The sequence below is a fragment of the Pholis gunnellus genome (genome assembly GCF_910591455.1).
Source record: "Pholis gunnellus genome assembly, chromosome: 5".
Lineage (NCBI taxonomy): Eukaryota > Metazoa > Chordata > Actinopteri > Perciformes > Pholidae > Pholis > Pholis gunnellus.
In genome coordinates this window covers 20,246,321-20,487,844 of record NC_136531.1, presented here as the reverse complement: position 1 = coordinate 20,487,844, position 241,524 = coordinate 20,246,321, and the positions used below count along the sequence as shown (strand labels likewise).

Here is a 241,524-nt window from a genome sequence, read left to right as displayed (position 1 = left end):
ATATATACACACACACACACAAACTACCATTCAAAAGTTTGGAGTCACTTAGAAATGTCCTTATTTCTCAAAGAAAAGCACTGTTTCTTTCAATGAAGATAACATTAAATTAATCAGAAATACACTCTAACATTGTTAATGTGGTTAATGACTATTCTAGGTGGAAACGTCTGGTTTTTAACGAAATATCTACATAGGTGTATAGAGGCCCATTTCCAGCAACTGTCACTCCAGTGTTCTAATGGTACATTGTGTTTGCTAATCGCCTTAGAAGACTAATTGATGATTAGAAAACCCTTGAAAACAGTTATGCTGGTGAGAGAAGCTATAAAACTGGCCTTCCTTTGAGCTAGTTGAGTATCTGGAGCATCACATTTGTGGGTTCGATTATACTCTCAACAAGGCCAGAAAAAGAGAACTTTCATGTGAAACTCGCCAGTCTATTCTTGTTCTTAGAAATGAAGCTATTCCATGCGAGAAATTGGGAAGAAACTGAAAATTGACACGAAATTGTCTGGGTGACCCCAAACTTTTGAACGGTAGTGTATATATATATATGAACCATCATGGCCATATAGTGTAATGCTTTTGAACGCACTAAAACATAGATTTCATTCATGAAATAGTGCAGTGTACTGTAAACACATCAGGGCACTTACAATGTGTAGGCTCACAAGTATAACAAATAACCACAGTGCCACCTAGTGGTGACATGGACAGAGAATCAACTCCAATTCCCCATTTCTCATAAGAATTAATTCTCAACACCTCACTTCCTTCACATCCTTTAAGCAAATACATTAGGCGCATGACCCTGTGCATAGGCTGTTTATTTCTGAAACATCCATAAAGAAAAGTAACTTGTGCATGAGTAACATCTATTTACAAATATTTCTTTGAAACAGGGTGATTTAGTCTTTGTACTGTCACGTACAAGGATGAAATGTCTAAAAACAATTTACAAAAAATATCAACAAGGTACAAAGAGACGACTGGGAATGTTAAAACTGGAAAGTGCTTTGGTCCTCTGGGATCTGGAAGTTATAGCCGGCTTCAGTAGCTACAGGAACCACAGACTCATCATCTTCATTCTGAAACACAAGAGGAGAGAGGCATTACAGCATTTACCAAGTCTTAGCATGTTGTAACAATCATTTGATGGATTAAAATAGATTCTGTGGACCAGGACCAGCCAAGAAAAAGTCTATTGTGAGTAGTATTAAAGTCAGCTCATGTAAGCAACAGAAGCCTCTGGTCAGTGATTTCACCAGACAAAGCAAAAAAAACCACCCTATAAACATTAAAATTAGCATTATATGGAAGAATCAGAAACTTGCAGTAACCAGCAAACATCTAGCTCAGGCTCCTTTATTGTTGCACCACACACCACGTTTATTCTTTGGCAACAGTAAGTAGCGAGGAGTAACCACACAAACAACAACTGCCGCCCTGCCAGGTTTGACTGTTGTCATTTAATCTGTGACGCATGCATGCATGGGCACACATGAACAAAATCAACATCTGCCTCCTGTTCAATTTCGATCTATGTGAACAGCAGGGCCAAAAAACAACAACATTGTCTTCCAGTGGTGAAGCAAATTCACATCTTCGCACTTGCGAATATTGCCTTGGTAGGCGATCTTATAATTTAAAATGTAGTCACACTTCCTCTGCCGGTCTAAATTCTTTCCGTGTTTGTGTTGAAGGGAGTGGTTAGCGTCCCAGTTGTAGCAAACTATTCAATCGCACCGAGCGATATTCCTCGACAAAGTCTTGGCAAATTCAGCACATACGCATTTTGCAAAAAGAAACAAAAGCAGAGCATAACAGATAGAGAATTCTGCTTGGCTAGTCTGTTAACTAGTAACACTTACCTCTTCAGAGAAGAACCGGTCTATGATTTTAAGAGAGGACTTGTAGACAGCTTCGTTGTTATGGGACTGAAGTGCCTCAATCTTATCCAAACCGCCCAACTCCTCAATCATGACGCAGAGTTTCTCACTCTCACCAGTTTTGTAGGCCATCTGTGGAGAAAGAAAAAAATAAATCTGTGAGACTAATAGCCGAGAGATGAGCCTGTGATCGTTAATCTGTGACTGTCAAGAATCCATCCGCATTATTCAGACGATAATGTGACTGAGATTAAACTCTGCTAATCTTCCTGTTTCTTAATCTCACAGAGCCACAGTTTTAATCTCCATTTCCTCTGGACATTAAATAAATGTCTGCTGGCAGAAGAATATGTAAGAGCACTTCTAAAAGCATACTTCTCTTGAATTATTTTCTTTCTTGCAGTTCTAGGCCGTAGTCTACCATCTACTCTTAATTACTCTTTGCACGTTTGAATTTTAGTGCATTTTCCTTCACTGGCCAAAACTTCAACGCACACACGTCATAAATGTTCTCATCTCTTGGCTTACATAAAGAACGAACGACTGAATAAGTTGGATCCGAAATGTGTCTTCTTTAACATCTCATCGTAGTAGTCATTGTATCATTCTAGTGATTTGGTGTGCTTTGACATGACAGTTTTCTAAAATATGCTTTGGGAGTAGTTTACTGTACTTTAGTGCTTTACGACTAAATTGACAATGATGACGTTGACTATAATAACTGCAGATACTGTGTAATCTGATACATCACTGATGACTTAAGTATACATCGAGTGCATGTAGACTTTCATAAACACCAAGATGAATGGAGAGGCTGTGTACAGTAAGCCTCAGAGGTCTCTTGCAATGTCAGACAAGTTGGTGGTAAAAGCTACTCGACACGCAGCATTTTGACTGAACTACAGAGACAATCTTGCATTCAGCGACTCCAAAGTTCTTGACAACATACCTGTAACATATTGTAGATTGCACCCAGGATGACCACGATGATTTTGCCGTCTTTGGCTGTCAGCAGGTTGAGCAGAGGCTCCAGCACATCGCACCGGACCAGGAAGGACACTTGCTCCATCGTTCCACCACTGATGTAATTGGTGACAGCCCACACGGCCTCCTTCTGAGTCTTGTAGTCTCCCTAAACAGAGAAGACATCTGATGTTAAACTAGTAGAGACACTGAAGATATACTTAATGACCCTTCATGAAGCAGCTATATGTTCTGTCTGCTCTTGTGCTCCGACCTTTTGGAGGATCTCCACCAGCATGGGTACCAGACCAGCATTGACAACCTCCTGGATCTGGGTGTCTTTGCCAGCAGTGATATTGGACACTGTCCAAGCTGCTTCCTTCTGGATGTTGGGCTTCGGGTGACACAGCAGGATGGGGAACATCGCCAGAGCGCCTGCATCTAGGACACACTGTGTCTGCTCGTCTGTCCCGGTCACAATGTTGCCAAGTGACCGCAGGACCGGAGGCTGGGAGGTGAAGGAGAGCGAGTCAATAATCTGTAGTGTTCACGATTTAGGAATAATAAATATAGGAGGAATGACGGTGATGACAAGGAATGTGATGAGATACCTAAATCCTGTGAGTGTTATTGTCCCAATTCAGCACCATATGTCTGAAGCAGCTAACAATGCAAATCTGCACCAAAGACTTCAGCTTCTGTAACAGTAATCTGTCCTAAACTCAGGCAACACACCACAGGAGTGAACATGTGGAAGAGAAGTAATGAAAACACAAGTTCCAAAAATTCCTCAGACAGAAAGTAGTTTTCTTCAACTTTAAGGGTATAGGAAAAATACACAGGAGGATGTACGCGAAAAAGGACGTCAGTGCGGGCTGTGACCATAAAACGAGCACTTTCGGATCCAATAGAACAGGCAAATATGTTTAGCATTCATCGAACACTGTCATGAATTCAGAATCAGACTCAACAGAGCAGCTACTTTCGATGGATGACGGTCATTTCCACATACCACAATGGCGAGCTCCCCCAAGGATAGCAGCTGGACCAGGCGGGGCACCAAGCCGGCCTGCACCACCACCTCTATCCTCTCATTGGAGCCGTCGGTCAGGTAGGACACGGCCCAACAGGTGTCGGCCAGAATCTCCCTGTCGTCGAGGTGCAGGAGGCGCACCAGGGCTGGGAGCAGCTGCTGCACCGCCATCAAGGGAGGGGCCGGGTTCTTGTTGCGACACAGGTTGGACAGCGTCCAGGTGACATTGCGCAGGTAGCCCGGCTAGGAAGGTGGATTAAGAACCAAGAGTCATTTCACAACGTCAAAGTGTCAGAACATGATAGTTGTTAAGAGTCACAGATACTCGGAAAATCTATAGCTGTAAATATTTAAATGCCGTTTCTCAGTAATTTCACTTGAAACCGTCATGTTCATTTTGGACTAAAGTTCTTTATTAAATGAGAAAATATTGAGTACTTTTTATTTGTCAAATATTTCATTCACACAGGATTAAAGGAAAATGTGGTAATGTCATAGAGACTATTTTTGTTTTAATGAATACCAGAAAACATGCCATTTCGTGATATATATCGTTATCTAGAAATGAAATGACCAATATCCGGATGATCATTTTTGCCATATCGCACTACTCCAAACAATAAAACTTCAACATAAGCCCTCTCCAAACAATATCACATCAGGGTGTCCAGATATTTAGCAATCCATGAAACCAGTCAGCGACTTTGACTCTGTTTTCATATCTAGAACCTGTTTTCCGTTTGTAGTCCGAGCGCTGTTGATAAATGGTGTTTGAGCAGGCGTCGGTTGACTACAGATAAAGAGGCCATGCGGAGAGCAAACCTGGGAACCCATCGGCTGTCGCCTGACGATGATTTAGCTTTTTATCGGTTTGAAATGAGCTTGTCAAGTGGCTACTTGTGACACCTTTTTCAACCAGTGTGAACAGCAGTCCGTGTCCACTGAGTCCTAAACAGTGTGGACGTGCATGCTTGAATAGAACATAGTAAGGCTCTGCAGGGCCACAGTGCCATGTAAAAAGAAAACGTTTTTTTGATTGAAACTCACGGGAAACACAGACAGGTCAGGGGCTTCCATCAAGGCGAGGAGTGGATGGAGAACACCGTGTTTTAACACTAGGTCTCTGTAGTTGGATCCATCACCTAGATATGGGGGGGACGGGTACAGTCGGGTTACTACAATAGGGAGTTGAGCATTTCAGAGGTTCTACAGTACACCTACCAGAATATGCAAGGACTGTTTTTCATCATATGTTTTAATATACTGACTTAGAAAACAACCAATGCTGCTACTCTGGTAGACCAGTGGTTCCTTCCTATCCTGCGTGAATCACCTTTGAACATTGAACTCACTTTGTCAAAAGAAAACATTTACGATTTTAGCACACACCCTTTTACAATATAAAAGCCTGTGGAGACCAACAACACCTCCAGACAAAACAAAGGTAACATAGTAACACACAATAACAACAGATGCTCACATCACATCCATCTAGGCACAGGAACTGCACAGCATAACGTAATGGAGCATCAGAAGTGAAACAAACCCAAAGAGATGCATAATGTCGGCAGCCTACCTGCGATGTTACCCAGGGCCCAAATGGCCTGCTCGCTGATGTGCGGGTGGGGGGATGCCACCAGACTGATGAAGGCCGGGATGGCCCCACCGTCCACTACGGCAGTGGTCTGGTCTGTGGTACCTGAGGCGATGTTGGTCAGGGCCCAAGCTGCCTCAAACTGGATGGGGGGGCATTCAGATAGAGCCAGAAATCTAACAAACCTCGGGATGAGGCTGGCAGCAATGAAGCTGTCAATAGGTGGATCCTTTTCTCTGGAGAGGACTCTCCTGTACGCCAGGACAACAACAAAAAAAAAAAAGGTGGAGATTTAACAAAGGGAAAGTTTTAGCATTCTTTGAATGTCAGAGTAATGACTAGGGCGGGGAGATCATGTTGAACAAGTTTGGGAACAAACTGATTTTCAACTTTTTGAATCAATAGCAACAAGCAAATCTACAAAAGAATATGCTTGAAACTTGGTGTTATGGACACCTTTGTCATAATTTGGGAATAATACATGGGATAGATAGTGTTGCAGTTGAGGAAAGACGGCTGTATGATTCTGCCAACCAGTCAATTTGCAGTTGACATTCATGTCTGTCCCAAATGTCTTCACTTTATCATATTAGACATTTGCGTGAGAGTGTCATAATCAGCATATGAATTCTTGAGTTATGGGCAAACACATGCTTTATGTGGCCACAGTGGCATTGACCTCTGACCATCAAATTCTAATCAGATCGTCCTTGAGTCTAGGTGGACATTTGTGCCAGATTTAATTAAATTCCATACAGGCGTTGTGAGATATTGCGCTTACTAGAATGGACCGGACGGACGGTCAACCCAAAAACATAATGCCTCCGGCCATCGCTGGCCAGTCACTGGTCATCTTCAAGGATTTGTTATTGTCATACAACACAGGATTGCATGAAATGCAATTGTAGCCCTTTTTTTTAGCATGTCAAAACTGGTCGGTCGAGGTCCTTTGAAGTGATTTTACCTGGCTACCTGCGTGGCCTGCAGCTGATGTTCTAGACTCTGGCTGTTTACTCCTCCTACAATCTCCTCCAAAGACCAGTACTGAGGAGGCTGGGGAAACAGGGAAAGAAGCAAGTTATCTATCTGAACAGTACACCCGGGTTATAAATAACCCCCAACATGCACTGGGACATGCTTGGTATATGTTTAGGTCAGGGTTACGGGATCAGGACAATGCAGCTCAATCGTAAACAAACAAAAAAGAAAACATGTTGACCTAATACTTGCTGGTTGTTGAGACTAGCTGGTGCTAAATGAGGGAAAAGCTTCACACTGTTATCATTGGGTAGACATTTGACACCAGCTTTCTCATTGACCTTTGGCCACAAACAGAGCGGGCCTACTTTGATCAGCCTTTAAGGTTCAACTTGACTAGACTGATTATCTGAGGGTATCGTTAGGTATGGAGGCTGTTGTAACTCAAGCAGATGTAAGACATGGAAAACACATGGAAAACAGTTATGCATCATGTTTACTCTTCCCAGCCAACCCCGGTAACTAGTGTATGAAAGGGGTAGCTGACACAGACGAGCTGCTGTCTACCTGCTGTCTGTCTGTCTGTCTACCTGCTGTCTCTGTCTACCTGTGCGTTGGGGTCGTTCTCATGGAGAGGAGAGGTCAGCTCATCCAGGAGGCTCTGAACGTTTCTCCTCTTCAGGATCTGATCATCCTTCTTTGCTTTTCGTAGCTCCACATTGACTTCAGCTCTTCTTCGTCTGAGCTCCTGAAGAAGTGAAACCCCATACAATCACAAGACGCCATTTATGACGATTAGCTATCGCGGACGTACGTGATTAATGTTATACTGTTATGTTATGCTGTTACTTGCAGAACTTACGTTAACATCTTTCCCTTTGTTTTTGAACTGGGTGAGACGATCTCCGTTGTCGTTGCCGGCTGACATTACTGAATGTTGATGAAGACAATCGATTCCAGTTGACTTGTTGAAGACGCTCCCTGTTTAAAGATAATAATTTAAAAGAAAACCAACGGTCGTAGCAACGGCTGCTTTCACTACATTCTGTGTTAGCTAGCTAGCCGGTGAATTAGCTAACGCTAGCAGTTAACCAGCCGCTTGTCTCTAGGCCAAGCCAGTTATCTAACACCATGTGGCAGATATTCAGATATTCAGAAGAGTAACGAAAATACACTCAAATTATAAGCAATAACCTAAACTCTTAATGCAACTATAACGTACATGTGGCCAACAGCGTGTGCGGCGTACTTACCTTAGGTTTCTCGTAATATTTTTTTATTATCGACATGACGTCATTTATATACCACCCTGTTTTCCTGAGTTTTGATTGGTCAGTCGGGTACAAGCACCGCCCCATGGTAAAAAAAATGCTTCAACCAACAAAGACGTTGTCAAAGGCAACCGCGAACATTGGTATCGCGAGATGTAAAAAAACACATCTTCGTGTGTTGGGTGGATTTCATTGTGGACCATTGCAGCCATATCTGAAATACATATTGTGTCGTAGGTAACATTTACCCTAAATAACAATGTGTAATTCAATGTTAGATGCGAATATACATGCTCTACCCGCTGATTATGAGATGACACGTCTTCTTTATAAGGGTTGTTTTCCCTTTATAGCCACGTATTGACCCAGTGGCCTAATGGATAAGGCATCAGCCTCCGGAGCTGGGGATTGTGGGTTCGAGTCCCATCTGGGTCGCATTTACCTCCTTTTCAGTGCTTATGTATACTTCGCAACACAATGGTGATGATATTAGCATTGTCTTGGTAATTACGGAAATAATACATTGGTCCATAGTGAACAATCTCAGTAAAAACAGCTAATCTAAAGCTTCGTGTTCTGCAATAAAGTTAAATTGTATTTTCTGTAGCCAGAATACAAAAAATGTAATTTACAAAAAATGCAAATGATAGATAGATATATACTTTATTCATCCTGCAAAGGGAAATTGGTTCGCTACAGCAGAAAAAAACATACAAGCAATCAAAGTGACAGAGTAAAAAAAAAAAGGTAAAAGTATAAAAGATGCACAGTATATACAATAAAATAGAATAGTATTAATTTAACTAGCTAGATAAACTAAACAGTAATGCAAAGACAGTTATAGCGATGTTGTAGTCAAGTGAATGATGATTTGGCCAGCGGTTTGGCCAGAGGTGATTTATTATAGAGTCTTATAGCAGAGGGCAGGAATATTCTCCTGTATCTGTTCTTGTGACAGTGGAGCTGGATCATTCTTGGAGAAAGTGCTCATTCGACTCATTCCCTTCTTGTACACAGCGTTGATGTTGGTCTTCCAGTTCAGTCTGCTGTCGATGGAGACACCCAGTAACTTGTACTCCTCCACCATGTCCACGTCCTCTCCCAGAACTCTTAGCGGTTGTGGAGCCGTCGTCTTCCTCTTGAAGTTGACCACCATCTCTCTGGTCTTGGACCACCCGACCACTCCAGAGTCATCAGAGAACTTCTGCAGATGGCATGACTTACGGCAGTGGTGTACAAGGTGAACAGGAAGGGAGACAGAACAGTTCTCTGTGGGGCTCCAGTACCACTGACCACCGTATCAGACAGCACACGGCCCAGTCGGACCAACTGTGGTCTGCCTGTGAGGTAGTCAGTGATCCAGGTGGACCCGCAGCTTCTCACTCAGCAGCAGTGGTTGGACGGTGTTGAATGCACTGGAGAAATCAAATAAAGTGATTCTCACAGAGCCACCGGTTCAGTCTAGGTGTGACTAGATCGTTGCAGCAGGTAGATGATGGCGTCGTCCACTCCCACATGAGGCTGGTATGCAAATTGAAGCGTGTCCAGTGAGGTGGGCCAAGACCAGCCTCTCCAGCGCCTTCATCACCTGAGATGTGAGGGCAGCCCACAAAAGCACACAAACTGCCATACTGAATGAATAAGCAACATGATGGTCTCTGCATAACCTCACTCAAGCCTTTCTGAAAAAGTGAAGAGCAGAGCAGCAGAAATGAATGAGAGGACTCTGCTGTGCCTCATGATGGTTTGCTGAAAATGGGAAGTTCTGTAGTTACCGGAAGTGAGAATATAACATGATTTCTGATTTTATTCTGATTTGAGGAATTCAATGATGTGCTACAGTCCCTCACTGTGACCACCAGAGGGCAGTAAAGACTCGTGATTAAATACAATTACATTTGAATAATCTTCACTTAAGTCCAGCATGAAGCTCGGCTAGCACTGTACATCACTGCCAAAACTCACCATACATTCTCTAGCATTAGCCAGCTCAGCTACCACGTCTGTCATATGACCCTCCACAGGTGACACGTGACCTGAGAGCATTTAGCAGTATTTTAGAATAATTGGCCCTCCAGTGGTCACAGTGAGGAACTGCAGCAAAACGTTAAATTCGTCCAACCAGCGTTCAAGCAGAACTGATAGCAAGCATTTCCACTTCCGGTAAATCATTTCAAACTAAAATGATCAAAGTGACGAAATCCTAAAGTATAGTAAACACATTCAGGTCAACCGTCATCTCAGTCAGCCTCTCTGTAGTAGTGTTTACTTTTCTGTTTTTTTCTTTATTATCTTTCTTCTATATATCTTCACAATGTTACACTGTTGAATACTGAAGATGCAGTAATATTTAATCATACTTGTATTTTTTACGAGTGTTCAAATACATGTTTTTATTCATACAATGAAGAATAACAAACTGACTCATTTCAGGTGAATTCGGGATCTTATCGGATTGCTTTAAGAATATGCTAATTTTCTTAAAGCAATCTAATTTAACGATGTGTTGCAGTTCCTCGTTGTGGCCGTTAGAGGGCAGTGAAGCCACGTTTATATTGAATACACTGGCAGACTACACCGTCACCTCAAGGTGCGCTAAAGTTACTAGAGAAGTTGCTAGTATCACTTATCCTGAAGTTGAGTGTGTGTAACGCTGTCCAGCAAGTTGTCTAAAAAAAAAGCAAAGCAAGAAAACCATCAGAAGATTTTGATGATTAGACATACCAGAAGAGAAACTCACACTTTACATAAATCCTACTTGGTAAACAAAAGAGAATACTTACACAGAACCGTATATTTCCCCTCCCATATTGTAAAACGCTTTGGCAGCATAGAATCCATTTATGAATGAAAGGAGTGTCATGTCAAAGTGTTTACTTCTGTTTTAGGGACGTCCCACCGTCCCCCTCATCGCATGTCATTCCTGAGCCGCTCGTATAAAAATCCCAGGAATCCCGTTTCTGTAGCAGACCTTTGAGTGTGTCCACACTGATCATCTAGGATGACCGGGATTATTCTGTTTCTCTTGTTTCTAGGGTTTCCTCTTGACAAGGCAGAGGAGCATGCTGTCAATGGTGAGTGTACTCTTTTTTTATTTGTAGTTATGTACATTTTTATGTGTTGAAGAAAAACGTTTATTTTTTCTTCTATGCGCTCACTTGTTGCCTTCTTTTAATGAGGTCTATTTATTCAACAAATATCATTTCACAGCAACATGCTCTGTTGTGATTTATATATTTTGGTATTTACTGTTCAACTGTGAGGCGATCTGTAGCTTTGGATCTCACCAACACAATATCCCTTACATCAGAATTATTCTGGTGTTTGTCAAAAAATATATAGATTCAAATTAAAACTACAAAAAATGTGAACGATTCTGAGGAAAGTTGTGTCTGCATGATTCCCATGAGGAAATATTACATCTCAGAACAAGTATGTGATTTTGATAAAATGCTAAGTGAATAAATAGTTGGCAGCATTTCATAACTTTGATGGATTGGAGTTCATTATAAAATCTATCTGAGCTGTAGATTCAGCGAGTGTCATCTTCTCGAGTAAGTTCTCAGGATCAAAGTTCCTGATAAACCTCCAGTTAAGGTACTAATACTTTATTAATTAAGCTGAATAAAACCCTAAATATGATGTTTTTAAGGAACGTCATTTAATTGAAATAAAACCATTGTTGTATTTTACTGTAGAAGCAAAGGGGCTTAGATATCACATTAACACACCAAATCGAATAGAAGGAAATGTCTAACTGAAGTACAACCTTTTGTTTGTGTCAACCCAGAGCTGTACACTCTGATAGAAAAGGGTCAAACCAGCTTTGGTGATCCGGCTCCAAACAACCAGAGCTGGGTGGTGGTCAAAGAGCCCTCCCTGCCCATCAATGAGCTTCTAGAGAAGAACAGCAAGACCGGCGAGTCCAAGTTCACCCTGCATCCTCTACCCTCTGCCGTCTGGCCGAAGCACAGTGACCTGGCCCCCATCCATCGCCACCATGGCCCCCACAACAAGAGCAAAAAGGCCCCCAAGAGCGACCGTCTGGTGGAGCACAACAGCGAGAAAACCCGAGGAGAAGTTGCTGGACTGCTCCCCAAAACCCCGCTGAGTGGAGCCACAGCCGCCGTCACCGACCGCACTGTGCAGAAAACCCATCAGGAGACCCAGTCCAACGTCAGTCCTCCTCAGCAGGGTGAACCAGATGGACACCCCAACTCCAGATCCAGGGGTCCATCCCTCACACAGCCTCAGACGCAGCCGCACCACCCGGCCCCTTCCCCGCGCAGAGATCCCCCCAACCGACGACTGGACCCCGAGGAGAACCGGCCAGGGAAGTCCAGTCTCTATCAGTCTGGTATCGGCGCAGCGACCCGGAACAACAGCCGCCCGCCAGTCGTCTTCAACCGGCGCTCCTCCAGCCTGCTTTACCAGTTTGACATCCTGAGGCGAGGTACGGGAAGATTTGTGTCCTGACCATGTACATCGATACAGGGTTGTCCACACATACAGCAGCATCTTTGATTGTTATACTTAATTGAGCTTGAGCTTTATCCGTTTTTTTAAACTCCCCTTTTGAGATTATTTCAAAAGATTGAAATTATGTAAGAGTTTAGCCATCTGGGAAACTATTATTTATGTTCAAAATCCCTGTATTTATTACCAGTAATATTATATTACCCCCCCCCACAGTGACAAATAACTTAAACCAAACACAAAACCGTTGTATTAGTCACTGAATGAAACCACAAACTGTAAAATAAGACAACTCAGTCAGTTTTCCGTGGGGTCAGATCAGTAAAGATGTGATTCAATGAGCCGTTCAAATTTGGCTAAAATGTCACATGCAGGCTCATTTTAATATATCTGAGTATCTCCACTCTCTAGCTTGAATGCTAGAGAGCAGATTCCGAGGGGGCGTTAAAGAGACAGGCACTAAAACGGAGCGTTTCAGAACACAGGAATATTCAGACAGACAGTGTGAGAACAATTATGTGTTTTTTTTATCATTAAAGCATGTAAACATGTTCTAGTGGAAACCTAAAATACAAGTATGGACATGAAATTTAGCACGATATGTCCCCTTTAACCTTTTCTAATGTAAAATGTATCTCCTGCAAAGTTAAAAGAGGCCCATCTTAACATTTGACCACAAAAAGGGCAAGTCTAGACGAAACTACAAATTTAACAAAACGTCTTTGAACAAAAAGGAAACAAGTGCTCAAAGGCCAAATGTGTTGGTGCATCCTGGTGGCCTATAGGTTTAACAAACTGTCCATGTTTTTGCAAGGCCCCCTGGGTTAAGTCTGGCCGAGGATCTTTGTTGCATGTCGTCGCTCATCTCTGTTCCCACATTTCCCGTCACTCTCCACGGTCTCCTGTCTAATAGAAGGCTACAAAATACCACCTCACGAACCGCCTAAAAGAAGACATATTCGTTTTTACCTTTGTGGGAATGAGTCATGCAGTGATATCATGTACGCTAGAGTTCATAGAGTTCACTCAGACAGTGATAAAGACAGTGATGGTTTGAACCTTTCCACTGTTAGTTAGTGAACATCCTCCGCCACTAATTACAACCTCTTCCCCTTAAATCTGGCTGTCAGTGTTTCCCTTTGTGTGCAATGAGGTGGCAACGAAACTAAAGCAAAGCCAGTGAGAAGGTCCTGATATTGTGATTAAGATGGAAAACGTGTCTCTCACACACACACACACACACACTCACACACACACACACATGCACACGGCCTCCTCCAGTCCCATGTCGAGGAACCTGGGTTTTGTAATGACACCCTTGTTCTTTTCTAATGCTGCTGGAATGAGATTGTGGCAGCAGACTGTCCCTCATTCACTCATCCCTCCATCCTGTCGTCTGCTTGTCTTCTTCTCCGCAGAGTCCGACTTCACGCATGATGCCTTCTGCATGAGCGAGTGCAGGAAGGAGAAGGAGGAGAGAGAGTATTACTGCTACAGTGAGTTTGGTACGTATCCAGCCTGAGACCAAGATAGTGCTTTTGTCACAAAGTTAAGTAAAATAGCTTAAGAAGGTCCACAAAGGTCAAATAATTAACATGCCTGACCATTTTGAATACATCCCTGGCTTTATGGAGGTAGAGATTAACTACCTGATCACTATCTACTGCTTAAAGGGAGAGTTTTGATAGTAAACTACTGTATGTAGCCAACAGCTGTGGCAGCAAAACGTTCATTTTGAGACTATAAGTAACAGTTTAAAGAATTATTTCAACATTTCTGAATTAGGAAGATTGATACCACCCTCATGTAAAGGCCTATACAATAAGTATGAAGCTACAACCAGCAGCCGGTTATCTTAGCTTAGCATTAAGACTGCAAACAGGAGGAAACAGCTAGCCTGGCGCTGTCCAGATGCAACATAAATCCGACTACCAGCATGTGTAAAGTTCACTAATCAACTAACTCGTTACATATTGTTTGTATAATGTGATTTTGTTACTTTTGGACAGAGACAGGCTAGCTGTTTCCCCATTTTCAGCCTTTGTGCTAAGCTAAGCTAAATAAAATACACAAACAATTGTTTGCACAAAACATACAGATGTGCATATACTGAATGTATGTGTGACGTTGTTGTATTTAATGTTTGTCATGTCCCTTTAACAGCTGTCAACGGGATAGTTCACGACATCGATGTGTTGCGTAAAGGAATACGCCTCATTACACTGATGGTGAGCAGCGACGGCTTCTACAAGATGAGTCGTCTCTATGTGACCCCGGACAGCTTTTTCTTCAAAGTTCACCTTCTGGTCCTGGACACCTACAAGTGCAGCAAGCCCTGCCCTGACATCAAGCTCGGTGAGTGGAGCGCAACAAATGAAACTCTATAAACTGTGAAAGTGTATCCCTCAACTATATTATGTTGTTATTCATTTAGAGCAGGGGTGTCAAACTCATTGTCGCTCTGGGGCCACATCAGCATCATGGTTGCCCCCAAAGGGCCGGTTGTCGGCGGGGGGGGGGGGGGGGGGGGGGGGGGGGGGGGTGCTGCTCCTTCTTCGTCGGCGGGGAGGGGGGCTGCTGCTGCTGCTGCTGCCACATACGCTGGTGGAGGTGTGCGGATCGGGGAGGAGCTCCGCCGTGCTCGATACAACGGATATTTGTAAATTGTCCGACTTTTACATTTTTCTTTTTTGCTGGCGGATTCGCGGGCCACATAAAATGACGTGGCGGGCCGGATCCGGCCCGCGGGCCGTATGTTTGACACCCCTGATTTAGAGGTTTATTAAAGAATAAAAGACTGAAGATCAGATTTAAGAGAAGAAATTAAGACCCATGAATTAAGAAGTTTCCATCAACGTATTCTTGAATGGGATGTGGGAACTCTATTTTCCTGAGATCAGCAGAAGCAGTGACATCCACTTTGTTTAGTGCAAACATAAACAATGCTCCAGTGTGCACGTCATTTCAACATTTACCCCATTCGTTCCCAAGGGACCAGATACATCATGATGGGCCAGATCTACCACCGGAGGCGCCACTTTCCCAGTGACCTCCTGAACCTACTCGGGGGCAAAGTGAAGCCCGGAGACGGCCTCCTGCGAAGCAACAACTACGTCAAGAGGTTCAACAAGCGGAGGCACCAGAAGGCCCTGGAGGCCACCCGCTCCAGGTGTAGGTGAACCAAAGATAAGACTGTCGCCCCCTGCTGCAGGGGCAGAGACATTGCAGCTCACCTGAAGCGATCATAAGCAGCCCCTCAGTATTGTGCAAGATGGAAGACATTTTGCAGAAGGCATGGATTTATTTTCACATGGACTGCTATGACGTATCCAAACCCGGGTTCATATTTTTTTTTTACTCCTCTGTAAAGTTCCTGAAGCACGGACTTGTGGTCTCTTTGATATAAAACACAAGCAGCTTCAATTAAATGGATTTCGCACCATCATTTTGTAACGTTTGGGGCATCACACAAGGGTGTCCCCACTATCATGTCCTCAAAATAGCAGCTCCACATTCATCCATGGCTGGTTCATGAAGTCCCTACATTGAAAAGGTATACAATTGGCTCACTTTTAAAAGGGAATTTGGCTCATCTGAAGAACATGAAGCCACAAAATGAGTTTATAGAATGGGTATTATTTTGTCATATTGCATCAGCAGTCGCATGGGCGTGTTTCTGTTTTATCCGTGTGCGCGTAGCAAGCCAGCCTCTTCCTGCTGAGTCAGATCCAGCCTCTGTATTCCCACTATAATCCAAGCACACATTTGAACATGCATACAGATAAGGTAATTGGTTTATTGTTGTTTTTCTTGCTGGGGCGGTAGCGTCTTAAAGCATGCTCCCATATTTAACAATTGAGTTTGAGAAAACAACACTTCAACAGGACACTGAAGAGAAACTTGTTTAGCATACAAACACATATTGTCAGTTGCATAGTACATTTTATGCAGGAACCTTGGATCTCATTGTACAAATCCCACATTTCAGTCCCGTTGATTCCTTTGATTAAACAATGCTTCTAAATTGATGTGAATGCAAAATGTTGAATAGCACCCAATACTATTGTTTTGTAACTCTCGACCCCCCCTGCATGTTGTCACTGTGGTTGTTATTGGTGAGCAGGAAATGCACTATTATTGTTACAAGGACCAGAGGGAGGGAATGAAGGGCCTGAAAAAGCAGCGACAAACCCCAGTGGAGGAGGAGGAGAAAGGGGGAGAGACAGCACACTGGACCTTTGCTTGTCATGAGAACGGCTTATTTTTTCTAACTTTAATTATGTGTCCACGATAAAATATCTGCTCGAGTAGACTGGGACATCAAAAGGGGCCCTGGTGAATGAGGGGGGGGGGGGGTGTGTTGTTCTAGGGACTAAGCCATAAATCTAATCGCAGGAATCTGATCCTCTCCGCACCTGGACTTGGAGAAGTGCCTCCGTCACAGCTCCTCTTTGGGATGGCTCTTGTTTTCTTGCTTACACACAAACACGTCCTCCTCTGGGAGGGCCAAAGCTCAAAAAGAGGGGTATTTAAAGTATTTTAGGCAGGATGAGAGAAAGAGAGAGACGTGGGCAAGGTGGAGGAGAAATAAATATGGTTATGTAAGATGACACAGGGAGGGGATTTAGGCAGGAGAGGGGCATGTTGGGTCTGTCTTTCTAAAGGGATAGCTTCTTATTTAATCAGAGATCTCTGGCTTGATCGTAGTTCGACCCTGAGTTCACGAAAGGGAAAACTTGCACTGAACGCTTACTTTGCTTCCCCATACATGAACCCAATAAAAATGTGTATTTGTTTTGTGCTCAACGACCCCGTGAGGAATTTATTTGTCTTTAAACCAACTCATGCTATCACATACATCTGCCCACTGACCGAAACATTGTTCCTCATTATCTTTCCCAGTGATTGTATGGGAAGGAGCCCCCAAAGTCAGTCACTCTAATTAGAGTTCAACAACCACGGTCTCTGTCTGGCCTCCGGGATGAGAGACCAACTTGAGAACTTGGACGCCGAGGCAGGCAGGGCTAAGCCTCTTTTCTCCCCCTCCGTCCGTCTGTCAGCTCGGGCCGGTCGGTTCCCAGGCTGGAGGAAGCCTCTATCTGGGATCAGCGCTGGAGGGAACAGATGCAGGCGGGCAGGAAACAGGAGCCTGCTCCACATCTTGGCTACTATCGCAGCGGGAGGACATTCCTCATTGCAGAGGATGTAAAGGAGGAGGAGGGAGAGAGAGAAAGCGGGTTGGAGAGGAGAGGGAGGTGGGAATATCACACAGCTTCCTGTGTGATAGCCCCCAAGCCACAAGGGGGGAGTGAGAGAAAGAGACGAGGGCGGTGGATTGAAACCACATCTGCGGCGCTCGCAGCGTCCACACGAGCCTCTGGATTCATTTAGCGGTTTGAGTGTGTGGGGGGGGTTACGAGAGGGAGGTGTGTGTGGGAGGAGAGCGAAAGGTCGACCTTTTGTGTGTCATGTTGGTAATTTGATCACAGGAAGAGTTTGTCTGAGTGTGCTGGAGGTCATGACCTTGTCCAGATAATTGACCCGAGTTAAGAAGGGGATTGAAGTTGCCGCGTAGGGCCGGATTAATTCTCGAAGAGGCCCTGGGGGGAAAATGAGCGGTGGGCCCTCTGTTTCTCCCACTATCTGTGCGTTGTTGGTAGTAATTAGTTTGTTGTGACTTGATTAATTTATTGAGCCAATTTATTTGGTAGCATACACTGTGTAAACATCGTCTTATGTATAAACTACATACATGAACATAAATATCCATGTATGTATACACTACCGTTCAAAAGTTTGGGGTCACCCAGACAATTTCGTGTCAATTTTCAGTTTCTTCGCAATTTCTCGCATGGAATAGCTTCATTTCTAAGAACAAGAATAGACTGGCGAGTTTCACATGAAAGTGCTCTTTTTCTGGCCATGTTGAGAGTATAATCGAACCCACAAATGTGATGCTCCAGATACTCAACTAGCTCAAAGGAAGGCCAGTTTTATAGCTTCTCTCACCAGCATAACTGTTTTCAGCTGTGCTAACATATTTGCACAAGGGTTTTCTAATCATCAATTAGTCTTCTAAGGCGATTAGAACACTGGAGTGATAGTTGCTGGAAATGGGCCTCTATACACCTATGTAGATATTTCATTAAAAACCAGACGTCATAGTCATTAACCACATTAACAATGTATAGAGTGTATTTCTGATTAATTTAATGTTATCTTCATTGAAAGAAACAGTGCTTTTCTTTGAGAAATAAGGACATTTCTAAGTGACCCCAAACTTTTGAACAGTAGTGTACATCAAAGAGGCCTTAAAACTAGATTGTAACTCCTCTCCTTGGGCAGTTAACAAATTTTTCGGGCACTTTCGCTCTTTTTTAAAAATCAAATTAAAGACGCTAGTAGAGTTGACAGCAACAGAGATAGACAAGCAACGGGGACGCCCCATAATACGTTATTTTAAAGGCATCTCCCATCACTGCTATGCAGACGATGTTTAATGCTACATCTCACTTGAGCACAATTTTGTCTAGGTAGCGACCTGAACTCTGTAGAATAGATGCCAGATCCTTTCTTCAACACGGATGGAACAGATGTTATTTCTGCCACACCCAACCTTGTCCCTCAGGTAATAGAGGGTCTCTTTATTTTCTTTCCTCTGACGTTAAACGTCGAGGTGTAAAGGTTTCACTATGGACCAGGAACAGACTCATGCATTCATTCCATCTTGTCTCAGCAATTGCAACTCAATCTTCACCCGCCTTTGCAAAACATGCCGGTATCGCTCACAAGTGGTTGCTAAGCTTTTGACCAGGTCCTCCCAAAAATCTTGATTTCCGTAAGCTGCCTCTACATTAGATTCAGAAACCAATTCAAGATTCTTACAAACTTTGATATGTTGAGGTAAGATAAACTCTCCAGTGTGTCTGTGATGAGCAGAGATAATCAAAGAAAACACAAGTCTTTGGAGAACTGGTGTCAAAAACATCACTTTATTATCTAGGATGAAATGTCCTATCAAGTACAAAAAAGAGAATCTCTTCAGAGTTGCCACAATCAGTTAAAAACATAGAGTATTTTTTTTATCTGCGGTTATGTTTCCTCAACATTACTTAAAAACAGAACGTTTCATTGATATGAATAAATAATACAAGAAATGCAATGTCAATATAGAAGTTATGTTGAACTGGTTGGTTTCTTACAAAAAAAGAAAAACTCTTTGCAAGAGTTAACTGTGTCACTCTACCCCATTCAATACCTGGATGCTCACAATATGCAGCGCTTTTAATATAAAGGGCAATTTCACCTAAAATGTAGAGTTCACTTCAATTTAAGAGAAAAGAATAGACAGTTAAAATATACAGACGGGCTTCGTTGCTGGTTCAAAGAGTGAAAAACAAAAGTTTGTACTGCTCTACAAATCTTTCATCTCTACATATTTGGACAGCCATGGTATACAGTAGAGATTACAAACAGTGGATGAAACGCATCGTCATCAGATTACAAAGTAACAGACATTTGTGTGAAAGACACACAAACACGGTAAAGAAGACAGCAGCAACATTATCTCTCAACTCTGCAAATACACAGAAAACTGATTGAAACCAAAACATTTGCTTGATTTTTAACTGTTTTTAACAACTTAAAGACAACCGTGTCTAATGACTGCTCCCCCCGCCTACAAAACTGATAATCACAGATTACAAAATGTTTTCCCAAATATGATAAAAATGCAGCTATAAAATGTTCATACAAACCCCACGGTACAAAGACTCCCCAGTCCCCACTCAAAGTTAACTCCCAGACATGCTGCCGCAGACCGCAACATAACTGAGTTGATGCTGAGTGGAAAAGTCCATTATCCAATTACTTAACCATGGTTTGAGGGCGAGTTGAGAGACATGTGTGAGCCAACCTGTCAACTTCTATGAAATATGTTGGAAGAAGTGGCTGACAGATAAGGGGAGAGAGACATACAGACTCAGTCACTGACAGAATCGGAGCTTTTTGACCGTGTGTGTGATTGCGTGTATGGCGGGAAGGACAGTAGACCTAAAAACTCAAGCTTAAAGGAGCACAGAGCTCGTCAACATTCTTCACTTGCGTTTCAGAAAAACACAAAACGGTAAAAGGTCAGAAGAGAGGCAGGATGTGGTGGATGGGATGGCCTGTCCTGGGTGTTTCCCACTGGAAATTATAACGACCCTCGAACCACATATACTGTCGACCCCTTGAATTACTCGAGTGAGTGCCGTCTACACCCGTACGCGGTGAAGTTAATTCACCTCTTTTTTTCTTTATTTTCAGAAATCTAGCTTCTATTAAAAATGGAGCATCTCGGCATCAGGAATTGTACAGTGAAATGAGCCACTGAATGGGAATTTGCCACCGCGTTTGGCTCTATGAGGCGGGTTCGTGCTTCGTTGCAGGGCTACACAACATAGTCCGAAGAACTGGATGCAGTGGAGTCAGGTGTGAAACATGGCTGCACAAGGAGGATCTGAAATCTGATTGGCTTCAATGGGGGTTATTTGTCTTTCTTGTGGGGGACAAAGAGTGACGTTTGTTCCTACAGCAACAATAAAACGCTGCTTTCAGGTTTACAGCCGGTAAATAGGAGAAGAATGAACGGCAAGGTCCTGTACATGGACGCGATGTCTGCCTTTAGCCACATGTGACGCATACAAAGGACATCTCCATGTGAGGCAGGGACTAGGCTTTAATGGGTCATCAAAATGTGAGGATGAAATGAAAGTTGTTGTACCTCTGGGTGGGAAGATCAAAGCTCAACACTTTGCAATATTTGACACACACAAAAAAGTGATCAGCTACAGAAATAACACAACTCTTTCAAAAGTCCGCTGCTGAAGTGAGATCAGTGAACATCCAACCAGCCAACTTATCAACTTAATCTGCGTTTCCCCTCTGGATCTTTCTTCTCATGGATGGGACGCACTGGTGGGAATCAAGCAGGATGCCAGACAGAGTCCGAGGCCGCCCCGCCCCCGGTCTGAAGGTGGGACTGCCGTTACGTCCCAATCACACTTTGGATGAAAGGGGGCTTCTCTCTCTCTCTCTCTCTCTCTCTCTCTCTCTCTTGCCTTAGCTCTGCAATGGAGGTGTTGGAGGTTGGGCGGTTTGACACCAGAGCGAGCTGATTTTCAGCTGGGAGCGTGCTCTCCTTCAGAGAGGTGCTCAGGTTGGTTTGCGGCCCGACTCGGACCACGGGGCTTAGTCATTCAGAGGAAACCTCGTTTTTTTTTTTTTACACTTGGATTTTAGAGGGGGGAGCTAAGAAGCTGCTGATTGTAGTTTGTTGTTATGAGACCTACAGAGACGGGCAAAGAGAGGAGGAAGAAAACAGTTGGAAAACTTCTTGGTGTTTCCTTTTTTATTAAAAGCTTTACAATATGACAAAAATATGCACTAGGGGAAATACAAAAAAACAACACAAACAAAAACATGAATTGGATGCCAGTGGGTCAGACACTTTGACGTAGACCAAGCAGCCATGTTGGTGGGATGTTATGTACGATGTGATGTCAGCCCGACAGTGTATGTACAAGGACTTTTCCTTTAGACTGGAGACGGTCAAGCTCGCCGTATTTAGAACAGGAAAGCTAAACTAAATCTTTCTCCAATCTATCTTTACAGACCCTACCATTATTTCCTTTAGAAAATAAAAATAGTCCTTCACAAAGAGATATAATATGCACATAAAATAACATTATACATGGGAACAGCCAATAAAAACAAACTGATAAATGTCGCATGCTTTTTTAAAATTCTTGGCTAAGAAATGAGGTACAAATGTTCGGCTGCAGCACGTTGTGACCGACGCGATAAACAAAGGTTCTGTCAAATTAAAAAGATACCTTATCTGTGTGTGTGTTACAATCAAAATCAATAGCTTTTTCTTTGTTTTTTTCAAAACTGAATCTCAAGAAAGAGAGTGACAAACTTCCTATTTTGTCTCATATTCAACTCACATAAACAAAATATCGGTCATCTGTTGCAAGAAATGTAAGAAAATAACTTTTCCCTTGAATGCCTTTGTGTTACCAACATGGCTGCCATTGTTAGACAGTAGAAACTTGTTTTTCCTTTCCTTTGTTTCTAAAATAAAAAAAAGGATCACACCTACAGTGTGGCTTAATATATGCACTTTCTTACAACGTTTTCAACGCTGTTTTAAACAAGTAAAAACAGCAACGTCCGGGGCGATAGCAAATTATTGTTTTGTTTGTTTTAAGAGTGACCCAGGCACCCAGGAGTCTGACATCACAATCTGCAAGAGAGAGAGAGAGAGAGAGAGAGAGAGAGAGAGAGAGAGAGGGCGAGAGGGAGAGAGGCAGAGAGAGAGGGAATGGATGGTGTAAATACACACGGGTGAAGCACATCACCGTTTCAGGCACATAGCTGGATGCAAACCACAAGACTTACTGAACTAATGAGACATCAGAGCTGAGAAGCTCATAGAAACTCCACGTGTGTCTTGATCTAACTACCTCCAGTTAAACTCACCATGACATGTTCAGCTTGTTCTTCAGTAAATAACCTAATTAAAGAACCTGTATTGTATGAACATATGAATAATACCAATCTTGTAGTGTGCATCCATCTAAAGCAATCACACCACACAGCAAGGGCAATGCAGTGAGGTGAGTTTAGAGGCACAACCAGATGGTGGAGTTACTGGGGCTAATTTGCTGCTTCCATACTGCGGTGCAGGAACAGCATTAAGAGCATTGAGGCCACGAAGAACCGTAAAACTTTGCTTAAAATCCTTTGAATGATCGAGAGCTTTGGTTCCCATCCTGAATATGAAAGGCCCCGATTTAGCAGACTTCATTTACGGTTCTTTGGTGAAAAATGAGCCGACTAAAGACTGCCTGAAGATACCACCAACATGAAACTGTAGAGGAGGGGCAAACAGTAGGGAGGGGAGGGAAAGGCGTGCGTGCATCCCTCAGAGAGCCCAGAACAATTCAGGCTTTTTGAAATAATACAAAATATTTAATGTTAGTGGCCGGTAAGCATTTTTTTATTACACGATCCCGACCAATCTGAACTGCAGAAATACGCCTTTATCAACAACCCAAACCCAACCCGCTAACCGCCACCTTTATGCACAACAATGGTCCTGAGCATTACTATTAAAATGATATAATTCCTAAACTACGACACTGTATTTGTGGAGATTTAACGATGTCAGTGTTTTATGCTGATTTGTTCTGGAGACAGGAGAAGCGTGCTGGTTGTAAGAGCACTCAGTCATGACTCAAAATGAAAAACAAAACATGATTTAAATGTTTAGAGGAAGATGGTGACCCAGGAAATCAAAGAGAACTAGTCAATGAACTCCACTAGCGTCTGACATGCATTTCTACTTTAAGAAGTTTCATTTTATTGCTCTAATTAGAGAAAGTGTTGTTTTGTTTCCTCATCAGCTCTGACCATCACCGGTATCCTCATCTTACCTGCTGGCTTTGAACCCTTTGAGTTTCTGGACAAAGAAGGTCTCCAGAACCTCGGCACACTGGTAGAAGGGCGAGTCACTGGGGTTGTAGTAGCGGCAGTTGTCGAAGATTTTGGTCATGTCGGCTACAAACTCAGTCAACTTGATGTACTCGCGCTTCTGTATCCTCTCCTCCATGGTGGAAAGGTCTAAGAAAAGGGGATACAAACAATGGTATGTGTGAGAAATGAATGAGAAAAAAAAAACCCTATACATTTAGTTGTGAACTTTTAACAGAGACAAACATCACATATGCGGAAGCAGCAGATAAATATCTGGCTTTCCTAACCGCCTTTGTTCCACAAATCAGCATGCCTGCGTCATAGTAATTGCAGCTTATGTGGCATGTGTTTGACAGACATTCAAGTATGTTTTTTGGGAGCACAGTTCATCACTTTACACGTGACAGCAAAAATCCGAAACCTTTGCCAGCTTTAACCTCGATCTAGTCAGCCTTCCAGATCAGTTACTGCGCTCTGACCGATACCATTCCTGAGGAGAGCGTCATTATCCGAGTGTCAAAGTAGTGCTTCCAAGACTACATCCCCCGTGGAAGGGAGCTTTCAGTGTTGCTAACCAGGTTAGAAAAAAAAAGGTAAGCTCGAGTCAGCGAGGAAGCTAACTGGCAACAGCCGAGTCTTCATATAATCTGCTGCTGCCGGTGGTTTGCTCTGCACGGCGTCCCCGGGGCTGCCTTTTAAACAAACATATCCCACTCTTAACCTCCTTAACCCAGACCCAGCAGGCCAGGAGCTTACAAACCCTCCTGGTCAATATCAAAGACCTCCTTCTTCTCTGTCATCAGATTTCATCTCAAAACCCTCCAAAAACTACCAACGGCTGCAGCTACACGAGTCAAATGCTCCCTGAAAGCCAACAAGGTCTTTTTTTCCTTGCAGTGGAAGGGAGATGAGAGGACTTGAGTTTCCAGCAGCGGTCCAACAGGAGCTAAGTAAGTAAGCTGGTCCCTTTCCACAGGGAGCCCGGCAGACCCGGACCAGCTCATTAACGGTTTGTTTGTGTGGAAGTTCAAAAAGGCCCTGCTGACGTAAGTCCCCATTTACACGGCTGGTTTGATCTGAGTTGGAGGGCTTCCTCCCTGCCTGGCCTCCTGGTGGCTGTGTTTGAATGTTTGAGATATAGAGACCGGGTGTTGCTTTCAGGAACCTAAAGCAGTTATGAAATGAAAACGGCACCACTGAAGCAAATGTTATCTTCCAAATGGGGATCGCAACCAATCCAAGTCTTGGAAATTTGCTGCTTCATGAGTTGCAATTTTAATATTGTTTTCCCGACATAACAGCGCCACAAAGTGCAACACGAAAAGTATCTCAACGTCAGAGAAGCCGATCCACAAAAGATATGTTTTTAAGTTTGCTTTCCTTTGATAGTTGATGAATTATTTTTTACTTGATTAAAAACAATTGCTGCTGAACCGACGCTCTCTGGGATATTTTGTAATTATTATTGTGTATAGCTGGGAAACATTCAATTACAAACCTTATTGTCAGTATTCACTATTGCGTTCGTGTGCTTTTACACATCTCCTCTACTTGCAGTTTGATGGCCCACAGCGTTGTGTTTAAGGGTTTTACCAGAAAATACCAACAAGAAAGTTTACAATAGAATGTCGTGCTGTGGAAAACCAGCCTCGCCACCTAAAACACGAGACGTTTGTAGGACACCTCTGATTTGTATTTCATTTCTAGATTTTCCTCATTGATATGAATTCTATTCCAAAAGGCTATTAATAGGAAACAGTGGGGAAAAAAAGGCTTTCTGAGCAGGTCAGTGATAACACAGTCAGTGAAGGAACGCGAGGAACATTTAATAAGCTCAATATGTGCACAAATACAGGAGGACACAGAAGAAGGCTCGGGTCCAGAGTAGATTGAGTAATTAGAGCTGCTAATTGTCTGAGTGCAGCAGCTGGGAAACATTCAATTACAAACCTTATTGTCAGTATTCACTATTGCGTTCGTGGGCTTTTACACATCTCCTCTACTCACCCATTGGTTCCTTGATAACTCTGTAGTAGTCCGGGGCGTCGTTTGAGTCCACCGGCTCCAGGAACGGCCATGCCATTTTATGCGCCTGCAGAGGAGGGAGAGAGACAGAGAGAAAGACAAGACACATGAGAAAGCTGAAACCAATGAAGAAAAACAAACAGCACCATGAAAATGACAGTGGAGGCAGGTGGGTCAACACAGATGTTCCCTCTTACTTTCTTACACACTTCTATCTCTCTCTCTCACACACACACACACACACACACACACATATACACACAGACCACTGGAGAGAGGAGGAGGAGAAAAGAAATGCTGAGGCCAGGCAGCTGTCCAAGTAGCGCTCTGCGGAGCCGAACCCATCAGATAAGACGGACACAGAGGACTTTTGTTTGCTGCTCTTACACTGTAGCGGGGCCACAGGGAGCTGTGTTAGTGCTCGGTCTATTGCTTGCAATTAAACTACTGCTACAGCTTACTGCTGAGTGTTCACTTGCCTGTACAGTCAATGTAATTCAGTTCACCCACCGATTTGGTCTGCAGATTCAAGTTTTACTGTATTTGTAGGGTGACCAGTGTAAATATATAATACTGTGCAATATAGCTTAGAAATAAACAACCTTTTTCACACCACACTTGATACAATTTGAATTGCTTTTTCCCTTAAAAACAAACTAGGCCTACAAAAGACAAAGGACTTGTTAACTAAATAATGTATTAATACATTTGATGTATTGCCCAGCTCTACTGTACACAGTAAGCACATGCGTTTGTGCAGCTGTTTACCTGTAAGGACCGCAGGATTCGCCGCAGGCCCTCGTAGTCCTTGTCGGTGAGCGGCGTGAAGACCGTCATGGCGTCCTCCGTCGACTGACATTGTGGACACACGTATTCGTCGATGTGGTTGGCCTCGCTCTGCAGGATGCCCACACAGCGACCGTGGTACCAGTTCTGACAGCGGTCACAGCCGATGTAGAACCTGTGAAGGCAAGAGGAACCGTTACTTGTGATGTCGGGCCTTTTGCATTGTCTATCAATGTGGTTTATAAATATATAAACCATCATCAACGATCAAGAGTGGAGAGCTGATTGGAAGACGCAGTTTTTCACATTAATCAGCTCTTCGTGTTGATTTCTGATCAGGTTAACTAGTGACGTGCTTGGTCACACTTTTTGCAAACCACTTATTCCCTTTTTTCAATTTACATTACAATATACTACGTCAGTTTGTGTCGACTTTCTTGGGTGAGCAAGAATGTGACGAGTGCGATAATGCACAGGAGCTTCAGTCATCTCAAACAAATGCAGGGCAGTTTCTTCTACTTATGAAACACCAACGCATCTACATAGCTCTTAAATATGACTTCAGCAGGACACGAGTTCGACGTTGTAAGTATTGTAAATGATTCTTTTTCATTTCCTGGATTTTTTGTTGTTCGTTTAAAATCAAGCCTTACTTTTGAGATTTCACAGACTCATCATCGTAGAGCTGACAGTATTGACTACAATCCCACAGTGATGATTGTTTGAAGCCGAGCGAGGGACACACACACACACACTCACACACACACACACACACTTACTGGGACTCGTCGTACGGCGTCTGACAGATGCAGTACAGCTCCTCTGTGCTGCTCTCTTGGCCCCGTTTGCACTCCACACAGATGTAGTCGTCCATCTTCTTGGCCTCCTTCTCTGTAACACCCACACAGTCCCCATGGTACCAGTTGGTACACAGGTCACAGCCGATGTAGAACCTTTAGAGGGGAGAAAGGATACAAAGGTGACTAACACTTACAGTCTGTCAATAAATACACAAAACTATAATGATATTAATACTTTAGTTTAAAAGAATCATCCAATAGATAAGCACCGCTTTGTTATGTGTACGCCTCCACCACATCCAAACAACCGTGTAGATTAGGCAGACTAGATCGGATCTCAAAGACAAAGATTGGTATCGGGGTCGACGCGTTTAACTGATCGTAAAAAGCCAATAGGAGTGATTTATTGACGTAATCTACACAAAAGGTGTACAGACAATGATATAAATGATGAACACTTAACGGAACACAGTTCATTGAGGTGACTCGGGAAAAGGCTGCACTGAAGCAACAAACACTGGAGATAGAAAGTCCAGCGAGAGGTACAAGGCCAAAAAGACTACAGGGAGGGTTTGTTATTTTATGCTTTGTCATTTTTTGTTAATAATAAAAATTAAATAAAGAAAAACATTGACGAACAACTTGGATGTAGGTATTTTCTTTCTTAATGCAATGCAGAGCAATTAAACTGTCAAGCATGTACATTGGATTGTTTTTAATAACTTGAATGTACTTGACGTGGGCACTGTGCTGCTGCACTCGGATCAGGACTCGGTCTTGGCGGAATAACCAATAAGCAAAATGGAGAAGTTTGCTGTTTTTTGGGGGGTTGTTTTTCCACTTTAGTACATGACCACAGTGATACAATGAGCAAACAGGGTGAAGTTTTGGGTTAATTCGGCTGCATAAGTGACGTTTAAACACCGACTTCAAACGAAATTCCATCCCTCGTCCTAATATTGATTCTACAACCAGTGCTCGCTTACAGGATGAATGAACGCTCTACACTTGCTGCTGCAATCTGGAGGTTCGTGTTTTTGTTAGGCAGCGAGGTTCAGCGCCGTAAACTCTTCCTTTATAGCTTCTGGACCATTGAAAAGTACATCCTCAGAAACTGAGACTGTTTGTGAGCCACGAACCAAAACTGAAACTATATTTCTGCAGATGAAAGGCAAGTTCATTTTCTGACTGAGTTCCTCCAAGAGGTGATTGGATAGTTTCCCCGGTCAATCGGGCCAGTATGTTGTTGTTTTTTAGGGAATCGTTTCACTGTGCCTACTACTGCCATGCCTACTCCCTGTGTAATACAGTATTTAAATTTGAGGTCATTGTCATACTTGGTCTCGTCGTAGGGCGTCTTGCAGACGCAGTAGAGCTTGATCTCTTTTTTGCTCTCCTTGGTGCCCGTCGTCGAGATCATCTTCTTCTTCTTGGACTTGGCTGACGTAGCAGTCTCCCGCTCCTCCTCCCGTTTCCTCTTGTGGGCGGAGGCGGCGCTCGTGGTGAGGTGGTGTGGAGGGGTGATGCCATGCTTGTGTGCCAGAGTATGTTGCTGCTGGTTGTGGGCGGCGGCAGCGGCGGCGGCCTGAGCTGCCTGGTGGGCTGCAGCCTGAGCCCTCTCCTTCTCCCTCCGCATCCGTAGCAGGTCTTTCTTTAGCTCCTCCTGAGGAGCGTAATGTCAAGACAGACGGGGTTAAAATGCATACGTTGGATAATGAATGGACCCATATTTCTTCCAAATTGTTCAGCTTTTTTGTTCCCCCTGCCTGCCTTCATACCTGGGCCTCTAGCTGCAGCTCCTTGTCGAGCAGCGCCCGCTTCTTCAGGATCTCCATCTTGAGACTTTCTTTGTGCCGATAAAGGAGCGAGGAGAGCTTGCTGGCGTTGGCCAACCTCCTCTTTGCCTCAACCACCTCTTCCTTCTTCCTCCTCTTGGCAGCCTGCCTCTCATCCTTGTCTATCCGGTCCAGGATGTACTTCATCACCTGGTTGCATACGATCATCCTGGACAGACACAGACAGAGGAAAGGAATTCATTACAGACTTATATCCTCCTGGCCTTTTAAACATTAGAGGATCATAAATGCACTTTGTATAGAATAGTGAAGTACTGTATTGTGAGGATGGATACAGTAGAAAAATTTCATGTCTCGCCTAAAAACACAGCGTAAGGATTAGCCCTACTGAATCTAATGAGGACCCATGTGAAAAAGGGCTGCGTTACATTCAGGGTATTTTTTAAAAGGCATAAAATACACATAACACTCCTGCTGAGAGAGAAAGTAAAAAGAGCATGAAGGAAAGGATTATCACATCTGAATCTTGAATTCAGAAAGTCAGTAGAGTTGAAGTCACAGAGGAAGAACGTTATCCCTCTGACACACCAGTTTTTTTATCCAAACAATGCTTCAATGTTTTAGAGAAAACAACCTGCGCGGCTATTGGCTACTTCAAAAATGTGAACATCTAACTTTCCAGCATAGGAAATGGCAGTGCGTGTCAATGAACAAAGAAAGTATTTCTCTCAACACAAGTCCTTGAGGTTTTCTAGTGGCTCAGTTGTGTAATCTGTTCAACTACAAACTCCAAGGTTCTGGACTTTCCTTGTATCCCATCCGGCTCTAAATCTTTCCTTCCTCTGCTGTGCAACATCAATTAATTAAGGATAAAACAAACCGTTTGTGCTCCCCTCAACAACTTTCACTAGGACAGTTATCACAGTCTTTTATAATTTACTTCCTAAAAGCGATGCTGCTGTGTCATCATCCCTGTGAGAACCAGCAGTCAGAGTAGTCGTGTCTTACAGATGTTAGAGGGGTATTTGGTTGTGGAGTATGTATTTGTATGAGACTCTGTGCTTCAGCAGCATGGGAGTGGAGCGGAGGGTTGAAAGAGGGGTATGGTGAGAGATGGGCAGAAATACGGCGACTGGGAAGCCACCCTGCTCTTGTAAACATCGGAAAAAGAGGAAGAAAATTCAAGCAAAATAAAATGCACACGGGGCTTCAGGGTCATGTGTCGGGTCCTATACCGTTTGGTGATCTAACTATGATCTAATCAAAAGGAAGTACAAGAAACATTAAGCGATACTATAAAAACTAAACAAAATGAAAAATTAAACTGAACGTCAGTATGACAGTAAATCAAGAGAATTCATGGCTCTGTGTCCCGAGTATGTTCACTCATGTTCGCCAACATTCACAACTAAGCTCGAAAATTGTTGCTCGGCGTTTAGCGACACGACGCCGCGTTCAGTGCACGTTTGTGTGAATAACGGACAAACACAGTTACTGCTGCTGAGGTCAAAGACGGGCCAGGGTTCCTACAGCGTGAACACTGAAGTACACACTGCCAATGTAGCATGAAAGTGGTGGATACTGATGAAATTGGACACACATAGCACGCTGACGTCTGAGCTCGGAGTTATAACTAACAGCGCCGTGTTTTGAAGGAAAAGCGAGAGAAAAGGACGACATGAAGAAATGGAAAACAAAATAAGCAGAGAGACAGACAACAGACAGCGCTGCTGTAGTGATGTCACAGTAGTCTGGGGTTGGTATTTCAGGCTTGTGTGAATGGGTACAGTGTTGACACACCGTCTGTGGACATAAACACCTGGTTGTCAGAGTCAACCGTAGGTCAGAGTATAATCTATCTGCAGCGTATAAAACGGGAGGGAAGGAGGAAAGACTTTAACATTCTTCTACTTTGACTTATATTTTATAGATTCTGGTTTGATTTTTACAGTAGTCATAGTATTCCTAACTTGGTCTTCTTCTATCTTTCTGCCCATTTTCTGACAGTATGTACTGAGAGGGAAGCTGCAAAGAAAATAAATATGATTATTTTATCTTGATTATTTTGTCAAACGTTGCAAAGCTAATTTCGTTTTTATATAGAGAAGTGTAAACTCGCTATATCCCAACAAACAGGGTTGGAAGGGCCTTGTGTGATGTTATTGTGCAGCTTCTCTCATTTGTACATATGGGTTTGTCTTTGTGTTCTCTCTTGTCGGGTCACAGTGAGTACACGCAGCTGTTGGTGGTTACACACCCAAAAGTTCTCACGCTGTGTAGTACCTCCCAACATGGTGTTTGGACAACAGCGAAATGGAGAGAAGATGTGATGGTGGACAGACTGCCCGAGTGAGATCCATACGATAAGAACACGGGACACGTAAGAATTCAAAGAAGAACTGTACCACAGGTAATCAACGTGTCTGTGCTGCTATTGTTTCCATGTCTATGGTGCACAATGCTGCCGTTCACTGTGATTGGTGACAAACTGCACACAAACCTCTGATTCTCCTCTCTCTCTACAGGCGTCATGGTTTTCTTCTGCTTCAGGTGCTCGATCACAGCGTTTTGTTTCATCACCACCTGAAACACACGACGCAGGAGGATGTCAGAACGAAACTACTTAATTACCAACAGAGGAGATATTTACAGTTTGAGAGGAAACATCTACAAGAGAGCAATAAAAAAACAACATTCAAACAACATATTTAAACCAATGTGTGGGGAGAAAATAATAATAATAATTTGGACTTTATGAAAACCCTTTGTAACTTTAGTGATGTTAAGTGTGTACTACAAATATCTGTAGAAATGGATTATTATTAAATGTGACTTGGCAAGATAAGAGTGTCAAAAACACAGAGACAGGAAAACAAACACACACAGAAGTGGTGGCAGTATTAAGCCCAAAAAAAACAAAGACTGGGCTGAAACTGTAAAAATAGACCCAGCCTTAGAGGAGGGATGGAGGATGGTGACTGTTTATGTACTGATGGCAGGGAGACAGCATGTCTTGGACTGAGAGGGATGAGCTAACTATGATGGGTGCACACACACACACACACACACACACACACCTGTTTCTGAATGATGTCGCTCTGGCTGGCTGCGTTGAGGGCTTGCTCTCTCTTGGCCTCTGCAGCTTGTCTCTTCTTCTGCTGCTGCTGTTCTCTGAGCTGCTGGATCCTCTGCAGTTGCTCCTGGACAGAAGCTGCCTGGATGGTCACTACGTTCCCAATCTGTGCAGACAGCATAGTGCGATAAGGTATATCATTTATACAGTTTCAATGTGTGAAGCAGTATACAGAACATTTCTCAATTCTCCATAATTTTCCACTCATTTTACTAGGACCCCAAACCCCTTGGCGGGGTCCTATGAAGATAATATAAGTTGGGGTCTGGTTCAGCTGGCTTGTTGCTCTACCTGTCCTCCCTGAGCTGAGGTGGTCCCAGTCTGTTGTATCTGGATAGGAAGCTGCAGTTTGATGTGCTGTGGCAGAGAGCCTCCACCCTGCTGGGCCTGCAGCTGCGCCAACACCTGTAGTCACAACACAGAGGATACACAAATTTAACAAAGCTGAAAAGAAAACCAGGGTTGTGGAAAGTAAAAGTCTCCTACTGCTGGACACCATGTACACAATCTTAACTACAGCTGTTTTGGTAAGTGCAGTGAGGTTATGGCTAACGTTACATTACTGTGTGTTTTTGCTAATCCTACCTGTACCTGCTGCTGCAGTCCAGACATGCTGATGAGCTGAGGTGTCTGCTGCAGCTGCAGCTGGGCGGTTCCTCCCTGCGTTTTCACCTGCAGCGAGGTGGGAGACTGGATGGGCATGTGGGCCTGGGTCTGAGGGGGTAACTGGCCCTGTGGGGTGGCCGACGAAGGGGTGCTGGTGGTGGCCAAGGGGGTTGCCCCCGTCTGGACGGGAGCGGCAGCCTGCTGAGCGGGCTGTGCTGGGGTTTTGGTGGAGGTGGGCACTGTGGTGGCTGGAGTGTGACAGAGAAAAAGGTTCATAGAGGGAGCATCATAAAAAAAATGTCACCCTCATCCACTGCAAATCACCCAGCAGGAACGCATCAAATTGATTATTTATTTTCACAATTATATCAAAAGTTTGCCCAAATGCAAACATCCTAAAATGAATATCTGTTGAGTGATCCGTGCTCGTTTCTCATCATACCTGTGCTTGATGTGGGTGTGGCAGCTGAGGCCAAGGGGGTGAAGAGGAAGCGCTGCACCTGGCCGTTAGGCAGCGCTGCCTGCATGAGCTGCTGACCGGGTCCTGGGATCACGGTGACCCCGTGAGGTATGACCTGCAGCTGACCGGTGGTCTGGCCCTGGCCCTGAACCATCACCGTCAGAGCCTGTTGGGTACCGCCGACACCAGCCTGCCGATCCACACCTGAGCCAGCCTGCTGCTTCTACGAGAGGCGGAGAAGAGAGGGGAAGGTGAATCACAGCCTACAGACCAGTCAAATCCAAAATAAACTGCCTTTGGTGAAAAATTGTGGATGTATCCCATTTTTATATTTGAGGATTGAGCACAGTGTCACAAATAAGTTGTACAGACCAAAGTCCCTAAGAGTGTAAATAGCGGATGTACTCCAATAACTAAAATGTATTGCTATTCGGCAGGTGTTAATGTCAAGGGGTCAGGGCGACCCTCACTAACCTGTGTGAGCTGGGTGAGCTGCGCCAGCGTGAGTTTAACCTGGCCTTGCCCCTGCGCCCGTGGGGTGCCGGGGGGTGTTTGGCCTGCTGCGGTGGCGCCGGACGCCCCCTGGCCAGTGACCGTGGCGACGGGGCTGGCACCAGATAATGCCGTGGAAACTGCCTGGCCACGAATGATCTGCGTCACTACCTGTTGTCCACCCTGACCTACAAGAGAAAGGTGTATAACAACAGTAAGTTTACTAATATGCAGAGAAGAGTTACAGAGAGGGCATGCACCAGTTATGTGCTGCTAGTTTGCCGTGATTCTTGAAGGGTGGGTTTCTATTTGTCCATCTGAAAAGTATTCAAACTCCCATGAAATGTACATTACCTTGCTGGACCACAAGGGGTGTGCGGAGTATCGTCTTTCCCATTGGTCCCGTCTGCTGGATCGGTGTTCGGATCACCGTCATTCCTGGACGGATCTGACCACCAGCTGTCAGAACCTAGGGGGATAATTACATGAAGACTTAATAGTTTCAAAGGCAGCATTTTCTTCCTAAACCGTCTTCCTAAAGAGGTCAAAAATCAAGGGGAGGTACAAAGGAGCATGTCTGGAGCGGATTATATTCTAGAATATAAAATAATGCACAGAGAAAGTCGTCTTTAAAACGAAACCAACATCACAGGCAACAAAATAAGTAATGAGACAAGGCTTTTAGCAAATATAGTAGAAAATACAAAGTAAACAAAACAAAGCAGAAGGCAATGGAAGTGAGGAAGCACAGCAGAAAAGAGTTGTGATCACATATAAGGATGAACAAATTGATTAAGTTAAAACATCTGGATGGGTACTTCAGAGCAGGGAGAAGGCAGATGTACCTGCTGCTGGGAGCCTGGGGTATTGGGCCTGATGTTGAGCGTGGTGGTGCGGGGCTGGAATGTGGTGTAGGTCTGGGCACCGCCCGCTGTGCTGGAGGGGATGATACCCAACACTTTCTGCTGCACCACACCTTCAAAGAAAAGAGACACAGAAAGACACCCGAGTGAACAAATGAGAAGAACAAGAAGAGAGAGGCCCGAGGAGAGGGGTCGGATGAAGACGAGGTCTCCCAGGAAGTGGTTTGTCAATACTAACCGTCAGTCGAGACAAAAACATAAGAGGTGGAAAGATGAGCGGGACAAGGAGATACTTTAAGTGATGACACAAATGGCATGGAGAAGCATGACATTTGAAGTAAAAGAGCAATTCTGCGAGGCCAGGGTTAAGACTTGTGGTTTAAAGATCATATTTTAATTGTATCCTTATAGGAGTGCTTGTAAGCTTATATTTTTATAGATAATATATATATTTATTTGACAAATACCTGCCTTTTACCACATCTAACACATCCACCAACACATTTCAAAACGCTCAAACGCTCCCAATACAATTACCGGTGTGGAGCAGTGGCTACATGTTTTCCGCGTCACAAGTGAGCAGTTGTGCAGAAGTCCTGCATTGATGCAACTTAATACATTATTTGTGGGCTTCTCTCCTTGCTGGATGGCCAGCGTTTGATCACAGCAAAAGGTAAATATTAGTTGAGCAGGTAAACAAAATCTTCAAAGGCTGAAAGCTTAGTTGGGCTTCCCCCAACATACCTGAGCGCCCTCATAAATTATGCATGAATTGAGATCCTACTTTTTTAAACTTCAATCTGACAAAGGGAGCGTTTCATATTTGTTCGCCGGGCTCTGTGCCTTAATGAGCTCACGTGAAGCTGATGGCAGAGATGGAAACCATAAGAGTGTCGCTCTCTTTCCTCCGCTGCCTTCTTGCTGCGGTTTCTCAACCGCAACCGAGCAGGTAAACCTATACATCAAGGGTTTCCCTCTTCAAACAGGGGCCGTAAACCCGGTCGTAAGACCAGGGGAGTAGCAGCTCTGGTCACACACATCAAACATGCTTTTCTATGGACTGGCTGTTTGGAGAGGTCGGGGAGTTGGGACTCCGGAGTTGAGAGGTACACTTTCATTCAAAGAGACGAAGGGGAAAAAAATGGAATCCCGCTATAGAGGGCTACCTGTCTGGGACGCAGACCTCAGGGTAAACTTGTTTTCCTGCCTAACTTCCTTAAGCCCTTCCAAAACAAACAGGGCGCCCAACAGTCATGCTGGATAAATACACATGTCCATTAAATGGTTACACTCCACCTGAACCTAGTTTCTCCTTCATGAGGACTTCAAAAGGTAAGAAAAATCACTTTCTTTGTATCGTTGGTGAATATCATTCTCTTTATCTGGTGAATGCAAGGTTTTACTCAAGCAAGTCTGTATTAAATGATGCATTTACTACATATTATGATGCCAGTTTTAGTGGCATCATCACTGCATCATGTTTGAAACAGAGTTCAAACCTGTAAAAATGTGATCTATATAAATGTTGATACAGTTTATAAAGTTATTTAGTCTCCATACTAACCTTTCCTATCCAATGTTTTTGTGTATCTAATGCATACAGCATGTAGTCAGGTAACTGATTTTGTGGAAGCTAAATCTGACCTATATAACCCACACGAAAGCTCAACAGCTGAGTGCCTCATCCGCGGTGTCAATATTGACATTTCAAAACATTGAAAAACACCAAACTTAAGATAGTACAATACTGAATCCGAAGTCTGGATTTAGAACCTCAGACTACACAAGTCTACCATCCCAAAAACCATCCAACCAAAATAACAGCTTTCTATTAGATTACCATGCCGACAGGACACAGCCAGACATGATGTGCCACACCAAACTAAGCAGCTGACTCACGATGTTGGCTCATAGTGGGCACCACAACAGAGTGGATGGAGACCAGGCTGCCACAGTAGCACAATACACAGTGAGCGGCTGACTGCTACTGAAATGTTAGCCCTTTTTACATTTGTTCAAATGGAAACAGATGGAAAAAAAAGCTCACTTGGAGATTAAGCATCCACCAACTTTTCATTAATTTACAGTCCATTTGTCCTTTTTGTTCTCCACCAACTCCCGAGATAAATTTCTGTTTCTTTAGCTGACATATGCTGCACTCTTCAGACCTGCAAACTCTAGAGAAGTTAAAAAGGTTACAAGATGCAATACATACATATAAGGTAAGAAGGTTGGTGAGCATTCTCCAATGAAAGCATTTTAATCCACAAATCAAGCCTTTTGGAGCGATACAAGTTAGCTAATTCTTACTAGTATAGCTAACATTGCACATCAGGAAGGTGGCTTTAAAGGGTCTGCAATCATTTACATTGCGTTGTTCTGTTAGGCGGCGGCTGCTGCTGTGCCAATAGCAGCAGCTTATTTGCTTAGTTTTAGTCAAAAACACCTGCCTGCTGCGTCTAAAAACACTATTATGAGAGCTTTGTAAATAAATTCAGAGATTTGGAACCAGGCTAAATAAAGTGATTAATTTCGAGCACGTAAAGAATAACATGTCTGCATTAGCACCATGGTAAAACCAACTGTGACAGCTGTGAGACTGATTCAGAGAGGCAATGGGCGAGTGTGTTTAATAGAGCTGAACACTTATAGTTCTTCAAAGAACTAGTACTAGTGTACTTGGCTCACTGACAGTGGCAATCAAGGACAGAGGAATGTCCAATTTGTAGACGCTCATTTAAAATGAGTGAAGACAGACTCAGTCCCTCTAGAGCGCTGTGTGCGTGGTTGGCACACTAAATTCCTTACAATGGCGTCCAATTAATGAGCCAAATGTAATTTGGCTCCTTTGACACATTTGAAATGTTTCAGCTGTGGGTCCGAGGTGAAGCAATGAAAACACAAACATACACGCATCCTGAAATGGTGGCGGATGGAAAGAAGAAATGTCTACACTGAATAAATGTAACCGTCTGCCCGTGGGACTTATTAAAACCTTGCGTACCTCCTTGTGAAGTCGGTACGTTGACCGTGACGATCTTGCTGTTGGCGGGCAGCGGCAGCTTGGTGGTCACTACCTTTCCACCCACTGAGGTCCCCGTGATCTGGAAGGTGTGCCCACCAGACGTGGCCACGGTGGTCTCCGTGCCCACTCCTAATAAAGCAAACAAACAAAACATCACGACAAATAATGGAAATCCAATAATATCGCTACTTCTGATGAATTCATATAACCAACATGGCGATCGCCACATAAAACGAAATTTACGTGAAACAGAAAAACACATTTTCAGAAAGCTTCGCACTCTGTTGGGGAAACATGTCAACATTGTCTCGTTCATTAGAGCCAATCGACTAACACACCGTTTGTGTCTAAACTAGCACAGCTGCAGTTACAAATACATAGTATGAGCACATAACAGAACAATGTCTGGTAAAACAATTGCAGATTATATAGGGTGAGTGGTGTCCCTCTTGTGAACACACGTATATAATGATTTGTTTTGACTTAATCTAGCTCAGAACAAAGAGTACACTGTACTTCTCTGCAGCTCCCCCAGACTAAAGTACAGCTAACCGGCTCTTAGTTACGCTCCTCTGCAAAGTACCTTGTGTGTTTTGACCCTGCTTGACCCAAGTGGCGAACGACTGCTGGAAGTTTTTGTTCTGCTGGAATGTGACGGGGGTGCCCATCTTGGTGGACAGTACCACCTTGGTGGTGGGGGTGCCCTGGCCTGACAGTGAGCCGACGATGACTTTGGGCGTAGCGATAGTTGTTACGGGAGTCCCTGTTGGGGTCGCTGTGACTGTGCCCGTTTTCTGCTCCAGACGTTTCTGCGAAACAGTCAGTAGGTACATTAACATAGGAACCCATGACAGAAGTATACAAAATAAGTGCCAACACACAAAATCAGTTGAGGAGAAAAGTAAGATGCAAGCCTATGTTGAAACACCTTTTTTTTTTAAAAGGCTTATTTAATTTCTTTAAAAATGAATGTGCCTTTGAATAAATTGAACATTTAGTGGAAAGACTACTGAACTGCACCACACTCACCTTGGCCTGCTCTGCTGCCTGAGCTTTCTCTTTCTCCACCCTGTGAAATAAAAAATAACCTCAAGCTTAAGACGGAGCAAACATTTGAGAAAAACAAAGACAGTTAGACTGAAGTAATTTGAAGGAGACATAATATGCGTATTTTCAGGTTCATACTTCTATTTGGGGGTTTCTACTAGAACAAGTTTCATGCTTTAATCAAAAAACAATTCTGCATGTGAGTGGTAGGTAAATGGTTAATTGACTTGTACTTGTTTAGAGCTGTTCTAGTCCTACGACCACTCAAAGCGCTTTAACACTACATGTTCATTCACCCATTCACACCCATTCATACACTGATGGCAAGGGCTTGGCATGCAAAATGCCACCTGCCCATTAGGACTATAACATTCATGCAACATTCACACACCGTCGACACAGCTGCGGGAGCAACTTGGGGTTAAGTGTCTTGTCACATCGCATGGACGAGCTGAGGCGGGGATCGAATATTTGGACCGACCAGAAACGGTAAAATCACCATCCTGAATAATATAGGACTCTCCAGTTTGACAAGTTTTGAAACGCATGGCATGCTTGACCCTCTGACCTTTCTGAGAAGGCTCTGATCTCCCAGAGGTCCAGCTCCTCCTCAGCCACCCAGGTCTCGATCACCACTGGGCCCGTCTGCTTGGCGGGCTCAGGCTTCTTGGGGCGCAAGGCACTGGAGCGCAGCCCCTTCCTCTGAGGGGTGTGGGTTTCTGGGATGGTGGTGGAACAATACCAGATCAGTGTCATTGTCTAATTTTTAAACACTGCAATACAAATAAGGAGCAACACAACTGATTGATAGAAATAGACACAAATGATTCATCATTTCTTTCTTCTACTTAAACTAATAAATCGTGTTTTTTCTTCAGTGTCAGGAATAAAAGGAAGTGCCTCTGACCTTTAGGAGTCTCAGGCACTCCCAGGGGGCAGATGATTTTGCGGATGCAGTACTCTGAGCGAATGCCATAGGGTCCCACGTCGCGGCGCTTGATGATCTCTGTGGTGGTGATTTCAGTGTCCGATGTCTCTGTGGCAATGAGTGGGGATAGGGCTGGGTTGGTATGGTGATGAGGAGGAGAGCCCGAGAAGATGGAGGAGAAGCACTCCAACATAAACACAGTGACGCCTACATGGGACTAAGGGCCGTGTCTTTTTCAGACAAGCACGTTTGCATCTTTCTCGAGGCCAACATGGAGATAAGGAGGGACAGCCCGAGTAAATACAGGAAGATACTATCGAGTTATTGAACCACCAGCTTTTTGAACACCAGTTTGGAGTCGAACCATATTTGTGGAAACACCAGCTGCATCCATCAACAATACAGGTAGAAATATGGGTAGAAATACAGCAGAACATTCAGTCAGGAAATCAGAACAGGGCACTTCTACATCTTATATATCAAACAACACCATCTCTTCAGGGTGAAGGGCATCTTTATTTGGAGGTGGTTGGATGGTTTGGGGGTTCTACCTGTCCGCGTGGTGCCAACAGCAGCGGATGGTTTGACGGCCATGTCGTCCCATCTCAGACAGGCCCACAGGAGCCTCAGCATCAGGCTCACACCAGCCAAAGACTTCACCGTTTGCAGGCGATACCTGTAACACAGCCAGGAGGTTCAAGTACTAGTCACATATTTATAGTAGCGTGTAAACATTTGTCCAAGTATTGTGTGTCGTTTACAGCTTTTCACCTGCACATGAAATGGAAAACTGCTAAACTGAAAGAAACACCTGGGAAATGGAAATGTGTGTTGTGTACATGTTTCTGAAAAGTTGAATTTTAAAACACAAGAATAGCGGTTCTACAGTTATGAGCTGAAAGGTTTTTGGCGTCCCCCACCCTGGTGTCATACAAGTCATCAGTGCCAGGCGCCTGGACGCCAGTGACTCCCTCCGTGTTACAGAAAACACATTGGAGCACGGTCATGGGACGGGAAGACTGAGGTTTTTAATGGTGTTGCTGTCCCCTCATGACCGCTTCGAAGAAAGATCGACTGGCTGACATATTTAACCGATCATTTTATACGCCAATTTGGAGGGCTAGATATTATCTTCAACTGCAAAAGCACACAAAACAACAGTTTTAACTCACAAAGTTCAAAGTGGAAGCCTGTGCATATTTCATTAGGTCCTTTTTAATTTAATAAACCATTTTGGGTGTAACAGACTGTTCTGACAGTAGAAATATTCCTTCCATGCATAATTATGGCCGCGACTGATTCGCCGAAAAATAACTTGGCAATCGTTTTAAAACATCTCGAACATCTACAAAAACATCTCCACAAGGCTGTGTGTGTTTGGGGTTTGGTAGATTTTCCCTTTCCCGTGTGAAGCCACCCGCGGGAAAACATCCCTGGGTTGCAGGGCTGGGTCACTGCACAAAATGAACATCCCGACACTTGTCCGCCTGGTGATTCATGACCGCTTCAGATCTCTGAGGTCCAGTTGAAATAACCTGTGTGACACCAGGCTCGGAGCCACAACATCCCTCAGGGCCAAAGCCACAAACAGCAGACAGGGAGGGAGACATAATGAGCAACAGATCAACAGGACAGGGCACTCTGACAAAACCAGGAGAGGATTTAAAGTGGCTGCAGAAGGGACATAACACGCAGCCGTATTCCTTCTGTTGTCTCGTGGAAACATCACAAATGCACATTCTTAGCTGCTAAAGAAGTGTGTGGTTTTAAACACATGTCAAATTAAGCATCTGTGTGTAGAACTAGAGAGCACAAAGCTACACAGGCTTTGTTTTGTCATTAAATATCCACGTCAGGGTGAATGATATCAATAAGAAAAAAAAAAGTGAAAATATACGGTAGGTGTGGATCATCCTGCTCACATACTTCGTACCAGAGCCATACGTTTGTGAGACCAGATGCACTCTCTCTGGCTGGTTGCTCTGCTACAAAATATAAATCAACTTTTAAAAAGAAAAACACAAGGGGTGTCCTCTGATCGAGTTTATTTTTAAATATTTTACTGTGAAGTGGACATTTATAGAATAAGGGAATAACTGAATTCTAGTCTAGGAATATTTTTTATTAAAAGTAAACTTGGAGTGCTGTCCTTGGAGAGTTTATAATGAATATTTGTTGGGGAGTCAGTAGATACAAATCATGTCTGACTGACTAAAACTCATATATTCAGTTTATTATAACTGGGCTTTCTGTATTGGAATTTCCATCATTTGGAATGAAGTCATTTGGAATGATGCTTGTGGTTTAGGTGGTTGAGAAGCTTGAACGTGCTTACCTCCAGGTGATGCCAAACGTGGGCCTGGGTGAAGGATACGGCCAGATGTCCAGCGCTGGCTTGGCGTTGTAGCTAAATATGGACACCTCGCGGAATCCACCTCGCCTCGCCAGCACCTTCAAGTCGCCGTGCGGCAGAACAAAAATACTCTTGCGTTGGCTCTTGGTGACAAACTTGCGGTAAGAAGGAAGCGCGGTGTCCGAGCGCGTCTTCTTGGTGCGGGAGAACTTGAGGAGGCGGACGCGGCCCTTTGTCGACAATGAGTCCTCGAGGCTCACAGCGACAGACGTTAATGAGGTTTTGCCCCTGGTGTCCCTTGTTGACTTACTGATGCAGAGCGCGGTCTTCTGTTCCTGTGTCACTATCTCACTCTGGCTGTCCTCCGACTGACCATCGTGCCCGGGTGAACAGATTTTGGTCACAGTCGTTTTGGTCATGGTGGTAAGGGCGGACACCGCACTGTTCTCGGTTGTCGATGCCACGGGCTTCGTAATCACTCCAGACGCATTCGACGGCACCGTAGCCATCTTCATCTCCGTGGAAACTACGGTTGTGGTGGTTGTGGAGGTTGTGGTTACCTGGGTGATGATGGTCTTGAGTGGTTCCGTCGTCCCGCTGTTACTATTCTCCTCTGCGAAGTCGTCGCTCAGACTGGACTCTTCCGCTGAAGGTATAGGAGACGGAGCCATTCTGATGATCTTGACCGCGGGACTGGGTTTGGACTGAACTGGTGATGTGCTCTGAGTATTCGCTCCAAGTGCATCTATGTTGTTCTCCAGCCTCGTCATCTTCAGTGGAGGTTTGTAGTCCTGGTCTGACATCATCGTCTTGCCGTCTACCTCTACCGTAGAAGCTAGGCTCGGTTCCTTGCCCCCAACATCGGTACAATCCTTGAGAGGGGCCAAATCTCCGTTCACTAAAGGCTTTAGCTGTGTGCTGTCCTTGACAACCAGCCCTTGTTCTTCGCTATTACCTGTGCTGTTCACCTTGGGCTGTGGACTATTGTTAAGCACACCATTATTTGAGCTCTTTACGGAGTTACTCAACATGCTTTCACTCCCCAAGCCATCATTACCATTTACCTGAGGGAGAGGAGAAACTGGCTTGGGAGTGCTATTGCCTTCGGGTCTACCTTGTCCAACGCCTTGTACATTTTCTCGGTTCTCCTCTAGCCCCGTGCCATTTTCCTCTGTACCTGAATGCGCTGAACTTACATTTTCTGGGTTTTGCTGAACACCTTTAGAAGGAGATGCGCTTTGACTGCTTATCTGGTCAAGAACACATGCTGTTCTTTGAGAGTCCGATTTCAAGTTGGGTACCTCAGACCCGGTGTTTTCAATATGTGCAGCCGTGGTAACATCTGATGGTACACTGGCTGTTTGTCGCTCTAAAGAGCTATGTATCCCCCCTGCTGTTGCTTCACGTACATCAGGCAGTGTGACGCCCACTTGCCCCGAACAGTCTGTTTTGATCTGATCAGTTTCTTTTGGCCCCATAGTCCTTTCCACTAAGTCTGCCTCCAATACCTGAGGTATGGAGGCGGTTTGGTTTTGTGTACCTGTACTGCAACTGTCTTTGGGTGTGGGGTCTGGAGCGGGAGAAGGAAGAGGAGGAGTGACCGTCTCATCTGTAGTTTTAGAGACTTCAGCCTGACTCTCCCCTTCGACCTTTCCTGCCGATGGAGTTTGTGTTGTGGAAGATTTCTCCTCCACTTTCACAGCTTTGCCGAGTGCAAGCTGTGTCTGGGCGAGAGTATGGGGCTTGAGTGGTGACCGCGGCCGGACAGGAGTGCTCAGAGCAGGGTTTGAAATGGACGAAACTGGTGCGGGAGTCTGACAGTTGGGGGCAGACACCTGCTGCCTCTGCCTCTCCTCAATAACGTGCTGCTTCACTCGTCGCTCCAGCAGGCAGTCCAGTTTGGAGGACTTGACCTTCTTCTTGTAGGCAACGCGGGAGAGGAAGCCCTTGCTGACATCCACTACATCGTAGTTAAAGGGTCGTGTAGGGCTCTCCGTAGGCTCCTCCTTTATGGAGGCCTTCTCCTCCTGAATACTGGACTCTGGGGAGAAAATTAATTCAGACTTTATATACAATTCTCCTTACAATCAAGTTGAAAATACTTGGGAAGGACACACAATACTAAAGTAAATTATATAATTTATATAATTATAAAAGTTGTTTCAGTTTAAAATAAAGCACAAGTCATGAGCCACATACAATTGAATACAGTGCGATTAGACACTAAGTGGCACTTTGTCATACTTTGCTCTTCATCTGATCGCGAGTCTGCGGGGTCCACCTCCATCCCTGCAGGTGATTCATCTGCTGACAAGTCCTCCGACTTTTCCTTTGCATCTACCCCTTCTTTCTTTTCCTCTTCCATCCTCTCATTAGACTCCAAATCTTCCACAGACATAGGGGGATCTGGTGCAGGCTTGGAGAGGTTAGAGGAGTCTTGATCTTTCGCCTCACTGCTTAAGACAGCAGCTCCCTGATCTTCTGGTGCAGCCTCACTGGGACGTCGACTCAAATCCAACAGAGTACATTTCTTGCCAAGTTTAGCATCTTTGGAAAACACAACGACAAAATAAATACTTCTATTAAAAAAAGAACACGTTTTGGACACTGCAGTTAATCTGCAGCTTTGCTGGACATTTGACATAGTTGGTCAGCAGCCAAAGGTAAAAGGATAAACAAGAACATCTGTATGAATAGACAAGAATCTAAACTATTTAGGAGGTCTTTGATTAACTCAATGACATCCACAGACACATCAAAAGACATGCCTAATTCACAGAATGAAAACCTACACACACACACACACACACACACACACACACACAATGACATCGTTGAGATTACTGAGCGAGAGACTAATTCACTCTTAAGAGTTATAAAAACTTTAAATTATGGAAAAACACATTTTAGGCCCCAAAAAGTCTCCTGCTCCAGACCTTCCAGTTCTTTGCGGTAGTTGGCGTTGGTGTTGCCGGGAAGCTTGGGGAGAAACCGCTGCACATAAGTCCTACTGATCCAACTCCAGCCCCCATAGCCCGTAACGCGATACTCCTCTCCTTTCTGCTTCCACACCTTCAAATAAGACCAGAAAATACAAGAGGAATGAGTAAGAAAAAAAAGAGATGAAAGGTTCACACAGAGAAAAGTGAATTAGGGGAAACGGAAAGAAATGGGGAGAGCAAAGGCATAAAGAGAGATTAAAAGTTCAGAGGTTATTCACGCAGTGATCACTAATTGCTGCTGGAAGTGACTCACATAATAACTCAACTTGCTGCATCAAAGAGCCCTTGATGGTCGCACGCACACGCACACACACACGCACACACACACAACGAACATACACACTTTTTCCCCAAAGCGACGCCTCAGTTTTCCAGGCAGCAAAATCTAAATCTTGAAGTAGACCAGACTGAAATAGTATTGCCATTATCCCATTGTCAATAGTTTCATGTTGTGGTTGCATAATCAACAGAAGTAGAATAGTTAGGGCAATAGAATATCTAACTTTTGACGTAATACATTTATCTTGAGCCAGGTTTGGATTCGACCTACCTGGTGTTTAATTGGAAAGGTGTACTTGACCCAGGTGGCCTGTTGCATTGTCTCCTCATCCTCCAGCTTCTTCTCCCTCTTCTTCACTTTCTCCTTCTCCTCACGCTCAATGGATGTCATGCGGTTCAACCTGAAAACGTTTTTTGAAATTGTCATACAGTATAGCCTGCTGCTCTTAAATTGTATATGCAATCGGCTCTACTTCCACAAAGCCTCTGTCACTTCAGGACAACCACACGTATCTTGTGTATTCTGTTTTCAACATTTCAGTCCATCTCTTCAGCCATTTGGAAACACATCATATGTAAGTCATTATTTATCTCATTATTAAGTGCGAGTAAACAATTGGAAAGCTTCTTGAGTGATGTAAAAGTATAATTAAAGCACTGAATTAAGATAAGATAATAGTTGCTCTTGGAACAGAAATTAAACACACACACACGTCTCCGTCTCAATTACTTTGCTCACAGTTCAGTCTCACACACACACACACACACACACACACACACACACACACACTCTGATCCTAACCTTGTGAAATCTTGGACAATCGCCTCTTTAAAGGGGCGTTGTGGTGTTACAGCGGTAGTAGAGGCAGAGGTGGGTGGCACTGGTGGTGGACTTGCAGTCTAAATATTATGCCTCACAGCCAGGGTGGGCCTTTTGATCCGATCTGCTAAACTAACCACACAACCCCTGTGTACACGGTGAACGCTTGTTTGAGTAGTTATCTTGTTTTGATGTATTTGAACGTCTTGCATTTAAAATGGATTTGTGGATGGAACTATACAACTATTTTGTTTAATGCGTGTTTGAGATATTATATCGCATAACAAAAGCACAGATTTATGAATATGTGTAGTGTGTACACTGTATGTACAGTACACAAACAAACACACGGTATTACCTGGTATGGCCCAGTGAGTCCTTCCAGAGAGGCAGCATGGCCACAGGTTTGATGGCACACTCCAGGATGGCCAGAGCCAGCGCAAACTCTCTGGCTTTACTGCACATCTGAACTGCTTTGATCCAATTGGTCCTAAAAAATAAGCAAAGAAACATTGAACATTTTTCACTTTTAGGCTACATTACGTTTTCAAGTCATGGTGTGCTCTTACTTTTGTAAAACTGCTTTAATTCTGACCTTTCTTTCATATCTACACATTGGACGATTTAAGAGCAACAAGACTGACCACTTATTGAACCTTTTGTGTAGTTATAAAACACATAGCAAGCCACGCAAGTATGAGAATTGTAATAAATCATTTCCATATCCCAGTGCCTGAATCAGTACCTGTGTGAGGCCCAGTTAGGGTGCATGAACGGTGAAGGAACGTTGTTCTCCAGCTGGATGATGGTGATTCTCAGGGTGGAGATGGTCAGCACCTTGGAGCCATGGATGGACCCATTCCACTTAAACTCTCCTGCTGGTGTCATGCAGAACTTGTGGGAGAGATGCCGCCTCTTGTCGTGGTCCTGATGAAAAGACAAATAAAGTAGGTTTCAGTCAGGGATTAAGTGAAAGCATCTGAAAGACCGGGGACATTTCAGAGCTCCATTCAATATCGATATACAACTGTCTTGAACAATATATTATCTCCAATCCATATGACTTTGATGCCTTTATAACAGTGGGGGAAACCCTTGCAAACATGTGTAGAAATTTAAAAACCCAGAAGGGGCTTGAATCCACTGAGCAACCCTGCAGCTCCTATTTATTAACGTTGGAGTACCTCGAAACATTAAAATGGCAAAAGCAACAAGTTGTCGTGCTACTTGCCTCTCTGTGCTGGTGTTTGTTGAGGGCCACAGTATTGGAACTGTACTGGTTATGATAGACGCGGTATTTTCCCTCCTGTCCAAGCTTGAAGTACTGGCTGAGCGTCCCCTTCATCACCACCTCCTTGCCCCGCGTGCTGACCCGGGTGACGTCACCTTGAGCATTTACTACAAGTACCTGTACAGGCAGGGAAAAAAAAAAAAAGACACGAGTCATTCAGATTTATTCAAAGATTGCCTTATGACAAGGAAGTTCATATTCCCATCTATTTTATTGTCTGTGGTAGAGTGTTATGTTTAGGCAACACGTTAGCTCGGGCTAAATCTTTATTTCTTCCTCTGAGGCCTTTAACCGTATCTACAAACATACACTGGCCTGTGCACCTGTGTGTTTGATGCTACGCAGGTTTCTTTTATTGTTATATATTGTCTAAAAGAGCAAAAGCATAATATTCATGGCTCTCCTCACCTCTTTGCCCTCCTTGAAGCCCCTGTTGGCTTCGTGAACAGCAGCAGCCACCTGTTGGTTCTTCATCTGGCTGAGCTTACTCTCTGGGTTCCTGAGCCGGGTCACCATGCGAGTGGCTGCAGACCTCTTACTGCCGAGACCCCCCTCGCTGTTGGCCGAGTCTTTCCCGTCTCCTGGAAACCCAATGCCAGAAAAAGCCAAGACTTAGACTTTTGTAAAGTCTATTCGAAAGGGTGTATGATGTGCAATGATCACTGAAAGCAATACCATCATGACAGTTGTTGCATAACAGTCTGAATACTCGTACAGAGAAAACTATCATGCAAGATGGGTTGCTTGTCTGTTTTAAAGCCTATTTAACGGGATGTACAATGTGTAGATGACTAGTATGATATCGAGGACAGATGTTTTTCTGGCAGCAGTTTAGGTTTCATTTTACATAACCTTTATTTAATCATGAAGTCCCATTAAGATCAAGAAATCCTTTGCTAGAGTACAGCTGAGTACAGTTTTCAACAGTACAACAGACATTAGAAAACAAAACAAGATGTAATTATGAGGTAATGTTTTGTCAGACCTGTGTCATCCAGGCTGGCCAGGGATGACTGGGAGGACTTGTCAGCCAGGTCTGGAGGTTCAGGTCCTCGGGGAGGGACCCTGGCTCCCATGCTGCAGTTACTGTTCTCCTCGCTGGTCTGGGATGGCTGGCTCAGGCTGGGGATGCCGTCTCCACTGACAGGGACAGAAGCTGATGACGGGTTTTCTGCTACACAGATAGAAAATCAAAAAGGAGGATTGGCCATTACATAAACAAGATCAGCTTGTCCAGATTGTGGTGTTCTTCATCCGAGACATCTTTCAGGGTTCGTTTAACTGTTCCGGCAGAGTACGGCTGAAATTACTGATCTAGAAAAACCAGACTGTTGCATCAAAGCTGTCAAAGGATGACCAAGTAGAAGCTTAGTCTTAATGAAGGTAGACACGTTCTTGTGATAGGTCTGCAATAGTTAAGGCTATACCTCCCTCTACTGATAAGTCACGTGTAATGCATGCACCAAATAACAGCACAAACGGAGGGATGGGGCACTTGAAAGCAATGGGCGACCAGTCCAGGCAAGGCTCCAGCAAGGCTTACACAACAACATTGACCGCGACAATGAATGGTGAACCCCTGGAATTACTAAGAATGAATATGTGCAGTTTTTCAACAAAGGCACGAGCTAAACAGAGAGCTATTTAGTCAGATGTTAACAAGCAAACAGCAAAGGAAAAGCTTATTATGCCAGGCAATGTAAATGCTGTCCCCAGTTGATCCAGGCTCGGTTCTGGTCATGCTGAGTACGGTGACAAAGCCATCCGATTGCAACTCAATCGATGCAATCGCCATCTCCGCTCTTTAGAGAAAAAGAGAGCACGGGGGTTTAAGAGTTCAAGTGCAAAATGGCTGGAGGTGTTCCAGGGCCGACGGCAGGTTTCAAGAAAGAAAAATTGGACGATTGAACACAAAAGCCAGCAGATGGAATGAGAGCCACATGCAAAGCAGCAGGCTAAGCAATGGTCAGGAGGAAGGCCAAAGCACCGGCGCTCACAAACAATTCACTGCTATGAGATTCATCACACAATCCTGTGAAGTTGCAGAGTGTGACGGTAAAGCAACCCCCCCCCCCTCCCGACATGTCCTCGTATACCTTCGGTGTTGTTAGAGACCTTCACATGGGAACATCCCGCTATCAGAGCCGCTTCTGTGGCGGCCGAGGGCTTTGGAGCCTCCGAGGCCTGGCCATAGCTCACGGTGGTGGGGAGGGTTTGTGTTGGGGCAGAGGTTGCCAGAAGCGTAGGTCCGTCTGAGATGCTACTGCCACTACTGCCATCTTGGCCAGTGGGTGGAGCTTCAATAACTACAGGTGGACAGCAGCAATGTTGTAAACATTGTGGATATTACGGTATAAAGCATACAAAACTTGGAGACAAGAGAAGCAGTGACGGTTGGGGGAGACAGATGTGGTCAAATCCTAAAATCATCCATCATCAATTGAAAAAAAAAAAAGAATCAGCTAAATTTGGACATTTTTGGCAGAGCTACATTATATTACCTTTGCACTTTTACTACCTTTAGATTTTCAAGATGAATGCAATACATAGACATTTATATTCATTATGCTCTCAAGGCCAATAAGCTAACCAGAGACGTGTTTTGTTCTGCTGCCCATGCAGTAAATGTTTTATCGCTCTGTATAGGGGCTATAGACACAAATATAAATTAAACTTTGTGCTTCGCGAGTGCCAAACTTGTCGCTTGTCTTGAAAAAGAGCTCAGCATTTCTAATTGGTTTAAGAGCCAAATAACAACAGGACTGATTCTTAAATCCTTCTAGATACTGAGACCCAGAGAAACAGCTTTTCAGGTCAGACCACACTATGTTTTTATGCTACTATTAGTATTACTTTGGGCTACATATTTAATCGTGTTTGTCAGAATACCAACATAAATACCTTCACCATCCATTTTCTCTCCCGTGGCCTCTTCTTTAGTCTCCTCCTCTTCCGTCACATCTTTGACCTTGTCCTCCTGTTGCCCCTCCTCCCTCAACTTGGCCTCTTCATCTTCCTTCTCTTTCTCCAGCCGCGCTTTCAGCGCCTCCTCGGCAGCCCGTCTCTTCACCTCCTCCAGCTCCTCCTCCTTCTTAGCCCGCAGCCGCTCCAGGATCTCATCTGGATGACAGAAGCAAACAAACGACGACGACAGAAATGAAAAGGAGGCGAAAATAGATAGCGTGTGATTATCATGAAATCACAAATCAGGGATGTGATCAACAACACAGCACGGAGAAAAGTAGACAAAATAATCTACAAAGAGGCTTTGTTTTTGGAGGCAACATTATCATCATTGCTCTTCCCACATCCTCCCAGTTTCAGCCCCCCTGCACTGGTTACCAATTTCATTCAGACTCCATCTTAAAGTCTCGAAGGCTTTACATGATCAGTGAACCTTTAACTCCTTGGACTGACTGTCCAAAAGGGCCACTCAGATCGTCTAGGTTACATTGAATTATTTATTTTGTACATTTCTTTTCTACAGTCTTTTATCTGTGAGCTGTTCTTGAGTTTTTCTTTTATATGTGCATTTGTTTTTTGGATATGCTGTCTATGTGATCCAAGCTTAAAAGGTGCTATACAAATAAAACAATAATAATAACAACATCAAATGATGTGCTTGAATTTCATATTAAAACCCCAAACTAGGGAAAGTGACAGAATAACCTTCCTCATTTATAATTCACATATGGTAGCGGCAACAGACCGCGTACAGTATTCACATTACATGATTTAATGTAAAACGTTTTAAAATGTGTAAATCCTTTTTGATGTCGACATGGAGCAATCAACATCCAAACACGCTGTAAAACACCACAGTAAAGTTGGATTCCTCTGTGTGGTCAAAGAGCACAATGGCATCACGCTGTGTTTCAGAATGACCACAGTGTTAATATGTGAAGCAGCAGAGACAGTCGCATATTGAGAGATGAGCACGACGGGTCATTGATACACAACGGAAGACTGTAAAGTCCTTCAGCAGAGTATGACTCATCTGTCGCACCATTACTGGTTTAACATAAGCTGAGCAATAAGAAGCCTCCATCTGCACTGTGCCAGCGTAAAGAAACCAAGATAAAAACAGAGCAACATTGACATTCATTGGTTTTTCTGTTGGACACTCCTAAATCCTGACCAATCAATCACTTGTGTATCTGAAGTATCAAGTGTGCGACGTGTACATCCTTGCATTCCTTGAAAAAAAAAAAAAAAAAAAACACTGGGATGAAGCTGTTGCTGTCAGTTTGATAAAGTCTGACAAATGTTGTATTCATACAGGCATAAAGCTTTTATGTTAAAGTCTGAAGTAAGCGATGACCTTCAACTTAACTGTGCGCGTTGCATCAAAAGGTAAACACCACATACAGCAGCACCATTTAAAGTGTGGCGCTATGTTTCGACCCTTTATTTGTGATGAAGGTTAACGGCACAGCAGACTGAATGCCATAAACACATGGATTTGGTGGACACCCTGTCTGAAGCAAGGAACAGAGGAGCGACTGAAGGGGAGCTCGAGTGCTGGACACTGGCCAAACTGGGACCAGAGTAAGGTTACATAATAGAAGGGTTGATTCCTACGGCCCAGCCATCTATGACTGGGTGGCATTCATGAGTATTGGGGGGAAAAGCAGGCAGAGGAGTGGGAAGACAGAGACAGAAACGGAAGAAAGAAAATAAGGAGATCCTTCTTCCACTGATTCGATGATTAAACTTTGCAGCTCAAATCCTCTGAAAATTGGTTTGTCTTCTTTAAACTGAGAAAGAGTGAAGAAGTCCTTACCGTTAGCGGCAGTGAGGAAACACTTGTTGCTGCCACGGGCCTTGTTGGTTAGGTCCTCAGTGATGTCCATATGCGCGTGCACCTCGTCCCTTATCTCCTCAAGCGCCGCATTCAGGTCGGCCTCCCAGTACTCCTTATCCAAACACTCGATGAGCTCGCCTAGCTGGACCTGGGGGAAGTTCAATGGGTGCAATACAAGATTGGCTCACAGCAGCACTCCCAAAAAAACAACAGGGAATGTTGGGACGTATTTTGTTCATTAAAAGAAAGACTGGGATTGGCACACATAGCTAGAGTAAGAAAGACATTAAGAAGAGTAACAAGAGTCTTTCAAAACAAAATAATTCAATTTTATATTGTGTGAAGAGCACTGCACCCCCCCCAGTGAGAGAAAAGGACGAGTTGCGTCTACCTTGGTGCTGTAGTACCAGATGGCTTTGTCCTCCTGCTCGCCATCCTCCTCGCTGCAGGGGAGACAGGAGGGGGACCATTAGGAGACACAACAGTGACGGTGGGACAAACAGGAAGAAGATGATCTACATACACCTCCTTTCTATATACTTCTGTGTAGCTTCATGAGTTCAATGGCATACGTTTGCCTTTTGTCTGGTCAGTATACTTTTTTTTGAATACTGCTCACACTGAATTTAGCAGAAACTGCAGCTTAGCCATTTAAATCTAAACATTTACATCGCACTGATGTCAATTAAAGTGTCCACGAAACATAAAATATGCATTGATCAGAGGGAACTGTGCATTGGTCATGCTAGCAAATACTTTTTGAAGCACTCCAGGAACTAGACGCTGACTTTGCCTGGCCGATCCATCCGTTGTAAACGTTCATCTTATGTTTAGACTGCTCGAATGATTATCATTAACACAGTGGACCTCACAAAAAGGTTTTCATCTCTCGGTGGCAATACAATGCTGTCACATTCATGTGATAGACAATGAATTACACGACCACAGGAGCGAACAGCTGAGCAAAGCCGCAAAGGTGTCATTGGAATAACGCAGAACAATAAGTCCATTCAAGAATCTCAATTTCAAAACTGTCTATCAGACTGTGATTTCCACAGTTGTTCTTCAAAAGGCTTCTTCATCTCGCTTTGCCAGACAGACCTACTCATCAGAAGGGAGGCATATTTTATGCTGTGGACAGAAATGATGTAAATATTTAATAAATAGGATACGGATCTATAGGGATATGGAATTTGATTTGCTGCAAGTGTGTAACATTAGTTAAAGAGCTAAAGTAAAGGTGTACAAGTCACTCACAGGGCTCTTGGAAACAATTTCCAGAGAACAATTGATTTAAGGGTATTTTATTAAGAGCGTTTCTACTTAAAATCTCACATGCGTTTACCGAAACAGCACTAGAACCAGAGCACATGCTTGGCTGTTTGGAGCAATTTAAATATTTTGGCTGTCCATGGTGCTGAAGAGAAGTATCAGTTGGTTTTTAAGTTACTTGTTGTATTTAACTGTACAAGGTGTTAGATATTGAAAGTAGGCTGCATAAAATGTTTTTATTACACTTTGCTTTATATACATGTACGCACTACCGCTCAAAGGTTTGGGGTCGCCTGCAGGAAACTCTCGATTTGTTAGTCAGATGGCTGAGACGATTACTCTATTTCTTTATCGTCTTTCATGCTTTTCGGTTGTAGAAAGTAGTCAAAAATATAACACCAGTGTTGAAACCAAGACCACCTAAACCTAGACAAAATCATGACCAAGACTTTGAGGGTTGAGACAGAGTCAAGACCGGAGCACGTGCCGCACTGCACGGGAGATTCCTCTTCATTCACCTCTTACCGTCATATATGCTGCATATGTGTATGTATAGATGTAGCAGGAGAAATATCTTGATCAAATAATCAAAATGTGTGACAAGACTGACACCTTCAAAACATGGTCTGGAAAAATTAAATAAGTCGAGGCCATCATTTCATAATTTGCGCGTACAAGATGTAATTCGTGGCTTCACTTTAATCTAATCATCCCCGTGTTTTGGTAAATTTGTGTGCACGAGGCAAGTGTGTACACAGAGAGCCAGCATGAAGTGCAGCGCGCCCGTTTCAAGTATCAGCAAGATGTCAACTTGTCTTAATAACTCATCACCAAACTAAAGTAAAGCTGAAGCAAGGACAAGCGCCTGAAGCAGGTGTCGGCTGGAATAAATGACTTGGCCTTGTGCACTGCCAAAATTATTTAATTATTTAATAAGCCCACAAATTTATCCAAATGTGGGAACGATTTCATAAAATTTAGATCACAAATTATATCTTGTGTGCACAAATGAGTTAATGGTGGTCTCAATACTACAGAATTACTTCTCTATGGCCCCTCCCGAGCCTGATGAAGGCATCATATGGTCACAATTAAATTCCACTGATGTTAAACAAACATGTTCAATTATTGCCCGGCCCTACTCCATTCGAAATGAATAAAACACGGAGAATTTCAATAATCTGTGAAAAGATCTGCTCTCCCCAAGTTTCACATGAAATGTGTTGCACCTGTAGGGTGAACCGTACTGGTTAGAAGAAAGCCGACGCTTCTGCAGGACATTTTTAAAAGTTTAAGAGCTAAAGTTCAGTGGAATATCTGACAGCTTTTATTCTCAGCATGGTCCACGCCGAGGCCGTGTAACAGTAGTGTCTATTCAGCCCTCCACTGGAGGCACATGTGCACACACAACCTTACTTTTGCGCGCATCATTCACTGCACGTACATCCAGTCACACAAACTTTCCTCTGTGCACACTACTTATATGCACAAACACACACGGTCTCTGAAGAGAGAGTGGAGAGTAACGCAGCACCTGCTGGGGTGCAATTTGGAGAGCAGAAAAAGAAGCGAGAGTAAATGCAGCGCTGACAAACCTCGAGCCACCCACCCTTTTAAATCATATAGTGTTCAGGTGATCCAGGCTCTTTTACGGTTTGTGTAGCAGGCCTTCTGCTGCTGCTGACCCAGCGCGCGCGCGCACACGCTCTCACACACACACACACACACACACACACACACACACACACACACACACACACACACACACACACACACACACACACACACACACACACACACACACACACACACACACACACACACACACACACACACACAATCTGTGACTGCTCAATACCAGAGATTTGCTAACACATTGGACCAATACTGCTGATGGTCAGGTTGTGTTAAATCCTATGGATGGATGCAGTTATTCTTTTGGTTCATCATACAGCTGCTGCAACCTCCATGCAGATGCTGTGCTCATACTTTACTTTATGGTGTGCATGTTTGACTTTGTAGGTACTGCTCTATGCTTTCCAAACAGACCCAGTCAATTTAATTGGGTTAATGCAGGTCACTCATGGCCCCTCTGCTCACCTGAGTTGCCTATAATAAGAATAAGAATAATCTTTAGACAAGTGGCTGGGACAAAGTAAACTGATCCACAAATAATGTGGTTACATTAGCTGCATCGATATATCAGCTACAGTATATAATGTGTCATAATCAAATTACAGTACAGGTATGTACAGAATGGATTACTTGCAATATCTCTTCTGTTCATGCAGATGGTTTGTGACATTCATGAACACTTTCTATGCGTCAACTTTGGAGACTCTGATTTTGAGCTGATTAAACTGTTAAACTCGCTTATACTCGCTTATAATTTTGGAAAAACAGAAAATCATGGAAATTCAAGCAAATGTGCGAGTTGGTTGTGTGTTGGTAGTGTACTAGAATTGTGCTGCTATTTTGGAGAGAAAAATGTTCAAACTAAGAGACCATAATGGTTGATTAACGATCAAACAAACATGTTTCACACACTCAGTCCTTACCAAGCGTTTCAGTCTGTATATTATCAATATTCAACACTGTAACAAGATCAAGTCACCCACACTGACACCTCTTGAATTATATGCAAAAGCGTTGGCACATAATGACACGTTGTGAACTTACACGACAATGCGGCGGTTAAGGAACCAGTATTTTCGTTGGTGTCGGTCGAAGCCGACTGGCAGTTGTCGAATAAACGGTTTGCTCCTCTGCACTTCTGGGATGCAGTCCGCCACGCCGGGCACCTTGTGGGCCACACACACCTCGCACTGCCACTCGTCCTCCGGCACTTCCTGCAGCGGCGGCTTCACACACTCCAGATGGTAAACGGCTGAACATGTCTCGCAGCACAGCAGGTCGCCGAGGCGATGGCATACCCGGCAGTGGTCGTCGTAGGCGACCACGCCTTCGGACATTAGCTCCTCCCGGGCAATGTTGGTCGCCAAGAACTGGTCCACCAAAAACTGGAGGACTTTGATTTTGCTCTCCAACGGTTCGTACGGGTAATCCTCACACTCCTGGAAAGGCAGAATGTGCCGGTACTCCGGGTCACTCTCGCAGTACGCCCGCACCACCTCCGGCCAGGTCATACCGTCCACGAAATACAGAGTGGAGTTGACGGAGTCCTTCACGTCAGTGGGGCCAAACGTGGTGTTAGAAGTGTCCTCCTCTCTGAGAATGGCTTTGAGCAAGGAGATGTGGGTCTCTGCCAACAGTGTGCACTGCTCCTGGCTGGCCACCGCCGCACAGAAATCCTCAAAGCGGAACGGCGAGAGCCGCAGCACCGAGCCAAAGTTGCGGAGGACTTCGTAGACGGCCGATACATTGAGGAGCTGTGAGGTAGGGACCTGGAGGTCCTCGGAGGACTTGGGAAGCTCCAGGGAAGGAATGTCCTTTGCCTCAAAGATGGGAGACTGAGGTCGCAATGCCCGACTCCTTCTCCGGCCTGCAAGAAGTGAAAAAAAAAGAAGAAAACAGTCAGGAGTGAGAAGGATGGCATAACAAAGGAAAAAAGAAAATGAAGAGACAACATACATACAAGAATAAAAAAGGACCATTTTTGCTTTTGTGTCAACACCAAATCCTAACCATGGTACTGTGTGATGTACCGTGTAGAGGTCGACCCACAGTGTATTTTTATAGGCTGATGCAATAATGATAATTCGGAGCAGGAAAAGGCCAATGAAGAGCTGATAGTGCTGCGGGAGAAATAAACTGAAAACAAGTCAGAAAAGACTCGATTACCACGTGTCAGCTTGTTGTAAAATCAGCTGTCCCCAGGACAAAGTTGCAGTCTGCAGGTTTTTTTTAATGCATGGAATGTTTTTACATGGCTTCTAGTATTTCTGTCTGAAAAAAAAAACCCTCAAAAACTCTCTAAAAAAAAAGTGCCAGCACTCCCCCACCATGCTGGTCTTAAGCGCCAACTTACATGGGGCTTTCAACAGTTGTTTTGATCTTGAGGAGTTAATCACGTGCACGCAGTTATTTTCAGCAATAGTGTCCCTCATTATGTGTTTGGAGCCTCTATGGAACACAGTGATGTACGTTTACACGTGACTGGTGGCTCCTGTGCAGCCATCACCCACTATCCATCGGCCAGTTCCTCCAATAACAATAGTTTGTAAAACGTTCAAACGCGCAGGGTTGACCTCTTATAAAGAGTCCTTCTCTTGGCACTAGGGGATCCCACAAGCGGCATACCAGAGTGCCACATGTAATCCAATTTGTTCTAATAAAAAGGAAACAATAACAATATGAAATATTACATCCTATCAAATTCATAAACAACACAGGACTCGTAGAACACCTCATTTTGAGGGGAAACATGGCTAAAGCTAATGTGATTACTTCTTTCACAGCATGTTAAAGAAGAGTCACTTAATAAAAAGGAAGACAAGCTAATTCTTGTCCCAAGACAGCAAGCTGAATTTATAAGCCTGCCTTTTTTTCTACAGTGTAATTAATGCGTATGGTGCAGCTTATTTGCTGTACTTTGAACACAGGAACGTGTAAAAGCCGGCATTTGTATTTGATGTGAATGGCTCAGTGCAGGTCATTCAACCTGGCCTCATGACCCTGGTCCTGATCACGGACGAATGCTTTTTTGAGATGAACTGCATGGTTTTGACATGAAGAGGTTCGTCTTTAATCACTGCAGGATTAGTATACTGTTGCTATTCACTAATCAGAAGATGACTATACCCTCGGTGGGCTCTTCTAGCCTTGTCATTTATCTGAAGCGAGGGTCGTGAAGGACAGAGGGTGTCATATGATGTACATTTGTGATATGGGGCGATATATTAAAACTAATTTGACTTGCCTTGGCTCATGAGCTCTCACAATAATGGGACCACACAGTCTGGTATGAATGGGTAAGACTGGGGTTAACCACCGCTGCTTCATTATTTGGCATCAAACACAGCGATCGCGTGTAAAAGTGGTGTGTGAGCGAGTGAGCTGTGCTTTTTGTTTGAAAAGCGCATGGATGTGTGTGTCTCTGAGTGTGTTCCAATACCCACACAACCGTACTATTTAGAAAAAAGTTAAGTATGTCTCAATACATAGTATGTCCAATGCAGTACGCCAAAAACACCAGGATGTCCTAATGCACCCTGTCGCTTTTTGCAGTGTGCTTTTCTGGCTATTTTGACCCAAAATCCTCTGAACCATCCCATCGACTGAGCCGCCGGGTGAACACAGACAGATGACAGCTATTACACATATCGAATATATAGGAGTTAAAAGGGTCAAAGTTCACAATGCAATGTTATGACGAAGTAGTATGTCCCAACTGTATGCATACCGCATGCAGCAGTATGTACTTTGTAAGGGCAGCAACATACTAAAAGTATAAAGAAAAAGTATGTGATTTAGCACGGCAGGGAAAGCACCAAAACATCCAGACCAGTGATTCTCAAAGTGGGGTCCGCGAGGTGTATTCTGTATCTTGTAAGGGGTCCGTGGCTGAATATAAACCTCTGGTCTGGGCCATTGGTCTTACGAAAGACCCCATCACAATGCTGCCATGTTCACGTGTCACTATGAAAAATAAGGCCATTGGAAGTTGAGAGGTATGCGAGTAATCCCACCTAAATGGCATCTAAGCCTGATCATAGTGACGTTTCTATAGGGTGAAAAAATCAAGAAATACAATCTACATTCAAGTGTTTCTTTCAAAAGAACATTTTTGTTTTAAAAAGGAAAAATCGATCCCAACAATAAATAAAATCTGATGCCACAGAGATATATATATATAAAGTTTCTGTTGAACAGATATTTAAATGCACGAATCACCCTTTCACTATTTTTGCACATCCTGTATAGAATGACTTCCCGCGCATTGCATAACAGGTGTGATGTAAATTGGTGTTAATTGTCACGCGGGCCCATCAGTGTTCGCTCACCTGATAAACAGTGTGGTTACTATGGTGACGGCGGACCACGTAATATCGCAATCGTTGGTGTTTGCAACAAGTGAGGAGAAGAGCGCCTCGCTTCAAAACAAACGCCTGTCAAACTCACCGAGCAGCGTTATGCAACAAAATACGTCTTCTGAAATGGAGTTGGACGTGGTGCAAACGGTCCAATGATCGCACATGAATATAATACAATTATTACCGTTATTTATTTAACGGGTAAGACTTTATTTTTAGTACAACAGCCCGAGATAAAGTAGAACTATAAACTGTTAATCCGAGGCCAACATTGGAAAACAACGTGTTGTGAAGAAGTCTGTTACTTAGAATAAAGTGACCTTAATGTACTGTGCATAATAACATACGTGAACACGTTGAATGAGTGATATATATAATATATGTATATGTGTGTGATAATATATACATCCAGTTACTCCGTGTCAACGGAAACACGTTAAATACAGCGCGCTCGAAGAAGTCCGGTAAAACAATAAAAAGGGTAAAAAATCTCCAATATAAATTGACAACAAAAATGTGCTGATCCGACAAAAAGTCAAAAACACGAGAGCCGGTTGAAGCGTGGAGCAGATCTGTACACCAGTGGCAAGCAGAGCACACGGTAAACAAAGGCCTGTTTCTGAGTGCAAGCTCCATTTTGAACAATGCGGCTTGGTTTCTGTACTGGGCTGAACAAAAATAAAATGCACACTTTAAGTAATGCAAAGCGGCTGTGCTAAAGTGCGTGCACTTGCAAACAAACGTACCTGGGGTGCTACCGAGCGTGCTGTGACTCCTAAAACTACTCTCGGTACAGTAGCTGGCATCATCGTTATCTGGTAGTTCCTCCAGGTAGTCCGATTCGTTTCCCAAGGCCTCCTCCTCTTCAAGATCCGACGAAGGGTTGTCGTTCAGGAGTTCATCATCGTCTGACCTGTAGCTTATATTATCATCCTCCTCGTCGCTGTTGTCGTCGTAGACCACCTTGGTTTGAGGCCGCCTCCCTCCGCCGCGGCTGCCTCTCGACCCCCTGCCTCTCGATCTGCCTCCTCTGCCCCGCGATGCCGCGGCCGCCGCCGTGGTTGAGGCTCCAACTTTCCTGCGGCCCCGGGTCGAATGAAAGTTCTCTCGGCCGGAGATTTCCGTCTCCACTTCTGCAGAGCCAGTGCCACAAACGCCGCCACTTCCACCCCGTCCCCGACCGCGTCCTCTGCCTCTCCCACGTCCACGCATCCCTCGACTCCTGCTGCCCCGGGAGCCGCGGACTGGCCCGGGTGAACCTTCCCGCATCGCGGCTGCTTGTTTGGGCGGCCTTCCTCTTCTCCCCCTCATTGTGGGAGAGAGTCTCTTCTGTTCCGCTTCAATCTCGGAGCTCGAATGAGCCACGCACTCCGGAGAAAGGCGGGGGAGAAAGAACCCAACAGATCTGGAGACGGTTCCCGACAAGTCTCCACCAAGCCCCGGTCTCAATTTCAGGGCGGAAAGCTCAAACTGAATGGCCGGTGTCCCGCTCTGGGTCGCCTGCAGACGCCATTTTTTCGTCTCAGCTCTCCCTCCGTTGAAAACACAGCAGGCCCCAGAGCTGCATTAAGCTAACCACGAGCACCAGTGGTTGTGCCGGAAGTAAAGCATACTTTCCTTCAAACTAAAAGCACAGTCAAAGTAAAAAATACAAATCAGTATTTAATACCGAAATTCACAGAACATAGCACAAATATGAAACAGGGTTACATGTATTATAAATTGTGATCGCAGCCGTTGTATAATCCAAATATAAACTTTAAACACTTTCGTTTTAACGAGCTCACTGCAACAGATCGGAAGGTGCGTGTTGTATCCTCTAGCTTGACACTAGCAGGCCTGAGCGGATGCAAAGTCACGTGACTCACTATTCTACAATAGACGCAATTGCCGTGCTAGTTCATAAAATGTGTTATCCATGCAAACGCTATATTCCAATAGCACTTTATTAGCGCGGGCTGATTTTGGCGGGTGGTTTTAATCACAGGTGGGTCGAGTGTTTTTAGTGAAACATCATCGTACATTTTCGGCCATGTCGCCATCGTCGTCACAGCAGAGCCAGGCGAGAAGATAAGCATAGTCCGACATTTAGCTTTATAATATGAACCTAAATGTGTCCTAAAAGTAAATAGCACACACATTTCCATGTTTAAAATGACGTAAATGTGCAAAACAGCTGTACATCTTTTCTTTTTTTTTGATAAATGCGTTTCACATTACTTTAAAATTACTTTAAAGTAATACCTGGCTCCATTTTCAATCAGTTCAGTTCACGTTAAATTGTTGAAATTACGTTGACATTTTATTGGAGCTATGCTGAGCTCCTGCTGATCAAACCTGCGCTATAATCTTAACAGTGTTATAATGTAGCCCGTAATAACGTGAACGGTCAACCAAAGAAGAGTAATAACACCCTTCACTCTTGTCAAATGCCTCTGGGTTTGACTTGATGAGTTTGGTAAGTTAACGTTAACTGTTCGTCTTCTGCTCTCGTTGGCTTTCCCTTTTCAATTTGGCCGCTTCAACAATAGACTGCACAAAACAATAGACTGCACAAATCCCAAACTGCGGCTTTTTGCCGCATAGCTAGCCAAACTATCCTATGCACTGACATTATCGCAGGTAATTTCATATACCCAATGTATATTGTTGCGTCTTAATTTTATAGTTGTCTTTAACTCGTAAATATATGTATGCGTAACTTGTAAGTTGTCGTGGCCGAGTGGTTAAGGCGATGGACTAGAAATCCATTGGGGTCTCCCCGCGCAGGTTCGAATCCTGCCGACAACGAAATCTTTTTTTTGTAACTGTGTCCCTGATAATGGATTTGCATTTTGGAGGGAATACGAGCAAAGATGAGATAAAGCATTTGTTATTGCCACCGCTATACCACGTTAAGTATGCCATCGCAACTAGCTCAATACTAGTAATGTCGACGTATATATAATGCTCATTCTACACGAAGCAGCTTGTTAACTCTTCTGTATTTAGCGTCAGTAAGGCCTCTTGTAGATTTACTTCTCTTCACACCGCTCCTCATCCCTTCTATTACACTCGACACTTTTACGTTACACTTACATCTCACTTGTTTATAGTCCCGTTATCTGTTCGTTGTTTATAGTCCCGTTATCTGTTAGTTTGTGCACTTTATTTTATATCTCTCTGTAAATTGTAATGTTTCTACTTGCACTGATTGTTGATTGTTAAATGTTATGCACCTCCCATTATGTCATTCCTTGTATGTTCAACATACCATGGCAATAAACCGTTCTGATAACCCTCTCAGTAGAATCTAAATGTTTCGCAGTAACTTCGTGCCACGGAGTGGCTAGGCCGCTTTCTGCACAAACGAGTACAATCGTAAATTGTGCATTATAAAAGTAATACAAATTCGTAAAAGCGTGCTAAAATCATGGCCATCACCACTAACGTCAATGCACCCCACGCTAATTCACAAGTATTTGAGAGTACCATTTAATGAAACAAACTAAAAAAAAGTCACACAAGGATTAGCAGTTTTCTCCAGTTATATATTTGTATTCAATATAAAAGGCGTTCCTGTGGAAAACCCAGTACAAAGTCACAGCTGACAGAAACAGCCATTCATTCTCACAATCATTGTGTTCAATGGTAGAGTCCTACTAGGATTATGACAATTATTAACCAGTTTGGCATTGAGCAAACAATTCATTTATCGTTCAAACCATATTATCTTAATGGTCACATTTTCATCATCTTGAAACTATCAACATGGTTCAAAGGCATCTGCAACTTATGCAACGCCTAACTTACAACAAGAATTCATATACAGTAAAACTCATACATCTCCAGTCTGATGGCCACCATTGTTTTCCAAAAAGCTCTTAATATTTTACTATTTGGGACAAGTATACAACCTTGAAACCACTCCAGGTGAAACGTTGGAAAGACACAATATGCTCGAAGATTTATCAAAAAGTATACACATTCTAAAACAGCTCAATGATTTCAATGGAGTATTGTCCGACGTCCTTCTTCACCTTCATCTTTTTGAGCTCTTGGAGGCTGCCCTCCAGCTTTCCCAGCTCAGAAACCAGTCGCACCTGAGGACACAACAAGGCATCTTCGTTACATTTCTTTCCCAGATAACTTTTCAGATGTTTTCTGATAAAACTGCAGTATTCTATTCTTTAGTTTTCCATTTTATTAGAATATTGAACATGCAGCCAGTTGCAAAGCACACAAAAGGGAAGACTGTTGGTCACCTGAGACTTGACAAAGCTGTGGAGGTTCAGCAGTAAGCCCTTGGCCTCTGGAGTCATCACCAGCACTGTGAAATGGGCATCCAACAGCAAGCATACCCAATCCATGATCTACAATCACATGCAAAGGAAAAAAGAGTTAGTCATTTAGTTCCTTTCAAACTGGAAGGACTGAATTGCTGCATTCCACCGTTTGTTTACAACCTTTTTGTTATAAACAATTCAGTGATTGCAGAGAGTTGCTGTATAACCTAATTCCAGTGCTTTTCCAGTTTGTTACATATTAGAAGTTTATAAAAAACAGCTGACAGTGTGGTCTGTGGCTGAGCGTAATTCAGACCGCGCACAGTTTGTGCTCAAAATGTGAGTGACTTCCACCATATCTGGATTTGACAATCTGTCAGCGAACTATATTTTTCTGCCTCCGGACTCGTCACCTAATGTGTCCTGGTGTGACAGGAGACCGGCGCTGCCCCAATATGTCAAGTGTGGCCCCACTAATTATCTAGCAAGACATTGACACAGACCTGAGTCAGGCTTGGTGATCTCAATCCATGCATCTGTGGGAAAGCGTCGTGGGTATATTTTATGTAAAGGAACTGCAGGTACTGGAGGAAAAGCTGATTGGATGAGAAAGAACATTGAACTTTGTTAAAGCATCTATAGTTGGTGGTAAAAAAAAAAAAAAAGTGCAATGGGTTAACTAGCAGTTACTCACAACAACATGTTGGGAAGAGAGATCTTTCAGGTGTGGGAGCAGGAAAGATTCGCTGTACGCCGTCTGCAGGACCTCATTTCTACACAGCTCGAGTTAAGATCTCATACATAGTTCATTCAAAGAGTCTGCAATCATGCTGTTTAACTATAACATGAAGCTTTTTACTAGTACACAAGATGCGAGTAGGGGTTGAATCCAAGTAGTTGCATGATAATAAAAAAAAACATGAAAATGTGACAGCATGGTGCAAATTTTGGGTTGTGAGTGACCGTGCACTGGCAGGATACAGTAGAACAGCTTTGTGTAATCCCACTGGACAGATCTGTTCCGGTGGAGTTGAGGTCTTCTCCTTGTCTTGTTGTGCTCTGGTGTCACCTCCACCGAGGCCGTCTGAACGGTCCCCGTCAGCGGAGGTGGGGGTGAAGCCATTCAGCAAGCCGACCGGCCCACGCTCTCGAGCAATCAGGGTTTCCGTGAAGGAGACACTGTCCGGCTCCAGGCTCACGTTCTCTGCATCGTCGGACATACTGAAAGACGAAGGTAGAACACACTGTATATTTTCCCCCCATTTTCACAGAGTCCGACTAATAATCGGATTATTAAAACCTTAAATCACAAAAAGATGTTACTTTAGAGCCCCGTATTAGTAGTTAATAAAAGGACCCTTTGGCAGAGACATCAGCTAGGGGATGTGCACTTCAGAACCATCAGTTTTACCTGATAAAGGCCTTAAGGCAGGCACAGGTGACCGCTTCAGGGATGTCCGGGAAGAACTGTAAGCAGAGCTGACACAGGAAGTAGTCCTTCCTCTCCAGGGCCAGGAGCACGAGGTCAGGACACACACTGTTGAATGTCATGATGGTAAACCGTCTCAATTATGACATTTGCATTCAAATGCAGGTTCAGAAATACATTCTTCAGACTGAATAGTTTTGAGATTCGATATTTTTCAGTTATATGTCTCACTAAAAGAACAACATCGTCCTGTCTTACTGACCTGTGGCAGAGGCACCGGGTGTACACTAGCTGGACCAGGCTGCCGGGGGTATAGAAGGCCGGATCAGCCAGGCTCCGGGACACGAGGGCTGACGCCAGCTGGCCCACCGACGGGTGCAGATCCTGGATGTCTGTCCTCGAGAGGAGCACCCCCACCTCTCTCTGGACCTCTTCTACTGGTGCTGTCTGCATGAGGAAATTAAAATATATTTAGTTCTAATAAAATTACACTGTTTCAGTGTTTTTCAAGACTGCCATAAAAAAAAAAACAATAAAACGTATTCTTACCTTGATGAGCTCCAGAATTTGGCAATTTATCAAACTAGGTGCTGATTGGCTCTTACGGTTTGTTCTCTGTATGGAAAGAGAGAGGAATAAAACCATAGATTACACAATTGACAGGATAGTTACAGAACCATCACTCACAACTTTAAACTGTATATTTTTGATGACTCATTGCTGACTCATAAAAATGGTGTCACGTTCAGCAACTGGTGTTATTATGGGTCTAGTGTGCGAGCATGTTTAAGATGCGATGAATTGTCTGATGAGACAGGCCTCTTTACATACTGATTTAGGTTACCGTTATATATAAATCTACAAATAAACTAAAATGACAGAAGAGCAGCCTTGTAGTGTTATGGATTTTCTCCTTTCCACAATACAGAATTTTGTACATTTAGTGAAGGATTCAATCATTTCAGGCAGCAGCTACTGTAAATCAGTTTCATATGGAGCTAGTGTTAACTAGCTGGCTGTCTGAGCAACACTAAGCCAGTTTTCAGGGCGACAGTGTGTGGGATTAATGCAGCAGCAGCCGTCTAGTATCAGGTCCAACAAACCGTCTTCCTGGTGTCCACTGTTCTCGAGGGATGAGCTTTCTCTTCATGCAGGATGTTATTCCAAGATGGTACAGAGGTGGGAGCTTCGGACTCTGTTGCAGTAAGAAAAACACAGTGTACTGAGTGAACATGCAAATCTGCAGTGTCGAATTACTGTTGCAGCATTATTAAGAACACGTTATTGCAGTATTATTTATTTCTGTTAAATTAGCGTTCTCTGGCATCAAACGTTTTTTGCAGTACTGCACATTTGTTTCAGCTCACCATCAGTCTTGACCTGCCTCAGTTTTCCCAGTGCAGAGGCCAGGGACGATTTGGGGCACTCGTATGGAATAACAGAGAGGGTTTTCCCATGTGGAATGACTAACTTGTTGCAAAAACTCCAGAGCTAGATTAAAGACAAAAGAAATGGAACACAAACAGGAATTAAAGTTAACTTAGATTAACAGCGATCACATGAACGACGACAACTATGTAAGCGTCAATATTAAGAATGTAAACTGCCATAAAGTTGTGAGGAGGGACAGTGAGACCCGTCACGGTGGAGCGCAGACACAGTGCTCTACCAAAGTCATACAGTCCTTCATCAGCACCCAGCAGCTGGAAGGACAGGGAACCTTGGCCTGCAGTAATCATAACAACGAGGGAAGCTTGAGCATACTCGTCAAATTCATTAATACTATTAGTTTCATCCACTGATCGTATAACAGAGACATAAGAAACTATTCTATTGGCGAGTTATGTGCACACACACAAAATTCCTACCTGGCCGTAGATTTTACCCGCCATCTCTTTTCCTGCCTGAAGCGTCTGGAAATTGGTATTCCAGATGCAGAGGAAGTCTGAAAAATCAAAGACAGACCCATTCAAGACACACACACACACACACACACACACACACACACACACACACACACACACACACACACACACACACACACACACACACACACACACTCTCTTGCATTAGATACTGGAGTCACGTAGCTTCAGGTCATCATTCTAGTGCCTTTATCACCAAAAAAAAAAAGAATTCCTGGCACAAGATTCAGACACTAGAAACAAAATTCAGGTCAGTCAGTCATAAAAAAAACACTATGACCGTGTATCAAGACAGATGACAGTGTAGAGGCAGCAGGCTGTTGATAATTATTGATATTTAATGTCTGCATAAGCTAATAAAAACATTTTTGTCACTTTCTCCACTGTGAACTTTTCATACTTAAAACCTTTCGGACACAGCTCTCTATGTTGTGCATGCTGACTCACAAGCACCACTTACCGAAAGCCTTGAAGTATATCCCAGATTGACTTACTTAAGATCATGACTTAAATAAAATGGTACTTTTAGCGGAGAGAAAACCAGCCAGATGCTCGTGATAATAATATCTGAAAACCTGTCTGAGTAGAGCCCCTGTGGTCTTCATTTGAGGCAGCGGGATTAAAACGCATTTACCTTTGCCATATCCGGCAGAGGGGTGTGGAACCCCCACAACGGCTACATGGGCTTCATCCAGGGCCTGAGCGGATGCAGCCTCCAGTAGGCCCTCACCGACGGGAAGACCCAGCAGCAGGCTGCGAGGCAGCGGAAGAGCCTGGGCCCCCTCATCAGCCACCAGGCCCCGCACAGAGACGACACTCTGGTATACATGACCGTTAGGGTCTGGATGGAAGGAAAATGATGAGGTACAAATAAACGATTATTGAGGGAACTAATAACACATATCTTTCATATCTTGCATGTAACATCCTGTGTTTGTGCAACACAATGTGTAATTTGAAATAAACCTTAAAAAACATAAGCAAGAGGACATTAAAACACAGTAAAACCACAACTCGCCACTGCTGTTTTTTGTTGTGAAACACTTCATGGATCTGTAATGTAACTCAGTGTGGAAACCATAAACAAAGACAGTACTATCTCTGTAAACAGACGCTGCATTCATAAGTAGAATCTGTATCCAGCAGGACAAGATTTGGGCTTCGGAAGTGTTGTGGTTTCTGTTAGTAGTCCGTGTGGCGAGCAAAAGAGGCGGAACGCATCGGTCGAAATGCAATCTGCAAACCTACTGGCAATCGTCTGACGATAACTTTTTATTAGCTTAAAATGAGCTTGTAAACGTACAATCCTGTCGCACACGTCGTCTCAACTCCATTCTTGCATCGCAACTTGCTATTCGGACTGTAAACAATAGGCGGTGCACAGAAAAGGAAAATATTTTCACAGGAAACTCAGACTTACAGAGATAAAGCAGGCGGATGTGTTTATCTCTGTAGGAGGCAGAGAAGCTGAGCGGGGAAAGACCCGGCTCCTCCCTCTCCAGCCGGTACCTCTGTAGGGTGTTGGGATTCAGTCTCTGCAGATACAGGAAATGATCTCCTTTCTGCGGGAAGACAGACAGCCATGGCAAAAAACAGGCCTTTAGACGTACCAATAACAACGAGTTGATGCACATGTCCATGGTGAAATCAAGGGCAAAATAAACAAGTTATTGTAAAAAAAACAACAACATGGCATTCACACACATTTCCAGGCAGGCAAATGAGCGTGCAGTCAAATGATTTGTTTTCACAGCTAAGTATTGTGATACAAGTGCAACGAATGCTTAAAACTGAAGTTGTTACATTTAGTTCTAAGCTTTTGTGTCTCCTGTCAAAAGTCAAGCAATTCAAATGATGTTACCTGTTCGGTTGTGAAAATGACAAACTTGTGTGACTCTGTCACTATGTTGGTGCTCCACCTAAAGACAAAAGGAGCAATCACTAACACGCTACAGGTGAGGCTGCAGCACTCCACAAGTTATTTTTTTACGATTTTGAAATGTAATTGTTAACATCACACTCAATCCAGATTATAACCCAAAGGATTTACTGGGGCTGTAAGGCGTAGTGATACTGACCTAATGGCCTCTTCCTGAGCCAGGACTTCCTCTATGGGCTGCTGGGGAGCAGAAAGTAGGGAGTCCAGGAGCCTCACAGCTCCTCGATGGAACAAGACCACAGGCTCCCCTCCAGCCACACAGTGGACCCTCCAGACATCCGACGACACCTGGAGAGGATTTACACACAGGAGAAGGAATGAGGATGTGCTCAGATTGGACCAAAGTGGTTCAGATTGTGGTTTCAGTGACCTCGGTTAGGCACAACAGACGTGTTCAAATGGAGCTGATACAGAGGGCTTCACTGTGTGAATGAATTACTTCCAGCATGCTTGTTGGAAAACACCACCAAGTCATTATCCCCAATTGTACGATTCATTACGTCTCACCCCTCTCTATGACAACGGGCTTTACACATTGGATCAGACAACACATTGTACAAAGTAGTTTACGTACGGTTGCTTTGAAGGTCTTTTCCAAGAGTACGTCTTCTTCCTTCCAAATTCTGATCACCTTAAAAAAAAAACACAAACAGACATTATTTTATGACAGTGTCAGGCAGATATTTCTCAAAGGACAGATCTACAGCGACACCTAGAGCCTAAACCAATGACAGAGTGAGTAACAATTTGGTTTATTTATCAAGGACCACATACATTGGTACGGTCAAACCTTTAAATGAGGCAACACTGTGTAGTGAATTAGGAATCATATGGACAAGGCCGACTGAACGTGATCTAATCTATTGTACAGCTGGTAGACGAAAATTCACAAACACTGTTAGTACAAGTTCACTGAAAAAGCAACGTTTCAGTCACTGTTGCCTTGGAGTTCACTTCATTGTTTTAATGTATGGAAAAGTAGATCTTAGTATGTAAGAATGTATTCATTTTGCCCAATTTCAATCTGAGAGTCATCCGTGTTTCTGCACAGACGATGCTCCAAAGCAAGAACACCACCAACACCGTGCAAGTCTACCTTGCTGTCTGAGACTGCCACATATTCCTTGGTCTGTGAGTTGTAGACTGCTGGACAGGTCAGTGTCTGTCCTTGTTTCACCGTCCAGCTGCTCAGTGGCTTCTGGTCTGAAACCTGTCAGAACCACGACAAACACACATTAATTAAAAGAGGACCAGTTAATAACATCAATGACTCTACCCGAGAAGGTTCAACCGGTCACAACACAAACAGTTTCCCTTCACTCCCTAAAATAATGTCACAATGCCATAATGTGACTACCTTCATGATAACTGGAAGATTATGAAACAAGCAAGCGGGGCCAATTCTAAAAAGGCTGATATGTAACGTTAGAGAAAAGGAGATGCGTGGTAAATCATTTCACGCTATGTGGAGCTGTACATTAGATACACGCTGAGGCTAGCAATGCAACCCAGTTAGCTAGCAAGCTGCGTGTGTCCTGTGGTGGGTATAGCGACCGTTAGCTAACATGTGCCTGTTTCTGTACGCTGGCATGCTGTTTACAACAACCCGAGCGAACCGAGAAGGAGTCAGTACTATCACAGCTAGAGGTTTGTGTCTTTGTCTTGTCTGTTTTGGTGGTTAGCACAGTTGCCGTTGCTAAGAACAGCCGAGGATGCCAACACGAGTTCTCCAGGTCGCGCTGATCAGCTGGTTAGGAGAGCCTCCTCAAAACAAACGTTAAACGTTACCTTGTAGAGCGTGATGGATCTGGTTGAGTCGGTGACGACGACATGGTCGCTGTCTCTCTCCGCTTCGACCCCCTGAATGCCTGAATTTGACAGATTTTGAGCTGGAGCAAGTCCGCACAACGTGTACCCCTCATACAGCGCGGCCATGCTGGATGAGAAGAAAGCACAACTCGTCGGATCTCGCGAGAATAGACGAATGTTTGTCAGAGGACAGCCGCGTGTTCCCCGCACCTCGCGGGAGCGCGCACAGCGTAAAGCGAAAACTACCAGACAGAAACGCTGATTTATAAGTACTGCTTAAAAACGATATGATCTCCTTTGTTGGTTTCATCAATAGTGATAAATGACATGAAGTCTGTAGTTTACAAAAGTTTAAAGTTAAAAGGTTATTCAATTGTCATTGTACAACGTAAAAAGACGTCTTTCACATTATAAGAACAATTTCTTGTTATAACAACAAACTATCTATTTCGTTTGTGATTAATAGGCCTAGCCCTAGTGTATTGTTATAATGGGAGACGTTTCTTGTTTTAATGTGATTGTACGTCGCAATAACGTGAACATATATAGAGATCTGGTTATAACAATACACATTTCACGTTATATGCTGACTCGTTTTTCTTTTTCTGGCGTGGAGAAGAAGTCTGTGTTGTCTTATTTGCATTCTGATCGATGTAGTTGCAACGAGAGGGCGATTTGTTCGCTTTTTTTTTTTACTGAATCAAATACCCCAAAATAAAGTTTTTAGCAAGACCAAGTACCATCGGCGGGACAAAGTTGTGAATATACCCAGAAAGTCAATGAATCTGAGTCGGCCACTAGCTGGAGACAAAGAGCCACCAATGGTTCAGATTCACAGACAAAATGTAATCTCTATGGAATGTTTGTGAAGAGCAACGTCCTCTTTTGTATTTTCATGAGATTTAAACTATGTCTTGTTGAATTTCAATCCTATTTTTTGCCCTAAGGATCAATAGAATCAAATATGTTCCTTATCTCGCAGAACAACTCAAAGTTCTGGACAATCCATATTCTGATGCATTTGGGCAGGAGCCTTTGGATGTGGTGAAAAGGAGCATAAAGGGAGGGAACTTACTTATGACAGGAAACATCCTGCCTGGGCATAACATATTTGTGTCACCTGATCCTCTCTAGAGCCTCCTGGTGAAGGAGGTATGTCTGGTTTAACTGGTGGAAACTGACCTCTCAGAGGAAACAAGATGTGGGTGGTATGTGCTGTTACACTTGCTGTTGCTGCTCTCCACCTCAGAAGTTCTTTCCTGCTTTCTGAAGGGAGGATGTTATGTAACCCAATGTTTTCCACTGTTAATGGTTACGGTCATAGTTCCATGTTTGTGTGATCAAAATTGTTTAATTGCAGTTTTTAAAGGTGTTAAAGTGGAATACATCAGCATCAGAGTCGAAATGTGATCAATTACAAGTACATTGCATGCCATTGAAGACACATAGACAGTTTTACTAAATGAATTTGCCAGAATGATCATGCCTACAATGAGCAATCCTACAATGACCCATTATAGATAGTGAATTTATAGGTCAACGTGTCAATAGTAACAAATATGATTACCATTAGTTTCAACACTTTTTAAAGATGAAATGTTGTTTATCATAAAGAGTGTGAGAGAAAAAAGTGTTCTGCATGTACATTGATGACAAATTATGCTGCCATGTTATCAGGTAGCTGGTTACGATAAAACAATCTCTGAAAGTTATATCTTCTTTACACAGAAGTTGTCCTGTAAAAATTAGAAAATTCCAAAAGAAATGTGGAGGCTACACTGCTGGGAGTTCAATTCTGTGTACACCTGCCAAATTGACATCAGTTAGTCACGGTCAGCCATTTTTTTGTTTATTGGTGTTGTGCACCGGGAACGTCGGAAGTTCACCTATAGCGTTAGTATGTTAGCTTGTAGCATGGACCAACAATAAACGTGTGTATGCTAATGTATGGTTGTAACATTACAGGCAGGTCAGCGTAACGTTACACACATTCTTGGTAACCTCTTTACTACAGGGAATATGCAGTTTGGACAATAAGCTGAAGGACACTTTAGGAGTATCAGAATAGCAAAATGGCAGAAGCAATGATGGTTAAAATCACAAGCACATTGTATGTCTTCAGAGATGTCATGGGAAGTGTAGAGTGCAGTGATCTGCAGGTCCTGTAGTAGGGTGGCGCTTCGTGCACGCAGTCTCCTTTTTCAATTTCTAACCAGGGCAGGATTATTTTTAGCTCACCTTTTGTCAGGGGACATGACATTTTTCTGGTTTGGCTCTTCATGGCCAATCTGCCTTCATTTGGTTGGCCAGGAGGACATTTTTTTTCTGGCACACACAAGTAAGTTGTGGTGTGTAACCGAATCTCAAAGTCAAATTTGGCTGGCTCTTAAAAGAGAGCAGCATGTCTGCTTAATCTCGTGGTCAGAGGACCTATCCATCGATGATACCATGCGGATACCACACATGGACTTGCATCATTGCCTGGGCAAGAGCCAAATGGACAATACAAGCAAATACATTAATGGTGGCCAACATTGTGTGTATAAGGCTACATATTGCAGATCACTAACTGACCTATTATGTCATTGTTTAACTTTTTTGTTGCTTTAATAAGATCAATACATACTTTACTATGCTTTTCTTATAGCACTTAGCTATGCACATAGAACAATGCCTAATTGAGGTTAACAAATCCTTTATTTTGCACAGTTAGCTATGCTTTTTGCAGGTACATAAAGGAGGCAATAAATATTATTACCCACTAATTAACACGTACTACAAGGACCTTACTCTCAAGCGTTACCTCAATTAATAAGCTATGTATTTTAATTACAGTACATTACTTGCACAATGTATGTGTTAATTGTAATGATAAATATGAAGTACAGATGATCAGAAAGTGAGTTTTTACAAATAAGGTAGAAGATCATCTTGACCTGTGCATAGCAGAGTGAAAGAGTAACTGGACTCGTTCGGGAAGGAACTTTAGAGAGTCTCGTATAACAGTATGGTGGTGCCAGCCAAACAACCTAAGAACAATTCTGCAAATGTGAGGCACAGGTTGGCAAGAGTTTCAGGTATAATATAGTCTCCTTGAGTAATAGAGCCTCCAGGTGAGATAAAGTGACAATCCTATATTTAATTCTTAACCAGTCAGAGACGCTCAGTGTCTTTCGTGTTTTGATTACTGACATATCAAGAACAGACAGAAGAAAACCACGACGACAACCAGAACACACCAACACCTATTGGATATGGAAGTAGTTTAATAATAATCAGAGAAGGGATCTGCTGCTTTTTCAGCACTGTTCGATTTCTGATGGAAGTGAACCTGAATAAATGGTATAATCAACACCGCTGGGCTCTAGAAAAGAGACACACAGAAACAGAGAACAGGTCAGAATACACTCACCATAATTAAGGTAAAGATCCTTAATAATCAAAGTGTTTCTCTTTTATAATTTAGTGATCATGTCTAAAGAATATTGACCCTAAAAGCATCCATTTGTCCTGCTGTGGTTTGATGTTCACTGCAGGGTTGAGCAGAAACAGGTCTGATGGGAATATACATATACAGCTGCTCCAAGTGATATGCCAATTGATACGACCAAGCCAGGTGATAACTTGTAGGAGACTGTAAATATGCCCTGGCGTTTCATTTTTTCAAATGTATGACATAATGACAATACTTGTTATTGCAATAACTAATTTATTGTTATTAACAATTACTTGGGGAAATCTAAATTGGGATAAATAGGGAATAAAAACTCTACTTTTTAACCCAGAGGACAATCACTTGGTTATGAAACACTTGGATCATGTACTGCAAGAGCTGTTCCGATAGTTCAAGTGTACTTGTCTGTTATGTTGTTGATAGTTTTTAAAACTCCGTTTCTTTAAATCTAGTTAGAAAATAGCTGTTAATACCTTTTTTTTAATGAAAACAGCAGACGCAAGCCAGCACTGCTGATGTCTTAGGTTAAGTGATAGTAAAGTAAATGTCAAAAATTAAAAAAATTAAATGAAATTGAATAAAGTAGTAAAGTCTATAGTGTTCTGGATATTGAGGGATATGTTGTGAAATATTTCTTACGCTCAAAGCATTCAGGGATTTGGAGTTTCCCATCGATGCATTGGGTTGATACTGCATAGCCACATTTCCTGGCCTTGTCCATGCAGTAGACTGAGACAATCTCCTTGTGTAAGACTCTGTTAGGACTTAGGTCTTTGATCCAGATTTTTTGTCCTTTGTATAGTATCCTTCCTTTCTGTATGCCAACACTGCAAGGAGCTGTATGTGACAAGTAGAAGAAACAAAACACATTATATTTCATGAAAGTGTTGTTTATGTGTCCCTACACAGGAAATTGAGAATGGTTAGCTTCCTATAAAAGGGAGGAGGAGTTTATATTAGATGGCAACTGACAGTTTAGGTCAAATGCAGAGGCATTGAAATGACCATTTCAATTGTGAAAAGCATTTCCAAATGTATATACACTGATGTAATGGTCAACGCAGGCAAGAAATGAGTCATGGGATTGAAGTAAAGTTGAAAGGAAAATAAATGGAAAAAGGCTGGGATGGAATTATCAACACCAAAAGTCCCAGACTGACTTGGAAAGAGGAACGCATGAATCCAAACTGAATGAAAATGATCATATGCCACCCTTTTTTTTAGAACTAAACAGCTACAAGTATGTCTCATGTAACCGGTAGTATATGGACCCAAATGCAACACACAAGATTCCAGAGAAGTTTGACTTTTTATTTCAAACTTAAAGGCACAGCAGGCAGAGTAAGACAGTGTCAGGATCAGAAGGCTGGTGGGTTTACCGGGAGTCAGGCAAGGCGGGCAGAACAGGGACAGGCAGGGTCGGCAACAGGAGATCAGTCCGGGAAAAAGTGCTGGAGAGTCTGGCATGGAAAAACCGAAGAACAATCTGGCAGTGTGTGCCTGGGAGGCAGGAGTCTAAATAGTGGCTTAATTAATGATCAGCAGCAGGTGAGTGAACAGGTGAAAAGAGTTGTGCTGATGAGGGGGAAGTGCTTGATTACTGATCAGCGGCAGGTGAAGGGAATTAGGCTGAGGGAGTGACTGACAGGTAGAGTGAGGAGGGTGTGAAGCTGAACTGTGACATCTCAGGTCCTTCACCTATCAAGATCACCCAAGAAATGCGGCTATCACCATCATTTGTAATGTAAAATAACGGTAATATTGGTTGCAGCCCTACAATGTAACAAATTGCTGTAAAAATACAAGAAATTCTCAACAGCAAGGTACTGTTCTTCGTAAATACAGTTGAATACAGTTAAATCCAGCAAAAGTTGAGGCCTTGGAAGAAAAAAAAAAATAACAGCAGCTACTGTCCAATCTTGCAGTATACTACAGTATTTTTTCCTTTTTCAGTTGACTAAGCCCGCCCCTTACTCTTCAACAGCACATGGCATCAAGTATCTACTGCTTAGTTAGCACATAGTCAACCTAAAGAAAATGAACATAAAGCTTTAGATATCATAGACCGGTGATTTTATTCAGGATGGAAGAATAATAATAAGAGGGAATTTGAGAAGACGATTTTCAACGGACTCTGACCGAAGCACCGAAGCAGACCGAGCACCACCTGCTGCTTCAGCTCGCCTACAAACACGCAGCGGACACCGTCCATCCTGCCCCTGTGGCTCACTGAACAAGGTAATTGAAATGTTATCAAAGTTAGCATGACCGTGTTCAGTCATTTTGTGTTGAATCTACATTGTATTGTACTGATTTTTTGCCGATAACGTGATTTGTTAACTGCATGCTAACGAGCGGTGCTTGCAGTAGAGCGACTGCTGCAGTAGCTCACGCGGTTCACTGTGCATACGTGGTGACCCGTGTGTTAGAAAAGAATGGCATGCGATCTACCGGCACTGCCTCCGCGATCGACGTATTGGGCACCCCTGCTCTTGATTGACAACATATCGTTATTTTTTTGTTGTACCGCGTTACCAGCGAGAGTTATTTCATTTTCATAGATACCTGATTGAATTTCTCAGCAATTGAATCAACAAGCTGAGTTAATATATATATATTTGATATGGTTTCAGAACATTAACTATAATTGTTGTCTGCATTAGTTGCTGGTGACGCTGGATGTTAAGCATTGAAGCCACGTCGTCTGTGAAGGCATCCAGCCAAGCTTCATCACGTTGCTGCTGCGGTTTTCTCCAGCTACGATGTGTTCAACTTGCAATACCAAGAGGAAGCTGCAAGGACACTGGAGTTTGTTCAAAGGTAAATCTTCTGCAGTCTTAAATATTGTTTGGATATTTTTCTGAAGGTTAATATGTTGCAACATGATTGAGCTTGTAGCCTTGATGTGAGAATGTGTAGAACAAAAATCAGACCTTGTATGTTCACATTTTTTACTTATATGACATATTCACACATATGTTAGATGAAAATAAGATTATTCTCTCATTGTTAGTAGACACAGATGTCAGAATACTTGTAATTTGTATTTGTTTATTCCAATGGGGTTCAGTATTAAGTGTGAATACTCTTTACATACCACACCTAATATGTATATGCTTTCTCTGTTATTTAGGCGCTTCATTGGTCTCAACCTGGAAAGGGGGACAAAGGCCAACCAGGGGAAGGTGGTGTCCAGAAAGAAAGGGAAGCTGGTCCAGAAGAAGGCAGGAGCTGTCAATCCCCATGTGGCCACCCTCATAAAAAACCTCCTGGACTTTGAGTGTGGCTTTATGTAGTCCACAGCACATCTCCACATAGGAGGAAGGAGAGATAGCCCACACTGCTGGTGTTCCTTTTTCCTTTTAAAGTAACAAGTTTCAAAATTGCGTTCTGTTCAGTTCTATCGAGTTGTCTCAAACGTGCAGTTCCAGATTTGTTCTTTAACTTGCTTTCTATTACACTAATGACCATAACTAAATAAAAAAGTGATACTGAAGGCGGGGTACATTTAGTAAACTATAAGAGTTGTATATAGATTGTTGAGAATCTGTTTAACATGATGCAGTGTTCTGGTCTGATTGTATTGTACAATAACGTAATTACTGACAATGTTTTTTGTTCTAATTTACTTTAATGAATACAATTTTATATGGTGCTTTTAATATTTGTATTTTGCAAAAATGTGATCACTGTAAAATTGTCAGTTATTGAATGTGTTTGACACTGCATTGGCTTTAATAAAAGCTTTTTAATGTAAGGCCATCTCTTGTTTGAGTCGTTTCTATGCTCGCAATTTTAAGGGGTTTTATTTTGAAATGTAACATTTTAAATCATGAGCTTCTAGCAGTGTCATACTGTAAATACATTCTACGGTAATGAACTGTTCATGCATTTTCTATACAGCACTGTACTGTCATACTTTTTACAGTATGAAACCGTTGTTGCACATTACAGTAGGTATGCTGTAGAATTACAGTTAGAAGCTGGAGCCTGTAGCTGCCAGCTCTTTACTGTAATTTAACGGGGACATTTGTTACAGTGTACCTTTGCAGGATGGCTTTTTAGACCAATTCCCATCTTGCTGACAAATAATCTGGAGGTTTCCTTCGAGCACATAGTCCCCATTGCAGCCATATTTGATCGTTTCCATGTAGTCGTAGTCTCTTGGGTCGGTGCTTGACATGTAGCCTTTGTCAATGTTCCCCGGTGCAGGGCAGGTCACCACTGTAACAGGAGTAATTTATTCCATTCATTAGAGAGACTCTACTAAGGAAAATGTGGCTATACATCATATAGTCGGCCACTAAATGTTTTCATATTTATACCAGGTGTCTGCTAATCATTCCAGTTAGAGTGTATTGGGAAATGTCCCCTAGAGATAATGAAAACCAGAGAGTGGTGTTATTGCATCTAATTTGTTATTAGTGTGTCTTTTCAGCACCTGCTGTTATATAGTTATTGCCTTCCAGCTGTACTCCCAACAGTGGAGTGAGAAAATCCCCCATATCCTCCAAAACTGTTTTGTAGTTTTTCTTTTTTCCATGAAAGAGATTTCACATCGTGCCTAATAGCCCATTATTGAAATATTCACCAAATCTCATATTGTATTTGTCTTATTATTATAACTTTTGTTCGCATCATCAGGCTTGTTGAAGTGTCACAATGGTATAAAACACGTTTTCAGTGAAACTTTAAAGCAACGGTTGTGCTCAGTAAATACTTCTTGCAATGCCACATTAACTCTTCTTGGTATTATCGCAGCAGCGCCTGCTTTTAAACCTTCATACCTCGACATTCAGGCGTCTTGGTCCAGTGGCCGCTGACAGAGCACTCTGCTCTTGCGTTGCCAAAAAGTACGTACGGAGGCAGACACTTGTATATCCCTCCAACGCTGTAATCAGTGGTGTTCCCTCTGATCATCTTGTCATAAATTATCATCCCAAACTGTGGGATCGGTGCAAGACCACAGGTCACAGCTACAAGAGAAGAGACAGAATATGCCCAATTTATATATGTAATGCATGCTTGCACTGTGTAATTTTTCTGTTGTGTATAAATATGTGTATATTTCTTATATCAGTTTGCATTTACAGCAGGGCAAATTGACTAATAGCTTAGTTGCGGTACATTTCTTGATACCAAGTAAAACGTGTTTTCACATAGGGTCAGAATCATTCAATTGTGTGCCTGTGTTCTAAGGCCACAGAAAATCCAGTTTTATGCTTTGTTATTTATTTTCTGGCCTTGCAGAAGGATGCAATGGTTTACATACGGTTGCACTCTGGTACTGTTGTGCTCCATGTTCCATTAGCAAGACACACAGCAGCACGGTCTCCAGTCAAGGTGTACCTGTGCAGAGCAGTCAGATCATTTCAGTTCATGCTTAGATTGCAAATAAATACACAAAACACATGATGGTTGTCTTAAAGGAACAGTGTGTAGGATTTAGTGCCATCTAGCGGTAAGGTTGCAGATTGCAACCAACTGAAACTTCTACCGTGTACCAAGCGAGTAGGAGAACTATAAGCTACTTGACAGAAAAACAGAAAAACAGGGATGGCCCTATTTGGAGCCAGGGTTTGGTTCTGGGCTGCTGAAAAGTACCTGCTCCGTATGTAGCTGTTTGTTGTTCCTCTTATTCCCTTTCAAGTAGATCAAAATGTTGCCTGACAGTGTGCAGCCTGTTAAGTATTTTGTGTGTGTATATGCACACACTTGCTCCCTCTTACTCGTAACTTGCCAATGTTGGTAAAACAGATCACATAGAGATGAAATATTTGAATTTATTCAATAAAAAGCTTGCACTTTCAATGCCAGGAAATCTCTACTTGGCACGTGGTCTCCGCCAAAGTTAGATTTGAGGTAATCATTTTGTTTTCAGAACTTTCAAATCCATAATTTAATTACAGAGTTTGATTTATCTTTGGTTTATCTTCACACTTCACTCACAGGATGACGTTGGTTGCCTACACTTTACTCTGCTCAATAGACCTGTTTGCTTGATTAAAGGCCTTCCATTTGCATTTCCAAAAAGGCCACCAGTGTATTAGGGACAGCAAGGTGGCCGAGAGAGCGAATGACACGATGAAATTCAACAGGATGTTGTTGCTTTACCCTTCATCACACGTATAGTTAATCGTACTCTGGAACACGGTATCCTCATAGTACAATTCTCCATTAGACAATGGATCAGGATTGGGACACCGTTTTGCTGCAGGAGAGAAAACAGTACAGAGAACATGTGTGAATTGAGGGTTTTGCTATTCAGTTATTCTGTTATGAATAATGAAAACACAAATACCAATAATATTATAGATGAGGGTACCATAATCACAATTGTTCACATACTTGATAAAATTCTCGCCGCAATATATTAAAGCATTGCATTTTTCAATGCCACATCAGAAATAATCATGGTAAAATTGAATTGAAGTGTATAAATTTGACCCCAAGTTCTCAGAGTAATGGAGACCCACGTATGCACATTAATCTGGTTTTCGTCCATTCTCCACTGTCACCGCAAACAATCTTCCGAGGGCCCGACACGGGGGTATATCCCCGTTTACAGGACAGCGTTAACTCCACACCGGGGCTAAAGTACCTCTGGAGCCCATCCGTCTCAATGGTGGCAGCCAGCTTAGGCCTGAAACACACTGCAAGGACAAATGGCTTTAATGATGATTATGTATAGACCCCGTTAATTACTTTGGAAATGAATATTCCAATAGATTAGATTAATAGAAATGATCCAGCCTCAAAGCATGACAAGCTAATGAACATTAGCACCTCAGGAGTTACGCATTCAGTCTGATCTTGAAAGCCACGTGTGCTGAGCCAGAAGGAATGTGTGTGTATGTGTAGTTATATACTGTATTTGTAGTTTAGTTATCATATAATTATAATACTGTTTTTTGTTCACGACAAAAATGCGTTCAATGCAGCAGGAGCTACGTCTACTGGAAGTTGATTATTCTGAAGGAGTGTCTAACTGGGGCTATACTTGGTCCACTTTTCTGAAACAGGGTTAACTCTATTAAAACAGGGTTAACTTAACTCAGGGTTAACTCTATTACACGTTGATGTTGACTATTCAAACAGTATGACTGGCAACGCTGGCATCATTTGACAGGGAGCGAGTAGCAGAAACTTAACAAAAAAATCGAAATCTAATTCTATAGCGAAGATTACAGCGTATTTCATAAAGACAGAAAACCTTTTTTTTCCCGGTCAGCTTCACAACATATTGAAACAAACCATCTCAAACGACACATGAAGTGACATAATTGCCTTGTAGGCCTCCAAAACTAAACATGGTCATTACTACTTAAGCAAATGCCTTTAGAATCTGTTTCTTGTAACATGACCTCACGCTAACGCCATGAAAACAGCAAAGTAATGACTGTGAATGCATGCAGTTCGAGCCATGTAAAGTTTAAGAAAGTAAGAAAGCAAATACCATTGTCTTGTTCGGATGTAGCGGTGGTAAAATATACAAATGGACACAGCAGAATCAAAGCCAGCATGCGTTCCATCCTTTGTAGAAATGTACAGACGCTCCTCTGTTCTTTCCTGTGGTCTCTGCTTCAAAACACTGAATCTCTGTCCCCTCTTTCACTGCTGTTTGTGTTCCTCTAAAAGTAAACAGATAAGAGCAGCATGAAGTAACTGCTCACTGGTGATTCTTGTTTTGTCCTCTGCTTCTTTCTTTTTTTTTGAGTTTTGCAATAACAGATCGTAATCCTCGTGACATTTTACTGGAAGTGAGAAGCTCCAGCAGGGGACTTTCCCTTGTTGCTGGAATATTATGAAACTCTATTTGGCCCCATTTAGCTGTTGCTCGAATCCTATTAAAGAGCAGACATGCATCAAAACATAACAATCTAATTTCGGTTATGAGGTGTAAGACTGTTTATTCCCAGAAATGTCCCTTTCACACCCCACCATTAACGTCTGTGACGTGCTTGGTGCACTTTGCAACACATGAAAGAATAAGAAAAACGCTTCTTACAGAGTAGATGTGTAGCGAGGGCAATTGGCACTGCAATCTCAGCACAAATATAGAGATAACAAAGAGTTATTGCGTTCAATCTTGGAGTGCGATCCTTAGAAAGAAGTGAGATCTACAAGGTCTCTCTCGGTGATCAGCGACATGTTTGATATCAATGTCCAAATTGAAACAGGTTGAAGTAAAGTGATGAACACGTATCTCTACCTTTTTACAAGTTTGCATTACCAAAGCTAAACAGCATGTTGTTACTTTGCACTTTAACTGAGCTGAGATCTACAAAGCCAGAAGCTATGAACACGCATGCACACAAACTTTATTAGCTAAAGGTGGGAAGTTAAAATGATACATAAGTTTGATCTTTTTATGGGCTCAGCCTTTGGGTAATTTCGTGTCACTGTCTTGAAGGTATTTCACCACTCATCACTTCATCAGTTATACTAAGTACCTCTGTGGGTTGCTCACACCGTGATATCCCCTAAGAGTGGTTACGGTCACATAGAAGTTACCAGGGAGATCAGATTCACATGAGATTCACACATAAGGCGTGAATTGGTATCAAACCTCCGAGGAAATTATGTAGGATTGTGGAGACACATAGTTCATATCTTCAGTTTTCATTGTAACTGCAGTACTGGGTATGTATGTTTAGTATGTATACTGGTATGCATCAGCGGGTTGAAAACTACACAGGTTTACTCAGACTCTTTCAGGCCCCAAACTTTTATTATTAGCTGATAATGACAGTCACAAGAATATAAGTGGCTCCTGTCTCTGTAGTATGGTCCAATTATTGGTGTTATGCAAGTGTTCTGTCAGTGTAGATGGGTTTCCGGTCATCCTGTTCAAAGTTATGCAGGTCTTGCAGGGGGTGAAGCAGCACACATTGCGATTTCTGATGGAAGGGTTTTGGCCCTTACGGTGTACTCCACCTTGCCTGGTTCTAAAAGCAAGAAAAACAAAGGCAGATGTATTACAGCAATCATCAAATGCATAGCTGCATGGAAACATCATGGGCTTCTCCAAAGTCATGTAATGAGTGATCTGATTTATTGTGCCCAAACTCAGCTTTGAGTCGAATATCAAGAACCTGTCCTTGTCTAATGTTTACTGTTATCCTTGCTGTTGAATAGTGTACTCATTACATTACACAATGCTGACCCCTGCTTATTGAACACCACAGTTCAAGTTTCATCTAGCATTAAAAACAAGCTGGGTTAAAGGTTTTGTATCTGTACATGTGTTCATGGTGCCTAAATTTAAAATCTAAAAGAGTTTTGAGTTAGATTTAGCTGTCAAGAACTCACCCACAAAGCACTCTGGGATGGGGAGGGTCCCATCGTTACAGGTGCTGACCACAGGGTAGCCACACCTCTCCGCTCTGTTCAGACAGTAGAAGACAACATGTTCTCCATGGAGGACTCTGTTGGGTTTCAGGTCTGCGATCCAGAGCTTCTTGGCATTGTAGAAGATACGGCCTCTTTTGATGCCAACTGTGCAGGGAGCTGGATGGGAAAAGCTCATTTTAAGTAACCGCGGGGCTGGAGACTCTCTCCTTGTGTATGGATACTTGTGGTTTACTAATGGACTGCTGATGTAGAATCATGAATACATGAATTTAACCTGAGATTAGTTTTCAAGAACGGATTTTCTCACCTCTGCAAACTGGCTTGGAAGACCAGTTTCCTGAGTTTTGGCACGCTATCTCAGCCTCTCCATCCAGAATATGATGATCATTGCAGGCATACCTAACCTTCTCCTTGTAGCTATGTTGTCTAATCACAGCGAAGGTGATGAAGCCATTTGGTATGCCTGTCGGGATGGTGCAGCTCACCTCTGGGATGATCACAAAGGTGAGGAGGCGTTATTTAGTGATTAGAAGGATGGTCAAAGAACATGGAGAACATGGAGAACATGGAGAACACGGTCACGGTCTGCGCACCTCGGCACACCGGTGGCTCAGTTGCGCTTCCATCAGCCATGCAGGATCCCCTTTCAAAACTTGGTGCCATGCGTTGGTTACACTCGTATGTCCAGCCTTGCCCATACATGGTGGTGCTTCCAGTAACTGGTTTATCAAAGGCAATCCTTCCATCTCTTGGTGACTTGGGCAGTTGACAGTTCACGGCTGTAAGAAGAAAAACGGTCAGGCTAGAACTCCGCTGCATTTCTTCGTTGTTAGCCTTTAAGGTGCAATATACGAAAATAATAATCTTTCTTACATAATAAACAAGTGCGTCAATAAACAAATAGAAGTCCAGCTTCCTTATCAGATAAAAAAAAAGACTTTGGATGTTTCACTTGCTCTCTATTGGACACAAAGTCTGTTAGCATTTCCACTGCATATATTTTCCTCCAGTACCTTTGCAGAGAGGCGGTGGATTGTTCCAGGTACCATCATGTAAACACGTGCTCTCATTGGCTCCTTGAATGACGTACCTGACAAAGTTCACATCATTCTCACATATAGTACTGACACACCTTGTGATGATCTGTTTGGAACTGTAAACTGACTTCATTTTTTATCTCAATCAATCTTACCCGTCATCACATGTGTAGTTAAGCACACTCTTGAATGGAGCTTCTGTCCTCCCCATTGCTAATGGCTGCAGAGGTCGAGGGATTGGGCACATCTTGGCTGCAGAAGAGATGGTTCAATACTACTGTATATACGCACATCGTAGCAGCACCAACATGTGAGTCACTGGAATATTTTTACGGTCAGACTATATTGGACTAAATCAGACTATATAATACCGATACCCCTGTATTTTGATAAAACTGCTGAAAACCCTTATTTTGCACTTATATTTTGAAATTTACTGTTTCCTGGTCGATATATTCCGAAGAAAGCTGGACATCATGGAGTAAAATAAATCCTGCTACACACTGGGAAAAGATTTCTTCACTTTTCTTTTCTTTTTTGTTTCAGATTAGCAGGAGCCTAATACACAAGCCAACTTTTTCTCCCGCCTTGCTCACACCTTCTACTTTTAGATGGTTGTAACAATTTAAGAATTACAGCTGTTCTAGTATTGCACTGCTGCATTGCTTTGCGAAAGAGGAGAAACACTGCATTGTTACAATGTAGTAGAGTGAGAGTCCAACACCCCAGTAAACTCACGGGAGCATGCCAGGTCTGACCGTGTCCATTCTCCTGTGCTGGTGCAGGTCATCCTTCGAGGGGTCGCTGTCGACGGCAAGTACCCCCTTTCACATGTGGGGGTCACCTCCTCTCCCAACTCATACAGATGTTTTAGGGTCAACTCCTCAATCCCGTCGGTGACGAGAGGACGGCCACATACTGGACCGGAAATATAATTTAACAAATACACAAGGATTCACAGGAGTAATGTTCAACAACAGTACGCAGTGTAGATTAGAATGTCAGGGATTGCTGTAAAGGTTGCGCACACGTTTGATGCTTTTGATGCAACCTTGTACAAAAGATACATTAGACAAAGAAAATGCAAACAGATAAAAGACAGTGATTAAAAGTCAAACAGAAATATTTGCAGCACATGACGAAAAGCAGAAAAGAGTTGATTCATGCTCAAAGACAAATAAAGCGATCACCCTGCTCTATTTTACCGTTCTTGGATGTTACAGTTGTGTATAAAGCCACTTGGCAAAGGATCAGCAAAGCCAACGCCGGAGCCATCTTCTCGGGAGTGAAGTCTTCTCAGTGGAGCCAGCATGAGGGCTGCTGCTGGGTAAACGGGCCCCTCATAACCCGCTCCAATCAGATGCCAGTACAAGCTCCTATTGATTGAGCACAAAGGTCTTAACTCCTGCATATTTACCCAGAACTGGTCGATAACCTTGATTTTGTACAAGAAGCCGGCAGCATGATATTTGAACTCATAAATAATGAGGGAGAGACTCCCAAGACACTGTACAAACACACACATGCATGAACACACACTCTCACACACACACACACACACACACACACACACACACACACACACACACACACACACACACACACACACACACACACACTCATATAAACCATGTATTGTACTTTTTAGCAATGTGCAATGAGAGTTTGCTCTAATGAAGCAGAGAAACAACACTGTGTATGTAGCCTACTCTAGCTGGGGTTTACAAATAGTTGCTTTTTGTTTAAATTAGAAACATTTAAGAAGTACAGGTTTAGAGAAAGTTTAAGAAAAGAAGGCAGTCTAATAAAAAAAAAGACAAAAAAACTGTGACCTGCAGAACCACAATCACTGAAATGATGCAATACCTAACTAGGTCAAAGGATTTGTTGAGGAGTAATACTGCTGTTGGTTCAACTAAGCAGATTCATTATTTGAATGAAATACACATCATGTCACTGACAGATAAAAAAGCTCTTGTTCTTTCTGTTTTAGATTGATTTGAGCCCAAAATCATATGCTTTCCGGGAAAAGCACATCTGGTTTATCTAATCTGATTTAATCTGCACATATTTGTCTTTTGCATGAGAGGGGTGGAGATGGTTAGGCTGCTCTGCTGGTCAGTGAACCTGAGGGGATTGGTAAAGTTTCAGAGATAGCAAGTAGGTCAAAAGAGCTGGTGAACTGTGAGACAGCTGTGAGAAAATGATCCAAAATGGCCAAGAATTTAATTCCAGCCGAAACACCAACCACCTGCAGTGGTGTGTGTGTGTGAACGAGGAATCCAGACATATTCATAACAACAGCAAGAGATCTAAGAACAATCGACACAATGAAGCACATTATCAGAGACAAACGGCTTAAATGGAAACTAAAACCATCTGGTTTTTGTTTTATAAATTGTGGTTTTAAAGGACTAGATACACGGCAATGTTTGTGAACATGTGAAAAGATGGAGACAGTTGGTCTACAGTGGTGATCTCATCATTATCCAATGTTTTCTCTATGTAAAGCAACAATTAATTATGAAGAGGTTGCTCTTTTATTATAGATGCATCACAAACACGTCCAGGCTGAGCATTGTGAAACACATGAACACAAAATAAGTTGAAGCGACTCAAACACAACAACTGGATCTGTATTTATGCTTATGTCGCCGAACTGAGCATTTGTTCATACCAATTTCTGCAGAGCGGTTATACATGTGTAATACGCCATGTTTCCACACGAGGACGCTCCACATTCAAAATTCTGACCCGGGACGAGGGGCCCCTTTCCAAAGCGGGCCCTGCTCTGAAGCGTGACATCAGCCGGATTGAAAAGGAGGAAGCGGCGAGGAGCAGCGTCAAGTTACACGAAGATATGACCTACTCGGACCACGAGAAGGAAGTGTGTCTTAGAAATAAAATAGCTTAAAGTAGGCTTTAAAGACAGAAGCGTGCTCTCTCTGGCGTTTGGATTGACTGAAAGGTATTGCTCCACAGGCTTGGAACTAGGATGATATGCAAAGGATATCTGCTAATTTGGCCAAAAACCCATTGTTTTAACGTCCACTGCAGACTTCAGAAGACCTCAGAAATAATCTTGCAATTTAGAGATTCCTGTTTATGACTTGAAGGTTGCTAGTTAAATTCCTCCAAGGAGCTGAACTTGTGAATATGATCTACAGTACTTTTTAATAGTAGAAGACTTAATATGCAGAAATGTTTCATGTGTTCTTTCCGATGAAGGTTGGTAGCTGTCGCTTTCATGTATTGTTTGACAGCAAATGGATCACGAAGCCCTTTGAGAGATTAAAGGCGGCACAGATACAGGGCTACACTGAGGACACTTGTGTATTTTACACTCAGTTTATTAGGTGGCTGAAGGTAATGCAGCCCAAAGCCCTGTAATAAATCCTACCTTCACTAAGGATATATAACTGTTTAAGAGATCTGTTGTTTCAACTTTATGGCCTGTGGTTTGTGGTGCGCTTGCCTAATACTGAGAGGTGAATATTTTGTCTAACTTGTTTGATACAAATGGGGTGCACGCTCAAACACAGCCTTTAAAAATGTCATCATCATTTTATATATGATCATAAAATCAAAATAAGTCATTGCAGGGCATCTCTTTTATGTTGCACAGTTGCTGGTGTAGACTAATTCCTGCACAAAAAAAGGCTTGACCATAATATTGATTAACATTAATATTTAGGAAAAAATGACCCATACAAATTATTTTTTTGTATTGATCCAATCGGTGTCAGGTCCAGTTCAGCAGCTGAATTCAGGATTGAGAATCCTATTCACTATACGCTACAACGTTTTTCACTGACTGAAACTCATGCCCCTCCGAAAGCTATTTATAAAATCAGAGCTACTGTCTTGTTTATCAACTTTGCTGTCACTTTTCAACAAACTGTAGTCATCCTGGGCATGCACCAGCTTGGTGTGAAATGTGTAGCAGGGTATTTTGTAGAAAACAGAAAATACTTTTATTTCGAAGGTACGGACCGGATGTAGAACCTTCCCGCTGTGGCTAGCTTGGCAGCGTGCTGAGCTGTCAGTGGAGACTGCAGGCAGGGAAAGCCCTCAGACAGTAAGTACAGTGTCTCCGGTGAAGACCGACGCCCTGCGCTCTGCTGGCTCGACACTGAAGGCTGCGCCTCTAAACGGACCGGGAAACACTTCAAGACAGCAAGACCGAAGCTGTAGCGTTGCGTTGTTTGTAAGGGAGGACATGGCTGATGTAAATTCAAACGAGTCGTCCACCGCGGACGTGGCGAACAGGTTCGCTCGCAAAGGTGCTCTGAGGCAAAAAAACGTCCACGAAGTGAAGAACCACAAATTCACAGCCAGGTTCTTCAAGCAGCCGACTTTCTGCAGCCACTGCACCGACTTCATCTGGTAAGCCTCCCGTCTCCCACCTCCACCCCCCCCCACCTCCTCCTCCTGACTGCTGCCTGTTGCATATTGGTAACTTCAGTCGAGTATGCTCGATGATGCAACCCAACTTCATGCTAAGTTTTCCCTTCTTAATCATGCGACCTACACTTCTCCTGCAAGAGTTGAAGTGACCCGGACACGTTTGTCACAAAGTCGTCAGTTTTTTCCTCCTCCCGAGTGGATTTTCCTCCAGGGAACCCACTTTATGAGATTTTGTCCCAAGCAATCCCATATAGGAGGAGTTATTCTGTTGTTTATGTTATTAGTGTAGCACTGGCACAATAAGTGTTTGCAGGAGAGGGAGTTACACTTATGTTTAGGGTTGTGGATTTAGAATACATTCTGTAAGTGGGGGAAAAAAAAGAAACCCAGTGGGAAACGGCGGCAATTTTCATCTTTGTGTGACTAAGTGGCCCCAGTAACCCCTTTTGTGAGAACAGCATCAATGTTGCACAAACATAAATGGACACATTTCTGCATTATTGGCAATGTGTCAGTCTCGAGAGGCAACTATATGACAACTGTTAAAAGTCCACTTTTCTTGTTGTCTTCCCCCACCGCATTACTGCTGTGAAAGTGCTCAGATTGGACCTGATCAAAGTCTTTGGATGACTAATATGTTCCCCCTTCCTGGCATTGAGTCGAGCTACTAAAGCCTTCCGTCCTGTTTTTTTTTTTTTTTACACTGTAGGGGAACAAATGGAGCATGTATTGCTAAAAAGCTCTCGTGTTGCTGCTCACTGGCTGGATTTTAAGGAGGCGCTTCACCAACACTGCAGAGAAATGGCTCAACATGTGCACCTGTGGTTCAGTTGAAGCACACTTGAAGTGGGCCGTGACCTGCAGAGGTGTTGCCTTTTTATGCTGCAATTCTCTCCATTGGTGACACAAAGCATTTGGAAAGTCTGACAAAACATACGTTTTGAGAGTACGCAAGACAGTCCCGGTAGTTTACCGTCCTGTGCTCTTCCAGGTGCGAGTGTCATCTCAGGCCCTTTATTGCCGGTAGTGTTCCAGCGTGACCTTTGCCCTACCGACGCTCACTCCTTAGCAAAACAAAAGCTCAACGCATAACTTTGAGGCAACAACCTGTTGCTCGGTTTTCTAGATTTCAGAAGGGAGCGTCTTTATGCTTCACTGTATGGCCAAAAGTATGTAGGCTTTCTGTGATATTTTGGAACCAGGCTGCGGTGAATTGTTGCCATTCAGCCGCGATAGCATCCGTGAGGCAGACAATGATGTTGGCCGGTAAGGCGCGGCTTACCGGCGGTGTTTCTGTTCATCCCAAAGATGCTGGATGGGGTTGAAGTCAGGGTTTCGCACGGCCCGTCAAGTTACAACTGGGGCAAACTCAGAAACTCTTTATGGACCCTGCTGTTGGGCCTTCTCTGAAGCGCACCGTTTTCCAAAATGTCACTGTGTTCTTTAGCATTAATAAGTTACTTCATTAGAACTAAGGGGCTTTTCCCAAACCATGAAAGACTGCGGGAGTGTCCACATATTTTCGGTGTGGCGTGTCGCTACAGGAGTCGTTGAGAGTATGATGTGTTCTGAAATATTCATTTGACTGGTGAGATGACAAGAAATGCTACCAGCTAAATATGAAAAAGCTCAACAGCAGAAGCACATGATGAAACACCCCGTGTCTGGTGTGAATGAATGAATGAACGGATTTTCTGTGTTGGTGTACGTGTGAGTGAGGAAGAGTAAGACAACCATTTAATTCAGTCTTCTTTGCTTTCACAGGGGGTTTGGAAAACAAGGATTCCAGTGCCAAGGTAAATGCATAATTGACTGACATCTGACATCTGACATCATTCACATGTAATGAGACCCTGACCACGTGTGTGTGAGACATGCAGAGTGTGTTAAGTGTGTTGAGTGTAGGCATTTGTCTGCTTCTGGACATGTACTCCGTCTGTTGGAACGTCTGCCACATGAACCGCCGCATCGACCCATTTGTTCTGGGAGCAAGTCTCCGGTTCTACCGCTGACCTGCGACGAAGATGCCGAGAAACAGCGTCTCGATTTGTTTTGCTTTTTTCGCAAGCTCGGCATTATTTGTTTACCCACAGTTAGGGCAGTGTTATTGTGGCCATACTGTATCTAAATCAGGTGGCCTGAATGAAATGAGCCTTGAACAACATTGTGGTGTTTTTTTTTATTATTATTTAGCAAGCAGCGTAGAACCAGAGGTTTGTTTATTACGGAGTCTAGTTCTTTTGAGCTTTTGGCACGGTGCTGAATCCCATTTAAAATGTTAATTAACACAGTGGTAATTGGAATTGAATGTGCTATTCAGCCGTTTATCTGTCAATAAAGTGCCTCCTAATAAGTGAAGCTTGTTAACTACTGACTACAGGTAGAGAACAGTTTGGCAAAAAAGAGCCGAATGAAAGTGTGTTTTGTTAGAAATGGTGTGAGCTGAACGACGGGTGAGACTGTTTTTTTTTGACACCTCTATGTGGGATTACGGACACATCTAGTTCCCCACCTCGCCCCCCCCCCCCCAAATCAAAAGCGTCACTGAAGGTGTATTTCCCGTCAACCCGCCGTGTTGAGCTTCAGCATGCACCGACTCTCAGAATTCCTCATCTAATGTGGAAACGTTGGGGCTTGCCAAAGTCGGACTCTGATGGAGAGTGCCCAGGTTAACGGTGCAGATGATGTTAAGCTGATGTTGCACTCAGACATAAAGTCTTTCATGTTGTTTTAGCGCTAAAAGATTCCAAAAGTCAGCCTTCAGCATGGCCGTCGCTGATCTGGAGTTCAGTCTTTTCCAGGTGTGTGCACGGACCAAAAAAAAAAGTCACTTTGACATTCTGGACACACTGGCTTTAAAAATCTTCCTACTTAAATATTTGATCACAGGCATTTGTTTTACACGTGTCATCTCTTGGTTCCGAGAGCCGAGGCAGTACCACTTATGATCAGATGTCATCTGTAGCAAGTGTGTTGAAAGTGTGACATATTTCACCAGAGTAAAAAAGAAAGCATCCAGAACAGAACAGAAGACACTCTCTCTCTCTCTCTCTCTCTCTCTCTCTCTCTCTCTCTCTCTCTCTCTCTCTCTCTCTCTCTCTCTTAAAGATAAACACTTCGCAAGGCCTTCGATCTCAATGACTCAGAAGCTGCTTCCTTGAGATCTTCCCAATCATCGTACGAATACATTTAGGTGCTTCGTAGGCACATGCATGTTGACTACTACAAGCCCCAACACCCACTCTTCTGTGTGATCTCCTCTCCTAGAGGTGGCATGCAGTCTGCTCTCTAGTATTTGCTCCCCCTTGGGTGAAACCGGGATCCGTAATGAGTCAGTCCAAGGTGTCGGGAGTGTTGACAGCCTAACATGTTTATGCATGATTATCGTCAGCGTGTCCGCCGACCTCCCCCTTCTTCCTCAGCTTTAGCGGCGCGTTGTCATTTCCATCCTGCCTCGTTTTACCCGCTGCATGCTTTTCACACAGGAGACGATGAGCTGAAGGATTAGCAGGACGTCAGAGAGACGGTGGGAGAGAGGACCGACGGCTCAAAAGCTGACCGCTCCTTCTTCTTCCACCATAAATAATGCGTGCCTTATCAAGATGAAGGCCATTGCAGCTATTCAAAAAGAAAAAAAGCCCTCCCACCCGACTTTATAATATCTGTTTAGCCATTAATTATTCAACTTAAGCTTCTAGAAAATGAGGGTCGAGCGCTCCAGCAGAGCCAGCGAGCCTCTCAGCCACTACTTGAAGTGACAAAGTAATAAACCGGAGAGTGGCCTTTCTCTAACAAGAGTGACATTTCATTTTCAGCCCTGCAAATGTCTCTTTTCTAAGAATAGGGTGGGCGGCACCGTATCACATCACACGTGTAGTTTATTGTGAGCTTGAAATCGTAATCCGAGATTTTGTTGCACACATTGAAGCTCGTTAAATGTGTTGCTCGTGTGTGGTTATTTTTGAGAACATTTTGGGATCGGATATGTATAAAAACACACAAAGACATAACGTAAGTACATAACGTTTCTACTTAAGATTTCAAATCGATAGTTTAGTAATCATTACCTTCTATAGGCTGCTATATCTGTTAAAAAAAAAGAAGTCATATCTTTGGGGTTTGCATTGTTCTTTGACAAAAATCTAGCAATTTAATTATGTCATCTCGGGCCTTTTTTAAACATTTCGCAGCTTTCACACTTTTCTGGCATTTTATGGACCAAATAATGAGTTAATTAATCCAGGAAGTAATTGTGTTGATCATGGAGTTATTTTGATGCAAGTGGAAGAAATGTTAAAATGACACTTGTAAATGAAACATTAGAGCAGAGTTCATTTTAAAGAGAGTTAATGTTGTGGAAACAAACAAGCCTATCAGTAGCCAGCTTTAGATGCTATCTGCATTGTGAACTGTCCGTCCGTCCGTCTCTCTGTCTTCACCTGGCTACTTTTCCTCTGGAGTCTTATTTCAAGGCTCTGGTGCAGCAGGGTATCTCAAATTAGTTTAGTTGACATTATAATACAGCCGGGCAATCCGTACGCTCAGCACATTCACTGTTCAGATCCCGTGGGCCTGGGTTGGGGGTTAGGGTTTCTCATTTTGGTCTTCATCTCTCCGGGTTCTGATTTGCGGAGGGTTAAGCCGACAGTGTAATGCTTTTCCTGTAGCCTCACCTTCATTCAGCCAAACATATTCATAGCGAGCGACATGCTTCTGTCGGCCACTGAGCATCCCTCTTTCAGTGTTTGGGGGTCAAGTGCCTTCTTCAGAGACACCCTCTATTGAAAGAAGTGTGAGTGTAATATTCATTCCTTGCTCCAGATTGTCTCGCTAATCCAGGATTTCTGCCACAAGGTGACTTTTCGAAACAGGATGGAGTTGGTATCTTGAAGCCTTTGTGCCCTGCCACCCACAGCATCGATCCTATTTCAGATTTGATTAATTACAGGTTTTTTTACTCCATTTAACGAGATATGAAGCAGGAAATCTTGATTTAAGCCTGTTTACCTTTATACCGTGACGTGGGTCTAGTTACAAAAATTCAGTGGTGCATGACCAGGTGCTGCGGCAACTTGTGAAGCCTTGGTGCTACGCACCTTCACGCCGAGGGCCGCAAAAAAAACATGATCAAAGTTATATATACTCCCCTTTTTCTTATGTGCTGATCCGATCCGTGACTCTGATCCGTGATACGACCCGAACCGAGAGTTTCATGATCCGTTGCACCACTACTCGTAACAGATCACTTCTAGAGTGTAGACGCTTCTGATGGATTTGTGCTCGCTTGACGGCTCCTCGAGAAGAACCTCTGAGTTCCCCAGTGCATTGGATGTTTATTGGCCGACTATAGATGCCTCGAGGCCTTCCAAAGTTCCAGAAAGGAAGCTAATAAGTATTTCTGTTGCCTCCCGAGAGAGAAGACTACTTGATGGTGATGGATTTTTGACCCCTGTTGTACCCTGCTAGCTAAATGCAGTTGTCATTCGTCACGATTGTATTTTTCTGTTGTGAGAATCCAAAAACAATTCTAACCAACCGGTTAAAAAGCAACGACAATGAAATGGAGATAAAAGTGCAAGGATGCTTGACTAAATATGGAAACAGAATACTTTATGTACATGAAAAAGGTGAAATATGTACACACATATATATATATATATATATAATTTAGAATATATAGGTACCGGATTATTGCACAGGGATTTGTTTCTGACACAGTATGACTGATTCAGTGTTCATGAGAGTGACGGCCAGTGGAAAGAAGCTGTTCCGGTGTCTGGTTGTACAGTGCTCTGTAGCACCTACCAGAGGGGAGGAGTTGGAACAGGTTGTGTCCAGGTTGTGATGGGTCCGCGGTGATGTTTCCTGCCTCTGGAGATGTACAAGTCCTGGATGTAAGGCAGGCTTCACCCGCCAAATCCCATCAATACACAGTGTCTTTGTTTACCTCGTGCTGTGCAGTGTTTGGACAGTAACCGGAGCATCCTAGTACACATCCGCCACTGTGTCATTCCAACAAGGCCCCAGTTGACAGGCCATGGAAAGGTAAACTTGGAGTGGCCGCCGTGTCTGTCTCTGCAGGCTGGCACTCACATTCCGCTGTAGCTGCTCATTTTGGTTTCATCTCCCCATGTCAATTTGCTCAAACAGCACACGCTTCTCGGACAATGTTTTTTTTTTTTCTGCTTCATCTGAGCTGCGTTAGAAGCCTGCTTATAATGCCGAAGGTTCAGCACCCTTGCAGTGTCCATGGTGGCCAGGAACACGAGGCAGATTGTGCACACATGAGTGTTGACCGGTGACTGTAAATTGTGATGTATGAAGACATCGAGACCTAATCGGCAGCCAGCATCTGACGGCGCCACAGCTACAGCTCGGCAGATTTGTTGGTCATACAGACAGTGATACATCGGTTCTTGCTTTTATTTCTCCAGGGAGTTACACAGCCTGTAATAAAGTCCATCTTTTCATGATGGTTTATTACAATTTCAACCTCAGGTGGCCTGAGATAAACCACGCTGATGTGTGCCTCAGCGAGTAATGCTTTTACGGTGACATTACTGGAAATAGTGTATCTCTGCAGTTTAGTAGCCAAGCAGCTACTTGCGTTAACAAAAAAAAGTTACATCACTAGTACACACAGAGTTATTCAAATAGATGACAGTACCACAGCTTATTTTTCAGGAGTAATGTCCTGAGTGTCTTTCATCCAATGGAGCACAGTTATATTCATTTGGTGGTGTAATAGCAGCGAGCAGGAAACTAGCCAGCGTTAAAACTCTCAGTGATGAAACTTTGAAGTCCAGCGGGACTGTTATGATTTTCATAAGTGCCCCTCCAGATTCTGGCCTTGCTAAAAATGAATTTCAATTAGTTCCACAGAAAACTTTCTCCAGCTTTCTGTTAGCAATGTGTGTGTTTGGTTGTTGATTTATTTGCCCACACAAATATGGGGAAGTGATGCAAACTTTTAACAAAAACGGGCAGAGCTGGAGCTCCGTCTTTTCATTATTGTCACAGTTTCAGGTATGAAAGCCTTAAACCCTCTTTTTCATGCCGTTATTTGGCCTCCAACAAATTATTCTGAGAAGAAATGGCCTGTGACAGACACATGAAACTGTTGACCGTGGTCCTGGGATTCTCATAAGCCCTGAGCCATGAGACCGCAGGCCATCCTGCTGCATCTGGCCGACTGGCCTTGCCTACGTTCATGCCTTCCTCTCTGCTGTAAAGCGGCGGTATGCTTACAACAAAGAAACAGATTAATTGCTAACAGCTTTGATGCTAACAGCTGCATTTTGTTCACGCAGCTTTTATAGTTTCTCCATTCCTTCTCCTTTCATCTGTCTTTCTACTTGTTTCTCTGTCATTTATTGGGCTCACAGCCAGAAATCTGCCCTCAGCAGTGCTCTCTGCTCATGGGGCTGCTCCTACGTGGCCACTTTCTTTCTCTCTTTGTACACACACACACACACTCCCACATATCGAATCCCTCCATCACATCTAGGTAAAGCAGAGGGAAATAGCAGATGGGGATTTGGTTTGATATGGGTTTTCTTCTCATATAGTTAACTTTCATCAAGATACACGATTTAGAGACCTTTTGAATGGAGCAGAGAAGAGAAGAGGCATCATGGCAAATATGTGTGTGTGTGTGTGTGTGTGTGTGTGTGTGTTTATGAGATAGAGAGGGAAGGGGCCAAAGTTCAACTGAGGCTATATTTAGAGTTGCTCCCCGGGGACTTCAAGAGACGCACTGCAATGCATAGAGCAGGTTCTGTTTATGTCTTTAGATGGCCAATGTGTGATTACATAAGGGCTTTGTGGGGGACACGCACTTCCTCGGCAGTTCTGCAGATGTTAGCAACTTATTTGGAGTATGTGGAAGACGTTGTTCAATATTTCTTCCTCCTACATAAATGTGCATCCATCATACACTGCATAGACTATTTTACCCCAATGATCGCCACGTTTTTGTCTTGTATGCTTAGAAAACAGAAGTACATTCACGTATCCAGTCTAGTTAGTTCAAAAGGAAGACAAATGGGAAAGACAGCGCAGTAAACTGACACAGTTAAAATAGTGCAGAAACAGGTGCAAGACAATCTACTGCTCATGAACAAAAAATAAACAATCTAATTAACCTTTAATATAAATACATTTCTATTATTAATTTCTAATTTGCCATCATTTCAAAGACTTTTCTATAAAGGTGTCATCACTACAAGCTAAAGTAACTTGTTTTGAACGGAGCCACGTATAAACAGTAGATGGTGTCTCCTGATGAGGAACACCAATATCAACCAACAGTTAGCCCAATATTGATGTTGTTCCTTTGACTCATTACCAATGAACAAGTCTGCCATGCACCCTGAGAGAGACTCATACCCTGTACAAACTACAGTCACTGCTGGTGTGTTTGACGTCTTTAAATCATAGACGGTGATCAGGACCATGACCTGCATAGTGCTCCCTGATGCCTGAAGACATATGGCCTGTATTACTTAACGCTGCTCCAGCAAATCCCCAGCAGTAAAAGCTTGTAGGCCTGAAGCCTCCCCAGCTGTAAATGGAGCACCACCACAGATTCAGGTTCGCCATAGAAAGTGGATAAAACAACTCCTAGCTATTATTTTCTGTCCACACTGCTGTTTGATCTACTAGCACAAAAAAAAAAACAGTCAGCATTACTGTTAAACCAACTTTAATTGGACAGTGAGCTACTGCTATCAATGATAACTTTCATAAGCTTTGAGTTCTGTAGCTGGCTGGTCTGATGAAAATGAACAGCAGCAGAAACACTTTAAGTCACAATAGCTCTCAACGATCTTGTTAACTAGACGCTGCTAATTTTTGACTGGCTGGCCACCTCTCATGTAGTCTTCAGGTGGAGACACCAGAAACCGATGGGACAAGCAGGAGCAGCAGGCTGCAGCATTACCTTACAACTAATGTATAAAGCTGAGGTGGTCTGAAGAAGGGCTCTGAGCACAGGAAAAAAACGTGTTTTTGGTGGTAGTCAATGGCAGTAGCTGAGCAGTGAAAAGATACAGATGGGTGGCAAATCAAAAAGCAGCATTAGATGTCTTCTATGTTTCTATATAACATATATATTTCATATATTTCTATACAAGCCTCCAGAACAGCTTCAATGTGCCGTCATTCTACAAGTCTGTTGTGCACAAACTAACCTCAAGTGTTGTCTAAGGCCAAATAAATATGTCCTACCCGTTAGAAATATCTCGTGGTTTTGGCCCATGTTGCAAATATAACCATTTCAATGTTAGCTATCACCTTCATATCTTTGTCTAGTTATTCAGAGTTGAAACTAAACTGAACTACGCTTCCCGTGTGGTTGTAGAAAGATTGTGGTTCTGCTGTAAAAGAAGCAACAAAACAATTGCTGAGCAGACTATATTCAGCCATGTGGGGGAGGGGAGGGGGGGGGGGGCTTTAAATCACCAATGGATTATTTGATGTGAGTTGATTTGCAGAAGTGCAACCTGTTTCACTGTCGGTAAAACTGATGTAAGACGTGTTGCACAAGTTTACGAGTTGCTGACAACTAGTTTGTGTGAAGTAGAGTGCTTTGACACGGACTCCTGAATATTCCCCAATTAAGTGTGTTTTGATGGAACGGAACAGACGTGTTTTAATGTCACTCCTGACATACAGTATGTCCTCAGCCGGATGAAGCCTTCAATGATACGTTTGGGAGGTGAATTAGAGGTGCTGGCCAGCAGCGTGGTCCTGATCAGAAACAGCATTGCCAAAATGAGCTGAATGGCCGCCTTAAATTTCCCTGAAAGCCTTTCGTCTCTTCCTGTTTCAAGACAATCAATTCAGACCAGCTGCATTAAGAGTAGTCTAATCTATCATGGCGGTCTGCATTATTTATCAGCTGAATTCCCACCATGCGTTTGGGGGAAATGCCCTGTTGTGTTCAACATATTCCTTACAGCTCCTGTGTGTTTGGCACCATATAAGCAAGTGTTTTCACAGGAAAAAAATGCTGCTGTTTGTGATATTTGTCAGCCCAGAGGGACTGTGTTGTAATATGTAAATCCCAGTGCTTACAAAATGAGCATTCATCATCATTATTGATTTTACTGTTCAGTGAAATATGTCAATATTTGAAATGGAGTTTGTGATGTTTGTATTAGATTACCTTCTGGGGTTCCATGGAGACCTGGACGACACGTTGATGCAAATCTGTTTGTCTCTTGGCACGGGACGGCTCCTGCGTGGAGGGAAATACAGCCTCTGACACCTGCATGTCATGAGATAATGGAGCCCTTTTCAGTTCCTGATTGCATGCTGTCATGATGTAGCCAAAATCTGTTTCACAGTTTGATCAGGGGATTTGTGAGCAGGAAGGGAACTGACTGAGCAGTCCCAGGTGGGATGACGTCCATGTCCCTGCTGTCATGCTGATGTCACATGGAATTTGAATGGTCAGGTTTTCTTTCTCTCTCTCTCTCTCTCTCTCTCTCTCTCTCTCTCTCTCTCTCGCTCTCTCTCTCTCTGTCTGTCTCTCTCTCTCTCTGTCTCTCTGTCAGTTGGAAGACGCAGCTACAGCTGGATTTGGCTCAAATACTGGATTTGTATTGCATGTAAATTTGCCTTTTCTATAATGCTTAACACAAAATCCAGTCCAAATTGTTTTGGGCCTGCAATTTGTTCCCACCATTTTTCTGCATGCGTGGTTTTGCCTGTTGTTGAGGCATTCTGTAGGGGAATATCTGAACCTTAATGCAGACTTCAAGTTTTACGTTGTTGAGTAAGAAAGTGACTGGATTTGAATAGCCTTGACTTACAGCTGGGGTAGGCAGCTTTCCCCTCTGCTCTAAGCCCCTCCCACCAGACACGGGCTATGCACACAAGTTTGGTCATTCATTTAAACATGATCCTGATCCTGATGGTGACACCGATGCTGTTATATAGTGCCAATTCTTCATGTTTCCTTTGCTGTAAAGCCCTTTGAGATGACGGACTGTGATTTGAGTGTTTAGCCTTGAGGCTTCGGCTACGGTTGGCAGAAAGCGAAACTATTACCAACATTTTCTCTCCGTCTTTCAAACACTTTGGCACTTTGCAGAAGTCAAGGTGTCTCTCAGACCACTTGGATTACGATGTGATTACAAGGCTATTATGGAATGTCTGCCCAACGACGTCTTCCAAAAACATCGCCTACCCCAGCTTTAATGTGATTGTGTACACACATAACGTTTATAACTATGAAGTTTTATGGTAACTAGTGCAATTTTGACCTTTTCACCGATACAAAGTTGGCAATAAACATAAATATAATAGATTTTTTGGAGAAATAAGAATTGCTTTATGAATGATAGACTTTGCAATTATGAGAGCATTAATATAAATGTTGCATATTAGAGAGAGAGTATGCCTCCATGTCGCCAGCCTTTACCTTCAAGTACAAGTGTTTGGATTGAAGCTTACACCGTGTCTACTCAATAAAAACTCAGAAGAACATTTTTAAAAGAGGGAAAACTAACACCTATGCAATTCACACATAACTAGAGTGGACTCAAAGAGTGGTTCTGTGTTTTACTGAAACACTGTTGGAATGACTATTATTTACTAGCCTCTGTTGGATGTGACATTGTGTTTAAGCCAGAATGCAACATCAACCCTTTTCTACTCTCAAAACTGTCATTCTGGATTTTGCCTTCCCTTCCTGCAGCATCAACATTACTACAAAGTTCATTTCAAGCAGCTATCAATTCTAACACAACTTATTTTGAATGCGCGTGTTTAAAATCAATCCCTACCAATTGCGCGTGCGCATCTACTGGTGTATGTAAAATAAATGGGTATGGACAGCGTACCCATGTAGAGTCAGGTGCAAGTGAGAGGGCCTTGCCAGCAGCTCCGTGTCGCGGTGTCTGCTCTGTGTCTGCTCCGGGAACTTGAGCTCCTGCAGGAGGAAGCGTTTGGCAGCCCGGTCATAACAGGTTGAGAGCGTGCAGATGCAGCGCAGTGAGCCAAAGTGGTGCGTCTCAACTCATCGTGATTCCCCCTTTAGCTTGTCAGCAATGGTTAGAGTTGATATTTATTGTGGCTGGCTAGTTTTACAGGGCTCTGTCATGTTTATCATGGGGAATTGTAACCAGTTCATTGGTCCAGCACAGTAATGTCTTTGCTGATAAAACAAGTGACAACCTTCAAACAACCGTAAAGCATGTGGCACTATTTAGTGTGCGTCCGAGGACTAACGCAGAATTCTTTTTCCCGAGGCTCACTGTTTTGCAACAGTGTTCAGCAAGCACACGTGGAGGAATCCATCATAGAAGAGACTGAGATTTACTACTGCAGTATTCATGCACGGTGTACTTAACTACATAATGCAACACAGACACAAACCGTGCTATCACTGCCATATGTTGCTCTCTCCGCATTCACATATGGATGCAACGTTCCTGTCGAGTCGTTTGGGTGTTGTTGAAAGGCATTCAGGTTAGGATGCTAGGAAGTGTAGGAACCATCTGAAGGAGATGAGGCGCATGCATAATGGTATACGCTGTAGCTGTTGTGAAGCCCATGTTGGCACACATTATCCCTGCAGATACACAATGTCCTTTCAGATTGCATCTATTTGTTGTGGCTAGGCTATTTTGACCTATTCAAATAACCCGAGCAGCTGTCGTAATGGTTCTTAAAATCGTCCATTTAGATGATTAAAGCCGTGTCTACGGTTTCATTGTTAAATCTGCTCTCAGATGGTTGATGATATTCTTTTGAGGGGCAGAAGAGTAACTCAGCTGGTGCATAATGGGAGCTTAATTGTGGCTTTTATTGGAATAAAACACTTATTCAGACCCTTTTTGTGTGGAATGAAGTGTTCCCGCTTGCTGGGATTAACTTTTGGTCTGGATGTTTGCATCAGGGAACAATCCTTCCCTTCACCTCTTAATCGATGCTGTAACATCGACAAGTCACAAATCCCACATCTGCCCGCAAGCAAAGTAGGCCTCTGGGCTGGGCATGGTGTCCCCTAAGCTGGATTGTCGGTCTTGCCATTTAACGCAGACCTCATGTCGACCTCTGCGATTAGATAAAAGCCGCAGTTTTAGCGCGCCGCTTTTACGTCGATGCCTGGTGCCCTTTAGAAATCCACACAGGTCAACATCTCGGGATTAAATGGTCATGGTCGGTCTTCATTATCATTGTGGATCTATAGCTGCAGGTTGGGTAGAATTTACTTTTAATAGATTGAGTTCATCTCAACAGCTTTTAAGGGCAGGCTTGATGAGAAGACACAAAGAAAAAATCGAAGCGGGGACTACCGTTTTCTTCTCCTTTTGAAAATAAGAACCAGCGAGATGACAGGGAGCAGGGGTTCTAAATGGAAGAAGGAATTCCTTTTAGGTATGGCTGAGTCAAAAACAACGGACTTGGGTTGTATCACATAAACAGGTGAATGTCTCCTCTTTCAATAAGGTGAAGTTAAATAGGACCATATGACTGTGAACCTCTGCTCGTTTCCCTCCGGCCTCTCTTGTTTTTTACATTAGATCTTGACAGCTGCAGAGATATGCAGTTGTTATAGACTTTTTTTCAACCTCAACACAGTTTGGAAACCTGCTGAAATGCTTCTGGTACATCAAGAAGCCCCCCCCCCCCCCCCCCCGGTACATTATACCGGAGAAAAAGTGCCAGATTGCTGCCATCAGTTGCGCTGAAGGCCCTCCATGGATTACAGCGTACTGAATAATCTAGATGATGATGATGCATTTCATTGGGCTCTATCATCTCCATCATCATCATCATCATCATCAGTATTTACAGCTGCATGTGAGTTGCTAAGCCTGTTTGACCAAATGCACAGTACAGACTAATACAGTCCATTCTGCTGTATTAGTTTGCTCCGGTTCACACAAATAAATACACACACACACACACACACACACACACACACACACACACACACACACACACACACAGAACGGTTTTAAGATATTAAAAGTGTCATTAAAGGCCTGTGTATCAACATCTGCTCCCTGAGAGTGGTCAGCGATGGCTGTCAACTTAATCCATAAGCAGAGTAAGCATATGGCCTGGTTTGCTATTATTGTCATATTTGATCACTTTCATTTTCTTCTGGGATGATTTCACTTGTACAGTACAAATCAATACACTTCATCCAATATACTGTAAGATACTGAACAATACAAAAAAAAAAATACAGGTGGACGCATATTATGATGCGTGAGACAAGTTTGGAACTGAAAGCAAAATTTGTCAAACAGTCTGTGTATCAACCCGTTTGCATGATAGGACTTTTGATAGCAAATGCAATATAAGTTCCTATAAAGTCCCCATGTAACAAAGAACCCAGCCCACACATGTGTGTGTTATCTGAAACAAAACCTGCGCAGTGATGATTTGCTCCAGTCAATCATTCCTTGGGTCAAATAACAAGAAGTATCATGCTCATTCCATTATACTCAGGCCTTGGATGCAGTGAAACGGAAATCTGTGTGAAAACTGCAGTTTCATCCAAAAGTCCTGCAGACTGATCGCTTTCCCATCTGGACTTTAAAAGACTTTCGGTTTCCAACCCAACAAATGAAGCATTGAAATCTACGCCACATAGCGACTGAAAGAAATCCAAAGTCTGTATTTTTAGCTCAACAATGTCATATTTGCCTGAAGAGGAAGGATCTGTATCTCTCATTCTCTCTCTGTCTGCTCTCCTCCCTCGAGTTTGTATTGCTCACTGAAGTCGCGGCAAACTAGTTAGAAACTCGCAGGCCGACACCTTGTGATTATTATTCACATGAATTCATAAAAGAGTGATTCTTCTGAGATATACCTTTTTAATTACAGAATTGTTGGATAAAAGAATCTAGAATCTATACACCCTTTTACAGTTTTTGATCAATGATGATGTACATAAGTGGTTGAACGCAGTTTAGTAACTGAAGTACGACTGAGTACCATAGCCTGTCAAGCTATGCAAGGGCATTACCACCAAAGATGGCGAATACAAGCTAAACAAGTTGACTTTTAAGATCAGTGTGCTATTAGTGAGTGGGTAGAATACATTAGCAAGTCGCCCATAATTTAGTGGCCATGTGTATATACATATACTGTATATATACAGTGTGTATATATATATATATATATATATATTTGTTTTTTAAATGGGCGCCCCAAATGCAACCATTTGTGGTTAGTCCAGCGATAGTCAACATGTTTTAATAGCTTTGTTTTGTTGTTTTTGTGACTGTGAAAAGGTTGTGATCCTGTCAGGATTAAACTTGAGTCCGCTGTTGGAAAAATGTATTCTGATAACCACGTTTCTTCACCAAGTTACAGTTTGAATTCAGGGTTGACAGCTTGTTCCCTCGTCTGGATGTCCGGGGCAAAGCGCCGCTTCCCCGGCCGACATGGGCACGCATATTTTTGATGGCGTCGGCTGTGAAAGAGTCTAGAACACTTCATATAACTGCTGATGTGAGTGTTCATTACAATGCTTTGGTCATGTTGTGTTTTGGTTCTGATGCAGATCAGGTGCCTTGTCTTCGTTCTCAGCACTTCAGCTGTACGGACAGCGTGCTGCTGGATCGTGAGGACGGCAACTCTGTTTGCTCTTGTAGATAATATATGTTAAGCCTTTTATTTACAACTGGTAGACGTTCCCTGTCTGTATGTTTATGTCTCTGTCATTCTGTTTATACAGATTATGAGTAGGACAGTGTGACTCAGAGGAAACACGAGCATGGAGTCATAACAAGGCTCCCGGTAATGCTTCCGGCTGAAGGAACAATTGGATTTCTCTGGCTCCTAAGCGTCGTCATTACGGGTTGAGATGCGTCCTTACAGACACTTTGTTATGTTGTGGCGGTGAAATGCAAACATTTCAAAAACCGAACAATTCCCCGGTGTTAAACAAAAGTCACAAGCATCAGATTTGTGCTTCCATTTCCTTTTTGGACTTTTGGGGCAACATCCAGCAAAATATGAAAGACTAGTCATTAAATTATAAATGCTGCATAAGAGGAATACGAAATACAGCAATAGAAAGCGCTGGACAATGTTGAGTCAATTATCCCCATCAGAATTAAACTGACAATGACAAGCAATGAAAGCTATCATAATACTCTTTACAATGGTTCTACTTTTAAACAGAGCAGCAGTATTTGAAATCTGATTTTCCCTGGCTGCACAGTAACAGCACATAAGATTAAACAGTTTGTCAGTCATATTGAGTTGCTGAAGGTTGTACATTGTATAATCTTGGAGGAATAGTATCCTCTTTACATTTTTTATTATTTTTTAAAGCAAAAGCAGCTTTTGTTGGGCGCTTACGTATTTAACATTAAGTTGAACATTAAGGGCACACTGCAGCTCAAAGGATACTGATCTGCAATGCAATCAGAACAGCTGTAATAATTCTCAGATTCTCAGATAAATACACCATGGACAAGGACAGGTTATGTGCAGTCAACCAGATAGAAATGGGACAATATCGGATTTTATTGCGCATCGTGACAACCGTTGCGCGGCGATTTGAGCTCCCCTTCATATCTCTTTTATCTCTCTTTATTCTTTCTGAACCTCAGAAGAGGTTTGTGGGAGATTAAAGACCTCACTATGTATGTGAAAACATGTCGACATGTTGTACAGAAAATAATTTTCTCCGATTCTGTCGACCACAACACAATTCAATAGCCTTCATCGATGGAGGAATGAACTGGTTCAACTCTGGCTGACCTACATTTACACCTGGCAGACTATTCCTGAGGGAATAATGCACATTTGTAAATACGCTGCTTGTCTGAGAGGCATGGATTCAACTTAATAAAAGGTGTACCTTCCAGAGGTGCACGCCGCTTTGGCTTGCGGATCAGAATGCTTTTAAAACTGAGAGGGTTTGTTTAATCCATGGGGAGGTGCAGCACCGAACATTACCAAGGATTAGAGAGGGATATTACTGTCTGAATGCATTAGAGGTGTATTAGATAGCTCCGTGATGGAGCACAGACTAATGCACCAGGCTCTGAATTACAGCGTAATCTGCATTTAATTGCCCTGAGTTTTGTTGTGATAATGGCATTATCTAATGGCCGAGTTCTGGAAGGGTTTGTACGAAGGACAAAACGATGATTACACGGGTTGGCGACCTGGTGAGATGTTTTTTTGACCCTAGTCACACAAAGATCCCTTTCACTGCAACCGAGATGTTTTCAACAGTGAAAATGTCAAGAATGTGTCCATGAAATATAATTGAATTGCATTTCACAACGTGGAAATGAAACCGTTGTTTTCAGGCCTTTTTCTGTGTATAGTTTTTCATGCCTTCCAGCTATTGTCAAGACTTCCTGTCTCTCAATGGCATACGCCCGACTAATGAGATTTAAAAGTAGTACCATGGGTCATGTTAAATTACATAACGTACACTTGCGATAACTCTCTCAATAGGATCAGTTCACTGAGAAACGGAGCAGAGACTACATTTGTGGTCCACATACACTTGTTTATCCCTATCTTGGAAAAGGGCTGTTGCCCTGGTAGCAGGGTAAAACACTTCTCCTGGTTATCAGTGAAATACCCGTCAGCACATTGCGTCATTATTTCCTCTCACCATTGTGTGTGTTCACCTTTTCGTCGTCAATATGTGGAAGAAGAGGCGGATCGCCTTGTGCCAGTAATTTACTTCGTCTCTTGTCTGCAGACAATGCTTCGTCACGCAAACGCACTCATGTCGTGTGAAATTACAGGAATGAAACAGCCAAACGTCCATTGTCAGACCCTCTGCTGATAAGCCCTCACCCTCTGCTGGCTGTCACACTCAAATCTGGTTCAAATCAACCTCTCTGCGTGAGGACAGGAAAATATGTGATGGATTTTGCATAGGTGGTATTTGCCCAACACAAGGTGGAATGTGTGGTTAACTCACCCAAGATTAAAAAAACACCGCTCTGAATGTCACCGGCTGAAATAGAGAAACCAGATCATTTCCTTAAGCGCTGAGATTGTTCAGTTTTTCCAAATTGGCCGGTGAGAGACCAATGCAGATATCGTTGGCAGCATTTACGAAATGCCAATATGGTAAACAGAAGGAACAGCGTGTGCAAGTCAGAAGAAATGCAAGGCTGAAAGGACTGAATATAACCAGAATACAATAAAGCCTCCACCTTGAGGTTTCACAGCCTCTGTCACAAGCCTGTATCAAGACGTATTGTGGAATTGTTTTCTGTATGTTTTGACAGTCGGTGACCAAATCACGTCACTAGCTGACTTTTCCCTTGATTTTTAAAGTTCAAACTGAAGCCTGATCTAACAATGAGAGCTGCAACGATTAATCGATTAGTAGCAACTATATTGATCTAGATTTTTAATGATTCCAGCTACTTAATTGCAAATATATTCTGGTTGCTTTTCCTCCTCTGTGACAGTAAACTGAACATCTTATACTATACAATATGAGTTGTGAACAAAACAAGACATTTGAGGGCGTCATCTTCCATTAATCTAATCAAAAAAAGAATCAAGAGCTTAATAAACAGTGGTAATAATCATAAAGTTGCAGCCCTAATTAGGAAATTCTCTTTTTTTCTAATTATAGAAGTACTGATCCTTAGCTTTCCATCTTAAGCTTCACCTTAATTAAACAGCATCTGTCAATCGATGCGTCAAGAGTGTAATGAATATTCAGCCTGTTCAGAGTTTAGTGTTTTCTTGCATTTTGGATTAAATCCACTCTGTTGCTGTTAGTTTGATACAAGTCTATCACATTTGTCACTGAAGACAGTGAGCAACATTCAGTGTGAGGGATTAGACTAAATCTTATGTGTCAATACTCGGCATCCTCCATCGGCTCTGTCACACTGATATAGTAGGTCACGTGAAATGTCGACTCTGGAGAATGAAGCTGTTGGACTCGGTCTATCTGTAGATAAATTGGTTTTAACACCTCACTCACAGGAAGGAAGGTCCAACAGTTTCCACAGCACTGACTTTGATCATATGGATTAGAAAGTAGCTTTTCAACAGTGCAGAATCCTACAGTAAATGATTAACACCCAAGTTAATGATCTATTGATGACTTTTCGTCCAGTCAGGATTGATTCTTCTTACATGACGTCTTTGCCTTTGATCTGATGTGGAGGAGGAAGCTGATAAATCACTGATACACTGATAATAAATGAGACCGCTTTTGACCACGTGACCATGCTTCTCCTTATTGCTCTTCAGTTGTTTTGCAGTTCTCAGTTGCTTTTAGCGCATCATAAACGGAAAGGTTCAATATAAATTCCTTTCCATTTTGCTGCGTATAAATAGGTAACCCCGCCACAGTTGGTAGAATAAAAACAATCCTGTTCTAAAACGTTCTCTTTGTTCCTTTAATAGATCATCTAAATGCCTACTTAATCCTGCCACAGATTGCAAAGTGCTTTATAATCCATTTGCTCAAAGACAACATGATATGTAAGTGACTTTAAGCTGATGTAATACTGTAAACATAAAAAAAAAACACAATCAAAAATGGCCTGGCTGTCTATCACACAGCAGCTCATCTTTAATGCTACTCTAGCTTCAGTAAAGGAGGAGAAAGGGTTTTAGAGGGACAATTCCATGTTCTGTTCGGATATTTCAAAGAACTGGAGGGCTTCAACAAATCCAAGAATCTTAAAATCTCTTTTGTTTTTGGCGTGTTCAGTGTAATACCAGGGATTGTTATCAAAGCACAATGAATCGGGTAGTTTTGCCCAAACAAACAAAAAGAGAGTTTTTGCAAGTTCCACAGAGTTCGAAGGGACAACATTTTGTCCATCAAGGCCTTCAACAATGGCCTGACAGACAGTCATACGCAAAAAAACTACGTAGCAGTCACCATCCTCAACGCAACAATCCACCCAGAATGACTGTGCTTCAGGCAACGTGGCTGTAACAGCCGGGCCGGGAGAAATCAGTTTGAACTCTGGAGCATAAGAATGAAATGACCACTAAGATGCCTGAAACGGCGTCTCTGTGCTCTCCAAATGAAACAGCGGCGAGGTTTGTTTGGACTGAGAGCAAATGTCAAAGCATCAACAGGGACCAACTCCAACACATGTCCGAAAACCACCTGTTCTATACTGAAGAAGAGAGATGTGGTCACTCAGATACTGTATCGCCTCATAGAAGATATCAGTACTGACAAACCCACCACGTTTACTGTAGCTCAAGTCACAGTGTGGAATAAACATTTTGAAAGAATCTACCGTGCGATCCGCTCCGTTGTCATGTGTTTGACTCTCCATTGTTGTGCTGTCTGACCTTCATCAACCTATCTGGGGCCCATTTTGTACGTCTACATTCTTTGCAGTTCGTCAGCCTTGTCCCACTTGGTACACGAGTAGCTGCAGCAGCCCTGCACGGAGTGATAATTCATCGATGAAGGTGGACCTGTATCGTGTTTCTGTTTAGTCCAGTTTGTCTCTCTTGCCTGCTCTGCATGTGAGGATCTGTTCTTTGCCTTTATCTCCTGTCCTGTATTGTAAAGATGCTTTTGTGATATCAATGATTAACCCCTCATTTGATATGAAAATTTGTGACAATGCACCAGGGCTGCCCCCTCCAAGTCCATTAGTCGTCAGTGGTTTTGGTCTTGGTTGACTAACATTTTTTTATGCTTGTTTCTCGCTAGATTTTTTATTTCCAAGAAACTTATGAGCACATCTCTGGTAAACTCTGTCAAATCAATTCTGTCAACTGAATCAACTCATCGATTAGTCGAATAACAATTTCTTCTGTCGAGGACAGCTCTACAATGCACCCTAACGGCATAAAACGTAAAACACGAATAATTAGAAATACGGTAAAAACATGATTTATTAGTATTACTATTTACTGTTATTTTTACTACTCCACACATCTTGGTGTTGATGGGCTGTTTGTTCACATCGGGTGGCCATTGGATGACCCAGAATAACGGAGCATTTTCTGGTGTTTGTGGATTTACAGAAAGCAAATAGACTCCTAAAGCAAGATGAGAGCACTTGTTGTTGTTGTTGTTGTTGTCGTCGTTGTTGTCGTCCACACTGTGAGTCAGCATTTGATGGTTGGCATTTAGGAATGAGTCACAGATGCTATACTGCGTGAGACGTTTGAGCTGTTTATTTAACCATGAGAGGTGTCCAATGAATTGTGTGTTCATGTACGTATATATATATATATATATATATATATATATATATATATATATATATATATATATATATATATATATATATGTGTGTGTGTGTGTGTGTGTGTGTGTGTGTAGTCTGTACTCCCGGGTTCCTGAACAAAGTGGAAAGCCATCTGTGTGTCTTTAAAGTTGAGCTAACAGCTTCTTGCCATCTCTGTTGTTTACTGTCTGTATGACTGTATAATCCCTGTGTTTAATCTCCACCGCCGAGGATTAAACCTGATGGAGTACGCTGTTGTGTCCTGAACAAAGTTCTTGTTGGAGAGGAAGGGCATGTCAGGAAGACACATCACGTCACGTGACGTGCTCCTTGAACGCCTCCCTCTGCAAATAACTTTTCCTTTGAAAGTAGTTCTCTGTTACTGTTATCAACACGCGAGCAAGTTGGCCCACGCTCCAGGTATCGGTCTGCCAGATATACACCTATGTCTTACCAAGACGTGTGAATACTGGGTTGTGGTGCAGCAGAGGCTTGTTCCTTTGTGTCACTGCATCAGGTGACTCAGTGGGGGTTTGTGATGATGATATAATCCAGTACATTGGGAGACTGAGAGTGTCGTATGAGAGGGCCCTTGTAATCAAAAAGAGCTCGTTAAATCCTCCCGTCTTTTACACGCCAGACTATCTGACTAAGCTTTTACCTTAAAACACACCGACTATGACGCCTATGATCCTTACACGTCTCATTTGCTGCTGACGAGAGGCCGTGATTTTGAATGAAATAACCACTTCGGCAAGAAAGCTTTTGAATCAACATTAAGTGTGGTGCTAGATGAATTATTTTTGTGTGTTTTCTTTTTAGCAAAGACACTTATTTTTTTTTTATACATTTTGATAAATGGGAAGTCCACACAGTTTAGTTTGCTGAATCCTGGTAATCCTTGAGATTTCTCTTCTGTATTATAGAAAATGTTTGTTTAAAGCAAGATGTTGTGGATTATTTAGCATTTTGTGTTGTTATGGTTTGTAGTCAGACTAGTGGCTCTATGGGTGTCAGACGGTCGGTTCGTTTGTAGATCCACCACTTTGGTCCAGACTCAAATATCTTGAAAACAATACATTTGGTGATCGCCAGATGTTTTTTTGTCTAGCGCCCCCATGAGGAGCAAACCTGTGGTTGTACAGACCACAGAATTATTGTCCAGTTCAAACCTGATGCTCATTGAGATCAATGCTATTATCCACTCACCTTACCTCTCTGTGGGTAAGGACGAATGCCTCTCTAAACATACAAGAGAGGTAACAGGAATGTGTTTCTCTACCTCCCCTCTGGTTGTGATTTTGGATCAGCATCTTTTCAAGCCAACCAAAACATTCCATGTTGTATTCCTTGGAAATCGTCCACACTCTACTTTACCCTTCAGGTCCCGATGTTCGTGCTACTATGAGGAAGTAGCACAGGTCAAATAACATCTTTAAGCTTTCCTGCTCTAATGAAGGCCTGAAGTTAGCAAAACTGGTCCAGTGATCAGTCATGACACTTTTTGCAACTAAACCTCTCTTTAGTTAGATTGAATCTCCTTTTTGATCTTTTTTTATTCATTATTCCTGCATCACTACCAGTAAATAATGAGGCATCTTTCTTTTTTCAGCCTTCACTCTGCTGCTTTTTTGGCACCCATGGTTCAGTCCCGTCCTAATAATAAACCATATTATTTGATTTCATGGGGCCATCAGTCTGTGAAAAATCCCAGCGCACATCTTGTTCCTCTGGCTCTAATGTGCTCGTCTTTAAGGCAATCAGACGTCTAGTGTGGATTCCAGCTCCTGATTAGAGAAGAGAATATAAAAAGCTTCGTCCCATGGTTGGAGAGTTCATAAAGCTTCAAGGCTGCACCTTTTGGTCTCTCTGATATTCGTATTACTATTATTTTATCATTTATTATATAGTTATTGGATGAGCCACGTGTGACTTTTAAAAAAAAAGAAAAAGCGTTAATACACAGTTTTCTCTCGAAGCAAATTGAGTGCATTTTCCCATTCATTGTCAAAGTTATGCCAGTATAGCGCTGGCGTATTGTCTCTGTTTCTTTAGTCTTTATATCTCGTCCTACACTCTTTCTCTCTGTCTCCGCTGGGGGGGGGGGATTGTCACTCTTTTTTTATTTAAGCCACAAGCTTAACTGTGGCCAAAGGATTGACCCCTTGAACACAGTTAAGCTTGTGCTTTTTACTGAGATGGATCTGAGTCACAGTCGTGTCTTTTCATGATAAAGCTTCTCATCTATGTCGTAGATTGCAGGTCAACACTGCTTTAGATGTAGCTTCAGTGGCGGCCCATGCATCCCCAATACTGCTGTGGTTGCATCTGGTGGGGATGTTTCCTTGCTGAATTATGCTTTATAATCTTCATCATAATACGATTATTAGATGTTTGAGTCATGCACCTGACAACTTGATATATTAATCCTTTATCATCATACCTGTCTGATTATTATGTCGATTATTATCGATTATGTTGATAACATAATAGATAATACATGGCACCACATACAAGATATTTTTGGTTATTTGAGAAATGAATGAATATAAAGTACTACGTTTTCATATCACAGACAAACTATTTTGTGTTCACTTGACATCAAGTGCTGTGATCCTTCTCCTTGCTTTCCAGTAGGGAGTGGCTGTGGGAAATACTGTTATACTCTAAAAGTGTCACAATAGAGGAGATGTCTTGCGGGTTTTGGTCAGGATTTAATACGATTGTGAGCAATTCATTGGGGGATTAATGAATCTCTGTACAGTGTAGCGATAACTGGACTTGCAAGTCGATTGTGATCTTGAGCTGAGAGGCTACAGGGAGGCTCCTGATGTTGGCAACGAGTGTTGATGTTGTTTCAAATCAGTGCTACATGCTTTCGTTGGACGCCGAAAGACCTGGGGCTTGTTAATGTGCTCCGCTAATGGGCAGGGTGAAGCGGCAGACGTGGTATAGAGTGACATGTCAGAAACATAATTGCTGGCCTGAGGGGCTGAAACATCCGGGCGATGTGACCTTTTGTAAGGTTGACAGTCGAAGCCTACAGCATGCATGGTGAGCATCCGGGATTATGGGCCCGTCTTATCAGCGGTGATAATTCATTTAAGGTGAAGAGGCTGTGAGATTTTAAATTTGGTAGCGATGTTGACATGAGGCTTCCGTCTAAAGACACAGCAGAGCTATTATCCTGATAGGCTGATTATTTGTGGGGAAATTTGGTGACTGCAGCGTCAGCGTAGCCAATGGATGACTGAGATAAGTCTTCCCTTTGATTGCTACCATTCGTGTTGCCTTTAGGATTCTGAGAAACGACAATGACAAAGGTTGATTATACAAATGACACAAGCTTCTTTTTGGGGCATTTTATGCCTTTATTTGATAGTAGAGAGGGAGGGGAAATGTGAGGAAAAAGAGTAGTGGAATGACACACAGCAAACAGTCAGGCCAGCCGGGAATCGAACAGTTGACCCACTGCTCGGGGCATTTGTGCCCCAGTGGCATACGCCCTATACCGGCTGAAACTTTACCTCCGGCCCTCCATTTTGAACTCATATCGCAGTTAGAAAAAGTGCGTTTGAAATGCTACAAAACAATGAAACTTTCCATTCATGCAGGTGCCAACCAATTTCAAAGCGTCATTGTGCCCCAACGGAAGGGCTAGTCCGGTGGTCGAGCAGCGTCTGAGAGAGTACGCAGGATTTGAACATCACCTTTCAACATTGGACGACATGTTGTACAAAGTGGTTACTTTCAGGAATACTCTGGGCTTAAATTCAGGCAATCAGATTACGTTTTGCAGCAGCATTCCCATGAGACTGATAAAGACAATGATAACGATCTAGAAGATAGAGAATGGAAACACTACCGTTATTTCGGGGGCAAAAAACACAACAAATCCGAAGCAGTGAAGATGCAAACTCCTCACGCCACACACTATTAAATCTTATCCAGCACCAATGCCCCTCTCAGCGTGTAATTCACCCAGCGTGTCAAAAGAAATCTGTGCGTATTTTGAGCAATGTCCACACTTAAAGCCATAACACAGCACAGCCACCGTAGAGCATATTGGACAAACACAAAGTTGAACTGCACGTATAAAATGCAGGTTCAGGGCTGCTTGTATCGTTCCTCGTGTGCTAAAACTTCCCTCAAGCTACAGATGAGCACCACTCACTGCTCTCACGTCTTCCCTCCCTCTCCTCTTCCCAGCCATCCATTTTCTTAGCAGACACTCCGTCAGCTTTGTCTTAGCTGCCCTGTCAGCGTTTACTCTTAATGTAAACATCAATCCCACACACACTCCATCTCTGCTACTCCTGGGTCTAATTACTTCTGACGTCACAATCGCAACCCTATATCCCACTGCCTCTCTTTTGTAACGTGCCTGTGCACACAAACATTGACAGGCAGTGTGGAGCCGCGACTGTTTCTATTCCTGCACCTTAACACGGAGAGTGAACCTTATTTTTTTTTTCTGCCTCAAGGGACACAGATGAGTGGCACACAATAAAGGACGGAGCAGGGAAATGGGAGCAGGAAAAAAAAGCAACAGCATTGACCTGCCGGAACTTTGGGCTTTCCGCAGGCGTCTTGTCCCTAGAAAACACCTGCTGCTTTGTGAGGGGTTTTTTTATGGCGCCTCTCCCTTCAGAAATGAACTTTGCTCAGGGAGGTGGTGGGGTGATAATGATGTGTGTCTTTGTGTGTAGTGGTGGACCCATGAAAATGTCAATGTACAGTGACTAATAGTACAGGATTGTTCGGGATGTACTTCCTTATTGCATTGTGAGGAGAGGACTTTTTATTCATGGGTTGTCCGTCTGTCCGGCCGGTTCATTCTTACCAGGGAATTTATTCAGATTTTGGCACAAATGTCCACTTGGTATCAAGTATGAACTGATCAGATTTGTTGTCGTTAATGGTCACAGTGACCTTACTTAAATCGGTTAAATGAGTATTTCTCACAAATGTCTAATAGGATAAAATGAACTGAACTTAACTGGTTGGCGGAGGGAACCGCAGGGGGATAATTCTAGTAAGGAAAGAAATACAAAGTAGTAGCTTATTTACACAATAAAGTTAATTCCTAGTGCTGAATCATCGAAACTGAAAGTTAACGTTATCTTTCTCCATCAGATCTCAACATCAATGAACACTCTGTCTGAGCCAAGTCCCTTCACATGGGCCCATTTGAGGTCCAATAAATTTGGATATTTTTTTGAGCAGGAGATGAGGGAGCCGGAAAAGAGAAAAAAAACACATGACAAAAATGGAGGAAGAGAGGAGGAAGAGGGAGGAAGAGGGAGGAGAGGATATAGGCCTTTGCCAGATGACCTGATTTACGTGGCAGGAGGTGACAGCTAGCATGAGGTCATCTGTCACTTTCTCACAGGGTACTAATTTTAGCATTATTACCCTCATCTATCTACTCCCCCCCACCCCCACCCCCACCGTCACACCTCTTTGCACCAGCCGCCGCATGCTTCCCTTTGTGTCAGCCGTGACTGGCTAGTGGTTACAAGGGTGACACGTTTGACAGCGCTGACTGTGTGAGTGTGTAAGACAGCAAGAGAGAGAGAGAGAAAGAGAAAGAAAGTGTGTGTGTGTGTGTGTGTGTGTGTGTATGTGTGTATGTGTGTGTGCGCGCCCTTGGATAGCATGTGCATGGAGCGTGAACTCTGGACCGGCAGAAGTGTCCATTGGGGCTCAGACTGTTTACATGCTTCACAGCTCGCGTCATCGTCTTTAGGAGAATAGTACGCTGTAAAGCTACAGACATGAATCAGCATGAAGCGGCTCACTTCACAGCCTCTGTGAATGACTTCTGCTGTTGTGCTGTGCCTTTCTATGAATATAAAGATACTACTCCTGTACGTGTGTGCGCTGCTGACGGTGAATGAATGAATTTGTTCCTTAGATAAACTCGGTCGTGTGCTAACAGATCGCCTGTATACAGCGGGTACTTCAAGAACACAGCGATTTCCTGCACAGTTTGCACGATCTGCGGCTTGCAAACACAAGTCGTATAAATCAGTCATGCATCATGCAAATATGCTAACTATTTTCCAGTCCCAGCTTTTCAAGTGTGAGGATTTACTGCTTTCTCTGTTGTCATTGTACATTGAATATACCTTTGGGTTTTCAACTGCTGGTTGGACAAAACAAACATTTTGAGGATGTTGCCTTTGGCTCCAGGAACTTGAGATGCGTCATTTTGAAAATTAAGTGATTTAATGATGAAACAATAAATTAATCTGTTTCTGATAAATATTTAATTATTCATAATGAAAAAGATCTTTTGTTGCAAAGGTCGGCCGCTATTCGTGACAATCCTTCTTGATTTCAGTTGTAAACTTTTGGCATGAATATATTTCATCAGTCTATCACATTCTATTTCTACAAAACATTCAGTGTGTCTGATGAGCGAGACAATTAATTGTCCCAAAACAATATTGGCCCGGTTCCAAGCCGCTTAATCATGTCCCACATGACCAGCAACATATCACACTACTGCGTCACGCCATTGATCTGCCTTTAATGTCAGCCACTTATCCAGGCGCTGTGGCGTTTGACAGCTGGCTGTTATGAAGATGAACTAGAACACGTCCATTTCCTGACATGTAATCAGTCACTGCTTCCTTGACACCAATTTTCTTCTTCCTGCTCTCCCATTATTGGTTGTTATTTTCTGCGACAGGAAGTCATAACCCGATATGGACGGCCTCAACTGTGTGTTCCAGCGGCTTCGGTTAACATCCAGACAGGCTGACACAGAGGGAAGACACTTGCGCGCGCACACACACGCACACACACACACACACACACACGCACACACACACACACACGCACACGCACACACACACACACACACACACACGCACACGCACACACACGCACACAGAGTTCAAATTGCCCAGCTCATCCATCATCTGCTCTGAGCTGACATGTCTCAAATATGCCCATGTTGGCAGACCTTAATGCAATCTGTTGGGTACTAAAAGTTTCTAAGTCGACAGTTTTTTTTGCTTCCCATCTGCCCCTGTCTGCTCCCTTTCACATCTTGTGATCTACATAGAAAGGGAGTTAAAATCCACTCAGATAGATGTAAGTGGATGGCGCTGTGTCTGGTAATACACTCAATCAATTTCTTCAGGTATATTAGATATGATTAAATATTAACTGGGCTTTAAATATTAAACTGTTACAAAGAATGCAAGTCCATACTGTGGTGTGGAAAAGCAATACGTGGCACCTGAAATTCAACGTCAAAAGCAAACATGAGCCCAGGGCTGTTTGCATTCAAGGCACCTACATTCATGTGAGCTCGTCATTTGTATCGCTCGACCTGCTTTCCTTACTCCACCTTTCGTTTGCAACATTGACAGAGGATGTGGTTGATTTCAGCAGTGCGCTGCGAGGCGGCCTCCCCATAGCTGCGCTCCCTTTGCCTCCGTGGGCTAATTCAATTTCTCGAAAACCACAGAGTGACTGTTAGAGCTCTTGCTGCCTTGGCATTTGCTGCGTGCTGGTGTGACAGTGAAGCATGAAGTCAACACGTTGTGCGAGATGCTGGAAATGAACCCGCTGTCAGATCGAGAAAAGACGGACAATAAAAAAAAAAAAAAAAACTTTTGAAAGAAAAAAAGAGAGAGGAAATAAGAAAGACAGTTATGTAAGTGGCAGTGATGCTGTAGCCATATCTTGGAGCATTTCCAGCTCCGTGCTGTGTACCTCCCCACACATTCACACACCCACCCACACAGGCCCACTCAGTGGACAATAATGTCCTATCTGACTGCAGGCTGCAAGAACCACAATGAGCAGTTTCTCTGGCCAGCTGACCGCTGCTGCGGGGAACTGAAAGGACAGAGGAAGTACTGTCTGAATGAGCGGACCATAAGCTGAAACATTAAGCTGTGATGACATGTTGTAAATTTCTCTTCACCTCCTGTTTCCCGGGCTCTTTCAGGTCGCTACCCAGTTTAACCACAGGGGACATTAAAGTTTTATATTCTCATTAGTCACTGCAGCTTTTATTTTCTCATATTCCAGTTTTTCCATTTCTATCTACTTTATTTCTTTTCTTTTCTTTCTTTCTCCTCCCACATATTCTACCATTTTCAGGACACGGAGTTGTTGTGCTCATCCTCTCAGTTATTCTCACTTCCTCCCGCTCACCTCGTCTGTTCCAGGTCACCGGTCCGTTTCTCTGCTGCTTTCCTTCTCTCGTATCTTTTATCCTCATTGCCGAGTTCAAAGTGGCTCATGACAGAAAGAAATGAGCAGTGTTTCTGGTGTGACACTTTGTCAGTCTGGCAGAACTTAGAATGACCTGCTCTGTGTTTGTCTGCTCATTCAAGTGCAAACTTAAATCACTCGGTTGATTTGCAAATCCAGGGAGCTTGTCTCGTGTGTCACCACCTGTTGACGTTTCTCTGCCTTAGTGACTCTCAAGCCTGAAATGAGAATGTACTCTTCATGATCATATCACATACTGACATTTACACCGTGGATGAAAACATTGCTCATGGTAGATCATGTCTCGATTCTTGTTCTGGTTAAAAATATGCAGCATGTTAATGGTTTGATTTTTGTCAGTGCTCCTCACGCTGCCTACTAATATTTGTTTCGCCTTTACACAAATGTATATACTATTTAAAACAATTCAAATAAAATAAAACCAAGTTTGTTATTTTCTTTATCAGGAGAGCTCAGAGTAAATTATTAAATTTACCACTGTTGGAAAAAAAAGGCCTTATTTGTTAGTGTTTAACCTACAGCTTGGTGAATTAAAGTTGAGATGAAATGTAACTTCTTAACCCTTTTAGATCACATCCATGGTCATATTGTGAACATATTTAACAATATATTTACTTTTGTATCAAAATCCATTAATTTTTTTCTCTCTGTAAAAAACACAATATATATCAATCTGCAACTTTTAACAACTAGAGAGGTGTGTTTTCACACTTCAGATTAAACAAACAAGATATATTTTGGTACTCACTGAGATTTGCTGTTAGGATGTTTTTCTTACCTTTTGTAGAGAACCAAGCTAGCTGTTTCCAGCCTTTATGCTAAGCTAAGCTAACCATTTGCTGGCCGTAGCTTTGTATTCACAGACATGAATGGTATGGAAAGTGTATTTCCCAATATGTTGAAGTACTCTCCTAAGAAGAAGTACTGTTGATATGGTTCCCTGCAATTTGGTATACCTGTCCCACTGATTCACTAACGCAGCACTTTATGGATCTAACAAAACAACTTCTAGTTTTGTGCTTTGTCCCTAAACCTTTTTTTTTTTTTTAAGGTGGAGCTCATTTAGGAGTCAGGCCTGTTAGATTGACTCGATTAAGTATCTCATCAATACACGCTGCCAGTGCGCGACTGTTAAACACAAGGTGTGGAGTACTTACGGATAATGTGAGTTTAGTTACACAAGATTATTTTATTGAACTAGTTAAATCAGGCTTGTCCTAATTAGATTAGCAGCAAACGGCAGCACACAGTGCTAGTTGTTGGTGCCTTCAGGGCTCAGTCTGTGGAGAAAGACTGTGTGTGATGTTGAGTTCCTTTTAATATCAAATCCAATATTCAGAGTCACTGTTTGTTTTACATTTATGTTTTTAGAGTTTTTTTGGTTACAGATAATACACGAAATACACATGATGACACATGAACACGTGATAAACTAGAAGAGGACTCAGACCTCCGCCAAGGCCCTTTCTGTAATTAAAAAGATAATGTGTGGATCCGCCCTGTGATTGAGATCCTCTCTAAAATGTAACGAGGTCTTCCTTGGCCCACGCTACACCATTCCACCAAGTTTGATGAAACTCGAGCCGGTAGACTTTCAGTAATCCTGCTGACAAACAAACCAGCAAACCGAACCGAAAGAGAGCATTTCTTTTACTCTTTCTTTTACTACTGAATTAGAGTTGAGTTATTGTGTGGGGATATTATTCATTAATATTATGCCTATAATTAGAACAGTCATCATTTCACATTCTGTACCTGGGATAATAGGCGGTGCATTACATTTTAATAAAATGAATCCGATCCTCCTTGTGTGAAGGATCCTCTTTAACCTCACGTGGACCTGAACCTCATCTTGCATGCTTCAAATTACCCCCTAACTTTTACCATAACCTGTTCATCTGTAGCTTAATGCACAGTGTTTACCCGCTGATAAAGGTTGTGTCATGAATCAGGCCGTCTGCCACCACACCCAGTAATCTCCTATGGTTATTTATAGCCTCTGCAATGCTGGACCCCCTGGGAGGATGGAGAGGTTTAAACCATTGTGTGACACAGTGTGTGTGTGCATGCATTTGCATCTTTGTGTGTGTGTGTGTGTTTCCATCTGTGGGTCTCCTTCTATTCTGGCTTGGTTTGTAAATGTGCACGTGTAGAATTTATACTCTTCTCATCATGACCCACACTAGTATTTGTGTAGTACATCGGTGCGGGCTGCCGTGCGGAGCGGTGAAATATCCTCATGGGTGGGAATGCCTAGTCTCTCAGGGGAGTGGGTTGGTTCAGACGCCCTGGGCAAAGCTGTCACCTCGTGCATGCAGGCAGAAACGAAACAAACCCCTCTACACTCCGGAGGAATCCTCCGTGGTGAGAAAAGTTCCACAGCAAAGACGAAGAGAGTAGAGATCTGGCTGTAATATACCAGGTTAATGCGAGAGGTTTCAACACGTAACAGAGCTCCTTTTTATATCTACATCCTATTTTAAACAGTGGTACTTTTATATTTGCCTGATCATTAAGTCCAAACCCATAGGCTCTGCTTTCACGCCTGTGAGTTATTCTGCGTCCTGGCCTCAGCTGACAGAAATGAAGTGTTTGCAGGCAATCTGTGGGCGTTGGAAGTAATGAAATTCCACAATAATGCCAATAATAAAAAATAAAAAAGCAATTTTTTATCTGAAACGGTGTCCCAGCGTTTTCTATTTATTAGCCTGTTCTGTCGTCTAGTGTGATTTATACCCGAGAGCAATACCAGGAACTGCTGGGACTTTATCAGAGATCGATGTATTTGGCTCCATCTGCAGCGATAAATCAGACTGGAAAGATGGAGAGAACATGCAAGTGAGGGCAGACACCACAATGCTTCACGTCTCAGGGCAGGTCACTCACATTTGAGTCGTTAAATCAATAGTGGAGTTAGTTTCCATTAGGGTGCAGCAACAGCCAGTGAGTATCGCAGTTGTTGATAATCTTGCTGTGCGTTCTGCTCATGAAGGTAATTCTTTTTTTACGCTTATGCAGTTTAATGTGAAAATAATCGGCCCTAGTAAAATGTGTTCCTCTAATCTACTGTGTTTTTGAATCTCACCTGTCGGCACATCACCGTACGTCTAATCCGTCCATTACGTTGACGTCTACTGGTTCGACCTCTGGTGTGATGTTGCGTTGTCATTTTTCAGAGCAGAGAAAGGCTGTAGCTCTGACTCTGCCATTGCATAGATTTCACTCCTCTGCACAATAGATCAATTAGCACATCCAGCCTTTCTTGTCTGGCTGTTTTAAAAGACTGGTCCCCCTAATTGAAACCTCTTCTTGTCAAATGTAATTTGGGAGACTGTCTCGCCCTGAGTTATTTTTGTCTGACCTCACAATTGAAGGTTGCGGGGTCCAATTTTGTTTTTTTCCAACTGCTTTATCCTTTTGAGATCAGCCTTTTGTTGTCTTTTACAGATGCACAAACCTGCAGAAAGCATCAAAATGATTTTTTCTGTCTGTAGAGCTGGGCAATTTATCGATATTATATTGATATCCTGATATGAGACTAGATCTCCTCTTAGATTTTGGATATCGTAATATGGCTCAAGTGTTGTCTTTTCCTGGTTGTAAAGGCTGCATCACAGTTAAGTGATGTGATTTTATGAACTTTCCAGACTGTTCTAACGCTTCTATTATTCGCCTTTACCCACTGAGTCATTACATCCAAGTTATTGATGATTAATTATCAAAAAATAATGTGTAAATATTTTGAAAAAGCACCAATGGTCAATCCTACAATATCATCACAATCACCATAGCGAAGTATTTGGTCAAAAATATTGTGATTTTTGATTTTCACCATACTGCCAAGCCCCATCTGTCTGTCTATAATCCCATTAGCTCGCTCTCATTTATCTCATTCCTTCGTCCTCCCCCGTATTAAACCTTGTCATTTATCCAAAAGCAGCCTGGTGTTTGCCTGTTCTTACAGCACCGTTGCCTTGAGCCCCTAATTAACTTGATACTTGAAAACCGGCCGCCACTGAAACTGTTCCTAAGCTGACACAAGCTGACTAATTAGATGAGCAGATAAATGAGAAAGCCCCGGCTGACGTCTTGTTGCTTGTATCTCTCCCGCCCCAGCACTTTATCAACAGTAACTCCACGCCAAAAGTGAACGCGGTGCCTCAGAGGAGTGTGATTCTAAATTAAAACAGACTGCTAAAGCACGGTAAAAGCCCATACCAGCATTATTACCCTGCACTCAATTACATTTCACATCTCTAGGGTTTTGGAAAAGACAATGCTGTGAAGATATAATACAGGAATATGGTATAAATAATGTAGAATACACAGTATGTATAGCGATGAAATTAAAGTGCTCCTGCAGGATTTGAATGTATGATCAGAAGTAGACGTTAGAAGTTATTTAGTGCCCTCCTACCTAATAGACAGAATGCATACAACACAACAAAATGAAATAATAGTCAATACCCCTTGAAAATGACCCAGGTCAAAACACCATTTAAAATTGTCTCCTTGTCCTCCACTGCGCCAGTTAAAATGTTAGCTGCAGGGTGCAGTCTCTCTAGTCAAAGTACTATTGATGTCTCGGTTTTGGCCTTTATGGTAAAATCCTTGAATGGTTTAGAGAATGAGGTTTATAGGTCCACTTTCAGCGCAACCTTAACACCGCCTTTGTCCGGCACACTGGTGTGTCTTCATGATACAGAGGTGTCCCTCTGTGTCACTGTGTTAAGGTGTCACCCATTATGGAAGGGTTTAAATGTCAGCGCGCGGCGGTGAATTATTGAAAGGGATAAAAATTTATCCTTTTATCATCCAAACAAGAAGAATCTTTACATGTGTCAATGGATGGCTGAAATAAGAGTTACAGTGAGTCTTTGCCTTCACATACATGTTTTGTGTTGCTGGGGGACCGTTTGTGTTCCCAGAAAATGTCAAGTTGGAAAAAAAGCCAACGGTTACACAAACAATGTGCTCTCTCCAACTGACAGTGTGTAGTGTCGTGCAAAGTACACAAATTCATTTTCAAAAAGTAAATTCAAGCAGAAATCTGTTTGTAGAAGTCTGTATGCAGAAGATGGTCTGCCTGAGTTACAAGGCTGCTAAGTTTTTGCACTCTCAAATTTCAATTATTTGAATAAACACATTGTTTTACTGCGATTGTAGACGTCACTTCTTTCCTCCCTGGGGTGTGCTTCCCTTGTCCTGCAGAGAGTTAGCTGGCTGCATGCATTGGATTAGCCCTTCCTCTTTATAATCCCGTTAAGACGCTACCCTATCAGTTGCTTGAATTCTCAGCCAGAGAAAGCTTGCTTGCAGTTTGCAGATTAAAGACTGACTACAGTACGCCCTTCATAGTATGAAGCGTGTATATTTGAGGACTAACCTGCTCCCTCCAATGTAGTTTAGAATGAAATGTTGGTGCAGCAAAGTCAGTTATCAATTCATGCAAAATGAATGCACATGTGCCTGCAGCATTTCTGAAGACAGGAAACTTAGACTTATGGTAAAACACGCTTGGATTGAATGATATGATCAAAATGCAAGCATGCATAATATCTCAGCAATTAAAGAATGGGTTATAAATGCGTGACATGTTCTGTCTGATAGATAAGCTGTACTCTGTGTGGACCCTGTGAAGAGAACGACGAATGAGAATGTCTGACTGCATTTGTTAGACGGTTAGTACGGGGGATATTACAGCATGACATCATCCACGTCTCACAGTGGGCGGCAGTCAAGTATGTGTGCAGGCGGTGGACTCAAGCCTGCACAAAGATCTCCTTTCATAGGTCAATAGAGTCATTGTATCTTAAAGATTTCTGAGATTCTCAGTCTATCCAAATAACTTTGGACAAGACAAAAACATGTGCATGCTTGGTAAATGTAAGACCCCGTGAGTACGCCGTAGAAAAGCTGCCCCAATAAAAGCCAGCTGCTGCGTGTGCCCTCGTGCCAGCCCGAGGCTTGCAACAGGAAGCTGGGCCCATCCCTCTGAGCCTGCTGGGAGGAAGGCTACAGGGTTGGTACGAGATCCTCCCCTGCAGAAACACTGCGCCAGCTTGTGCTTAAAAATACATTCTTTCATCTCTCAGAAAGACGAGTCATTTGGACTTTTCCAAGATAAACAATGATGGATTTGCTTTTCCACGGGCTGGTCTTGTTTTAATAAATCGTAAAGGATGAGTGTGTAAGTGTGTGAGGTCATAGATAGATGTAAGGGGCTCATACTGTCACGGTTCACTAGGTTCAGTGTAGTGCTCAGGATCAAGATGGGGTCATCCTCTTGTGGAGGGAGGTAGGAGTTCAGCACTGTCCTTGACATGCAGTGACATGCAGTGAGTTATATTCTCCTGAATCATTGAAGGAAGTGAGGTCAGCAGTTATTATCCGGATCCATTAGGCGCGTCATCTTTTATACTTCTTTTAGTTTTAACCAAAAACACAACATTTCGAGACGAACATATTTATTGCTGTTGGTAAAGTGGTTGTAAGATACTCCCATGGAAGAGCTGCTGGCTGTGTGGATTACTTGATGCAGTATGGTTTTAAAAGCTTTAACAAAACATCCAACCGACCTTTATTACACAGCATGCGTTTTATTACAGGAATGCCACATTTGGGAAATATTCCCCCCAGTGTTACGGATTACACCAGACATTTTACAAGAAAAGATATTAGTCCATGACGCTCAATTTCTGTAGTGTGCTTACTACTGGAAAGCGTTGAATCCCTGACTGATTGATTTGTTTTATACAGAATGGACAGATAGCTCTATCATGGCAAACATCAGCTGGAGTTACCTCATCACTAAGGTTTCTTGTTTATACGAGTCTGGTTCAGGACAACTAAGATGTTGCTGCTCACGGACATACCGTCCCGTCTTTTAGGCCAGGGAGCTCAATGCAGCACTGTGAGGTGGCCTTGGAGACTACCTGATCCTGTTCTCGTGCTCTGCTATATTTGGGATCCAAACCACTCATAATCATACAGCTGGTCAGTACCGTCACTCACAAAGTCCCTCCAGGCTCTTCTCAGCAGTTCAACATGAAGTTGCGGATACAAACTGAAACTAATTTCCGGACTGATTGGCAAATACACAGTAACTTTGTTCAAGCAAGTAAAGAATGCCAGTTCCCATTCCTTCAGGGCTTACCAATTGGATACCTCTGCTGGCAAAGCTGCCCTGCTCCCCTATTGTCTCTTTTTGTCAAAGCCAGGCAGGACCATCTCCCTCCAACAACAGTGTTGGGACAGCTTGAGACCGCTATGCCGTCCCTGAAATGTTGGCTATGCTGTAAAAGGATGTAGGCCTTTTTTTAGTCCCAGTGAATTTTTAATTAATATCATTGCCGTCCCAGCAAACATTTCATTTAGTCTTATTTGGAGCCCAGTACTGTTTTTTGCCCTGCATGACTGAGTTGTGGCGTCCTGCAGTGTCCTCTGGGATGTTCACTGCACACAATGTCCATCGCCACAGAAGCTGAAGTGGTCGGGGAGACACAGTGTGAGAGCTGGCACGAAGCCAGGTCAGGTTAATCCACTGATGTGCTTGACTGGAAGCGTTGGGTCATTAAAGAGGAGAACAGCCACAATCCATCCACAATCTTCCACACAGGCCCACTAGAGAGTTGTCTCTGGCTCACCGAGCTGTCTTCATGGGAGAACAAATGTTCACACTCAGTGGGCTCGTGTCCTTCTCAAGAAGCTGTTCACACTACAGAACAGATCTGTGCTGACTGCTGCTTTTAAATGTCTCACGGTTCGCCCGCATTACACAGTTTTACCGACCGTCGTTATCGGTCAACATTCAGTAAAAATATGCGATCAGGAGATCAGCATTAATGCTTTTTCGTCGTCGATCCTGATAATGTTAAAAAGTGAACAAGTCAGTGTTGAAATCGACAGGAGGAGAGCTAGTAACGCAGGCAGCACCAGAGCTAACCGCTGACTAACGGAGGTTGCATTGAGTTACGTTGTGATGCGTTCATCCTCTGTTCAGTATAAATGAATATTGGGCGACGGTGAATTGTTACTTCATCATGATGTGTTCAAATGTAATCTTGTAAAATGTTGTTTGGTGAGAAACTTGAATAAATACAATTGTTCAAAGTAGAACAAGAATAAAAAATAGATATATTAAAAAAGGAATTAGGACCGGTTTGTCTTTTGAATTTTGTGTCTTTATGCAAATAACCACGAGATGACTACTACAAAGTAAACGGACGACATTTGGAAATTTTGATGGTTTCTCTCTGATTTATTTTTCGAGCCTCAAATAACAGCTGCTGTAACGACAACAAAAACGTTCTGCTATCAGCCAATATGGCCAATGAGACCTTACGTAGTGAAGCAAAGAATGCATTTGTCTATGGTAGTATTAATCATGCTTACTATCGGTCTCACACCCGTACTAGGTATGTTATGAATTTAAGGGAATTTTCTTGAATCCATCAGTGCTCAGACTTGTTAGACCCGTCTTTCTCTGTGTTTAGATGTAAATGTAACACATGACCTAGCATCACAAACAAACAGAGCCAGAACTAAAGAGAGATCAGTGGCGATAGCTCACCTGGACCAGCCAATGGGGTTGTTTTGAGGACACATAAGCTTTTTTGCTTCACGTGCCAGAGAATGAGAGCTACTGTAGAGAGGCAGCAACTCTGAACATTCACGTTAACACTGCATTAGGATCTTCCTGTGGGTGTGCAGTGGAGTTATGTGCATCCCAAACTTTTGCTGTAGTTTTCTTTCAATGATTTAAAGTTGATGGGGAAGCCATTAGCAGCTAGAGGAGCTTTTATTATACAGCCCATAGCACCCTTGCTTTTCAAAACAAGCCAGCCGTGTGTGAAAAAGGCTTTCTGTACCTCAGGAGTCAGTCAGGCATTTATCAAGGTCCCATGTTAGCAGAGATCCGCAGCATCTTCAGGAGAATCCTAAGTATGTTGTTCAATCAGACATATATACAAACACACACACGCACCCAGGTGAGTCATAATTACGCTGTTAAGCATGCACTCCCACTGCATCTAAACCTGTCTGTGTCCATCACTGAGCTCAATCAACAGTATGGATGATTAATAAAAGACCTGCTCTTGCCTGCCATGATTAGATTCTGTCTATCGTAACATTGAGCAATGTCCTAGATGCTCATTGACCACGTTAATAATTGATAATCAATCATTCAAAGCATATAAAATACAAAATACATGGGTTTTTTCCCTAAACGCTGCATTTAAACTGCTGACATGGGCAATTCACATTCAGTGCAAGCGTTCTGTTGCTGCTTGTAGCCTACAAATACTTTTATCAATTAGAAAAATATAGTGGCCTGCTCTGACCTCCTGACCACAGATTAGTTGTGAAATTATGAACAGATTAATCACTAACATCCCTAGTTTCATTATACGTCTATCTGTGCGTTTTACACCTGTGAAGCCATGAGTTACCACCAGAATAAAAAACAGATTTTATTTATTTATTCTATCATAAATGATGAATTACCTGCTCACAAGTGCAGGCTGACGACATTTTTTAGGAACGTTATCCCACTACCATCATTTCCATAGCGTTTGCTATTTTATGCCACAGCTTGAATAGAGAATAAGAGGATTAATGTGCACAGAGCACCATTCACCTCAGAGCAGCCGCTTTACGTTTGCTGTCCTTCCCGTCAGACAGAAGTCTGCCATTACTGCTGGTTCTAATTGTTGTACCTACAAGGGCTCCCCTTGAGTGACCAATGTGTAATTTGTGCAGACAGCAATTCACATCCTTCCATTACATGCAATGCCTCTTGACCACTGTCCCCCACAAGTGGCCATTATGTGTGCCACAAGACTCCTTCTCCCTATCCGCCAATTACCAGCAAAGAAACCGCATATTGCTTCTCTTTATAGATTTCATTTGTTCACTGGTCAATGTTTCCTGAGCTGAGCATTGATTTTTTTTTATTCCCCATAGTCTTCACTAAAATCAAGAGCTTTCGATAACCGATGGAACATAATTGCTATTTTGAATACAGAACCTGAGCAGCGTAGTTGATCTTTATCAGCTGGACTGGATCAGGGTTTGAAATCTGACCTTGTGTATACATTTATTTAGGAACTTTGTGCAAGGATTTAAGCGTGACGAGGTTGATTTTCATTGGATCTTATGTGTATAAATGTTCAAAAATAGCACGGGGAATTGATGTGTGTGGCAGGAAGTCAGTCTTGTAAACAAGCATGGCTAAACCTCAGTCTTTAAGACTACTTGCAGACAGCAGTGCATGCTCGGAAATACTACTTTTGAAATTTTCCCACACACTCGTCTGTCCTTCTCAGTCTGTGCAAGGTTACAGCCCACAAGCTGCGTCAGTGTTTTTAAGATACATATACAGTGTTAAAGAGGTCCAGTTGAAAGGCAGCCTGGTAGCTTTTGTATTTGTTGCAAATTAACTTTTTCCTCTTGGACCTTGGTTACATAAAGGCCCGTCTGTAAATTGCATAGTGCAGTAATAAGGAAAGGAAAGGAGATCTCTCATAGCAAAGACATTCAACTCTCTGCCAGAAGTGTTAGATTGGAATTTTTAATATTTAATAAGTGTTTATGGCCAACGATTTTCTGTAATGGCGTCCAAAGACCAAGCCGAAACCTGAATGACTCTCAGTTGGGGTTCTTGAGCTCAGTTTCATTGCACAGTGATTATGAGCAGCGTAATTGCTGAATGCAGCTCAAGCCCCGTCTCCCTGAATAGCAGATAATATAGGTGTGAACCAGAATGTGATTGGACTGCTAGAAATTCTCCCATGGCATTGCAAAACATGTCCTAGACTAAACGACTATTAGATGGGTTTTTTGAATTATATTACCGCTAAATACGGTGAATATTTCTGTGGATTTATCATCATTCATCAGTGCACATCATTAGTGCACAAATACCTCTAACTGTAAATCATCTGACTTATGACTTTTTAATGGGTCATTACTCAATTTAATGGCCTGGTTCTGTGTGTATATGTTCATGTCTTTCCTAGTCAGTGCGACTGCAGCAGCCTTGGGCTTTTTGTTTGTTTTCTCGTTGAGAGAAGTTCGTGTTCAGACATGATTCATGTTTTCTCGTGCTTCTAAAGGTCTGTTTCTGATACTTATTGTGTAAAACAGGCCAGGTCACCGTCAATTGAGAATTCCTTCTCCTTTATCTACATTTCCGCTTATATATGAAAGCAATAACTCTCATGTATACAGACAACAAATCTTCATTGGACATACAATTGGTCTTTCTCAGACCAAAGAGTGTGGCTCCATTCAGTTTATATTAGATTAGAAAAGCGTTATTAATCCCCAGTGGCGAAACTCATTTACCACCAAATCACAACAACAATAGACATAGCTTCCACAGTGCACAACAGACAAGCAACACTATACAACGAAATAAATAACACATTAACATCAGAAAGATGCTTCATTTAAAAACCACATCTAGAAGTGTTCATTAAAAAAATCTGACTGCTGGAACAAAAGACCTTCTGAGTCGTTTAGTGCCCAAGGTTTCAATTCTTCCTGTAAGATGGGTTCCTTAATTTCTTTCAATAACCTCAATATGGTTTGTTTCCTTGGAAACTACCCTTGCTTTCTCCCAGCATGCCCGTGCCTCTCTTAACATTTACTATTGCAAGGAGGGCATTTAAAGTGCAATGTAAAAAGCACTGTGGTGGACTGTTAGCCTCTGTCCCGACCTAGAAACGGTTTGTTCAGTATCAAACACTGTCTTCTGTTCCTTCCACTCCTCGATAAAGGACGGTCCAGTCTCAGAAAACAAAACTAAAGGCTCGTTATCTTTCCATGTTTATGACGAGGACGTTGCCCTTTACGCAGCTGAGTGTAAAGTGTAAATATCAGTGAGAAACTGGGGCTAGGTTCCGTCATACTCGAGTTATCAGTTATCAGGTGTTTAACTTCAACACATGATGCATGACTGGCAAACAGTGCACCAGGTTAACTGGCGAATGTCTCCTGATAACTTCCACTTCCCTGTAATCCCCAGGGAACTCAACATCCGTAGCCTGCTCACGAGAACACACAAGTGACGTTCATGGCTGATTTATTATTTATTTGTATACGTCCAGTGACTGTGAAGAAACTGCATACGTAAGATTCCCAGACACATTCCCCTAAAAAGGTCTATCTTTTGTTTCTGTCCTGGCCTCCTTGTTTTTTTTTATCCCAACATAACTTAAACTGTATTTGAACTATCCATGAGAATGCAGTATGAAATAATAGCAAACATGAACAAAACATAATTAAGTAGCACTGTTGGTAACTTCTGCCTTTTTTTTTTTTTTAGTTTGAATAACATAGCTGTAGCTATGTAGGGAAATAAATGCTGCCAAGTAGCTTGATTAAAGTGACTTTAGTAAACCAAGTCACTCTACTTAATGCACTTCTAGCATGCAAATGAAAACCTCAATGCACAGTCTTAAAGCACAAGGTTTATTGACTTATACAGAGATCACATCACTGTTATTTAGTATTGAATGGATGTCATTATAAAAGACTCGGAGAAGAAGTTTAATCAATATACAGTAGCCCTTTTTACTTAATGTAGGGATGCCAAGTCCAAGCATGAATGGATCAAAAAGTATATTATCATCTCTATTAATCTTTAATTTCCTACCGTTGTGCTACCAATGATGAATGAACGTTAGCAGTGGCTCCTCCTGTCACAGTGATGCACAGTGTTGTCAGCTTTAAGATGATAGTGAATAGAGAGTCACCATGTGGAAAAAAAGCTTTGAAGATGGTGTTGATGGTCAGGCAGCCACCTCAGTATTGTCGACGTTACACATCACTGCAGATGCTGCTGAAGCCTCGGCCGCTGCAGGTGACGGCTTCAGCAGCATTGTTGGTGTTAGGAGTTATTTTTTTGGTTTTACTCATGGTCTGTGAATAATGCATACGCTGTCATATCAGCTATAACTGATCTTTCAGACACCTAATACTTTCAGAAAAATATTCTGTACATTGGCACATTTTGAAAAACGCCCAAACCGTTCTTGTAGCGTTTGTCTCCATTTGTAGACAGTAATGTAATCCCCTATCTCACCTATCATGGGTGGTCATGACAAAGACTTATGCTGTTCATGAATAAAAACATGCTTTGCTCAACATTGGAATTCATTTTTTTAGATGAAAGATATTCATTTCATCCAATTTGGATTAACCCTTTTGTTAATTACTACTCCCTTATTATGCCCATGTACACACCATCCTTTCCTGTGAGGGTGCTCATGCTGTGGTTTTTTAAAAATTAATTTTTTTTTTTTTTTTTTAGGTTTGCAGTATGGAGGCAAACTACTCACTAAATCTTGCACTAAATGTGTCATTTGGATCGCCAACATAGGCATGTATTAATATACCAAGAAGCCCCCCCCCCAAAAAAAAATAAATAAATAAAGCTTTACTACAGCAACACATTCTGTTGTTACTGGTGATATCCAATTTGTTCCTGTTTGATGAATTTTCTCCATATAATTTTTACGGCTGTGGAGTTGGTGTATGGCGACAGTGGTGAGAATGGTCCAGGCATTCAAGTGGATAAAAGAACCACAGGAAATAATGAAAGCTACCCAGTCTGAAAGAGAGGCTTTTGTCAGGGAAGCCAGTGTGCTGCAGGGCCTCTTCACAGTTAGATCTAAAAGCTTTCTCCACTACAATTCCTTTCTTTTAGTGAAATAAGGCACATCTACATACTCAAGAACTGTTGAATTATATCACTCCCTCTTTCTCATTTCCTGCCTGTATTCAGGAAATTGCTCCTACGAACGAACTTGTGACCTGTAAAGGATTTGGAAGAAATTGATTGGCCAGAGTGGGAGTAGAAGTGGCTCTGAGCTATATATCTTTTGGGAAGAAAAGTAGTTTTGCAGTCTGTTGTGCTGGAAGGCAATAAGTATTGATTAGAAAAACCCTCATTACACTCTCACTGGCTTTATAATTAATCCTACCCAGAGAGGAAGAGAATTATTAGGTCTCCATTCACCACAAAAAACCTGTTGGAACCTTTTCCTCAAAGGCGATTGTCAGAGGTGTAACACCTCACATCACCGAAATGTCATTTCTTACAGGATTTAAGAATAGTTATCAGCTGGCTCATGTAAAAACGTACAGGCCTCTGTGAGCATTCATGGCTTTGTATTCAATTGTCAGTTCCCAAAGTCTCTGTTCGACTCCAATAGCTCCTAATAGCAACAGCTTTTAACCGAACCCGACCGCCCTGACCTCTGATGTTCTCAGTCTGCCTTATTGCCGTGCTTAGCTTTACTAATGATTGGCTAAGATAAATACGCTTGATTAACAGACATATTCACAACTCACTACTGTTCAAATAAAGAATAAATAATTCACTAACAGTAACAAAGTTACTATGAAGAGTTTCAACCTCTTTCATCTTCAGTCTCTTCCGACCTCCTTTGATTCGCTCCACATCTGTAGCTCCCTTTTTTCACTCACAAAATCTTGCTTGATATATACTGTAGTGTCTCTTGTCACACCTTTTGCTTGTGTGCCATCCCTGAGGTATTTTGAATACACCCATATCTGGTAGGCATTTCAAGGGAGAAACGCTGTGGAGGAAGTGCTAATAGACGGAGAGCTCGTAGTTTCAATGAGAATCGATTGCTGTTGACGAGCTTTGACGGCTAAATGGACAAGGAAACTGGCGCTCCATTCCAAAGCCCAAACCTCATCAATAGAAACAAGACAAAGGATTTTTATGAGCAGTGCTGGCGTGTGTTGGTGTGAATCGAGGCAACTCGTACTACTATCAGCTTTTTACTGTAGGATGACTTGGAGGTAGTGAATCAGTGAGATTAATGACCCGTCTGGTCTGTGGTCGTTGGGCGCATACTGACCGATAGCTCCTAAGAGGAATCAGGGTAGAAGGGGTTGAGTTGTGGTGGGGTGATATGCCTGTGTGTGAGAGTTATATTGATTTGCCATCATAAAAGTTAATATAAATGCCAACGTGTTGGTAACCCTAACGCTTCATTGTTATAAGTACTGTGTATGTTTACTGTAGCAGGGGTCGGCCACCTTTTTGATATGAAGTGCCATTTTTACATCTCAAAAATCAGCGGGCCATATCAACATTTCACATTGTGACACCACATCATAATTTAAATCTCCAACAAATCTCTAATTTTACTAAATCCATGTATAGCAAAAAAAAACTTTCTCACATATATCATATATTCAGGGAATTGTATTTATATATGAGAGCACTATACAAGAACACTGCCATCATTATGAAAACATCCACATCACAAAATAAACTTAACACATTCTGGAAAGACTGGTACTGGTATTTACCCAAGCCTTTAACCTGGGTGTCTCATAACAAACAACCCTCTACTGAAACGTTCTGGTAGGTCTAATTACTCAATTAGTTTCCTGTATTTTGATCATAAATGTACTGTAGAAAATGCATTACATTTTCATCTGCTTTATTATATTGCTTCTAGCCGGGCTCGACGATGCCAGTTCCCTGCTGAACACTAATATTTCTTATGGCTGTGGGTGAATAAATATTGATTTATTTGCAGAACGTACGCAGAATGCCAATTGCTAACGACACATGTCTTTTCGTGTAGAAAGGTGGCTGCAAGCAAACGAGCAGAGCTGCTGTCATATTTGTGAGCAGCAGAAACAGTATAGCAACGAGCTACATTAATGAACATAAAGAGACAATAGTTTCAACCGGCCAATGGCTCAGTATGCATTATAACATACAGTATAAAATATGCATAAACCTGTATGTGCAAACATCAGTAAAATTCAATTTGTGTGGCCCAGACTCAACTACTCTTTGGTGAGAATGTAAAAAAGGAAAGAAATGATTCCCTTTATTATGACTTTTACTGCTCAATAATGTGTCACATGAACACGATTTAGGAGCCACATTTCAGTAGAATCTAATAAAGTTTTGAATGAAAATGTGTTCTCAGCGTTGTATAACATATAATGTGCAATGCTAAAGGGGTGTTACATTCATAAATATCTGTCTTATTCATGATATTAGGGGACGGGGCAGATGGTGGATGGGTGTAGAGGGTGTGACTCACTCCAAAACGAACAGCGATCAGAAGTGAAAAATAATTACCAGAATCTTCAGAGTTATTATTACTCAGTTTGTGTTTGCATGTCTAAATAATGATTTAGACTTCGAGACTGAATGAGGACTCATAAACGAGTATTTAACCGGTAGCAATACATAATGCATGAATGCTGTAGTAGTTTGATTGGTGCAGATAGTAAGTACGTTTTTTTCTTATATCTCCGTGTCAGCAAAGTGAGGCTTTATGTTTTGGGGTTGTCCGTCTGTACGTACATAGCATTCTCATGAACGTGATGGGGAGGGGAGGGAATTTCTTTGGCACAAACAGCCACAGAGTTTAGCGGTCAAATGTTACTGTGACTTCACAAAACATGTTTTTGGCCATAACTCAAGAATTCATATGCTAATTATGACAATTTCACACAAATGTCTGATAGGATAAAACGATGCCGTGAAGACATTTTGTACATAAATGGATGTAAACTTGACTGGTTGACGAAGGGTTGGAGGAATAAAACTGCGAGGCCGTACTAGTTTGTTAATTTGGGGGGTTCATGGGACTTTTTGGGGATTCTCTGTTGATGAAATTTGTGTTTGGGTGGAGCTGTTTAAGAGCTGATGCAGTGGAAAGATGAGAGGTGATCCGTAGGTGGATGCATGAACAGGAGTGACGCTGCGCATCACTTTGCTCCGCTGCTGAAACAAGACGTGAAAGTGTATAAAAGTGAAAAACTCAAGCAAGGTCTCTGAAAATACATCACATCACTGACGCAACACAGACCACTAATGGAGTGCTTTCATCTCATACCGCAGGCGTCGGCCTTGAAAGCATTAAGTCCTGGGGAGAAAGGGAGGGGCGCTCTTGTCCTTTAGACAAATCTTTGCTGAAAAAATTGAATGGAAATGCAGAGATAAAGCAGTAATATACAGTTTTTGTTATGTATACCGGCCAGCTTCCACAATTAGACCCCCCCCCCCCCCCCCCTCCACATGTCTCGTCATGGTGTCAGACGTTTTTTTAGATCCAGTAACAGGCGCCTTCCCCCTCTTTAAGTCTGCTGCTTGCTTGGCTGCAGACTACAGTGCACCCAGTGACCCGGCATGATAATGACACATTGCTATGACACCGAGTAGGTGCAGATGTATTCAAGTGTGCAAGACTGGATGTGTTCTACGTGGATACATGTCCAGCAGTTGTCTCAGTTTGAGGATGCATTTGTGTCTCCGGTTGAATGTGCGTCTTGTGCATGGAAAAAAAAATGTGTGTGTGTGTGTGTGAGCGCTGTCTGCCTTAGCTCCTGTCGTATCAGGGAGGAGGTGGCACTGTTCTGTGCAATAAGAGCAGTGGGCCTGCGGGCAGGATTGGCCATCTGGACACATGGTAAAGAGCCTGGCCCAGACATCAGTGGTTTTTCAATCCCTCTCAGTATTATCAGATCTCTTTCTCTTTTTGCTGTCTGTTTACATATCAATCAACAATGATACACTGTATTCTAACATTCTCTCCTTTTTGTTGCTTGTCTGTCTCCATCTGTCTGTATATTTCTTTTTCTCTGACTCCCTCTGCCCATCTCTCTCTCTCTCTCTCTCTTTCTCTCTGCTAACGGCCTCCTCTTGTCTTTTGTCTCCTTGCAGTTTGCTGTTTTGTGGTCCACAAGAGGTGCCATGAATTAGTCACATTCTGCTGCCCAGGGGCAGATAAGGGGCCCGACACAGACGTAAGTAACCAAAGCCCAGCTGTTGCCTGTCACGTGTGTGTCGGCGAGGAGGTGCCTTTCCTGTCATTACACTGAAGTGCATGCGCAGTGTCACCAATATATGCAGTGGTGTCAACCAGGAAGGCCTCTTTTCTGACCACTCTTGCTCTCTTTGTAGTGTACTGTGGTTTACACAAAAAAAACCAAATCTCTTTATTGTGATGTTGATGTCAAGCTAAATATTGATCAAAGCATATTGACTCACAAAATAAAATAAAAGCATTACATTGATAATAGAAGCTCAGCATCTTTGTTTCAATAGATCTCAAAAGAAGAGCTTTAGTCTTTTCATCTGGTTGTATCAATTCAAAGAAGGCCACTAAAATGTCGAATTCAGTCGAGTCATGATTGAATCAGCAGCAGCAGGTGGCTGATTTAATGTTAATGTTGCAGTCAAGTCACTGTTATTTAAATATTCCACTTAGTGAGTCACCATTCCCAACCGCTTGAGAATAACTAAACTTTAGATTATTCTCTACCTGCAATAATATAATCAAAGTCGATATTCTTTCCTCCAAACTGGACGTCTCTAAAAAACATGTTTCGACATCATGACATACTGTCAGTGTGTGTAATTCACCCGGCAGAACTGAGTTCATAGTATATTGTAGTAGTGCCATTAACGACGATCTGCTCTGGCCCAGAGACAGATGGGAAATGTAGGAATTGGGGCCAAAGGCAACACATCTCCATCGGTCTTTGCCAGACCGAGAGATACACACAGTAATAGCTGATTGCTTGCACAAACCTGGCAACCCATTTTGCATAGCGGGCACGCATTTTGACATTGAGTTATTACTTTTAAGGTACCCAAAAAGAGGCTATTTGTTTTTTACACCAAGCCGAGCCGAGCCAATGGAGACATTAAGCTGGGATGCTTGTTTCTTCTCCTACCAATAAGCTCTTTATACCAATAAAAAACGGACCAATGAGAGTTTCCCTCGTCCAATAGCTTTGAATGTCAGTTATGATGCCACACTGTGGTGACGCCCATGTGTTTCTCTTTACATGCTCTCAGATACGTTCGCTTGCTTGCGAGATTATATTGACTTGAACAGTCCTAATCTTCAGAATGAAATGAGCTATAGCACTCGCGGGTGCAATATGCATTTGACCGACAAAACAGGCGTCATAACCATGAGTGCTCGTGATTCAGTAGAGCTAGCTGGTTTACACCTGGATCGTCGCTGCGCTGCGCTGCGTTCTGGCTGCGACCCAGTTTAGTCCTGTCCTCTGCTATGTGCCACCAGCCACTGCTTACCTGCTTGCTAAGCGTGAAACTCTATTTACATGCCGGTTTGCCTGCCAGGTATGCGCAGCCTCTCGGTGTTGCAGCAGCACAGCCTGGCCTCTGTAACTGGAGATATGTCAGTATGTCATTCAAGATCATCAACCCAGCCTCTTTAAATAGAGCACGCCACGGATGACACAGAAGCCGTAACAGCAGAAAATAGTCTGAGTCGGGGGATTCTCGATCCGAGCAGGTACTGGGGTTCGGATTAGTGAAGCTCTTTCGTGACCTTTGACATCTGTGCTTTGCAGTGACCCCAGTTTCCCAAGTAATGCGTTGCACAGAACGCACAAAGTGCGTCTTTGTTAATTAATGTACAAGAAGCTTCTCATTCATTGCTGCTTGATACAGTTTTTCCAATTGAGATCGTTTCCTTTGTTAATGTTGTTGTGTCAAATATCAGTTTCCTTTCAGACCATTCATAACTCACCACTATTGTACTTCCTGAAGTCAAACAGATCTTTTTCAAAGCAGGACAAAGGAAGTTTATTTATGCAGCACATTTCAGCAACAAGGCCGAGCGTGTTGCATAAAACATCAAAAGCATCGAGGCGAAGTGCAAAAGAAACGCGCCACAAAAGGACTTTTTAGACTTTAAACTATAGGATTGTCATTGCTACACTTGGATATAAGGATAATGTGTTATAGTACATATTATTTAGTAGTAGAGGAGAACCAATGTGTAGAAATCCAATCCGACTAGAGCAGACTTCACTCAGAGAGCCAGAGTGTTAAATTATTCTCAGCCTTTTGTTCATGCAGGCACGCTGGGTGGTTTTATGGCACTAAAACAATCCATGTGACCACATGGCAGCCACAAACCAAATATCTTTTTAAAAAAAATACATGTATGTTATCTCTTTCTGTATTAGAATATGTGATGCTCCCTTTTTGATATACATTTCTGTGCACTCAGCCCTGTTGCTAGGGGCAACCACACATTTTACATGGCTTGCTGCCTCCCGGGCGTGCGATCCAGGAAGGCAATAACTCCCATGGCCAGCAAATATCCTGAAGATCTGCAGTATCTAGGCTACCTGCATTTTATGACTCATTTCTGTGTTTTATAACTCTGCTACCAGAAGAAACAAAGTGTGCACAAAGATGCCAACGAGAGCCCCAAGATCTTTTCAATAGAGAGCTCGCCGCGAGCGGCTAGCCTTGGTTTGACGGGACCAGATAACCGTGGATATTTTGTTCCTCAGGGTGTTGTTTCAAGGGCAGGGTAGGCTGCATTATATGCACACACTCGCATGTGCAAATTCTGTATAGTCGGTCTGGTAGTTTGCCACAGAGCGCAGTCACTGGTGGGATTAGAGACTCAGTTTGAGGGTGGCATGTTTGAGGAGAGAACTAACACTTGGTTCATCTCCCAGTTTCACAGGCACTGGAGCGGATGTCTGTCTGCTCACAGGCTTGCTGCTCAAACTCATCTCATTACTAATATTACATTCTTGTTGAAATTGCAGAATTATTTTAATAAAACTAGTCATCTGCTCTGTCTTTGGATGAAAACACATGTCAAATGTATGCCTCCGGGCTCCACAACGCTGTTTTTTCAAAGAAAACCAAATGACACACAGTAGTTGGGTACAAAACGTCATTGCAGAAAATGCTCGATTGTTTCTTACTAAAAGTGTTGAGAATGTAATATGGCTCTTTTTTGCTTTCTTTCTTTCGACTTTTACAACATCATCTGTGAAAACGAAAATTGCACGTGAAATTACGTTGAACCATGTAACCCCAGTAATCAAAATCTGGCCTCAAAGTGATCATTTGTAGGACTCTGTAACGGTATCCCCTGTAAGCACACGCCATGCGAGTGTCACTTAGTCTGATTAAGGCACTTACTTTAACAAATTGTTTTCACTTGACTTGGTGTAAAGTTACCTGCAGGTCGAGCAAGTTCAGTGCTTCACAGGACAAGACCATCAATAATGCAAGAGCCTCCCCGTTACCCTACAGGTGCTCAGCAGATGAAACTAAGAGGTTTGATGTGCTTGCTTTTGTGTGGGTGTGTGACTGCTGCATCATTGATGTCCACTTAACCAGTGCAGCACATATGACCCGGGGCAATCTGCAGGTCTTTCTGCACTGATTTCCCCTTAGATCACACACAGACACACACACACACACACACACACACACACACACACACACACACACACACGGGTACATGTATATTCAGACAATCACTCAGGGCTGCTCAGTGCACTGATATCTGTGACAGAGTAACTGAGTTAAAGCGGTACACTGCCCTTTCTCCTCGTCTCCTCTGCTTGGAAACTTACCTGAGGCTGACATGGCAGCCTGGCAGAGCTCAAACAAACAAACCCCAAATAAATACCCTGCTTCTTCCAAATATCCAACAGTAAAATGGTATCAGAAAGACAGCCTTAATCCCTCAGCTGAAAGGAGGCAGTCAGAAGGTATAAGTAGAGTTGTTCTGATAACAATACCAGTATCGGAAATGCCTCCCATACAGCCTAAAATGACGGATCAGGTTTGCGAGTCTATGCACAGATCCGATGTCATCACTTACGCTGCTCAGGAACAACAGCAACACGTGTCACTCGCTACCCGATCTGTACATCCCGCTCGACTGGCACCGCACATGTGCAACTCTCAGCAGAGATGAGAAAGAAGCGAGATTACTCACTTGTTAGCTACTTCCATCGTCATCCTTATCATATCGGTACTCTGTACTGGCCTATATCCAGATTCAGGTATATGGAAGCGGTATCAGGAAGGACAAAATGGTTTCTGAACATCTCTAGGTATAAGCAGGCCTCCAGTTGATCCAACAGAAATCTAATTTGCATCACTAGTGAGTAATGCCGTAGGCAGCAGTCATAATAATATTTAAAAGGGCAAATCACAGAGGAGGAGATGGTTTTTGGCAGACTCCAGCAGGTCTGGGAGAAGTAGGTGTTCTGAGGACAAGGCCTAGGACGCACACTGTCTCATTACAAGGGCTCTTCATGGGAATTGAAAACAAGATTAAACTAGAGTGGAGCTAAATTACATCATGTCCGCCACAGGCATCTTGGGTTGTCAAAGGCAATGGAGCCTTACATCTGTATCTTTAGTCTATTTCCTTCTAGCAAAGGTGTTGGCCATTTCTATGGAACAGGCCTGTTCTGGCCCAGAAGCTGTCTACAACACCGTGTCATGGTTGCACCATGCGGCCACACCCCTAGTGCAAAGAAGTCTAAAGGAAACCTTGTCAGATATCTTTATCTCTTTTCACCCCTTTCTTTCTATAAATATATATATATATTTTAGTTGTACCCCCTAAAATGAAGCAATACCTGTGCAGACAATGTTTTGCACACTATGCTGCAGACGGTAAAAATGTGGAAATGAGATGTTTTTTATATAAATAATAAAAATGTATTCGATATATAAATGTAGATCTTGAAATGTCAGACGTTACACTCTTACAGAGTGGTAGTATTCAATGTTTGCTTGCCTGTGTGACGTAATGACCTTTGTATAAGTGTCTCCACAAGTCATACCTCCCACCCCTTACTGGGTCGAACCCCTGCACATGCTTTCAGCACACGCCCCTATGGAGGACTTGGCACAAAGCGCCGCTTCCAAGGAAACGTGGTCACACAGAAACCCGATGCTACATAAATCTGCTTAGAGCGCTGATTTTATTTTGGTGTGTGAGTGGTGACATGTCGTGCAGAGCCCTGTCAGGGTGCACTGTTTCAGCCAAATGAGATCATTGTAGACACAAACACACAAGATATAAAGTCGCACAGTGAGAAGTGCCAGATAGGCTTATCTTTTTTTGCCTGGTAGCTCGAGCTGCAGCCTGCAGAGCGGGCACATGAGAGGTGACACACACAACAGCTACTCGCGTCCTTCAGCGGGGAATAAACAAATGTCCTCTACTCGCATAGCCTGTCTCGGTCACCAAGCTGTATTCTTTTAGTGTGTAAAGCTTGTCATTCTGATGAACACCAGTTGCTCAACGAGATGAGATGATAAATCAAGGGAGGAGGAGAAAATCCTTCAAGTTCAAAAATGTGACCCATTACTGTCATTACAATCTACAGTGGTGACAGACTGGAGACCAAACAAGAGGGGGAGGGTTTAGGAAAGAGACGAAGTGGGAAATGGAAAGGAGATGTCTGATAAGAAAGCAGTTGGGACAACATGAAGCACTGCATACATGTCAAAAGGCCAATTGACTGTAATGTACCCTTCCTGACGAAAACTGTAGATGCACTGAAAATACATCTGTTGGATGATGATTTTGTTTTTTCTTCTTTTTATTAACAAAAAGTACTTTAGGCTACAATATGGAGATCACTGATATATGAGAACCATTTTTCCCAGAGTGGGCCTTTTCGTCTGTGCTGAGACAAAGGCCCTGTTGGTAATAAACATTTGAAGGAAGTTGCTGATGTACAGTCCCTCAAAATGCTGGCCATGCATCACAGTCGGACATTTGTGGCTTCCGCCTTGCAGTAAGTCTCTATATGTGATATGACAGGGATCAAAAACGTTCTCATCTCAGACCCCCGTAGGAATTAAGTCTCCTGAGGGGACACAGGCTAATAAAGTGTGTGGGCGTAAAGGGGAATTCTCTAAAACCTACTTTATACCCCCACTTGATGATGTGTGTAGATAATATGTAAAAGTTACAATACAGACTGCTTTTAAAAAGTTTAAAATGCAGCCACAGACGGACAAGAACACATGTTGTATTGAGTTCCCATGCTCTGTGACAAACAAACATAAACGGTTAATAATTTGTCTGGGAAGTGATTATAGAATCATTACAGGTTTCTTGAACTGTCTCCCCCTAAAGATTCACACTGAAACAAATTAAGGTTATTGCTCTTGTGACACAGCTACACAACAGAATCCCCCTGCCGTTTTATTTCAAATAAAAATAGATCAAACTTTTGAGGTTTGGCAATCGGAGTAAAGCCCGTGCTGGTGGCTGTCGTTATGGAGCAGGTTGAATGCGACTGTGTTGCTGAAAAACAGCCTTTGTTCAGAAGCTTCCCTAGATGGCTGAACGATAGCGGTGATTGATTTCTTATTACGTTGCCTGCACAACAGTGCCTTGATCTTCATTGCTGCGCAGACACGATCCATGTCAGCAGCTTAATTCACTTAGGTTTAGTTGACGAGAGTCACCTTTAAATACTGTGTTTTGTACGATAGCAGGCACATTATTATTATTGTTTGCACCATTGTGGGCAGCTCACTCAAATACCGTATGAGCTGTTGACATTTAGCCAGATTCTCACCAGTGCATGGATGTACAATAAATGGCTTGACTCCCTTGCTCAGCCGTAAGACGACAAATCAGTATCAATAATTAACATCATAAAAGCCCAAACCAACTCCTCAAAAAAACCAAAACCATGTTTCTTCCATATTTCCCAGTATGTGTAATAGCAATTGGTTCACTCCAGTCTACACATTGCAGCTTTAAGTTACAGGGAAAATGGAGCCTTTAAAGAAATACTTGATGTCTCATCACATCTTTTCTTTGGAAATATGTCATTGTTCCCAGTGATTATCATTATTGACTTATAGTTGACGGAGAGTCCCCTGGGCTGCCGGCTGATGGTATTTATATGCTCTGGGATCCTAATGAACACTAACAGATCTTGAGTCTCTCTTGCTAATGGTCTGTGACATGCATGTCTGAAATGAGGTTCGGTCGAGGCTTTGCTGGGGGAGACGTTGCAGAAGGGTGTAAGTGCTTACATTTTGTGTGTGTGTGTGTGTGTGTGTGTGTGTGTGTGTGTGCACTGGGAGCTGCTGAATCACTTGCTGGTGAAAAGTCTTGTTAAGCACCGAAACAGTTTTTGTTCCGGCTGGAAAGAAATACCCAGACAAAACAGAAGAAGAGGAGACTGTAAGAAAGTATAAGTATGTCAAATTAAAAGATGTACAGTGGTACAAGCTTGAAGGGCGTAGGTTTGCCGCTCCCCACCTTCCACTCACTTACACACAAATACTAGCACAGAGCTTCTAATTTACGTGGCGAGATGCAAGCAAACAGATGCTGTGCCTCGTTCTTCGCTGCCAATAGGGCAAGTTTGTCATCGCCGGTGCATGCAGTTTTCATCATCCACCTTTCATTTGCACACTGTAGACAGAGATATGCAGTAGAAACCTCAATGGAGACACTCTGGCTTTTTATAATAAAGATAAGGTCTGAAACTTTCCCTTTTTCAGAAGCTTCATGCTTCAGTATACCGCGTCAGCTAAGTCTATTCTGATACTACACAACCCAAGACTAAAGACTGAAGCTTGTGGTATAGTAAAAACTTGGCCCTGTGGTGTATGTACTGCACATACATGAATAATGTAAAGCTCCGAAGATATGGACTGAATACAAATGTATTAATGCTGCGACCTTTGTGCTGCGTAAAACTGGATGAACTGTGTGAAGTGACCATCAACATGTGCCTGAGAGTCTGTGGCAGGATCATTTGCCAGTTTCAGACCAGAATGAGAGGAAATATTTCTAGAGCGGCCGTTTCACACTCACATTCAGGAGATATCAGCCAGAAGTACAGTTTCTCAGGCATTGCAACCACATCCTGCACCTCAGCGGATCTGTTTACACATCACTACTATAGGTGATTATTCTGAGGATGCTCGACACATAAAGCTCTGTTTGACAGTTTTGTTGCAATTTGAATAACCAGGCACAGCACAGAGAAGCATTGTTCTCCCACGGATGTTTTCTTGACGGCAAGGACTCGTTCACTACAGCTATTATTGCTCTGTAATTCTACCTGTAATGAACAATTGAAAGCAACAAATTCCAAATGACTGTGTGTCAAGAAATCCCCACCAGGTTTAGGGAAAATAGAAATCTCTCCATCACAGATTAATAACTGTGTACGGGAGGCACCCAGAATGCACTGGGCCTCTCAAGACTAAACGGTCATGTCCCTGTTTGTGCAGTATGATGGGAACCAGTATTAAACACACACACACACACACACACAATCACACACACACTCACACACACACTCACACTCACACACAGCAACAAAAACGTATTGAACAATTTATGCATATACACACAAACAAACACGCAGAAGTTTGCAGTGCACTGAAGTCACACACAATTTAGTACCCGAAATATACACGCGCACACGCCTACACACACACACGCACACACACACACACACATTCCATCAGTCCCTCCGAGGTTTGTTTACAGCAAGTATTTGGTAGCTCGTCTTGCTCCAACCATGCTAAGTATTACTAATGACCAACGCATGGGAGAGTTGGAGCTGCTCTTGACCCCGAATCGACTCGGTGTCACAGTTGCTGCTGGACGAGAGTTTGTCCTCACCAGCGCCTGCCAGCAAGCTACAAAACCTCAACATCTGCGCCACACGTCCATATCAGCATCAAGTGTTAAAGCCACCGCACTGGGAGAGCATGTTTGAGGTTTTATTTGGCTGTCTGTGATTTTAGATAAAGTTAATAAAGATACACTTTCTGGGATTTTACACAGTTTTGACTTTGGTGATCCATAAATCTTGACATTATCTCACCATTTTATTATTAGGCTGACACCAATATGTTCAGAGCAAACTAAAATCTTTGTTTTCGTATCCTGTATCCTGTCGAACAAGGCCATGTGCTATAACTGTCCTGCCTGTCAGTGCGCACAAAAAACCGCTTGAGACAAAAGCCCGAGAGGGTCTGAAGTCTAAACTTGACCTTGCATGTACCAGCGAGGCCTGAAGCTGAACCATCGGCAGAACCCCAGAAATAGAATGATACAAGTTACAGATAGGTCAGCCTGCTCCTCTCCCTCTCCTTCTGTATCGCCAGAGACTTACAGTTCTCTCTACTTGTGTTTGTTATTCATCGCAGGTGTGAAAAGTTTTACCTGCCTTGAAACAGGCGAGGAAAAACAAGCTATTACCGAGCAAACAACAGTCGATCAGAAACTGGAAAGGGTTTATCTTGCAGTGTTTCCAACATGTTGCCAGTTCACTTAAGCAGCTCTGAAGCTCGGTAGTTGCTGTTATGCAGTTATTGAGCCAACTTTGTGCTGCAAATGTTTGAGGAAATTCAGTCTCTTGCTTTAGTTTACACCAGTGAGAAAAGGTCAATTATCAACCCTCTGTGCTGATTGCTTGATATGTGATCCAACTGATCACTGCAGAAATGTGTTATATTATAACAAAATGTACTGGACAACTCTATTATTGTCTGGCTAGGACTTATTACTTTCATGATTTATTGTTGACAACAAGATTTCATTTCTGACCATATGCCACTGTTGGCAACACAGTATTTCCTGAAACAAAGTAATTCTCCTTCAGTCAGACCTGAGCGTGACTTTTGTAAGTAGAAAGAGGAGTGAGTTGGCCTATTGTATTTTGTACACATTTTTGATTTGTCAGATTAGATCCCTGGTTATCTCTGGGGTAGCACTTAATCACGGTCGATATTAAATATAAATATGAGAATCTTTCCTTCTTCCTATTCTCTCCTCACGAAACTCTTTGAACACAAACTCCTTTTCCACCAGGCACTACAGTATGTCAGTCCATAATTGAATCCCCAAACACAGGCATGGACACAAGCTAACTTTTATAGAGTTTTCTGCAATCCAAACAAACCACAGAGGGCAGAGTTGAACAGCCAAGCCACTGCCCCTGTCTGCTGGCTCGTTACAGTGAGAAAAGACTCTGCCAAGACTTTGTCTTTTAAATAACTTTTCCGGCACACATCTTGTGAAGCTATTTTAATTATTAAGCACCTGACAGATGGCCTATGTCTGATAAGCCAATTTATTCTGGCTTTTGCCATTTGCAACTTTGGCCGAATGAACTGTCAGCTTCTTGTTTTTTTTTCAGTTTTTCCCCTCGTTTTCTTTTTTTACTCCCTGCCACCGCGCTGGAGAAAAGGTTGTAACAGTAGGTAGTGCCGTCATCTTTCCAGCCGATGTGACGGCTGTGACAAACCCCCCTGGTCCTCTGCTGACCTTGTGGATGTCACTTACAGCACTTGTGTGCATGGCTATGCTAATGAACCGGCAACTGCAAATGAACATGTCTCTGCAGTGTCCATGTGTGTGTGTGTGTGTGTGTGTGTGTGTGTGTGTGTGTGTGTGTGGGTGCCGTATTACCTGGGAGCTCAATTATCTCCAGCTGTGCAAAGGCAAACAGTTTTCAGCTCTTTGAACAAACCCTCCTGAGTTAAGTCTGTCTCAATGGACCATTTCCTCTAAATGGTCCATTTATGAAAACCATGCCAATGAAATGGAAATACACATCTTCTTGAATTCTATTTGTAAGAGCCTCGAGTTATTGTTAAGCTATTCTTGTGTGAACAGCTTTCACTTGCAACGTTGCAAATGCTCACGCTGGTGACCGACAACACCGTCACGTTATGAATTCTGATCAAAACAGTCGGAAATGATAATTCGTACTTAAAGGATTGTCTTCCTCACTGTGTGTTCACATTTGTATGGGTTAGTGTGTGTCCGTATTTGCTCAAAAGAAATGGGTCTAATTTGCAGCAGGGGGTTCACAGCGGGAGTTGAGGATGCTGTTATTAAGTGGAGGTGACATACTGGGTGTTTTCTTCAGCAGCTAGGCTTGTTGTTTCTCACTTGTTAGGTCGCTTTTGGGTCGCTTTGTACGGCAACATCCTTTTGAGTTTTTGAATTATTTGTAATTAAAATGCCAATTCTCTCTTGTTGAGTTGTAAGCTGAAGAGAAACACCTCAGTCTTCACTCAGCTGCAATAATGTTCTTGACATTCTAACAGAGAGTTGACTGACAGCCATTATTGAAGGGATGCAATGCAAATGTTTCTAGCTGCAGGATGCAAAGGTGGGTCACCCTGAGTCAAGTCTGACTGAGGGGAATTTAATTTAATTTATTAATTTTGGATTATATAATTGGATTAGGTTTCAAATACTTCAAATGTGATTTAGACTGTGTTCACTTGAAAAATAAAATAAATACATGTTTGACATATTTTGTTTTATTCCAGATATTAAACGTGTACTGCAGTGTTATTTGTGCTGACTTGACTTTGTTTTCTAAATGTATACTTCTGTCGAATGACAGACCTAATTTTGAATCTGATTTTGCATTTAGACTTGAAACATCTTCACCAGATTGTGCAGGCTTAGACAAATGGTTGAAAAAATGGTTTGCTGCGTACACAGGTGTTCAATCAATTTACTTTAATTATGGGCAGAAAAATTAATTCCCAAATGGGTTCATAGCTTCCAAAATCCTAATGACAGAATGTTTTTCAGCAGGCTTTGTCAGGCATACATGGAATGTCAAATGCACGCGCTCCCGAACCAGTGAAGAGTTGCACAACTTTTAACATATTGTCAAGCTTGTCTTGTATTATTGCGGGAACAAGAGCACCCAAGCTCCATAGAACGGCACTGTGATGGATGGCATTTATTCATACAAAGTCAGCCAAAAGAGCAACTTGGGCCCTGACAATGGTTAAAAATGTCAGCTATTATCTCTAGCTCAGCTAGCAGACAGATGTGTTAACAGATACAACACGGCAAGGAAAACCCCCTGTGAACTGTGGTGGCAACCTGCCCTCCCTCTCAGCACTCAGCAGCTTAGTGAAAGGCCAAGAGGAATCAGGGTGGTGATTTGTACGCTAAAAATAGTAACCGTGCCTTGCCCAACAACTCATGTCTGGATAAATGATAGCTTCGTTTTGTTGTCTTCGAAGCCTCCCTGCACCTTAGTAACCACAGTCCTGTAGCTGTGGTCCAAGACAAGAATATTCACTAGAAAGTATGGTGTGTTTGTGCCTGTGTGTCAAGGGGGGGATAAAGTGATGGCTAGCAGCTGCTGATGGAGTCATTCCATCTCTATCTTACATGCCACACCGCTTTATCATGAATGCGCCTGCACGTGCGTCCACCCATGTGAGACTGTAATGAGAGAGTGCCACCGTTTTTCGGAGCACAATAGGTTTTGATGGGAGAAGGGAAATGTGATTAATATGATGCAAGATATAATTAGAAGTTGACAATTTAATAACAGTGACGGGATTGGGTGACACAGTGAGACAGAGTAGAGTGCCTTGCTTGGTTCAACACACTGTGAGGGTGTCATTAGTGCCATGTGAAGGGGTTTGGACAATGACTCTTTACTCTGCATAGTAGTGAAATATCTAACGCGAGGAGATGCCGTCGCTGAAAATCAACAGAACTCCCAAATCAACCAAAATAGCTCATTTAATAAAAGCTGTGAAGTAACTTGTTTTTAATTCACCAACCCGCAGCTGCAGCTGTTGATTTAGGAGATTATTAAGCACGCACACGTACGGCTCACGTCAAAAATGTCCTCCCCCTTAAATGTATTGAAAGTGAAAACCACCCAGCACACAAGCACACAGGTTAACCACAAGAGAGGATGACTCAAAAATTGGTACAATGAGGAGCCTCCTGCCACCTCCATTTCAAATGTCACCTCACAGTGAGGGATGATGGGTAAGAGAGGGGTGAGAGAATACAGAGGGGAGTTTAGTTTTAGTCTTGTCTGACGCTTGATATTAAGGAAATTGTTCACCATCAAGCGTCACTGGTACAACCTTTTTCTCAGTCCTGTAGGGAACAGATGGGTCAAAGAGATAAGTGAATGAAGGAAATGACAAAGATGAAATGACGATCGGTCTCTCTCTCTCTCTCTCTCTCTCTCTGGCTGCAAATGTCACACCAGGTGGATCTCTTTTTTTGACTCTGTGGGAGGCAGGTTGACTGTATTAGCGACCAGCCTCTTTGATGATTGCTGCACTTGAGTCTTTCCAAAGTCTTCCGTGGAATAAAATCCCCAAAATAGAACCGTCAGTGTTGTTTTGATTCTGAATGGCTGCTATTTAACTCCCTGAAGCTGATTGTGAGGGAGTTGTGATTCGTTAACCCTTCAGAGTAGACTGCAGTCTTTGTCTTGTTAGTTCACAAGTGAAGTGAGAGTAGCATCGATTCGAAGATGTCAAAGAGGTCACAGCCTTTCATGCACTTAAGTGTTTCTCCTGCCCGGAGAAAGCCAATCCTTGGTCATGTACATATGCGGGTTTCTAATTGGCTTTTCACACGTCTAGTGTGCAAATGCATGATTAACACTTTTGATTGGGAAACTGTTTCTGTGAAAGCAGAGCGCCATGTTTAAAGAAAATATGATTACGCAGAGCGTTACATCCTCGTATAATAATTCTATGCAAAGTCCAACTAAAGCTGAAACGAACACAATGTAAACTCCAGAAGTCTAAAGAAGTTGGTTTCCACCAAGGTGGCGGCGTATTGTATCACTAATTAGTAGCCATTGCTTCCAAATTAAGGGCAGGGATAGATAAGAAATCTCATTACCGATCTGCTACAGTGTTGCTGCGTTACCCGAGTTCTCAGAGTAACCTGGTTTATTGTGTGCATGTAAACCTACTGACTGTCTTTGTCTTGCTGCAGCACCAAACACATAACCTTGACATTTACTGATACCGAGATTAGATACAGTTCTTGTTTGGGTTCTTGGGTGATTGTGTGTCATTGTATGATTGGTGGTTGGGCGGATCAAACACTTGGACTTTTATTTTACCGCCAATGGCTCCATGTTCCTAGCTTTAATTGCTCTGATCAGGGGGTTATTTTAAGAGAAGAGCACAGGCCTTCCTCTCCGTCTGCACCTCCAGAACAACCTCCGCCTGGACTCCATAATGCACCACACATCTATAGTGTATGCTGCTTATTCAACATACAACACAACCAGTTGCAAAGAGATGTAGAGCATTTGAACATATTCTTCATTCTGTGGGAGCAGAATGTTGTTTGTTAGTTTAGGTGTTCCCGTCTCTTCAGAATGCGTTATGCAAAGTCTTTTAAAAAAAAACATTTAATATTGTGTGCAGGTTTGATGTTGTTCTGTCCTAAATGTGTTACACTACATCAGCTTCACAGCCCATATGGTATTGCCTTTTTCCCGCCAATTATACTTGTTAACTATGTTAACTCACTGTGATAATAAATGGTGAGGTTTTTTTTTTTTGAATTTACTCCAAAATAAGCAAATTCATGTATTTGTGTAGTACAGGGAGTGACCTTTAAAATCCATTGTGATGAGAATCTGCACATTCATTTTGTTCTTGTAGTGTGCCTAACACTGTCCAGTATAACTGTCTATATATTGCATACATGCAATACATATTTGTGTATATACAAACCAAGCACCCTCCTAATTTAGCCTGCTGGTGTCTGTTCACGGTGGCACAGGCTAGCCAGATGCAAGAAGCACAGTACAATAACAGTCTGGTTTGCAGGACTTTTAAGGGAAATTATAGCTGCAGCACCAATCTATCTCATCAATAACGTTTCTTTTTTTGTATTTTCGCATTAAGTTATGAAGTTGCAAGTTATTAATCACTGAACTTTGTGATGTATTAAAAGCTCAACAAGATAAAGTATAATCATTTTTTATTAGAATTTTTTATTCAGGCTTTTCTTGACCAAAGGCAAAGAAATCTTAGTCGATTAGACCAAAACAACCGACTTAGAAGGGGTAGCCCTAATTTAAATGTATATTCTTTTACACAACAGGACGACATTGTCACTCTTTATCTCACTGTGACTGCAGGATGGAGGGTGACCCGAGCCGTTCACCTCATCCACCTCTCTGCCCTCCCCTCCCCTCCCCCCCTTCTGCTGGGAAGCCCCTGCTCAGCTTCTCCCTGCCAAGCTGTTCATTAACAGGGGCTAGTTGGCGTCCTGTTTGCTAATTAAACTGGGTTGTAGAGTCTGGCTAATTAGCCGACATCACTGTGCTGACCCCCCGTGCTTCTGTTTTCATCACTATCTCCTGGTTGCCTCCAGTCTTTTGATCAGCCTTCTGCCCTGTGTCTGCTTTTGATCTGTGGCTTCACATGCAAATCAGCCTGGGATTAGTACAGGGCAAATGCTAAAATAACTATAGGGATTAGAGAAAGTAAAATATGCTCCGTGGTTATTGAAAGATAGTACACAACTCTGATTACATTTCTATGGGAGTATTTTTTATTGATTGCTTTGTTACTTAATCATTAGAAAGTTTATGTTGGCTCTATCCTGAAGTAAGAATAATGTTATACTATAATCTACTACTGCAAAGGAAGGAGACATTTTTCAGGGCAAAATTGTGCCAATTCAAGAAGTGGGTCAGGTCAGTTAAGGTGATCGCCGTTGTTTATTTGTATGGACGCTCAGGGTTGGAGGTTTTCTGTTGCCTCCTTATGATCCTAATCAAGGTCCTAGTCACCGTCAATTCACCTCAAATCAGTTGTCACCATCTTTCTTTGTAGCAGCTGGTTACCTTGCTTACTGATGCACTCACGCCAGCTCAAACTATTCATTGAGAAAAATATAGATAGTATTCTAATCTATTGTACAACACGGTGTTAATAAATTGCACCCTGTCTTTGCATGTGGCATCTGGGCAATCCCATTGGCTCTCATATTACCGGTAGCTGAAGGGCCACCTTTTTGCTGCATCATCCAGTCAACGTGTAACACCCCCTGGCTTTGTTTTGCCATTATGGTCTTCTTGTGTTGAGCCTGGTGATTGACTTCCTCATTGCTGTTGTCGTAGCACTCTGCTTCCCCTGCTGTTCTGCTAAGGCAGAGCCACCCAGTCCGCCTCGAATGTCCCATTAAGACCCAATTAGGCTGTAATAGGGGATGGAAGCCACAGGGGTAAACCCTGCCGTCCCACAGCTTGCAGAAAGGACGAGTTAATGGACAACCGAGTGTGCTCAGTGATGTGTAGTTGAGTACATCCATTTACAGGTTTCATCTTCTGCACATTACAGCTTGCCCTGGTGAATCTTTAAATGCCACCTTGCAAATCAGTCATAGCTGACACTTTAAACCTGCCAGGCTGGATGTTGACAATTCATTTTGAGAGGTGAGCTACAAGTGGCCCGAGAATCAGAACATTATACTAATACGATTAGTAATTGATTAATTTATGTAAATTACGTACGTTTATGTAAAAATACAAAAATTTAGTGTATATAGGGATTAGCCAACAGCCTCGATAAATTCATTGTGAACTGAGTATCATTGTGTTTATAGGCATGGCAATGTATGTATTGTCCACCACTTTGGTCCAGACTGTAATAGTTTAACAACTGTTAATGGTTAACTGACTTTCATGGTCCCCAGAGGTTGAATCCTAAGGACATTGGTCATTAATTAATGGATACTGATCCTTTTCCTCTAGCGCCACCATGAGGTTCATATTTGTGGTTTTAGGCCTTGGTTACAGTCTTCTCTTTTAAATGCAACTCTATTATCGGATGTGCAAGATTGGAACTCAGCTGTGTCCACCTCCCTGATCCGACAGTGATCGGCTACATTTTGTGGTCAAAGAAGCGCCTGTAAAACTGTGGATTTCATATCCTTTAAATTCTTCACACTAAAAGTCCCCTGTTAGTTTTGACTATTCCTCTGTGCAGTATTAGTAGACTTGTTCTATTGAGGAATAGCCACTTACAAAGCTCCTATTCTGTGATCAATACATTTTCCAATGAATTCTTCACAATAAAAGTCCAGCGTCATTTTGTTCATTAAAAAACTTTCACTTTGAAGCAGCAAAATCAGGAAATGTTGGTTTTTCATCAGCAGTAACATAACAAGACTCAGACAGTGGGACCCAGCTGTGCCACAGTCCCTGCTCTCCTCCTCTCTTCCCTTTGCTCTCCTGGGGAGAGGAACTCCCGTGTGGGGGTGGGAGGTGATGGAGACCTACGTATGATAAACTGTCCGAATTGTGCCCACATGCTGTCCTCAAACTCACAGAGATCAGAACGCAATTGCATGTGGTCTGGTTGATCGTGTCCCAATGCGAGTGAGACCCGATCTTGGAGCGTACAGACTTGTCAACTAATGCGTCCTGGCATAATCGGATGACAAAAGTCGCATTGAAAAGACAAGTGGAACCATGACCTTACAGGCATGCTGTCATTCAGGAGGCCAACACGTGTCAAGCAGCTCTCAAGGCCCAAGGGACTGGATATTTCTTTTGCTGATTTGCCACCATCACCTTGGTTGGCCTGTTATCATTTCCTCATTGTGTCTTTTTTGTTGCGAGTATTTTCCATTATCTGGGAACATTGAAGTCATGTTTCAGCCATCAAAAGCTGATTTGATAAAAATACATGATCCATCTGCAGCTGAATGTGGCTCTTAGTCGCCATTGTTCATTCATGTAGATGGAGAAAACAAAGCAGGGGGGGGGGTGCAAGAGGATAATCCTTCAGGATCAGCTGTGTGTGGGTGGACATGAGTAAGTGCTGCTGGCACAGCCTCTCTCTTTACTGTCTGTCTGTCTACCTGTCTTGTTTTCACGTCTGTCCTTAACTGACACACTGACTGACTGCTGGCCTGCGCGTCGGGGCTGCTAATTGGACAACGTGCACTGTATGTGATTGTGTAGTTTGTGTGCCTATGTCTCCATGAAAATTACAATTTGACAAAAAGGAGAAATATGTTGGCTATCGTAGCGGCCACAAGTTACAGTATGATTGAGAATGATGAGATTGTCTCAGGCTTGCTGTCAAAGCTAGATCCTGCATACATGTTTTCATTTTCACTCCAATTTAATTAATTCAAGTCGGTCACGATTCTCCATACCTGCAGATTGCCTCAAGCTGTGAGGTGTTACTTATGCATCTACTGTGTGTTCACACTGTCACGTGTGATGGAGGAGTTTAAAGTCACTTAAGATGATAGACATCTCAGATAAGCCGACCGTCAGCATCTAAGTGCTCATGTCAGAAGAGCTTGGCAGTCAGAGACATGTTGCTGTGAGATTCCTAGGAATCACACTCTCAAGAGCAGAAAATGTCCTCAGAGACAGATAGACTGTGTTAGACACACTATAAGAACAAAATGAATGTGCAGATTCTCATCACAATGGATTTTACAGTACCAGTACTACACAAATACATGAATTCACTTATTTTACCATTAATTATCAAAGCTAGAATGACATTTTATGTACAGTATGGGGGCCCACAGGAGGAGTTACAGTTGGTGACAACTACATCAACTTTATAGTGTGTTCGAAACCATTTCCTAAATGTTTATATATTGCCAATAAATGTTATATTCGGTGATAGCTCCATCAAGGCTGAGCTTTTCTGCATTTCAAAAAGTAACTTCCTGGTTTGTTTTCAACTGCACCACTACAAGTTTTGTTGGTGTCTTTTTTTGTAATGGCTGAAGAAAATAAATTTCTCTCGATATGTACAGTCACTCACTCTTCGGGGTCGCGAGTGTCACTTGAGGAAGTTACTATCAACCAACAGGACCATATTAGCACAACCACTACACCGCTGGCAGATTGCTTCGCCGTGGGGAAAGCAGACATTTCTCTCCACCAATCTAATAGTTTAGCTTTCTGCCGTGACTTCTGAGGAGGTTAGCAGGAAGCTAAACTAAACTATGAGCAATATGTTCTCCCAATCTCTGAAACGCTTCACTGATATTGTAGCTTCCTAGAATCACAGTTTGTCATCTCAAATGTATGTGATATCGATGTTGGCATCAACAACAACACAGCAGGATGACCTTTTGGATGTGTAACTTAAGCCCACTACTCCTGAGGTGAATAGTGTTCGCCTCCAGCTAACATCGTGACGTAATCATTGTCTGCTGTAAACGGGTCTATTAAGAGGATGTTTCAATACCTTCCTGTCTGATTGAAAACTGTCCCTTGACTTGACTTATATGTTTATCGGAGTTTAATATAAGGCATTCAAATTACGTATTCAAGTATGTCTACGGCAGCTGAAATGAAATCAACTCTGTTTCACATCAGGATTTACTATACCTATCACGGAAAGGCGCCCGATAGACGGACAAAGGAAGCGTTTCTCTTTGTCCTATGGAGGTGTGAAGCCTCTGCAGACTAACAGGCAGGGAAATGTCAGATTGCAAGCAAGATCTGAGGAGCCAGATCTTGCTTGCTGCATTAGACCACAGGCCGGTGTGAACCTGACTGAAATGGCAAACTGCAAACATTGATCACCGCGTGATACTGTCAGCTCTCACCGACATATATGCCGTGCTGCTCCCTTTACTGATGATTTATTTCTCCTGGGTCAAGCTCTTCTTTGGGGAGAATGAAACTCTCCTGTTTTTAGAGAATATAAAGACAGGTGTTCTTACAAATAGATGCAATAAAAGAAAAAAAAATAGAAAAACAGACTAGCCTGGATAATTTTCTCAATGCAAATCCACTTAAACAGATCCCAACTCTGAAAGAGATTTACTGGACAGCACAATTTGAGAATGAGCAGGAAAGCACTTGTAAAAGTGGCAGTCCTCCAGTTTTTACAGGAGAGTGCTTCATAAGCTGCAGGTTGAGTGCACGAGATGAATGAATGAATGAATATATGCATGCATGTGACAGGGACCCTACACACTGTTGTATGTAAGCGCTGCAGAGGCGTTGCATTCAATCTGTACTATAACACTTACCTTCAAGTGACACCTAAATACAATAACGGTCACATTTGCCATATGGGTCATTACTCCATGCATACATATGCATCATGCTGTATGTTTGCATATGCTTACATTCACTCTTTTTCATTCACCGCTCAGTGTGCAGCACAATAGAACAGGGTGAAAACTGGTTCTGCTTGTTCAACAGATCATATGAAAAAGCTTCCTGCTTCACTTAACACCCACAGATATTTACTTAAGGTAGAGTTTTCTCCCAGTGCCATTTGTTTACTTTGACACCATATGTTATTGTATTGTAAACGTCCTGCAGAGACAAACAAAGTGCCACATTTAATAGACTCAGCTCACGAATGTTAACTTTGATATATTATTTAGGAGTGCTGATCGGTAGGATTGCGGAAGTTATTATCTTCAGTTAAAGCCAGACTATTGGTTCTGCTCACTCCACTGAAACACCCGTTGATGGTTTAATGGCAACAAGGGTTATTTAATGTAGTTCATTCATTAATTACACTTTTTGTCAGATGTTATAACTATGTTTTTTGTTCCCCCATCTCTGCCTTGTTTTGACTGTATAGACATTTTTCCCCCCTTATTTGAGTATCCAAAGTATCCAAATTTCGAATAGATGCTGGCTCGGTGGCCAGTGGTGATGAGCACCTGATAAAACGATGGGCTCTGCATTTACTTGAAAGTGGGGAAGGAAGCTTTCCATGCAAATTCCTGGGAATAACAAATGCAAACGAAACACAAGAGATGGGTTGTTTTATTTGTCCTGTCTTATAATACAAATCCAGTCCACATAACAGTGTCAGTATACTGTGTTCATCAATTGTGTTCATTTTGGTAATGATGTAATAAGAACATGTACTCTAAAAGTTTTTTTGGGGGGGGGTGAATAATACATGGTTAAGGCATGATGCAGTCCTATAGCTTAACTGTGAGTTGGGTCGCCATGTTAAACTGCAAGAAGAGATTCCAGCCTGTTTCACATCCTGTCAAATGCTCATTTAAGCTCCATTAAAACACAAGTAACACTCTGGAAGGATGGCTGATAAAATATTAGCAGATCCTATTAAAACCCAGGTGTCTGAAGCCAACTATAATATTTGAACCCGGGAAAAAAATTTAATATGAGTGTAGTGTATATGCCAGAGACAAGCACCCAGGTATCCAAAGCCAAATTTGCTTTACACCCGACTCAGGCACACATTAGATACTGTGTCTATGTAGCCTACTGTAGGATATGTATATTTTTCCAGAACCTAAACAATTGTTGTCCAAACCTAACCAAGAAGTGTTGTTACTTGAACCTTAAACCTTACCTTACCTTAACTGTGACTAGAAACTGAAAATAATAATAAGAAAATAATAAGTCAGCTAAGTGTAACAAAAAAGCTTCTCACAGGATTAAAATCCAAGGCGCCTGGTTGAAACGTGTTTGCAATGATTCAATATCCATTTTTGGTGCTCTTGGATTTAATGCTAAGCCCATTCTCACTCACTGATGTGGTCAGTGAAGATGGAAAGACAACCCCAAAACAGTTGTTTAATAAAAGGCTGTTAAGATTGATTGGCTAACACTTGAGTCGAGTTGTTTGAGAAAAGAAAAGAAGCGGGGATTGCAGTCAGTTGGCAAAGAGTGACTTTCATTTCAGTGACACACAATGGTGTCCTGTGATGAAAGAGGTTGATTTCAACTTCTATTTTCCTTCAATAACGTGTGTGAGTGTCCGAGGATGCAGCCGTAGTTGGCTGAAGTCATTTTTTTCAGGATAGATAGGAAATGATGGCCTCCAACAAAGTGATTTTTTTAAGAAACAGGTTGGGGAAAAAATGTATTTTTGTTCTTCCACACACTATGGCAGCTCTACAAATGTAAAATCTATAAAATAACTCAAAAACACTACTTACAACAAAGTACTAGATCAAAGAACTACATTTATTTTAATATCCGTCTTTTTTTTGCCCATAACTTCTGCAGAACAGAAAGTCAGACAATTAATCAATACGTTGTTATGAATCTGTGTTTTTTACCTCCTAGTGTCCGGGTTTCAAGTAACATAAAGAGTACAGTAAGTGCTCTGTAACCGACTGTTGATTATTATTTTGGTTTTTCTTTCATGTCATCATTTCAGGCTTTTTAGAGCTCTTTTTGTCTTTTTGACTTTTTCAGGATCCCAGAACGAAGCACAAGTTCAAGATCCACACCTATACGAGCCCCACCTTCTGTGACCACTGTGGCTCTCTGCTGTACGGCCTCATCCACCAGGGCATGAAGTGCGACTGTGAGTACTTCATTTAATACCTGCGACCTCTCACTCAGTGTTTCAAAGGTTTGTTATTGTATAACATGAATTAGTGGCAGCTTATAATGTCAATTCTGTACATCAAGTGGTGGAGACCCCAAAGTTGATGCTCAGGAAGAAGGACAATCAATCCTGCACTGCTCTGTTGCAAAGGTCAATGAGGCATAAGTATGGCATACATAGGAAAATAATGGTTTGCTGTAAGTGGCTCTCCACAACTTATGTTCTCCTGAAATTGCTCCATCTAAATGAATATCATACACCTGTATGTTTCCCCTCCTCCTTGACTTTCACTCATCTATTTTCAGTCTGAAGCTATGTTCCCCGAATAGGCCGTCTTTATTAATATCCCTTCCTCCCTCGTCTTCACTTTAATCTTGTGTTAGTGGATTAGTCTGAATGCCTTAATGAGCCCCTAAATACATTATCCTCAACCTGCTACAGACCATCAGATATGCCTAATGATTGCTCCAGGGTGTGCATAAATAGAGACGTGGAGCGGCAAATTATTTCGGCAGATCAATCTTACCACTGTAAGATTGCACTGTATTATTTTTAAGCACTGGTGAGCCATGTGACTCGGGCACAAAAAGATAGGTAGTTCTCATGAAGAATAAGGTAGCAGCAGAGACATTTTCTTTATTAATCACCTTACCTGCTGACTTGGTGGCCTGATGACATAACGGTTACTGTTCCCAATCCACGACAGGGAGCTTCAGCTGGCTGACACACGTGCCGTGTATGCACGACATCACAGGGCTAAATCTGGGCCATAACCTTGTTATCTCCTCCTTCACACAGCTTTCGGAAAAAATCACCCTTTGATATTGTGCCCAATATGTATGAGACATGGAACGAAATTGGAAATGTACTGTAGACGTTTTTAAAGCAGCTTACTGTATTTGAACATTAAGCCATAAGAGGCTGCATGCACTGCTTTTATTATATGATGTTTTGGCGAACACAGATATTTTGTTAACATCGTCAATCGTTATCATAACTGAAGATCACAGCTGTATTTTAAAAGATATGATAGATGCATGAAAACTTTATACAAACAGTCGCAGTCATGGGCATGTTCTTTATAACAGCGTCAGTATTTCAGTCAATTTTGAGAAAGCCCTGAGCCTTTCAGTGTGGTTTCCATCAAGCGCATGAAGCTAATCTTTAGCTATATGAAAACCTTCCTCGCTAACGTCTTTCATGTCCTCTCTTTGTCCCTCCAGCCTGCGACATGAATGTCCACAATCAGTGTGTTATGAACGTGCCCAGCCTGTGTGGAACTGATTACACTGAACGGAGGGGCCGTCTTTTCCTCAAGTGTGATGTCACCGAGGACAAGCTGCAGGTCACAGGTAGGCCTCATAACCGCCCCTCTCTGGTAGCACACACCTTGAAATGAACGGGGTTAAAAAGCCGTGTTTGTGTTTGGATGTGTGGCGATCCCTGCTATCGGAAAAGGGAATTCAACTGCTAACTGCGTGGATGGCCTTGTGACTAGCAGCTCTCAGCATGCTGCAACGGCTTTTCCCTTTTGGTGCTCAGATCGATAGAGCCTCTCCTCCCTAAACATTATCCTGTAAGAAAAAATAAACAAATTCACAGTTACGACACACTTGGAAGGCACTCCCAATCCAAATATGTAGTCCTGCCGTGGTGTGTGGTCTGCTGCGTGGGCCTCGTGTTGTTACCCTTTTTAAACAGTCACGACTTGCTGGAGTTTCTGATGTAACTGAATTGTCTCTGCAAAGCAAATTGAACGCTGGATACATTCATCTAAGTCTCATCAGGATCTGAGCGCTCTGCTTGTGAGCGGGGTCGTGCCTTTACAATCATCTGTCTTACCATTATTCATTAGGAGGCTATTCCACACGATCCATGCCAGACACTTTAATTGCTAATGCCTCCGGTTTCACACCTGTCTTTGTCTACCGAGCTGAGAAAAGGATATAATGAGTTACTATTCATAGCATTTACTTAATGTGATGTAATAAATGGTGTTGTACTGTTTCGGAGATGTTTCAGATCCTTTAGAAATCTTCTCACAGCGGTTTGTTTATGTTGCCGGACCAGCCAAAAAAAACCTCATTATGTCCAATCTATACGTTAATGTTTTGGATAAAGTTTCATGTACACTGTTATTCACCCTTCGTCCTATGTTTATCCATCTTCGGCAGGCCTTGACCGTTTTCCAAATACAATGCATTCGACAAGATGTAGGCTGAAGTATTTCAGTTTGTAAATCACAAATGATTTGACAATTCAGAATTGTTGACTCGGCAGAGGGTGTTGAATAACCCTCTGACACAAAATAATGGCAGACCATGCAGCTGAGGTTAACAGAGATTGAGATCATTTCATGCATAATCTGTCAAATGTATCTGATGTGACGTTCCGAGTCCTCGGCTAAAAGTAGCACCAAAATGAACAGTGTCTGTATGATACTGCTGTGGGCGCAGAGTTGTCAGTTTTGAACATGCAGAGAGGGCTTCCAGGAGCTGTGTGTTCCTCCAACATTGCGGCCGCAGGATGCTGCCATCGCTGGGGCAACTCTGTCATGAATAGTGACAGTTTATACTAGTTTATACTGGTATGAAGCAATGACGGTAGAAGTTTATACAGCTCTCTGTCTGTGCAGAAAACACGAGTAGAATGAAAACTGAATAAAACAGCATAGCAATGGTTAATGCTTTATATAGAATACATTTAAAAAATGGAATATGCACATTGGCTAAACTATCTTCATGGTTTTGAGTTCATTAGGGAAACCCGTGTGGTACAACAGTGTATTTTTGTACAGGGGCCCCTTTGCCTTGTGTTTTCCGAGGCATGCTGTACAGTAAATCCCCCCGGCTGTAACGGGGCATTAGCACATCCGCTGGAACAATAGTGACCGCAAGGAGCTGACGCATAATCATTCAATTAGCCGGCTAACGGAGGTCAGTGGATCACGACACCCTGGCACTGGACTTCACTGACTTATTCACTTATCAAATTAGCACCAGAAGCACCAGAGTGAATGTGGGCAGGGCTGTGGTGCTGCAACCACACGCATGCCCAACACAACATAACACAAGCATTAGGAAACATTTAACACAAACACTCGTGCATGTTTGTCTCATTATTCAACCACGAAAGCATTAAAGTCTGCTCTTTATATTCGTAATTAGTACGTTTGCACACAGCTAAGCCAATTCCAATGTTGCATTCATTCTTATCTTATTGCCATTAGCCTCAATAAAGAAATAAATGCAAGATGTATACTCAAATGGAGGAATAGAAGGACACTTTATGTGTACGTAAAGCCCTGATTATGATTAGTGATGACTAATACCATGCATGATCGTGCCAAATGTCTGACTCTCACCTTCAGCAAGTTTGCTTTAGTCCGCTGTATGGCACAAACACACTCACATAAACTAGTTTACTTTTCCAGAGCATGCGTTTCTTCTTTCATCGCTGTAAATACTATATATCGAAACTAGGTCTGACAAGAGTTGACAGATATGGAGCCTCTAAAATGTTTTTCTTTCGGGCCAAGTGTTGAAATACCTAAACAGTGACAATAGTTTAAACACACAGTGAGTTGGTCAAATAATGCACAAATATTTATTCAAGATTTTGGGCTGAGACCATGTATTTTCCCTCCTCCATCTGGTTGTACCTCGTTACATGCATTCATCTCTCACAGGCCAGTCATCTGCTCCATTAAACATGTCCTGAGAAATCCATGTAGAACAAAAACATACTCTCAAGTACAACAAAACACTTGAAAGAAGAGGATTAAGTTTATACTAAAGGATGATAACTAGATTCTTTCTAAAAGTGACTATATTTTCTGCTCCCGCCTCCCTTCCTTCCACTTTTAACTCTTAGTCTTATCGGCTCTGCTCTCCAACAAATTCAAGATCTCAGAATATCCTGCTGGATAAGATGACTATATTAGCACTGACCCTCTTCACACAGTCACAGGCTGTATCTTCTTTAGAAACATTCCTGTCCAATATTGCGCCCGGCCCCAGACTGCTGTCAACTCTTGATATACTATATGCGCGAAAAATGTATGCATGTATATTTCACACTTGTACGTACGCAAGTACACATGAATGTGTATGTGTGTACAGCAGGGATGAGAAACTACGATTATCACCTGCAGTAGTGCAGACTCTTGGCCCTGTATGCTACATAGTAACCAATTCCTGATGTGAACAGGCATGTTATCATTTGCATGTGTTCTTTAGCTTGTGTGTGTGTGTGTAGGCGTGTGTTTGGAACTGCTGTACCAGCACTTCCAGCCCACTCAGGCCAGATTGTATCATAGATTACATTAGCTGCTGCAGACGGCTTGCCAGGCAGAATTGTGTTCCATTGGTGAAGTGCTTAGCAGGGAAGAGGTGCAGTGGATAGCAGTGAGGAGGAAACGTTGCATCCCTTTCAGATGGATCCTTCCACAAACACAATTGACATCCTTTTTGTCAGGGTGTGTATGCGCTGACTGTGCATCTGTGCATGCATTCTGTCCACAAATAGTGTGTAGACATCGGGGCTAAGTTGGCTGTTGTTGGGCAGAACTGTGAATACCTCCAAGTTGTCGGCAAAATGTCTTGTGTTCTATGTGTACATGAAGTTGAAGAATAAATAACTAGTAAGTAATGTATTTTTTTAGTAAGTAATGATACATTTATTATCATAGACTGCAAAATAGAAGTGGATGTAGTCACCGTGGTTCGTGGACGACAGTTTTGAGGCCTCAAGTTTCACATTTTGGCCGTTGACATGTTGTTCTGTTGACACAAATTCCCACTCCTCTGTGCCGGAAATTCAACTGCTACACCAAAACCTATTTTATTTGGCTTGTCAGGATGTTTTATTTGTTCTCTTTTCCCCAGGCCAAATGAAATAGGTTCAAATGAGGTTTAAGAGCAAAGTGCCAGACTGACATCTGGTCTGGAAAGTGGTCGGCTTCTTTGTATTCTTTAGTATTGGTATTGGTTGGCTAATGCACCTTTAAGTACTGACACGCACGTACGCACACACACACACACACACACACACACACACACACACACACACACACACACACACACACACACACACACACACACACTCACACACAGTATCCTGAAATTCTCTCAAATTAAATTTTACAACACAGACAGATATTCTGTAAAAACATTTGTCATCCAAATCGTTTTCAATCCCAGGAAAGCTACAAACATTTTATAATACAACAAAAAATATGGATAGAATTTGAATGCCTGGAGCAATATTGTGCTTTTAAGTAGACGTGGAAAGCTTTAAAATGATCAAACCCAGTGACTCCTGTCTATTTTATGATTCACCAATGTCCAGAGCCAAAACGTTGAACAGGAAGTGACATGTCTGCCAGGGGAAGCAGCTGTCCTTTAAACCCATACATAGACCCACACACGAACTCCACTCAGACCAACAGAGAACAGACACTCTGGCAAAGACACTGAGATGGCTCCATGAAATAATGAGTCACACAGAAACATAGAGATTATTTGTGCAGTTTCCAGAAAGCACGAGTTTTGAGAATGCGTGTTTTTGTCAGTTTGGGAGGAATGGAGATGGGAGGGGAGGTGCTGAAGGAGACAAAACAAGTTCTGTCTCTGAAGGACGGACGAAGCCCACTAACCTCGCCTCTCATTCCAGCGGACACACAGCTCCTCTCTGTCCGTTGTTGCTGAGGAGCCAGCCTCCTGTTGGTTTCAGCAGCCCAGTTGTTCCTTGACTCGGTGCAGATATCTAGAGTACACTTTCTGTCATTTTTGTACATATCCTCATCCATGTGTGTATGTGAATGTGCACACTGTCACAGTCAGGCGGCAGAGAGGACTGCTCTATATTTCTGAATTGTCTTTCATGCTTGTAAGTTGTAGAAGGTCTTCTTTACAAATAGATGTTATTGTGAATGAAGGCTTTGCAGAAAAAAAGTCATGTTTTGTGCAAACACGCCGTACAGCGGTTGAACCAGACTGACAACTGAAAGGGCAGAAGGAGACAAAGTCACTCTGAGCATACGTAAGCAAATTGTAAAAACAGTAAAACAGTATTCTCCCCTGGCATGTAACACTGTGGGGCCGTCAACTAAATGTAAGTTTTAATCCACAAATTATATCGCTTGTATTATACATTTTGTGTCTCAATTATACTTGTTTTGTCTCCGTTGAAATAGTCATTATTGAGGGAAAGACGAAAAACATCAACAGCTGATTCCTAACTTTTGATCAGCAGTGTACGTGTGTATGCAGGAGTGTGTGTGCACGTCCTCTAGGAGTGTGTGAGAGACGGTGGTAATAATTACGTTTCTGTTTTGTTCCCTCGTTGTCTCACCCAGTTCTGGAGATGAGCCTCGTTTAACAAGCCCTCTGCTCCCTGTCTCACTTCACTTGACTTCGCTTGTCATTCTTTTTTTTTTTTCTCTCTCGCCCAAATGTCCAAATGTGTTTTCTGCAGTTTGTTACACTTATGCTGCTGTAGGTGTCAATGTGTTTCATATGTAGGTGCAGTGTAGGTGTGTGCAGGGCAGATTGGTGCACAGAGTAGATCTAAGATGTGGGTGGATCAGGGAAGCTAGATTTTACTTTTCAACCTTCTGGAGGTGTAGCGGCCCTTCACAGTAAAAGACAAAATCCACCCTTAAACACGGTTAAGAGCTTCTGGCTGATGCAGCTGTAGCAGCAATCCACCTCGCATTTCCTCCTCGAGTCTATTTTACTGCCGCTTTCATAATACCCACCGTAGATAACTGGCCAAATGTAAAAAAGTGGAACATCAGAAAGATACTTTGCTGCAGCTTTGGAAGAAAAAGGTCCATCTGAAGCTTTAATGGTAACTTCTGGTGTCTACAGACACTCAAGAAGAAATCTATGAAATATTATACTTTACTACGTTGGCTCTCTGGTTTGTGAAACAGCATTCTGGGAAATGTAGGACAAACTGCCAGTTAACTGAACAGTTCCACAATACTGTGTAACACAGGCGTCACGCAAGCTTAATAAGGTGTTACAACACGTCCTGTGTGTACAATATCCTGTGCAGCAACACTGTACAGTAGTTATATACGTCTGTCCCCACCTTCGACCCTCGTATCTCTGTCAATCATCTCACTCTAACTATATCGTCTCATTCTTTTTAAGGCTATTTTAGGGTGCTCACTGTGGGCAGAGTGTCAGCTGTTAACCGTTGCTCAATGGTGCAGCACATCCTCCATCCTACCCCTTCTTCCCGTTGAGCTAAAAAGTCGGTAAATTAGTGAAATGTCAAAGTTTCCCCACGTTATTTAATGCTGAAGTTCGTCAAATTCTTGAACAAGGAATTTCTTTATGTGCTGCATGCATCCTGTCTTTTACTGTTGGCTTCCTGAACCCCGAGGAAGATTTGTGGGTTGGATCAAGGTTCTGGCTGGGTTTGGATGCAGCCTGAGGGTTGCCAATCGATAATCGCCGCCTGTTTTATTGCCACTGCTTCCACTCTTCAGCCTTTTCTTGCACTCATTTCCGTTTCTTTGTCGCTTCTGAGTCATCATGCAGAAAAGCCAACAGGTTCTTGCCAAGAGAAAATCTAGTTCAAATCATTTCCCCCATGAATCAAAGTTAAGACGGAACGGCTGACAGCACTTGTGTCGGTACCGACGCCATCACTTCTTCCACTGCAGGGAGCTGGCCATCGGGACAGCCGTGTGGCATGTCTTCATGTTCTGTAGTGAGCTTCCTGGATATCTGACTGTGTGCTTGTAGTGAAGATATCATCCATCACTACAGAACTGCAATTATAATAAAGAAATTGTCATTTTAAATAATGTCATATGATATATTTTATATATATATATATGCACCACCGCAGTTCACTTTCAGCCCACATTATGTTTCCAATTTAAAGAAATAAATCAATATATATATATATATATATATTTATATATATATATATATATTTATATATATATGCACCACCGCAGTTCACTTTCAGCCCACATTATGTTTCCAATTTAAAGAAAGAAATCAATTTAGCTGAGATCATCCCACCGCTCATACTGGAGGTATTCCGCTACCTTGACGCTGATGTAATACTACATTTAAAAAAAAAAAAGCTAACAGCCCTGCTGCTGCACAGGCCGTTTGCAGCAGTGTGCTGTCAAAGGAGGACAGAGTTTTATAGACTGCGTTTACACAGGGAGGTGAAGAACAAACATGGCTCACCTCGTTTTTTTGAGGTAGGGTCATCTGGTGCGAGCTGAAGACAAGGCATAGTGTGTTTGGCTGTGTGTTTACACAAATTATACGAACGCCTGGAAGAACGTAGGATATGAGTGCAATTTAGGGCCTCGGTCATCGTATCACTGCGCCCTCAGAAAAAATACACTGGGATGTTCTCACACACAGATACACCTATAACCTCTTGTTCAGTGTGGGAACACGGATAAAGAAGAGAGTAAACCATTGAGAATGGAGTTCTTAAAAATCAGGCTGGATTGGATTGAAACCTTTTCCCTCAACATAATAAACTCAAAGTATCACTATTTGTAACCCAGTTACTATTTGGACACTTGGTTGCACATTTTTCTGTTACATATGTTGCATGCAGTAATACATAGATGTTGAAATGTGGAGAAAAACAACAACTAGGGCCGTAAAAATATCAACCCCCTCTGACAGCAAAAGAGTTTAAGAGACCTGTGTGATTATTCTTATCATTGGTAATGACAAACCGTTTCATCCTCCCCATCTTGGTATGAAGGTTTGCCTCCATCACAGTAAGACTCACACATGCAGACTCTCGCCTTCCTTTCGGAGTCTCTGTGGAACTCAAAGAACAACTGAACTTTGTTGCCGTGGGATTTCTGCTGCCAGACTCCTAGAATTCATGTCATTGGTATTCCCGGTCTGTCGTCTCTGCCCTGCCACGGCTCCCCCTTCTCAGCATGTCGCACGCTCTCTTCAAATATATGCCTCTGCCTTTCATCGCTTCACTTGTACCTTTCCCGTCTTGTTTGGCCTTTCTTCCTTCTTTGTTTTTCTCTTTCATTGTTCATTCTTTTTAATTTTGCACAAGGAAAGTTGACTGTCTGTTGGCCTTTTTCAGAAGAAAGAAATTCCCACTGGATTTCAGTCTGCGTCACAATAAGCCTCCGAGATGGAGTGCAACAGTTCAACCTTTGCAACGGGGTGACCATGGAAATCAACAATTAAAATCTCTCCAGATATGAGCAACATGCATTCGAGACGTAGAAGCTCTTATCTCACATGTTTGTTTTCTCAACAGAAAGGAGTACAACTCCACACAGTTTGCAGGACTGTAGATGTGGTACAGACCTCACTGGGCGCAGATTTCTGTGTCAGTCAGTCAGTGAAATCATATAGTGAGTTCAGAAAGCTCAGCAAAGCTTGGCTGTGTGTCAAATTTGATTTACACAAAGATAATAAGCTGTCATAAAATAACATGTAATGTTTGGTGAAGGTTCAAATTGGCTCCACCCCCCCGTCCCCCGTCCCCCCGTCGCACAGAGCAGAGTTGAAGTTGTTTTTTTGTAGAAACTTTTGAACTTGCGCTGCTGTTTAGATGCGAGCCAAGATAGTTGTGGAGACTTCGTATCCAGGCAACCCCCCCCCCCCCCCCCCCCCCGCACACACACACACACACACACACACACACACACACACACACCCTGCTTCTTTTGTCCTATAGTTTGTCTGTGTGTGTGTTTTTGCATATGCATGTGTTTCTAAACTCAGATGAATGGAATCCTTATGCTCTTTGCGCCTTTAAGGCATAAACTACAATTTTTTATTTTTTCGTTGAACAAAGATGATTTGATCTTTACTACAGATTGTCAGCACCACAGATAACTTGGTTATTGAGTTTAGTGTATGTCTCTGCAGTACATCTGCAAGGGATTAAGACTACACACACACACACATCTTGTTTGGTTTATGGGGGCCACACAGTTATATGGAAGGAAAAGCTCAGTGCCAGCCAAGCTACTTCAGACAGTCTATGATGCCCCCTTCTGGTCAGGACTGGAAGTACAGTTGGCTGTAGCCGTCTCCTCTCTGTACTCTCTAAATGCATTATCTTAAAAAACTTATAAAGATATTGTCAAGTTAATACTGTATGATTTGTATCTTTATAATTACTGAAGATAAAGAGAGTCTACTCTTCCTGGACAGAATGATTTAACTTGAATAATATGTTGTAGTATTGAGACAAATTACATTGTATTCCACAGTCTCTTACACAAGCACAAGCCACTGAACAATGTCACTTTGTCGGTCTGTTTGTATTGGGTGCTGTGACTTTGCATACAGACGGCCATGTAGGAAATATTCAAAACATGACCTTTTACGACCCAAGCTGAAGAAGGAAGAATTTGAAGCTGAAGATACATGAATGGCATGTTACATGGATCTGCATCTTAATGTAGCATATTCATAGATTGTCTATGTAGATTAATATCACCCAGGTTGAACACTGTCTGGTTGAAAACAATCTGGACTGCAGGTGTAGATTATTACAGGACATCTAAAGGCAGAAAGGTGAAAGGTGCTTCATGAATTATTGAGTTATTCTTCTGATACACAACCTAGTATATATCAGCAGCCAGCTGTATAATAATAATTATAATTATAAGAATGATGATGGCAATACATTTTATTTGTAGAGCGGTTAAGGTTCAACATCTATCCCAAGGTGGTTACTTTTACAGCACTATACTGAAGGGAATGCACAGACTATTAGCTATTCCATCAAGAAGATAACATGTCAAAACCCTTATTGAGCTCACATATTAAATTCATTTCTATTCCCATTTCACCTCTTTTGGCAAAATGGAAAGCAATGGGAATGAAGAAGAGGCGTCAGGGCTCAATTTTTATCTGAGCATCTGACAAACTCATGTATTTCAGTCCTCCGTTCTCTGTTGAAGAGTGCATCTATACAGTGTACAGTGAGTTGTTCTTTGGTGCCTGCAGACGGGCTTTACACTTTTCTAGTGGATTTCTGAGGAGGCAGAGGGTTGCCAGCTTGGGTTCACTCAATATCTTCCCACACCTCGAGTTGCTTCTGTAAGCTGCTGTCTGTCCGTCTCTCTTCTTTCTCTCAGTGTGTGTGTGTGTGTGTGTGTGTGTGTGTGTGCGTGTGTACTCTACTGCAGCTCACATCAAACTTCACACCTCGCTACCGTAGCTCAACACCTGAATCCCCCACCACAGGGTCTGGGAATAAAAGCAAACATTGGGAAAGTATTTGCTCTTGGCTTATTAAAAAGCCTTTTGGTGCAGCCGCACGGAGAAAAAACAATGACGCCGCGTCATCATGGAGGGTTGTCATATAAATAGTAAACTGTACTCTTTTATTGCATCCTATGAGGAAAATAATCATGGTGTCGTTCTGTTTGGCCTTTCCTGCAGTTGCTGAGTTAACTCACTGGGGACAATCCCTCATTGACTTTGTTCATTTATCCCTCTTAATCCCATCAATACTGTATCTCATTCAGAGGATTCCAGCAAACACGGTGGGTTTAGCCGTTCTCTCGGGCTGTCTTTACCTACTGGCTTAGTGTCTTCCTCTCCAGGTCAAAGGTCATTTAGCATCTTCGCTGCTCAGGCACCCAATGTGAACAGACTGACGGCGACACAAGGAGAGAGGCTTCTGAGGTTTAGCGATGCAAGGCGGGCAATCGCACAGTCCCTTCGGGGGTGCGTTGTGTGGAGATAAACACAGTATGCCCGTGTGTCTCAGTGTGGACGGGGATGTGTGTGTGTGTGTGTGTGTGTGTTTGTGTGTGTGCACTGTACTGTAGCTCAGGTCTGGCATTGCTCCAATGCGCAGGGCTAACGGAGTGCTAATGTCCCTGATGTGCCATGGTTTACTGAACAGCTAAATACAGTAGGACAAGAAGGGAGCCTTCGCCTACTTAAGCATGTCACAGCCTGCAATTTGGACGGGCTGCAACTGCTCTCATAACACGTCCTCCGTTTGCTCCCGATATGGCTCGGAATTATAAGCAATCCTCAAAGGCGGTGAATCGCCATTTGATCTCGAGCACCTGCGATTTATTCTACTGATGTTCACCTGTTGCTGAAAAGAAAGCATCCATTTTTTCCTGGGCAGTGCGCTTTGTATTGTAGAAACCGCACAGAATTTGAATGAAGACAACATGTTGATTGAGCTGTTTAAACCAGGTTAATTTAATCCAGCAGGTGTCAGTATGGTAACCAGCAGGTCATTATGTGTTTGAGGTGTGCCGAGTATGGGACACACTGTGCTGCACCATGTTTAGGGAGACTCAGCGGTGAAAATTCAAACATGGCTTTACAGAGTCACTTACAAACTATGTAGTTAAAGTGTGTCTCTGTAGACAAATGAATAATCTCTTCCTATTCTTTGTCTCCCCATTAGTGACTGAGGGCAAAAACCTGATCCCCATGGACCCCAATGGGCTCTCTGATCCATTTGTCAAGCTCAAGCTCGTACCAGACCCCAAAAATGAGACCAAGCAGAAGACCAAAACCATTCGCTCCAACCTCAACCCCAGATGGAACGAGACCTTTAGCTTGTGAGTAGATTATTGTTATTTTTCTATTCTATACTTTTGTTGTTGACTTTTTTAGTACTTTACCTGTTTTTTTTAATTTCTTCTTAATATGTTTATTGTATGCACCAAACACCAAGGTAAATTCCTTGTAAGTGAAAATCCTACTTGGCAATAAACCGTATTCTGAATTCTGATTTACCAAATACAATATTTCATCCTTGAACTTAAATGCTCTCTGGTCTGCACCTCGCTGTGTCAGTTCTCAACGGTTGAAGCTATCACCACTGTTAGTATTGTTACTTGAAAAAGTAATAATTATACATTTATTTTTATTTTTCCTTAAAATATTGAAAATGACTAATTGTACTGTTAATCATCCTACTAGCACTAACTAGTGCTGTTACAACTAGGATTAGCACAGCTTTTACCCTCACCACGAATGATAACATATAACACTTAAGTGCAGGGTTTTAGAAAGATATCACATATTAGATTTTAAATGTAATCGTGGCACAAAACTCGACATAACCATCATGTGTACCGTCTCTGTGTTGCATAGCAAGCTGAAGGCGTCTGACAAGGACCGCAGGCTGTCAGTGGAGGTGTGGGACTGGGACCGGACCACCAGGAATGACTTCATGGGGGCCCTCTCCTTCGGCGTGTCAGAGCTCATGAAGGCTCCAGTCTGTGGCTGGTAACGCTCACTTCCATATTGCTATTGACCCTCATGTTTAGTTTTAAACTAGACCGTGTGGTAGTTTTCAGTTTGAAGCCTAGCAGCTATGAAACTCACCCACACTTCCCTGCTATGAAATATGTTATTGAACACAAAAATGCTTCATAAAAGTTTCATTATTCAACAAAACAAATGAAATATTTGTTAAATAACAACAGTTATCCCACCAAACGTTTGGGTTTCACCTCCTTGAGGATTCAACTTTTGCATTTTTTGGAATTATCTCAATATATCTCTCAGATCATTTGCAATTGAATGATATAACACAAATATATTATACTACTGTATAATTCTGGTAGTACTGCCTGTATAAGCACCGATAGCTCTATTGGTCTTAGATATTAACAGCACAAGCTCAAAGAGACAGCATTAGAAACAAAAGTATCAACAGTTCAGCAGTGAAGGTGTAGAAAGCTGACCTCCTTTCCCTCTTTGTAGCCACTGAACATAGTTCAGCTATTAACTTGTTCTGTACTGATTGAGAGCCACCTGGAGCCCCACCATCAGTCAGTTCGTCCTGGAGAAGAAGAAGAAGAGATCGTCACGTTTGACTTATTTAATTGACAGTTGTGTTTGCTTTTGCCTCGATATGCGATTCATGAGGTGTAAGCAGGTGTCAAAGACCTCGGAGGCTTTACCATAAACTATATTCAGGCCCAGCAGGTCAACCTCAGTGGAAGTGGAGCAGTTAAATTGAGGTTTTTTATCTCCCAACGTTTCCCTGTATGTGTCTTCCATCTTCCCTCTCTTCTTGTCTCTCTCTTCCAGGTATAAGTTATTGTGCCAGGAGGAAGGGGAGTACTACAATGTTCCCATCTCAGAGGAGGATGACGGGAATGAGGAACTCAGGGAGAAATTTGAGGTGATGATTGCACTGAAATAATCACCATTGTCATCTGTTTGTTGACTTGAATTACAATGTCGGTGTCTTGTCTAGAGTCTTTCATGTTCATTGGTGTAGATGATTGGGTAATTCTGTATTGGACACGACCCTTCCCCACTGTGTGGCTAAGGCTGCCTATCGTCCTTTAGTCACTCTAACCTTGTTAATCCCATCCAGATGACCATGTCCTTAATTCACTATAAAGCGTTGAGTATGAGTGTGTACATGGCTGGTCCAGCCATTCTAACCTCTAAAACGAGCATGTGTACTAGAACTTTAAATTATATCAAATGGTCACATCTCCTCAGCTGCAGCTGTTGGATTGTAAATGACATTGTGACAGCTGCAGCTTTCAAAGACCTCCTCGGCTCGCGGTCTCTTGAACGTTTGAGTTGTGTGTTCGTCACCGATTGTTGGCGTTTTGTTCCTCCATCAGAGAGATTCGTGTCTGGGGTTGAATCAAAGCAGCCCACCAAACAGCCTTTGATACGTCTTTTCTTTTTCAGCGACAGCTGTCTTTTAATCTACGGAGACATTTTCTTTGACAAGACTTGATTATTCGATGCCAGACGGCTCGAGATGTTCTGAAACCACAAGTTGTTTTTAAATAGTATTTAAGGAGTTTGTATCATGAGTTAGTTAATAAGCAGGCTAATGGCCTGGGGCAGTTGTTTCAAATGTGGTGGGATTGAAAACATTTAATTTAAAATATAGATTTTTGAGTAAAGCAACTTCGTTTTCTATTACAAGCAGTCGAATATAAATATTTGTGTAGTGCTTTTCAGACTTTATAATCAATTGAACCCCGTCTATGATATATTTATATATATAAATATAAATATGATCTATTCTGAACACTTAGATTGAAGTTGCTTAGTGACGTGAAGTTTTAACCAGACAAATTTTTCCATTTTAGAGGATAAATCTAAACCTTTATTTTTTATATATAATCAGTGATCTACGATCACTCCTTATTTTCCCATTAATGTGACGTTTTTCCTCTTAATTAGAAACTCCTCAAAGATGATCCTACATGATTTATATACAATTATTTTCTCAGTCAAACGGTTATGAAGTTCACTAATGATCGTCACCTTAACACCTGTCCAATCATGAAGTAAAAAGTGAATTGTATGAACAGTACTTCCTCTCAAATGCCTCCCAAACACACACACACACACACACACACACACACACACACACACACACACACACACACACACACACACACACACACACACACACGAACACACACACTCGCACATTGTACTGTACAAGACCCTTTTCCAGCGGAGGCCACTGTTGCCTTTTCCGTTTTTCAATCCTCTGCATCGCTGTGTCCGGCGTGCTGAGAGGGAAGCAGCTCTCATTGTGCTCCTCTGATTGTCTGCCTCTCTGTGGGAGACGAGGTCTCTGGAAGAGGCTTTTTACTGTTATTTCTCATGACATTTCTGCCACGCAGAGCTGAGCGTTGTGGGCAAAAGGAGAAAGAAAGGAAAGGCTGAATACCAGAAATGTCATGGTTTGGGATTGAAACCAACTATATTTTGTAGGATGCATTATGTTTTGGTGATAAAAGTCCTAAACTATGTCAATTGCCGTAACCCTGTTGAGTTAGTTGGCCAAGCAGCTGCTATTTATGAGAACGGGGAACATTTGTTTTCAGCTCAATGACACACAATGACAAATGAAGCCAGTGATGACTGCTGTCATTTCTGATCTTCATATGTGAGAGGTTCATGTCATGACGACGGAGTACAGAGAAAAGGGGTGAACAGTAGGAGTGTTGATTAACGTCAGAGAAGAGCCCGACCTTCTATCACTTCTCTGCATTTGTTTGTCATAGGAACAGGTCCACAAGTACATAATATTCACCGAAATGGGAGGTGTCATGGTGCTTTGTGTGTCAGGGTTCAACAGCTGCTCTTTCACCCTGCTCACACACACATGCTTGTTTCTGCAACTGTGGTCCCTCTTGACTCTCCCAAATAAAAATAACAAATCACCCTCTATGATTTTAAGTTTGAGTATGTAATACATGTATACAAGTACACACAATTACCAATAGCCGTTATTTTAATGTGTAACATTTTTAGTTTTATTGTTTTCATTCGTCTTCCTAAATGTCCTTACTGCAACATTACAAAAACATCTATTTTATACATTTTCCTTTTTTAATTTCTTAAATAATTTGAAAACACTTTCCTTCATTTTCATAAAGCTTTGTGCATCATTGTACATTTGGATCTAAAATAAATAAATAAGGGATATCATGGTTTTCTCTATTCCATGGAGCATTTAGACCTTAACCTTAGATGTCACTCATACACAAATATAACATCTTTTCTTTGTCTTTCTTTTGATGATAGATATTGCAATTCTAATGTATAATACTGACAGACATGTAGTAAATTAAGTCATTTTATAATTATTTTTCATGTCAAGATGTGCAATAACACTGTGTTGACATTTATCAGGCATCATATGACACATTCTTTACAAGAATCCAAGTTTTAGGTTTTAAAATGGTTCATCCACTTGACCTCATTGTATCCTTTTTGGACTCTATGGCCTCGAGAATGAGCCAAGTTCTCTGTCCTTCCTTTTCATAAACCCCTCTGTGGTTCTCTCCCTTTTTTCCCCTCAGCCTCCTGCTCCCTCCTGTGTGCTTGGTGAGACTTATACTGTACAAATGCTTCTTCATCCCGTGTCACACTGTCATATTTAATGCAAGAGTTTCTCTCCCTCTCTCCCCTTCTTGCCCCCCCGCTCTCAGGATTGCCAAATTAACTTTAGTCTGAAGGTAGCCCTCTCCTCTCCTCTCCTCTCCTCCTCTCCTCTTCTCTTCTCTTCTCTTCTCTTCTCTTCTCTTCTCTCCTCTCCTCTCCTCTCCTCTCTGCTCTTTCCTCTCTTGTCTTGTCTTGTTGTGGTGACATGGTCCTTCACCTCTCCTCATGTCTGATCATTTGTATGTGGTTACCAAGCTACTGCAAATAGATCCAATTTACTAACAATTTCATTGGGTTTTTATAAAACACATGAAGAAAAACCAACAATATTTCTCAGATAAATGGATATTTAGTCACTGCTCTCTTTTGTTCTTGGAAGAACTCTGAAAATGTCGGCTTTTCTCTTTTACTGTACACTTTATGTGGATCACGGAGCCTTGGGAAAAGGTGAATTGTGTGTCACTTGAGAGTATATGAGCTCTTCTCTGTCTTCCCTGCTTCTTGTTCCTCAGAGTTTTTCAGAGGATTGTTAGTAAATCCTGACACTGTGCTGCTCACAGTTCATTGCTGTACATTTGTCCACACATGTCTTTGTATTCTGTACGTGTCTTGTCTCTGGGTCACTCTGCCTGTCCACATCGTGTGCGCTTACGTCATTGCTGCTGCAGGTATAACCTGAGAGTATATGGTCATTCATTTCACTTATCTTAGAACTTGTTCAAGCTTTACCTGCCTTATTTTCCTACTTCTCACTTTAGATTTAGATTTCCCGGAATTATGGACCACAGGAATATTTCACAATGGGAAATGTTTGGCTTAATGAGGAGAAAAAAACAAACAGCTGCGACCACTAGATGTCAGTATTGAATTGATACGTAATACCAGTCTTCTTATCGGAACAATGAGCAACTGTTTTCCTATGAGTGTGTGTCTGTGTTTTGTGCGTGTGTTGTGTGTGTAGGGGGGTTGTGTTTGTGTGTCATTCACTAGGCTGCTTGTGAAGTAACATCATTTTCTTTCTTCCAACCCTCAAATTGTCACTTTTCTTCTTCTTCCTACTTGAAGACTTGATATCCACACCACATTTAAAGGATCAGTGTGTAGTATTTAGAAGGATATATTGGCAGAAATAGATAGATGGATAATATTTTTTACGTCACCTGAAGGCGACCATACTTATCTGACACGCTTGTAAAGGGAGGGGTGAGTGGAAACTCTGCAACCTCACCACTAAATCCTGCACACTGTCCCTTTAAATTATCATGATTCTCATCCATATTTGTAATTTCTGTTTTTCCTTTGTACTCTTCATACCATTTTCTTGGTGGAGTACAGGGTTTTTACATGGAATAATGCACATGGTGGTCAATAGAATTATCACCTGGTTATGGTACTGTTGAGTTTTGACTTTTAGTTTATTTCTCAGTTTCTGCTACAAACTTATAAAAGAACATTTCAGTTAAAGATAGATAGATCTTACTCTCTCCTGATACAGACTTCTGCAATTATGACAGTTAACATGAGGCCAAACCTGAAACAGGTGCCCGCCAAGACGAGTGAAGGAGACTAATAGCAAAAACACTAACTTTTATAAGTATATTGACTAAGAAGCTGAATTTAATGTGGAACCTGTTACCTGATCCACCAATACTGAGTTATGTTGTGCATATCTAGTTTAAATACATCATTGACTCTTCTGAAACATTATTTTGTATAGCTGTGTGTTTGAGCTGCCGTCTGTGGACCAGCCCTCAATTATCTGTGTAAAAACACCTATACTCAAGTGTACTAAGTGGGCTGGCCCTTCTGGCTCCCTTCTCCCTGTGGTTTCAGGGCCAAGAGGTTGTGGATAACTCTGATCAGGTGTGTCTGAGGGGGAGGAAGTAAGGCTGCTGCTCGCTCGGCCCGGCCAGGCTATTCCTATTGGCTGAAGCTTACAGGTGTGCTGTGATCTGATGCGGTCTGCTCTGCTTTGCATTTCTCTGCTGCTCTCCCAGATTTAAGAGCAGACTACGGTAGATTCCATTAACCAAACTAAAGCTGCTCAAGTTAAAATGTCTATTTGTTCAGAGTAGTGTGGAGTAGTCTTATAATGAATCCTGGACTTTGTGATGCAACCCTGAAAAGCCTTTTCTCCACCAAACTCAAGTTTTTGTTTTCGGATTAAAGTCACAGATTTCTGTCAACGTGTAGTGTAGTGAATGCTAAAGTGGCCTTCATTGGCTTACTTCCTAGTGAGGTGAGATGACAGTGCTCGAAAGCGGTGTGACTTCCTTGTTACTCGCTCCGATTTAGAGTAGGATCTTCTATAGCCAGGAGGCAGTGAGGACATTTCACAACTTAATGACAATTTGTTAGAGTCCTTGCATAAGCCAAGCTCCCTGTAGCATGTGGGTGTAGATTACACCGCTGGTGACGATGGATCGGCATGAGTTTGGATCTGTGTTTGGCCTTGGCTGAGTGTGAATACTGGACATGGCAATCTTGGTTGTGTTGTTGTGCAGCGAGGTAAACATATTTGATCGTTATTTAGAATTCAGTCTCAGAAGTTGTTTTTTCTTGTCGGAGCATCTTGCTATACTGGGAGGTTACGCATGACTTTGGCATGAAGGAAGTGCATAGAAGATAATCTTTTTGCATTTTTGCAAATACAAGTGGACATGAGAGACTCTTGTATGGACCGGACATGCATGCACACAGCAAAGCCACACTGTGGCATCCTCAACTTTATTGCTCTCACAGCTATACAACTTTCAATGGGAATCAATCCTCAGTGCAGTTGTGAGACTTTTTTACACTTTGCCTTTACCACACAATTACACGTAATGACAAGATAAAAATGTCCCTTAGACATACTGTACATGTACTGCTGTATTGATGTTTTAATACAAGATATTTCAAGACTTATCTCCAAGTCTTTAATAGAAATTGCAAAAAAGGTTATGGTGCTTTTACTTACTGTAACGGTTTGTCATCCACACTTTTCCTCCTTTAAACCAACAATAACAGCCAGTACTGAGGTTTCAATGCTTTTTAATTACTTGTAATATATTTTATGATGGCTGGGTCACAGCTTATGCTGTTAATTTGTCAAAAATGTGAAGAGATGAAATGTCAATGTGTCCTCTCGTAGGGTTTAGGGGTACACTTTATCAAATTGTATCTGTTTTGTATGGAGCCATTTTTTAGGGTGTTTACGCTCCACAATGGTGCCGCAGTCTCATTTCACTCCATGCATTTTGAACTCGTCATCTTGTCTGAACAACACAGTGGAGCTTTTTGTTGTGTGTCTGTGTGTGTTACTCAAAGTGCATTTTTAAGATGTGTATCTCTTACACACCACCCTTTGTTCCCTGAGTGCAGAAAGCCAAGCTCGGCCCAGGTAAGAAGGTGATCACCGAGCCGGACGGCAGCCACTCCAGCCAGCCTCTCCTGCCCTTCATGAGCCTGAACCAGGTCAAACTCACCGACTTCTCCTTCCTGGCCGTGCTCGGGAAAGGGAGCTTTGGGAAGGTGAGGCAGCTGGGAACAGCAGAAATATAAATACACTCTAAGTGTCACTGGTAATAGACACAATGCGAGCTAAAGGAGCAAGAAAGAGTTGGTTAAACATAGCTGTGATCTTTTCCTACTGTCTCTCTGAAGGTCATGCTGGCAGAGATGAAGGCCACTGAAGAGCTGTACGCAATAAAGATCCTGAAGAAGGACGTGGTGATCCAGGACGATGACGTGGAATGTACCATGGTGGAGAAGAGAGTCCTGGCCCAACAGGACAAGCCGCCCTTCCTCACACATCTGCACTCGTGCTTCCAGACTGTGGTAGGTGAAATGCTCCGGGACACGTATCAGGAAAAGGCACTCCAGGTCAGGTCCGATTAATTCATCAAGGGGCTTTTAGCTAAACGGCTTAGTCATGAAAAAAAAGAGGGAAAAGTAAACAAACAGACCCTAATTAGAAGGCTGTGTGTGTGTGTGTGTGTGTGTGTGTGTGTGTGTGTGTGTGTGTGTGTGTGTGTGTGTGTGTGTGTGTGTGTGTGTGTGTGTGTGTGTGTGTGTGTATTGACTTTGAGTCATTCCAAAACCAGACAACACAACCTGGGAGCTCATACTGTATGAGTGAAAAGACACGTCCTTGTAATGTAATATGTGTATTTCCGGCACTCACACACTTACATTGTTGTTATATGAGAACAGACACACACAAAAAACAACAAGAAAAAAATATCACAGAAACCACAATAAATTAATATAAATAAATAAAACAAAATAAACATTGTGTTGGAATTTTTAAATGTAATGAACCTTTCAGTGTCACCAGTTAGTCTGTGGTGTTGAAAGGGTTGGCCAGCAATTCGGTATTGCAACTCCATGACGTTGGGGGACTTGGGAGAGACAGAAGAAAATGGAAGGCTGAGAAGTATTGACTTTTAACCCCAAGAAATGATCAAGTGCCAAAAACACTGGATTCTTAATTTCCTTTAATGTAACTTGATATGGTCTTTCCGGAGACTCTCCCTGCCTCCCTCAAACATGCGACGTCTCCAAGCCCAAGCTGAGGTAACCCTAATGACAATCATGGCTATTTCTCAGACATGACTCCCGTTCGTAGTAAACTGATCTGCATGTGTTGGTGCAGTTCCCCTTTAACAACAACTGGTGAAGTGTCGGTAGTAGTTTCACTGTAGCTGTAGTCATAGTAGTAGTGGTCGTGGGAGCAGTTGTTGACTATAGGGCTGAATGATTGTCATTAGTTTTGACTGATATGGAATTTGTGATATTATTTGCATAATTTTTACATCATCATTGTGCAGCCCTATTGTGAACTTTGGTGCAGATGAAGACAAAGAATGATTAATTAGGTTGAGGGTCAACCATGAAAAGTCATTAACCTCTCCAGGGTTTTTGAACACAAACATAAATCAGACAACAACAAGAAGTTTGGAGGAAATCTGGTGCTTTCATGACCAATAAAGTTGAAGGGCAAAGTCTGTTACTTAAAATCAGTAGATATAGAGGTTTGATGACACTATTTAAACCCAATAAAGATATACAAATTGTAGCCATGTGAATTTTTCATGCCCTACTCCTCCATTTCAGTGACAATGTGAAAGAAATTGACTTTTTTCCTAATCAGAACGCCTCTGGGTAAATTCATTGGTTTGCGCTGGGTGGAAAATAAACGTCTATTAGCGGTTTGATTTCTCACAGAGGCCAAGCTGAACTATAGCAGCTGATTAGAGCACCAGCAGGCAGACTCAGAAATAGACTCAGCTTGGCATCACTCATGGTATATTCATGAACACACACACGGTTCACAGTTCATTCGCTCACAGACAAAAACACAAAGACAAACGTACTCTCACACTTTCACAACCTCTCTAATGTTTTCCCAATTTCTTTGCAGACTTTTTATTTTTAACAATAAAATAATCTTGCCAGTGTTTTTGTATTAAAATACTGAAGTTAAAAACAGGTTTTGAGAAAAGAAAGAAGCAAAAGATGATGAGACCAAGCACATAATACAATAATGTATCCCTAAATGGTACCACAGCATGTCGACATCAAATGTGCAAACTCTCACTCATGAATTTTAATGAGCTTCATTATTAAACACTATATAGAGCACTACATTTTAGCATCCCCAGTCAGAAGCTGTTGTACACAAGTTGACGTTTTAGCATAATTAGCTGAAATACACAAGTCTTATTTTTCCTCTGTTCGCATGTTGTCAGCATCCGTTATAATGAAATCCAGGCCGAGGCGTCTATTGTGACCCATTATTGAGTGAAAACAGCACCACGTCTGCGAGACAAAAGACTACAGAAAAGATCTAGAGAAGGTGCAGTTTGCATTTGTGCTCAAGTCATTGTCATGGTGTGAAGGTTCTCAAAAGTCCAGGGTCAGATCAGCTTTGACGCCAGTATGGGTCTGTTGCTATGTGAGGCGTTTGGTTTGTGTTTTGCTAGTGAGGGACTGTCAAGACCAAACTTGTCATGGGCAGTGAGGGACCAGCACTACCAGACAAAGACAATATCCCCTGACAGATGTCTGTGTTGAGTGTTTTCTTTTTCCATGAAGCTCCTTGTTGTGGCCTTTTTAGGTCACCTTGTCATGGAATTTGTAGCAGGAACGATAGAGTGACTCAGACGGCAAGGTTAGGGGAGCCTGCAACACTGAGCTGTTCAGAGCACTGGCAGTGAATACAAATGTGTAATTTAACAGCTTTTGTTGAACTTTTTGGGTATTATTTTTGTTGTGCAAAATCGTGATGTTTCATATTTTTCTCTCCCTAAACCCTCTCTTCTATTGCCTCTATCTCTTTGATTAAAGGACCGTCTGTACTTTGTCATGGAGTATGTGAACGGCGGAGACCTCATGTACCATATCCAACAAGTGGGCAAGTTCAAGGAGCCTCAGGCAGTGTAAGACATGTCAATTTACTAGCACTGTGTAGTGAATCATCTTCTACTTTCTACTACTATGCTTGTTTTGCTGTAGTTTGAGATAATTATTATTTTAGTCTTCTAAAACCTCTTTGTGCAGGGCTAACAAGGTAAAAAATGAAATTGCATGCTGCGGTGTTACTGCAGCAAGTAGCTACCGCACTAATATGGCCACCTTGTAAAAAGCCTGACATGTCTCATGTAATTATTTCTGGAATACAGCAAAGTAAGTTTCCTTGTGTTTGAAGTCTGTGGTTTATATTGCAGGTTCTATGCAGCAGAGATCGCTGCTGGTCTCTTCTTCCTGCACATTAAAGGAGTCATCTACAGGTGAGTATTGGCTAGTTAATGCAGCAACAGATTCAGGGGCTGCATTTAAACTAATAGTCAGACATTTTGTGATATATATTAATTAAAAGCAATTAAAAAGCAGATACAATGCAGTAAAGAGTCATCCTATACTAAAAGCTCTTGCATTTGTTTTTAAGCATCAAGCGATTTATTAGCTCTTTCTTGAAGTAGCAACTGGAGCTTTGTTTGTAATAAATAGTGTAAGAATTGGTAGTATTTAGGATTGGGATTGAGAGCCACCTGCTGAAACAAATTCAAATAGAAAAGTCAACATCTTCAAGGATGTTTAGACCGTCTGTGTGCTTCCTCAGGGATCTGAAGTTGGACAATGTGATGCTGGACTCGGAGGGACACATTAAGATTGCTGACTTTGGCATGTGTAAAGAGAACATGGCAGAAGGAGTGACCACACGCACCTTCTGCGGCACTCCCGACTACATAGCCCCAGAGGTAAGGCTGAGCGGGGAGAGATGTGTGTGCGTGCTTGTTCCTGATGCATGAGGTCATCTCTGTCACTGTCTGGTCTGAGCCTGTGTCACCCTTGTGCTCCAGATTAAGGTTATTGCCTCAGGACAGATACACACACACACACACACACACACACACACACACACACACACACACACACACACACACACACACACACAAGCGCTCACTCATGACATAAGCATACCAGTGTGACAGACGCCTAGTGTGTCCGCTGGCAAGTCCAAATTTAACCCGAGCATACAAGCTGGGGTCTCAGTGTGTCCCAGTGGGTTTTGTCCTGAGCAAGTTTTATCCAATTTGCCACGACGGATACTTAGATACCTGCTTGTTTTTGTCCTTGTTGACTGGCAACTACGGCTGTCCTCAACCAAAGAATTTCTTAGTAGACTAACACACGATTTTGTCGCGTAATTGATTAGTCAATTTTATCAACAGATCTGTAAAACTGGTTGGTCCCAAGGAGGATTTAATGGTATCAGTCCACTACATCACACACTGTGTGCCCATTTATTAGCCATTTCAGTGCCAATTGGTACTAACAAGTCTCTGGTTGTTCACCAACTGATGTGGCAACTGTGTATCACTTAGACTGGATCCACTTCCAGTGAATGACCCTGCGCTCACTCATGGTAAGAGGTTCAGACCGGATAGTTGACTGACTGGATGGTTGACAAGCTCACTGATGACTATGGGCTGAGTGTCGTTGGAAATAGTTCAACCCAGTTTTCAATATGAGGCATGTTTCAGTACCATTTTCAACCTTACTTTCCTGTGCATCAACCAGAGATGGGACAAAGTCATTGCTTTGCAAGTCACAAGTAAGTCTCAAGGCACTCAAGTCCTACGTCAAGATCCAAGATTTACACAAATCAGGAATGGCTTTTAAAATGCTTAGGATGCAATCCGGCACTAATGACAATATCACACATGAAAAGCTGACAACAAATGGGGGTAATACGACTGACGGCAAACCAAATTAAATGTTTCAATTTAGTCATATATATTAAGACATTGATGGATTTAAAGACACAATAATCTGAGTACGCTTGTTTTTTTTCCTGCATTGTTATGATTGATTTAAAACCACGACCAAGCTGTTGGAGCAAGCAATTACATAAATAAATCATCTCAAAGAGTGCCATTCCCCAGTGAGTTACTAAACAACAGTTCTGCCATGGGATCTGGAAATCCGGCTAAATATCCATAATTCAATGCTGTTAATCTATTTATCTGTCTCCCTTAATTTCACCCGATACAGCCCCAGGAAAGATCTGATGCCACAGCTTGTTTCAGTTTATACTTAATGTACTGATTTGGTTTTTCCAACTCTCTTGCTGTGTTATCAGTTAGTTGCTTCTATTTAACGGTGGGCTGGGTTATTGATTCCCTCTAAAAAAAAAAAAACTCTGACAGACTGGGAGGTTAATTCTGCCCAACAGACTCAGGGTGAACATGCTGTGACCGTTCACAGCCAGACTGACACTAATGCGTCAGCCAGGGATGACACAGCAGGTGGTGGGAGCGGCTTCTGTTTCCATAGCACTGTGAGCCAAAGCACACATTGAATGTCACACACACACACACATGATGTCACACAGTCACTTGCATGGCAGTATCACATGCACACACAGTTTCTCCATAGATATCTGTGCACATGCATTCCTTCAATACACACACTAACCCAGTCATGCACACACTCAAAAACACTCCTGAGTGGAGGCTGACCTTAGAATTGTCTGACAGTGGTGATATTTTCAGAGACGATCGAGGGGAAGTGCTCCTCAAATTGTGTGTGACAGAAGGACCAGGAGAGATAATCATATCAAGTTCTGTCATTGGCCTTTGGTCCATCTCTGAAATAAATTTGAAAACAGTTAACAATTGTTAGGGTTGTCCGTTATTAAGGGTCAGTGGTTAGGGAAGAAAATGTTTTTTGATTATTTGGATCCAGCCATAGTTTCCAGAGCGTTGAGAACCACCGTAGAGCGCTGCAGGAATGAGTCCTAAAACCTGGAAATGAGTTAGCATTGTTGCACTTCCGGTTGCCTCGTCTCAAAGTAATTAGTTAATTAATTAATTCATTCATTAAGTAATTAATTTTTTGTTTTCATGGGTTTTTGGTTAGAGGTTTAATGTTTTGTTTTATGACATAAAATACGTCAATAAATAACCCACTCGTGAATTTTGAAGCTTTTAAGTGTCTTAAAAAGGCAGATGGTATCAAGTGGCTAAATGAGACATGTCATCACGCCATGTCTTTGAAAATCGGCTTTTTGTCGAGGGAACCAGTGCGAGGCTAACTTCCTGGGTTGGCCTACAAAAATATGTCATCCCTGCAGCTCTCTATTACTGACACCAGAGGTGTTAAGCACTTGCCACTCTGAATGAGGAAAAACGCACATGCAATATATTTAGTTTTTATATGAGCTGCTATAGGGAGGTCACTTCTGAAATATAAATGTGTTTTGGGGTTTGTATCTCAGCATGTGTGAGATAGCTGTGAGATGAGAAATATTTTTCACACTTCTCTCTCTCACACACACACACACACACACCTGCCCATATGCTTATAACTCTATGAGGGAGTAGAGGTGGCCGCACATACACACATGAAACACAGTTTACTCTGACCTATATAGCCAGTCATTGGGAGCTCCTGTCTGGGAGGAATGCTCACACTAATGTGAATTTACACCTCAATGATTTTGACACAGAGAGGAAGAGATAGCGGGGAAGGGAGGGAACACAAAGGAAACACAAAGGCGACATAAGGTATTAACTGTGAGGAAAAGAGCAGAAGGGGACAAGAGCAGCCAGACACTGAAGGAGAGAGGTAAAGAAAGCAGGGATTGAAATGAGAAACAGCGATGTTTGGCTGTCTGACACGGGCCATTTCCCTCTATGCCCTAGTTGGTCCCCACTGCAGTGTGGCATTAGGAGGCTTGGGTGTCCACTTCCACGCTTATTAACTCTATGGGCTGAAACAGTGTTTGGGGTGTTTGTAAGGATGATATAGTTCAAATTCAGTCATTAAAGAAGTGCTGCTACTGTCGCTGAGCTGGTGATCCTCCTCAAAGTGTTAATGTGTTAAAATACAGGACTGTAGGAGCAGAGTAGGGATTTCTGCTTCCATAGACTGTTTATGAGAAATGGACGTAGTCGCCGTGACTACACCCAATGGTTTGTGGACTTTGGTGAGTTTTTTGGCGGGTTGTTTTGCAACCAGAATTGACACGAGAGGATGGATCTAAATAAAACCAAACGCTGAATAACTCATTTTTAGGCAACCAAAAATATTACAAATAACTTTTATAAAATGAAAACCCACTGTGAAGGGGTTAAAATTGTGAGAAGAAAACAAGGACAACTCCCAGACCGGACAATGCCGTGGTAGCGACCTGTCAATCGCAAGGTAGCCCCGCCCTAAAGCATACCCACCCTGCTATGTCGTCTATTTGACTCTAAATGGACCAGAATGAACATCATGCTGTATTAAAGAAGATTTGAAACTATCGATTGAGACCATAAACTCATGTTTACAATGTTTGCTGAGGTAATAAATCAAGTGAGAAGTAGGGTCGTTTTTTTCATAGACTTCTATACGATCAGACTTATTTTTGGAGTCGCCCCCTGATGGACATTAGAAAGAATGCAAGTTTAAGGTGCATCAGCATTGGTTTCATTTTTCAGAACTTGAGTTTGCCACCTGCCTGCTTCCAAGGTGCATAGAGAAGAGGAATCACTTGTATGCAGAACAACTTTATTGTTAGACTTTATAATACAGATACTTTCACAATCAGCATTGATATGTACAAGAGTGGTTTGTCTGGGACATTATTTTCCCCTGTAATCCTTTTATTTGCTTTAATGAAGGAATTCAAATCATTTGTAAGGAAAAGGTAAATAAATGCAGGCTCATAACTTTGAATGATATATGGCTTATTTAAAGTTAGAGATAATAATTTAGATTCAGGCATCTTGAACATGCACAATTCAGATGCAGAGATGTAGTTCTATTTTTATTTGCCAAAAAAGGATTGTGGCTGATCCTTATTTCTCAAAAAGTTTGAGGACTAGGAATAGCAACCCTGAGTCACCAACAGGGAGTTGAAGTCTGGCAACACGCCTTTGCAGTGGCAGCTCCAATTTTAAATTCTTCACCAATTACCCAGAGTTCAAACCAGTGTTTTCAGATCAGCGCTATTAGTATTCCTGCAAAAGCTGTGGAAAAGTGACTGTGATGTGAGAAACAGTCAGGGGTGAGGAAGGAGGTGAAAAAGAGAAAGTGAGAAGGAAACAGCAAATGAGACGGAGACGCAGAGAGCACGAACATGCGAGCATCCTGAGAAAGTTTACTTCTCTGACAGATTATTATTATTATTAAAAGATCCAGTAATTAGTTAAATGCCTCGATGATATAACCTTTCCTCTCCTCTCTGCCTACGGGCTCCAAGTGCTTTATCTTTTCTCAGATGCAATTTAGTTTAGACATCGTACTACATGTGCACATCACTGTAGTTTTCCTTTTGGGTTATTTGTCAGTGACGTCAGTACGCAAAATAGATACATGATGCATGCAAATAAATATTTGACAACATGTTTGATAATACATCGTATGCTCCTGTAGTTCAGTTGTGTTCTGGCATATGTAATGATGTAGGCCTATTATATATTGTCCTATATAAAACTATAACGTATTCATCTATTATTTACGCTTCCTTTAGTTTGTAGTTGAAGGAAAAAAAAAAATTAATTCTGGAGCTCGGGGGGGGGGGGGGGGGGGGTTATATTCCGAAAAAAACTCAAAATGTCCTTGATTAAGTCGTAAAATGATGTGAAAGAAAAACACGGACATTCTCAGAGATTAAAGAACCACATTTATGGGAGATTGAAAAGTTATTAATTAACAAGAAACCTCAAGGTTTGATCAACCTCATCACACCACAGATGCCACCGTTAAACACTGCGGTAACGTGAGTCGCTGAGTGCAAAATATGTTGTAATGTAGCGGACTGAACATCCATCCATCCACGTCGGGTTATATTTGTTCGGGTCGCAGGAGCAGCAGGCTAATCAGAGAGTTAAACATAATTCATCATAATGTGTAGTTCAATAGTTGTCATTCTTTACACTGACACAGTGAGAGTTCGGCATTGTTCCTGAAACGCGTCAGTTTGTAACTATGGTAACACAGTATCTCAACAGTTGGGTTTTAGTGTCAGCTGTGCTGAAATAAAAGACACACGCCTTTGTGTTGTCACAGATAGAAGTCGTTCATCTCTATCTTCCTGTAATTTCTACTATAATATCTATTTATGTTCATAAAAGAACACAGAAAGAGCATGAAAGAAAATCTGTTTATGTATCTCTCAGGATTTATTTTTGTCATCAATTTATAACTCTGTAATCTTGCAAATTTGAGAGTTTTTTTCTCGTAAATTTGCCAGTTTTTTATTGTCTAGAATATGAAATATAGAGGTACACAAAAAAGAGCTTAAACCCCATATTTATTGCTCATTAATAGTTTTTTCTGCATACAATTGCCCTGAAACATTTTAGTAGATTATCTCGGACAGTAAAACTGTATGACAAGGCCTGACACAGGCCTGTGTTACAAACTGGGCCGTGAGGTCTGTGTTGGAGGTTATCAGGCAGGGAGGATGTAATGAAAGATGTTATCACGTTGCATTGTGGGTAATGAAAATCCAGGATGTTGGGGCCTGACTCTCACAAGTTTATGGAAGTTCAATGCTAAATTTCAGCAGTAGCTCTTTAAGTTGCACAATTCATCTTGTAAAAAGGTGCTGTTCATCTTCTGTGCGACATGCGGTGTAGGGCGCTCATGGAAACCCCAAGGCTGCTCATTACTGTTTTTATTTTTTTTACGATTGGTAACACACATTTCTCTCTTGTGAGAACACTTTTTCAAAACGGTCCAAACAGTATAGGATGCTACAGATATAGAAATGAACAGTGCTAGTCAACCCCTGTCTCGGGGTTCTCATCCATATCACACCGCATGTCATTTCTTGCAATACACCTGGGAAGGAATATTTTAGCATCCCCAAATTAACCCTGGCAATCCTCTGCAGATATGTCCAGAGTCTGTTTGAGTGTGTGTAGTGAGGAGAGTATCCCTGAACAGCTAGCAGTCTGATCCACAACTGTCATGTAACATTAGGGCTAATGGGAGAGAAATGTCTGCAGCAATCCACATGCACATAAACACACACATGCACAAACGCAGACTGTTCAAGCACTGTTATACAAATAAACACAGAGGCACACGGATACAAGATATTATAGAGAAAATATATAAAGAATTATAGGTATACTATGAAGATTCATGTACGCAATTAGCCTAGCCGCATTTAACTGCTCACACACACACGCACACACATGTATGTACTGCGTTTAATCAGAGCAGCTCTGCTGGCCAGAGGCTTTCATACAATAGAGTTAAGAATATAACAGGATGAATGTCAGGAACAGGTCACGCTTGTCTTTTTCCATCAGTCGCAGCCTGGCAGAAGGAGAGAGCACTTTATGTATTTATCAGCATGCATTCATGCATGCAGCAAAAGCAAACAAACATCTTTGTATGTAATAAATAAGTGGAAAGCCGGAGACTCAACACGCTGGTTCAGAGCACGAAGGTCACCGTGCCTGTTAATGTCCGCCGGTGCTGTTGCAGACAGGCTCTGGGTGGCAAGGGCAGGAAGTCACAGCAGCGTCACATTACGCAGCGCTGTGCACGATGGCCTGAAACTGATCTAAACAGTTTCCTTTTTTTGTCGCTGAACTCCAATTGTCCTCTCTGTTTTTTCTTCTTTTTTTGTTTTTTTCTTTACTTTCACTGACTCTAAATCCGACTCGTATCAGCCTTTATGTCTCTCTCTGATAGAGATAAAATAACAGCATTTTTTTTTTTTTTTCTGCATTCTATAGACGTCTCTGTTCTATCCTAGCATTAATGAACAAAACAAGCCAATTTACGCTTGTAGATGTTTAGCAGGTATTGCTTGTCAAGTTCACCATCTTGGTTTAGAGTTGTGGCATACGAAACAGCCGAGGCTGATGTATGTCATTCATTTTGCTGGTATTTCCTTATAATTAATAAACAATTTAAACATGTCGTTAGTGTTAGGAAAGAAATGTGACTGATCTCATTGTTTTTCACACCATCGGACCTTCCTCAGATGCTCACTTCACTTTCCTCCTCTCTCTCTCCTTCACTCTGCCCCTTTCCATCTCTCCTCTCTGTTTTCATACCCATGACACAAACCGCCATAAGGCCGTCGATCTCCTTGCTGCATGCTTTCCATGCTTAATTCCCTCATTGGGCATCTTTCCGCAGCAGAGACTGTGAGGTTGAATCTCAGTGACACACCGCGACAAATGTGCCACATTAGGTCCTCGATGACGAGCTGTCTAACGTTGGCCTGGTTCACCATGTCATGGTAAAAACGTTTCCTCTTAGCAAACCAGTAGAGTGTTAATCGACTGGACTCTCCTCACTAAAGATATGTTCAATGTGTTTGGAGGTGAGTAGAGAGATCCAGAGCTGGTAAGTCTTTTTGTTTCCCAGTGAGGTTGTTTTGCTTTCAGTTAACAAAGGAGTCGTCCCTTCTCACACGTATTGACGTATTTCACAGTGTAAAATCGTATGTGAAAAGCAATCTTCAGAGGGCGTAGCTGTACTCATTTGCAGCTGTCAGGCCAGGCTGAAGGTTGCCGTGATTCCTGCAGAAAGCGGGATTTGAACAGGCAAGCTTAAGATTTCAGCCACAGTTTCCCCTCACCATAGAGTCTTTGACTCTCGAGCTAATTAAAAAGCATTGAGGCAAGATAAAGGTAGTGGGCTTTTCCCAGCTGCGTCTTCCGTCTTTCCTACCAAAGAACCAAGGAAAGCCGAGGATTAAGGCTCAGCACTTCCCACCTTCTTGGGGCACCGTGTTTCGCTTTCATGCTAAGGCATGTGCGCTATTCTAATACTGTGCCGTCACTCTGGGTTATACAGTAGCCCCATTGTTATTCTGTTTCATGTGTATGCGATCTTTAGGAGCTCATAGACATTCACAGATGGATCAATACGTGAGGCGGATGTTAAACAGATACGCACATTTGTCGTGACTTTTACGTTCCGTGAGGGTCAACACTGATGCGCCGCTGCATTTTCAAACCATGATTTATTGGATTTAGACTATGATGCACAATATCTGTTTGGATTCATGACACAATGTCAAACAGAAGGCACTGAGATAATCAAAAATGTTACAATGTTAATGGATAAACATAAGAAGAAATGCTTCTAATGACGGAATTTGAGCTCATTTGCAATCTAAATTGATACGTTATGGATTACAGATTGGATTTTGCAATACAAATGATACAGAAGCAGATGATCAATTTCTTTGCTATATTCGATCTTCCTCAAGCTTATTCTTCATCTCCTCTTGCACAATTTGATTTGTTTCCAATTTGACCTCCAGCTCTATAATGAAAGTCCATTAAACCCATAAACAAGTATAAAAATGACTTTGTAATTGAAAGGAGGAAAATATGTTTAAAAAGTTATACTGAGCAGCAGCATAATACAGCATATTCAGTCTGAAGCTTTCTGTTCAACAGTACTAACTACTAAAAACATAGACACTTAAAAACCCAACATTCATGTATTAACAGATATTACTATAAACCTTTTAAAGCCAACCGTGTATCATATCAATCCAAAGCAGATGTTGATACAAGAAACAGTGGATGACTAATACTTGGCTTGCCTTGATCCGCTGTTTGAAGTGCCTCCATCTGAGTTTTTTTCAAGTTTATGTTCATCTCGTGGCCTCAGTGGCATTCGGTCTAGAGTCTAACAGTGGGAGTAGTGGAAGACATAGAAAACAGCATGAGCGAGGGATTACAAAATATACAGTAAGCTTACCTGTTCATATTGTGGTAGTAAATTGCTGGTAGCTGTACATACAATGTTTGGAAATATTTTCCTTTTTTCAATATATATATTCTTTATTGGATCAAGAGCTCACATTTTATTTTTCATCTCTTGTTATTTTAACTTTTATTTAATTGTATTTCTCTTTCTCTCTTTACCTTGATCAACAGTCTTCAGTACCTCCACCTCTGTCTCTGCGCCTTTAAGCCGGGTATTCAGCTCGACCTCTAGACTCTCACTGGCCTCCAGTCTGGACTCAAACTCTAAAATGATGTTGACATGATGACAGGAAAAACATCCTGAAGCCAACGAATTAAAACCAGATTTAAACCAAAGCAAAGGATGGCATGATGGTATAAACAGGGGAGAGATGAGATGAAATTCAAATATTATTTTCTCAATTTTCAATACATTATCTTTACCTTTATTGGCAGTATTTTAGCTTGTTTAATTTTGATCACTTATTTTATTCACAATGTGATCACACTTTTACAATAAGCTCTACGTGCGTTACCTTTGATTTCCTCCTGTAATTGTGCCGCCAGGGTTCTTTGCCTGGACGTCAGTGACGTTTAGTCTGGCCTCCAGTTCTGGACGATGAAATATTTAGTTGCACAGACAATCCCTTGAAAAAGCTGTCTCTCATTGTTTTTTGAAAAAGCAAAAAAAACATGTACTTTATTTATATTTACTGAGACGGTACATAATCATGCTATACTGTACAACGTGTGCATATAATGGAGTTAATTTACCTTGATCAGCAGCCTGCAGTGCCTTAACTCTTGAATCTCCATCTTCAAGCTTATTTTCGAGTTCTGTCAGCCTGGCCTTCGACTCTATTTGTTAAAAATGAGGGAATAAATACTGAATGACTTCAACCACGCAGTGTGAGATGAGCTGAGACGAAGAAGAAGATTTACTTTGCTGGTCATTAATAATGGACTTTGTTGTGGTACCTTTCCTTTCCTTCTGCAGTTGTTCCACTCGTTTGCTTTGGCCCTCCAAATCACTGGCATTCAGCCCGGCCTCCAGTTCTGTTCAGGGAGGAGGAGAGAATGATGGTCGGAGTGAACAAATGAAACAATTGGTTGAAAGCAATTAGAATTTTTAACAACTTGTTTATTTCATCGAGAGCTCCTATTATAAGCATTTCAAAAAAGGACCTCAGCTTATATTTCATGTTGAGGATAAAGTTACCTCACCTGTGTACTGCCGCACGACTTGCTGCACCTGCTTCCTCTGCTCCTCTTGCTGCATCTCACCGACTCTCAGCCTGGCCTCGTGGTCTTTTTTTACGTAATGGAAATCATGCAATAGAAAGGCAGATATTCAACAACACACAGTAACTCTTTATCTTATTGATACATGGATGAAAGATTACACAGGCATTGATTATATATATATATATATATACAGTATATAATGTGGTACAAACAAGTAATGCACCTGTGAAGCCTTTCTTCAGTTCATCCAACTGTGTCCATAGCTTCTCCATCGTGCTGTCAGCGACTGTCTACATATCTATACAGCACACAAAAGTACACACATTTTGTGAAGGTGAAATAGTAAGTAACGATTCCATATTTGCTTTTTGATCTGATGCTGCATACAGCAACGCTACCTCACATACCCACTTTTTTCTGAAGTTGCACCAGTTGCTCTTTGGTGTGTCGCAGCTCATTTCTCTGTTGGTTCAGCACAGCCATCACCTCGCTGAGCAGAGCGAAGATGTCTGCTTCAGCGGACTCATCCCGAGTATATGTGATGGCAGTGAACCCCCTGTCCCAGCACATTTGCCTCAGACAGGCAGCAGCCAAGCAGTACAAGTAAAGCAACCCTCATCTTTGAGGAATGTAGAGCTGTGACACCTGGTGGTGGTGGTGGTGGGGGGTTGTCTGCAAGAAGTGCTTTTAAGCGTTAGGTGAAAGGTTATGCAAGGCTTGTATGTTGTTTACATGTAGTTGTACCATTTGAAGTTCATGAAACATGTCAAAGATAGAGGTGTTGTGATAAGAGACTGTGGGAAAATAATGACATGACGGCCCTGTAAATGTATTAACTGTTGTTTTTTTTAAATATCTGAAGTATTTCCTTTTTGTACATTCCAAACTAGTTATGTTGAGAGCGTGGAATTTGTTTTCCCATTTTACGCGGTAAACATCGTTACATGATAGACATGCAGATATAGTATAAGGTTGTATAGACTTATTTTAAATAATAAATCGTTACAGGACAGTTTCAGTATTAATATGTTTTTTTTTTATGTTGGGGATATTTGTTTCCTTATGTTGAACTGTAAATACTCGAGGAAAAATAACGGAGGAAAAAGTGATACATTGAAGAACTGATCCCATCACACAGCCTGTGACATTAAATGTGTGCTCTATACATTATTTCTGCTTCTATAACTATTACAGTCACAGTATAGTGACATTCAAAGACACATTAGTGCGCACGCGTTTGTGCACATGCTTGCCTTTGCGTACGAGGGTAAACACGAGGATGTCCTGCGGCTCCCATCAACCCTCAGGACAGCGGCGTGACAGTGGAATACCGAGCTGGAGGGGTGTTTGGCCTCGTGTGTGTGTGTGTGTGTGTGTGTGTGTGTGTGTGTGTGTGTGTGTGTGTGTGTGTGTGTGTGTGTGTGTGTGTGTGTGTGTGTGTGTGTGTGTGTGTGTGTGTGTGTGTGTGTGTGTGTGTGTGTGTTTATGTGCTTCCATGGGCGAGACAGAGGTCAAGTGTTAAGCAGCAAAGTTTATAAAGCGACACAGGACAGATCTGCTCTCACACACCTCTGTGCATTTGTGTGTATGCTTCATGTGTATGTGTGCATGTGAGTTTTGGTTTATTCGTGTACAGTACGTTGGCCATATGTGTGTATATGTGTGTTTTACTAAGCTGGAGGAGTGTCCCAGGGCAGCATGTGTTCAGCAGAGGTCAGACGTTACTAAGCACTGTACTCCATATACTGTATATATATATATATATATATATATATATATATATACATATACATAGAGGCTAAGTACGCTACGTAAGCGGACAGTATGTGTAAATAGGGTGGAAGCGGGTGAAACCATTAACCCCGGGCAATGTCAGAGAACCCCACAGGAAATCCTTTTGTTCCCAGACAAAATGTCACAGTTGAGAGAAGCTTAATTCCCAGGATATCCAGTGGAGATTTATGTGCTCTTTTCTTCACTTCCTGTGTGTTTACCGCTTGTTTGTTTCTCTCTGTGTCGTGGCATTTGGATGTTATACTACTCGTTTATTAGTAATGACATTAAAGAGGTTAGGGATCTTTGATATTAGAACTTTTTGCAGTGGTAGCTTTACGTTATGAGCAGGATTTGGATATGACAAATTCATCCCCTGAATCTATATAACCCAGATCAATAACCATTCTTACAAGAGTCCTTGACCATTCGAAAAGGAAACAAAACCATTTCCGTCAAAAAGTCAAAATCTCCAGCTCAGACAAGAGAGAGAATGCTGTCAGTATTCCGAATATTTGGACAAAAGGACCGGAACAAAACAAAATGTGTGTCAAGATAGCTCTTCCAAATATGCAAACACTTGTCTGTAACAGTTGCATTCACATTGCCTTCGCTGTTGTTTACTCCCGTCTTGAGCCTGTTTTTCTGTGAAAAAAAGTGAGAACTCTGTTTTTTTTAGCTTCAGCAGCAGCAACATCATCCTATGAGAACTGTTTTTGTTCTCTGTAGCTCAGAGTTGTTTGTGTTGATATTCAGTGAGTCTTTTTGTTATCTACTACCTGCCTACGCACCAAATGCTCGCTTCTTGTCAGACATTTCTAGCTTCTTATCTTCTTTGCTCAACCGTGGCAAAAGTGTTGTTGCAGGGGATTAAAAATGTAAGTGATTCAGGGGTCATCCAGCCTAGATACACCCTGACTTAATGTGTATTCTTTGCCTGGTGTCAAACTGAATGAAGAGCTATGATCTGTGAGTTTTTAATTCCCGTATTATTTAGCTTTTTGGTATTGCCAAGTCGTATCCTGAAAATCAAAAAGATTTGTTCTCAATAATAATAAAAAAGAAGAGGCCTACGGAGCAAATTGCTGGAGCTTTTTAAATTGGCCCGTCCTGGATTTATTAAAGAGTCGATTGTTGAGCATTACAGTTTTTACTCTTTGTGTTTAACTTAAGTGGGAGACCTGTTCATGTTCACATACTGTATGCGATTTGAATGTCAAGATGAAGTTTATAATATGTGGGAGATTTGATGCGTGTTGGAATCTAATAAGACTAAATCAGAAGGAGCGAATGCATTGTGAGGACAGTGCCACATCTTTGCCATCTAATGATATGCACGTTCAGTTCTGACGGAGGTAACAGAATAATAGCATAAGTGATGAAACTTGTCATGGATGAATAATGTACGGCCATATTTATAGGATATGTGACAAGCTGCATATTTAATCTACAGATCCAAAGGGATTGGCGTATGTTGTGATTTAGACCACTGGGTTGGAAAATGTCTGCATTTTTGAGTCAGCTAGCCGGCTACTATAGTGTGCCAATATGAACGTGGTAAACCACTTTGCTTATTCTTTCCATAAAATAGGATTAAAAATTGATCACAGTCAGCATAAGTGAACCTGGACGTCACATTGAGATGAAAATATGTTTGTGTCCTGAGCTGAAAGAAGAAAATATTGAGTTCCAGTTCTGTACATTTTAAATATGCATTGTGTCATTTGACTGACAGGCAGCACATGTCTTCGAGTCTCTCACTTGTAAACGGATTAGTAGATACTGTACTGCAATGTTGTCTGATGAATTTAAAACGTTAGTTGTTTGAGTTAGGCTGAACTTCTGATCCTTTTCTCTGCCTTCCTCCACAGATCATTGCATATCAGCCCTATGGACGCTCTGTAGACTGGTGGGCATATGGAGTTCTGCTCTACGAAATGCTGGCAGGACAGGTGAGTGGCGCACACACATACACATTGTACTACTTAATACAATTGCCTGCTGCAGATTATGCCGACAGTTTATGAACAGACACAAGTTTGCTCACAGACTGCTCACACCCACATTATTCCCACATTCAAGTTCCCTAGCAGCAAGGCGCTACGCAGGCCTAAATGTACTCAGGTGGTGCTTCCTAAAGACCGTCCTACCAGCACTAATAATAAATATTGACATATATATATATACACACAACCCCCCACCAATCTCCCCTTCCAATCATAGGGCACATATCCTATTTGATGTTACCTTTCGCCGTCTTTTAGGTTAGGTCTGGCTGAACAGACGTGAGATTCGCTCACACTGGCTGGGCTGTGTGACTTTGATTGTGATTGTAATTCTACGTAGGCTGGAATCCTCCCAGACCTCTGTAGCCCGCCCTCACCTATGCTTGACATAAGGGCTCGAGGCTACGTTAGCCACTGTTGAGCCTCCAGCATGCGGAGCTGCCACTCTTTGTATTGATTTTAGTGCACAAATTGAATGCAGTAAATGTCTCATGTTTCTGCATTGAACACATCCCTTTGATTTTTTGTTACCACTGACCTGTAAAGAAAGACTTTTTTTTTCCAGTTTATTTGTTTAATGCTGGATACAGCACAGTGTGCTCCCAGTGGACATGAGTCAATATTCTGAACAATATTCTCAGCTACTGAAGTGAACGTATCAATAATGTGTTGGCTTGGAATCAGATAGTCATGAGGATGCCTCCTGGGGAAGAGGACCGAGCTTGACGTGTTGCAGCCAGAGTGACTGCTAGTCCAAGCCTTTTTTGTGTTCTTCATACATTCAAGTGTCCGTATTTGTGCACGAATTGAGTCGATTCAGTTTTCTCTGTTCTTTATATTACCTCTAACCCATTTGGGAAGTTTACTTTTCCACTGCTTCTTTGGGGGTTTTGTTTAACTAGCATAGCATTAGCCTAACGCTGATTAATCTCTATTTGGAGGTTACATTGAAGCGATGTGTACTCTTACAGATTAGCCTAGCATTAGCTCAATAAACTGGCGACCTGTCCTGGGTGTACCCGGCCTTCGCTCAATGTCAGCTGGGATCGGCTCCAGCGCCCCGCGACCCTGAATAGGATAAGCGGTTTGGATAATGGAATGGAGCGCAGTCTGTGCTAAACACTGAGGTTTCAACGTCAACCTGAAACCACATTGTATTGGAAGTTATAGTGCAATCAGATCATATCGGCGATGAAAAGCGCGATCCCCACTTTGCGTAATAACTTGTCATAACTCATTTCTCTTTATACTAAGGATGTAAATTGCTTCAAATTATATATTTTCCTCTTTATGTAACATTGAGCTAGTTAAAAGAATACCATCTTCACAGGTTTAAATAAAACATGTTTCCACAACTCAGCACTAAAATACTAATGAAGACATTTTTGATTTTAAATTAACTCACATACCAAAAGGCTAAAAACAAAGTACATGCAAAAGTAAGCTTCTCCGCAGCAGAGCAAAACATGAAGATGGGTTTGTTTCTTATTCCCAAATTAACTTAGCAAGCGTCAGCAGTTAAACAATCAGGTTTTCACCTATTCGGATGCTCCTTTCCTCCGTCCCTTCCTGCCTTGTGTGAAATCAGGTAAAGAGGGCATGACGCAGGCTATCTCTACACGAAGGGGCCAGTGGAGTGGAAATGACGAATAATTCATTTTATGGACTGTCAAAACACCCACATTATGGTTACTGATGGTACCCACCCAGTGAGCAGGGGGAAAAGCTGGGTCATCCACTTCATTTGCCCTGCAAGGTCTTCCTGTGAAACTTGTCCTCACAATCTCTACACTCATTCTTGTTTTCTCTTTTTCACGTCTATGTGGTTTAGTGTTCTCTCTCTGTCTTTCATTTTCTCCTGTATTCTTCATCTTTGGCACTCATTTAGTCAAATGTGTGTCCTGGTTTTCTGCCCTCTACATCCTTATTTATTAGAGAAAACAGTTTTTCACTTAATTTGGTCAATTTACCTGTCATGTAAAGAGGGCGCAAATGACCAAAAAATAAACGCACCACTGCTGGATCCCCGTGGTTCTACACATTACATTTAGCAGTAAAAGAAATCATCGAGAGAACAGCAACAATTTATCCATCCACTGTGAGATGATGGATGAAAACACCATCAACACTCTTAGTGTTATCTCCTTTCACCCCCAGCCTCCATTTGACGGCGAGGATGAAGATGAGTTGTTCCAGTCCATTATGGAGCACAACGTGTCCTATCCCAAGTCCCTGTCCAAAGAAGCTGTCTCCATCTGCAAAGGGGTGAGTGGATGTTCGGTGAATAATCAGTGAATAAATATTTTGCCTTTATTAACCAGTTTCTGTGTTCAAGCTAAATCCATAAACAAGGTGATAGGTGAGATTCATGAACAGTTAACGTTGTACCTGCTGTCAGTGGGGACGTTTATTTCAAATTAGTTTTACATATTTACAAAATGCATTTAAACTGATATCCAATCTCCCCGTTCAGTCTATTGTCCTGTTTAGCTGGGACTCTTTCCCCCTGAAGCTTTTCCCACCTGGGTTGAAAATCCTTTAAATCAGCATTTTACGCTCTGTGTCTTTCACAATCTTCACTGAAGCCAAAAATAATTCTTTGTGTAAGAGGGCTACACGCCCTTCCTGCTAGTTCAAAACTGACAGACTGCATAACACACTGCTGGAAGGCTTTTCTCAGCCTTCTGGAGGCAGACTTTCTAACATATGGGAAGTCTAGCTCTATTTCCTGTAAGAATGACGTGTAGGCTTTTTTAAATATTGCCTGGAAACTCATCTACAAGTTCCCGCTCCATTTCCCACTCAGTTCTCTGTGACATTTACATTATTAAAGCAGTGAACCTATCAGGTCATCCAACATACTTCTATAAAGGAGCTCGATGAGCTTGGTGTTTTAAAAGTTTATTGCAGATATTTTGTAGCCATTTTAATGACGTGTGTTGTTCTACAACACTACATTCCAGCAGCACAGTAAAACATTTTTATTTTGTTTAAGTATCTGAGTTTTGACTGTCGAAATTTAAACTCTGTACAAGAATCATTTCCAAAGGTGCCCTCGGCCGTGAAAAATGTATTCACATCAAAGAGTCATTTGTTACAGCAATTGACCACTAGAACGCATCACAATAAATGGTATTAAACATATAAAACCTTCAGTATATTATATAGCAGTTGTAATAAGTTATAATTCTAATCCAAAAACTGGATTTTAATCAGTCATACTGGCTCTATGGAAAACATGGACAGTAGAAAAGGAAACCCCTCCCGAGCTAGTTCAACAATCATGTCAATTATTTATCGATTTATGACCGTTTAGCTCATCAGTTTGACTCACCAACAGACTGAGCTGTCTTAAGTCAGATCAGTTGCTGGACTAAAGATCCCGCTGTTTTATTCAAATATTGGGTTCTATCAGAATTGATTCAATTGCTAAGAGAGATATTTCACACTTTTGGATAGCGAATGTTTTACACCGATCACTCTTCCTGAACTCGTCTCTCCGTATCTGTTGTCTGTTTTCCTCACAGTTTGTGCATTCATCTCAAAATAATGTAGACCTCACAGTATATGCAACCCCAAAACCCATCGACTATCAGTCTGACGATGATTCAGCCTCTGCGGGTAACGGACAATATTTCGGGGTTTCCGGTTTAGCCAGCGGATATCCGTGCCAAGACTTTCTTTTCGGTGCGCTGCTCATTGTTTACAGTCGGATTAGTTGTATTTAAGAGACGACCTCTACGACTGATAGTTTCACAAGTAGCCAGTTTACACTCAGTTGACGGTTTAAAACCATTACAAAATAAAAAGCTAAATCATCGTCAGGCGATAGCCAATGGTTTCCCAGATTGCATTCCATCTCTTTCATTTCTACACAGACTGTTAACCTGCACTCAATCAAAGCCTGCTCAAATGTAATTGCGCAATACTACTCAGACTACAAACAGAAACCAGAACACTTCCGGTACCAAAGTCTTGGCCCATTGCTCTTTATAGAGATTACAGTATGTATAATTGTCTGATCTTAATGGCCAAATTCAAAACACAGTGTATGGTTTTGCATTTATTGCCAGCCCTGGCCTTGTTGGGGACATTATTCCTCACATTAAAGTGATCTCCTGTGATGTGTTAATGAGAGGCTGTTTCTGCTAGCATGGATACATGGCTGCTGGATGCCCAGAGACCAAGGGGACCAGTACAGTGCTTTAGTGGCAAATAGTAATTGTATGGCAACAGCTTAATGTTTCTGAAGCAAAGGAAAGTAGGGAAAGCTTTAAAATAAACAAAACTTCCTGTGTTTCGATTTTTTTAGGACTCATTGAAACTCCATTTCAAAGCCTCACAGAGTAAAAAGGGAAAACTGCACTTTAACCTCTGCTTGTGTGACCTTCACTGTCACTTTGTATGTACTCCCGAGAAGGCAGGAAGAAACACGAGTATGTCAACACATGGTTATTCTATAGGGGGTATATATCAAATATGAATGAATTTTAACAACTGTCACAATCACACGACATGACGTTCGCCTGAGAACTATTTGATCATTCAAACAATGAGAATTACTTTTGACACATTCTTCATGTGGTTCATGTTAGCAGCAGCAGAGACTCTGGTTCACTTCCTGGTAGCAGTGCTTGAAGTCCTTGAAGAGACAATAAGACTGTTGGTAACAGAAGCAGTGAAATTAGGATAACGAAGCATGTGTAAATAAACCTTGCTTTCCTTTAAATGCCCAGAGAAACTCACAAGGGCTACACAAAGGCACACATTAGTGTATGTGTGTGCATGCCAGGAATTTAATAGTGAAAGTGGCAGTTTTTATTTCTGTCCAGAGGCAGTGCAAATTCAATGAGCAGTGCAATAACATGCTTTGTCTCCTAGTCCCTTCCTCAACTCCACTTGTTTCTCTTTGTCACCCTCGTTCCTTCTCCCATCCTTTTCTTCCTCCTTCATTTTCTTAGCTGTGTGTGTGTGTGTGTGCGTGCGCGTGTGTGTGCGTGCGTGCGTGTTCGTGTGCACACTGGTCTTTGCCCAAGTCCCTGTCTCAACCCTTGTTTGGCAGAGCTGCAGCACTTCCTCTTAATGGATACATAGGGCTTTGCCAGCAGCCTGACACACAAAAGAGGGAGAAAAGGAGAGATGGGAGGGAAGAAGACCAAGAGAAATAAGAAAGACTGGTTAGTGGGAGATAAAGAGAGGAAGGAAGAATAACTGAGTTTAGACAGAAGACTGATGCCAATACAGCCATGGATAATTCTAGACGAGCATGACAAGAGTAATGAAAAGGACACAATCTGTTGTATGCAAACATAAGTATGCTGGTGGAGTTTTATTGTGCAAATGTCCATCCATATATCTCTATTTTTAGCCAGCCTGTATATACCGTACCATTCACTGCATTTGAAATAGGTCACAGATGTAGATACACATTCATCTAAGTAATGGGATGCTCCCTAAAGGTCGCCCATTCGAATGCTGTTGCAGTTCATTATAATTACTGGAGGAGAATTAGAGTGAGACGGACACACATGACAATCGTGTTTTGAGTGTAAATTGTGACGTTGAGGTAAAATATCAGTGAAGATTTCACCCTTGATTTGAAAGATTTCACCCTTGACTAATTGAATTGAATGAATCTCTGGAGCTCTGTGGCAAAAGCATCTAACAAGTAAGAAAGTTTCCTGTTGCATTGTCAACAAAGAAATGTTTTTGCACAACTGTGGTTTGTCTTTGATCAGATGTTTTGCCCCATGTAGATTAACTAATTGGGTTCTAAAGGACGATGGCGTGTGCCTTTAGAAAGCCTTGATGTGCTGAATCACTCAGTTTTACCTGACCACACTCCTCGCTGACTTAGAGACCCCATCTGCTTTCTCTTATACTTCACCAGTCTCATTCTCTTGATGTTCTCAGCAGAAACAGCAGGGTAACTTCGAAGTTCTGTACCCACTTTGTGAACACATGAAACTAAGCCTTCCGCTGACGGTTTATGTGATGAGTGCCAACAGTTTGCACTTCTGCAGACAGAATGATCAAATGCTCTGCATGAAATGTCAACACCACATTTAACTTCTTTTCAGGAGACCATTATCTATCACACTAGTGCAAAGTGTTTCAAGTCTAAAAACAAGCGTTTGATTGACATGGCGGCGGGCCAGCAGTCAGTCAGTTTCAAGGACACGTCAGTGTGTGAGGTGTGTCAGCCTCGTGTTTGCAGCAGGATGCTTTCTCACAGCCGTTGACAGTCGTGTGAACGGACAGGAAGCTGCAAATGACTTTTTCTTCCTCGTCAACAGCTGTCTGATGTACTCTGCCAGCTGAATGCACTCTGCTAGTTCAGATGTGGCCCAGCCCCGCGGCCTGTATGTCCAAAGGGCTTGCTGCAGGAAAGCTGGCCTGCAAAAATCCTGCAAGTAGATATTCAACACTGAAACCCTTTTTTAGCCATTTAGCCATCTTAGCATGTCATTTAATGTTTTCGCATCTCTTAAATGATATTTCCTTCAAAACGTTAAACAACAGAAAACCTAGCAGTGCAGTGTTTTGTTTTTTTCACTTAATTTGTCTGCAACTGCACACTTTTCTGTCCCCATGCACTTTCTGCATACTAACAGTGCTTCTTGCAAGCTGACATCTAAAGTAATGCTGGGCTGTTTACCCAAAGATTATAATTGTAGAGTGGAATTTCTTTAGATTTAGAGATAGTGGAATAGATGGGATGAATAAAAAAAAAGAACACCATATTGTATCATGTAATACAATGCATTACCTGAATACAAAGATGTCTCTTCTGTTGTATCAATACAGCAGAACTGTGCACTTTAGAGAGAGAGCACAATAGCAGAGCTAGGCAGCAGGAATGATTGACAGCAGGAATTTTATATGAGGTTATTTCCAAAAGATTTTCTGTGCATTTGACAAAGTTACTAAAGAGGAAGGAGATTTTGAGCTCCTCAGCTGCCAGTCATGCCCAAAACAATGCAGCCATGTTAGCGATGCGGCTGTGGAGTGTCGTCTGGTGTGTATTTATTTACCGTACGCACATGAGATTTGTATCAATCTTCTAAACTAGAACGCAAGACTTTCCCGTATCTCCCAAAATCTCAAACCATTATCTTAAAATGGAAAAAGATGTGATCACAAAGCAAATATTATGTATTCATTATTGCTTGTGTGTCTGTGTATGCATGCTTGCTTGCATGTATGTGCTCATACAATTTAAAAAAAACATACGCTACACACAATACCAGAGCGTGCAAGCCAGCCTTATTTAAGCACTTAAACTAGCTTGGTCAAACAATAACCATTTCCATTTCCGGGTCTAGTGCATAAACAAGTAATTCTGTCCTTGGAGTGTCAATACTGAGTGAGAGAATGCCCTTCTCTCTCTGTCCATCTCCAAAGGCTTCCTTCCCTTACTTTACAATTCAATCAGGACAAATCACTGCACAGAGGCAGGAGTGTTAATGCAAGAATATTTATGTAAATAGTAGAACTGGTTGAATTTTCATACATACACTCAGGAAAAACAAGCAGCCAGTCAGCGATTATGTTCCATTATGAGTAGGATTTGCTTTAATGCATTTAAAATAGACCTGTTTGTGTCGTCCTCCAGACCAACTTGTGTTCTGTTTATGCAAGAAAATATAAGCTCTCCAACTGTAAGCTTGTCAAGCAAACATTTCAATCACTTGTAATTCTGGACACTGTTTGGATAATTGTGTTTAAGTTATACCAGTAAGCTCCTACATCATTTAGTAAGTACAGATTGTGTTGTCTGTAATGTTTCCTTTTTTTTTTTTTTTTTTTGCTTGTTTTGCTTTTAAAGTGCAAACTGTATTCTCATGTTGTCTGCGGTGCAAATGGAAGTGGCAGCAGTTCTCTGAAGGCAGAAAAAGCAGTGGGATCGGGACACAAAATAGGATTATATCACTCTTTTTCAGACCTATCTGTTAAGCTGTCACTTACTGACCTAGAAAAGAGGTGGTATCAGATACAAAACACATCAGTGAAAGAACACAGAAGTGGGAAAAAACAAAGTGAGGCTTTTCCTGATGCACTAACACTGACCATTTTGGAGACATAAATCCAAACGCTGATCTTCAGTGTTTTTCTGTTAACATCTGAAAACTGTGTTCTTGACTCTGACTACGGCTGAGGGTGAAACTTACATATGAAAATTGAAGAAAGGAAAAAATAAATCCTTTTTCTTTGAAGTTGTGGAAACCAATGAAGAGCTATGTGAATCATGCATTCCACCGCGTAAGATAAATCACCACCGAATGCCAATTTAACGTTTCTTTGTTCTAACTTCATGTCCTCTCCAATTTTCTTCCTTACTTTGAGCAGCTGATGACCAAACACCCATCCAAGCGTCTGGGCTGCGGCCCTGAGGGTGAGAGGGACATCAGAGAACACGCCTTCTTCAGACGCATCGACTGGGAACGCCTCCAGAACAGGGAGATACAGCCGCCCTTCAAGCCCAAAGTGGTAAGTACTATGCGGAAGCACTTTTACAGTAGGCAATGAACTCGCTTCGGGTTTCATTTTACACTTCATAGTCTTAATTAAGTGTGATACAGCTTGGTATGGTTACTGTAACCACGGTCAAGATGATTGGTAGCCTCTCTCAAGTGATTCAAACCTTCATTGAAATAAGACCACCTTCACCATTTCACTTGTCTGTTCCCGTCACAAAGGGAATGTTGATACGTTGAGCTCTATTTTCATATATATGCATGGTGGAAAGTGCAGCACACAATGCCAGTTCGAAGAAATATATAGATGAGGAATTAATCGCATAAAAAAACGGCCCTAGTGTGTAAAGCCCATTAGCAAATAGATCAGGACGTACATGAAGCATGTGACTGAGAAATCCTCTGAACCTTCACTGGAGATAAGAAATATAGCCTTTAAAATCTGTGTGGGCCCAAGAAGAGAAAAAAACATTTTATTCATTGTTTTGCGTCGTCATCTTCTTCCTTCTCTTCTTCTGCAACGATTAAATAGAACTGACTGGAGAACGGCTGCCACTGAAATAAGTGACTGCACCAGGCACCAAATTAGCACCCTTAGTCATTCCTTTGGTCCTGGTGCATTTGTCCTCTCTTTGGCTTTACTGAGGTTGTGTTTTTCTTGGGCTTTTCACTCATCATCTGATTTTTTTTTCGGGAAACTCTGAAAACTTTGCTTATACTAGAAGAACAGCACAATCAACAAGAATCAACAATCGTCACTTAAATTCAACACAATGTTATAGCTTTTTTTGACACGGGTCTTATCTGTCTACAGAAATTCCGTTTTCATTTAATTTCATGTCGATGAAGCAATGACTAAAAGATGTGAAATTGAGTTAAATGCATCAACACAATACAGATAAATACGACAAGTAATCAAGTAAACAAATAACATTTTCTGAACAGCATGCATCTAAACAAACAAGTACAGATGTGACATTCACTACAAGACAAATCTGTTATGGCAAGACATTGTATGCCCTTCTTGAATCCCTTGGGGATTATGTGTTCTTGTCAGGAAAGGTTATCAGTCAACACTTCTCAAGTTACTGTCCTTAAGTACAGTTAGCGTGTTTTTACCTCTTGAGCGTATTCTATTTATTTATCTTTTAAGTTTGAGGACGCTAAGTATTGACTACAGTATGAATGTATATTCACTCATGATGAATATAGTTCATAAAATAGTGCAGTATTAGGTATTCTTTGTGCATTGTGTAACTAAACAGTGTCTAAATAGAATTAAACAGATGGTGGATTTGCAGTCTGCACCATTTTCTTTGTGTCCAGTTGGAGTTGACAATTTACATACTGTACCTAGTGGGAAAATGCAGGAGAGGACAAAGTTAAGAGAGGGTATTTCAGACCATAATGTCATGTACAGTACTAGGCATGGACCTTTTGAACCCACTGCACTAGAACATACCCTCTGGTCTATTCAAAAATGCATCTGCATTCATAACTCTAGGAAGATCTACCTAAAATGTGATAACGGGTGAAGGTTCTTGTGATAAAGAAGACAAAAGAGCAAAGATGGTTTGTCTCATGGCTGTTTGTAATTCTCTAGCTGTGAAAGTGCAGTTTGAATCAGTCACCATGCCTCGTTATCTGCATAGAGGTAAGTGGGGACACATCTCTTTTGTAATTTAGGTGATTCCTTTACTTATATATATTTTTAATTTAGTCAGAGCTTCACTCAGCCTCAGCAAAGTATCCACTGAGTTACACAGAAAAAGACAACTGCTAGCAGTGTTTAATTGAGGACACTGGTGGATATTAGGACGTGGTATTGTATACTCTTTCATGGAAACGTTTCTTTGCTGTTTTGGTGGTTCATCAACATTTGATTTACTGTAATTACATACTCAAACATTTAGCTAGGCGTTGTCGTTGCCTTTGTTGTCTGACAACCATCCATTCACTCCTTTGCTGTAATGGATCATCCTGTGCAGCAGGGTGATGGGGTCAAGAGGTACAGTAGTTTATCTGGGGCTTCTGTGAGGCTACAGTAGAATATAATAATAGCATAAGTATCACACATCTCCCAGCACATATGTCATAGACGAGTTGTTGGCACTCATCATATGAAGGCGACTGTATAATGCAGAATATTATTCATATCGTGTCGAGATAGCTGATGTAATCTGACTGGAGTCCTTTGTAACATTCCCTTTAAAATGTGCTGACAGTTCCGAGGCTGTATGTAAAGAATGTAAGACACGAGGAGGAGGTTATACCATTAGTGTAGTCCACTGCCTACTCCGAGTCAGACTCTGAAGTGATTCCACACTGACAGCAACACCAGAGTCAGGACTGCATCAGCATTATGTGCGTTTGTGGAAACATTATATAAATAAAATAAATATAAATAAATTGGGGGCTTTGCTAAATAAATAGAAACATTACATTAAACATAAACTGAAGTCAGACTGATGTGGAGTATAATACTGTCTTGACATGACACACTTTGGTTAAGTCAAAACACAGCTGCAGCTGCAGGCTCCTTATGGCATGTGTTATATGGGCCGTACGTAATTTCAAAGCCTCTCTTCTGAGTTCATAATTAATGCAACACACATGTATTATGAAAGCATATCTCATATAGCTCACATTTTGCTGCACAGTAGGGAGTAGTTTTGAAATCCCTTGATATTACACATAATCATGTAGAGAGCACACACATATATATATATATATACATACACATACACATACACACACATGCACAGAATCATGCAAAGTAATTGTAGACTGTTTCTTAAAAAACAGAAACAGGGGGCAACAGAGAGTGTGTGTGCGTGTGTGTGCCATTTACACTCATTCAGTTTAAATATTGTAGTTCTCTTCTGTTTCAACCCTCAAGGACTCCAGTTCCTCTATTAAGGTGAATCCAGACCTCTTTGTCCATGTAGTCTCCCGCTGAGTGGACGTGCTGAGTGTCCTGGAAATGCTGAGTGTGCTTTGTGTGTATATGTGTGGGTAAAAGTATGTGTGTGGGACGGTTAAAGAAAGTGAAGGTTCACAGAGATTGAGAAAAGCAGAGGAGGAAGATTTCCTTGCATGCACGCCTCGTCACTGTGTCTATTTTATGCATATGTGTGTGTGTGTGTATGGGGTGGGGTTGGGTTGGGTTGGGGGGGGGGGGGTAGTAATCAATATCGGAGGGAGAAAGGAAAGCTTCTGTGCTCGTCTATGTGTCCACGCTGAAGTTGCAGGGAGGTGGATGCATGCAAACGTGCATGTCCTTTTGCGAAGCGCATGCTTGCATGGGTCTGGTTTTCGATGCAGCTAACAGTGAAAGAAGAGTGAGGTGGAGAGAGAGTAAGAAAGACATTGTTGAACGCTCTCTGTTACCACCATGACCGGCTCTATTGCGATCCATCATGTCCATCTCACTATGCCATGTAATACAGCGCTGTTTCTGAGTCCATTACCACCAAATGGCTGTCTTTATACACCTCCCTCTCACCCCTCACCAGGTCTAACCCAGATACTCTAATCCACTCCTCCTCTTTTCCTTTCTCCCATCCCCGCTCAATCTCACTTCATCCGCCTGTGACAGCTGTGGAATTGCAATCAATACACTGACTGCACCCAGCTGAGACATTCAAACCAACTGTATTTATAGGACCCGGGCTTTAGACAGCGTGTGTGGTATAATGAGTGTCAGTGCAGGCCCAGTTATTGTTGATCTATATTCATAGTTGTCACTTTGCAGCCGTCTATACTGCAGGTAACAAAAACAAGCACATAATGAAATGCCAGCCACGTCCAGCAAGCAGTCGGTATGAAATCAGGCTAATTACGAGAGTACGACGCACTCGATGGCCACGCCCTCTTGTGGAAGGCCGAACGTCTTCATGGCTGAAGGCAGCAGAGAAAGATGGAGAATGTAGCTCAAATAGAAAGCTGCTGATTGGTAGAGAGATGGGAGCAGTCGATGAAGATAGGGAGCTGGGGCAAGAAAGAGTGGAAAGACTTAGTCACTGCACAGAAGTCTTGAAACAGTGTGCAATCAACGGATGTGCGTGCCTGATGGGTACATGGACACACACAAACAGAAAATGACGGCAATATGGATGAGTTGTGTCTCACTGTAGCTGTAAGAATATGAAAAGAGACACAGCTGAGCATGTCTGCCTTTCCTCCTTTAGCTCACGGGACATAAAAGGGAGCACTTTCAGTTTGTTTCCGTATTTATTTTTTCTATTTAATTATTCATTCTCTCAGTTGAGGTCATGACAGTTTGTATTTTCTGAAAAATGTACTCGAATCTGCAGTTATTTTCTCAACAGACAGAGTTTGGATCCATTTGGGTTCATGTGTGAAAGGCCTAATTTGTAATTGCTTTGAGGTTTGTTTACATTGTCTCCTTCAATATGAATTAACCATCTTTTTCATCTTCGTGGATGCTGCGGGAGTTTATAATTGTAAAATAAGGGTTAAAACAAATCCTACGTAAAAGTGTGTTCACCGTAGCCAAAGCACAAGTGTTCATGCACGGTTCCAGTTTAATCTACAGCTTTCTGCACCAAATAATCCCCAGATGTGAATTACTGCACATCATGAAATAAGGCAGTAACATTTTTGGGAACTGAAGTTCTTACTAAATTACTGCATTTGTTACTTGCATTTAGATTAAGAATATTTGTTTCTGTTAAATGATCATAAAATATTTGTTCAATTCAAATAACTGATCTATAAGCAGTTCACTCCTAACGACAAGCTAACAATTCACCAAAGCAAAGCAAGAGTTTTGGGAGATTATAAGGAGAACAGATAGCTTCTGATGCCAGTGACTTCAGGGAGGGAAGGAGGGAGAGAGACATGGCACAACTCTTATTGGAGGCAGGCACTCATTTACCATCTTTAGTAGCTGAGTGTTCTTTTTATATGCTTGAGTGCAGAGACGTGCATGTCTACATGTGTACAGAAAGAGAGCGAGAGAGATTAAAGATGAGAGAAAGTAGGTCAAAAACCCATGTAGGACCCTATGTCACCGTGTACAGGAGGATGTATCATAATGGCATAATAGCTTTGGTCTCACCCCATAAGGGTTTGCTGAATCACACAATAAGAAATAGGAGATGTGACACCAGCTCTGAGCTTCTCCAAAAGGGGCATGCTTCTGGAAATCACAGAGGCAGTGGTGCAGATTTTCATGACCATGGTTCCTAATCTAATTTTCTCCTTTTGTTCTTGTTGAGCTAATCTTTTTTGAGCTTCATTTATCTTATGAGAGCAGCTCTCATGAAATAGTTTCACTCTCTTCAAGGTCCTGTATTTGTGATGTGAAGCTCCAAATATTCTTAACTTGAAAACAAAACATGCTAAACCTCACGTCCTTTCTGTTAAAAAAAAAGAAGGAAAAAGACCAGAATTAATAAATATAAATAAATGAAGCTTGTTTGTCAAATATTTCCAAAGACTCAGCACTGTCAGATTAATAACAGAAGCTCCGCCCTGCATACGCTTTGCTATAAACACTGGTAGGAATATTGCTTGAGAGCAGAGACCCGCGGTCTCAAGGAGTATCTGTTTTGTGATGCAAAAAGGCACATCCTGGTGCTGGCAATCGTCTGTGGAGGTCTGAGTGAAAAATGTGTTGCTTCACTTGAGCGGACGGATCCTTGATGGATAGAAGAAGACAAGAATACGGAGAGACGCAGCAGTTGAAGGATGCTGGCGATTACCCATCAGGTATCTGCTGTGTGGGAAACAGAGAAACAATGCACATCTTGAAGTGTGTGTCCTGCCTTCTATTCACTCAGACGGGGTGGTAGTGGTTTGGAGTGGACGTCACCTGTCAGGGACAATAGTCATGGGAGGACATTTGATTAAAAAAAACAAACTCACTCACACACTCTTTAGAAATGTCTGTGTCTCCATGATGTTATGGTCTGTTGTGTCCACTTCCATTAAATCAACTGACATGTGTTGGAGTTGTCTGGCCTCACCAATGAAATACAAAAGAAATATAGAAATAGAAATGCCTCTTCCTTTTTATACCACAATGTGTTTGTGCCTGACAAACACAGGCAGACATTCCTACACAAGACACACACACACACACACACACACACACAGATGCTTATATAAAACACAAACATACACACACTTACATGTCTTGTCTGTAAATGTAGGGCAGCAGTGGACAAGGCCAATTAGTCACACGTTAGTCAGGAGTTTCAAAGCCAGGTCACAGTTAATCATGAAGTCATAGCAACAATAACAACAGATTGGAAAATAAAGGGGAAGTGATGTCTGATGGCATCTATAAAGAATGTCCCTTTCATACGCAAATCCTCTTAAGCTGTGGATCAGTGGAATTTTACCGCGTTAGAGGAGGTTTCTGGTGGCACAGCTGTGTGGATAAATCCCACTGGGGATACTGGACCTGTACTCGATCCAAACCTGTGAGAGTCAGTCAGTCAGTCAGTGTGCACTCTAAGAGAGTGGTCAAGGGCAGTCACTGGTGTTCAGTCAGAAGTAATGGCGCTTTTCATCCATAAAAGGAACAGATGTTTAGATGTTGGAGATTTCTGTCTGCCGCGTTGTTGTGGAGAAGCAAACATGATGGGTGAAGCAGAAGTGAGTAGATGCCAGGAGGGTTTTACATATAGCAGGACATCTGTCTGTCACAGTTCAAACAGGACACTAATTAACCTTCAAGTCCTCGTTTATATTTCTAGAGTGGCCATTATGCAACTATCACCGGGTAAAAACTAAACTAAAAGCTGCTTTTTCAGTATCTTACTTTTCAATGCTTCATACTGTATATTTATGGTACCCGAAACTCTGGCGTAATGTTTGGTGAAATATTGCCTTTGCAGTCACAACAGCCCTTTGAGTTAAATGCACCAGTGTTTATTTCCTTGTCAACAGTGCCAAAGGTGCCATAGTTGCCATCTTCTGTTCTTTCTTTTCAAGCCCAGTGACATTTGGCTTCACAGAGTCGATTATTCTTACAGCCAGCTGCAGAGCAGCTCCCAAGGGAATGTGGAAGCTTATTAGGTGGTGCACTGGGTCTAAGCCTAAAGTATTTGTTTGTGTGTATGTGTGCGAATGCATGCATCCATCTAGTTAAGCCCGGTGTGTAGGAGGACTAACTGATGAGGATAAATCAGGATGTTATGTACAGCCTGTCTCTTTCTTGCTCGCTCCCTCTTTCTCTTTTACGCTGTCTCACTTCTTCTCCAGTAACGACAGGAGAATATGTCAGAAAAGACTAAGTCATCTACTTTCTCTGCCGTTCCCTGATGACAATGACAACAATAACAACAGAGAAACTTTGCCTCTCTAATGCTCTTTGTAGGTCAGCCAGCCAGTTGTAGCCCTTAAGTTGGAGAGTCTTGGTTTAACACATCACATATAGATGACATGAAACGAGGCATTTGTATGTTGATGCCACCGTGTTACAGGCTCTAAAATGTGTAGAGTGTAAAGTGATGGACGGAAGTATTCATTCTTAAAGCCTTAAAAACTGAGAATCTCGGATTACAAAATGCACAGAGCGAGAGTGACTTCATTCTCTCCTCAGGTTGACGTTACTCCACTTTATCTTTACCAGGACAATAGTTGTTTGCTGCTATATTAATGCTCTGAATCTTTTGTAATGCACCTTTAAACTACATATTAAGTGTAATTTGCAGTCAGGGGGAATATCACAACATCCACAAAATGAGACGCATTCTCACGTCTCCTAGCATGCTAATGACCTTCCTTATACTCATACTGATGAACCCTGTGATGCTGCTGGTTTTTTTTGCTCAATCCTTTCATTCTTCTGTAAGACAATTAGTTTTGAGGGTCAAATGTAAAGTAGGTACGTATCACGTCTGAGCCGAGATAAAGGAGCAGCATCACAGCAGGTTTTGTGGTCAGGGCAAACAGCCTGCCTTGTTCCGGAGGCTCTGATTCATAGAAACAAATCTGGAGCTTGTTTGCTGGCTACTGCATTGCTGTTCCACAGCTGTGCCGATATCGCTGTCAGGTGAATGAGATGTAGAGCACGTAATCGGATGTTGTTAGCCTCCTACTTCATATAGCAGTAGGGAAGGTGGGGGATCAAGTGTGAAATGTTCTTCATGTTTATGTGGGGCAGGGGGAAGGTGAGGGCAATTGAATTAGTCAACAGGTTGATGTGGGAGAACTCAGACAAGTGTTGCTTGTTATATTGTCCATGCACATCGTGTAGTTGCCCAGCCAAGTGTGATTTAATTTAGTAACGCGAATGGCGAAGACAATTGTAGTGATTGCTGATGGTTGATGATGTGCTCCGGGCTTATTTGTGAAAAATTCTGCTGAATGTCTTTTGTCTTCACAGAATTGCCATGAGCACTCGTCCTGTTCTGTCTTGTCGGCCAGCAGAAATAGTTTTTCATATTAATTTACATACCTTATGTCTGAACTTTTCCTTCTTCTCTCTCTCTCTCTCTCTTCTACAGGGCGGCAAAGCAGCAGAGAACTTTGACAAGTTCTTCACACGCACTCAGCCGCAGCTCACACCGCCAGATGAGCTGGTTATCGCTAACATCGACCAGGCCGAGTTCGCAGGGTTCTCTTTCATCAACCCGCAGTTTGTAAACCCGGTGCTCAATAACAGCCTATGAGAAGGATGGGGAAACCTCCCCGAAGAACCTCCCTGCTCACTGCCACCCACTTAAAGCAACCGCCAACCTGACATCTGACCACAACTTGATCTAGGCCCGCTATGAACCTTTATGTATTGGTTTTATTTGTTAGCAACATTCTAGGGCATGCATATTTTCTCTGTACAATATATTTGTCATAGAGTATATAGATTATAATAGTTTTCTTTAGTGTAATAATGAGCAGGATGTCCTTCCTTATCGCTGCCATTTGTATCGAATGGTTACCACGACTGAAGGCACTCAGACAGAAGGGTGTCGAGCTTTATTTATCTACGCCACCGTATGACGAAATTTAGAGAATAAATTAATCTATGCCTATATATGATATAAGCAAGATAATATTAAAGGGGCATTCAGCTACAATACCATTTAAGGCATGGATTAACTGATTCTGGGAAAGGGTTTCACGCTTACAAATGGATAAACATTATGATCTACAGATCCAGGTGGTGAGTCACAGTTTGTTTGCATAATTATCACAATGCCGATGTTATGTAATGACCTGAAAAACACTGGCATAAGGCAGCGTAGACACTATGGCCAAATATGAAGGACAAGGTGGTGCAGGCGTTGAAACAGCACCTTGTGAATCAATGTTTCCTGCATCATGTTTACAGTTTTCTTCCCCTTTGATTTCATGGTGACGGTATAAAATTCTATTTTAGTACAATTTGATTCTAGCCAGTAGCAAATCAACTAAAAAAAACAGACAGTTAATTAGATGATATGCAGCCTGTAAAAATGCTAATATGTGAGACACGTAGGTATGAAAGTGTGTCAGGGATGGTTCCAATTCTTAGCTTCTTATCATAACTGTTATCACCCTACCTGCTTTTTAAAGTAACATTTCACACACCTATTTTCTAGCCCTTACTTAAGCTGCAGATTGTATACTTCCCTTAATAATTTTGTGGGCACTATGTGAACACACAGTAATCATTTTAGTATGAGGGCAGTGGCAGAACATTCTTATATCTACCGTAGGAAAGAAAATCAAAGCTAAAATGTTTACAGTTTGTCATGTTTTAACCACTGTCACTGTCCCATGCTATGCCCATGAATACAATTGGTCATAAATGTCTCAACAGAAGCAGTAAAGACGTTTTGAGGAACTTTTTTTTTTTTTTTTAATATAACATGATATACTTGTGTATTAACCATCCAATGTTATACTGCATACAGTATCATGTGAAGATGAAAAACATTTGTTAGTTTTCTTAGATACAGAAGTTGCAAATCAATAGGAGCATTTCTTCTGACAATGCTTTGTTGTCCTGAGAACAAACCCATCCTTCATTAGGAGTATGTCAGCACAATCATCATTAGTAAAACCATTTGTTTTCTGTTTTGATTTCTTTCAATGTCTTTAAAAATAGATTCATTTTAACTCCCCTCCTTTCTGGTGATCTCATACATATTTTTCCATTAGATCAGATAAATATTTTATTGTGTCTACTACCAGTACATAACTCCTTTGTAAATAATCATGAGTTATTTAAAAAGAGTATAGCAAGTTACAGTTTTTATACCAACACCTGAATGTGCTTTTATTACATTAATTATATAAACCAATATTTGTATGCGTAAAGAAAAATGAAACGACTAAGAAAGTAACCCAGTACAGATCAACTTTGTAACAGCTGGATGTCTTTAATAGAGTCCAGATTTAGCAAGTTGTATCTGTTCTACTTCTTTTGGCAGATTTATCAACCCTTTTATGTTCTTTATTCATATTCAATAATTTTGACTGCAGATTGTGTGTTGATTGGATGTGTCTCTGGCTGTTGACCGTCCCTCTGTATCTGCATGCTGTTGGTAGGCATCATTCATGCACGTGATCAGTTAAAGGCTGCATGCTACAAAGTATAAAGGTCAAGCCTTTGGAAGCGGAATGTTGGATTCTCAGAAGATATATTTAAGGTGGAGTCTCACTGTAAGCATAGCTCTAGATTGGCTAAATTGAATGTGGCACAGTCACAAAGCACAGTCCTGTAACTTAAGAGTGCTGATCTCAGACCAGCTAGACTCTTTAAGAGGCGATTGCAAGATTGTCTAACTACAAGTTATAAGTCAAGTTTCAATGACGCAGTCTTGCAACAGTAATGAAACACCAAAGTCCTAATGCTCAGGCAGATTAGTACTCTGTGTGTGGGGAACAACAGTGATTTTGCCAAAAGAATACAGATTGCTAAAGAACATAGAGTAGACGTTTATTACAGTTTATTAATCTCAATAGATACTAATACTAAAGCTACTTTTCAAAAGACTTTCCTGAGACGTAGTCCTGATTAGTGGTCTTTTCTGTAGAAGTACATTATGGTCCCTGGTTCCTTTTGCCTTTTTCCTTTTTAGGGTGATGTGGAACACTGAATCCAGATCAGTGGTTGAGTTGTGACTGTTCGTTGCTAGACCAGTGGGACCACTCGCTCTTTAGTGTCTCATGAATGTGGTTTATGTTATAATCTTCGTGTTGTAACGTCGTAAAATGTTAGTTTCTCTTTTTGTTTGTTTGCTTTTGCTGTTTGTTGTCGCGGTCAGTGTTGTTGGTTTTATTTCTCTAGCTTCTGCTCAGAAATTCAGGAATGTTTTAAATGATATATCACGTTAGAAAAACTCCTGTCTGACTGATACAGATAGGAACTTTTGAAATGTTTGTAAATTTTTTCTCTCCGTGTGTTTCTAAGAGTCTCCTACCGTGTTTCCTATAGTATATATAACCTTTTGCATGTGCCAAACCTGGAGATCGCCAGAACCCGACAATAGCAGCGTTGCACTAGCTGTAGTCACATGGATGACTTCTTCTTTGTGGCAGCTTCTCCCTGGGCTGAGACCTGCCTGAAGCCACACCTACTGTACACTCTGTTGGCCACATAACATATAGCATGCTGCCATGAGTATACCAGTGCACATTGTGTCAGTACGCTTTACAATTCCAGTCAGTTTGATAAACAACTCATCATACATGGTACTAGATTCTCCTGCCTCTCTAGCCTTGGGCAGAATTGTGTCTGAAAAACATTGCAACTTGTGGAGCATTTGATTTAACAGCACAGTGAATTTCACAGAAGTGAGGGGGAAATATTCCTTGTACATACTCGGAGTTTACTCGTCAACAGTCTCGCCCTTGCCTGAGCCTCTCTTGCACCCTTGTATGTGCCGATTGAATAGATCTATCCCTTTAATAGAATCTCTGAGTACTTGCTTTCCAAACTTAATAATGTTTTCAAAAAGCCACAGTCGGTGTGAGCATGAAAAAAAAAAAGATGACTTACTCTTCCCTTGTGTGCCTTTCCCAAACTTGAACAGATATACTGTACATCTTCTCCGTAATCTTCATCTCCTTGCTCTGATCTGAACTCTCTGCTCAATGTTTACGCCATACCTTTACTCCACTTACTGGATTTCTTATCCCCTGTCAAACTAGCCTAGCTCAGTTTATACTTAAGCCATGTTAGTGTGTCAGCATATCTCGCAAATGAATGAATGTGAATAAAAGTAAATAAGGAAAACAAATCTTTGCACGCTTTGTTCAAACAAATGGTCCGTCATCCGGTCTGTAAAACTGAAATTGAAGCACACTTTGTTGACTGACGCCAATAACCTTTACAGCCAAAAAACTACAACTTGACTGATCCTCCTATGTCTGCGTGCTTTACCTTTACCTCCCTGTGCCTATTAATGACTGATGTAGTGAGCTCTTGAATATATGTATCGACAATATCAAAGGACGGTCTTCGGGGAGTGAAGGAACAATGAACAGGTGATTGATTGGATTGAGTTGAATGAACGACAGGATAGATGATCATGGCTTGTTTGAGGGACGACCCCTGTGCCTCATCGTATTGAACCGCCCCTCCTTCGCCGTGTCTTTTGTGCGCCCACGTTCACTTCACCTGTTCCTCTATTCCTCAGTGCCTGGGCCAAGTCAATCCATCATCTTATCGACAGTGTGCTCCTCTTCTCACCCTTTAAATCCCATCAGGCCAGGAAAGCAGTTAATTCTTTTTTGTGCTATTCCCTCAACACAGTTGGCATGAATTCTACCTTTCCCTCCTCTCTGGTCGTTCCCCAAATGCACCATGAGAAAGGAGTTGGCCAAATGTATTTGGTGTTTTGCTTTGTTTACATTATTTTTATTAATTTAATTGATTAGGATGGCCAGAAGATAATGAAGATTTGATCTTTAATGGAAGGTTTTAAGAGAGAAGTCTGGTATGATTTGTTGTTTTTTTTTTTCAATTGGCATTTCTTACAATTCTCCTTTTAGGTTCCCGATTGCTTAAGATGAATCTTGTGTAACGTCTTTCTTCTTTGTAGTTAGTCATTATGCTCCGCTTTGTCCTGTTTGCTGTGAAATGAGAGAGTTGAGGTGAACTGCCATCTTTTTGGCCGTACAGAGCACAGGATCAATGATGTGCGGGAATGCCTTATCCCTCAACCCATACAGCAACATGGTCTCTAGCTCTCCTGTCTTGTTCCCTTATTATCTCAGCATCCCTGTCCTTGTACATAAATGACTTACAGTAGATACCCTTCATAGACTGAAAAAGAAAGAATATATTGTATTTTGCAAATGGTGTATGTTTGTTTTCTCCCCCTGTCGGCCTGAAACCTTTAAAATGAGTCTGAGCTACTTACCTTGTAATTGATTGTGTCATTTGTACCTAATGTATGATAATGCAAATTAAAAAAAAGGAAAATGAGAAATATTCTTCTGCAAGTGAGTGTTTTTTTTTGTTGCCATTTGTGACTTTAAAATGAATCCGCAAATGATGTTATGTTAAAACATACTGTATCTTGTGGCTTTCCTGTTCTACAGTTTGGTGCAGATTGTGGATTTCCACTCAACCAGGGGAGGATCACGTTGATCTATTTTCAGAGACGACACCTGACACATCACCTGTCAGGTTTCCTCATTCAAACGTTTCTTGGCAGATTCACTGGCAGGAGTTTGATTCTATTATACAGTAAATCAACCATTGCTGTAGCACAAACATTGCTATTAATTAAATGGATAGATATTAAAGAGAGCTGAGCCTCCCTTGGCTCTCTTTATTGTGTTGCACTATGTTTAGCAGACACGATTGTGAGTTGTACTCATACCAGTACATCCAGTCCAGCTTTCATAGGTGTGGGTGTTTCTCTGTATCATTGTGATCTTGGATCTATGTGTATGGGGGCATGTGAGAGTGTGTTTTGCTATACATATGCAGAGGTGTGAGTTTGTGTGGGGGTTCTCGCTCGATTCTGTGCATGTTCCAGGCTTCTTCATTAGCTGAGCTTGAGTCCTGGTGAAGGTAGAGCGGTGTTAGTGATGGAAGACAATAGTGTAGCACTCACAACAAGAAGCAGCATGGCAGCCCGGTTGACTGACTGACATGGCAAGATTGCTTCTAGATTTCCCCTAAATGTAGGCTGTGAGCACACCTGCGGCTTTCCTTTTAAGCAAGAGGAGGATTTATGTGGAGCCCAAATGGCTATGCTGAGTTTTTAGGAGCTTAGCCCAATTGTCTCCTCACTAAATACCTGCCACAACATACAGGTAATGAAGCGTTTCTTAACAAGCAAACCGATGCAGACGTGACGATGCGGTGCTTCCCTATAGCAATAGATTATAATGTGACATCTGTTGTTCATTTTTCTCATAAACAGCATCCTGCTTTTTTTTTCCAAAGTACAAGATTTACATAACAGGGATAAAAAGGGGCATATGCCCATTCAGGAAAAGACAAAGCATAATGCTCAAAGAAAACGACAAACATTTTCCAGTTCTTACCGCTGTTCCCCATTAGTGTATTGATCACTAAAAGGTTTGGCACTAATTTCTTCCTACCTCGACCTCTCCTCCATGTTGGACTCTCCTCTATCTGGCTAGTCACAAAATCCAGCCACTATACATAACTTCAGATTCTTCACAACTCACTTGATAGCTTCCATCTTACTGATGTTTTCTCAAACAAGGGCCCATAATTGATGCTCCTTGCTGCCAGGAAGCCAATATACTAAATGGTGGCTTAGAGTAATTAGAAGAGGTTTGTAAGGTTTTACAACAGATTCTGGTGTATCACGGCTGTTTTAGAAAGTTTTCACTTCTCGCTAAAAGTCCCTGAGAGCCCATACGTACTTGACTTAAAGGAACAGTAGCATTTAGGGGGATCTACCGGCAGACCGCTCTGCTGGACGTTTAGCACTATAAACAACATATAAGAAGTCGTCTTAGTCACATATTGGTTTGTGGACTGCTGTTTTGAAGTCTTGAGTTCAACGTTTTGGCCGTCGCCATCTTGGTTTTTGGCCGTCGCCATCCTGGAGGGTGAAGCTAAGTACAACCAAACACTGAATAAGACAATTTTAGGCGACCAAAAAAAAGTTACAAATACCTTTCATGAAGTGAAGACACACTGAGAGGGTTGAAGTTGTAAGACGATAACACAGACAATTCCCAGACCAAACAACGACGTGGGAGCGACCTGTCAATCAAGGTAAGGCATCCGGCGTAAAACCTATGCCATAACATGAATATATGAACCTGTGTATTATTTGAATAGCTTAGTATTGAATGCATAATAACAGTTTATACATCGCACTAGGCCCAGTTTAATATAAAAAAAAATCAGTTTGGGGGTCCTTGGCCTGAAAAACTTTGAAGACCCCTGCTCTAACGGGAACAGACCACAGAAGAAGACAGAGAGTGAGCCCTCTATATTTACATAAAGAGCAGGTCGGCTTCACCGAGCTGGCAGTTTCTATAGTAGCCCAGAACGGACAAACTAAACACTGGCTCTAGATAGGGTCATTTGCGTTCTCACGTATTCGCAACAGCCACCGTGCTTTTCTGAAGTTTCAGTTGGTTGCAATATGCAACCTCCCCACTAGATGCCACAAAATACGACACACTGGCCCTTTAAATAAGAAAATATGCCTCAGAAAAAGTCTCTGTCAGTCCAATTTAATTGAAACAACTTTGTAAATTCAATTTAAACTTGGATTTCCTCTCTCCTTAATTGTAATGTTACTGCAATGCAGACACATACTGTACAGAATCACTGCAAAAAACAAACTAACAGTTTTGTTTATTCTTTGACATGTTTCAGACAATGCATAGCTGCCATGTGATTAAAGGAAGTCCTGCAGTGTGTTGGCTGTGGAACCAGCTGGTGTGCAAGCGTTTGTTTAACCCGTTATATGTTTCAGGCCACTGGCTTCTCTCATTCGGCCTCTTATTACACAAATAGACAAATACACACACATGCATGAACACACATGTTCAGCTGTTATAAGAATTGCAAGAGTGAAGTCATATACGACCATATTGCCTTGCTGTGAGAGATGTTCTGGCCTTAAGTAAAACAGATGCATTACCGCTACAGTCTGATAAACAGCATCTGTGTGAATAATGACTATAAGCCATGGTGTTTTACAGAAGCTCTATGAATGATTTATGTTTGATGTAAAACAAAAACAAAAAAATGATAGTCTGAGTCTACTAAATTGTGTCGAAATTGAGTCCTCAGTCTTGCAGACAAGAGACCCTGATTTACAAAAGGATTTGTTTCTCTCTCTCTCTCTCTCTCTCTCTCTCTCTCTCTCTCTCTCTCTCTCTCTCTCTCTAAGAATATTTTAAAGTTCAGTGACAGCAAACTAGGAGGCATGCTTGGTTCTGTACAGCAGAAGAGAGAATATGTTTGCTGAAGCAGTATGAAATGATGAAATGTTTGAGGCAAAAGTTTATTCAGAGTGGTGAGTTGATGCTAAATGGGACGAGAAAGGTCCTGATTGCCTTCCTGTGAGGTCAATGTGGAAAGCCAAGACAGAGCCATGCTGACGACAGCCTCTCCATTTGCTCCTGATCTTTCGGGAACAGAATGTGGTGGTTAGTCATACAGTTCTCGCACGGATTGGATCCACCAGATGCTCCTGAATGACTGAATGAATGTCCATATGGTCAAAGACGGTTTGTGTGGAATTTAGTCTGACAGCAGCTCCGGCTCTCTTTCAATCTGTGACCAAACCATGAAACTATCACATTTAACAGAAATGTTGCTTTGGTTATTAAATAGATAGGCTACAGCTTTTATTTGTCCAGGCAATGTTTTGTGCAGTTACAGAGGGTTCCTGACCTCACGTGGAAACACGTGAGAGACTAAACACATCTGTTTCCACATGAAGTGTGAACCAGATGTTACATACATTTGATTAAGAAGTGGCACAAAAGAAGGAACCAAAGCCACTGAATGATTCTGTTGAACACTACTTTTCTTTGGCAGACTATTCCCTTCGGTTTTTGAAGGCACAGCATACAAAATCCAAATGAAACCACAGTTTGTGTCTCAATGGGGAAGCCAATTCAAGGGGGCAGGAACACAAGGGAAGAATGTGAGGAAATAAAATACAAAGACTGCCAAAAAGGCTTCTCACCAGAGTTAACACTCATTATTTTGTGTCTTCCTACTGCAGCCCAATTTTTTTTAGAAGTAAACACAGCCATCTTTGCTGTGTTACTATAGCAATTGAAGGCTGGCTACATGTTTTGATATTAAAATAGAATTTTGCACAGAAAAGTGATTTTTGGGAGCTGTGAGGGAGCTCCACTCACTCCTTCACCAGTCAGCTGAAAAGCTCCTTTATTTATCAGTTAAGTTGAACATTTGTTTCGGGGTAATGTCGCATGTTGTCATTTAAACAGAGGATCGGCTTTAGTTGATTAAAACATTTGCTTAATTAATTCACGTATTTGTTTCATTGTTTCGTGATGGCTTTGATTTACCAGGTTGAGGATGGTTGTCTCATTAATTAAGGCCCCATGCTCCACCAGGTGTTGGTAATATGGACTGTACCAAGTTGGACCTTAAGTGGGGGAGGAAGCAATGGGGTTTATCTTTGTAATTAGTTCCTTACATTCGTAATAGCTTTGGTTGTATGCACCTTACTTTTCCTGTGCGCAGTTTTGAGGCAAACAATATATGTTGTGCATTTCAGAAACGGTATGAATTTAGGCAGGACGTCAAATTCTAAAGGTCTGTGCCACCTAAAACAGCGCAGTGTTTGATTTTCAACCCACAATCCAACATCTGCAGCAAACCTGGCTCCTTCAGGGTTGTATTTGGTTGCAACCATGACCTCATTCAAACTAGTATTACCACATCACGCGCACGCAGCATCTCCCCACTGTCCCCCGCACACCTCAAGAGAGTTGGAGTTGGGAGCCACGTGCTCCGCTGTTAGTATTGCCTTGGATAGTAGTGGTGCGTGAGCTACGCAGGCACGAGTCCCGTCCGCCACACACAGGCTTATCGCGCGCCAAACCCGAGACGACACGGACTGACTGACCGGACTGACTGACCGGGGAGAAACAAGAGGAGAAAGACCAAAGGAACAGGGAGAACGGTGCTTTCGTCGACAAGTCTTCTTCGTGAAGGTAATATATAGTTTCTCCTGTTTTTTTCTTAAGTGCGTTTGCGTCCTAGTCGACATTTTGTGCAGAGAAACGCGCTGTTGTAGTTTATCGCAAACCACGGAATGCTTTGTTTGGGTTTTTTTCATGCTGGTTTGCATACTTATACTAGTGAAAAATAGACATTGCTTTTGCACTCTTGATCAGAAGTTGAAGCTTTTATTAACTTGCATTCATTTACTTTACCCACATTTCTATGTGAAGAGTGGAGTTCACACACGGGGTATGCTATTCGACATATAATGCTCTTTAGTTTGAAGAAAGAAAAAGTGACACAAATACTTATTTTTAAGATGAGAGAGAACGGAAAGAGGAGTAAAATAGAGCTGCTGGGAATCAAATTACCACATGTAGTCTAAGACGCATGAAAATATGTTCAGGCTTCAACTTACTTTGGATATTCCAGCGCCAATAGAGCGGTGTCTAAACGGGCTTTAAATGAGTTTGCTCCCTCTGCATTCTTGTGTAAAAACACGCTCGATGGACTACGTTCATTATTGACGCGCTGTTGAGCTTCAGCACCGCGGACAGCGATTTGAGCTCGAGCCAAAGATTAAACGGGAGGCATAACAAAGGGCTCGCTCTCACTACTTCACAGATGCCTGATAACTACAATTATGCATTACAACTATTGACGAAAGCACGTAAATACTTCGATGCGGGAAGATAGTCACCTTCATGTTATGTATTATTCATAATCCGTATATATGGATTTGCTTTTCTGGAGATTTTGCTTATTTAGGAGGCTGCATGCCCTGTAATCATATCAGTGACTGGAAGCTCTTTCTTTCCTTTTTACCACTGCAACACTATGGTAGTTATAAAATGTCATCTGGAGGTAAACAGTGCTCAACAAATAGGGAGCCCACAGGCCTGCTTGGCTGACATCCACTCCTCAGTGTGTCAGCCAGCCAAACACATACTGTTCTACCATAACTACAGACAGAGATAGCGTGGGCTGCAGGGGGTTATTGTTCGGCAATTGCAGAACAATAATGGTTTCACAATTCAATACATGCTGGCAACTCTCGCCCTCTCCGGATGAGAGCTGTTGTTGACTTGTTGCAGTGGGACATTGATATATAGGCTAATGGGTTGTGCATGATATCTGGACTTTATATTGTAGTAGTTCACACTGTGACTCAAAGACGGAGAAACACCGCTTGTGGTAACATTGCAGGTGGTTTCAATTCAATCTTTAAAAAGTTACATTTGTACTAATTGGCTAACTAACTATAGGGCAGTTGGCGTCATGGATAGGTATTTAGCCAGCTATGTCAAACCACTTGTTTGATACCACTTAATGCCAATATAAGTTAATATAAGAAAGTCATTATTATGTTTTGTTGGTAGATCTGTAAATTCCTGTTTTTGTTTGGGTCATAAAGATGTGAGGAGAATATGTATTCATTACAAAGGAGGATGTCCTATCCATATTAGTCGTGGGTTCTGTTTTGGTTTCCTTTCTTAACCCTCCAGTGACCTCACTCACTGTTCTCATGAACATGTGTGTCTCATATATGTGAAGCATGGTGAACAATAAAACAACATGTAAGCACAGGAAACAAAGCATCGCCTGCAGCCTCAGCCCACTCTCTTGGCTGTGCCTCGCTGGTTCCAGTGATCACTCAGACTCATAGGAACGTCCTGATGGGAACATCCTCAAAAAGTAAACACTTGCTCTCTGGCAATCCCCGCTGAGGGAGTTGCTCAATTTGAGTGTGACAGTGATCCGCTTTTTAGTTTGAATTTAGATTGGACATATAAAGCACCGTGACTGCACACAGACCCTGGTGGTCTGGGAGTCTTACAGGAATTTCAGTTTATTCTGGATGTAGACCAATGATTTATAGTAGAATGGCGTGAACGAAACTATTAGAACATACGCACGCATATAAAATGTATATCTTTCGGTCACATTTAAACATCTTTATTCGGTGTTTGTGTGCCTGCATGACTGCGTGTAATATGTCCTTCATATATTTTGTTCTATAATCTTCTGTAATGTTTTTCTGTCTCAATGTTTTCCTCTGCCTCCGCTCCAGCATGTAAAAACGCGCTACGAAATAGGACGCCTTGTTTTGGGACTCGCTCATCAGTCCATTCATGCTCGACTAATTTCGGAGGCCTCTCTGTATAGTGTTGCCTGGCGACAGGGCCAAGTCGAGCACTTATAAACGGGAGAATTGTTCTCAAAACAAATACGGAAAAATAGATGTGAATGCTGTGGGTCACAGTGGTTTTTGTGCCAGAGTGTGTCGACTCTTTTAGATATCACTACTGTGCCACTCACTCGTGTTTTATTAGATTAAATACACCCGTCTGTCATCTTTGTTACAAATATGCCTCCGTGGAATCAGTTATTGTCCATTATGTTAGCAAAGCAAACAGTCTTTTGTTCAGCCTTCCATCTTCACGGTTATCTCTGATTATCAGAAGATATTAAAACGCAGTTAACAAGCTGAGTGACAAGCTCTCTGTAGACTTTCTGATCACAATACTGAAGGAATGAAGGAATACGCAGGGGATGACAGCTCAAAGCAGAAAGCATTTGCTAAACCACGTAAGGGAGCTGCCTTTAGAACAGCATGAAAGGCGTGGGCTATAACCAGAGCTGCCCCATCAAATTAAGATCATCTGGCATTACAGATGTAGTGCATTTTAGTGCAGTCTGCTCTAGTGTCTTGCAGGCGAGGGAAGAGAACACTTTCTACATGGGGTCAGCTGTTTCAACTGTTAATACGCAAATGTGTTGCAACATTTAACAGCAAGTTGACTGATTTTGTGCCCTCGATCTTGTGATTTCAGCGTGGAGAAGAGCTGAGAATATGACACACACACTTTCACTTCATCCTCTGTCTCGACAGCTCACACCACCACCTCCGCCACCTCGCTCCACTGTTCGCCAGATGATGCGTTGTAAGTCGTCTGGCCTACAGCAGAGATTCGTGTTTTCTCATTTTTGGTAGGCATGCCTTCAAGGGATGGCTGATGCGTCTCCAAAATTAGACCACTGAGAAATCATTCTAGCTTGGTAGCTCCCTTCTTGGAGGCCAGCACAGCTCAAATAAAATGGCTCTTATGTGAGAGCGTACAGGAAAGAAATGTTAAAATCACAGATAACCAGATAAAACAATAATGGCTACTATGTTCAGATTAGAAGAGTCCTTTAAAACAAGAAATATACCATTGTAGTTTTGCTCAATTTTTTTGCAAAAGTTGTCCTTGTCATGATTTTTAGTTTTTCTTCTGTGTGGCCTTTAGGGTAGAATAGCAAAACAGTTGTAAAAAGTCCCGTCTGGATTAGTTACTGCCACTGTTGCTTCTGGCAGTTATAATTGTAACTTCTCATTTATTTTATTCTAGCTCTGCTTTGAACACTGGAAGATTCTTTGAACAGTAAAAAAGAAACACATCACTCTTTGTAATACTGTTACGATACTGACACTCCCTCTGTAATACTCAAGTTCCCTTAAGTGAAGACAACAGAGAGGTTCTGTGGACAGTTTGTGGCCCATTGAAATGCGCTCTGTGTGATGATGATTCAATGGTTTTTTTTCATGTACCACACGGCTAGGCTGGTGAAGTTAATCTCAGTACAGATGGAATGGCTGTGACAGTACACCACATACAAGATCATGCAAACATAAAGGACATACGTGCAAAAAGAAATATACATAATTTGATTTAAACAGACGTTTGTGTATTTACTGTTTCAACTTTTATCTTTAAAGGTGCAATTTTATTTAAAACATGAGCTACATTATCAACAGAAAGTGAAGAAGTAACAGTTTTGATGTTTAGACGTCTGTGTTGCCTCCTGAGATCTCTACTGAAATGAGCACGCTTACTAGCTAGCCTCGGACCAAGGACAAAACCAAAATAACTTGTTTCTGCCACTTTGGATTTAATCCCATAAACAAAATACCACAACGTATACCAAAAGTACAGCCCGCGGCTAGCGGCACAGTGAACACAAAATAGGCTGATTATAAGATGGCAGTTATATTTTGTCCGGCTCAGAGTCCCAGTAGATGGGTTGAATTCTGCGTTTTCTTGCCCTGCTGTTAGTAGTAGAGGTGAAATGCTGCCCCCTATTTGTTTGGGGTGTGTGGCCAGTGTTTACACTTTGCATCTTTCGACAGTAATACACATTTTATTAAGCCAGACAAAGGTGATGTAAAAAACATTCCTCTATTAAATCTGTTGTCCCACCGATTTCTGATAAATTGTTTATCTTTGCAGTTGCTCTTCCATCAATGACAAAGGAAGGTCACTATATTCAGAATTGTACATTGCTGTATGATATAGTAAGTATATCTTAAAAGACTGCTGCTGTGTCTTGTATCAGAAAATGGGGTTAAATCATGTTGCCTAATTGACGTGTTTTCTTAGGCCATTGATTACATTTTACAAGCCTTTATATTCTATATTCATTTTGCCCCCAAAAATACGATCTAAAACTTAATGCAACATTACAGGTCAGCTATGTTCCTGCCTTCTTTTGACCGATTACAGATGTGACGTGCCCTGGAGATCTGTGTTTCATCAGCTACTCTACAACAGTTGAAAAGGGGGCTGGAGACATCCGTGTTACTCTTTTTCTATTGTACTCAGAACCTGTGGTATTTTTGGAAATATTTTTTTAAATCAAGGATGACAGGGGGGTTAGGTCTACGTAAACAAAGTAGATAGAAGATGAATGCTCTACTTTACTCTAGCAGTGGTGTGCCTCTGCCCTACTTCATGCCGGCGTGGCCTCCAGACCCCTAGTGGCTTTGTGCAGCATCACATCATAATGAATGAAAATGTAAACTATCCTTTTAGACATATGATAGACGTTTTTACACATTTGGATATTCTAAATCATCTGTAAAAAAAATGTGTGGTAGTTTTGAGTATTTGATTAAGGTAGTTTTTGTTTTTGCACAAGGGAAGCACATCTGAGGGTGACCGTAACAAAGCTTCTGCTTAATTAATCACCATGTTTAGGGCGGAGGGGCCTCTAGTCTCGCTGCAGATTCAAACAGGTTAAAGGGAAATGCTGATGTCTGTGCAGGAGAGAGGGTGTTTTGTCTATCCCTTTGTAGGCAGAGAGGGACTACAAGGCTTGTGTTGGTCGCAGTGTCTTTGAACATTTAATGAGAAACATTTCTCAATAATAATAACCGAGATCAGTCACTATTTATAATCCTTTAGTCATCCCACTCAGAAGAATGAGCAGAATTATTAGTATTCATGAACGCATGCGTGCGTGTGCGTGTGTGGTTCTCATCATGAAACTGCAGTACACACGTGACCCTTTTGTGTTTAACTTTGTGAAAAGTTAAACACAAAAACTCCAATCTCAACCCGTCGGTGTCATTTTAGAGGCTCAGAGCAATGGACATAGTATTAAGAGCAAGAAGTCCACTGTGTGAAACCGAAAGTTGAGTGATTTATTGATTCTCTTGTGTCATGTGAGGCTACGCCACTGAGTCACGTAACGTTACGTCCTTAGCTTACGTTACAAGTGTAGCTATTTTAAGCCAAACCATGATGTCTTTTCTTAGTGTTTTTTATGCCTGAACCTAACCACCACCATTACGCAACAATAAGCACAAAACCTCTTCATCAAGATACTCGGCTAAAGACTGGCATTGTTATAATGGCGGTTGCGGGTTCTGTCCCGTTGGCCAGGCGGAATTAAAGTGAAATTGAATGTGAAAAGAAGTTGTGACAGTTGTGACAATACAAATGTAAAGTAAATGCAAGTACTGAAGTACTCCAGTTGACTAGAGTTTGGTGATAAAAGTATTTTGATTTAGGAGACACAAACACAGTTTTTACATTTTACCCATCTTCTGTCAGAGATGAAAGATCTCCCGTTCTGAAGTTCACTGGTGAGGTGCTTTGATAACAAAAAGTGTATAGCTGTTATTGATTACATAGTGTTTTACATAAACTACATGTAAAACAATAAGAAACAGCAATTCTTTTTTAATGAAGCATGTTAATCCTTGTTTGACTTTTTTTCTACAGGGCTAGCAAAATAGATTTTTTAATACACTTCTGAACGGTGAAAAAAGTTAGTCTGAAGCCCTGCCCCAGACACACCTGGCAAATGATCACATCTTTCCACGATGGGGAGGTGGTCAGTAAAATATCTGTCAGAAGCATCACTTTAACACTTTACTGCTGTTTTTGTGTGCGGCATGTTGGGAGGTTGCCCATTTAAATGTTTGGCTTTTTCTTTGGTCATGCATCAATTCTTTCTCTAACTTTATTTGGTGTCAATTGAAAATGAGGGTTTGTTAATTAATATGCCTTATTGTTGGAATTGGCCATTATAGTTCCCTTAATCTGTGAGTGCCATGGATACTCCATGCCATCGGTTTGATATCCCCACAGCGGTCCTGATGATGCAGGATGACAACCACCAAAATTGTCCTGTCAACGAGTTTCCTGTCAGTCTATTTGATTTCGTTACTTCTCTTGGTTGGTTTGTAAAAAGTCTGTGTCAGCAGAAAATAACTAAAATACAATCATGTACAGTGTTGGTCCAGACCAAAAGAACCAAACTGCAGATGTGAAAGCACCATTAGATGTAGATATAAAGGGGGGATCTGGGTTTGATTCATTTCTAGCTTTGGACAATAAATACATATATATTTATTAGGTGTCAGGCTGTCTTGACCCATTCTGGCTTTAACCATGTAATAAAGTTGTTGTTGAAACCTTTTGGCAACAATAATCAGCATTTGTTTGATCTATAGGTCACAGAATAGCAGCTGTATGTTGCAGCAACATTATTCTAATGACTGGATTTATAACACAAAACAATTCACAAGTTTAAATTTAAATTCAGATTAAAATAGTAATGTTACATGAATATTAATGATGACCAGAGTCGTGCCTCTTGTCCTCAAGATGTAGCTTGATGTTAAATGACTGAAAGTAGAGGCATGCAACTTGCAAATGAATGGCCAGTGATTGCACCACGGTCAAAAATAGCTGAGGTTAAATGATGGTGCTTTGTCATTAATGTGGTCCTTTGTGCTTAAGTGAACTCTGATTGCTTATACATGCATCCCGACTGCTTCCAATCACCATCAGTCCAGTCTCAAGAGACAGGAAAAATACACGTATTTATAGCTAAAAATAGATTAGAGTTTGTGTTCTTTCTTTTTTTTTCTGTCGGCTGTATGACTGTAGTCATGAATCATGCATGTTCTGGATCAAGGCTATTGTCAAACTCTCATATCGTAATTTAATGAAAGAGGTCAAATATGCCTCGGCCTGTTAGCCACAGGTTATCTTAATAAGATCAGTAATAACATCTTAAAACATGTGTGATGGCGACTATATACACATCCAGGATAAACTAAGGCACATGTCCACAGGATACGAAAGAAAATGTTTTCCAATTTTAAAAGAGATACATTTTAATCTCAACTTCTGAAACAAGGGTTTTACCAAACAAAACAACACTAACATAGGAAGAAGAGAAATGGATTCAAGATAAAAAAGAAATGACTGAACAGATATAACAGGCTGTGTGCATGTGAAGAGCATACAAATCTTATCAATGGTGTGTGTGTTGGACTTGCAACAATAGTCTGAGAAGTAGGGCAACTGGCTTTACATTCATTAGAGGAATGAGGTCTGGAGCACAATTTAGCCATACAGATAAAATGAGATGACTTGTTTTTTTTTATGATATTTGCATGGTGTGGCTCAGAATGAAACCATCATACACTGGTTCTGCACTGCAAGCTGGCAGATGTGTGGAGATCTCCCGACTTTTTTCTACTGAGGCTTTACATCCAGTCGCGATACAAGACGTTGATCTTTGGAGAGAAAGAAGAAAGGGAAAAAAAAGCCATGAATCTTATGACAACTTGACACATTCACTCCATCTTTCCAGTCTCCCAGTGGGTGCTCAATATGGCAGCCCACTGAGAACTCATTATGTAAAATCAATTCATTTCGACACATATCCTATGCCAAGCTCCCCAGCACTCCAGCTTCCGGCAAACGTTGGCATCAGCTAGCATACGAACAGATCCATCGCTTTGTGTGACGAGCGCACACATTCATATGCTGACACATACTGTACACCATCTGCACTGCTGCTTCTGCATCACTAGATGTACCAGAGCGGAAGTGGATTCATATGAGATAGGAGTTGTGTGATTATTGCAGAAAGTGTAGAAAAAGCAGTCTTACGATCCTCTTTTGAACATTATTGGTGCATATTTTTTGGCTGCAGGCAGCATGAGGGCAGTCAAATGAAAAACTTTACATAATATTTTTCCAGACATGCCCCACTGAGTCTTTGGCACAGCACAATGTGGTTATTCAAATTCTAATGAGAGATTTGGAGGAGAGGGGATCGCTCCCAGATTTCGTTCTCAGCGAAGAGGAATAAAGTCCTTTTGTTAAGGATATTTATTATCACATTCCCAATTATTACTTTCCATTCATTTCCAACTCGTCTCTGACTAGAGTCAGCCGTGGCAGATCTCCATTGTAACTTGAATGAAGATCAAACAATAACCCTCCATCCAGCAACCCACACATCACCCCGAAACTATTATTTTTCAGTGATAAGATGACAGTGTTTTAAAGAAAAGTGTGACTCTCGTCTATTTTTTTCTTTTTGCCTTTCTTTTAGGGGACAGCATGTACAAGCCATGCACTCCAAAAAAAGTTTGATTTTTCTGAAATGTTTTTCTCATTTGTTTCCCCCACTTTTTCAATGTTCTGTTTTATGATCATTTGCTCCCCCTGATGAAGATGCTTTTCTTTCTTTCCCCTCACCCAGCTCCCCTTTCTGCCGGCGGCACCCCCCTGCTGTTGAGGCCGTGGTATGAGCCTATGTGGCAGGAAGGCGCTGACTTTGCTGAGCAGCGTGTTCGCTGTTTGCGCCCTGGGCCTGTTGGGGATCGCTGTAAGCACCGACTACTGGCTCTACCTGGAGGAGGGCGTCATCCTTCCTCTCAACCAGAGCACCGAGGTACGCATGTCCCTCCACTCTGGCCTTTGGAGGGTTTGCTTCTTGGCTGGTGAGTTGGTATTAAGTCTGAAACATGATTAAATGTTGCTATCCCTCACTTTTCAAGTCAAAGTAAACCAGGTGTATCTCATTTCATTCAGATTCTGCTCTGAGACAAAGATTTATGACCATTTGGATAGTGAGTCATTTGATTATAATCAGTGGTAAATACTGATCTTTAGCATAGGATTTCTGTTTAGTTATCCATGAAGTAAGCACCACAATCAACCTGACTATTTAGTTCCAAACAGAGAATTCCATCGAAGTACAAAGTATAGAATTAAGGTAAAGATTCCCACAGGGTCCTGTGCAAGGTTAGCTTGCACATCTCGGTGAATAACTGAGATGTGCAAGAGAAATGTGTGCAAAGGAACATCTGGCACAAACAAACAGACTTCTGGATGACATGATTGCTGCTAGATTAGCCTGGCATTCTGCATGAAAACATTGCATGCAATATTTATGGTAATGCAGCAGCACCACCTTTTTATAAAGAAAATACGTAAAGATATTAAAATGCACACGTAGTTTAGATGAACAAATCATTAACCATGTCAGTTCTGTCCTACACAAAGCCTTGGTGAATCTGGGACTCAATATAATTTGCCTTGCACATGCATTCACCTGTGTTTCTTTCCTATTCTTCAACCTCTAGATGGCGGCAAGTATGGAAGACTAGCCTTTGTTTACCGTTTGAACACTTTGAGCATGAATATTTTAACTTTGGCTTAACCTCTGTGCAGCGATAGGACCGGTGCATTTCCTTTCATATTCTCATTCTGCATTCTGGGAGCATCTTTGAAAGTGGCAAGTATTTTTATTCGGGTTGAGAAGATTTTGATAGATGTCTTTCCTCGTGATTAACCTGGTGGCTGACTTCTATTCCGTAGTACCAAAGGCACCTTGGATTGACTGACTGCTTTTTTCTTATTTTTCCTACTTTTTGACCTGCATCTCTATTCCACCATAGCATTAAAAAAGCATAGTTAGAGAAGCTAATGTATTTCCACTGTGCATGCTTCAACATCTTTTGGCCTTTTGGCCTTTTAGAACGTTGTTCCTCCCCAGCTCGCAACATCACAAAGGCACGCTCGGAGGTCTTGATTGGAAAAGAAACACTAACTGTTAGATTTTATTATTTTCTTAGTGTTGCCCCAGAGTAAACCAGGTATCCACTTTTGCTCTTAAGCTTTGCTCCCTCTGGTTATAGCAACAGTTAACTAAAATCAATATGCTGTCTTACTCTAGCTGGATGTGTACTGTAGATGCTGTCTGCTCTCATTTATTACACTCAATTATATTTCTGTTCGGGCCTTTTAGAAAGCTGGACCTAGAAAATGGAGAAAGCTTTTGTTTTACCCTGTAATATTATTCCATTTACTCTTGAATTGTTCCATTATGTCCTGTTCCACAACTAGTCCGTACTCTGTCCTGTTTTAGGATTAATCATTCAGTCAGGCAAAAAAGTGATGCAGTCCAGTTGTAATTAGGTGTTGTTGTGCCATTGCTGCAGTATAAATGGACTAATGGTCCAGTGTGTGTGTTTTAGGGGCAATTGAGTGACCTTATTGCCCGCGTTAACTGTTTTGATTAGACCCAGAAACAATTACTGCACACTATCCTAGTATGTCGTTATGCAGGACAATTTGAATGAGGTTGCATGGTGTTGTGGTTGATATTGATGTTGGTTTGAGTTCATTGGGTGTCTGTTGGCTGTTAGCGGTTCATGTAGAGGTTCTCTACAGCCAGCACTTTCTGTCCATCACTGCGAGCGATGTAAATCCTGTTCAATATAGGGTACTGGACTGCTTATGTATTGTAGACTTGTAGCAGGAAGAGTAACCATGGTATTGAGTAAATAAGTTGATTTCAGCTTGTTTATTTTATTTTTAGCTTATCACCCTTGTAAGCATAGTTTCCCTCTCAAACAATTACACAGTAAGTCTTTTTCGTAACTGCTATATTGAAATACCATTTGCATAAATCTTAATGTATTTCCAACTATTTCACTGTAAAATGTTTTTCATTGCAAGTTTGGAATAGCAGTGTTACTGGAGTCCCGAGAACTACAGTTGCCATTCTTTAGAGGTAAATAAATCATAACAATAAAAAAACAACAACGCAGCTTTATGGTCACGCTACAACAGAAAGCTCGACAAGCGTGACTGTTAATATGCAAGCCATCCACAACTTTTAAGTGATGTTTTAATAACCCAGGGGAGGGGAACCATAGACACCTTCCATCACGCTTATTATAGGCTGGTTTGTACTGTGAGGATATTTTCCATTTATTCACATTAAATGCCAAAAAACGAAATAAAAAGCAAGAGATGGGGCGCGATAGTTGACAGACTCATGATTGCCTGCATACACTTTACATATCTGTTACACAGTCCCCGATGGTTCTTGCCCTTCCTGTTTTATTTTCACTCTCAGTCCTCATTCCTCCATGTTGGTCATGTTGCATTAGGAGCATCTATTGATTTAAATTCCAGGTTTCTGACAGGAAGTTGTGTAGCTGAGGTGGTAAACCGCCCATATTGTGACTCAGATCATCTGATGATTGATTTATTGTTACTAAATGTTTACACACACACACACACACACACACACACACACACACACACACACACACACACACACACACACACACACCAGTATAAAACAAAGTAGAGAAGAGAGTTACATGTTTACTCTTTATATTCTCTATCAATAACTATGCACCAGTATTCATTATTAGTATGCACTGTAATTAATGCAACACCATAGTGCTTAATAGATTAAGATTAATGTAACGTGTCTATACTTATATTTTGTCCTTGCCTGACCCAAACACTTATCATGCATTGTTCTAGTATGCATGATAAACACATAGCATGTATTATGAAAGGTAATTATATGCTAAACCACAACATCTCACTTAAGCCAACACCTCATAGTATGTGGGGTTACAAAAGTGGTGAGAAAGACATCTGTTGCAAGAGTGTGCATATGTGTGTCAGTTATTTTTGGTGCGAGACTTTGTACTATATTTGTCAAAGTGATGAAGGGAAAGGTGCTAAAATCTAATGCTGGGTGTTCCTCCAGAAAATACAGACACAGAAATTGTGTGTAGTTTGAAACCAGCTCTTGATTCCATGTTCGATTGCAAATTGCTGTGAGTTTAAAAAAGAAGAAAAATGTAAGTAGCATTCAACAGTTTCACAGAGGAAACAAGCTGTAATTATAACACAGACATTGCACAAGGTTTACTCATTTCTGCACATGAAAATACATCTTACTGAAACTTCTATGATTTACAGTCATAACTTCTCCCCAAGATAGGTATTATCATCATACAAAAAAGCCCAAAGACGTATCTGTATTCTGTTGGCACACTGTAATGTGTTTCTGTGTTTGACTTGTGTCACAGTGGGTGAATCAACAGTTTATTCAGATGTGTCGAATGCTCAAGATGAATATTTCTTTCCCTGTCCTTTGTTCCAGGGGAGGAGAAAGGCCGGTGTTTTACCATCGAGTATGTGATGCCCACTAACCTCCAGCTGACATCTGATTCCACTGTCAGTGTCCTGAGTAAGTAACTGCTCACACTGCACTGTTATATGGCCAATGCTACAAAGCTGTTCAGGCGCTCAGTGTATAGTTAGAAAGGTTTCGCTATGAACTAGAGTGGCAACTAGGGACGCAGTGGTTGGGGCGTGAAGGGTTGAATTCAACATGTTGTTACCTCTGCTGCTCGATCGCAGGCCCGATGGGGACATTCAAGCTAACTTGCACTATGAAGCTATGAAGTACAGCAGGGACAAGCTGTTAAGGCGTTAGCTTCATTTAGGTGCTCATTACTAACTATTTACGTCTTCTGTTTAGTTGATGCAGTATGTTTGGCGTTTCCATTCACTGAACTCTGATACATGAAAGCGACTCCATTGTGCCTGCTAGTTTCAGAACAAGAGGGGAATTGTTTTAAGTCCTGTGTCACACGAGTGCAGTGTTTCCCATACTTTTTTTTTTCTAAGCAGCCATCGCGTCCCGATTCACAATCTCTATAAATCATGAGAAGAGCACATTTGTACGGAATTGAACGTTCCTGACCAGTTTGACTGCCATTTCCACATCATATATCTAAGGGCTAAACCAGCTATTTTGATAAATCACAAATTAGTTTTAAGTATTTTTGATTGAAAACAAATATACATATTCAATACTTTATAAATGAGACCAAATCAATGTATTTAGGTAGAGTTAACAGGCAATATCATTCTTTTATTTTCCTCTCATCTGTAAAACTAACAGAACGTAAGACAGCCTTTCAGACATGATTCAGTAATATAAATAGATTACAATTATTAGAACAAGATGAAGATTCAGGCTCCCTCATGTGGCTCAAATGTGTACTGTAGACAAAAGGGTTAAATGGAAGAAATTCCGCAAAATTCTTAAAATAATAAAATCTCCTGTAGGGTCAATACAGTCCTCCCAAAATATTGGTAGGGACATGTCCATACCGGCCATATGCAAACCTACGTCATTGCCCATATCACTCTTGACTTCAAGCTGCAGTCCAAGGACAGTCTTTAATGTCAAAGAAGTAAGACATATTAAGACAAAGATAAACTAGCAGTAAAAGTCAAATTTCAACACTTCGAAACTTCTGAGATGCAATGAATAACACACTTTTGAAAATAATTAAATATGTGCATTTATCTAAGGGGTGATTTTTTTTAAAGTATGTTTTAGATAAGAAAGAGAGAAGTAGGAGACAGGAGAATTGATGTGGAAGTGAAGAAGGCAGAAGAAGTGACAGAAACTTGAATGTGAAAAAGACAAGGTTTAAGTTTATAACTCTAAACACTGAAGCTTTTTTTTAATTTGCCCATATTTCAGACTCCAAATCCAAAAAGACTCCCCCAAAGAGTTTTTGTGGTGTTGGTTATCTAAGGTACATTGTAATAGGCAAGAACTTTACCAAACTAATTGAATAAACAGTTCCATTAATGTTATGGGCTTAAACATCTGGTCCACTTAGCTGGAAGGGTAACATTTTGTGTAATGGAGAACACAATGGGGGGTCTGGAAAGAATCTTCTCTTCTGGGAGGTACTGTGCCATTTGCTCACAGTAGGGAGGTCCAGCTTCGTCTTGATATGAATAAGGAAGCGTGTCCTAAACCCGTGAGACGCCGCCTCTACGAGTAAGACTAGCCTCAGTGGAAAACATCAGAAACGTTTCACAAAGTCCCCGAAGACATTGCACAAAAAAAATGAAGAGCAAAAAACAACGTTTGGAGACAAACGACTGCTGTATAATTGGCACATCTCGAATCAAATTCAGTAAAAGTTTTTCACTCCCAAACAAACTGATTCATTTTTCTTGTGTTCTTCCAGAGATGATCCGTTCCGCCACACCCTTCCCTCTGGTCAGCCTCTTCTTCATGTTCATTGGCTTTGTGCTCAGTAACATTGGACACATCCGACCCCATCGCACCATCCTGGCCTTTGTTTCTGGAATTTTCTTCATCCTGTCAGGTACTTGGTTTAACTTTTACTCACAACCTCTCCAAATCAGTCAACCAACAGACATTTACACGTGAGAAGGTGAACTGAAATAAATGAAGTGCAAAAGGATTTTAAATAAACATAGTCTCTGCCTCCTTCAGGTCTCTCTCTGGTGGTCGGTCTGGTGTTGTACATCTCCAACATAAATGACGAAATGTTGAACAGAACCAAAACTAATGAGGCCTACTTCAGCTACCAGTACGGCTGGTCATTTGCCTCTGCTGCCATCTCGTTCCTGCTCACTGAGGTAACTTCACAAAAAAGTGGATTAAAAAAACATTTTTAATCGGCCATGTGCCCGTTTCTGCTTGATGCCTGGACGTATGCATTGAGACGGATTTTCTCTGATAAGGGCCCCAGGGTAGAAGAACTTTGTTAGTCTGTCAAGGTGCCTTTCATATTTTCTTTGTATGTTGTGATGTTGCTTGTGAAAGTTCATGTTTACATAATTGTGTTAATGTTCTGCTTTTGCTAGTTTACAGCTCTCATGTGTTGCGTTCATCATTTACAGAACACTTTAGGCCTTCAACAGATGTTCTGAGTTATCCTTCGATTAGTATCCTAAGAAACATAAAATCAGCCTTCTCCGAGTGAGAAATGCATCTTCAAGCATCTGAATTTGGCCAAATCCCTTCTGATATGAACAACTGTATTGTATTGTGTTGTGAGAAATAGTCCTAATACAACATCACACTGAAAACATTGAATGTGCATCGTTATTTTTCTGTGAAATTGTGAAATTGATCTCATTTAAAAAAACAGGAGGAAAAAGAAGGAAGCAAGAAAGATCCACACAGATGCAGCAAATTCTAACATCCACCCTAAACCTAAGCCATGATTCAGGTGTTCACTTTAGGGGGTTGATTTTGTTTGATGGTTTAAGGGGGAAATCATTTATCATCAAATAAGTGCACAATTCTCTAATCTGCAATGTGTTTATGCAAGTCATTTGAGTCAATGATTCATTTTAATGGTTGAAAATGCGGTTCTTGTTTGTGAAAAGAATGTGTTTTTTTAGAGAATAAATTGTCTCTCCCCCCCCCCCCCCCCCCCCCCCAACAGACTGCAGGTGTCATGTCGGTGTACTTGTTCATGAAGCGCTACACAGCAGAGGAAATGTACCGGCCCCGTCAGGGCTTCTACCAGCCTCGCCTCAGCAACTGCTCAGATTACTCCGGCCAGTTCCTCCATCCAGACGCCTGGGCCGGACGAGGTCGCAGTGCATCCGCCATCTCCTCTGAGTCCTCCCTCCAGATGAACTCCTCCAACTACCCTGCTCTCCTCAAGTGTCCAGAGTATGAACAAATGTCCTCCTCACCGTGCTGAAGAAGAGGCGTTAGAGTGGTTGTGTTAGCACCGTAGGGGTCATACTTATCTATCTGGATTTTGGAGTAAAATTGTCAGATAATTTAATATTATCCAGTTTGAATCGCTCCCTTCAAGTGTCTTGACTATGAGCTGATTATCTCTACCCTCCCTACTGCAGATTCTTTTAGTCACACGTTGTGCTTCTGTTTGGAGCCAAACTTAAGTTGAGGGTTGGTCAGTTCACTTTATTCTCTGCTCAGTCTCGTTTTGGGAGGGAAGGGAAAGGGTTTAACCCCGTTGTACTTTTTCACTAGTGTTAAGTGGTGGGCGACTATCAACCTGCTGAAATAGCAAGGGTAGCACAACGTTATTTGAAAGGAGTAACTTGACCAGCCTCAACCTGGAGTGAGCACGTCCACTATTTGCTTGTAGTATTACCACAGTCCTGATAGCTTTTTGACGGGCGTACACATCACACAACTGCAGAAAGCGAGCATTTAGAACTGGAAAGCAACTTCGTGCAATGGATGCAGAGTCTGCACGTTTCAAAACCAAACACTACAGCATGTGCTTTCAGCCACAGATCACCTAGGTCCTAGGTGATGGGACAATATGCTTAGAATGATAAATCTTAGATGTTCACAAAACATTTCCTCAATTTGACCATATGATCACAGCACAAATGGTGCAGACTTTTGTTTTTGATTAAATTGAAATTGTTAAAAGCTCCTTTCTACTACAAATTGTACATGTGCACCCGCTGTTTGTGTGCACAAGTTACACTCGCGTCTGTTTGTCACTCCTTAGTTGGTGCAGAAAACGTCTTTTTGTCACATTATACTGTGTCCTCAGACACATCACAGCTGTTTCAGACTTGTCGAGTGCTGTAGCCAAAGCTTATGAAACACATGACGAATGTGACTTTCTACCATTCAAGCAGATCATCTCGAATGACAAGCCATTTAAAAAACAAACTGTTTAGATTGGGTTACGGGCTGGGAGAGTTGTGTGATTTTAAAAACAATTTGCAAATCACACTGACTTTCAGTCAACAGCCAGAAATACTTCAGTGTGATGTGGTCACAGGTGTTTTCTGAAACTTTTAAAGCTGTAACAGAAGCTTTTTTTTTTGCATTTACATACATTATATGTGGTTCAAATTTTACAATAGTTCGTTTTACCAGTTCACAGTAAATAGTGACACCAAAGGAAAGGTTTGTATTATGGGCTGCTAGTCCAAGCAAATGAGAAACATTCATTTTAAATCTGAATATATTAATGGTTATTTATAAACTTTGAGTGTATTTATTGTATATTCTTGTAAAGTAATGGAAACAGCCAAAACACATAAAAAAAAAGCTTTTTTTGCTCTCACAACTCGTTATTAAAGACAATACAGGACTGCTTTACATCTGTAATTCAAACAATACAGATGTAAGTAAACCTTATGTTTCCTCAGAGAAACTATGCTTCCTGTATTCAGTCGTAGTTAATAAATTAAAGATAAAATATATTCATCCAAACCGGGGCGGCACTGTATGTGTTGATCAGATTGGAGTTAAAAAACATATATTATACATTTAAATGACATAAGGACAAAGGGGAGAATATGGAATTGTGTGGCGATGGTTTTGATGGAAAATGTAAACGAGTCGGGTTGTTTTAAAGACTATTTTAATATGGAGCCATTGTGCTGTAGGAAACACTGCTAAATGAGATTTGCTTTGCTTATAGTAAAATACCTCTCCTACAGAGATATGTTAACCCGTATTATAGATGAATATTTTTCTAATTTACCCCCTTATAACAGAATATTCCAAGATGCTTGTTTTACGAATATACTGCAATCCCTAGTGTGCCAAGCAAGAAGTTGTATCCAGGTTAAGTGGCTTCACGTTAAGTTTTGAATATATACATTTCATGCAGCATTACGTGAGTGAGTAAATATAATACAAAGCATTTTGTCTTGTTAGTTTGATATATTACTAAAAGTATAATCGTCAGTATTTAATGTTGCATGGTGTGAACTCCACATATTTTTAAGGGAATGCAACATTTCCACACTGGATCATGGTATTCCACCTGCAGTAAGTCAAACAAACAAACAAACTAACAAGCACTAACTGGGCCAAGCTACGCTCACTCTGTTTTGGTATATAGACCACTTTCATTTAGTTTATTTTAAACGCTGTAAATATGAAATCACCAGTGTCTGTATATAGATTCATTGTTTTACAGGCGGATTTGTTTGGTAGATTAATCTGCAACTGCTGCTTTGCCTCCTGTATCACATTGACCAGGTGAGCTTTTACATAAAGTTATACTTCCTTAAATTTAAAGTATTGTCAAAC

General features: G+C 42.0%; 7 protein-coding genes across 12 annotated transcripts; 3 read left to right on the top strand and 4 right to left on the bottom strand.

Annotated features, from left to right (window-relative positions):
• Positions 1–812: 812 nt before the first annotated feature.
• Positions 813–7,685, bottom strand: LOC306695514 (importin subunit alpha-1-like). The gene is made up of 10 exons (XM_079158770.1): positions 7,323–7,685; positions 7,068–7,208; positions 6,447–6,535; positions 5,465–5,733; positions 4,936–5,030; positions 3,868–4,131; positions 3,130–3,363; positions 2,842–3,024; positions 1,875–2,024; positions 813–1,091 (listed from the first exon to the last, which is right to left on the bottom strand). The coding sequence occupies exons 1-10, from the start codon at positions 7,386–7,388 to the stop codon at positions 1,002–1,004; spliced, it is 1,581 nt and encodes a 526-aa protein (XP_079014896.1). The 5' UTR covers positions 7,389–7,685; the 3' UTR covers positions 813–1,001.
• Positions 7,686–8,946: 1,261 nt separating this feature from the next.
• On the top strand, positions 8,947–16,532 carry LOC306696566 (UPF0450 protein C17orf58 homolog; the record flags this gene model as incomplete). The annotated part of the gene is made up of 6 exons (XM_079160222.1): positions 8,947–8,971; positions 10,767–10,805; positions 11,522–12,184; positions 13,626–13,712; positions 14,371–14,562; positions 15,199–16,532. 6 exons carry the CDS (start codon positions 8,947–8,949, stop codon positions 15,384–15,386), a joined length of 1,194 nt encoding a protein of 397 aa, XP_079016348.1. The 3' UTR covers positions 15,387–16,532.
• A 2,648-nt stretch (positions 16,533–19,180) lies between these two features.
• Positions 19,181–61,035, bottom strand: LOC306696240 (nucleosome-remodeling factor subunit BPTF-like). 3 transcript variants are annotated; one of them, XM_079159807.1, is made up of 36 exons: positions 60,249–61,035; positions 56,189–57,011; positions 52,629–52,680; positions 52,217–52,385; positions 50,335–50,553; positions 49,530–49,739; positions 48,419–48,607; positions 47,842–48,014; positions 47,374–47,550; positions 46,888–47,069; positions 46,501–46,632; positions 45,594–45,723; positions 44,978–45,113; positions 44,286–44,588; positions 42,024–44,082; positions 40,240–40,364; positions 39,668–39,796; positions 39,329–39,479; positions 38,743–38,782; positions 38,297–38,522; positions 37,693–37,842; positions 34,671–34,801; positions 34,180–34,294; positions 33,808–34,013; positions 33,316–33,556; positions 32,853–33,121; positions 32,559–32,672; positions 32,212–32,373; positions 31,635–31,717; positions 29,117–29,342; positions 28,676–29,001; positions 27,318–27,491; positions 26,521–26,713; positions 25,735–25,819; positions 23,688–23,874; positions 19,181–21,535 (listed from the first exon to the last, which is right to left on the bottom strand). In XM_079159807.1, the coding sequence occupies exons 1-36, from the start codon at positions 60,811–60,813 to the stop codon at positions 21,499–21,501; spliced, it is 8,889 nt and encodes a 2,962-aa protein (XP_079015933.1). In that variant the 5' UTR covers positions 60,814–61,035; the 3' UTR covers positions 19,181–21,498. The 3 variants fall into 3 exon arrangements, with proteins under 3 accessions (XP_079015933.1, XP_079015931.1, XP_079015932.1); XM_079159805.1 differs by having other exon boundaries at positions 32,859–33,121; positions 60,249–60,951; XM_079159806.1 differs by lacking the exon at positions 19,181–21,535 and adding an exon at positions 21,581–22,495 and having other exon boundaries at positions 60,249–60,951.
• A 1,985-nt stretch (positions 61,036–63,020) lies between these two features.
• nol11 (nucleolar protein 11) lies at positions 63,021–70,995 on the bottom strand (the record flags this gene model as incomplete). The annotated part of the gene is made up of 18 exons (XM_079160284.1): positions 63,021–63,584; positions 63,747–63,854; positions 64,271–64,363; positions 64,462–64,540; positions 64,749–64,988; positions 65,179–65,304; positions 65,459–65,643; positions 65,746–65,811; positions 66,300–66,391; positions 66,564–66,687; positions 67,065–67,141; positions 67,756–67,962; positions 68,542–68,683; positions 68,983–69,040; positions 69,200–69,348; positions 69,635–69,691; positions 70,157–70,270; positions 70,849–70,995. The coding sequence occupies 18 exons, from the start codon at positions 70,993–70,995 to the stop codon at positions 63,471–63,473; spliced, it is 2,178 nt and encodes a 725-aa protein (XP_079016410.1). The 3' UTR covers positions 63,021–63,470.
• A 3,173-nt stretch (positions 70,996–74,168) lies between these two features.
• On the bottom strand, positions 74,169–85,989 carry LOC306696562 (sushi, von Willebrand factor type A, EGF and pentraxin domain-containing protein 1-like; the record flags this gene model as incomplete). The annotated part of the gene is made up of 17 exons (XM_079160216.1): positions 74,169–74,233; positions 74,963–75,160; positions 78,368–78,547; positions 79,111–79,299; positions 79,596–79,672; positions 80,438–80,534; positions 80,800–80,976; positions 81,780–81,901; positions 82,796–82,806; positions 83,195–83,271; positions 83,636–83,833; positions 83,985–84,164; positions 84,271–84,456; positions 84,691–84,767; positions 84,870–84,966; positions 85,453–85,632; positions 85,920–85,989. 17 exons carry the CDS (start codon positions 85,987–85,989, stop codon positions 74,169–74,171), a joined length of 2,181 nt encoding a protein of 726 aa, XP_079016342.1.
• Positions 85,990–88,821: 2,832 nt separating this feature from the next.
• On the top strand, positions 88,822–218,512 carry LOC306695990 (protein kinase C alpha type-like). 4 transcript variants are annotated; one of them, XM_079159459.1, is made up of 19 exons: positions 88,822–89,100; positions 90,886–90,917; positions 136,297–136,379; positions 158,385–158,496; positions 159,744–159,872; positions 170,938–171,094; positions 171,633–171,767; positions 172,578–172,671; positions 177,255–177,284; positions 178,785–178,934; positions 179,067–179,240; positions 181,752–181,843; positions 182,132–182,194; positions 182,527–182,665; positions 196,519–196,599; positions 198,811–198,918; positions 205,003–205,143; positions 208,030–208,050; positions 213,614–218,512. In XM_079159459.1, the coding sequence occupies exons 1-19, from the start codon at positions 88,934–88,936 to the stop codon at positions 213,776–213,778; spliced, it is 2,073 nt and encodes a 690-aa protein (XP_079015585.1). In that variant the 5' UTR covers positions 88,822–88,933; the 3' UTR covers positions 213,779–218,512. The 4 variants fall into 4 exon arrangements, with proteins under 4 accessions (XP_079015585.1, XP_079015587.1, XP_079015586.1 ...); XM_079159461.1 differs by lacking the exon at positions 177,255–177,284; XM_079159460.1 differs by lacking the exon at positions 208,030–208,050.
• Positions 218,513–232,125: 13,613 nt separating this feature from the next.
• Positions 232,126–239,191, top strand: LOC306695997 (voltage-dependent calcium channel gamma-5 subunit; the record flags this gene model as incomplete). Its single annotated transcript, XM_079159469.1, has 5 exons — positions 232,126–232,321; positions 235,798–235,884; positions 237,695–237,835; positions 237,967–238,112; positions 238,928–239,191. 5 exons carry the CDS (start codon positions 232,126–232,128, stop codon positions 239,189–239,191), a joined length of 834 nt encoding a protein of 277 aa, XP_079015595.1.
• Positions 239,192–241,524: the final 2,333 nt, after the last annotated feature.

Excerpts from the sequence above, each read along its gene's own strand:
- LOC306695514 (XM_079158770.1), bottom strand. The coding sequence starts at position 7,388 with ATGTCAGCCGGCAACGACAACGGAGATCGTCTCACCCAGTTCAAAAAC. Across the intron at positions 3,364-3,867 it reads TGGGGGAGCTCGCCATTGTG|CCTCCGGTCCTGCGGTCACT; the intron begins GTATGTGGAAAT and ends TTCACCTCCCAG. Across the intron at positions 3,025-3,129 it reads TGGTGGAGATCCTCCAAAAG|GGAGACTACAAGACTCAGAA; the intron begins GTCGGAGCACAA and ends TTCTCTGTTTAG.
- LOC306696240 (XM_079159807.1), bottom strand. The coding sequence starts at position 60,813 with ATGAGGGGGAGAAGAGGAAGGCCGCCCAAACAAGCAGCCGCGATGCGG. Across the intron at positions 44,589-44,977 it reads CTACCGCAAAGAACTGGAAG|ATGCTAAACTTGGCAAGAAA; the intron begins GTCTGGAGCAGG and ends TGTTTTCCAAAG. Across the intron at positions 26,714-27,317 it reads ACGCCGTACGACGAGTCCCA|GTTCTACATCGGCTGTGACC; the intron begins GTAAGTGTGTGT and ends TTGCCTTCACAG.
- LOC306695990 (XM_079159459.1), top strand. The coding sequence starts at position 88,934 with ATGGCTGATGTAAATTCAAACGAGTCGTCCACCGCGGACGTGGCGAAC. Across the intron at positions 159,873-170,937 it reads GGACAAGCTGCAGGTCACAG|TGACTGAGGGCAAAAACCTG; the intron begins GTAGGCCTCATA and ends TCTCCCCATTAG. Across the intron at positions 196,600-198,810 it reads ACGAAATGCTGGCAGGACAG|CCTCCATTTGACGGCGAGGA; the intron begins GTGAGTGGCGCA and ends TTTCACCCCCAG.